This window comes from Natator depressus, chromosome 7 (genome assembly GCF_965152275.1).
Source record: "Natator depressus isolate rNatDep1 chromosome 7, rNatDep2.hap1, whole genome shotgun sequence".
Classification (NCBI taxonomy): domain Eukaryota; kingdom Metazoa; phylum Chordata; order Testudines; family Cheloniidae; genus Natator; species Natator depressus.
Genome location: NC_134240.1, coordinates 42,108,059 through 42,351,062, shown reverse-complemented (window position 1 = coordinate 42,351,062; position 243,004 = coordinate 42,108,059). Strand labels below are relative to the sequence as shown.

The 243,004-nt window shown below is 41.7% G+C and overlaps 1 protein-coding gene across 2 annotated transcripts; it reads right to left on the bottom strand.

Moving 5' to 3' along the window:
* Positions 1-2,324: 2,324 nt before the first annotated feature.
* SFMBT1 (Scm like with four mbt domains 1) lies at positions 2,325-147,157 on the bottom strand. Of its 2 annotated transcripts, XM_074958234.1 has the most exons (22): positions 147,080-147,157; positions 123,998-124,062; positions 66,558-66,714; positions 56,648-56,742; positions 39,771-40,011; positions 38,410-38,498; positions 36,998-37,244; positions 34,810-34,907; positions 33,348-33,449; positions 30,709-30,859; positions 28,296-28,378; positions 26,639-26,765; positions 24,670-24,783; positions 23,308-23,350; positions 21,912-21,976; positions 19,108-19,247; positions 15,531-15,640; positions 13,220-13,395; positions 12,287-12,465; positions 11,680-11,925; positions 10,201-10,329; positions 2,326-8,039 (listed from the first exon to the last, which is right to left on the bottom strand). In XM_074958234.1, exons 3-22 carry the CDS (start codon positions 66,583-66,585, stop codon positions 7,899-7,901), a joined length of 2,604 nt encoding a protein of 867 aa, XP_074814335.1. In that variant the 5' UTR covers positions 66,586-66,714; positions 123,998-124,062; positions 147,080-147,157; the 3' UTR covers positions 2,326-7,898. The 2 variants fall into 2 exon arrangements, with proteins under 2 accessions (XP_074814336.1, XP_074814335.1); XM_074958235.1 differs by lacking the exons at positions 123,998-124,062; positions 147,080-147,157 and having other exon boundaries at positions 2,325-8,039; positions 66,558-66,604.
* Positions 147,158-243,004: the final 95,847 nt, after the last annotated feature.

The window sequence follows — 243,004 nt, the reverse complement described above, 5'->3', positions numbered from 1 at the left end:
TTCCAGGGACCGATGTGAGGCTGACTGGCCTGTAGTACCCAGGATCCTCCTCCTTCCATTTTTTAAGGATGGGCACTACATTAGCCTTCTTCCAGTCATCCGAGACCTCCCCCGATCGCCATGAGTTTTCAAAGATAATGGCCAACGGCTCTGCAATCACATCCGCCAACTCCTTTAGCACTCTCGAATGCAGCGCATCCGGCCCCATGGACTTGTGCTCGTCCAGCTTTTCTAAATAGTCCTGAACCACTTCTTTCTCCACAGAGAGCTGGTCACCTCCTCCCCATGCTGTGCTGCCCAGTGCAGCAATCTGGGAGCCGACCTTGTTTGTGAAGACAGAGACAAAAAAAGAATTGAGTACATTAGCTTTTTCCACATCCTCTGTCACTAGGTTGCCTCCCTCATTCAGTAAGGGGCCCACACTTTCCTTGACTTTCTTCTTGTTGCTAACATAGCAGAATAGTTGTTGCAGAATAGCCTGGAGCCTAATGTCCCTTTCTCTCTTGCTCCGAGGCTTAAACGACTTGCAAATCTTGCTGCAATCGCTGAGATGGGTTTCCCCCAAACAGCATAAACAGTCCAGGTGTGGATTCCTCACTGGCATAAATTGCCTACAAGTGTCGCACGACATAAAACCCGGGGCATGGGGCATGCCCTGGCCCTGGAACTCTAGCTGAACTATAACTAACTACAGGTACCATACATGGAATGAACAAGCAGTTCTGGGGACGAGCTACAGAGAAGCTGGAGCAGAGCAGTTCTGAAGCATCTCCACTGGCGGCAAGAAGGACCTGAGGGTGGGGAGAATGCGCAGCACCCTTTATACCGCGCCATGGAGGTGCCACTCCAGGGGTCACTAGGGGAAAAACTTCCGGCACTGGTGCATGTGGCGAGCATGCACATTTATTGGGGAATACACATGAGCAATCGCTCAAAGAAGGATTCAAGTAGGGCACAGCTCACCAAACAACAGCTCACCCAGGAGGGGTAACAGTCACACGGACCACGGTATTGTCTAGCACTGCACCCCCTTAACACCACCACTCTACATGAGTAAGTTCACTCCCATATTTCATCAGTGGTGCACATGCGGGTTCCAAGCTCTGATGACTTGGCTGGTTATAAGGTTATAAACTCCATTAGGCCTTTGTACCTGTATTTTCCATGAATAGGACTCTCAGGCTGGTTAAACTTATAGTGCATCTGGCATGCACAGAACATTGGACACCTCATAGAAATAAGTTATAGCTTTGGGACCAAGTTTTTACTCACCAAGGAGCCCCACACTCCAGACTTCCAATTGAGCATCTCCCGTAACACCTCTCGTAGGGCTCACAGCAGTTACAAGCTGACATGGCTCTTGTGGGGCTCCCCTCTGACAAAGCTCAGGGTTTAAAAAGGGGCAAAAGACAGTCTTCACTGACTACACAATTTGCAAAATATTAGGCACCTCTGTGATGTAAGGCGCTATATAAGCAAATGTTGATGTAACTTAAAAATATCTTTTAATATACAGGATTTCAGTTCAATTTAGAAGAAGCAATTCTATCCCACTCCCACTGCTACATCTCACTTGTTTTAAGTGGGTGGTGTAAAATTTGTACAGAGCAATTAAGCTGTCCGCAGGGGAACAAACTGTAAGGCACTCACTCATTTATTGAAAACCAGAATAAAAACCTCATGAAAGGAATGCTATTTTTTTTAAATCAAAGTTGCCCTGTGAAACTCAGTGCCACAGAATATTGAGATAGAGCTTAGCCAGATTTTTTTATTTTATTTTATTTTTTAAAAAGTGCAGAGTTAAATGAATAAAAATAAATTCTGTTCTGATGGAGTGCCAGCAGCAGCATAATTAGGCTGCCACATGGTTTGGTTTTAATTGTACTTTAACAGCACTCTTGTGGTCAGTTAAGGAAAGTGATGAAGAATATGGATCAAAGGACTCCTAAGATTTTATTTTCATCTCCACCACTGACCTACTGCATGATCTGGGGAAACTACCATCCTTCTCTGCCTCAATTTTTCCAACTTACAGAACACCAAAACTGTCCTCCCTAAGGAAGAAAGCATAGGTAAAAAACAGGACTTAGCACATGATGGGGCTGCACAACCTCAGAAAACTATAACAGAAGAATTGTGTGGCTTAGTTAACTGATGTGGTAAAGTACTTTGCACTTAACTTTCATATGAAGTTCCCAAATTATCATATTGGAAAGGGAAAGCTGCATTTTTTGCCCCTGATTTCCATCTTGTGTACAAAACATTACCCCCAACTGTATTAAAAACAAAAACAACCCAGCAATAGCTGTTTTTTGTTTTGTTTTTTAATTTTCTTGCAACCACTTAAAACTGTCATAATATACCACAAACTTATATACACTCTTATTTACAGAGAAAGAAGCAAAATATTCATCCAAAATATTTTTAAAAACCTTTTGATTAAATTGCTATACCTATCAAAAATGATGGGACTTGATAGGCATAGTTTCTTGTGCATATTTCTTCTCCATTTCATATTTCACTCAATGCATATATTATATAAAAAACAAGAAAAAAAGCAAGCAGAAAGGACACAAACACAATATGCATTTAAATTGGGTTTTGTTGGTTGGTTGGTTTAAGAACAAGCAGCAAATTTAAAAAGGCAAAACACAGGAAAAGTGCATCAATTCCAATGATTTAGTATAAGAAAGAGGCCTATGCATGGTGACGATACTAGCCAGGATGGAACCTCCCAGCAGACCTCTGATTGTCTACAAAGGCTTTAACACAAGTAAAAAAACAAACAAACAAAAGAACAGGGAGGAGAAACATGAGACCTCAAGAGAAACACAGGAAGTATCTTCCCATGAGGCTTCTTGGAAACTGGAGCTAGATGACTTCTGGAAGAGGCAGGTATTCATTTTTGCCTTGACTTCACAAACTCAGCTATGCATTCACCCTGCTTGACCAAGAGCTTCAGCCTCACCACTAAAGCCAGATCTGATTCCTCATGCAATGCTGGAGACTTTCACAGGTACTCATGGGACAGCAGAGCCAATCACAGGTGTCAGCTTGATTGTGCTAAGTCACTTAGATCCTCTGCTTCTGAAGTTTGTCAGAGTGAGATCTGCTGACTTCCATGGCTTAGGGCTCAGCCTCTCACCACTGGTGTCAGACTAAACAGAGCACGTTTGTCTTCTGATCAAACAATTTCATCTGCCGTGTGTGATATGCTGCAGCACATTGACAGATCCAATTTATGGTGAGCTAGAATCCAGCATGGAGACACTGAAGTCCTACCAATCTTCTACTCCATTTTTGCTGGTCAGTTTTCAAATATGATATTAAAAAAAAGGCAAATTACAATAATGAAGCTTATACCATAATTAGTGTATCCAACCATGACCCACTCTAACCTTTCACCCATAAGGCTGCCTTCAAAAACAAGGCTATTTGTATGATTTGGGAAAAGTTAGGCAACACACTAAAATGTGGCTCAGAACATCATTAATTTGAAATAGTGTTCAACCAACATTTAAGAAGTCTTCAGACACACTCAGTTCAATTGGCCCAGATCCTCAAAGGTATTTAGCCTCCTAACTTCAACTCATTTCAATGGAAGTTAGGAGCCTAAATACCTGTGAGGACTGGGCCTTTGTGCTTAGTGAATGTATTCAAAACTCACAGTAGGCAGTAACCAGTCCTACAAAAGCTAGTTCGGAAGAAGCTATGTATGGTATCATATTTTTGGCTTATGATAAGGTTACCTAATCCAGTGATTTTTCTTGCCAACGTACTTGCCTTGCTCTTTTGTCCTGAACACAACAGTGGGATGGATTTGCAAAGGCATCCATTTCCTATCCAATCTTAAACTGCAGAATTTTGATGGGTTTGCAGAGCCTATTTGGCTGCCATCAAGATCTCATAAGTCAATCAAGCCTCGTGCTAGTTATGTATAAAATCTTTGTACATCATGTGGAAAAATGGAGTGCTAAGTCCTGCAAGTAATAAATATATTTATATTGCTTTGAACTTAGCAACTTAACAGTCCTCTCTTCTCATATATATCATTAGAATTGGGAATAAGAAATCTAGCACCAAAGTCTGTTACCACAACAGAGAACTCTTAGTGTTGTGATAGGCAGAATCTAAAAACTACACCTGAGTCCCACCAAACATGCTGTCTTTATCAAATCCATAAGGGTCTGGCAAGCTCTTTGGACTTCTGTACCATCCTCAAATGTGAATGGCTTTCTACTTGGTTCCTCAGACAGTGACTTGATTTTTTAAAAAATTCTAGAAAAAAATTGAAAGTAGCTTTAGATCAGTCTTGTACCTTTCCCTTTTTGGAAGGGTCTCTTTCCATTCATCTCTGCCGGTTTGGGAGAGTAGGCTAAAAGCTACTCTTGAACCTGACAGTAACTGGGTCATGTTAACTTGCCATCCAAGGGATGTTATATATGCACATTTTTAGAGACCAAGCGCCTCTCTGCTATGGGCTCATTTTCTACTAGTGCAGGGAGTTCAACACCCACTAATGAAATCTGCTTGCCCAACATGGCTAAATGTAGCCCTGTAAGTAAATGCTATGCGGGTAGCACCCGAAGTTTTCTAAAGCTATGATGTGCTAAACTCAGACTGTATAATGCAGCCACTCAAGTTTATAATATTAAAAGAAGTGAGGGAGGCAGGAAAAGTAAATCCTGTGCTCCTCCACTGGTCAGCCATGGAAGAGCCTCCTTTACCTCTGTATATACAATAAGTGGTACCTAATAAGGAGCTCATTTTCCTGTAGTGATATTTCCCTAGAGACTTGCAAAATGCCATTGCCCTTAATTCCCCCCACCTCCCATGCAACACTTATGGCAAGTGGATACAGTATAATCCCTGAACCCAGGTGAGGTCACAGCAATACCTGCTGATGAAGATATGATTAGCCTAATGCCAAGATTCACCCAACAAGCTATTCAAAGCTATCTAATTCTGCAGAAACAAAGGAACTATAGTAGCATGTGAGCCTATTTCAAGTCATGTCAGTGCAAGATCAACAGATACAAGCCAAAATACCTCTTTGTATTGTAGATGGAAAAGGATCTTTTAAAACAGTATCAAATAAAAAGACCATCCATAGGCAATCCCCAAATATCCCCTTTAAATCTAGCAATAAAGACAGAGTGCATTTTCCCCAGGAAGTGAAGTGTACAAGAACACGTGTGCAGCATAGAAACATTATACACAAACAACGGAAAACATCCCTTTTGAAAACTCAAATAAAAGTGGATCCCATTGGGACCAGACTGCCATTGCCTTCCAAAGTGAGGCAGAAAAATCAGCCTATAAAACATGCCCAAGGTGACCTGTAGCTACTTCACTGGCCTCTGAAGCAGCTCACAAATGGAGTATGAAATTTATACTTTAAAACAAAACCCTAGACTTTGTGATAAAAAGTTTGTTAAATATCTCTTTATGTTTAAGTTCTGTTATTTTCTGACATCTACCTAAACACACCCATTTTTATCAGGAGGGAAATGCAGCAGTCTTGGCTACAGAGCCATCAGAGCTTGGAGTCAGCTTTTCCTTCAATTAAATAGAGGGTCGTGGAAACCTTGTTCTGCATGATTGTCCAGCCCTGATGTTGCCTGTTGGTCAAGTCTGTCAAGGCAAAGTGCCAAAAGTCACTCCATTTCCCCAAGGGAAAAATCAAGGACCAAAATTTCCATTATTAGATGCATATTGGGAGGGGCTTGGAACAGGATTTCAATAAAAATTTGTTTTAAATCTCGCTAGCTATGGATTGAAAAACAAAAGAAAGGAGTGTGCATCTCACTCTCAACACCGCCCCCCCCAAGGGTACGAACGGGTAAATAGTTTATCTTACATTTAGATTTTCATTTTAGGGTGGAGGAGAAGGATTCTTTGGAATTTAGCACTTCCCTAAATATTTTTGCCTTGACTGAAGTATTCTAACAGACTTGCAGCAAAAGAAACACTCTGCTTATCCAGAGCTGCTCTCAGTGAAAGAGGCTTCACTGCATTCACTTCCCCTCAGTGTCTTGGATAGGCCAGGAATGGACACTAGGACAAGGTGAATCCTACAGTTTTCAGTTTACAAAGGATTCCCTAACTGAACCCTACAGTTTGGTTCCAACAACATCCTAGGAACTAAACCCAGTAGGCTTGCATGGAGCTCAGACTGCCTCTATGGCCAGTCTCTAGCTACCACACATCTTGGAAGCCACTAAACACATCTTTCCTGCATTGCCTCCTCAAACAAATTCCCTTAGCAAGCACCAGCATCCCCTACTTTCTTCAAGTATCCTAGTACCTGCATCAGGGCTTTCTGCAGGAGTGAGTTTGAGTGGAGGGAAAAGCAGGGGAGGCATGCTTTCCGATTTCCCACCTATATGTAAAATCTTAGCTCATGTTCCCCCAGACATTTACGAATACAGGCAGAGGTTGATGAATGGAATCTGGAACTCAGTGCTCATTTTCAAGTGGATCCGAGGTTTGATGCCATTTCACACAGCAGTATTAGACAGTAAGGTTGGCTCTGTTGCCCACTAAAAGCTTATGAAGAGAACAGCTGTGCAGAGCTCCTTATGATGGCTATCTGATTCCATTCAGGTCTGACATGCAGGTCACCACTAGTGCAGCTCCGTGGGAAGAAGTCAGTGTAGGCAGGGCTTAGTTTTCAATCACTTTTACCAAATGGCCTTCTCTGAGTAAAAAAAAACCTGAGTCATGTCCACACTGCAGCTCCCACACTTGCTTTCTCTGGTGGAGCTGAACTGATGGTGAATTTTCCTAGTTTACACATGGACCTGAGATTCATGTAGTGGGGGCAGGGAGAAGAGCAGCATTTAACATGCTCTGCTATGATCCCAGCTACTTTGTACATGTAGAAAAGGGACAAAGAGATTCAAGCCATGTTTTTAAAAGATAGGTCCAGTAATTCTACCTGACAGCCAGGATGCAGAAAAGGGAGCCCTTTCCCTTTCTCCCACCCCCAACACACACACACACACACACACACACAGAGTCTATTTTCCAAACTCCTCCTAAGGGAAAAAAGATGATGCTCCTGAAGTGCCAAACAAATGTATGCTGTTTTCAGTCACAGCTTTGGAAAAGAGCTTACCTGGAGACCAGAGCTCCAGGGTGGTAAGGTTTTGAGCTTTAGATCTCTCTAAGAAACAGCAGCTGCTGTACAGCTACCAATGAACTTCTCAAAAGAATTAACCCCCTCCCATCCTCAGTAACCACTTTTACTGTGCAGGCGGCAGAGGTAGTTTAAAAAAAAAAATCCCAAAACACGAATATAAAAGAAACAACACTCTTGCTATACTGTACATTCAGAACCCTGTGGCCACATCATTGTCCTGACAATGAGCTAATTTAAATTTAAAAAAAAAAAAGCGCTGATGTGTAAAGAGCACATCCCAAAGCTAGTGCTGTCTTAAAGCAAATGTTCTCTTTCGGAGAAAGGAAATGGAGTTCTTCTTGATTGGTTAGGAATAGGAAAAACATTTTCCAGTAGCTGCCTTCTCACTTACATGGCATCCATCTCTCCTTTATCTTTTTTAATTCTGCATCACCAGAACTCTTGAAATGTCTGTCTCCTTATAGGAAACGTTTCTGTAACCATTTTTTAAAAATTAAAAAAGGCATGATCAGAGTGAGAGACTCATGTTCCCAAGCTAGCAGCCAGCTGGTAGGGTAGCTGCTATGTTTGCATTGACATTTTGCTCCAGATGTTGTCTTCCTTCCCTCAAAGTGCAAAACTGTGGCTGAACAGATGTTTGTAGGTCACCAGAACTGGAGCCTCACTTTAACCCCGTTTGGCTTTCGCTGCCAGAAAGGGAGGAGCATGTTGCTGCAGTTGTGCTTCCAAAGGTCCACTTCCATTTGGCCACTCCTCAGTTAGCAAACTGCTGATAAAAAGCAAGTTTGACCCTTTCAATGTGGTGGCAAAGTTTAATGGCTGGCCCAAGTTTCAAGTCCATGCACTCCTGAACAGTGGGGAGGGTGAGCAGGAGAAGAGCCTGACCATCTATTTCCTGTCAGGAGACACACAAAACATTGGTAAGGTAGAATTAGTTGCTCATTTACTCCCATTCAAATTTTGGCTTCCTCGAGTTTCAGCTCATGACTCTCTACCTCTAGGAATCAGAGTAACAGCCGTGTTAGTCTGTATTCGCAAAAAGAAAAGGAGTACTTGTGGCACCTTAGAGACTAACCAATTTATTTGAGCATAAGCTTATGAAGTGAGCTGTAGCTCACGAAAGCTTATGCTCAAATAAATTGGTTAGCCTCTAAGGTGCCACAAGTACTGCTTTTCTTTTTACCTCTAGGAATTTGCTGTTTCACTTGTGCTGCTTCATTTAGCTAGAAATCTCCCTCTCATCACCTACTTGCTTCCTTCCTTCCTCATCTTGAAGTGCAGGTCCATTCTAAATTGTCTAAACAAGATATCATATGGTTTCATCCTTACTGTCTCAATGGTTCCAGAGAAAATGTATTCAGTTTACAAGTAATGTTTTTTTCCTAATTTCTAGCCCTGCAAACTAATCTGTGTTCAGAGAAGCAATCCCCACACTGTAATACAAGTTGTGCCAGCCAAATTACACCCTCAATAACACCTACAGCCTTCATATTACGCCCTTAGCAAAATTTGTGTTCACCACCCAGGAGGGGCCTGGCAATTTGTAGTACTGGGCACTTAATAGGCAAGACTAGCAAAATCCACCTTTGAAAAATAGATGTAATATGAAAAAATACATTAAAAAGGATTCTCACTCTTGTGCTGTATTTTTGATACCCTCTTAAATATGGATTAAAGTTTCTTTCCCTAATGACTCCCTGTGATAAACAAGGCTGAATCCCCACTCTGTCACTCCGAGTGCAGAAAGCGGGGGCCCGCAAGGATTCTAAAAGTTAATACTGGCCACTCCAGGCTTGTATTAAACTCCCAAGGATACAGCTTTTCTCTGACCTTTGGCTTGGTAAATGCTGCCAACACCCAAATGCAAAAAAACCCCTTTGAACCCAGGAAGGAGCACTTGGGAATTCCTCTCTGTGGAGTACCCTCAAGTCCTTTCACCCCGCTCCAGGGAAGAGCTGAGAAAGAAAACAAAGCTGTTTTCTTTGGCTATCAGCTAATCAAACAACATGCACAAACCTAACCCGTTAGCACACCAAAAATCCAATCCTGTTCTTAAAAAAAGTAAATTGTATTAAAACAAAAAGAAAGAATATACAGCTAAAACATAGGCATTTGCTAGATTTTAAAAGAGCAATTCCAAAAATTAAGCACCCAAACTAACTTCTTGGGGGTTTAGCTTAAAGGTTACAAGATAAGAAATAAACCAGATAGCATCTAACTAAACATTCCCTATCCAAATTATTTCTTCTAGGTATGGAAAATACTTGTTCATACCTGGTTCAAACCTTACACAGCATTTCTACTTATAGCATTGCCGCTCCTTGTTCCTGCAGCCCAGAAAACAACAGACAAAGGGAAAGTTTTTTTCCCCCATTTAAAAAAATCTAGCCTTCCCATTGGCTCTTTTGGTCAGGTGCCCACTTTTTTTTCCTTTAGCTGGGGGACTTTTTAACCCTTTACAGGTAAAGCAAGTAAAGAACAGCTACCAAGAGGTATTTTACAGCTAACTGGTTGTCTGGGTGTCCATCAAAGGGAGCTATCCCCCTGTTTATTTATCATACTCCCTCTTCATTAGTGCATCAGCAAAGCACTGTGTGATGCCTGGTAACAAATATTTAGCAGTCTCCAAACTTTAAGGTTTACAAAGCACTCTGTAAGTGTTATTTATAGTAAACGGTACAATATTTACCAATCATTTGACATTGGAAGTGCTACTTGGGTCAAGATAACAAGCTCTATATCCTCTTTCAAATAGGCCACTGAATTCATTGTGACCTGTTTTAGTTGCTGCGTAACAGTTTTCTCCCAAGTCAGTTTTGGAAATCAAATGCAGCACATAGCAAAACGTTCAGTAAGCAATGGAACATAATCGAATGCCTCTATGCTAGAACGAGCTGTAAGAAACAAAGTGTAAAGTTTTTTTGTCATATCAAAAACATAAAAACTGCAGCAACTATGTTTTACCCTTTAGTAATTAAAACTGGTTTCATGTGGTCAGTCAATCAGCAGATAATGCAGCAGCAGGTTCACATATTTTAAAAAGAAGCGTTGCATACCTGATCCAGGAAAATTCTGGCTAACGGGGCACAGTCTGTGGATTTGAGGAACCGCACGACATCAGCCACGCTCCATTCCAGAGGGTTACTGTCCAGCTGCAGCTTTTCGGCAACTTCATTCTTTATTTCCTAACCCACCCACCCCCCCCCAAACACCAAAACGTTATATTTGCCATGTCCAAAAATACTGCCATGTTCACATAGCATGTTTCTAAAATAACTCTGAACTTGAGAGGTAGCATAGTCTAGCAGAATGCTAAGAATCAGAAGTCAGGAAGTACTGAGTTCTAAAATCCCAGCTCTGCCAATGGCTTGCTGTGCAGCATTTGGAAAAATTCCCCAAACTCGTTATTGTAACATTTTTTAAATTGGGGTAGTATCCTCGCCTCCCTCCCAGACAAGTCGTGAAGATCAGTAATATTTGTATGCTGCTTTGAGCATGGGAAGGGCTAGTCCCCTCAAGTTCATGGCCCCTGCCTAACACCAGGTATGGTGGTGCACAATCTCAGGCTCTAATTGGATTTCTCTCTGCTCCTGGATTCCCAGGTAGCAGCAGGGCCTGAAAACACGTATTTTGAAAACAAGAGAATGCATCTTTCCCATTCAGGTGCAGAACTCTCCCTGATTATCACTGTATCACACTAGAAGTCTAGACTAGCATCACATACAGTACACAAGCAAAATCTTAGCTGTGACCTTGGCAATATTAGGGCAAAATAACTTTCCAAATGAATAGACCATTATGAGATGATCTGAGAATATGAAGTCACCATTAAGGTTGTGTGGAAGTGATAGTTGTGGTATGTATTGCTTTTCAGCCTGTATTGGAGATGGAAGTGAAAAATTTTATGGAGTGCTTCTGATGGCATTTTAAGCAATATGACAATGGCACATTGGACCTTCTTATTTTCATGCTTAAGAAGCTTCTTAAGCTTTGGGTGGGTCCTGATATAATCAAACTACATTTCATTACAGTTATGTTAATTTTAAGTTTTAATAATTACAGATTCAATGCATACTCTAGTTCTGAAGGAACAGTTTGGTATAGCAGCAGCTTGTCACTTCATCACAAATAGGGGGGTTTTATTTTTAAGAAATAGCAAAATTTGCTGATAATTTTGATAATAATTTTCAAAGATATGATCCTCTTACAAGAGAATTTTGGCCTTGGCTGAGTGAACAGATTAGATCATCACAGCTGCTATATTAAACCCCTTTAGAGTCAACATTTGCTCTGTCAACCCATCTCCTTGCAATTCAAGGAATGTCACTTTTGCATTTAGCACTGGGAAGACAGGACACAGAATGCTCCAGGTGTACATTGGAAATTAAAAGCAACTTTCAATCAGGATGATTAGTGAAATTCACAGCAAACTGCCAAATGGAGGAAAATTCTGAATTAATGATATCTCCCTCCCCACACCTGGGGAAGTGACCAAATCACTGAGGAAGTAAAAGATTTTGTGCTTTAAGAGGTACCTTTGGTGAAGGGGGTTTATTTTCATCATCAGAGAAGGAAAAGGTCCGGAGCTTCCTCTTCCGCTTGTCTTGATCCTGAGCCAGGCAGTGGGACAGTTCACTTTGTGTGGGAGAGGAGGACCGCGATTTCTTCTCCGACACTTCCGACTCTTCAAGCAGTTCATCTTGCTGCTCTGAGGTGCTGTCCTCACTCATTGATTCTTCATCTACGTCATCCTGGTCATCCTCTTCCTCTCCCCCACTGCCCTGAAGGAGAAGAGAAATAATAAATTTAGAATGGGAAATTCAGTACATAAAAGTCCTATGATGGTCTCTGATCTCTACACTCACAGTTGCATGCAGTGCTGCAGTAATGATGTTGGTCCCAGAATATTAAAAAGACAAGGTTGGTGAGGTAATATCTTTTATTGGACCAACTTCTGCCAGTGAGAGAGATAAGACTTTGAAAGATACTACCTCACCCACCTTGTCTCTCTGATCTACAGTAACTGTTTGGCTGCACAGAGTCTAAGGGAACTGGTAACTGGCTGTGCACAGAGTCCTGTTCCAACACTGAGGCAATCTATGAACATACACTGTACTGTGCAAGTTTTCTCTAGCTGCATACCTGGAGAGATCCAACTGGAGAGTTGTCCACTGAGGTGGACGAACGTTTTTTCTTATGGACAAAGAAGTGTTTTCGTCTCTTCCTCCTCTTGCTTGGTTTCTTCATGCCTGCTTCCAGATTACTGTGGCCACCTGGTGGTCGGCCAATCCTTTTGTTTTTCCTCTTCCCATAATAGTGTGCTACATGGACAAAAGTAAAGGGTGTGTGCTTCACATGCGTTGTGTTGCAATGGAACTTCAGCATCATTAGTTATCACTTATCAGCCCTCAGGAATGCAGAATCATTAACAGAAAGCTTTCCAACAGAAATCCCAACTGTGGAGAACATCAACATGAATGGGTCTATTCTTTCCTTCAATACAATACATTAAATATGTGTTTATTAATAAAGTTAATCACCCAACAAAAGGAGATTATATTTCTTTAGTTCTGAGAAAGGCCTCAAATGAACAGATTTTGGTGCAAATAATATCATCAGCTATAGAGTGGCAGATGGTGGTGGTGGGGTTCTGCAGGATTTGGCATGCCCTGTACAGATCTATTGAGATGATACATAATCTACTCTCACTGTGGCCAGGAGTTCAAATTAATAAAATACATTATGGAGGCAGCTTGTTCTAAAGCAGAGTGGCAGGAGTGACATAACTTTTAATGAAAGTATCCTGGAATCAGTTTTTGTCCTAGAAATCATCAGCAGGAATTAATACAACATTAGGCATAATAGTTGGTTTTATGATGTTGCAGTTCACTGTTAGATAATCATTGTTTTGATCCAAGATATGGGTATCTAGGTCTATATCATTAGCACTTGGGCTGCTCATCAGGGTGAATGAAGTGATATATAATTTGTAACACACTTTGAGATCCTTCTGGATCAAAGGCATTGTCTAAATGAAGATCATTACATTGGCAAAAAACCCTGGTATCTACTCACTGTATTTGGTCTTTGTCAGGACAGAGCAGTTCTCTGAACACTTATCTAGCACCATCTGTGGGCCAAAGAGATTTGGACAGCATTCCAATTTGATGCAGGTTGTTCTACAGAAATCTGCCACCCGATCTGCTGTTCTCACAACCTCCACAGTGGCACGGTAACTCTTCCCTTTGTACCTGCCATTGGAGAATATCATCATAATCTAGCGGGTCCTAATACTGTTATTCATTGTGATAAAGATGCTATATTACATTATCAACATCAGACATTACATATTCAAAATAAGTTTGAAGAGAGCTTGTGAAAGGCTTTGGATCAACCATCATAAAAACCAAGTCCTCCCTTCAGCAACATAAAATGACAGATGCACATGTGAATACATATTAACAAGCTAGTACAGCATGGGCAGTTGCTGTGCCAAGCTTTTGCACACTGCCCTGCTAGTATGTTTCCAATATAATTTGGAAGAAATATTCCCATACTTTATATGAGTATGGAGACTAAACCATCTAATCTAAGATGGTAATGCAAAAATTGCCAATTAATGTCCATTGGATGTAGACACCTGCTTACTAGGATCTGGATTCACTCCATCAACTCATTGCAGAGGCCACTGAACAACCATTAAATGGATAACTTACAGCCCCTAGTGAACTCAGGTTCATTTGGCAGGTTATCTGGACGTGGAAAGCTACATATCACATTACCAACCCCCTGTGCCACCAGCCACTCTTCCTCAACCTACTCAGCAACTTATCAAGGAATGGAAAGGCTACTAACACCATGGCTCTATGTGCCAGAATGACAGCTTCTCTTTTGACTACAGACAACAAACTAATGTTTTCCCTGGTGCCTGTGGAGGATGAAGGAATAAGAAAGGGCATTTTCTATTTGTCCACTAGCCTTATATGATGCAGACAGATTTTATGGAGGAACTACATGCTGTGGGGGTGTTGTGTATAGCTGAGTCAAGCATCATTCCCAAGCTTTGCTTTTTTAGTACATCCAGTGGTATGTGCTAGTGAGTCTATTGGGGATACCTCAGACCACAGTTCTTCTATTTAGAATTGCATAATGGCCCTAAAATCTGAAACATGGAGAAAAAACAGGCAGTGATTTTCATAGGTAGCCTGCCCACTCATCTCTGACCTCACTGTTAAATCAGATGAATATATTTAATAATTGCAATAAGCCACTCAAAACTGACCTTTCCTTTCTCACACTATTTTATTTACATAAGCTTTTCTATGGACTCTTCATCACTATATCTGAGTACACAGAACTCCGACAAGGTAGGTAAGTATGTCCATTTTACAGTTGGGGAACAGAGGCAATGAGAGAGCTAGTGACTTGCTTAAGGTCATGCACTAAGTCTGTGGCGGAGCTGGAAACAGAATCCTGATCTCCTGGTTGGGTAAAAGTCCAGTGCCTCAACTACAGGACCATCCTTCTTCTCTTTTGGGTAGTTAACCAAGTGGCTCAAAATTGCTGGGTTTAATAATTCTATTATGTTAACACGATCACAACGTTCTTTCGCTGTGGTTCCTCGCCACATATTGGTTTCTCAGTAACAGTGAAATCATAGACCAGTAAGGCCCAGCAGGAGCACTGGGCAGCATATTTGCATCAAAAATGTAAAAGGGATTCCCCAACCCAGCTCTTTCCAGTGCTGGACTCCAGCTCAGTAAATAGGCTAATATTTAAAGGGAAACCTTTTTCCACTATGGAATTTGGCTGAAGGTCCTGACAGCCTGAAAACCTTTCCTGACACTTTCAAAGCAGAAACACAAAACTATCTTCAATCAAATTACAAATCTTTTACCCTTTTGCTGCTGATCTGCTAGTGCATATGCTATGTTGTACTATTTACTCCAGTAATACTGCACTGAAATCAAAGTAGTATCAGAGCACACCTGATACAGTAAGCAACAGCACACCAGCTGCACTCTGCTGGATGTTCCTGAAACATTTTGCATAAGTTGGAGGGTTAAGTTTTGCAATGTCCTTATTTGTCTTAGAATCATAGAATATCAGGGTTGAAAGGGACCTCAGGAGATCATCCAGTCCAACCCCCTGCTCAAAGCAGGACCTATCCCCAATTTTTGCCTCAGATCCCTAAATGGCCCCCTCAAGGACTGAACTCACAACCCTGGGTTTAGCAGGCCAATGCTCAAACCACTGAGCTATCCCTCCCTCCCTTGAACAAACCTCATGTAATTTTCCTGAAAGGCAAATAGTTAAACAAAAATGTAGATTGTAGAAGATATTACTGCTGGGATCAGTTGGACTGGGATGTGGGGCAGGAATTTACTTTGCTTTCAGGGTCTCTCCATGCCCATGCCAGGCAGCATCCTCATCCAGCTGGAGTTCTCGAAGGACACGGCTAGGTTTGTAGGCTGCGTTGATTAATAAAGTGAGAACCTACAAATGGAAACGAAAGGAGGAGGAAAAACCCATTAGGTTATTCACACAGTAAATATGTTTTAACGGGCTAGGGTGGATTGGCAGATTAATTCCATTTATCTGAATTAACTAGCATCAAACCACTACTATCTGAGCATTAAAAAACTCATTCATAGTGGGATTTTGGAAAAAAAGCAACTGCTTACATGATAAATTATAACAGACAGTCTAAGTAGGGTCTTGCCAAGCCTTCAAAATTTGACTGCCAAAAGATTACTGATTTCAGCAGCTCCCAGAAATTTTTGGAGCTTCACTGTCCTTATCTCATATCACCCAACTTAATTCAAGGGTAGACATTATAAAGCTCAGGCAGTTGTGGGTAATGCCAGTGACATTTTGCTGCCTATGCATGCTACTTCATTCTTGAGCTTTTACTATTAATCATGTTTATTATGGTAGTTCCTAGAAGACAACCAAGAATGCCATTGTGCAGGGCAGTGTATGAAGAGTAGTAGATTGCCTGCCCCCAAAAAGCTTGTAATTTAAATAGATAAGACAGACTCTGGGTGGGAAAAAGGGTATAATTCTGGGTATCACCCAAAGGTATGGTCCTGTGTACTCAATGACTTCTTGGCTGTGGAATCAGCCATGTGCTACAGAACTGGGCACCAGAATCTAAGGCTTCATTTAAAAAAAAGTTTCTAGCCTTTGTCACAGTGATCATCTGCTCACATTTGCAATTTTATCAGTGCAGTGTTGCCTTCCTGATTCTGCAGACAACCTGAGTAAAGAGCTCTGAAAAGTACTAGCAACCTCATATGTCAGTGGGGTGTTAATCACTTTGACGTTCAACCCATCTTTAGGTTTCAGAGTTAACTATTTTAGCGCTATTCTTTTTAGCAGAAAGATCTAGATAAGATGTTTATCCCTACAGTCCCAAACCACCTCCAAACACATTCCCAGGTGTCAAAGGCCTCAATTTGCCAAACCTCCAGCTTTACCCCATCAGCTTCTTCAAGGTGATTATATGCATCAGCTCAAAACTCAGATACATCTAAAACCAAAAATGAGGGGCAGGATAAAATATATTGAGCACATCAATATAAACACAAGGGGTACTATATTGATTGTAGTAGTCATTTTCGTAATTCAACTCTTGGATGGATTTTCAAAGATGCTGAACACCTGTAGCTGCTACTGACTTTGGTAGGATTTGTGGATATTCTTCAGCACTTCTGAAAGTCAGGCCTTTTTTTAATTTAAACGAAGCTGCCACAGAATTTCCAGTCTGCCACACTGGGGGTACTGCAGAATCCAGAAGCCTTGTTGTATACCTAGGCTCAGCTTGCTGTGGAGTACCCCGAGCCTTGCTCAAAAGAGCTGTAGAAGTCCATAGTGAAGCAAATTAAACTATTCAATTCACCCTCTACGAAATGAAACATCTGTATCAACATAACAGAATCCAACGTGGGAAGAGCTAGCAACATTTGCAGTTTAACAAGTGAAGAGACAAACCAAGGATCATCACTCCTAGAAAGGGTGCAAAAGCACCTCCACAAAGGATCTTGTGCATTTGTACCATATTCTGTCCATGAGAGAACACCATTTCTCTACTCAATGAGCACAAAAGCTACTACTTAAAAAAAACAAAAACAAAAACACCCATTAATGACATTTAACATGCAACGAAGGTCCCTCCCAGAGGCAGCTTCTATAATCTGGTGCTTTCTCACAGGAATACAAATTTGTCATGACAGATCAAACCAGTGGTTCATCAAGGCCAGCATCCTGCCTTGGGCAGTTGCTGATGCCATATGCTTCAGAGGAAGGCGACTCCTGTGCCCCCATAAAGCTGCCTGGCCAACTGTACACCTTAAGTTACAATTAACTATTTCCCAAGCCTCATGGCAGTCACCTTACACCCAAAGCATACAATTTGATTATCTTTAACCTGCTTAGCTGCAAGTTTATTGAGGGTATTAGTTTATCTAACTCTGAAAACTCAGCTACAGTATTCAACTGTGGCTTACTCTTTTTTTTTTTAACCTCCAGTTCATGCAAAGTGTTTACACACACAGAGAAAGTTGATCTGCATCAGAAAAAAATGTACATTTCTGCAGTGGTGCACCTCTGCAAATGATAACAATGGTAGAAGCTGTAGATGGGGTTCAGGTCTTTTGACCACCATCTTGGCTGTCACCAAAGGACAGGAAAATGCTTACAGATTTTCCTAGTGTATGCAAGACTACCATGATTTTTATACATGGCATGGTTTGAATTTTCCATTAAAATCATAAACTTAGAAGTGGCTGTCACAAGAGGCTTGAGAAAGTCTTCCCTATGATCTTTGCTTCCTGATTTTTGTTTGATGCAATAAAGCAGAGGACTGGGAGTTAACTCCCACACTTAACCCACATTCTATTAATTTTGGGAGAGTTGTGCTGAAGTGGGAAAAATATTTTCGAGAAATTTCCCAAGAAAAAAAAACATTCACCATTTCATTTCAGGAGATATCGCACCCCAGACATATTGTTGCGGAAAATTGAGCAAAATGACTATTGTCAGAAGAGATATTTTCATGTGATTTGCTGTGTAATATTTTCTTGAAAAGAGGCAGTTTTCAATTGGAAAATGTATCCATTTTCACTCACAATGCTCCCTGTGAGTGAAAAAGTTATGAATCTGGCAGATTTGCACAGACATAGGCCCAATTAAGTATCTGCAACAAAATACAAAGAACTATTTAAAAAGACAGCTTTCCCATTCAGTTGGGAATATTTTGCACCGCTCTACTTTTTTTCATAGGATAGAAACCATATTTCACATATTCCAACACAACACAATAGACCACAGAAGCTTTTTGGGCTGCTTGAAATGCCTTTTTTTTTTTTTTTTTTTTTTTTTTGCACAAAGAAAAAAAAGTGCTAAAATACTATGAACTAATTGGATATTATAGGGATTTTAATAGGGCTGAACTATTCTCACATCAGCTGCTAGTTTTCAGTAATGTTAATTAGGGTTTACTTGACACAAAAATAAGAAATGCAATAATAATGAAATGTTACATCTCTGGTGGATCAGAGGTATTTTACCAAATCTCTAACCACTCAATACCTTATGCTTAATTTTAGACAAGAAATACAACACTCACCAACAATAATCATTCCCTTATATCAGTGGTTCTCAAACTTTTGTACTGGTGACTCCTTTCACATAGCAAGCCTCTGATTAAATTAACATTAAAAACACATTTTTGTATATTTAACAACATTATAAATGCTGGAGGCAAAGAGGGGTTTGGTGGAGGTTGACAGCTTGCAACCCCCCCATGTAATAACCTCGCAACCCCCTGAGGGGTCCCAACCCCCTATTTGAGAACCCTTGCCTTATACTGATTAGTCCATTACCTATCTCTAATTAGAGAGTCACTCTGGAGTTTAATATGCAGTACTATACACACAGCCACACACTCATAACCCTCTCACCTCTTTAAGGACAAGAACGCAGTTCCCAGGTCCCACGGACTGAGGCAGCTCTGCAATTCTCCCTTTGTTAAGGTAAGGCCCTGAGAAGCACCGGTGGTTGAAGTAGATTTTTGGACAGCAGTACTTTCCATTAATTACAACTGAGAAATGAAAATCAGCAGCAAAGATTTAGATCATGCAATGCAATCTCCCCAGCCAAGACTGGCTTCTCGAAAAACTTAATATTTTGTAAAATAGTTTAAGCCACATACATTTTGGGAGTTAAAGTGTCACATTTGCAGCTATAGCATTGCCCGTAATTGATGTTGCTGAGATGTACTTCTTATATTTTACACGCATACTCACACCCTGTTTATGTATTGGCAATATCCATATAACAAAGTGAGCCCAAAAATAAATCCAGTCACACAGCTCTGCAATTTATCATGAGCCTTTGACTGCCCACCTAATCTGTGCTCTGCCAGTGATCCATTCCCTGCAGCTACTTCTAACATTCTAAGCAGCAAAACACACTTGGGGGGGGGGGGAAATCAGCAAGAGAAAGTTTGCCTCCTTTTCCTACAAAGTGTCCATGTTCTGAAGCCCGTAACAGGGAATATTCATTCCCAGACTAGTTACAGCCTTAGGGTCACATGTCTTCTTATCCAGGCTAGAGATGGGAGTTTCAGGCCATTAAAAATAGCAGATTACCAACTTTCCACTGGAATACACAGCACTTTTTTGAGCCATAGCATTTTTATAGAAAGCAGACATAAGAATTTGCTATTTTAGGTCATTTTTAAAAGGTTCCAGAATGCATACCCTTTCAAAAGCCTTACACTAGATAGAGTAAACAAGGTACCTGACTTTAGACGCAGAAAGATATGCAAGTTACCACCAATTCAGTTTTAGAGGTTTCTTGAAAAGGGCTAGAATTATATGATACGACCACATTAAAAGCAGGCAGTTTCCCTTTCCAAAAGGTATAAAGCACACATTTCTAGTCCTGATGGAAAATACTGGAACTTACTGCTAGTCATTGGTCCTGATCACTTGGTGTCAGAGACCTATGGCCATTGTCATTTTGGGGAAATCTAATATTGTTCAAAGAGGGAGGAGTTGAAAGGGGATAAAGGAACAGTCTGGAAACATTTCTGTGGTAAATTTATTACAAAAACATAAATCAAAAGCTGGCTGTTTAAAGTTCTTCAGATGTTTGAAACTTTGGAAGTCCCAGTGGAGGTGGATTGGAGGGCATTATACAGGTGAAATGGGCACAGAAGTATGACAAACCTACACTAGTGTGTGGCTCTGCAACGTATGGTTTGAGATTATATATTACATCTCATGCAAGTCTATGACCTGCACCCATGCTATCTTCTTCTGGGAAGGTGTTAGAACAAGCAAGGCAGGGTCACACTGGGTCAGCACCTGGGGCAGTCCACAAAAACTCCAACGTAGTGAAGGAAATGGTGCTGGTGATTTAACGGGAGATTTTCTCTCTTCTAAGTAAGTCTGATTCTAAAGGGAAACTATGCAGTTGGAGGGGGGAAAAAAACCCAAAGGTCATAGCCACCTGATATAATTGGAGAAGATAAGTAAATCAAGCACCAGAGTTCTGGACAAATTTCAAGTGCAGTAATTACTGCTCCCTAAATTCCCCTTGCAGTTTCAAGCAGAAAAGCTATTTGCTACTTCCTATCCTAAACTGTTGTATAATATTGCTTTGCATTGTTAAACTGCTATTTTTTCCACCAGCAGTTGCTACACTTTAATGTTGCTGAAGTAATCCTTGTTTTTAGTTTGCATGTCAGTTGAAGTCTGTAAAACACCTTGGTATCCTTCAGAATTTAAGCTGCTATATATGGATGCAATATATTTATGGATGTATAAATATAAAAAAAATATAAATATAAAAGTAAAGTAATTTTACGCTTGTAGTCCTATAATTTTGATTGAAAAGCACTTTAATCTAAAAAGGCCATAATTCCAGTGGTTTATAAACTGATAAACAGATGAAATGACATTATATCTCCATTTTAAAACCAATTAATATGCAAAGTGGTACAGCCTTAGACATGCATTTTACTGTGTGGGAAACAGAGCAATTTAGGATTGGATGCTATACGGATAGAATTGTATAGCTGTTTCATCAGCAGATGTACTTATATACATTCTTTCAAAACTTTAGAAAATGAGCAGATTTTGCCATTTGGCACATGAGTTATTTTACACTTTGAACAGCCTTGCTTTAGACTGATGATCAAGTTATCACAAAGACAAACAAACCTGCACATCAGTATAGTATTCTAACAGTTCGGTGTGGAGTATGACGTGTTTGTTATAATAGCCCAACCCAAGTGCCACAGTTTTATGTATCTCTCAATATTATTTTAAAACATTTTTGTTGGGGGATGCTTAGACATGAATTAATTTCCTTCCCACTCACAGCATATGGGATTTACAGGTATGTATACCACTTATATAGCTTAGAGGAAAGTGTTTTGTAAACAACTGGGTTATTAAGACTAAATATTTTGGCTCCAGGTGCTCCCAGCACATCCATTGATGGGAGAAAAGATTAAGTGGTACAATAATCCAACTTCCAGCATCAAGACAACATGTTCTCATTGTACCATGTGCAGCAGCAATTGTATGCTGTTCTCAAGTTAAGTCTTCCTTGCCATTTGAAAGATTATCCTTCCGAAAAGTTTTTACTCTATTGTACTAATTCAGGACTGCTGAAGTTACTGAGCAGCTGGACAATTATGCCATAAAGATACAGAACTCTCACACCTTCTTAACCCAACAAACAAGACGCTTACCTGAGTCAGTGGAATTCAGTTCCTGGTTCTTCAGCCTCTCATGGACAGTCCTTGAAGACAAAATTCTGAAATGGGAGAGAGGAGGTTGGGAAAGAGACCAAGGTTGATATATCAACATCTTGATTGCGAAAAGGCTAGGTCCTTTCTCACTCCCAACTTAGTGTGTCAAGCCTATGGTTTCAATTATCTTTGTAATATTTAACAACTTTACTCAGGCTGTAGGAAGAGGCAATTGTGTTGATCTGGCTCAGCTCTATGCCAGTGGTGTTCTTCCCTTGTTTGAAAAAGCCAGGTGTGTCAAAGGTGCTTGGTAACACAGCCCACTCCATCATGGAGACACCATCACAGTTTTTACATTTCACGTTTGAAAAGATGCGGATTCAAACAAAAACTAAAAAACACTTCTAATGGCCCCATTTAAAAAACAGGTGGCTTGGCATGTTAGGAGAGTCTATTTTACTGAAAACAATGGATCAAGTATTGGGATGTCCAACCATGTAAAATCTGATACCTGCAATGATATCAAGATCAGCAAGACTAACTGTAGGGAGATCCATTGTACGTGTCACTTGAACAAGCTCATGCTACATAGTTTCACAAAACCTTTGAAGATGAGAACACAAGGATGGTCTCTATTTGAACTATTTTTTCCTCCCACTTTTCTCTCCTTTTTCAATCTGGTAAGCATCTCATGTAATACAACTCCAACTGTGGAGGAACACACTAGCTGCACACTATTTGAATGAGGGCTCTCACATAGAACAGCTAAACGTTCCTATCAAATAATGCGGAAATCTCAATTGCACAACAGAACACTAAGGAAGTCAGATTCTGTTCCTCAGAGCACATGTACACGGCACTCACATTAACACTAATGAAGGTGGCTGTGTGCTCTGAAGGGAGAATGAATCTGAAAATGAACTGAAAAGAGTTAAAGCAATCATCCCAACTTAGGATAACCACTACAGTAGTTTAAGGCTTCCGTCATGAAATCCACATGATGACAATATTGACAAATATTTTTAGACAGCAAAAAAACCCTAAGTGTCCTCCAATACTGGAAGATCGCTCAGCTCCTTAAAACAAGGGATGAAGCAACAATTAAAATCCCAGAGTGAGATGATCTATTAACCATCAGTGCAGTCTATATGCACTAAACTGTTAAAATCCCAGCTTCCCACTCATAAAGAGCGTCCTTGAACAGTGCTGTAGCTCTCATTTCAGAAGGGCAGAGATTGTTTTTCAAAATCAGTGGGAATTAAGTATAGGTATAAACTCAAGCCTGACAAACTTCACTGTCCCTTTTCTATGAAACCAAAGTTGCAAAGACAAATCACCATCCACAAGGATTATAATAATAATAAATAATAATAATAGTACAAAACTTGTTACTTACTGTTTCTCTGGTTGAACCACAGCAATTTTCCTCTGTTTGTTCACTGTAAATCCAGATTGGGGTGGGGATGGGGTGGGGGGGAGGAGAAGGGAAAGGATTGATTGATTGAATAAATAAAATAAATAAATAATAAAAAAAAAGCCAAGCAAGTTAAACTTCCATTACAAAATATTTTTTATGGCAGCACTTCCTCTAAGTTTTAAGCCAAAAGGTATCTACATGAAAAAATTGCTGCAATCATTTAACAGCTGACACGAAGTTTATACCAAAACAACGACAAGTCTGGTTGACTCTTCCTTGTTTTTGTGGATACAGACTAACACGGCTACCGTTCCGATACAAGGTTTATACCAGTCATCTGGGCTGAGATTATCCAAAAACGTTTAGGGGATTTGCATGCCATATTTTCACTGAAATTAACAAAAGTTGGGCATCAGATCCCCTAGCCAGCTGTGAAAATCTCAGCTTTTGTGCACAGAACCACCTTCTTCACAAACTTGTACTTTTCAGGCCAGTCATCAAAGTATGTATAACAGCCAAAAAGAAATAAATCTGCATGCCTGCCTTCTCTCTCACCCATCAATACTGTGGTATTTGAATATTTTACAGGTCTAACTGGGCAATCTAATGTCACCAAGAAGTTCTAGACAAGGTGATGTGACCAAGATAATGCTGTGAAGTTATATAAAAATAGCTACATGTTAAGTGCAGTGTTCAACTACCAATACAGGTTACAATCCAGGCATTTGCTATAGTGAAAACAATTCTGCTGTAACAGAAAGACAGACATGTGGATTTAGTGAAACATGGGCCTATGCTTGTGCTTGGAGAAACTAGACACCTCGAAGAATTGTTCAACAGAATGATGAATTTAAAGCTACATGAACTGCCTTTATGGACTGACTGACTGACCATGTTTGAGATGGCTATGTATTTTATACACAAACTGTGTTGCAATCAAGAGTAGTGTTGCTGGGGGTCACCCCTTTGATATGCCCCTTGCATTACTTTAAATCTCATTCTGAATGGACTATAAGGGTTGTATGCTGCCCGTACTACTGTATTCCTAGTCATTTTGCTCTGCATAATGACATATGAAGTATATGAATGTACAAGTTTGTACTGTGTCTCGCTTTTCACCCCACCCCTTGCAAGTGAAAGATTCCTAAAAATATTACGTGTTCATATTTTATGCAGACACTAGTAATTGCATACATTTTTAAAAATGAGATGACACTTTCATTTGTAGTTTCATCGTGTATGACGGGGATAATGCTGCAGTAGATGCACTTGTTAGAGCTTCAAAGACTTTCCATCCCCACCTTGACTGCTAGTAGTTTACAAAGAGAACAGAACTGGTACCTATTGCTCTGCGAGGAGGTCTGAGCTGGAATCCACTGGTCTCACACCAACCCACTGGAAATATATTCATCGATTCCACACTCGTTATGCATTCAGGAACTGGCTTTTTGGAGCCTGTTCAGTTAAAAGAAGCAAAATGTAACCGAAACAGCAGTTTTCAAAATTCTGTATTGGGACCTGCTATCTGTATGTCAACATGATTGCAAAATAGTGCCACTGGTTTAGTATTTTCCCCTTCCTTCATTTATCAGCAACTATTTCCTGATTTTATTTGTTCACTTCTAAAAGCTGGGAAAGGAGGAGTGTGTCATCTTTCATTCAGCAGAGTAGCACAATGCATAGTAAATGCACCTTGTTGTTCTTTAAATAAAATCAAGGGGGGCATGGATCGGTGTTCACGTCATGTTCCTCGTCAGTACCTGGCCCAGGGCAGGGAAGCTAATGATTCAACTAGCAGACCAAATTCAGTGATGAATCCTAGTCACGTGCCACTTGAAGCATGTTGTGCATACGCTAAGAAGAATATAGTAGAACGTCGATGTTATGGATACCATGGGAATGGAGGCTGCCCGTAACTCTGAAATGTTCCGTAACTCTGAAGAAGAGAAAAGGAGTACTTGTGGCACCTTAGAGACTAACCAATTTATCTGAGCATAAGCTTTCGTGAGCTACAGCTCACTTCATCGGATGCATACTGAAGAGAGCTGTAGCTCACGAAAGCTTATGCTCAAATAAATTGGTTAGTCTCTAAGGTGCCACAAGTACTCCTTTTCTTTTTGCGAATACAGACTAACACAGCTGTTTCTCTGAAATCTGAAGAAGAGGTTATGGATATCAGCCACCCGGGGGATTGGGACTGCAGCTGCAAAACGGAGTGGGGAGAGGGTTCAGGGCCCTGGGCGAGGATGGGAGTCAGGGCTTCGGACTCTTGGGGCGCCAGGGCTCGGGGCTTCTGCCCCACGGGAGCACTGGGGCTCAGTGCTTTAGACCTGGGGGGAGCGCTGGGGGGAGGGTAGGACCACACCAGGGCTAGGGGCTTTAGCTATGGGAGGAGTGCTGGGGCTGAAACTGGTGCTCCCCCCATAGCTAAAGCCCCAGCACCCCCCACAGGGCTGAAGCCAGGAACAGAGCCGCGGGGCTGAACCCCTGAGCCCCAGCACCCCACGAAACTGAAACCAGGAGCAGAGCTGCGGGGCCAGTGCTCCCCCTACCCCATCTAAAGCCCTGAATCCTGGTGCTGTGAGGGTCAGAAGCCCCGAGACTCCCCACCCAGCCCGGAGCCCTGACCTCTCCCCTGCCATGGCTGCAGCCCCTGCCCTCCTTGGCTAAAGCCCTGAGGCAGTACAGTATTTGCTTTTATTTTTTTTGGTCTGCACTGCTGCCTGATTGAGGACCTCCAGTTCCATAGGGTGTCTGGTTGTCCGGTAAGTCCGTAACTCTGGTGTTCATATCTCAAAGATAAATGAAAAATAAAAGGAAATATAAAGAAGCATGCAAAGGCCAGCTCTATCTTGTTAGATTTTCTGCTGCAAATTATTTCCTCCAGGTGTCATGCTGCTCAGTTTGGGTAAAACCTTCACTTAAGTGAAAGTCACCCCCTGTGCAGAGAGATACCACAAGGCCCATGCTCTACTTAAGTCCCAGAATTAATTTATTTTCTGAGAATAATGCTGAAAATAGATTTACACAGTGATTTGTGCCAACTCTCTGCATGGGGTGATTTTAACCCCAAGATAAGTGAACGTTGCCATTTTAAATCTTAAAAACTAGGAGAGGAGCAAGAGAAAGGGCTAACAATATCGTCCTTCAATTACAGGAGACAAGGATTTGCTGGCCATTTTTAGCAGAAAGTGTCTGTGGCTGATGATTTATGACCATCAATCAATCTCCAGGTGAGACTGGTGTACTAATATGATTTGTGGCAAGGTCAGAGCGGGACAAGCCTCCTGTTCTCTTAAGGGGCACTTACCCTCCAATTGAAGCCAGAGGTAGGACTCTTTCACCTTGGTGACTGTGGCAATGCAAATTTCCCCTGGATCAACAGGGTTCACAGCCTCAAGTTTCATGTTCTCTTTAAATCCATGGTTGGAAGTTAGCTAATAGAAAGATGACAGATCAAGGGATGTTTGGAGAAAATATGTGAATTTACCAGCCTATCAGATGTAAACAGCCACGTGGAGGACTAAAACATACAAACTTGATTACACGACCATGATGGGGGACTTCAAACTCATGTGGGTAATCAAGGATTCACAAAGAATTTTCAGTGTAATTAACACGTCTGAATATGTAACCGTATTTCAGGTTAAAGGGAATTTCAGAGAAGCAAGGCAGAATAGTATGTAATGACACACACACACAGGGTTGCATTTGCATTGGAGCATGAGAAAAATTCAGCTGAGAGACTCACTGACAGAGATTTAACCAAAACTAGAATCAAGAAACTCCTCCCAGTTATTTACCTGCAAGTGAAACTTCAGTAGCTAGCAAACTGAAATAATCAGACTGACAGGCAGAAGGCAACCTCAGTCTGCCTTTTTACATTATGATAATAGGAAAGCCCTTTAAAAAAAACAACAAAAAAAACAGCACCCGTGACAATCCCAGCTGCACTAAATCCCAATTAAATTTCCTTCCTCATCTAAATGGATACTAGGTACTGCAGACAGCAAGGCAGGCTTTTCTGGTGGGGAAAAGAAGTGGTTTTATGTTATTTCCCTCCCTACTTACAACACTTATCTGAATCATAGAATTGTAGGACGTAAGGGACCTCAAGAGGTCTTCTCGTCCAGACCCCTGCAAGGCAGGGCTAAGTATTATCAATTAGTAAAAGATGCCCTACAGTCATCCCCAGGACCTCCCAACCCACTTCTCTCAGAAAAGCCCAGAGTCTGTATTTTCAGACACTGAGGAGGGCAAGAGGAGGATAAGATGAAAAGAAAAGCTTTGCCAGCATCCCCCTTTTCTAAACCAGGAAGTTTGAGTGTTTCCCTGATGACTTCATCTGCCTCAATATTTTCCAGAGAGAGGGGTGGCAAGGGTTAAGAAAACAGCCCTCTGGTGCTGCTTTCACAAAGTGTTCAGCTAGTAATACCACCACTGTGCTACAGAATGACAAAACCCAAACTCAAGTCCTAGCAGTTTACTTTTAAAATTAGCTCATAATTTTTTCCCATTGGAACATTTTATTGAATTTTCAAGTCAAATCGTAATTACAGTTAAGGAAGAAGAGTGGGGAAAAAAACTCTAGATAGGTGGCAAGGGTTGAGCAGGGGAAGGGTACCATGTTAACATAGATGCACACATGAAAGACCAGTGCAGTGGCAGTGATTCCATGGACAGTTACATCTCATGTGAAATGGCCTTTTACGCTAGATTCACACTGCCACTGTAATCTGTTAATCTGGGAACTCTGACTTTTTTGCACAAACACTTCAGTTCACCTTTATTACATTCTCTAGACACTTCTGTTCCATGAACAACTATGAGCGCTGTTTAGGTCACAGGGTCAAAAGCATTGTGTGTCCCTGTAACAATCACAAGAAGCAAGGGTGTTGTTTATGTAAGTGGACATCATGAGGAGTAGCCACCAGTACAGGAAAAAGCATTATTCTAGAAAAGCTTACCAAAGGAAAGCAGCTCTGGGGAGCAGCCTCAGCACCGCACTGTTTGAGGTAGTCCGCCCAATCAAAGTCCTGCCCGGGATAACCTGAGCAAAGAGCAAGCAAAGTGGTTGCTTAAGTGTATTACACCAAACAGATGACTCCAGTCAACCAAATGCTTGCATTATCCAAGATATGGATGATTTAATTCCCAATTGGGGCCTGTGGGCTGCACAGTCCAATGAAAGGCCTAATCCAGCACCACTCTCACAGAATATAGGAGCTTTGCCAAGTAAGCAACTCAGGATCAGGCCCTGGGTGGTTTTGCATGTTTTAAGTTATGCCCTACTGCTTGAGAGTTTGTCTTCACTGCAGCGTTAGCTCAAGGTATAACTCAAGTGCTGCCCCTACCTGACTCCCGTTCACACACACAAGTCTCTAGCCAAGTTAAGTAGTGCTTTAAACTCAAACTAGCTGGCTTGTCAGGCGGTGTTTTTTGAAGTTTGAGTGCAGCTAACACCGGAGCTAGTAATGCAGTGAGAACTCAGTTACTCTATGCTGCTAATGGAAACACTCTATGCTGTTCAAGTGTTATTTGCCGCTAACTCCGTAGGAGATAACAACACTGCAGCGAAGACAAAGTTTACAATGTCCTGGCAGTAGCTTCTCTGTTATTACAATTGAAGCTGTACTGCGATATGTTCAACTGCATCTTAGACGCTTGCCTAGATCCCTTTTGAAAATGAGGTGTAGGCTCCTATCACAGTTTGGTGTTGCAACATTGAGTGCAGCAACACCTAAATACCTTTAAAAATCTGGGTCTTAGTTTCTCTTTAGAGACTGTCTGCTTGGAGATAGTTAGGACATGCTAGGTATGAGAGGGCATTAACATGTTGTTACTGCAGGTTGACCACATTCTGGAGAATGCATGAGGACTCCTTGAAAGGTGTCCCACAAGATTAGACTGCACAGCTGAAGAAAGTCTCACTTTTAAATGAAGGGTTGTAATCCAGAAAGTTTTAAGATTTAATAGAAGTTGTTATTATTTACATAGTGCCTTAAATTTGCTAGGCACTGATGTACTGTATATTAAATAAATGGCAATTAGTGTAGTGTGATGAGGATGAATCACTATGCAAATCCACTAAGTAGCCATTAAGCATCGTAGTTAATCTTTCATAAAAGTTTTGATAATTTATTTTGTTACTCCATAATTATTGTTATAATAAATCTATATTAATTTGGGTTATGGGAGCCTTAATGCAGAGCTGTAGGGAACTCTCAGTCCAAAATCTCCAGTACCCAGGCAAAAGAGTTTCTTCTTGGAGTAGATATTCCCTTGTCCTGTATTCTGTCTAAACAAGATGAACATAAAGGAAGGGAAGCAGGGACCAAGAAACTGCACTGTTATGCTATTCTGCCTGCATAGGATACTGCATGTGATTGCAAATAGCAGGGTTTTAGCAACAGAAGAACTATAGCACTGCTGTAATACTTCTTCAAAGTGGATAGCATGGTACAGAGTAGTACCATGACTGGGGTTTAGGAATTTATAGAAGATAAAAAGCTACACATGAAACAGCATCTATGATACTGTTTCATGTTAAATTGCAGTAATTCCATCTAACCTCTCCTGGGATTAACCAAGACAGGGGCTATTTATGTTTTTGTTATTGTGTCAGCCAAAGCTATGTCTAATAGGAATCTCGAAGGCACCACATTTCCTCTAGAGGAGACACCATTTCTGTGGGTGCTGCTTCGAAGAGAAGCCTGAAACCTTTTAATGGTCTCTGAACGCAGCCCTGGGGTGCTAGATGGCTGGAAGAGCAGTGCTGCTTTGGCCACAGTACCTTAGTACACCTAGTTTAAGGGAAGGGAAGAGGCACACCTCCTTTCACTTTCTGCTCCTATTAACCAGTGAAATGCTAAATGAAGCTCAGACACTATGGTGATGGGTGGCAATATAAAACCCTAAGATCTTTGCCCTCTTCCCTACACATTTCCATCATTGAACACTTGGGGAGTGAGAAAATAAAGCTGAACAGGCACGATGAAGAAGAAGAAAATTCAACAGCCACTGTCCTGGCTACAGCAATCTGATATCCCAGGAAGTGAGGCTATAGCTCACTAACTCCCTGCACCCTGGAATGCATGCTTCCTCCAAGACTAACCAGATGCTTTCATTCCAAGAAAAGCATGGGGTGCCTACAGCCCTCAAACCCAAGTACATCTCCATGAGAAGCCCAGACTCCACCAGCTTAGTGCTGCTGCTTCCTTGAATTTGGATCTTTCCCTTCCTCCTGCCGGGAGCACACATCTCTTCTGCAAAAATGCTGTCCCAGCTTGTAGATTTTTAACACAGTGCACTGAGGGATAATAATCTCTCACTTTCAAAGAGGCCTACTTCAGTGAGTGAGACAAAAATGCAGACATATACCTGGTGGAGGGCTGAGATGCAAACCATTTTTCAGACTCCACTGCACAGGAAAGATACCAGTACTGTTGACATGACAAACGTATGACCGGCTGGTTTTGCATTCTGGTCGCAAGTCATCAATTTCTACCAAGAAATATTTTTCATTGAACACCTGCAAAGTTATCCAAAAAGAGACAGACAGATGGCCTTAGGGTAGCAGATACAATATCTTAATTTTTGAAGGCTAATCTACTGTCAGGTATTTTCCAAATTCTGCATTTGCAAATATTAGAGGGATAAAAAAAAGAAAAAAGACAGGATGATTTACAGAATCACAGACCAGCAGACTGCACGATAATATCTGGAAATGTAACAGAACAATTAATAAAGCAGTCAATTTATAGGCACTTAAAGACAAATGAGGTGATAAATAGCTAGCAATAAGTAATTGCCGAGAGAGCTATATGACTCCAAGTAAATAAAAATGGGCTCATCAAAACAATCCATATCAAGGTAACTTAATTTGTTTCTTTTTGATGAGATAACAAGCTTAGTAGAAAAAAGGAAATAGAGTGGACATATTATATCCTGGCTTCATGTTCCTCACAGTACATACAAGATATATGGAATATTATTAAAACAAAACAAAACACATACACTTAGGTTGGTTGTTTTAAATCTCACAATAATGAACTATTTAATGTGTGACAATGTTGGGTGGGATCCTAGAGAGATTAGTTATTTCATAAGTTCACTATTTTCAACAGCGACTGACGATGAAAAAGCATGAGAGAAGATTAAATTTCATGTGTGATCCAAAGCTTGGAGAGATGTGTCCAATATGTTTTTGGAGGCCAGGATTATGAGAATACAATACAAATTTAAGAACTGAGAAGTCCAAGAAATATTTAAAAATCAGACACATAAAGGTATGACATCCTGTAAGGAGTAAGCAAAATACATAACTAAAGAATGAGGACTATGGTTAGGAACCTGAGCCACAGAAAATGATATAATGGATGCTAAACAGGATGGGTCAGCTATGCAGTGCTGCCACAAACACACACACAAATGCCATATTGGGTGTTTTCACTTAGAATGTCAGATCAAACAAACAAACAAACAAAAAAAAACCCAACAAGTGCCATAATGATTCTACTCCCTTCAGAACTGGCTGTACTTCAGAGTATTAAATTAGTATTGAATATTTAAAGAGACTGATAAGTTAGAGTTTACAGGAGAGAGAAATAAAATGTCTGAAATGTAAGACACGATGTAGGAGCAAAGATTCAAAGAACATTAATTCTATAGTAAAAAGCGAAAGGGAGCACAACATTTGTTTGAAAATACATAAAGGAAGACTAAATAAGTTGTATAATCTGAGGTGTACAATCTCTTTTGGAACCTGCATAGTGTGTGGGTGTACAGTCTCTTCTGGAACCTCTTAGGTGTTTACTAAAACAAAGATGTTGGTAAAAGCTGTCAAACACAGGAGTCTAAAGCTGGGCTCTTAAATCCATACAATTTTCAAAAGATGACAAGTAAGTATGAACAAATTCCACTGAAGTTAATGGCAGCTATAAGGATTCAGCATCATGTGAAAATCAGGCCATTCTAAGTTGCATGGATGTGATGAAGTGAGGAATTTTTGTATGAATGCTGTGTGCCTCAGTTTCCACCTATGTGCTGCATGTTTAACGAGGTGGTAGGAAAGGGTGTTTACTGTTGTAGAGAACCAAGTGTGACCCTGCCTAGCAGCTGGGACCCAGACAGCCTGGACACTTTGTTACTCAGCAACTGACGGCCTACCCCATCTTGGGAGCCAGACAGCTTTGACCAATGAGACAAGCAAGGGCTAGAGAGACATACCAGGTGATCTGTTTGCCAAGGAAAGGATGACAAAGGACAGAGAATGGGCTTTGGAGGAGATACAGCGTGGGCTGCTGGAAGGAGTGGTCACTTCTGGACCGCGAAGAGCAGCCTGAGCCCACCTGGATGCTGGACTTTGCTAAGATTTTCTATGCTTGAGGCCCCTGAGAACTTTCTGTGCTGTGTTCCAGTCATACAATAAACCTTTCTGTTTTATGCTGGCTGAGAGTCACTCCAGTCTAAAGACTGGGGTTGCATTACTCCCTCTGGGTGTGGAGGCCCCCCAGGGGGTCCATAGTTAGTGGACTCCCTGGGGAGAGGGTTTCTCATGGAGAGAGACAGGCAAGCTGAAGATGCAGAGGTGCAGTTCCAGGAGGCAGTGAAACCTAGGGCTTAAGCTCCAAGAGTGTGTGACTCCTGAGGAGGGCTGTTACACCTAAGGGGTTTCTTCCCAGAGACATTACGGAGCCAAGATAGCACTGACCCTGTGATTCTGTGACACATGACCAAGTATGGATTTAGGAGTCAAAGTTTAGGCACCCAGCACTGATCATTTTGGCTGTTTAGGCTATGATTCTCACTGCACCAATTTTTAACTAAAAAGTGTTCACCCCTGGGACAAAGTCACCTGGCAGGTACCTGACCCACATGTGATCTATGAAAAGTCTGCAGCTTAAACTCTAATGTAAAATTTTAGAAAGCATGCAGGGAATTCTCAATCAACAAGCACAGAACAAAAACAGCAACTGAGCTTCAGCCATAGCTGGAGAGTTCAGAACGAATCCTGGTACCTTAACAACTGTAGCAGGAGAGAGGACAAAAGGTGCTACTGGATCCACAGCCTCTAACTTCATGCTTGCAGTGAATGAATGCACTCCAATCACAGGCTTGTCCTGAAAACCACAAGATTAGAGCACAGATTAACCATGTTTTTTAATGGAAAACAACCGACAGTATTCACCTTTAAGCACCTAGAAGTTAACTAAGACTTTTTTAGCTCATCCTGCCTTGTTCTAGTAAATTGTAAGTTTGGCACAGGTGACTGAGTACCAGCAAGAATTGTATAATGAAAATAAGGGGCAACAGTCCTTCCACTGAAGCTGTGAGTTTTTCCCATATCATCAGGGGGTGGCCAGGCCCTGTAAATGAAGTAGGTCCAGCGCTCCTGTAGGTGAGAGCTGCCAGAGACCAGGAGACTGAGGAATGCCCTGGAAGGATGCTGTAGCTGGTTCCTGGGAGAAGGCTGTAGGCAGGAGCACAGCATGAGGGGTTTGCTGGCTGGTATCTCCAAGCCAGACTTCCGGGGAAAGGGGGGCTGGAGAGGGATGACTGTGAGAGAGCAGCAGAGGGAGCTGTGTGCTGACTCCTTAGCTGGACAGGAGAGCAGCAGAGGAACTTAACTTGCTGCTATCTCCAAGGCTAGAAAGCAGGAAGTAAGGGAAAGTGTGAGGACCGGGGGCAATGAGGGATGCTTCCCTGGTGAAGATGATCTCCCAGTATAGTGACTGTGGGGGAATTTCTGCTGGGAAGATCAGGGTTGCACTTTAGTTGGAAGGGCTGGCGTGGCTGTCTTGTCAGAGAGGCATAAGAGGACTGAGGAGGAGCCTTGGGGTGGTGGAAGATGCTGGCGTATGGTATGTGGTGTGTTGTCATGGGATTTTAAGGACTCTATAAACCAGGATGCTGAAGGGACTATGTAGGGACTTTTGTTATGGACTGATTTGCACTATAGTTTTGAAAATAAACTGGCTCCAAGGAAGGTTATTTTTGAAGCAAGAGAGACTGAAGTGGAATCCTTGGGTTGCCTGAGAGAGGAAACTGAGGCAGGCGCACTTGTGCCACAGCCTGCCACAGAAAGATGTTCCTTGTGGGACCACCCTATGACAGGCCCCAAGAGATTTCCCCCAGGAGCTTTGCAGACTTGCAGCAGAATGTGGCCAGAGGCCAAACAAGTCAGTTAAAATATTTTTCTAACCCTCAGCACTAAACAAAGCGAGACAAAGTAGTTGTTTCCTAAGTTTCAGCCACCTGAATGGGAAACATCAGAACCTGCATCAAATGGCAACACTGCTCAATAAACACTTGACCCTGACATAATACATCATTGTAGTCAGCAATAGCAAGCCCTCATTCAATTTGCTCCAATGGCTTGCTTTCCCACAATTAATTCTTACAGCTATGACAAAAGTCATCAGTTCTCACTACACTATCTGGAGCCTTGCTCGATCAAGTTCTATGCACTGGATATTTTACCTTAAAGAGATCAGTGGGTACTGAGGACCCTTCTTCTTCCTCTTTCACCTTTGTCAAAATGTCCTGCCATTCTGCCTCACTTTTCAGGCACCGGATAGCTTCAGCAAAAAAAAAAAAAAAAAAAAAAGGTAGCACAGTAAACGAGCAGAGTTCTTGTATCTCCCACAGAAAATGAAGAGGGTGAAGCTAAATTACTTTTATCTTTGACCCATTAAATGCTAAGCAGAGCATCCATTAAGAAACCATATTGCTTTACCTCAGAGCTCTGGCTAAGAACTCTCAGCTTTTCTAAAGCTTTAGGATACCTTGTGTATGAAGAGGGACTACATAAATCAAGTTCCACTGTGTGAACTATATGCTTCTACATCTTTAATTTGATGGCAAGCTTGGGGTCATACTGATCACAGCCACAGTGTAATAAAAGAATGTACAATGCTGAATTTACTAATGAAATGAGATTTACTGTTGGTCATTTCCTCTATTTTTATGGCTGCAGGTTAAACAGGCAGCAAGCAATGAAGTATCGCAGAGTACAGCACAGTCAGGTGGGGCTATTTCCTTTAGTATGCCCCATCACAGGTTGCTACCACCTCCAGTGGTGGGTTCCTGCTAAGATTTATTAAGGGATTCCTGGAACTGGATACCAAAAGGCTTTTCTCACAGAATATCAAGGAAGCAGCCCAAAACTGGATTAAGAAAATAGTCCATATGCCCAGTGTTTTAAAACTGCACTATTCAAATCCTTAAAGAGAGAGAGACTGATAGAATTTTGTTTATTTTCCATCAATATAGTGATGCAGGTGAAACAAGCAGAATATTAATTTTTCAGTGTGATTCCAAATCCTACTGGTTTGGGACTTGATACAATTACCAACAAGGGAAATACTCTCATTGACATCAGCAGGAAGATGGATTGGGCTTCTCCTCTAACCATTTAAAAAAAAAAAAAAAAAAAAAAAAGATTGTGACTTTTAAAAAACTAAATGCACATGCACTGCTTAAAAGTTAGAATTTAATGTAGACGCGCATCACTGAGACCATGGGCACCTTGTGTTTCTGAAGTAACTTGTCTTTTGCTTTTGCAGCTAAGGGTTTAGGAGAAAAGCCCAACACTTTTCAGTTTATATCAGAAGCGTCACTGCCTTTTGAGCTGGTGATCAAAACCAAGAATTACTGTGATTCAGGGGGTAATTTCCAAGGCAGAGGAAGGATATACTTTCAAAACAGCAGTGTGATTAGTCACTCCCAACAACTGTTAAGCCAGCTACAACACACAGCAAAATGTAATTAGCAGGAACGGTACCCCTTTGGGGGAGTTGCGGCCACATACCCAAAACCACCAGTGGAGTAAAGATACTTAGCAAAACAGCATCTTTGGAAGCTTGCTTCTGTTTAGCTAATTACTGCCGAAGGTGTGACACCCGATTATAGTGGATAATCAATTATCATAATAAGTTTAATTAGCTCCTCTTTTAAAATATGTATTATGACAAATTATCTTGTGTGGTTTTGTTAATGGAGGAGGTACTTATGCTGAAGTTGGAGTGGCACCATCTCCACTTCCCTGAACTTCAGAGAGAGCCATTTTACATTGACCGGCATTTGCACTACATGCATTGTTCACCCCCATATTCCTTAGGGTGTATTAACTTTCTAGGACAACCTACTATACACTGTTGTACTCCTACTTCAGATGGAAGTCTAGGCATCATAGTGGGCTGGGAAGTCTCTATTGGCCTGGGTCTAATAGAGGTGTGCTGTTAAGGAGCAAGAAATGGGGACCTTTGTGAAGAGCCCTGGGATGGAGCCTCCCAAGAGATGAAATATAGCATTACATTAGTTACACTTAATTACAATTATTATTTTCCTCATACCAGAACCCAAGGCCATTAAAATAAATGTCAAAAGACAATCCTTCCCCCATATTCAATGCCTACTACAAGCAGCTTAAAGATGGTGACAGGCAAAAACAGCTATGAACATTAGAACAAGCGGGTGTAATCTCTGTCATACTACTTAATGAAACACTCTTTCATTAAAAAGAGTGGGATGTTTGTTAGATCTGAGTCTTGTGGTGTGAACACACATGGATCTGGAATCCAGATTTAGAGCACAGAAGAGGGGACTCCAGTCTCAAGCTCATGATCACCAGCTCTATCGACAATAGATTTAAAATGTTACTTGGTACCTGCTGGAGGTTGGAGGTCATATCCCTGTTGAGTTGCCCAGCCCATTTGATGAAGAAATGGATCCAAGTAGAACATCCACTGATCAGACTGGTCAGAATCTACCAACCCTTCGTAGCGCAACTTGAGCCTCCCGCCAATGTTTTCCACCACCTTGACAATCCAGGCTTCCAAGGAATCTTGGGAGTTTTGACATTCCAGTCTGGAGCCTGGTGCAATGAGATCCAAGGGATTCTTCCCTCTGTGAAGCTGCAGGCCAAAATGGAGAGAACAAAAGAGGACCATAAGGTAAGTGACTCATAGAACTGGTTCAGAGTAGACTGAGTTACATAGATTCTGCACTGTCACTGATGCTGTGTCTTAGACACACCTTTGTGTTGTGGACCACTTGTCCAACTGAAACATGAATATAGGAGTCAAATAGCATAGCACCCTTAACCAAAGATTACAGAACTCACTAGCCATGGTTGCTTGCATCAGAGCTCCTGTGGTATCTGCAGTCATGGTCATAAAATTATGGGTTTTTTGCAATGGCATGGGATCAGTGTGCTGTTCATCTGTTGTTTCAGAGGCATTTGCCAGTTGTACATTCAGGGCTTGAAGTGGAGTAATACAGCCCACCCTTTAAAAATTCAGACATCTTTTTAATATGTAAGAGGACAGGATAGAAAAGAAGCAAAGATGCCCATGTTAAAAGGTGGAATATAAACAATGTTTAAATGGTAAGCATATCACTCATTTTCCGAAGTGCCATCACACTGCCCTGTATGGGGAACAGATTAAGATTAGAGATTGAATGAGGTGGCCAGGTTTTTGTTCTTGATTCTATTTTATTCATACCAAAGATCTAGCTACAGAGAAATGGGTGACAGTTAAAAAGGTTCTGAATTTGTCCCATTTAAAGCAGAGGTACATGAGTTAAGGAGGGAGACAAAAGGAATGAAAAAAATATCTGTTCAATAGTAAAGAGAAGATTAACAGGGGACATGACTAAGGAAGGAGGCATTTTGAAGATCAGACAAGGAAGATATTCCACAAAGCTATTTGGAAGGAGGAACAGGCTAAGAGAAAGGGCTGGGCACTCAGGGAATTTGCGAGGAGCTCCTTTACTCTGACAGGCGTTAATGGGTGGAAGAGATAATCTGAATCTGCAGTTACAAACACGTTCAGGAAAGCATTTGACAAAACACAAATGCTACACAGATACCAGAAGGTGGACCAAACATATTTTTCTGAATTTCAACAGCTTACAGCAATAGCATTTAAAATTAAGAAAGATGTAGAAATGATTCACTTACAAAGGGCTTTACTTTATATACTGTGGTTAAAGATGCTAAGAGTGTCGTAGCCCTAAAAAAGAAGCCTCACTGTTGTTTCAAGTGAGTTAATTCAGTCTATTTGAATAAACACTCACACCCTCTAGCAGGTTAGCAGGAGCACTGCATGCTCCTGTCAGTGTCTGTCGAAGGAATTCTTCCTGGTCAGATATCTTATCCTTGATACCTAAACAAAAAACAAGGGTGAGAGATTACTTCTGTGGCCAGCAAAACGCTACTTCAAGCAACAAGTCATTTGAGTGCCCTTGTGACATTTCATTCAGGAGGGTACATTTCTCATCCACACGTCAATAAGAAGGCCCATATGCTCCTACATCAGAGTGTGACTTTACCTTAGATTTACTTAAAGATAAGCAAGATTTCACATTAGTGTTATTTCAACAGATAGGGTCAACTCAGAACTTTCCTTCATTTCAATACAAGAGTACAATGTCTTCAGATAACAGACAAGAGTTGGAGAAAGTGGGTGCGTCTGAAGTTTTAAAGAAAATCGATCGTGCGAGCAAACTTTGTTAAATAACTGATCTCTGTTTCACCTGCCTTGAAGTGTGAGCTTCAACCACTTTGATAAACAGGTTTCACAGGGAACCAGTATGGGGGGCTGCTCTTGGGGCATCAGGTCTCAGCAGTTACCCAGAAATGATGCGAGGGAGCAAACACAAGCCCGTCTTGGGGATGGCCAATCAGACATTCCATTCCACAGGCAGCCACCAGGTGAAAACCAAGAGCACAACCCCAACAGCATCTTCATATCAAAGATCATTCTCAGGCTGCTTTCTTTCCAGACTCTGGAAATTGACATCAATGGGAGCACCATACAGAAATACCGCAATGAGGGGGAAAGAGTGTTAAGAAGGAGGATGACGTTCTATGTAGAGAAGACCTATATTGGAGTGGTCATACGGAGAGTCTGTTACAAGGAGGGACAGCAAAGTAGGTAAGTGTAAAACACCGATTGTGCAGCTCAAAATTAACCTGGTATTTGCTTTATTTTATTTTTTGTACATCACGGCCACTGATATAAACATAGCTTTGGGACTTAAACTCATTACAAGCACAAGGCACAGTCATTTACAGAGTAGGTTCTATGTAAAAACAGGTGGTTTTATGAAAAAAAAAAAAAAAGTGTCTCAATGGCAAATGCCTAAAAAATAGCAAAACCAACGAATTTGGGTGGCAATGGCTAGTGAGTACCAAAAATCTATGTTTTAAAGGCAAGTCTAATTTGGGTCCAAGCTACTGGTGCATCTCAGATAAAAGGATCCATTATAACTGCAAGTATATAGAAGTTTTTGAGATGAAGTGGGCAGTCAAATTAGCTTAACAGTTTGAGATGTTTTATAGCAAGTGCAAATTGCTTCTCCTAGCAGTTACAAAGGGCAAAACATACATCAAAAAATAAATTCCACACTCCCTCATTTCCATGGGGAGTTGTTACCTTCAGGCACTTTGAGAATCTTTTTGTTCTGTTCACACCAACCAACTGGGTGTAAGTCAGCTGTCAAGATGTCGCACCAAAAGTCTGCCTTGCGGTCTTCCCCATAGCCATCATAGCGTAAGAGGAGCAACTGCCCACAAGTAGTGATGATGGTGGCTACCCAGTAGGTGTTGTGGTCAGACTTGACAGCAACCTCTAGCTTCATACCAGGGGCAAAGCCATTCTGCAAACTAGTGTCCACCTGAAAAAAGTAAAAACAACCACAGCTCAGTGGCTTATACAAACTCTAAGGTAAGGGAGGTAAAGCACACCCTTTTATATTTGGCCAGCAGCAGTACCCTACCAGACAACTGTCACCTTCCAAAATGCCAGTCTGCCTCCTCAGGGACATATATGATCATCTAAATAATTAAATATGATCTCATTTTAAATGGTGTGAAGGGATCTTTTTATCATTAATTAAAATGAAACCTGCTCATTGCAGTACACCATCCTTTACCCAAAAGCTCAGTAAATCACAACTGGGCATTCAGGCCAGTTGACGCTAAAAGTAAAATCTTTCAACATACTTTGATCCCTGGTGTAAAAGAGTAACATTTTCATTATTCTGAGCTATCCCACTTGGCACCTATCCATCCTATTTTCTCTAACCTTGTTGGCTCAAGAACCCTCTTGTGGAAAGTGTAAATGAATGCTTCATACTGAAATACCACCACCTCCCCCTCCAGGGACTGATGCTTCTTTGTCTCACAAGATTGGACTCAGCTGCACAGCAAATTCCAGGCTTTAACGAATTTTCTGAGGCTGCTCCCTCTGAGTCCTGGTCAGCACACTGTCCTGTTCTTTCGCTAAACAGATGGCTTCTGCTCTGTCACATTTGTTCCAAATTTTACTCTTTTCATGTTTTGCTTGCCTTCAACTGCACTTGCTCTCTGTTTGTTTCTGTCCTTCACCCCAGTCACTGCACCCCATTATTACTTCTGATATCTTAGAGGTTTGGAATGGTTTTACCATTGCATTCCAGTAATGTCCACATAAAGCCTAAGACTGACATACGCAATCTGTAGAACATTAAGAGCACTGAGGAGCCTCATCTTATTCACCCCATTAGCACCATCATTAACTTCTTTCCGAGATAAAAAGAAGTCTGGCTGCACAGTCTTCCACACAGAAACTTCTATCCTTTTCTCAAAATGAGAATGCAGTACAGGATGCTTCCCTTCCAGTGGCTGAAGTAGTTCTGACAAGGTAGGAAGACCTTAACTACCTTACCACTACAGGATACATCTGAGCTACCTTTTATTCTACATCCCTGTTCCCAATTTTAATTCAAAAATCTAGCATTCATGCTCCTTTCCACAGCTGACTCTGAGTAACTGGTGCATATACATGGCTGGTCCAAAGGCCCATTTCTCTTGGATTAACTGCTAGAAATACTTTTCCACACGTCAGACACAAGTTATTGATTGATTGATTGGTGTGTGTTATTGACTACCAACCTTCTTGTTACTGGCTGGTCTGTAATTACTTGGATTATTAGATTTTTATCAATCATCCATTTAAGCACAAGTTTATTATACATAGAAGTGTCAGGAACACCAAAAGAAAACCAAGGCATAAGTTTATAGATGCCTATTAAGCGCTCAGCTTCTTAAGCTCTTGCTCTTCACCTTTGGATTCCTTGTCTATTTGCCATTCAGAACCCTTAAAAAAAAAAAAATCACCTAAAACCTAGGCTATTTAAAAATAAAGATTTAAAGAGGACAATATTTTACACTCTAAATCTAGAGAAGAAAGCCACAAGCTCCCTTCTCTACTGCAGCTGGCAACATCTGTACAAAACCTGAAGGAGGCAAAGCAACAAAGCAACTCTATTTCCATGACAGTAAGTGGGGGTCTCGTCTCACTGTGTTACAGAGATAATCACATGGAATTAGAAATGAATACCGACAGAAGTAGCCACCTATGAAAGTACTGTAGTGCCAAAGTCCCATATAACTGCAATAAAAGTTTGCCCATTCACCAGAGGATCCCTTGGAGAGAGAGAGAGGTGAGTGCCCTCTTCTGGTAAAGAAAAAAATCTGCAACAAAATTAAATTTTGTAGACAAAATGTATGGTTTGTTTGTACTTGGCCACTGACGAGATTCAAACGGATGAGACACCCTGGGTAACAACGCTGAAAATCTGTTAAACTTTCAAGCATTGAATTTAGAGAAGAGAATGTTATGTCCTGCAAGCATAAAACGGAGTTGCCTGACCAAGGATACATCTCATTATTGTTTGTATTGCAATAGCACATAGTGGCCCCAGTGGGACAGTGCCCCATTGTACCAGTTGCTTTACAAATACAGAAAGACTCTCTCTGTCCTAAGACGACAACACTGATTAACAACAAGATGCAATAAGTATAACAGGAGGAGGGAAGAGGGCTTGCACAGACAGAATAAGGGACCACGATCATGTGGGTACATAAAACAATTATGTGCTCAATTTCATGGCCATACACAAATTACACATGCAAAAAACATGGGAGCAATAGAGCTTCTCAAAGAAAAAGATGGCTAGAACTGGGGGGAGGGGTTAATTGGTGTTTCTTTTTTTACATGGGCAAAACCACAATTTTTCTCCAAATCTCATTCTTGGGAACTGATGAACTCTTAGCTTAAAAACTTTCCAACAAATTTCAGCCAGAAGCAGATACCTAGCAGGAAAAATTTCAGCCAGAACAGTTAAAGTTTAGCAAAGTTATAAGCACTGAAAACAGAGAGTGTCTTATAATAGGAAGTGTCCGACAATCTGAATTATAGGCAATGCTTCCAGGTCTTCCTATAAAAATCCAGCCATCTCCAATTGCCAATCAGCCTAGCATCACTAGCTGGCTATCATCCCAACTATAGGGGAATGAGAAAAAGTGGATGGGAATGCATAGGCAGAGAGATTAACAGATTTATTAGTCCAGGGAAAACAAGTATAAGAATGCACAAGGAAGCTAGACACCTGGTCGCTGAGAGCACATAAATTAAAATAACTTGATCACAGTCCTCACCCTCCCAGTCACCTGCTATTAACTGCATGTGAAGAGGAAACAAAATGCTTCCAGGTTCCTGAGTCAACTCAGGATATGGACTAGAACCCATGGGGCCCATGAACTTCTCTCAGGTGTCACAGACTACATCAAAGGTTCCCCATCTGTACATATGCTAGTGGTAATGGTATATCTGCATGAAGAGCTTAGTTACATAGTGCTGATTCCCTTGTTCCTAGCTGCAAAATCATTCATGGATTCATATATTAAGGCTAGAAGGGACCATTATGATCATCTAATTTTGACCTCCTGCATAATACTGGCCTTGGAATTTCATCAAGTGGTCTGATGGTTATTAGCCTCACTAAAGAAACCTCACCTTATTTCTAGGCTGAATCTGTCTAGCTTTATCTTCCAGCCATTACATCTTGTTATGCCTTTGTCTTGTAGACTAAAGAGCCATCTATGATTAGACATTACTGCCTATGTAAGTCTTATGAGCTGAGGAAGTCACCTCAGAACCTTCCTTGTTAGCTAAACAAATTTAACTTCTCAACCTCACAGTAAAACAGGTTTTCCAGACCTCAGATCATTCTCATAGCTCTCTTCTGAACTCTTTCTAAATTTGCCAACATCCTTTTTAAAGCGTTTACACTAGAACTGGACATAATATTCCAGGGATGTTCTCACTAATGCCATATACAGTGGAATACCACCTCTCCACTTCTTATTGATAGGCTCCCCCTTATACATCCAAGCATTTGCTATCTTGGTCCTTTGAGTCACTGCTTTCCAAAATACAGTCCCAGATCTAGTAAGGGTGACCTATATTTAGGGCCCTTCATTTTCATTTATTTCATTTTATTTTTCCCGACAATTTATCAGGGTTTATTACCACAACAACTAAAACAGGTGAAATTCAGTGTAAAAACCTATTAATTTTTCTGGGTAAATAACGGGTTGATTTTGGTGGACAGAAAAGGGGGGGGGGGAAGTATTCAGTAGATTAATGCTTTGAATTCCATTCATCAATGAGGAACTAAAACAGAACTCAAAACACAATGCCACCTCTGAGTTTAAGAAAACAATGTATCTCTATTCAAATAAAAAAATTTATTTGGGGATTAAACAGTTTACTGTTGTAGACTTAGAACTATTAGCCTATAAATATTTACATTTAACAATTGGGCCACACCATTTGCAGCGCACACACTCAACTTCACCTTCTCTCCTGGTTTGTTTTTTGTTTTTTTTTAAAAACCTTTTAATACTTTGTTGTGTTTCTTCCCATTTTAGTGTCAAATCTTTAAACAGTCATCTGCTAACATCTTGAAATGTGTATGTGGTGGGAGTGAGATTCATCAGTACATTCAGATGCGCGCACACTTCAGAACATGCGTGCCTATTTGTTTATTGTGTGTAGCTTCTAGACTAATACATAGCCTTACTTCAACAGGCAGCTTTGCATTTACACGCAGACTAATGTATTATCATAATGATACAAAAAGTAGGGTGAAAATCAGGAAAAAAAAACCACTTCTTGTAAAACCTGAGAATTTTTTGGTAAAAATTGGTTTAAACTGAAAATGAAGGTGCTTACATATACTCTTGGTTCTTAGATAGATGACCTTGCATTGAGCTATATTAAAACGCATGTTGGTTCAAGTAAGCCTAGCTTTTCACGTGATCCAGATCACTCAGAAGACCATTATTTTTTGTTAAGCATTATGTTTTCTTCCAATGATTGGTAAAAGTATTGAATAGCATTAGGCCAACATCCCTGTGGGACCCATTATAAATACCCCCACTGGATGATTCCCCATTCGCAATTGCTTTGAGATCCATCACTAAGCCAGTTTTTAATATGTTCTGCATTAATTTTGTATATAGTATATGTATATATTTATCATCAGATTATCATGCATATAAATCATACTAAAAAGCTAGAAAATATATTACTTTCAATTAAAGCAATTGCTGTTGTTACTAAGTGATATTATGAGATCAGAGGAGAGATGTCACATAAGACACCGAATTTGGGAGGGGAGAGGAAAGGGAGAGTATGCATGAAACTTTTTCCTATTAAACTTTTTCCTAGTGCGTAGCACATCTTAGAATCACTGGAGTAGATCACCAACTCATGCCATTCTAGCCATGGTGGTTTTGTAATGTGTGCCAAACAACTATATTCTCTTAAACTGAATAACATGAACACAGCTAAAATGCAGGGCAAAAAAAGACCATGGAAAGAATGCCATGCAGGAAGACAAATGGACTGAAGGAAACTTCAAAAAAGAAGCAATTGTTGATAATTAAAATGGCAAAGGAGACAAAAGATGGATTAACCAGGGCTGCCACAAAGTCCTGATAGCATGAGACAACAAAGGTGGGCCTCTGAGTTACCTTTTTTAAAAAAAACGTACTATAGAGTATTCATAATATTAACCACCAAACTTGAGTGGGGCTCCCACTGCAAGAGTAGGGGTGAAATGAACTCCTTTCCCACCCTAGAAAAATGTTTTATGGAACTGTACTTGAAATCTGTAGTTTACAAAATATTCTTTAAATATAGACCTGTTACATTATATAGGGACTTAGTTGTGTCTCATTCTTTTATTATTTAATTTTAGTAACTAAAATGTTTCCAAATAAATGTGCCACCAGAACAAATAGGGTCGAACATAGTCAAGTATGTTATTTCTAATATTGTACCGATGCGGGAGTATGACAGATGACACTGATCTGTTAAGACAGCTTTGAGACTTGTGAAGCACACAACTGCGGGGCCTTCCTGACCCGTAAAGTACTAGAAATGCAAAGAATCGCTATCTTCACTGGTGAAAAACCCTGAAAATGCAAACTGATGTAAACCAGTGCTTAAAAAGGACCAAAGAGTGTGGCTCCCATTTCCGCAGAGGGATGGCAGAAAGGAAACAAGAGAGCCCTCCGGACAGCATAGAAGTAGTTCAGTTCAGTCTGAGTACAGCACAATGAATCATTTTCTAACTTTCCCCCAAAATCCTTTGGCTAGGGTGATTGTGGACTGGAATCGGGTATGTGTGATGGAGGCAGAAGGTGGGTGAGAAGCAACTGTCAGGGAATATTTTACAGGCCCACCCAAATATGCCATTAAATGTATCTATTTACTGTCAGCTGTTTTGTCAGCAAAAAAATACACTTTTCCCTTAACTCAAGTTTCTGTGAAGAAGACATCAAGCATCTCACTTTCTGAACTTCATGCCCTATGGTAACACTGATTAGAGTCCAAGCTATATTCAGTGGGATGTAAAACTGGTTTATTAGGAAAGATGGGTGAGGAAGTTTTTTTTTTTTTTGGTTGTTTTTTTGTTGTTGTTTTTTTTACAAAAAATAGATATGAAGTATTTGCCTGACCAAGATAAAAGCCTTTTATTGGTTCCTTAATAAAATATTTATATATAAATCATTCATGTTGGTGAATTACGGCTCCCAGAAAGTGCTGAAAACGTGACTCACAATATTTCTAACACTGAGTGAAAAACTAGGTCTGAAGTCAGATATTTGATCCTTTACCACATTTTGAAGTTTAGAGGACCGTTTACACTAGAATCTCAGAGTTAGGAACACCAGAGTTAGGAACTGACTACTCAACTGGTCCATTTGGAACTGGAAGTACAGTAACCCCTCACTTAATGTCATCCCAGTTAAAGTTATTTCATTGTTACATCGCGGATCTATTAGAGAACATACTCATTTAAAGTTGTGCAATGTTTGCTTATAACGTTGTTTGGCCGTGGGGGCTTGGGAACCAGGGTGGGCCAGCAGCCCCCTGTCAGATCCCCCACAGTGCCTCCCACCCACCGGCAGCCCCATGGATCAACAACTTCCCCCTCCCTCCCTGTGCCTCCTGCCTGCAATCAGCTGTTTCCCCGAGTTCAGGAGGATCTGAGGGGGGGGAGGAGCAAGGATACAGCATGCCCGGTGGGAGGGGGTGGAGGAGAGACGTGGTGGGGGTGGGGCCTTGGGAGAAGGTGTGGAGTGGGGTCAGGCCTGGGTCAGAGTCTGGGGTAAAGCACACCTCCCCCCCGGCACTTTGGAAAGAACAGCAAGAGGAGCAGCCAGACAATCCACACTCTTTCACCCTCTGACTCCACCACCTCAACCAAGCTTCACAATCATCATTGCTGAATACAGTATTATATTGTTCGTTTAAAATTTTTTAAAAAACATATATTGTATATGTATATAATGTCTTTTGTCTGGTGAAAAAAATTCCCTGGAATCCAATCCCCCCCCCCATTTACAATAATTTTTATGGGGAAACTGGATTTGTTTAACATCATTTCGCTTAAAGTCGCATTTTTCAAGAACATAACTACAACATTAAGGGAGGAGTTACTGTATGCAAGCAGGCAGCAGCAGACACAAAAAAGCAAGCAACAAATACAGTACAGTACTGTGTTAAACATAAACTATTAAAAAATGAAGGGAAAGTTTAAAAATGATTCAACAGGATAAGAAAACTTTTTGTGCTTGATTCATTTAAATTAAGATGGTTACAAGCAGCATTTTTCTTCTGCATAGTAAAGTTTCAAAGCTGTACCAAGTCAATGTTCAGTTGTAAACTTTTCAAAGAACAACCATAATGTTCTGTTCAGAGTTATGAACAACCTTCATTCTCGAGGTGTTCGTAACTGAGGTGCTACTGTATATATCACTGTGCCGCCATCTGACTTGCTCTTCCACTTTATAGATTACTATTATTTAGACTGGGAAGGGAAGGCTCATGAGAGGTCACAGAAAATTCTTAATTTTTCTGGGGGAAGTCTACAGAGACTCATCTTTAAAAATCTATTTCAGCATGTAGGGAGGAAATGAGGTATTACCGACATCACTTCTTTATCCTGCTATATTTTAAGCAACGCCACCCTCCAAAACCTGATTTTGATGCTTTTCAGATCTTCAATTTGTGGCAAATTGCCAGCACAATTATGATGGGTCACGCGCTTCCTCTTCTTGGGGGGGGGGGGTGTTCAGGGCACACTTTTCTGCCCCTGAACTAGGGTATCTACTGTCCCACTAGTAACCCAGAGAAGGGTAGTGGAGAGGGAGGGCCCGGGCCCACCCTCTACTCCGGGTCCCAGCCCAAGGGCCCTAGGGATAGTGACAAACCACTTGAACTAGTGCTTCCTTCCCCTGGGCTACTTCCCTCTCCTGCTCTTCAGCTTGTGGGGCTTCCTGCCCTCTCTCTGCACAAGCCGGGTGTCTCTTAACTTAGGGTCTTGGTCTTCTAGCCAGCCACGGCACTTCTCCAAACTGCTCTCTGCTCCAACTCCTTCAAACTGCTCTCTGCTCCGACTCCAAACCACTCTACTCTGACTCCTTTCCCTGGCAGGGGGTTTTTATCAGGTGACTGGCTTCAGGTGCTCTAAGTGGCTTCAGGTGCTTTTAATTAATCTATAGCAACCTTTCTCCCCTCTACAGGGAATAAGGCTTCTCCCCATCCTGGGGCTTACATATCTCTCCTATATCACTCTCCTGCTGCCTTCTGGCCATGCTGTATCACATATCCTCCCCCCTGCTCAACACCAGGGGGTTGGGCTACTTGGGATGAGAGCCAATGCTTTAGTGACAAGCCATCTGTGTTGCTGTGTTGGCTTCCAGCCCCATGCTGCATTCGGAAATGAAAGGGTTGCAGAGATAGGAACCATCTAGTCACTCTTGCATTCTTCTCCTTGTTTCTGTGCATCCACTGGAGTGGGGCGTGGTCTGTCACCAGGGTAAATCACCACCCCAGTAGGTAGTAGCGGGGAGTTTCCATGGCCCATTTTATCCTCAGACATTCCTTTTCAACGACAGTGTACTTTTGTTCCCTGGGGAGGAGCTTCCGGCTGAGGTACAGGATCGGGTGTTCCTCCCCCCCCCCCCCCACCATCTGCGAAAGGACGGCTCCTGGCCCTACCTCCGAGACATCTGTTAGCAGGATGAATTTTTTCTTGAAGTCTGGGACTATGAGTACTGGATGGCAGCAAAGGGCTGTCCTTAAAACTGTGAATGCGCCTTCTGCTGCATCAGACCACTTTACTATCTCGGGGCCCCGAGCCTTTATCAGGTCCGTCAATGGCCCTGCTCTTGTGGCGAAATGAGGGATGAATCTCCGATAGAGCATTTCTTGGGTTAGCAGGGTACTAACCTGCTTTTTACGGACTGGCCGAGGCCAGTCTTGTATTGCATCCACTTTGTTCCACTGGGGTTTTACCAAGCCTCTCCCTACTACATACCCGAGGTATCTGGCCTCAGCTAGTCCTATCACGCACTTGAGAGGGTTGGCGTGAGGCCGGCCTTCCACAGGGCATCTAGTACCGCTTCTACTTTCCCTAGGTGGGTTTCCCAGTCAGGGCTATGGATGACTATATCATCTAAACAGGCAGCGGCATATGTGGCATGGGGTCGCAGCAATTTATCCATAAGTTGTTGGAATGTTGCAGGGGCCCCATGGAGTCCAAAAGGGAGGACAGTGTATTGGAACAGGCTATCAGGTGTAGAGAAAGTAGTCTTCTCCTTGCTGTTCTTGGCCAGGGGAATTTGCCAATATCCTTTGGTCAGGTCTAGAGAGGTTAGGTATTGGGCCTTGCCTAACTGATCAACTAATTTGTCGACACGTGGTATTGAATAAGCATCGAATTGGGATACTTCATTCAACTTCTGGAAGTTGTTGCAAAACCTCAGGGTGCCATCAGGCTTGGGGACTAGGACGATAGGGCTGGACCACTGGCTGCGGAACTCTTCAATAACCCCAAGTTCCAACATCATCTTCACTTTTGTCCTAATTTCCTCTCTTTTAACTTCCGGTACCCGGTACGGTCTTATTGTCACCCTTATTCCGGGCCTGATGACGATATGATGTTGGACCAATGTCATACGGCCCAGCTGCGTACAGAACACATCTTGGTTCTGTTGGATCATACCAATGATCTCTGTTTGTTGTTCTGGGGCTAACTCGGGGAATATCCTCACCTGCCCCTTTGGGTTGTCCATCTGAGATGGAGCTCTCCGAATGACCAGGCACATCTCTCGGTCACGCCAGGGCTTCAGTAAGTTTACGTGGTAGATCTGCTCTGGTCTTCGGCGGTCTGGTTGTCTGACCTTACAGTCCACTTCCCCAATGGCTTCCACTATCTCATATAGCCCATGCCCGCTGGCTAGGAGTTTGCTTTCTGCTGTCGGCACTAGCATCATCACCTGTTCTCCCGGCTGAAATTTCCGTACTTTTGCCTGGTGGTTGTAATATGTCCGCTGGGTCTTTTGTGCTTTTTCCAAATGTTCTCGTACTATAGGGGTTACTCAAGCTATTCCCTCTCTCATCTGTGTCACGTGCTCAATGACATTCTTTCCTGGGTTGGGTTGTTATTCCAGTCCTCCTTGGCGATATCTAATATTCCATGTGGGTGGCGTCCGTATAGTAGCTCAAAGGGAGAGAAACCAGTGGACGCCTGGGGGACTTCCAATATTGCAAACATTAGGTATGGTAGAAGGGTATCCCAGTCTTTTCCATCCTGTGCTACCACCTTCCGGATCTTTAAACTACTTGACCAGTTCATCTGTTTGTGGATGGTAGACTGAGGTCTGTATGGCATGGATGCGGAACAGGGTACATAAGTCCTTCATTAATTTTGACATGAAGGGGGTTCCTTGGTCAGTCAGGATCTCCTTAGGGATGCCCACTCTGGCAAAAACCTGGAGTAGTTCTTTTGCTATTGCCTTGGATGTGGGGTTTCTTAAAGGAATGGCTTCTGGATACTGTGTGGCGTAGTCAAGGATGACTAATACATTTTGGTGGCCCCGTGCTGATCTTTCCAGTGGGCCCACTAGGTCCATGGCTATCCTTTTGAAAGGGACTTCAATAATAGGCAAAGATACCAATGGGGCCTGCAAGTGAGGTGGGGGGATATGCAACTGGCATTCTGGGCAGGAGGTACAATATCGTTGGACCTCTGTGCGTATTCCTGGCCGGTAAAACCTTCTTAGGACTCTATCCAGTGTCTTGTCTACTCCTAGATGTTCCCCAAATAAATGACTGAGCTAACTCTAGCACTGCCCTTGTGTTTTTCTGTGGGACTAAAAGCTGCTCTACTTCTTCCCTTTGTATTTGCACTATTTGGTACAACAGATCACGTTTGATCACATAATACGGCCTTGGGCCTTTGGTCTTTCCTTCCACGGGTACACCATTTACTTCCACTACCTCCTCCCTCACATTCGCATATAGCGGGTCATTGGCTTGGTCCTGCCTGAAATTCTCACGTGCGGCACCGATCTGACCTAATTCCATGGGACCTATTTCTACTCCGCCCCTTGGGTTGTCCCTACTTGGGCTACGAACTGCCTCTGAGTCCTCACTGGCCTGAATTGTCTCCTGGCCTCCTCAACGGGTTCGCTTACCAACAAGGGAGACTTTCTGGTTCTCTGCTGGAATCCTGGTCCCTAGCCCTTTTATCTGCCCTCTTTTCCTGCCTAGACTTTCGGGGTTTCCCGGGGGATGAAAATAGCTCTGGGGCAAATTCAGCAAAAATTGGGGTGAGGCTATCTGTAGGTGCATCTGTCTCAGCCTGGGGGTTGCTACCCTCCCCGGCTCTTCTGGGGGAAGTAAGTTCTCAAACCTGGGGAAGTCCCTACCAATTAAGACCAGGCAGGGGAGCCTAGGGACCACCCCTGCAGTTATCCTGGTAGTGTTTCCCTGGATCTCAATCTGTACTGGGATTGTGGGGTAGAAATTTACGTTGCCATGAATGCACGTTACCCCTGTGGTTTTGGCCTGGGTTAGTTGGTCTTGCCCCACCAACTTTCCCGAGACCAGCGTGCCAGCACTCCCGGAATCTACTAATGCTATGGTTGCAATACCATTCATTTTTACTGACCTTGTATATCCATGTGAGGTCACTGCGACCCCTTCCAGGCCGATAGGCCACATTGTTCCCCAGGATCCCCCAGATTGCACTGCATAGGCTCTTCCCTGTTGGAGCACTGGGCTGCTATATTCCCCAATTCCCCACACTCGTAACACCGACCCCTTATCCCGGTTGTCGCCCTCTGCCTGGGGCTATTTGGTCGGCCCCCCCCAGCCCTCTCTTCCCAATCCCCCAGGTCCCTTCTTGGCCTCGGGCCATTCCTCAGTGTCTTTCCTCCCAGTTATGGTTCTTCTGTAGTTCTCGACAATCCGGGGCCTTGGGTTTGGGGCTGGCTTCCTGGTTTGCCGTGTCTCACCCCCTGGGGTCTGGAACAGTTCACGGGCTGCCAGCTGTCTTTCCACGAGGCAGACCAACTCCTCGTAGGTAGAGGGGTCATTCTGGCCAACCCAAGCCTGGAGGCAGCCCCCTCATATACCAGTCCAGTACCAGGAGCTCCATCATTTTCTCAGAGCTGAGGGCCTCAGGGCGCAGCCATTTCTGGGTCAGGTGGATCAGGTAAAACAATTGCGATCGGGGTGTCTTGTCCTCCGTATACTGCCATTCATGAAACCTTTGGGCTCGCAACGCCATAGTTACTCCGGATCTGGCCAAGATCTCTGCCTTCAGCTGGGGGTAATCTTCCGCAGTCTCTGCAGACATATTGTAGACAACCTTCTGGGCCTCTCTACACAGGAATGGGGCGAGGATACTAGACAACTGATCTTGGGTCCAGGCCTCCCGCAGGGCTGTTCTCTCAAATGCCAGGAGATATGCCTCCACATCATCCTCTTGTGTCATTTTCTGTAGGCAGTGGCTGGCCCGTATAGTCCGGGTCCCATTGCAATTGTGGTTCCGCTCCATAAGGGCCTTCATCTGGTTTGCCAGCTCCTATAGCAGAGCTCGGTCCTGGGCAGCCTGATTCATCAACAGCCGATTAGTCTCCTTCTTCACCTGAGTTGCCTCCTGTTGGGTGGTTGCTTGGATTCGGGTAGCCTCCAGCTGGGCCGCAGTGGCTTGTATTAAAGCCTTGACCACGTTGTCCATCTTGGGGACGGGATGGTTTTGGCTAACCCTGATTTAAGTCCCCAGCATGGAGATCCCACTCCTGACACCACGTGTGGCAAATTGCGAGCACAATTATGATGGGTCCCGCGCTTCCTCTTCTTGTGGCGGGGAGGGGGGAAGGTTCAGGGCACACTTTTCTGCCCCTGAACTAGGGTATCTACTGTCCCACTAGTAACCCAAAGAAGGGTAGTGGAGAGGGAGGGCCTGGGCCCACCCTCAACTCCGGGTCCCACCCAGGGGCCCTAGGGATAGTGACAAACTACTTGAACTAGTGCTTCCTTCCCCTGGGCTACTTCCCTCTCCTGATCTTAAGCTATGGGGCTTCCTGCCCTCTCTCTGCACAAGCCGCATGTCTCTTTACTTAGGGTCTTTGTCTTCTAGCCAGCCACGGCACTTCTCCAAACTCTCCTCTAAACTGCATTCTGCTCCGACTCCTTCAAACTGCTCTCTGCTCCGACTCCTTCCCCTGGCTGATTGAAGCAGGGGGTTTTTAAATCAGGTGACTGGCTTCAGGTGCTTTTAATTAATCTATAGTAACCTTTCTTCCCTCTACAAGGAATAAGGCTTCTCCTCATCCTGGGGCTTACATATCTCTCCTATATCACTCTCCTGCTGCCTTCTGGCCATGCTGTATCACAAACTACATACACAAAAATGAATTTCTACTAATAAAAATTAGAAATTACAAATGTTTTAAAAATTCACCTGCAAATTCCGTTCTACCTGAATATCACTCTGGGCAAAGTTTTCATGCTTCAGTTAGGCATTTATACAGGCAGCCTCATTCAGAAGGAGATAACTGCAGCTGCAACTGATGTCAATGGGAGATGTGAGTACTCAGCACTTCTGAAAAGCAGGCCACTTGGGTATTTAATTTTAAACCACCTATATCTGAAAATTTTTGGTGGATGGATACACATTTGAGTGCACCCAGGCACACATTTTGCTGCCTCTTGAGGTGATTTGTGAACTATTAATATTTTCAAAGTTCAACAAACTTTAATACAAAGGTGATAGAAGAGGAACTATTTACCAGCCACAGACTACCTACCCATATGTAAAACTGGTGAGAAAAATCTGACTCAAAACATTGGTTTGGGGGAAAAAAGGATTTTGAAAGTTCATCATTATGAAGATGTGACAGCTTTTAAGATATAGCCAGAGTGCTACAAGTTTAAATGGCCAATTTAGAAAAGATAATTACAGCAAATTTTATTCAACCTTTCCTAAGCTTCTTATACCTATACAATGGAGCTCTGAACAAGGTGTGTGTGTTGGGGGGGATTTAATCCTCTTGTTTCAATTATTTGAGTATCTAACACTTGTTAGTCTCGTTTGTGTTTTATAAATATCATTTTTGTGCGGCTGAACTGTTATCCTAAAAGATATTACCTTATTCATCTCGTCTCTCATCCTACCCGTGTTTTTTTTTTTCTAATGCACAATGTTTTATAAAGCAAAAGAAGTGTTCTAGAAGGCAGTGGTAAAAGTCTATCAACAAGTGTAAAAGAAAGTAAGTTCACAGAACTACTGTATTAACAAAATCTGAATTCAGTTGTAATACAAGTTGTTTAGTAGAGAGTCTGGTTAAGCTTGTCTTCGGTTAACTTACATGACAAGGTTACTTACTTGGGTCAAGACATTATCTTGGCCACAACAGGTCACCCACTGTTTACACTGATGAAGTGGGAAGTAGAATTAGAAGACACTTTAGACCATATCTAAACTAGGAGTGTTTTGCCAATAAATCAATACTATACCTGCAATGTGTTCATAGTGAGGACACAACTTAAACCAGCAAAACACTGCTTTTCCCACTATAGCTTATTCCAGAACCCAACCTCCCCCCCACAGCAAAATATGCTATACTAGAAAAGGGCAGTTTTGCTGGTATAACTGCAGTTCCATCAGGGGCTTTTGTCAGCACAGCTATGTTGGTCAGAGATCACACCTCTTCACACCCCTGACAAACACTGATATGCTGGCAGAAGTTTGAATCATAACCACGGCCTTAATAAAATGTTGCAAGCATGCTGATGAATGCTTGCATTAATGAACTCATTAATGAATACCAAGATGCACGTACGGTCAACATAACAAAGTTGCTACATTTACTGACTCAGCCCTACACTGACTCTTGATATCAAAGATCACCCAGTTAAAATACTGAATCCCATAACAAAGATCAAATAGATAGGATGTACCTCAGGAGCATTAAGGCAATCCACTTTCAGTAACTGTCAGAGTACCAAGGGCCTGATTCCTTATCAAGTTCAGTCCAATAGAAAGTGTGCTCTTCAAACTTGGATTGAATCAGTACTGTAACTCTCAATAAGCTCAGTTCATGCTATAACCCTAACATGCTAGAAATTAAAATTAATAGTTCACATTTTCGGAGGCTGGATACCTGAACTCTTACTCAGTGATCTGCTTGATAAGTATTATTTTCCAAAATGCACGGAATAGACTTTGCAAAGGCTAAAAAACTTTACTGTATATAAAAAGAAAAAAATTAAAAGAAAGCATGTTCTGAATTTTAAAGTTTTCTAGTGTTTCACACTTCTGCAGCAGTTATCTACCTATCTTGAGGTTTCAAAGGACTTTGTGAACATCCATGAATATAGCTGATCAAAAGTTGTCAAAATTCTGACAAAATTTTGAACAAACAGGAGTGGGTGGAATTCTGCAAACTTTTAATTAAAGTTTCCCTTGCTTTTTGACCAGCTTTATTCATGAATAGAGTCTCAACAATCTTAGTAAGCAGGTAAATATCCTTATTTTATAGGTGAGGAAACAGGAGTAGAGATTAAGGATCAGATAGATCCTTGGCCTCTGGCCACAAACCACACAGCACAAAGGAGGGAGAAGGGCATTAAGTGAAAAGGCCACGTAAAGCTCTCCATCTGCACTTCCCTAATTCCAGGCCAGCTGTGTGTAGGGCCAGTCCTGAGGAACAACCTAAGAACTGCTCTAAGTTATGGGAAATGCCTAAGGGCCCAAAATTGCAGCCAGATCATGGAATAGCATGGGGGGGGAAGGAGAGACTTTCTTCTAATTAAGTCTCCTGTGCTGGCAGCAGGGGGTGGCTGGCTAGCATAGGAATCTCTATACCTGCAATGATGCCCCACCCAGGGCCAGATACACAGGATCTACACCTCAGCAATTATCATCATACACCAGCAATGATGTGGCACAATGTAACCACATCTCATACTGGGGATCTGCTGTAAATGATTTACTCACCACCACCCAGGAAGTGAGGGGGGAACCCAGGCACCCCCTGCCACTCCACACTGCCCCAGAGCCCTATGCCCAAAGAGACTCTTTACTGTAATCGAGAGAGTGTTTGTAAAGCACAACATAATTCTAGTAATATTTTCTGCCAATTTCTTTGCAGTCCATCATGCAATTTTCCCCTTCAGAGCACACCTGGGTCAGTTTCAAATACTTTGCATGCCAAGAACTGCAGCTCCTACTTTCCAGAATACAGCTCTCTTAGAGCAAGTTCTCACAGCAAAGTTCACTGGCACACTGTGTAGGGAAATAAAGGGACTGGGCAGATCACACTATCACAGAAGGTGCTGAGATCCAGAGTTAATAGTGAAGTGCTCAAGAGACTCTAGATCATTCCGTTACTACCAACTGGAAATGAGGTCACCTCCTGATAACCAAGGAGATAGGAAAATCCAAAGACCAGCAAAAAAATGCATTCTCCACTGCTCTCAAATGTATGATCAACAAGTCTTCCATTGGCAAGACAGCTTTGCAGACGTGCTAACTCAAAGAAACCCTATACATTCAGGATACAGGAAAGAAAAAAGGCAAAGAAGGAGGGAGTTGAGAAACAAAGAACTCTTACATGTTTAAAAGATCCATGCGGGGCTGCAGTTGCTCCAGTGTCTTCTAGATACTCATCCCAGTTGAATTCTGCTTCTTCCAGACCAGACCCAGCATCTAGAATAGAACAAACAACCTCAGTCTACTATCTGACATGGATGTAGTACCTCTAAGAGAGTATGTTACTTGATTTACTGCTTTAACCACCAAACTCTAAATATATTTTTGGTTCCTCTTCAACCAATACCTTTTAACACAGTTTCTATTGTGAATGCATTAGTGGAAAGATCAAATGACAAGTCTGTGCACGTGAAAAGTTACCTATAAATTGCAAGGGAATCAGTAGCAGCAGGTGTGGATTTAGAGAGAAACTGGTAAAAGCTCTATTTAATTAACTAATAAACTTACTGATCTGCTAGCAATTTTCTAGGCAAGCTTACAAACAGAGGAGATACCAGGAGAAAATTAAAGGGATTCTAAAGAAGCTTGATTTTTGTATCACAAATACTAATAAGCAAAGGGACTGCAGTAGACACTCTGCAACTGGACTTTACAAAGCATCTGATGAGGTGCTGCAATGAAATCTAATTTGGCAGAGATTCAGTCATGGGCTTTCATATGAGCACTGTCAGATGGACTGAAAAGTAGCTGGAGAATGATACAGAAGCCAACAGGTAAAGCAAAGCGTGAAATGCTCCAGGGCTTGGTGTTACATCTTTATCAGTGAGCAACATCTTTATCAGTGACTGGGAATTTAGGCAAAAAGGCATCATTTATCAACACTAACAAGGACAACAGGTTTTCAAATGGATTGAAAAATTAAAATGGAGCTGGGCAAATAATAAAATGGTAATTACTCTTTTTCCTTCAATTAATGGGTATATTTAGGCCATCTCTAGATAAAAATACCGAGAACGTAAAAGGAGCCTCACTCCATAAAAAAGCCTGGAGAAGGAAATAACCCAAATCATTGATATTCATTCATTTATAGAGTTACATTTACATCTGGCACTATTGTGATTACTGCTTTCAAACTACTACACATTTCTAAAGCACCAACAACACTTTACAGACAGAAAAACCAGATGAGAGTTTGCAAAAAAAAGTGTGTACATGTAATTTGATTCTGGGCTGCGTGCACAAGCCCTCATGTGGCAAGGAGGCTACAGGCCCTTTCCATGGGACATTAGTGAAGCAGTATCGCAATACCTAACAGAATCCTGAAAGACTGTTGGGTGGTTGGACCTTTGATCCACATGAGTGACCCTAGTGCAGGGGTGGGCAAACTACGGCCAGCAGGATTGCCACCCCAGTGGTGCCACGGGCCCCGCCTCGCTCAGGGAAGTGGCCAGCACCACGTCTCTGCGGCCCCTGGGAGGGGTAGGGGCAGAGGGCTTCATGCGCTGCCCTTGTCTGTGGGTACCTCCCCCGAAGCTCCCAGGGGCCGCGGTTCCCCGTTCCCGGCCAATGGGACGTTCGGGGTTGGGGGAACCCACCGGCAAGGGCAGAGAGCTCCACATGAGGGCTTGTGCACGCAGCCCAGAATCAAATTACATGTACATACTTTTTTTGCAAACTCTCATTTGGTTTTTCTGTCTGTAAACTGTTGTTGGTGCTTTAGAAATATGTAGCAGTTTGAAAGTAGTAATCACAATAGTGCCAGATGTAAATGGGAACGGGGAACCGCAGCCAATGGGAGCTTCGGGGGAGGTACCCAGAGGCAAGAGCAGCGCACGAAGCCCTCTGCCCCACCCCGCCCCTCCTCCAGGGGCTGCGTGGTGCCAGCCACCTCCCTGAGCGGCACGGGTGCAGGAGGCAGCCTGCCCTGGCCCCAGAGCGGGCTGCTACCACCCCAGAGCCGCTCCAGGTAAGTGGTGCCAGGTCAGAGCCCAAACCCCTCCTGTACCCCGCCCCCCAACTCCCTGTCCTGAGCCCCCTCCTGCACCCCACACCCCTCCTGCACCCCAGTCACACCCTACACCCCAGCCCCCTGCCTTGAGCCCCCAGCCACACCCTGCACCCCAACCCTGTGCCCCCTGCCTGCACCCCAACCCCCTGCCGCACCCTGCACCATTTCCCTGAGCCCCCTCCTGCACTGTGCACCCCCTCCTGCACCCCAACCCCCTTCCCTGAGCACCCTCATACACCGCACACCCCTCCTCTACCCCAAACTCTTGCCCGGAGCCCCTTCTGCACATACTCTATCCCGCACCCCAACCTCCTGCCCCAGCCCTACAATCATGGGCCTGCAAGCAATTTCCCCACCTAGATGCAGCCCTCGGGCCCAAATGTTTGCCCACCCCTGTCGTAGTCCAACTGTCTAAATTTTTCTAGGATATAAGAGCAGCCGTGGAAGGGTTCAGTGTAGAGTACATGGAGCGGGCCGGCTCCAGCATAGCTGCAGCACTAAAACAGGAAACAACAAGCATTCTTTGCAAACTAAGGCCACTTTTTGTTCCGAATAAAAGAGACTTTAAATTCACAGCATTAGTAAATCTAGCTTAATTTTCCTGAGTGTAGACAAGCCCTCAACTAAAAGTGTCCTTCACTTTGGACTGTTTGGTATACCTCAGAGACACAAGGTGGGTGAGGTAATATCTTTTATCAGACCAACTTCTGAGACAAGCTTTCAAGCATACACAGAACTGACCTAAAGAGCTATATAAGCTCAAGAGTTTGCCTCTCTCATCAACAGAAGTTGACCCAATAAAAGATACTACCTCACCCACCTTGTCTCTCTAACATCCTCTCTAATGTCTAACAGTTGCAACACCGCAAACAACAACAGTGATCTGCCTCCTGCAAAGGAAGATCCGGAGTGTTTTGTTGGTATACAGGCTGTTCACATCTTTGGCAAAGGAGAGTTCATACTGCTGCAGGCACTTAGAACGAGATAGAATTCTAGATACTTCCAGCCTTAATGATGTCAAGTTAGGGAGTATTCAGAAGGTATCAAGACAAGAGATGAATGGTCTTGAAAGGAAAGATTAGAAGACTGAAATGAATTTGATTGAGTAAACAGTGGCTGAAGAGGGTAAGGGAAGGGAGAGGCACCAAGGAAACGTAAGTGTGTCAACACCAAGGAGAGAGAAGAAAGGAATTAGAGTGGTTTCAAGGGAGTACAGCTTGACACACCATTCAAGATGAGTCACAGGAAACACTGCCTAGTCATGAAGTCTGTTTGACAATGGAACAGCATCTTCAGAGAAGCAGGGAAGTCCCATTGCTGGAAGCATTTTAAAACTAGAATGGGCAAGAGACACTTGAGTACTTGTAACAAACACTGCACTGGTAAAGGAATGACAAGATGACTAATACAGTAAGTAGGACCTTCCCATCTCCAGTTTTATAGCTGATTATATAAACTGAATACCATGGTTGCATTTTATAAAGTAACTAAAAACATCAGGAAATTTTATATCTAGTTTGTAAACTAAATGCACAGGAAGAAATATCATTTAGTACTTAGTTGTTATAACAAATATTACTTGTTTGGTAAATTCTAGATGTGGCTCATTAAGGTTATTTAGAGGGTTGTATAGCATTAAGCATTTCCACACATTCAGCCCTTTTAAGACAGGTAATAAACACTCTTGCAGACAGAGTGGGTTGGGTGGAGAAAGCCACTTGTCCTACAAGTGATGAAATAGTAAGATTTTAAAACCATCTAATCCATTTACATCATCATCTTATCACACCTTTCTGCCCTGAAAGCCAAAACAGATTCACTTCTTAAGCAATTTTTGTTCATTCAAACATAAAAAGGCATTGGCTTGTCCAAAATGGAAAACTTGAAATTCTTTATGTAAAAAACACAAAGAATATAACAATAAAGTCTTCAGTCTAACTCAGAGGTTCCTTTTTTCTGAACAGAGTAATAGTGTTAAGGGAGATGTTGAAAAGGTGATCCTTTGTTTTAAAGCACTTTAGTGGTAGGTATTCTACAGTGCTAGAAAGTGGGATTTCCTTCAAGGTTTACAAAAGCACATCTCATTTGTTGATTGCACTTATTTGTTGCTGGCAATACCTGCTCCAAAGGAACGTACCCTCAATCTGATTTTGATAATGGAAATAATCATAAGCTGGTCATATTGGCCCTTGAGAAGTTTTAGAGTTCAAAATGTTCAGATACTGAATATGAACTCAGTGGGGAAATGGGGTCATGGTTACTGGATGAACTTTTAGGTGACAGGCCTGGCTTCCTACACCCCATTTTGGGTGGAACCAAGGGGCCCCAACTACTCAGACTGGATCTCTGGGCTACACCTGATTACCAACCGTATTATAACATAGGTCCAACTCAGTTTTGGTACCTGTATGAGTTTCCCTGAAGGAGGCTATGAGAGCATAAATTTGCAGTGATACAGAAACAATATCTACAAAACAAAGCATTATTTATTAATTCCTCAAAAAGTACAAAGCATGAATAGCTGGGGGAAGCAGACAGCATCTGCCCATAGCATCTAAGTCTGTCTCCCTGCGTGACTTTTTCTTTCTGTCAGCTCTTCATTGACACAGTGGCTAGCATCTCCGAGCTCACCCAAAATCCTTCCCTTTCCCAGGGTCTTTGAGAGTTTAGAATTCCCTTTGATCCCAGACAGCTTTGGGAAAGAGTAAAACTAGCCTGGATGGAGTCAGTTTCTTCCCCTTCAGTGGCCCAGCCACTGTTATCTGAATGGAAGATGTGTACTGGAGGTTGCCTGATGCTTGCCTACGAATTTCCCCATTTACAGCCTCCTTTGATTTCAATACATAGCCAAGTAACCCTTCATAACTAAACAGAGGTCTGCAAAATATTTATTAAAAAACAACCCAGGAATTTCCTGATTTGTCACAAATGGGTCCTTATTTTGAAGGCACTGGTTGAAACCTGTAGGTAATGGCTCCCATTTGAAGACAGCCCTAAAACAAACTGATTGAAAGTAAAGTGGTTAAACATAGGAATACTAGATGGATTTTGAGAATATGCAGCCACACTAAACTCACTGCTGAGCTGCTTACAGCACCAAGTCTTATGTAATGATGATCAGCAGATCACTGTCTAAGGGGCAGTTAAGCTCCTTAGAAGAGGCAGAGGTCACTTAACACACTGAAAGGGTCAATTAGTTTATGTTGCTACCTAATCACTACAAGGAACTCCAGGAAAGAAGCAGTGTTTGCCTGCTTTTCTAGGTATCATATACCCACTATTACAGTGCTGTCAGAAACAGTTCTGAATGAATTGGAACTGAGAGATATGTCTATTTTTACTTCGCTAATATACACTGTCTGCTCTAAGCTGCATATGAGCTATTCACTCATCACACACCTGTAGTAGAAAACCAGAAGCTATTATCTTCTACATTATATAAATCACTATTTTCAGCAAAGCATAACAAGCACAATAAATTACTGAAAGTGAACTTTGGAAAGAAATTACAAACTTTTACTCTCACTTTTGTGGAAGTGAGTTTAATACTTTCCCTCCAATTTTCATAACTAAACCCTCAGTGTTGTAATGCTTTAAACTCTAGTGCACCATGTGACAAATCTGTCTGCCTTGTACCCATGTCTTTCTACAGTGCTGAAGTTTCCAATTAATTTACTGCAGCTGTTACTGGGTGAATAAGAAACATGAAAAGCTTATTGAGTAATGTCCCCACACTAAAATGCCGCATTATGTTAAATGGGGAGAAAGGTAACAATTTCATTCTCCCCCACTGATAGATACATTATGCATGAATATATTCAGTGAACAAATGTCTTAATTTCTGCATTCAATTTCAGAGAATTCAGAAATACAGTAGCACCTCAGAGTTACGGACACCTCGGGAATAGAGGTTGTCTGTAACTATGAAATGTCTGTAACTCTGAACAAAGCACAGTTCAGGCTCCAGCTCCAGCAGCTGACACTCCAGGCCAGCAGCTCCCTCCTCAGCACTGGCAGCTCCCTTCCCGGAGGTCAGACCGAGTTTGCAAGCTTGTCTCCCTCCTAGCCAGGGGAGGGGATGAAAGCCGTGCAGACCCCAATGCTGCTCCTGCTCAGCTGGCTCCAGCTGCCATGGGCTGGCAGCATCAGTGTCTTCACCTCCTAGCTGTAAGTGGCTGTCCCATGCGTGGGAGTGGGGGGTGGTAAGGGTGGTAACAGGCAGCCCAGATGTGCCTATCTCTAAGATGCAATACACGTACAGTACAGTATTTGCTTTTTTTTGGTCTCTTCTGCTCCTTGATTGCTTATTAGTGTCCAGTTGACCGGTCAGTCTGTAACTCTGGTATACGTATCTTTGAGGTTCTACTGTATTTAGTATCCAATGAAGTGAGCTGTAGCTCACGAAAGCTTATGCTCAAATAAATTGGTTAGTCTCTAAGGTGCCACAAGTCCTCCTTTTCTTTTTGTATTTAGTAAGTTTGGCTGAAGTCTGTCCCACTATGAAGGCTTAAGATAACAGGAAATCGTCAAATGTCAGCATTCAGTTGCTGTTTTATTTTTTGGTAAGGTAGTTATGACTGAGTAGGGCCCCATTTAAATTATATATTTTGATCTAGTCAGTTGGTGCATATAGGACCAGTTTAAATAATAAACTCACAAGACACATCTGAAATGCAAATTGAGTTCATTATTTAATGTACTAATCAGTTTGAATTCAGACAATACAATAGAATCTTATTTATTTGTACTAATGGGTGATACCAACTGTGAAAAACTGATAAATCAGAAAGGCCCAGTTTTTTAGAAGTATTTAGGCATGGCTGTGCTCAGCATTGTAATGCCTAACTGGTTTTAGAGCCTAAATTTCAGGAATTAGAAAAAGAAGTGGGGAAAAGACAGCTTTTTTGTGGCCAAATTATGTGTGTGGATTAGTAGAGTCAAACCAGCACAGTACTACTGTATATCACTTACTACCCAGAACTATTTGCATTAGTGTTGTCTTCAGTATCAAATGTTTCCGCATTAATTCTGCCATCTGTTTGACTATCCATCCTGTGATACAACAGGAACACAGGGATATTGAATTCCACCACTTGACACTGTTAATATGTGAAGAAGGTGGTGAAATGACACACTAGAGTTTCATTCAGGTGTTACCAAGGAACAAGTTCAACTACAGGTGCTCTGCTTTAAATCTGGACCTTCGCCCCATGTTAATTCTCATGGCCAATAACTGTCATGCATAATTACTGTGGTTTAGTTAGAAGACTGTCAGACGGAGAGAGTTAAGTACATCATACTACAGTGTGCAAGACATGCAATTAAGGCTAACTTCAGACTCTCTCAGTCTGAAACCAAGTTCTAACAACAAGGTTTTTCAACCTGGTTGTAACTATGGTTAGTCTCCTTGATCAATATAATCAGTTAGGCCATAATTAAGTGAAGTCAGGTTGGGATTCTGGTAGCTGAAAGACTGAAAGTGACAAGAGTAGGCATTGTCTTTTCCTCCTGTGGCATGGGAGAGCATCCCATCTCTCTGATAACAGTCCACATTCTCACACTGGGAAAGAGTTGGCAGGAAAGAAAATAGGACAGGGGCTATTTTCAGTTACCTTCAAGGAGGAGAGGTAAAGGAGAAAGCAATTTAAAAAAGTCATACACAAGAAAAATTAAATCAGTCAAAGGAGAAGATGGGGGGGAAAGGGGGAAGTCTCAACAAAAATCTGTCAAAATGTATATTTATATTGTAGCAGCCTACAGTTTATAAACAAACTCAGTGTGCTATGAGTGCAGTAAGGGGACGAGGGTGTGACTAAAAGCAGTGTGACTGAACTGAGGTTCGCACATCTTGTTAATTATTTGTTTTTTTTGTGAGGGTGAAGATTTTCAATTAACTATTTTGTTAACACTTCTGAAGAGAGGACTAAGGTGGAAATGCCTTTTACAACAAGTGACTGAAGGAAGGACCTGACAGGTATTAATTCACTATATTCTGTCTATATTTTTCAAAAAAGGTAAATACAATTGTAATTCTCAAGTGAATAGAGGTGCATAAATAATGCAAAAATAAACCTCTCTTTAAATTTTAAATAAATTTACTTTGACTATGTGACCATGTTTGCATCTCGTGTATTTATTTTGTGAGCATTCCAATAATTGGTGTATTAGCAAAAGTGTTCATTTAAAGTGAATTTCAAAAGTTGCATATGACAGTATTCATGGAAACTCAATTTGAAATTCATGCCAGAAATTCTCACATGCTTACTGTATTCAAAACAATACTATGTGATTCAGACAAAAATCACAACTAAGTAACACCTTGAATTTAGAATATTTGCAATTGAGCCATGGTGAATGGAAAAACAGAAGATTCAAGAAACAATGAACTGTTTACAGACATTCCATAAGTAGCAGAGGCTAATGACACTTACTGGATTTTTATTTTGCCAAAAAAAGGTATGTGCCTTAATGCACAGACATGGGTTTTTAACCTCTGTACAGCCTTAACATTTGTTATGATCTTTTCAGGGTGAGATAACTATTTTTACCCTTTCTTTTTTGCACATGATAGCTGTTTATGCAAGTGCTTTAGAAATCTTTGGCTGCTATTGTAAAACTGGTTTGTATATGCCGGGTAACACTTACCCCACCTCTGTGTTGCTCTTTTTTGTTCATCTAAGTATACTTCAAAGGGAACAAGGTTAGCAGCAGGCTGTCTGTCTGTGATTATTTCTCAGAGATCATATTTCATGGTCAGGTAAAACATTTTTGCATGCATTGTATGTAGTCATTTTTTTGCATTGCTACAGTAGCAGTAACAGTAATTATACTTTCCTAAAGCAATGTAGGAAACTACAATAGCAATGGCAGAGGGGAAATATTTTCTTTGGTACTTTTCCTTGAGGCAAAGTGAAATTTGGAAGGTAACCTGGTCCAGTGGTTTGACTATGGGGCGAGAAATCAAAATTAAAGACTACCCAAAGCTCTTATTATTTTATTTGTATTAATATAGTTCCTAGAAGCCCTAGTCAAGGACCAGCCATTGGTGCCAGGTAATGTACAAAGACAGAGGAAAAGGATGGTCCTGGTCAAGGGTGCTGGAATGGGGGAGTTAAGGCTCCATCACTTTTAAAAGTGGGAGGGCTACGCATACACATACAAAGCAAGATAAAACTTAAAATATACTATCAATACAGGTGACTTTAAATCTTATTAAAATATGTAGAATCTGTTTGGCCCATACAAGGTTGTGCTTAGGTTTGTGTGGCCCTCCTGTGTAATAAGGCTGGGCACCACTGGTGTAGACACAGCCTCAGTACAAGACAAGAGACAACAGATGGGTATAGACAGATGGAGGAGTACAAGGAAACGAGACAATAATGGTCTGTGTGATAGACAATGATCTCAGCACACCAGTGGCCTAACTGTTGTCAAGTTTTTTTGTTTTTTTTTGGTAGGCATCATGACAGAGGACAGTTTTGAGGAGAAGTCTGAAGGAGAATCGTGAGTGACTGAAGCATACCACTCAACTTTTGTAGTTCAGCTTATATAAGGGTAAACATGAAATCATTTTGACTTACTTCACAAGGGTATCAGGAGACTTAGTTTATATTTGCAGCATGTTTTAAGTGTACAAAATATTTTTTATCATAATTGCTCTGCCCTTTTCACTCTCCCACCCCCAGACAAGACTTCTCTGTTCTAAATGGAAGCAACATGTGTGAATAGCCCATATTTACAATGCAAAGAAAAAGCTCACTTTTTAAAATATCATTTCTTAACATAGGGCCAGATCATTGTTTCCTTGATGCTATTTGGGGAGTAAGGCACTACTGAATATGTTCAAGGAAATTGGAATTTATCCCATAGTAATTGCAATGTGAAGCTACTCCCTTATACACAAAAATCAGTGTCATGCACTTTTACTGAAAACATTTGCACTCATTTGCTGATCCTATTCAGCTTGGCTGTAAAATGTCTGTGCAGAGAGAGCCTCTAGCCCTGGGCTCATCAGTGGTACTACCTGCATCATGCTGCTGTTCTCCATTCATTTCCACAGCAATCCAGCAGTAATGCGCAGTATCAGGAAGTCTTGGGAGCCAACCCTGTCACTGTTTGGTGCTCATGTGCCGTTTCCCACCTTTGCTTCTACAGACATCCAGGAAGTTCAAGCAAGAACACTAAAAAGACAAGCAAAAAACAACAACAAAAAAAACAAGAAAGAAAGGAAGCTCAAAAGCTTTAAAAAAAAATCACTTTTTTTTCCAGACGCAAGACAAGCGTTTGGCTTACTGCTGAGGAAAATGAAAGGGGAACTGTTCACTTTAATACATTTTTTCAGCTAGTGGCCCTCATTTTTCTCATTAGTAAGGCCAGTTTGACATCATGAATTTGTGTTGCAATAACACATACAAAAAAATCTGCTCTCCAACCCACCTTCAAATGGATTACAAGAGCATGATAGATCCCAGACAGTGGCATGTGGTATGGGACTCAGCAAGAGATATGAACTATCAGCACAGATTTTTTTTAAACTACTACTGTTTATCAAACTGTACATATCACACCTGTAATACAGCTCAACTCCTCCAATGGAAAGGCTGGACAGGGCCATATTCTGTCAGTTTCTTGGCTCTGATACCTAGATTGCTAGCCACCTCAAGCCAATGCCCATTTTACTGATGGGAAACTGAGCAGGGTGAGTGACTTGCCCAAGGTCACACAGGAAGTCTGCTGCAGATCAGGGACTTGAACCCAGGTCTCCCATGTCCCCGGTCAGTGCCCTAACAAAAGACCATCCTTCCTCCCTCTGATCACAACTATACATGTGAAATGGACAAGTAACACCACTTAAGTCAGTGTCACTGAGACCAGAATCTGGCCCACTATATGTCCATTTAGGGATATTTATTTTACACATTTTAGCAACACACCTTTCATAAGTCTTCAAGGGATTCAGCAATGTTATTAAACAAAAAAACTGCTTAAAGACCTTAGCCAATGAGCCATCACTCCCTCACTTTAACAGGATCAACAGAAATAAAACTAGCAAAGCCATTTTGCTGCAAATCATCTATTAGGTCTGTCTAGTACCTGAATACTATGCCTTTTTATACAAATTTAAAAAACTGTTACATTTCCATGCACCAGGATGGAGGACTTAATTGCCTTTTCATGTATATTCTTTTACCATATCATTTTAAATGATTTTATTATCTTCCTTTATATTTTATGATATTTCTTTAGCAATTCATTTAACTAATATATTTCACTTTGTGGTACACAAAAATGTTACTTTAAAGTATTAATTTGAGAGGCATCTGCTGTCCTGAAACAGATTTGCTCAGCTCTGTGCATGGAAAGTTAATATATTTTATTTTACTGCTAGGGTGCTTAAAGGAGTACTCATTTTCATAAAAAGCCTAGATTACCATTCTCAAAAGCTTAGAGTACTACTGTTATATTTATCAGTGACTGGAAGCCATCCAATAAAGTACTAATTTCTGAAGAGACAGGTGTCAAACTTCTCAAAACATGACAAACTTTCGTCATGCCTCACAAATGCACTCCATGTAAAAACCTGGTGGAAGATGGGTAATTATTGGCTAAGTTCTAATGTAGTAAGGATAATTATATTTTCCCCTGTAAACAGAGTGAAGTGTTTTCTTGCTAGGTAAACTGAAGTCCTCTATAATCACCAGTGAAGCGTGATCAGACTGTGCAAACTGCCACCCAACACATCGCTGTCTAGTTTAGTTATGTTAAAATTATAAGGGACAAGTTTCCCCACTGGCATAAGTGGGTGTAAATCCACTTAGTCAATTACTTGAAGTGACTTTTGCACATCAAATCACTGCCTTTGCTAATTGCACTCAAGAGCTGCTTATGGAGAAACTTTAAGGATAGCTACATTTAAATGTATTCTGTCATGCAGTAAGTTACTGCTTCAAACTACTGTATAATACACAAAATGTATCACATTTTGCTGCATATGAAAAACTCCCAAGGGAATATAGCTCCTAACTGGCTACAAACCTTGATCATTTTCTCACCAACCTTTGCAGTTTTCAGCAAAGCACTTTAGAATGAGCTTAAGACTCACACAAGTAGGATTTAAGCATGTAACTAACTATGAGTTGCTGCACTGGAGCCCAATTCATGAACAGGTTCTGAGAAAGGAATGACAACTACTTGCCTGCCTCGTAGCCAGAACAAATGAAACTACATTTATTTGAAGAATCAAGCTGTCATTTTTTCCCCGCTCGAAAAAGCAATTTCCAGCAGTACATCAAGTATTGTGAAAAAAACCCAAGCATCCAAAATGTATCAAAACCCGCAAAACACGATTGACTTCTAAATCAGAAAACATTTTAAAAATACATGAAGGGTACTTTTTATTTGCACTCTGGTTTGAGTTTTAGGGTGCCCCTGATTCTCCATAACCACGAATACTAGAAACTTGCTTTTAAAACGAAAGCTGAGAGTCCTTCCTAATGACATACCTCCAGAAGCTGGGGCTTTAAGGAAAAACACCAAAACTCACAACACTGTGAGCTGGCAACTGTATGTCTGCCCCAGAGACAGCCCTACCATTCTTACAATTAATTGTTTAAATGTGTCTTTTTTCCTACACTACTGGGTGAAAGACCCATGCAAACAAGTGAAACTGACTATCAAGAGGAAAACAGTAAAACTGACTTTAATCAAGATCATGAAAATCACAAATTAAGCCTTTTAAGGTGCTACCACTTAAGAAAACCCCAGAGTTAGTTAAAAAAAAAATTATAAGCGAGTCAGAGGAAGTTTGTACCCTGGACATCTATTAAAAAAAAAAAAAAGATTTTCCATGGGACTGTCATTTTCACATTAAGTCGGAATGGGACTGAATCTTTACATAGGCTATAGTTTTAGCGAGTTAATTGTCAACTAATCAAGTGAACATGATTGTGAATCAGAACTGGTTGGAAAATTCAGATCACATTTTTTCATCATAATTTGCCAATTTATCTAAATCAAAATATTTCACAGAGATGGTTCTGTTTTGTCTGGAGCTTGCCTGGTTTCCTTCCAGCTTACCTGCCTGTCTCCTTGACAGTCCAACAGAGAGCTCTCCCAGGGCCCAAGGCTCTGGGGCAGCCTGTTAGGCAGACTGCCTTGGAGTCACGGACCCCAGGGTTTCTGGGATGCCTGGCTCTGGGGTAATCCACCAAGTGGACTGATTCTGAATGAAGGCACCATTTCCTTTCATAGAGTATTTTGAAAATGTTGGTTTTCATTCTGAATTGCAACAAACCCAATATCTGCAGGTATCAAAATCCTCCATGAAAAATAATTGACTTTCTCTGCCCAGCTGTACTCTGAAGGTGAATCTAGACACTTCATAAGTTTGTGTGTCCTGAAACCACCATTTGTTGAGAGTTTAGATTTATCACTTGATGATATTGTACAATGCTCTCAATTAAACTTCAGTTACAACTCAACTAAAAACAATAGCCTAGACAAAACCATAGAGAGGGCTTGTCTACAGTGTTTGCAGCAGTTTTAGAAATAGTTAAATTGGTACAAATAGTTGTGTGCAGACAACTTTTCTGCATCAAATATCCATTCATGAACAGGTATGAATGAAATTGTTAACAGATAATAAAAAGAAACTAATACATCTAAGCTAAGAAATAAATAAAACAATTAAAACTGTTTGATGGTGTTCTACTAGTTCTGAGGTACAACCCAAAAAACAAACTAGTCCAATTTTTTTTATATTAGTTACCTTATGGAAAGAAATAGATGTGCCAAGATTTAAAAATCAAGTAATTCAGAAATAGCCCTCAGCAAATATCAGTTTACTCTCTACAGAAGTTTACAATTGTAGAAAGTTACAAAAGTAGATATAGTTACCAAAATTCAGCATACTAATGCATGTCATTTAAATGGCAAATTCCTGCTACAATGCTTCTACTTACGCCTGGTCTACACTAGGCAGGGAAGGAAATCAATCTAAGTTACGCAACTTCAGTTACGTGAATAACGTAGATGAAGTTGACGTAATCAGATCTACTTACCATGGTGTCTTCACTGTGGTAAGTCGATGGCTGATGCTCTCCCATCGACTCTGCCTGCGCCTCTCGCCCTGGTGGGAAAGCGCTCGGTGGTCTATCACGTCTAGACTAGACACGATAAATCGACCCCCGCTGGATTGATCACTGCCCGTTGATCCAGCGGGTCATGTAGACAAGCCCTTAGTCTAAACCATATCATTTATCTCCATAGGCCTGAAGTGGTGTGGGATGCCAGAAGATGAGGCTACCCCATGGAAAAACTATAAAATATTTTGACTCTACCATCGAGTGCCAAACAGAATACATTTATCATAGTTTCTTGTAAACCAATATATTTCTTGGGATTGGCAAAAGCTAGTAATACATTTTTGTGTTCAAACTGTCACAGTACAAAACCAAATAGGGGGACTTGGCGCAAAATGGAGTGCTGTTAATCATTACAGTCTCATATGCTTTGAAATGCAGCCCTACTACCTTAGGACCTGGTCCTGGAAGCTCTACTCCACATAGATAGTTGAATTTCATTAAACTTTCACAATTTATATTACCCAGCTCTCCAGAGTATCTTCCACAACTAAAACAGAGCAAAATACATACCTAAATGTGTATAAATTTAGGAACCTAGTAACATGTAAACACGTAAATCACGCTACTATTTTATTTAAGAGACGCTCAATACCCACAGCTCCTACTGAAGTTAATGTGAGTTTTGCCCTAGTGAAGTCTGAGTAAGGTCCTCTTTATTTAGCAAGAAGCACTGATTTTTTTTACACAGACAGAACTGGAAGTCAGCTGAATTACCAATAGGAATATGAAGTTCAAAACCCCCAAAATATCCCTTGGCTAAATCTAGCCTCGACATCCAAAAAAGAGATTACAAATGACAGAAAAGAACCCAGCCTCGGGAAGTAGACTGCAACATACAGCACTTATTTCAGCATTACAAACCTTCCTAGAACTCTTAACTGCATATTCTGTGACACATGATATGTTCAGTGAGATGGCAACAACTGGAAGCAACATTAAAACCAATTACAGTTCATTAAAGCCAGATGGCTCACTTGAATATGAAAAGAAATCCAAGTTGGATGCTGAATTAAAGTAAATTGGTTGGTGTTTGAGGTCTAATATTGTTTTTAAAATGAGGGGATAGGAGAACAATGAGGAAGCATGTCTGGCCAGTGATAGGTGTCTGAGGTGGATGCAGTTAGTACAGTGGGAAACGTACAGTCATGAAAGTAGTTGCACTGCGGAGAGGCAGAGATTCTTGGACATGGAAGTGTCATCATATGCAGAATCTATTTCTGCAAACCCAAGAAAAGAAATCAAGATACCAGACTTATCTTAGTTTCATTACTGCTTAATTCAGTGGTTCTCAAACTTATTTTTCACGAAAAGAAAAGGAGTACTTGTGGCACCTTAGAGACTAACCAATTTATTTGAGCATGAGCTTTTGTGAGCTACAGCTCACTTCATCGGATGCATACTGTGTTTCCACAGCATGCATCCGATGAAGTGAGCTGTAGCTCACAAAAGCTTATGCTCAAATAAATTGGTTAGTCTCTAAGGTGCCACAAGTACTCCTTTTCTTTTTGCGAATACAGACTAACACAGCTGTTACTCTGAAACCTGTCATTATTTTTCACGGACCACTTGAAAATTGCTGTGGGTCTCTGTGGACCATTTAATGATCTTTCCAAATGTCATTTGTACCGTTAGCTAACTACTGTAAAACACTTTGGATAAAAGCACTATATAAAAAAATCTTAATACATTAATGTTTTTTTGTTCTACAAATAAAAGCACACAACTCGTATTTTAATATCAGTAGTCTTACCTTTCCAATGCAATGGATGTGCCCTGTCTCCCCTGATGCTGCATCCCCCCAAGCTGGGAAGGGGGGGGGTCTCCCCTGCCGTGGCAGCCAGAGCTGAGGCTGGAAGGAGGGGTGTGTGTGTGTGTGTCTCTCTCCCCCCCCCCCCCCGGCAGCCGCAGCCCTGGAGCTGGGGAAAGTTGCCTCTTCGGCTGCCGCAACCCTGCACATCCCAAATTCTCCCCACCCTCTTTTCTCACCTCACTGCCCCCTCCCACATACCCCCATTCACCCCAAGGCCACCACCTCAGCTTACATGTACATCTTCTACAGGGGCCAGGCTCCTAATTAGTGGAACCACACCTGCGCAGCTCCACTAATTAGGTGGGTGGCCCTTCATTCTCTTGTGTGCGGCCACCCAGGCACGCACCTTAGAGGGAACTATCCACGGACCACCTGACTGGGGCTCACGGACCACAGTTTGAGAACCTCTGGCTTAATTTACTTGTAAGAGATTCTTCTGCTTATGGAAAAGATCCCCACCCTCCAAATAATGATGTGTCTGCAGTGCCTCAGAAATTCAGATTCAGATTGATCACCCGGATAGAGGCACTCATTAAAAGAGCAAATCAGAATCTGAACTGTCAAACTAGGATCTTGGCTACCCATCTGACAATGTCCACTTGGGGCTTAGAGGAAAAGACAAGCTGTTGGGTTCTTCAGAGCCTGGGTCTCTATTGCCTGCCAGCAAAGGACAGGATTGTTCTGCCACCACAGCAGAACAAAAGGCTAAAGATCCACCATAGAACCTGTGGACCCTGCCTTGCTGAAAAGTGGTCAAAGAGTGTCCATACAGAGCTAATGCCCTTACACGAAGAGCGTTTCCTCTGAATGAAAGGGCTCTGCTAACTAGCAAAAAAAAAAATTTTTTTTGGTGGCAAAAACACAAGCACTTAAGTCTAACAAAACTTATTTTGTTTATGAGTAGTTTTTGTAGCAGAGGTTGTTACTTTAAGGGCTTGTCTACACTGGCACTTTACAGTACTGCAACTTTGTCATTCAGGGATGTGAAAAAACACCCCCCCCGAGGGGAGCATGTTTCAGCACTGCAAAACGCCAGTGTAGACAGTGCACCAGCAGCCGCGCTCCCAGTGCTGGTAGCTACACCCCTCGTGTAGGTGGATTTTTTAGAGCATTGGGAGAGCTCTCTCCCAGTGCTCTGCCATGACTACACAAGCCACGTTAAAGCGCTGCCGTGGCAGCTCTTTAACACTGCCAGTGTAGACTAGCCCTAAGATTCCTGCTGATGCGTTGAGAACTGTGCTTTTTGTTCGCCTTCATGTTAGTTCCATCATTTTGCAGTGTGTATTAGGGCATATTTAGTAATATATAAAGTTTAGTCCTGTGCAACAGACTTTACTGGACTATTGTGCTTATCTACTGAAAATTCTTGTGTAGAGAAGAGGAATCAGGAAAGAGAATTTACAAAATTAGATATGAAGAAGAACAGACAACAGAAGCTGGAACTGTTTGCTTGGGGGTTTTTTTTGTTATAAACTGAGAACACTTACTAGTTGAAATGTTTATTCAAACATTTAAAATCTTTGTCCTTTGCACTGGTAACTGTAAGCCAAAAAAAGTGTACCAGACCTAGTTCTGCTTACAGCAGAAGTTTGCTCCTTAGTTCCTGTCAAGGTTCCTTCCCACTCTGAACTCTAGGGTACAGATGTGGGGACCTGCATGAAAGGCCTCCTAAGCTTATTCTTACCAGCTTAGGTTGAAACTTCCCCAAGATAAAAACTTTGCCTTGTCCTTGAACAGTATGCTGCCACTACCAAGCAATTTAAACAAAGAACAGGGAAAGAGACCACTTGGAGACGTCTTCCCCCAAAATATCCCCCCAAGCCCTTACACCCACTTTCCTGGGGAGGCTTGAGAATAAACAAGTTGAGTACAGACCAGCTTGGGTTTCTTAGGACCCTAAGAACCCAATCAGATTCTTAAAAAAACAGAACTTTATTAGAAGAACAAAACAAAGATAAAAGAAACACTCTGTAAGGTTAGAATGGAAGATAATCTCACAGGCAGGCAGATTCAAAACATAAGAGAATCCCTCTAGGCAAAGCCTTAAGTTACAAAAAGACACAAAAACAGGAATACACATTCCCTCCAGCACAGCGAATTTTACAAGCCAAAAAACAAAAGGAAATCTAACGCATTTTCTAGCTAGATTACTTACTAACTTTACAGGAGTTGGAAGGCTTGCATCCCTGATCTGTTCCCGGCAAAGGTATCACATAGACAGACAAAACTCTTTGTCCCCCCGCTCCAGATTTGAAAGAATCTTGTCCCCTCATTGGCCATTTTGGGTCAGGTGCCAGCGGGGTTACCTTAGCTTCTTAACCCTTTACAGGTGAATGGATTTTGCCTCTGGCCAGTAGGGATTTTATAGCACTGTATACAGAAAGGTGGTTACCCTTCCCTTTATATTTATGACATTTCTGTTCCGTATTCCCCCTCTATAGAGGGATGACCCTCTTCGCTCCCCAGAAATACCACAGCCTCATAAACTAGTCACTGGTGAAACCACACCTCAACCTTGTAGCTCAGAAATCTTGGAAGTCACCCATTAAAATAAAAGCTTGAGGACCAGAAATTAAAGAAATATGGTACTAGGAAAGCTGGACATTCACTCAGAGTCACACTAAGAAAAGGAGTACTTGTAGCACCTTAGAGACTAACCAATTTATTTGAGCATAAGCTTTCATGAGCTACAGCTCACTTCATCAGATGCATACTGTGGAAAATACAGAAGATGTTTTTATACACACAGACCATGAAAAAATGGGTGTTTATCACTACAAAGGTTCTCTCTCCCCCCACCCCACTCTCGTGCTGGTAATAGCTTATCTAAAGTGATCACTCTCCTTACAATATGTATGATAATCACACTGTTACTTATTTTCTGTTTGTTAAATCCATGCCTTTACATGAAGAAGAAGGGCAGACTGAAGAGATACAGGAATACACTTTATCATATTAAACAGAATTCCAGCCTCTGCAAAAAGTAGTAATCCTGAAATCCACAGAAACCAGGAGACAATATTTGAGATGCAGGCTAGTCATTCAAAAGTGTTTCTGAACCATCACATTTTTCTATGACCCACATCCTGAACTGCTTACTCCACAGATACGCTATGCAGATCTCCTTTGCCCCTCCCCCATTAAAATAAATCTTTATTGCAAACTCAAAGCAAACACCATTCAACAGTGAATGGAAGAAACATTAAGCTTGTTTGCATAGAGTATTTCAAGGTGATGAATCAGTTTGGGTCTATATTGGACTCTCACGATATGGAGTATTACACTGAGCTCATGCACTGCTATGAGAAATCAAACCTATAGGCACCAATGCAACAGAGCAAATAGAAAAGTTCACATAGAATTATTAGAGCATTTTTGCCATTGAAAAATAGGGAAGCAGGAATCTAGGTGGTCTCCCACAAAGTAGTATAGTGGGCATTATAATGAACTGTAAATGACCTCTTTTATTCAAGTTCATCCCCTTCTCTGAAAAGTCAGATATGGAAATAGTATCCCTATAGCCTCTCTCTCTCTCTGAAAACCCTTCATATAAGGTTAGATGTTTGAAGTGTCCTTAACCAGTGTTAAACTGGTAGTTCAAATATTCAGTTCCTCCTACAGTCTCAGAAGAGGTATACTATGTCCACCTCTGTACAGGGAACTAAATCCAGATCTGCTAGCATATCATCAAATATAAAGAAAAGGAGGACTTGTGGCACCTTAGAGATAAACAAATTTATTTGAGCATAAGCTTTCATGAGCTACAGCTCACTTCATTGGATGCATTCAGTGGAAAATACAGTGGGGAGATTTATATACATAGAAAACACGAAACAATGGGTCTTACCAGACACACTGTAACGAGAGTGATGACTTAAGGTGAGCTATTACCAGCAGGAGAGCGGGGGGGGGGGGGGGGAGGCGGAACCTTTTGTAGTGATAATCAAGGTGGGCCATTTCCAGCAGTTGACAAGAACATCTGAGGCACAGTGCGGCCGGGGGGGGGGGGGGGGGGAATAAACATGGGGAAATAGTTTTACTTTGTGTAATGACCCATCCACTCCCAGTCTTTATTCAAGCCTAAAATTAATTGTATCCAGTTTGCAAATTAATTCCAATTCAGCAGACTCTCGTTGGAGTCTGTTTTTGAAGTTTTTTTGTTGAAGAATTGCAACTTTTAGGTCTGTAATCGAGTGACCAAAACAGACTGAAGTGTTCTCCGCCTGGTTTTTGAATGTTACAATTCTTGATGTCTGATTTGTATCCATTTATTCTTTTATGTAGAGACTGTCCAGTTTGACCAATGTACATGGCAGAGGGACATTGCTGGCATTATGCAAGGCACTGAATTCAGCCATATGGAGTGGAAATCTATCTACTTCATGAACCAAGAATTATAATATTCAAAAACCAGTCGGAGAACACTTCAATCTCTTTGGTCACTCGATTACAGACCTAAAAGTTGCAATTCTTCAACAAAAAAAAAAAAAAATTCAAAAACAGACTCCAACGAGAGACTGCTGAATTGGAATTAATTTGCAAACTGGATACAATTAACTTAGGCTTGAATAAAGACTGGGAGTGGATGGGTCATTACACAAAGTAAAACGATTTCCCCATGTTTATTCCCCCCCCCCCCCCGCACTGTTCCTCAGATGTTCTTGTCAACTGCTGGAAATGGCCCACCTTGATTCTCACTACAAAAGGTTTTTCCCCCGCCCCCACTCTCCTGCTGGTAATAGCTCACCTTACTTGATCACTCTCTTTACAGTGTGGATGGTAACACCCACTGTTTCATGTTCTCTATGTTTATAAATCTCCCCACTGTATTTTCCACTGAATGCATCCGATGAAGTGAGCTGTAGCTCACGAAAGCTTATGCTCAAATAAATTGGTTAGTCTCTAAGGTGCCACAAGTACTCCTTTTCTTTTTGCGAATACAGACTAACACGGCTGCTACTCTGAAATCAGATATGAAGATGGCAAGAGCGTAGACCACAGAGTTCATATTCAGCATATATTGCCATGGGCCATGTCCATATCGCTAAAAAATACATCATGCAGAAAATACCCATCTCAGTACTTGCAGGTCCAACTCAATCCAAGTGACCCTGAAGCTTATGGCAAGTAACCAGCTCAACTTTTAAGTAATCTTTTGACAATCCTCCTGTACTAGCACCACTGCATTCTACCATGCACAACAGAGATGGCCTGTTTTATTATGAGAAGAGAAACACTCTGGGCCTTGGTGAGAAGGTTGGCACATAACATAAAAATGATTTGTATACAGCAAAGTACTGAGCACAACACATTTGTTATCAGTAAACAAACAGATCCAAGCTGGTTGCAAATGCAGCTGAATGGGGCCTTTAACCCAAGGGATCAATGGATACACAGGTATAAAACCGGCCTGGTCTACAGATGGAGGAATGGGTGAGACTGCCTAAAGAGAAAAGGCCTCCTCCCAGATTGATTGAGGGCCTCTGCTATCCCTGTCACTCCTGAGACGGGATCTAAAAAGGACCAGAGAATAGTGACTGACATGCAGTGATCCTCTCCACTCACCTGGGAAGACTCCTTTGTTTAAACATTTCCATTGTACAAGTGATTCCTCTGCCTCCTCCAAACTTCTTTAAATTTTGAGAAAATGGCTAAGGAGACATCAGAAAGGGTTAGCCTTGGAAATATATAAAGTAAGTAGTAATTCAAGAATTCCAACACCCTTATGAACTGACATTTGCTTTACAAGGAATTGGTCTGGTATTCTGGGACAGAAATTCCTGAAAGGAGGGATAATTGTATGAAAATGACAAGTCAGCACAGACAACCTAGGAAGGAGCACCTGCACACAAGAATGTTGTCTCTGATAAACACAAACCTTTCACCAATACACTTCTGGGGAAATTCACAGAAGCAGGGAAGAAAAAAAATCAGTGATCTTGTTTGATGAATAGGACTGGCCATAATAATTAGCAACAATTAAAGCCTACACAATAGAACACAATTCCTTTCATCCAGAAGGATTCCAGAGTCCTTCATAAACTATACTTGTAAAACCATCACTGAAATGCAGCCACTTCTGGTCCGAAGAATAGTCAGCCAGCACACAGCATGCTGCACAGCTACAGATCAGGCACTCATACTACGATATTGAGTATGCTATAAAAATGGAGGTTAAGACAAAAGATAAGATGGCACCATGCAAATACCCCTGTTTATGGCAAGTCATGTGGGATCACTAGTGAATACACTAACCCCGCCCCCCCCCAAACTATATGGAATTCAATATTTACCCATAGTTTAGTTAAATAATAAATTGAACCAGCTAACTATTTATATACACATTTCAATATTAAGTTCTTGGGGTAAGGAACTTGTCCTTATGCCAGGAGGAATATTGCACTCTGCTGATATTATACAAACAAAAAAAATCTCAAAAGGATAAAGTTCTCTGGCCACATATAATGTGTGTGTACTATAAGTGTTTCCAGTAAAAATGAAATTTTTAACAGGACAGTTGCCATGCATGAAAATACAAAGCCTTTTAGACATAAGGACAAAAACACGTCCATTTTATCTAAAACTAAGGTTTCCTGACCCCCAAAACAGGCCAGACCCACAGCATTCTAAAACTACAACTACACGGAAGCTAAAGAGGAGCAAGAGGCTCAGGCAGAGAGTTAAATTAATGATGGGGGAGCCAGGGGCCAATCCACTCCTGGCTCCCCATCTGGAGTTAGAGAAGAAACCCAGCCCTGCATTCCTAGGCATGCACTCCCTCATCTTACTGGGCTGCCCATCTCACTGCTGCTCGGAACAATCTTCCCACCCAGTGAGAGGGAGGGGAGAAGGATGGCAAGGGCAGTATTAAAGCCAGGATTAGAATAAAGGAGTTCCTTGCTCTCAGCCTTGTGCACACTAGACCATGCTTCCTCTTCTATTACTTCAGTTACTGACTGACTGAAATTTGAGAACCAATGAACAATACACATAAACAGGGTACCCAAAAAGCCTTCTCGTCTATTTCCTACTTGTTTCCCCAAGCAGAAATTATATTCTTCAGAAAAATACATCCAAGGGAAATGCATGCCAAATAACTGATGTTTAAAAAATGTTAAAATTTAAATAATAAAATTACTTGTGTCCTGCCATCTGGGAACAGCAATTCTCTAATCTTTTCTGTAGCTGAGCGACAAGTGATTGCCTGGTTGGTACAATAGCTAGCGTTAGAAGGTTTTTTAAAGCAATCTAACCCCTGCTCTCTCTAGCTAGCTACTACAGCAGAAAGGGCTACAAAGTGCACTTTTGTGGATTGTTTGGCAGACATACAGAAACCATAAAGAGCAGATTTAATCAGGTCTACATTCAATGAAGTCTTATTACCTACATTACAGCATGATTCCAAGCAACTGCCTAAAGGATAATACATTAATGCTTCTTTAAAAAAAAAAAAAAAGTAAGAGAATCTGCTTTTAGGTCAAAGTGCCAGTTTGATAGTCCTGAAAAATGATGTCTTCTACGTGAAGAAAAGAATAGGCAAGTTTCTTCACAGCACCACATCAATATGCATCAATGTGCATCATGTTGTGAAAAGGCCACCTGTAAGGGCAAAAAACTAACTAACCTTGATGTTTAATGAGATCCCCAAGTTAGTGTCAACTGTGGTATCTGTGATATGGACTACTATCCAATTTAAACTGGATTAAGATCACTATCATAAACCACTGAAATTAGCATCAGAGTTAAGAAACTTTGGTTGCTGTCAGCACAAACTAGAAATGAAAGGCTCCAATTACACTGACAGCCACTATTTCCCCATGTTTATTCTCCCCCCCCACCCGTTCCTCACACGTTCTTGTCACCTGCTGGAAATGGCCCACCTTGATTATCACTACAAAAGGTTTTCCTCTCCTGATGGTAATAGCTCACCTTACCTGATCATTCTTGTTACAGTGTGTATGGTAACACCCACTGTTTCATGTTCTCTGTGTATATAACATCTCCCCACTGTATTTTCCACTGCAGACATCCGATGAAGTGAGCTCATGAAAGCTTATGCTCAGATAAATTTGTTGGTCTCTAAGGTGCCACAAGTACTCCTTTTCTACTAACAGCAACTTGAACTATCCATGTCCTTCACTTCTACATATCAAGTGCATGCTTGGACTAAACCTAAAACTTGTTTAAATGGTAGCTGCAATCAATTTGGCTCTTTACACTGGAAGTGCAAAAGCAGAGAAGGTACAACTAAAAGGCAACTTGAGGCTAAGGTGTGACCCGAGTCATGTCATAGAGCTTACACCCACAGTTCATGGACGGGGCAAATGGATATAGCTTTAAGAGATTTAAAATGACAAAGACATGCCCATTTTACAACATGCAGAGAGAACACTTCCATTGTCAACAAACTGTTAAATACATTCCTCCAACTCAAGTGTTGATTTTCTCTAACTACAACATACTCAAGCTGACACCATTATGAAGGAAAATACTAACCAATTCGGTACTTTTAACAACAGAGGATAGGAAAAAAAATGGTTTTATTTTTAAAAATAAGATATACTGGTTACATGCCTTCCATGAAATGAAAGAAGAAAAGCTTCTGTATTTTCAAAGAAGTACAGCATTAAATAGGGATTCACAATAAGTGACACTTTCCCCAGTAACTGCTGCTATTGTTGCTAACAGCACCACAACATCCATTTATCCATAAATGCTCTGGAGCATAAAGATCATAGAAAGATTAACAGAAAATTCAGATGTTTTTCGAATGGTTATTGTGCTAGATTTGGAGACTAAATTCAGTGTGAATGATTTTAGTTCCGCTTTAAATGCAAAGACCAGTGAGGTCTTAACTATGGGGTTGTGCTATATGCCTCTATAATATTGCAATATGACTTGATTCATTCAAGTGTGTCCTCTTTGTCAATTCCCAGGTTCTAGCACAATATACAAAATACATTTAATAAAATATTGAAACAGGGCTTTTAAGTCATGTAAAGGAAACATGAATGTGCAATATTTACCTAATTCATCCCCTGAAATTAAATTACTCCGTCCAGAAAATCCTAGGCAAATTGTTGCTTCTCCTGAAGGTCACTAAATCCAAGCAGTGAACTATCAAGGAGGAAAAACTTTAACGTGTAAATACATACTCCTGCTTATTTCCTTCCTGCTCTGCACTAAATACTATTTCAATCAAAATGCTAAGGTAACACATTTCACCCACTTCTCAGAACAGCTTTTAAACCACAAACTATTTACCTAAACCAGGCAACTCCCCAAAACACTTTGCACCTAAGTTGCTTAAGTGGAGGAGCAACTAGCACGTAGCCATGTAGACCACAGGACACACTCGATGTGGTCAGTCACGGATATATTTGCAGTTATTGTACCAGGTCTGAGTTTAGTGTTTCATGTTTAAATGTGGCTACCTCTATAATGACAAACATTAAGGGTTCAGCCCAGGGATCTCAAACTCAAATCACCACAAGGGCCACAGGAGGACTAGTACATTGGCCCAGGGGCCACATCACTGACACCTTTTCATATAAAGATATAAAAGCCACCCTCTCTGCCCCGGGCCCCGCCCCCACACCATCCCTTCCATGAGGCCCCGCTTCTTCCCCGCCCCCATTCCAACCCGTCCCCACCCCAACTCTGCCCCCTCCCTGCCCCTATTCCGACCCCTTTCCCAAATCCCCACCCCTGCCCGCCTCTTCTCTGCCTCCTCCCCGGAGCCCGTGGCTCCCTGCTCCTCCCCCCTTCCTCCTGGAAAGCGCTAAGCGCCACCAAACAGCCTGGAGGTAGGCAGAGGAGCAGGGGGAAGAAGGGGGTGGCGGAAGGGGGGCAGCATGTGAGCATGCTGGGGGGGAGGGGAAAGGGGGGCGGCGGATGAGGGGAGCTTGGCGGCCGCAGCAAATAACTCTGCAGGCCTTGTGTTTGAGACCCCTGGTTCAGCCTAACCTTCAGTCATGATTTTCAAAAACAGGAACAAAGTTTGGCTCCTAAAGCCTAAAAAAGGTGGCCACATTTTCAAGTTCACATTTTCAAGCACTCAGCAGTTTCCACTGACTTCAATGCTCAATACTTACATGCTCAATACTTCTGAAGAACTGGATACTTTTCAGGTTTCTAATATGGATTCAATAGTGCAACTTTAGGTCCCTATATTTTGAAAATTTGGGCATCACTATTTGGGGGTGGGGTGGGGGGAAAAGCTGGCCAGATGCAAAGGCTGATTCATTTTTAACTCTCCCAATTGGGCCCCAATTGTGTCCTGCTGTTTATTCACACTAAAAAGTCACTCACTTATAGCCTGTTACTGTGCAATTGACTGTTGCTAACAGGGAATTAGGTACATAATTAGAAGGGAGAAGAGTTCCTCACTAGTAATTGGGATGTTTGTCTAATGAGTCAGAAGTGGTCTTAGAAGTTTATTTTCAACCTTCTCACAGTTCTATCCCCCATGTAATTAAGGCAGGAGACCCAGATTTAATAATTTTATTAAGATGATGTTGAAGTAAAAAGAAAACGGTACAGTGTTTAAGCATAGAAGTTTCTGGTTATCAGGGAATAAGGTACAGATTATCAAGGGGTGCAAAATTTGGTTTAGGAAAGGGTGGCATAAGGAATACTACACAGCAACAAAACAGCCCCTCAGCCTAAGCCCCGCCAGCCCAAGTCGGCCGGCATGGGTCAGCTGCGGGTGTCTAGTTGCTGCACAGACATACCCTAAGGGACCATTCAAGATGAAGTGGCTCATTAATACCCCTGTAGGGACAGGATAAGGGCAATTAGTGGGTTACAGATGGATTTATGGCTTATTAAAACAAAATGTCCTTATTAAGATAATTATTTTTAGTGTATAGCAAAGTTATGACTTTAAACTCCCAGGCTTGTCTTTTGAAGGTGTTGTGCAGGTTTCCTTTGAGGATGAAGGACAGAGAAGTCAGATATGGAGTCATCATTTTGTGAAAAGCGTTCGCTCACAGTCTGGGCATTACCCTGTTTCCTGGAGACACTGCAGTCTAAGGCCCTGTCTACACTGGCAAGTTTCTGCGCAGTAAAGCAGCTGTCGGCGCTGTAACTACCAAGGTGTACACACTGCCAAGCCACTTAGTGCGCAGAAACTGCACAGTTGCAGGGCTGTAAAAAACCCACCCCAAGAGGCGTACAGCTTTCTGCGCTGGGGCTACAGCACTGCAGTGCCAGTGTAGACACCCTGGTCAAGTACAGCACTGCTACTGGCCCCCGGGAGGTGTCCCACAAGGTCTCTTCTCGCCTGTCAGGTCATCAGTTTGAACTCTACTGCCCTGCCCTTGGGTAACCAACCATCAGCCTCACCCCTGTAAATTCCTTTGGGATTTTGAAAGTTCCCTTTCTGTTTGCTCAGTACTGTGTGCAGTGGTCTCAGAAAATCTTTCCAGGTGACTATGCCTGCCCCATGCACCAGGAGATCCCCCACTTAGAGCAATGCCGAGCTGCTGGACCTCATCAGCATTTGGGGAGAGGAGGCTGTCCAATCCCAGCTATGCACCAGCCATAGGAATTATGATACCTACGGACACATTTCACGATGCATGACAGAAAGGGACCATGACCGGGACACACTGCAGTGCAGGGTCAAAGTGAAGGAGCTACAGAACACCTACCAGAAGGCGCGGGAGGCAAACCACCACTTCAGTGCTGTGCCCATGAACTGCCGGTTTTACAAAGAGCTGGACGTGATACTTGGCGGCAACCCCACCTCCACTGTGAAGACCACTGTGGATACTTCGGTGGCTCGCGTGCAAGCTGAAAGTGGACCGAGCCAGGAGGAGAAAATCTTGGATGAGGAGGGGGAGGGGGACCCAGAGGCCGAGGATGACTCAGAGGCCAGAGATACATGCAGCCAGGAGCCCTTTTCTACCCCGGAGGAGACTAGCCAGTCACAGCTGTCAGATCTTGGCCAAGCGCAAACAGGAGAGGAGGCCCCTGGTAAGTAGATTTGATTTTGGGAATTGCTGAAGCGAGTTGTTGGGGACAGAAGGGTTGCAGAAAGCAGGCTTGTCTCCCACTGCATGCCTAGTCTGAGCAGTGGAATAGGCTGTTGACTGACTCCCTCACTTCACAGGAATCTCCCTCAGATCTCCAGGAAACTCTTGTGGAGATCCTGGGCAATCCGCTGCCACAGGTTGTTTGGCAGAGCTGCTGCACACAGGCGAGCCACACAGGGGCCGGGGCGGAAGCCGCAGTCTTGGAGAAGACCGTCCCTCAATTCCCTGCTCACCCTCAGCAGTGAGATATCTTCCATAATGATCACATCCTGTGGAAAGTGTGGGGACAGGAATGATTATCAGGCCCCCCCCTACAGTGCTGGCTCTCCCCAAGAGCCACGTGCCCAGTGTACAGCAGGATCTGGGAAGAGTGATTTACCCTGCCCCTACTCACCATTTTGGGTGTCTTGTGGCTCACGTGTGCTTGCCTGGGGTCAGCCAGTAGTGACAGGTGTGTGAGTACTGGCTGTTTTTTATAATCACTGAATCTGTGTTCTCTGTGTTGCAAACAATAGTGCTTTTGTAAAATTTTGTGTTTAAACTTCACAGAGATGACCTTGGGAGCCCAGCCTCCCTCTGTTACCGGTGGCTGAACGGCTGCGCAGAATTAGAAAGTGGCCAAGAAGAACTAAGGAGGACTTTCTGCATGATGTTATGATGCACTCCACTGTCAAGAAACAGGAATTGAAGGAGTGATGGGACTACGAGAAGAGGGACCGAAAGGAGAACGCGGCACGCCAGAATGACGCCACGGAGCGGCTCTTAAAGGTTATGGAATGCCAAGCAGACACGTTCCAGGAGATACTAGCTCTTCAAAATCGAGCAGCTCCGAGCCCGCCCCCCCCTGCAGCTGCTATCGCAAAATTCTTTTCCACACTCCACCCCCACCCACCTCCCCGCCAACATACTCTTATCAACCTCTTGGCTCCAGTCTGTACCTACGGCATTCCACTCCTCCCCCCTCACAGTCCAGCACTGTGGACTCCCACTACCCACTGCACTTAACACCCATCCCTCTGCAGTTTGGCCCTGCTAAAGCACAGTACCCACTGCACTGTACTCCAAAGGAGAAGGCTGGATACAATCTCTGGACATACACAAATCTTTAGCCATCCTTGGACCCCTCCTCCTCCCGGGACCTTCCCTTCCCTCATCCCCCTCACTGCTGATGGTTTGTTTTTTTTTGGTTTCACTGTCTCCTCCGGTTGCTGTTTTTTAATAAAGGAATTGTGTTGGTTTGAAAGCAATTTTTATTCCATTAATTGAAAGCAAAAAGAGCCCTGCAAAGCTACATACAATTATGTTAAACCACATATTGCATCGTCTGCACCAATCACCTCCTTGCATTAGGAGCACTGCACTCCCGAGCATAGCAACAAATATTAGTGGCTTTCAGCTTCAAATTGCTGCCTCAAGGCATCCCTGATCTTCATGGCCCCGTGCTGCGCCCCTTTAATAGCCCTGGTCTCCGGCTGTTCAAACTCAGCCTCCAGGCTCTGAGCCTCAGCGGTCCAGCCCTGAGTGAAGCTTTCCCCCTTCCCTTCACAAATATTACGGAGCAAAAAGCATGCGGCTAGAAGTATAGGAATATTGTCATCAGCCAGGTCCAACTTCCCATTAAGGCAGGGCCAGCGGGCTTTTAAAACGGCCAAAAGCACACTCAACAGTCATTCTGCACTTGCTCAGCCTGTTGTTGAATCGCTCCTTGCTGCTCTCAAGTTGTCCTGTGTATGGCCTCATAAGCCACACCATTAAGGGGTAGGCAGGGTCTCCCAGAAGCACGATGGGCTTTTGACTTCCCCTGCGGTGATCTTCTGGTCTGGGGAAAGAGTCCCTGCTTGCAGCTTCCTGAACAGGCCAGTGTTCCGAAAAATGTGTACGCCATGCACCTTTCAGGACCAGCCTACGTTAACGTCTGTGAAACGCTCACGGTGATCCACAAGAGCCTGGAGAATCATAGAGAAATACCCCTTGAGATGAATGTACTCACGGGCTAGGTAGTCTGGTGCCAGAATTGGAATATGCATACCATCTCTGTCGCCCCTGAGCAGTTAGGGAAGCCCATTTCATAGAATATCAGGGTTGGAAGGGACCTCAGAAGGTCATCTAGTCCAACCCCTGCTCAAAGTAGGACCAATCCCCAACTAAATCATCCCAGCCAGGGCTTCGTCAAGTCTGACCTTAAAAAACTCTAAGGAAGGAGATTCCACCACCTTCCTAGGTAACGCATTCCAGTGCTTCACCACCCTCCTAGTGAAAAAGTTTTTCCTAATATCCAATCTAGACCTCCCCCACTGCAACTTGAGACCATTACTCCTTGTTCTGTCATCTGCTACCACTGAGAACAGTCTAGATACATCCTCTTTGGAACCCCCTTTCAGGTAGTTGAAAGCAGCTATCAAATCCCCCCTCATTCTTCTCTTCCACAGACTAAACAATCCCAGTTCCCTCAGCCTCTCCTCATAAATCATGTGTTCCAGTCCCCTAATCATTTTTGTTGCCCTCCGCTGGATGTTTTCCAATTTTTCCACATCCTTCTTGTTGTGTGCGGCCCAAAACTGGGCACAGTACTCCAGATGAGGCCTCACCAATGCCGAATAGAGGAGAATGATCACATCCCTCGATCTCCTGGCAATGCCCCTATTATACAGCCCAAAATGCTGTTAGCCTTCTTGGCAACAAGGGCACACTATTGACTCATATCCAGTTTCTTGTCCCCTGTAACTCCTAGGTCCTTTTCTGCAGAACTGCTGCCTAGCCATTCGATCCCTAGTCTGTAGCGGTACATGGGATTTTTCCGTCCTGAGTGCAGGACTCTGCACTTGTCCTTGTCAAACCACAACAGATTTCTTTTGGCCCAGTCCTCTAATTTGTCTGGGGCCCTCTGTATCCTATCCCTACCCTCTAGCGTATCTACCTCTCCTCCCAGTTTAGTGTCATTTGCAAACTTGCTGAGGGTGCGATCCACACCATCCTCCAGATCATTAATGAAGATATTGAACAAAACCAGCCCCAAGACAGACCCTTGGGGCACTCCGCTTGATACCAGCTGCCAACTAGACATGGAGCCATTAAACACTACTCGTTGAGCCGGACAATCTAGCCAGCTTTCTCTCCACCTTATAGTCCATTCATCCAGCCCATACTTCTTTAACTTGCTGGCAAGAATACTGTGGGAGACCGTATCAAAAGCTTTGCTGAAGTCAGGGAACACCACGTCCACTGCTTTCCCCTCATCCACAGAGTCAGTTATCTCTTCATAGAAGCAGTGGACATGTTGTTCCCTGACTTCAGCAAAGCTTTTGATACGGTCTCCCACAGTATTCTTTAAGTATGCCTGACTAACTTTGCCCTTGATGAATCCATGCTGACTGTTCCTGATCACTTTCCTCTCCTCTAAGTGCTTCAGAATTTATTCCTTGAGGACCTGCTCCATGATTTTTCCAGGGAATGAGGTGAGGCTGATTGGCCTGTAGTTCTCCAGAACCTCCTTCTTCCCTTTTTTAAAGATGGGCACTACACTAGCCTTTTTCCAGTCATCCGGGACCTCCCCCAAACACCGTGAGTTTTCAAAGATAATGGCCAATGGCTTTGCAAGCACGCCAACTTTTGCCAACTCCTTTAGCATGCTCTTTGTGCAAAGCCATCCACAATGTCATGCACGTTGCCCAGAGTCACGGTCTTTCGGAGCAGGATGTGATTAGTGGCCCTACACACTTCCGTCAACACAAGTCCAACGGTCGACTTTTTCACTCTGACTGATTAGCGACCAATCAGTAGAGGTCTGGAGTAGCCAGTTTCCACAGTGCAATCACCACATGCTTCTCCAATGACAGGGCAGCTCTCATTCTCGTGTCCTTGTGCTGCAGGGCTGGGGCGAGCTCACCACCCAGTCCCATGAATGTGGCTTTCCTCATCCAAAAGTTCTGCAGCCACTGCTAGTCATCCCGGATGTGCATCACGATGTGATCCCACCACTCAGTGCTTGTTTCCAGATCCCAAAACCGGCATTCCACTGTGGTCAGCACCTCCATGAAAGCCACAAGTAATCTCATGTCGTAGCTACTATGCGTGGCGAGATCAATGTCGCACTCCTCTTGCCTTTGTAGTTTAAGGAATAACTCCACTGCCACCCATGATGTGTTGGCCAGAGAGACCAGCATACTGGTCAACCGTCTGGGATCTGTTCCTGCAGCCTGAAGAGGCAGGGTGAACAATACACAAACCATTGAAAGATGGCACCAAATGAGGACGGAAGCACAGGGATTGCTGGGATGTGAAGCAATGCATCATGGGGCATTGGGACAGGACCCAGGATGCCTTGCGACCCCCTCTGCCTTCCCACAACTCTTAGCAGCAGAAGAGAAAGAGGTGCTCTGTGGGATAGCTGCCCAGAGTGCACCGCTCCAAATACCTCTGCAAGTGCTGCAAGCGTGAACACGCTATTGCGCAGGCAGCTGACAGTGTGAACACACAACAGTCGTTTCCCTTCAGCGCTCTCTGAGTGGCGCTGTAACTCCTGGCGCTATAACTCTGCCAGTGTACACATGCCCTAAGGGCTTAGCTACCCTTGAAACACTACAGTGTTACACCTACAGCACAGCAGCTGCACTGCTTCAGTGTAAACTCTACCTACTCTGACCTACCTGTTAGTGTAGATAATCCACCTTTCTGGGAGGCAGAAGTTAGGTCGATGGAAGAATTCTTCTGTCAACCTAACACAGTCTCCACTGAGGGTTAGGTTGGCTTAACTGAGAGGTGTGGATTTTTCACATCCCCAGGTGACCTAGCTAGGTCCACCAACATTTTAGCATAGACCAAGCTTAAGCAAATACATTATGCCAAACTAAAAACAAAAACAAAACAAAAAACAAAAACCCCACATCCCCCCTGTACTTTCAGTTTCACAGTCAATACTTTAATGCCCTTATCTGCTGTACAGGCTTCCTGTCAAACAGCTGCAATTTTCCTTCCCCACAGCAACGTCCACCCTCAGGTACTCAAATCCCTCCCAACGATTGTAGTTAGTGTTATGATTAGATTGCACAGTGCTTGTAAAAATATAACTTTATAAATTGTCAGTATAAGCATCTCAAAGTAATCTAAGTTGTGAGCATCTCAAACTGCTTTGCAAATGATGCAGTAAGCCTCAACAATCCTCTGAGATATGTGATGTTTCACTCCATATTCTTTATGAAAATATGCTTATATGAATATGACATAACTGAGATGTACCTTATGCAGGAGGGCTATGTGAGATATCACTGGAAAGGTTATGACTTACTGAATGTGATTATCCAATTTGTATGCCTGTATCATTTCTGTATCTGAAATTAGGAATATTAACTATGTATGTGTATTTCAAATGTGTTGCTTTGGGTGTCACCCCCAACTACCCCTTCAGGTACAACAACGGAAAAGCCACACGGGGCTAATGGGCAATTAGCAGAGACAATGGACTGTGAAAGGACTTAGTCTTCCTATGGATGCTGAAGACTATCAGAAGCAATGGCTGCCACAGCCATGCAGAGACATGGGTCCCAGTCACCTGGTATTGGATACCCCTCTTCCCCTTTTGGAATGCCAGTGGTTTTCCACTAGAAGACAGAGGGTTCCCGCCTTATAAAAGAGCTATATAAGGCAGGGGAGTGACATCATCATGGTTCTCCTCTGCCTCCCCACCCAGACACTGAAAAAACACCTGGAAGCAAGAAATGAACTGTTGAGCCCAAGCTGGAAGGGTGTCCACCTTGTGAGTAATAATAACTGAGGTTTCAAGCTGGAGACCAGAGCATCTGCCTTTCAAGGTTTTCTGTAATCTGCCTGCAGCCATATCTAGGTGAGAAATTACTATTTGTAAGCAATTTCTTTAGTGAAACAAGTTTAGTTTGCATGTTTGGTTTTATTTTGCTTAGTAATCTGCTTTGTTCTGTTTGTTACCCCTTTTACCACTTAAAATCTGCCTTTTAAAGTTAATTAAATTTGTTTCATTTAGGATTAAACCCAGTTTCTGTAATTTCTAAGTATGGTGGGGGGAAGTTGTGCATACCTTCCTCCACATTCAGGGAGGAGGCAGATTTCATAATATATGTTTGGGTCTGAACTCCAAGGAAGGGGGGGGGGGGAAGGGTGCGTGCGCACACGCACTTAATAGCCTGACTCAGCAGACAGGTAAAAAGAGTGCCTAAACTGGCATAACAGTCAGGCTCAGTGGTATCTCAGCACATCAGGTGGCATCCTAAGCGGGGGAACCTGTCACAATATATATTAGCCCTACATCACAGATGAGGACACTGCAAAAGATCAGGGGGAAGGGTGCATGCAGGGAATCAGTGACTGAGATACTCAGATACTATGGTGATATGAACCATATAGTACCTAGCCAGGAGATGAGCTTTCTGCTACCAGTTCTGCGCTCTAGCCCCAAAAGCTATAAAGGTGAGAAAAGGCAGAATGAAACAACAAATTGGCTTTGGTACAAGGAGGAAGGGGAATTCTGAGATCCTGTGAGTACCAGACCCCTCTAAACTGGAGTATGCATCACAGAGAGCCACACAAAATGTAAGTAGCTCAAAATGTATCCCTGATCAGTTTGGTCCATGATTGAGGAACACTTTTTAATGTAAATGAAAGCGGTTATACAAAGACGATCATCACTGTCTGCCACTGTTAAAATCTTCACTCATCAGATCTTTACTCCCCCTACTTCAGTTCCTTTCAGACATTACAAAATAGATTCTTTTTTCAGACACCTCAAAGGGGAAAAAAAATGGTGCGAAAAAGTGGACTTTGTCCACCTCTTCAACAGCAGCACAGAGTTAGTTTGCGCACTGGGAGCGTTCTTTCAAAGGCAGAATTTCCACCTCATTTAATTTACAAAACTCTCTGTGCCTCCTGCAAATGACATTTTATTTATAGCAGTAGTATCTGCTGTATAATAACTGATTGGGGAAGGCTGTAAATGAGCATCACTACATATATATGGAAAACAATGATAAAGCAGTCATCAAAAAGCTACAGAAGATTTAAATAATATTCAAATAAGGCAATCTGCATAAATCCCCCCACCTGAATTTTAATTTTGAAATACTTATTGCATAGCTTTGTGCTAACATGAGGTAAGTCACTGTGGAACATCTCAGCAAGCTTGTTCCTTTTCCATCAGGGAAAAAACGGCATGTTCCCCTACAAGAGGGATGATCTTCTTAGCTGACTGTGTCTCTAACATGCAAGTTTTGGACTGAAATACAGTAATGGTGGAATAGGGCGGGGCACTGGTTCTTCATGACAGGGGACACAGATGAGGAGCTATCGCAAGCTTCTAGTTCATAAAATGAACAATGCTGCAGACCAAAAAGGCAAGTGTTATGATGGCTGATGATGACCCATGCCGGGAGCACATTGGCCCTGGACTGAAAGAGGGTTATTCACCTGCCAAGAGAAGCAACATGAAATTTTGCAGTCATCTAAAAAGCAAACACAATTTCAGTGGGAAAAAAATAAAATAAAAAAAAGTGCTCCTTGTGTAAGGTGTTAATAAACTCAAGCAAACCCATTTGAGCTGGCATCTGCGTGAGGGCAAGGCTTTCCAAGGGAGAATCTATAATTTGATATGGAGGAAGAGAAGAAGGGAGGTTGCACCAAACAAGCCACAAGATCTATTCACAAACTAAATGATTAATTTAACACACTGGTGTTATGAGATTCATATACAATCCGTGTGATAAGAAACCCAAAGCTATGGTTCAGGCAAAGACTCCAAAACAGTGCTTGTGAAGCCTCCTGGGGTGATGCATTGCCAAGGATAGGAATAAGGGAATGTAGTAGGTTGGACTCCTTTAGCTGTGAACATGTTGTGGTGAGGTTAGTAATATAAACAGGTTTTATTCTCCAAACTCTTTAGTTTAAAATTCTCTCTAGAGCAAGTTAGATTTTGAACAGTGTACTCCATGACACACTGAACATGGGTTTCAATGCACATTTTATGTAGACTGTGCTTGCTTGGAGATGTTAAGTAATTTTCCGTATGTTTAAATCTTAGAATTATTCTCATTTTAGGGGTTAAAGGCAGCCACTTCCCAAAGAATCTTCCTCATTGTTACTTGCAATGATCCTCAGCAAATAAAGGCAGTGTCCTTACTCAGTATTGATTCTGCCACTGTGTTTGTATTGTATTGTATGGTTGTGAGTACAGATTTAATAAAAGCAGTATGTTTAGGAATGTTTTCAAATAAACTGCAAGTTATAACAACCGTAACAAGGTAAGGCTGGTATTAGGCCTAGGCTTAAGACTTGTTTGTATTTAGCAGATACAGTTTAAAAGAGGTGCATACATTACAGAAAACAAGGCACTAAAAGCATCAGAACACACAATGCTCAGTCAAGCCAAAGATAGTGGGAAATGTTGGCTATCACTTGATAACTTGTTCCAGACTGCAAATTGCATATCGTCCCCTGAAGATGCACATTAAAAATGTGTGTTTTAATGGTAACGGATAGAACCCCAACTGCATTGGGAACCAAGTCAGAAGTTCACATATATATCACAGGTTATGGTAAACCGGAATTAGAATAATCAAGCTTCTTGGGACAGATTTCATTTTAGGGCTTGTCTATAGGGGGAATTATTGCAGAATAGCTACTCCTGATTAACTCCAGGTGTGAACACTTTTATTCCATTATAAGAATGCTTTACTCTGAAGCTTTTACTTCAGAAGAGTGCTTTATTCTGAATTAGAATAATCCACTTCACAAGTGGGTTAAAACTAGTTTAGAATAAGGCACTCTTATTCCAGAAGAAAATAAAGTGGGTGTTCCACTTTAGGTGTCGATGCGCCCCCGCTGGAGATTTATGGTAGCAGTGCCCGGTTCAGTTGCACATGCACAGTCCCCATCTCATGCCGCTTCAGGCGGTTAACTGGCACTGTGTGACCAACCCCACCCCCGCTTCCTGCTCTACTGCAGAGTCTGGTTGATAGAACTCCAAAACAGAGGGGAGGAGGGAGGGTAGTGGAGCATCCACAGGGACACACATCTCGAAGAACCTCCATTACTGCACAAGGTGAGTAACTCTCTCTTCTTCTAGTAGCGTCCCTGTGTGTGCTCTACTTTAGGTGACTTCAGAGCAGTGCCCTCGGGTGGAAGGAGGGGGCTTTGGAATTGAAGTCGTATCAGATGAAAGCACCATGTAACCAAATGGGGTATCGGAAGATGCGTGTTGTTGCAATATGTAGTGTTGTGTAAAAGTGTGTGGTGAGGTCCAGGTTGTGGTCTTACAGATTTCCATAATAGGGTGGTTGTTAAGAAATGCTATGGAGCTTGAAAGTCTCCTAGTAGAGTGTGTACAGATCCCCGAAGGGCAGTGGTTCCCAAACTTTTGGCACCACACCCCCTTTTTAATTTTTGAGAAACCCTGACGCCCCCCCACCTCTCCTTTACCATGATCCAACCCCCCTGTTCCTTGTCCCCTGACTGCCCCCTCCCGGGACCCCGTCCCCTATCCAACCCCCCCTGCTCCCTGTCTCCTGACCACCCCCCCCCAGAACCTCCGCCCCATCCAACTGACCCCCCCCCCAGGACCTCCTCCCCCTTATCCAATCCCTCCTCCCCCTGGTCCCTTACCAGGCCGCTAAGAGTGGCAGGACGGGTTTATTGGAAAGCCTGGGAGATGGGCGGGCACAAGCCATGCTACCCACGCAGCAGCATAGCTACGGGGGAGTGTGAACAGGAGGGGAGGGGCCAGGGGCTAGCCTCCCCAGCTGGGAGCTCAAGGGCCAGGCAGCCTCATGCCCCCCTTGGAATTTCTTCACGCCCCCCCACTTTGTAAACCAATGCAGTGGGGGTTGTCATTCATACTGGAGATAACAGAGTTTAATGCACTCTGATATCCATTTGGATAGGTGTTGTTTGGAAATGGAGTTGCCTTTGGATCATTTGGTGATGGAAAAGAACAGTTTTGGAGACTTGTGAAAAGATTTTGTTCTGTCAATATAAAAGGCGAGAGCCCTGTAGACATCCAAGGAGTGTAGTCTGGATTGTTGACTGTCTGTATGTGGTTAAAAAAAAAGTGTAGGTAGGTATATAGTTTGGTTAAGGTGAAAGGTAAAAACTTGGGGTGGGGCCCGAGAGATCCTTTATCTTTGAAAAAGATTGTATAGGGCGGGTTCATCATGAGAGCAGCTAGTTCTCCCATCCACCTGGCAGGTGTAATGGCCACTAGGAAGGCAAACTTCATAGAGAGGTGCAGTAACAAGCTTGTGGCTATGGGCTTGAAAGGGGGCCCAGTGAAGGTGTGGAGGACTAGGTTGAGGTCCCATGGCAGGGTAGGTTCTCTCACTTCTGCATAGGAGTTGGAGAGACTCTTTAGTAATCTGATGTGTGAAAACAGAGAATCAGTCAACTTTATGATGAAATATCGTGATGGCCGACAGGTATACATGGATGGAACTCATGGAGAGGCCTGTTTATCTCTTATCTTAGATTATCTACTAGAACTGAAACAAGGAGGCTGATGCAGGTGTAGTCTGTTTGCGCTGGCACCATGATTCAAACTGTTTCCACTTATGTCCATATATACATGGCGGGTAGTTGTCCTACGGCTATTTAATAATAGGTTCTGTACCTCTGAGGAACATGTCATTTCAGATCCCGAGAGTCATGTAATAACCAGGCTTTGAGATGAAGCTTTTGGGGATCTGGATGGATGATGCGACCTGCATCCTGCGATAGAAGCTGAGGCAGAAGAGTGAGTGTGCGTGGGGGACGGACTGACATGTGGAGGAGGTAAGCATACCACGTTTGTTGCAGCCATGTGGGAGCTATTAGGACCACTCTGGATCCACCTTGTTTTATCTTGTGGAGTACACGGGGGTGGGGGGGGAAAGAGAGGAGACTGCATACAGCAGGGGAGCGTTCCACTTGATGAGGAAGGCGTCGCCTGGAGAGTTGCAACCGAGTCCTGTTCTGGAGCAGAACTGGGAACACTTGGAGCTGTGTGTGTTTGCGAAGAGGTCTATTGCTGGGAACCACGACCTCCAAAAAATCTCTCAGATGACTTGTGTGTTCTGCTCCCATTCCTGCTCAGGGCGTCTTCTGTATTGTTCTGGCATCCAGGTAGGTATGATGCTATAATATGGACGTTGTGTTTGCCAAAGATGCATGGCTTCCACACATAGGGAGTGTGACCGCTCTCCCCCTTGCCTGTTTATGTAGAACATGCTGGCCCCACTGTCTCTGAGGCGCTGTACCATTTTGTTTTGGATTAATGGTAGGAAATGAGAACAGGCATTTAGAATCATTCGTAGTTCCAGCAAGTTGATATGAAGCTGGGACTCCACTGGAGAATAACTTGCCCAGCTCTGTCTCCACATTGCATTATGATGCAAAAGATCAAGTGCTGCTATCAAGACCCTTTCAACAACTTAAGCAAAAACTGGGTAAAATTAATATGGTTGTGAGTGAAGCTGTTAATTTAATGTATCTCAATTTTAAAGTCAGGTCAGCCTGTCAGTTACCATAATGAAGGTGGATGTATTTGTACCAGAGCTTAAGTATTCTTATTTTAAATGACATTTAATCCCATCAACCACTATGTATATGTTTCAGGTGGTTAACAAGTACTTCCAGCTTGGGATCAAGGTACAGACCCATATGAGTGAAACAGGATAAAGGAAATTTTTATTCCATAAATACAAATTTCCACAGCTGAAGTAAGTTAAGAGGAGCACTTGCACTGATTTAACTGTCAGCTTGGGGCGTTGTGGGAGGCAGCAATGCAGTAAAAGCAGATGTAAGCAACACCGTGTCTATGCAGAAACTGCATCGACCTAACTACGTCATCCTAAGCACTATGCCTCTCTCGGAGGTGGAGTTATTAAATTGGTGTAGTGGGCGAGTTACGTCGGTGGGAGCTACATTTTAGAGTAGATGGTTACAGAGTTAGATCAATGCTTCATGATCACTTTCATCAGATAAATAGATTTGTCCAAATGAACTGCTGCTTTATAGGGAAGAGTCCAGTTACTCAAAAGTTTGAAAGCTCTTCTGAAAATGGTTAAAGCTGACGTTCTGTACCTCATGGGAATACCCTGCACCCCCACGTTCATCCTTATAATATGATTGTGTGGTATCTAATGCAAAGTTTGTCATGTCAGGTGTCTTCGGAAGCCTCATGACACACTGAGAATTGTTGCTATAGTATGTTATACGTTGTAATTTCATGTACATAGTTATGAGACTGAGAATGAGTCCTCATGGCTTAAAGAAAGCCCACACAAACTCTCCAAGAGCAGAGGGGCAGTTCACACCTCATCAGGCCATGTATGGGACAAACCTAGCCCAGCCTTGCAGAACAAAGGACACTGGCCTAGGCAACAACAAAGGATCTGTTGGACTCTCAAGTGAGTCACCCCCCCTTCCTTTGGTCAGTTTGGGACTGCGATGAGCTAATGCTCACCTGACTCTGAAGGAGGGGGGCAAAGCCAAGAGGGAAGAAAGAACATGATAAAAGGGAGAGATGTTTGCCATGCTCTCTCTCTCTGCCACCTCCATCTACAGATACCACCACCAAGCAACTGAAGCGCTGATCAAAGGGGAGAACCTGGCTGAAGGGCAACCAGTAAGCCTGTAGTGAGAAGCATCTAAATTTGTAAGGGCATTGAAAGTGTTAAGATCAACTTAGAATGCATTTTGCTTTTATTTCATTTGACCAAATCAGACTTGTTATGCTTTGATTTATCTTTCATAGTTAATAAATTGTTTGTTTATTCTACCTGAAGCAGAGTGTTTGGTTTGAAGCATGTCAGAGACTCCCCTTGGGATAAGAAGCCTGGTACATATCACTTTCTTTGTTAAATTGACGAACTTGTATAAGCTTGCAACGTCCAGCAGGCATAACTGCATGATGAAGGTTTCTAGGGTTGTGTCTGGGACCGGAGATACTGGCCAGTGTCATTCGGTTGCAAGTAGCTGGGAGCAGCTTACATGCCAGAAGCTGTGTCTGAACAGCCCAGGAGTGGGGGGGTTCTCACAGCAGAGCAGGGTAAGGCTGGCTCCCAGAGTCAAGGATTGGAGGGACGTAGCAGATCACCGGTCCAGATAACACCAGGGGAATGTCACACAAACATCTCATTTTTGTTTTGTTTTCATTTTAACCTGGTTAAGCCTGTCTTTGTAGGAACACCAATTTATCTCTTTTCTTTAGAGAAGTCCCAGAGGAGTTGATGCTCTGTACAAACTGCAATCAGTCCTCCAACAGGTCTCGTGCAGAAACCACTCACACCATCATCATCCCGGAAAAAAGAGTCTAGAAAGCTTTGCCCCAAGTCCATGACTGCAGCTACTTTGCCTTGGCTTAAACCACAGAGACCATGGCTGCCAGTGACGACGCCTCCAAAATGAACAAAGGTCAGCTAACAGAAGGCCACAGGTGTCACCTGCCTAGATCTATCAGATCATATTGCAGAGTACTAATATGTAGGCTCTAACCTCAGAAAAGGCTGGGCAGTTTTTGTCCTTGTAGCTTCCATAGTCACCTGAATTTTATCTTAAGGGGATCTGTGTTAAAATAATCTTCCAAGGCACTCTGTATTCAGTGACTGGAGACCAGATAATTCCAGGGACTGACAACTGCAGACTAATAAAAATCAACAACTTCTAGCAGACAAAAATAAACCAAAGCTCAAGAGTTTTTTCACTTTCCCCAATACCCATTTATGCTGAAATATTTATTAATGTGATACACAGCACAAGAAACTGAATTGAAGAATGTTTGTATAAAGGCAATGGTTTACAGTCAGCTATTTGTATGGCGCAAGCATCAAGTTTGAAAACAATTGAAAGTGAACGATTGCCTAACTTTAACATCTCCTTAAAGATGTAACTAAAAATAAGCTTTTCTTTACATATCAAAAAGGCAGCTCTAAACTATAGTTATTGCTTTAAATCTTTAGTCATTTTGGTGTGTGGGAGCTGGAAAAGGAATGCTCTAAATAATAAAGATGACCAATGCTGGTTCTGCTCAGTTACATCCATATAGTCTAACTTCAATGGGGTAGCATAGATGTAACAAAGCAGAATTTGTTTTTTGTGATCTTAATCCCCTGTCCTACTGTGGATTTCAGCACCCGGCAGCTGTGAACATCTCCAGTTGTCCTGCAAATTTCACACAGCAGCTGCCTGGTGCCATGGACAGGTGGCTTTGTCTAATGTGGTTTAAGTTGGAAATAAGTATACTGTATGTCTGGTTTTAAACACATATCTGTAGGTAAAAATTATTTCACCAAGTATTTCCTAAGGCTCAAGATTAACTTTAATAACCAACACACTTCACTGAAAATCTGACAAAATGGATCTCATTCCCATGCACCATATGTAGGGCACTAATTTAAAATTAGTGCATTATCCCTCTATTCATCCTTGGTTCTCTTTGATGCCACCGGCTCCAAAAGAAGCTGTAAGCGTAAAGGACAGAATAGTTACATCTCACACATTCCAGCATGCTTCATAACAGAAACTAACCACTTTAAAAACATATTGTACCACAGAATAAAAATAGTAACAGCCATACAGAAATAATTTTATGACACACTAATCACATTTTCCATTACCTTCCTCTAGCCCCAAATGAATACTTTGTGAAGAAAATTTTTTAAAAACAATTGGTTCCAAAAAAAAAAAACAAACCACCAAACAAAAAAAAAAAAAAAAAAAAACTGGCTGCAATCAGACAGCACAACAGATTCAGAGGGAGAAAAAAAATAATCAGGATGGTTAGCTAACTAGAAACGTTAACGTTCATTACTCAGCTTGTTAAAGCTTACATTTATTAATTTTTAAATCAAAGTTAAAGATAGTTATTTTCCTCATTTCCTCAGTACATAACTCATCTCACAAGTTACTCTAATGGTTACCTCACAATTTGCATTATATTTTGGAAGTGAAATTTCAGCTCTTTTTGTTGTTAACTGCCTATGCAATATGGAACAAGAGAATAAGTCTGCCAATAATCTGACAGGTTGTAACTCAACCATTTACTACTTCTTTCGTATGGCTTGGGTAGATAGCAACAACTACAAATTTAGCAAGATGACAACCTTCACGTTTTGCTTCAGTTAAGTGCTAGTGGGTTTTTTTGTGCTCTGTGTTTTGTGCAAATCCACCAACATACCAATGTCATCAATTGGCCACTGGACATCGTTTTACCAACCTCCCAGTGAACATAGCGTAACCATTTACTAATTTAATATCAGTAGCCTCCAACTTCTTTCAGGATCGAAGCCCCATTGTGCTAGGTGTTGCACAAACAGAGAAATGCAGGTCCCACTCTGAATTATTCCTATTAAGGGGGCATTTTCTGAAGAGAGACTTTGAAATCTAACAAGTGTAGAATCAAATCCTGCAGGCTTCACTCAGGGAAACTCCCACAAGCATAAGAGTTTTGCCTGAGTGAAGGCTACATGATTTGGTTTGTACTATGTACAAACAGGCATTTTTTCCCCCCTCTTTATAGTATCTACAGTATCTATTTCTGCATTTCATCTTCATTTGATTTCTGAAATACTGAGCTTGCTATTAAATCCTGGACCTATGCCAAAATACCATTGCTGGCTGAAGGTCTAGTTACAGCTTTCATTGTTTAATTTCTCACGCACTTTCACAATGCTAGAAGGATCGATACAAATCGACGTAAGAGATCAGTTATTGAAGTAGAGATTAAATTTGAAATTAAGACAACCTAGGTTAAGGCCTAAAGTTACTATGATCTATTAAGATAATTAAATTAAATACTAAGTAGTACATGTTTGCGGCCAGAAAGTTTTAAAGAGAGTCAAACTGGTGGAAGTCACCAGCTAAGCACCCAGAATGCAAAGTTTGTTGAAGCACTAAATCAACTTTAGACATCAATAGCCTCTTCTGCAGGTACACAGAATATTTTCTTCATCCAGTTTATTCAGCTAGTTCAGTTCAAAATTTTTTTTAAAAAAATCCGAAGTTGAAAAAGTAGGAAAGCTTGTTTCCTCTTTCAATTTATGAATAAAAATTAGGTATGAGAAGAGAAGATCATTAATTCTAAAATCTTGAAGGGCATGTTAGTGAATTGGACTGATTCTGGTTAACTAAAAATACTTTTGTGTATTTTAATTGAACTCTAATTTCCATCCAAATACATCTTGACACAAATCAGAAGTAAAAAAATTAATCCTCTAATGGGAAATGTATATCCCATTCACTATAAAAAACTAAGAATCTGTATGTAAGTTAAGCTATACACTTGCTTATCGATATAGCGCATCCTCCTACTCAGCAGAAAGACACACTAAACTTACTGTAAAGGCTAAATTTAGTCACAAATCAACATCTTTTAATAATTACTAACCCACGAGAATCAATCTTTCTTTAAGAAGAGAACTAAAAAGCACCAACATAAAACCAGATTAAAATCCATGACTTAATCAAGGTTTCCTGCTTGCTCATTAAAATTGGAGATTTCAAAATCACTTTGATCTAAAATCAATCCATTATGAATGTTACTATACCCTACTGGAGATCCTATTTTTCTAGAGATGTCTAGCACTCATTTCTTGCATCAACCGTGAAAGAGATCTCATACATTCAGCGATTTCAGTCATTAATGTTACAGGTATTTAGACTGATGTAACAGGCACAGATAGGACAGGAACAGTCTTACTGTATGTGGTATAGCACTTAGTACAAGGGGGCCATAATCCCTGATCAGGGCTCGTAGCCATTATCATAATAGAATATAAACCACAACAACCTTTACCCCACCAGTCTTGTCCCTCCCCGCCTCACCTTACTCTCAAAAACAGTTCTGAGGTTACTTGTGGCTACCACCTTCATACCTGTTAGAGCTAGAACTAATGCTCAATATCTCAAAGCCTCAAACTCCAACTTTCAAATGTAATGAAATATTAATCCCTATATCCAGACTTCTATAATGTTGGAGTTCATGCTTAGGGGCAAGGGGGTGGAGGGGGGGGGAAGAAGAGGAGAGAAAGCAATAAATTAGAGTAACTTTACTTTAAGCACATGTGAAGCTCATTATCTCCCCCCCCCCAGCCCAAATCTATGTTGACAAGCTTTACTTTCACAAAAATTAAGAACATTAATACTCAAAATTTTGCTTCTGGTGAGTCCTATACTGATGCAGTCATAAGTAAGTAACTCTTTTACATTCACATGTGGTTGCACAACCTAATTAACCTAATTAAGCTCACTCGAAAATATTGGACTTGGAGTAAATAAATAAATGGCTGATATTTTCTTCAAGAAGAGTTTCAGTAGCTCACTCCAATGAAGAGCAAAAACTGGAACTACTTATGACAGTCACAGGAGCATCACAGGACCCCAGCCAGCCACTCAAGTTTTATTGAGAGGAACACACAAAGGTACAAATGTTAGCAGTTTCTTATTAGGGTTGTCAATCGCAGTTAACTCAAGCAATTACCTCAAAAAAATTAATCGTGATTAATTGCAGTTTTAATCACACTGTTAAACAATAGAATACCAATTGAAATTTATTTAATATTTTGGATGTTTTTCTACATTTTCATATATATTGTATTCTGTGTTGTAACTGAAATCAAAATGCGTACAAAAAAACAAAACAAAGTCCACTCAGTCCTGCTTCTTGTTCAGCCAATCGCTAAGACAAACAAGTTTGTTACATTTACAGGAGAGAATGCTGCCCGCTTCTTTGCCCTGGTCTACGCTAGGAGTTTAGGTCGAATTTGGCAGTGTTAGACTGATTTAACCCTGTACCCGTCCACATGACGAAGCCATTTTTGTTGATTTAAAGGGCTCTTAAAATCGATTTCTGTACTCCTCCCCAACGAGGGGATTAGCGCTGAAATCTACATTGTCGGGTCGAATCTGGGGTAGTGTGGACACAATTCGACAGTATTGGCCTCTGGGAGCTATCCCAGAGTGCTCCATTGTGACTGCTCTGGACAGCACTTTCAACTCAAATGCACTAGCCAGGTACACAGGAAAAGAACCAGGAACTTTTGAATTTCATTTCCTCTTTGGCCAGCATGGCGAGCGAGCTCATCAGCAGAGGTGACCATCCAGAGCTCATCAGCACAGATGACCAGGGAGTCCCAGAATCGCAAATGAGCTCCAGCATGGACCGAACAGGAGGTACTGGATCTGATCGCTGTATGGGGAGACGAATCCGTGCCATCAGAACTCCGTTCCAAAAGACAAAATGCCAAAATATTTGGGGGGGGAAAAAAAAAAAAAAATCTCCAAGGGCATGATGGACAGAGGCTATAACAGGGACCCGCAGTAGTGCCGTGTGAAAATTAAGGAGCTCAGGCAAGCCTACCAAAAAACCAAAGAGGCAAATGGCCACTCCGGGTCAGAGCCCCAGACATGCTGCTTCTATGATGAGCTATATACAATTCTAGGGGTGCCCCTACCACTACCCCACCCATCCGTGGACACCTGCAAGGGGGGAGTCTCATGCAACAAGGATGAGGATTTTGGGAATGAGGAAGATTGGGAGGAGGAGGAGAGCGCACACACAGGCAAGCAGAGAAACTGTTCTCCCCGACAGCCAGGAACCGTTTATCACCTGGAGCCAATACTCTCCCAAGGCAGGCTCCCAGACCATGAAGCCGGAGAAGGCATCTCTGGTGAGTGTACCTTTGAAAATATAATACACGGTTTAAAAGCAAGCGTGTTCAATGATTAAAATTTGCCCTGAAGACTTGGGATCCATTCGCGGCCACTACAGCTACTGGAAAAAGTCTGTTAACGCGTCTGGGGATGGAGCAGAAATCCTCCAGGGACATTATTAAGGGGACATTCAGAGGTGGCCATTCCTGCTGGGTTGTTTGCCTGTGGCTGAAAAGAAATCATCCCTACTTTTAGCCACACAGTGGGGAGGGGGTCTGTTCATGCTGAGCTGTTCACATTTGGCTGGCAGGGATCTTCCCCGATACTAGTCATGTGGTGGGAGGAGGGGTGAAGCGATCATCCCAGAGAATTGGCTGGGGTTTAGTTGGGTTTGTGCTGTACGTTAACCCGAAAACTGCAGCCCCTCTTTTTAAATGGCCAACCCAATGGGTGCTTGGTATGGGAAAGGAGGGCACTGCTGTTTGAAACCATTCCCACATGTTATGAAGGTTGAAGAAGCCAAAAGACTGTGGCTTACCATGGCTGCCTGCAAGCCAAATTCTGTTGCCTGGCCCCACATGTGTGATCTCTCACACCAAACTGGCAGGCCCCCAATATAAGAGGCAAAATGTGACCTGGTACCGAAAGCACATGTGCCATGTAATGTTAACAGCTTGGCTCACCATGAAAGAGTCTACCCATTGTTCTCTAAAATGTGTCTTTTTAAATACTACTCTCCCTCCCCCCCCCCCCCACAGCTGCAAATGTTTCAATGCTCCCATCATCTCCGTCCCAGAGGCTAGCACAGATAAGAAGGCAAAAAAAAAAAAAACAACAAAAAAAAAAAAAACAAACAAACCCCGCACTCACAATGAAATGTTGTCTGAGCTCATGCAGTCCTCCTGCACTGAAAGAGCTCAGCAGAATGCAGGGAGGCAAACAATGGCAGAGTCCAGGAAAGCAGAAAATGAACGTGAGGACAGGAGGGACGAGCAAGATGAGAGGTTGCGGGAGCAAGAGGAGAGGTGGCGGCAGGATGCAATGCTGAGGCTACTGGGGGATCAAACTGATATGCTCCAGTGTCTGGTGGAGCTGCAGGAAAGGCAACAGAAGCACAGACTGCCGCTGCAGCCCCTGTGTAACTGCCTGCCCTCCTCCCCAAGTTCCATAGCCTCCTCACCCAGATGCCCAAGAACATGGGGGGGGGGGCGGCGGCGGCTCCGGGGACCCAACCACTCCACCCCAGAGGGCTGCCCAAGCAACAGAAGGCTGGCATTCAATAACTTTTGAAGTGCAGTGTGGCCTTTTCCTTCTCTCCTCCACCACCCCTCCCAGGCTACCTTGACAGTTATCCCCCTATTTGTGTGATGAATTAATAAAGAATGCATGATTTTGAAACAAATAATGACTTTATTGCCTCTGCAAGCAGCGATCGAAGGGGGGAGGGCAGCTGGCTTACAGGGAAGTAGAGTGAACCAAGGGGGTGGGTTTTCATCAAGTAGAAACAAACAGAACTGTCACACAGTAGCCTGGCCAGTCATGAAACTGGCTTTCAAAGCTTCTCTGATGCGCACCGCGCCCTCCTGTCCTCTTCTAAACGCCGTGGTGTCTGGCTGCGTGTCATCAGCGGCCAGGTGATTTGCCTCAACTTCCCACCCTGCCATAAACGTCTCCCCTTTACTCACAGATATTGTGGAGCACACAGCAAGCAGCAGCAACAATGAGAATACATTGGTTTCGCTGAGGTCTGAGGCAGTAAACTGCGCCAGCGTGCTTTTAAACATCCAAATGAACATTCTACCACTATTATGCACTTGCTCAGCCTATAGTTGAACAGCTCCTGACTACTGTCCAGGGTGCCTGTGTATGGCTTCATGAGCCACGACATTACGGGGTAGGCTGGGTCCCCAAGGATAACTATAGGCATTTCAACATCTCCAACAGTTATTTTCTGGTCTGGGAAGTAAGTCCCTTCCTGCAGCTGTTCAAACAGACCAGAGTTCCTGAAGATGCGAGCATCATGTGCCTTTCCCGAACGTTCCACATTGATGTTGGTGAAACGTCCCTTGTGATGCAACACTATGCGGTCCCACCAGTCTGTGCTTGTTTCCCGGGCCCAGAATCCATGTTCCACAGCATAAGCCTGCCCCACTGCCACCAGGATGTCCAAACTGCTGGGGCCCGTACTTTGAGAGAAGTCTGTGTCCATGTCCTCACTCTCGTCACCGCGCTGCCATTGCCTCCTCGCCTGCTTTTGCAAGTTCCAATTCTGCACATACTGCGGGATAATGCACAAGGTGTTTACAATGCTCATAACTGCCACGGTGATCTGAGTGGGCTCCATGCTTGCCATGGTATTGTGTCTGCAGGAGCGCAGAGTTGCAGCGGAAGTGGTGGCTGAGACAGATGCCATGAGAATAGATATTTATAGAGAACGACAAGAGGACCTACGAGGTGGATTCATGAGAGCAGAGATGCAGCGGAACCGGTAGAGGATGACGGTTAGCACTGCACACATTACCCGAGGAAGAACACACGTACCCAGCAGCCCATGACAGACAACATGGAGAAATTCGTTATTGAGGCAACAGCAGCAGAGCAGAGTTGCAGCAGAAGCAGTGGATGACGACAGTTAGCAGTCCTACTGCACCATCTGCTGAAAGCAGTATGGCGTCCACATGGAAAAAAAAAAGGTGTAAAACGATTGTCTGCCATTGTTTTCACGGAGGAAGGGGCGACATGTCCCCAAAAACCACCTGCAACAATGTTTGTGCCCCATCAGGCACTGGGAGCTTAACCCAGAATTCCAATGGGCGGCAGAGACTGTGGGAATTGGGGGATAGCTACCCAGAGTGCACCGCTCCGTAAGTTGATGCTAGCCATGGTAGTGAGGATGCACTCCGCCAACTTAATGTGCTTAATGGACATATGCGATCGACTGTATAAAATCGATGTCTAAAAATTGACTTCTATAATATCAACCTAATTTTGTAGTGTAGACATACCCTTAGATTCACAGAAGATTAGGGTTGGAAGAGACCTCAAGAGATCATTTAGTACAACTCCCTGTTCAAAGCAGGGCCAACCCCAACTAAATCATCCCAGCCAGGGCTCTCTCAAGCCAGGCCTAAAAGACCTCTAAGGATGGAGGTTCCACCACCTCCCTAGGTAACCCATTCCAGTGCTTCACCACCCCCCAGTGAAATAGTTTTTTCCTAATATCCAACCTAGACCTCCCTCACTTCAAACTGAGACCATTTCTCCTTGTTCTGTCATCTGCCAGCATGGAGAAAACAGCCTAGCTCTATCCTCTTTGGCACCCCGCTTCAGGTGCTATCAAATCCCCCCTCACTCTTCTTGTCTGCAGACTAAATAAGCTCAGTTCCCTCAGCCACTCCTCATAAGTCATGTGCCCCTGCTCCCCAGTTATTTTTGTTGCCCTCCGCTCGACTCCCTCCAATTTGTCCACATCCTTTCTGTAGTGCGGGGGCCCAAAACTGGATGCAATACTCCAGCTGTGGCCTCACTAGTGCCAAATAGAGGGGAAAAAATCACTTCCCCCACTCTGCTGGCAACTCTCCTACTTTTGTAGCAGGCATTACAAGGTATTTACGTGTCAGATATGCTAAACATTCATTTGCCCTTTTGTGCTTTGGCCACCGTTCCAGAGGACATGCTTCCATGCTGATGACTCTCTTTTAAAAGATAACGAGTTAATTAAATTTGTGACTGAACTCCTTGGGGGAGAATTGTATGTCCCCGCTCTGTTTTACCCAGTCTGTCATATATTTCATGTTACAGCAGTCTCAGATGATGACCCAGCACACGTAGTTCATTTTATGAACACTTTCACTGTAGTTTTGACATAACGCAAAGAAGGTACCAATGTGAGATTTCTAAAGATAGTTACAGCACTCGACCCAAGATTTAAAAATCTCAAGTTCCTTCCAAAATCTGATTGGGAGAAGGTGTGGAGCATGCTTTCAGAAGTCTTAAAAGAGTAATATTCTGATGTAGAAACTACAGAACCCAAACCACCAAAAAAGAAAAATCAACCTTCTGCTGGTGGCATCTGACTCAGGTAATGAAAATGAACTTGCGTCAGTCAAGCGCTTCTTTGGATTGTTATAGAATATAAACCGTCATCAACATGGATGCATGAGATCTTGCAGCGGGGTGGCTACCCTGCTCCTAAAATAGAAGGGGTTAAAAGCACAGAGAGGGCTGTGGCTGGAGAGGGCTGATTGGGGAAGCAGCCGCAGCTGGGCCATGCCCCAATCAGGCCCCAGCTGGCCTGCATAAAAAGGCTGTGAGCCAGAGGCCTAAGGAGTGTCTCTCTCCAGACTGGGAGAGAGCAGGGCCTGGCTGCCTAACAGGGTACTGAGGGTGGTGCAGTGCTGGGGAAGGAGCAAGCTGAGCAAGGGTGCTCCAGGCTGGCAACTCCCCAGGCTGTAGGGCCTGGTCCAAGGCCCATAGAGGTACTGGGAGGCAGAGGAAGGCAACAAGTCCCAACCCCTTTGCCTATGATGAGTGGCCTTTATACTGCAGTCTGCCCCAGGGAGCGGGGCCTTGGTGATGACTGGCAGTAGCCCAGACCGAGGCAAGGTGGGGACAGTGGGTTGGGGGTTCCCCAGGAAGGGGAGACCCAGAGGTAGAGTGTGGGGGTGCTGCCAGGGGGCAGAACCCAGAGAAAGGGCCACCGGGGTCTGTGAGGGACACGGGGGCCAGAGCTGTGCGGATCACTGGCCTGCAGAGGGCACTCTGCGCTGGAAAGAGCTAATTCCCCAATGACCAGCAGGAAGTGCTGCAGGGGTGAGTCTGCTCCTTTACAGACCTGGAATGGTGGTTGAAGCATGAAGGGACATATGAATCTTTAGCACATCTGGCACGTTAATATCTTACAACACCGGCTATGACAGTGCCATGAGGATGCCTGTTCTTGGTGTCAGGTGATGTAAACAAGAAGCAGGCAGCATTATCTCCTGCAAATGTAAACAAACTTGTTTGTCTGAGCAAGTAGGACTGAGTGGATTTGCAGGGTCTAAAATTGTACATTGTTTTATTTTTGAATGCAGGTTTTTTTAGACATAATTCTACATTTGTAAGTTCAACTTTCATGATAAAGAGATTGCACTACAGTACTTTTATTGCAAAATATTTTTTATAGTGAAAATACTCGTAATCAAAAATTAGTTTGTATTCTGTGTTGTAAAGTGTACCTGAAATCAATATATTTGAAAATGTAGAAAACATCCAAATATTTAAATTGTATTCTATTATTGTTTAATTGCAGGATTAATCTTTTTTAGTCGCTTGACAGTCCTATTTCTTATACCTGCAGCTTCTAAAGTTTTATGTAGTTGACCTGGAACAGTACAGAAATTGAAAGCAGATATCAATACATTAAAAAAAAGTCTTATTTCACAGCATGCCAAGTTGAGAAAAGACTTTGCCGGACCAGGACAAATACTTTCAGAACAGTAAGCTTTTCTAAGCCCTAGTTCTGTACCAATAATCAAGAAGAAAAAACATGTCCATCTGTGGACCTCTGAATTTCTGTTTCAGATACATAAATTGCCAGACAAGGATAAGAAATAAAAATATTTATATAACTCTTGGGTTAAACACTGCTTTCTAGCAGTTTATTATAGTAGTTCCAAAAAGTTTACACAATGTTTTCCAGACATAAGACAATGACACTGCCCTTTTAAACCACAAAGTCCAGTCCTGCAACCACTTCCCAAAGAATATAGTATTTACAATCTTGATTTAGTCCCACTTCCATCAATGGCGTTATTCAGGATATTAAGTATTACACTTGGTACTAAGTGTAATGTTTATTCATGCAGATAGTGCAACTGAGGTCGGTCTGAGTCCACAGTGAAGTATGGACAGAAATTTCACACCATTGTTAACGCTAATGGCTTGTAAATACAGTTGCATTATTTTAGTTCAAGGTGTGATTTTAACTTGATTTGGCTATAATGGTGCAATATTGAATGCAAACAATGATTTAGTTAAACTAGTGAAAGCTCCTGTGTGGACACTTGTGTCAGTTTAGCTTGCATCTAAGTTACAGGTGCAAGGTAAACTCAGTGAGGCTTAAGCTGAAATAAACTTATTCACACCATAGTTTGCACCTGTTTAACTCAATCACAGTTTAATCCAATTTGATTTCTCTCTGAAATTGAGATTAGAAAAAGCTAAATCAAAAGTAAGGGCTTAAGTCAATTGGGAAAAGGTTTAAATGAAATCAATATAAAAGTGTTCACACAGAGATTTAACTAAACTGATGTAAATTTGTATGAAGACAAGGCCCAGGGCTGCTCAATTTAAACCATGTTCATTTGCACCTTATGTTGACACCGGTTACCACCAACGCGTAAGTTAACTAGTGTATGCAATTTGTTCTAGGTTAGATTATACCTGCTCATAGTACTACATTGTAAGCTCTTTGGGAAAGAGCCCCTGTATTTCTCTGGTATATGTAATGTTGCCTGAAGTATTATTACGAACCTAAGGACAGACTGTTAGGAAGCAGGGCATAAACCCCCAACATGGCTTGGTGAAATCTAACTACAGAACTCACAACCACAATCAAGCATGAACTCTTCAGATAGTATAAACAACCTAAACATGGAGTCACAGACTCCAATTTATCTTGCCACCCAGGTGAGTATACCTTTGTGACAGATGGTCTCTTTCACCAAGAATCACAGCAATATTCAGGTTACTTCCTGTCACAAAGGACCAGTCACTCATCCCAGGTCAGTTGCACCCTAGATCTCACACCAAAGACAATTCTTGTAATCAGTCCTATAACAAACTATATACAGATTTATTAAATAGAAAAACAAAATTGGAGCGTTGTTTACAAGGTTAAGGCAGGTAACAGATACACATACATACAAATGAGTTCAAATCTTAAGTTTCAAAAGATAAAAGAAGAGAAGCTTCTATATAACCAAACTCTATATATTCTCTAGATCTAATCCATGCTAAGCAGCTGGGGATCTCTTGCTTATGCCTAGGAAACCCTTGTCCCCACCCCACCCCCCCAGAGTCCAAGCAGCATAGAGATAAGTTCCTTCTTGTTGGGGGGTTTTAATCCCCCTCTGGCCATGTGATCTGAGCCGCAAACTCAGCTGATGGAAGGATGTTCATGATGGAATGTTCATGAGTGGGACATCAGAACAACAAAGACTTCTGTCCTCTAACATCCCACAATACTGTGTCTGGTGTTGATGGACCTTTTCCGTTGGGAAGGACATAACTTCTGTTGTACATCAACACTTGACACTAATGTCTCTCTCATCTGGTGATTTACATAGGGCTTATCTACACTTAAAATGCTACAGCAGCATGGGTTGTTCATTTACCTGAGAGGTGGTAGCTAGGAACAATTCTTCTGTCGACATAAGTCCCCTTGCAGGCCTAGGTCAGTTTAACTACATCGGGGTGTGGATTTTTCAAATTGAGGGCTGGTCTACACAAGGAACTTACAGTGGTATATAGCCACATCACCCAGGAGTCTGAAAAATCCACACTCCTGAGAGACATAGCTATGGCAACAGAACCCCAGCGCAGACAGTGCTAAGTCTACGTAATTCTTCCACTGACCTAGCTACTGCCTGTCAGGGAAATGAATTACCTATGCCAATGGGAGAACCCCTGCCATCAGTGTAAGCAGTGTCTACACTGAAGTGCTAGAGCAATGCAGCTGCAACGCTGTAACTATGCTGCTGTGGCAGTTAAAGTGTAGACATCCATAAATTTTAAAGGCAAGACTGAAGGCTATTCCACTCTACACTAGGGTAACTAGATGTCCCGATTTTATAGGGACATCTAGTCCTGATATTTGGGGCTTTTTCTTGTATTTGGGGCCTTATTACCCCCCACTCCCTTCACTGTCATCCCAATTTTTCACATTGCCTATCTGGTCACCCTATTCTACACCGGCTGTATTACACTATAGTGTAGTCTAGAACCTCTGAAATCTTAATGAGTAAACTTGGTCTCTACAATTCTTACGCTTGGTTCCAAGGAGAGGAATTCTTTAAAAAACACACACCTGAAACAAGCTTAATTACCATTTTTGTAGTGTTAACCAAAATTCTTCATTTCAATAACATTTAAAAATACCTCTGCCACTTCACTCAGGCCTTCTCTACACTACAAAAATAAGTCAACTTAAGTGAAATCTATGTACAGCCACTGAAGTAATTAAAGCGGTGAAAATGCTATGCTCCTTCTATCGGCAGTGAGTGTCCTCACCAGGAGCATTTCCACGAACTGAAGTGGTGTACTGACAGAGGCCCCTCTACCCGGGGCTGATAGCCTGAGCTGTGAGACTGGTGTGGGATTCACAGCTGGAGCCCTCCTACCCCCGGGGCTAATAGCCTGGACTGTGAGCCCTGTGGGCTTCAGCTGTGAGTCCTATGCCTGGCTGACAGCCAACAGACCAAGTAAGTAATGCAATGTCTACATGGACACTATTACCTTAACTACAGTGACCTAAACTGTATGCCTCTTGCAGAGGTGGAGTTAAGTTGATGTATTGGTGGGGGGACTTACATTGGCAGGAAACCCATTGTAGCACAGACACTTCCAGAGTTCGGTTGATGTAAACTGCCTTATGTCAACCTAACTCTGTAATGTAGACCAGGCCTCAGTAATGACTGAGATTAAAACAGAAAAATATATTCAGTGAAACTGACTGTTTTCTCTTGCTCATACGCTAGCACAGGGACGGCCAACCTGTGGCTCCGGAGCCGCATGCGGCTCTTCAGAAGTTAATATGCGGCTCTTTGCCTAGGTGCCGACTCCGGGGCTGGAGCTACAGGCACTAACTTTTCAATGTGCCAGGGGTGCTCACTGCTCAATCCCAGCTCTGCCCCAGGTCCTGACCCAACTCCACCCCTTCCCCCAAGGCTCCTGCTGCTTCCCACGAGCCTGCCATGCCCTCGCTCCTCCCTCTTCGCCCCCAGAGCCTCCGGCATGCTGTGAAACAGCTGACTATGGTGGGTGGGAGGCACTGATCAGTGGGGCTGCTGGCGAGCAGGAGGCACTGAGGGCAGGAGCTGATGGTGGGGCTGCTGACATATTACTGCGGCTCTTTGGCAATGTACATTGGTAAATTGTGGCTCCTTCTTAGGCTCAAGTTGCCAACCCCTACACTAGCATAACAGGAAAGTCAACCATATTGAGGTTGTAGGAACAAGCCATCCTGATGTGTAGAAAGAATAGTAAAATATGGCAGGTGACCAGCCTGGCTTGACAGTGAAATCCTTGTGCATCTTAAGCACAAAAAAGAAGCTTACAAGAAGTGGAAGATTGGACAAATGACCAAGGAGGAGTATAAAAATATTGCTCAGACATGCAGGAGTCAAATCAGGAAGGCCAAATCACACTTGGAGTTGCAGCTAGCAAGGAATGTTAAGAGTAACAAGAAAGGTTTCTACAGGTATGTTAGCAAAAAGGTGGTGGTCCAGGAAAGTGTGGGCCCCTTACTGAATGGGGGAGGCAACCGACTGACAGAGGATGTGGAAAAAGCTAACGTACTCAATGCTTTTTTTTGCTCATCCTCACAAACAAGGTCAGCTCCCAGACTACTGTAATGAGCAGCACAGTATGGGGAGGAAGTGACCAGCCTTCTGTGCAGAAAAGTTGTTTAGGCCTATTTAGAAAAGCTGGACGAGCACAAGTCCATGCACTGCATCCGAGGGTGCTAAAGGAGTTTGTGACTGCAGAGCCATTGGCTCTAGAAACATCATGGAGCAGGTCCTCAAGGAATCAATTTTGAAGCACTTGCAGGAGAGAAAAGTGATCAGGAACAGCCAGCATGGATTCACTAAGGGTAAGTCATGCCTGACTAACCTAATTGCCTTCTATGAAGAGATAACTGGCTCTGTGGATGAGGGGAAAGCAGTGGACATGTTATTCCTTGACTTTAACAAAACTTTTGATACGGTCTCCCACAGTATTCTTGCCAGCAAGTTAAAGAAGTATCGGCTGGATGAATGGATTATAAGGTGGATAGAAATCTAGCTAGATTGTTGGGCTCAATAGGTAGTGATCAATGGCTCCAGGTCTAGTTGGCAGCCAGTATCAAGTGGAGTGCCCCAAGGGTCGGTCCTGAAGCTGGTTTTGTTCAATATCTTCATTAATGATCTGGAGGATGGTGTGGATTGCACTCTCAGCAAGTTTGCAGACGACACTAAACTGGGAGGAGCAGTAGATATGCTGGAGGGTAGGGATAGGATACAGAGGGACCTAGACAAATTAGAGGATTGGGTCAAAAGAAATCAGATGAGGTTCAACAAGGACAAGTGCGGAGTCCTACACTTAGGACAGAAGAATCTCATGTACTGCTACAGACTAGGGACCGAGTGGCTAGGCAGCAGTTCTGAGGAAAAGGACCAAGGGGTTACAGTGGACAAGAAGCTGGATATGAGTCAGTGTGCCCTTGTTGCCAAGAAGGCTAATGGCATTTTGGGCTGTATAAGTAGGGGTATTGCCAGCAGACCGAGGGAAGTGATCATTCCCCTCTATTTGGTATTGGTGAGGACTACTGTGTCCAGTTTTGGGCCCCACACCACAAGAAGGATGGGGAAAAGTTGGAAAACGTCCAGCAGAGGGCAACAAAAATGATTAGGGGGGCTGGAGCACATGACTTACGAGGAGAGGCTGAGGGAACTGGGATTGTTTAGTCTGCAGAAGAGAAGAGTGATGGGGGATTTGATAACTGCTTTCAACTACCTGAAAGGGGGTTCCAGAGAGGATGGATCTAGACTGTTCTCAGTGGTAGCAGATGACAGAATGAGGAGTAATGGTCTCAAGTTGCAGTGGGGGAGGTTTAGCTTGGATATTAGGAAGAACTTTCACTAGGGGGGTGGTGAAGCACTGGAATGGGTTACCTAGGGAGGTGGTGGAATCTCCTTCCTTAGAATTTAAGGTCAGGCTTGACAAAGCCCTGGCTGGGATGATTTAATTGGGGATTGGTCCTGCTTTGAGCAGGCGGTTGGACTAGATGACCTCCTGAGGTTCCTTCCAACTCTGATATTCTATGATCTGTGCTTACCAGAAAGTTTCCTCTCATTGAATAAGGTCTGAAGTTCCATTACAATGGGTACTACAGCCTGCCAGAAGCTTGGGGGAAGAACCAGATCAGTCATTGACTGGCAACAGAGGATTGTCCAGCTCCCCACAAGTTTCCTCCAGTTGACACAGTTCCACAGACAGGATAATTCATTTTTACTTCCTAAGATTAGACTGTTGAATAGACTGAGGAAAGAGCCAGATTCCTCAAATTGCACAGCATAGGACATTCTTTTTACCAAAAACAACCCAAGTTCAGGAGGCTGGGCATTTTCCTGTTGCCTGTGACTGACAGGTCTGGTTCCGAACCCAAGCTGTAAGCAGACAAGTACTCATTCTAATGAAACTTAGAATAATTAAGAGTGCTGCTTTGTGGCTATTTCCAGCATTTCAGGAAAGTACTTAGTAAAAAACAAGCCTTTGCATTTAAAAAAAATAAAAATTATCTGGAAATATTTTGTTCAATTTAGTTTCGAACTGTCCCCCCACCTCCAACCCACCCGTAAGGAAAACTTCACTTTAGGTCTGAACACATGGAGTATCCTTAATGTGACTAAGACTTAGGGCCATAACTAATGTCTTGACTGCCCACCTCCACCCCCACAAAATTTCACAGTAATGCAATGCCTCATGATACTTTTGCTGCTAATGCATTTTTAGTGCAGTTAAGCACAGCCAGTTCTTGAAAGACAGCACAACGTTTAACCAAAATCATCTATTAATAAGTGTTTTCCCATAGTACTCACTGGAAAGGCCTAAATGAACTCCATTCCTAAATAAATGTAAGACCGTTTTGATTTCATAGGAAAGTCCTCCAGATTCTATATAGATTTTACAAAAAACTCAAAGACAATTTTGTTGCCTTCCAAAGTTTAAAAAAACAAATAAAAAAAACAGAAGTAGTCACCACCTGTAATATTTTGCTGTGCTGAAAAGGTAGCCAGCAGAGGGCACGCACAGATTATTTCTGCAACTGTGCTTGTGCATTGATGCTCAAGACGAGATATGCAGTATCACAACATTAAATATTGTAGGAGTAAAACTAAATGTCCTAAGGACTCGCCAACCTCTAAAACAGTTCAGAAATCTACTGACCTTCAGGGGACAATGCAAGGCACCTCTTATGAGGGCTGCTCAAGATGCAGATATTTCTGGGACGATATTAAGGAAAAGATAGTGAATATGGTTTATTTTTATGCTGCCTGTTTAGTATTTTAAAATTCTATTTATTGTATGTTTAAGTATTTTGTCAGATATCTAGAGCGTTCAGGGAGGCATTTTGTATTTTATAAAACTAAACATAGCTATTCTACTGCAAAGACACGTTTGTGTGTCACAAGAGACAGAAGGCAATATGGGAATGTTCTCTGCTAGACAGCAAGAAGAAACACTTGGCAGTTTTCAGTGGTTTCCATCTGAAGTGAGTATCCAAATAAAAGATGGGGAAAAGGAGAAAGATGTTAAGTAATTTGCCCAAGATCAGAGAGAAAAGTAATAATGGAATTTGCAAGACAAACCAAGAGTCCCAACACCTAATATCTGTTCAAACCGCTCTCCCTGGAAGTTCAGACATTTATTTTAGGGCTGTCAATTAATCAGTTAACTCACATGATTAACTCAAAAAAATTAATCAGTTTTAATTGTGCTGTTAAACAATAGAATACCAATTGAAATTTATTAAATATTTGTGGATGTTTTTCTACATTTTCAATTTCAATTTACAACAGAACACAAAGTGTATAGTGTTCACTTTATTTTTTATTACAAAAATTTGCAGTGTAAACATGACAAAAGAAATAGTATTTTTCAATTCACCTCATCTAAGTACAGTAGGGCACTCTCTATTGTGAAAATGCAACTTACAAACAGTAAAACTTTAGAGCCTACAAGTCCACTCAGTCCTACTTCTTGTTCAGTTAAGAGAAACAAGTTTGCCTATATTTACAGAAGATAACTCTGCCCCCTTCTTATTTACAATGTCACCTGAAAATGAGAACAGATGTTCACATGGCACTGTTGTAGCCAGCATTGCTACATATTTGTGTGTCAGGTATGCTAAACATTTGTATGCCCCTTCATGCTTTGGCCACCATTCCAGAAGACATGCTTCCATGCCGATGATGCTTGTTAAAAAAAATAATACATTCGATTAAATTTTTGACTGAACTCCTTGGGGGAGAGTTGTACGTTGCCTGCTCTGTTTTACCTGCATTCTGTCATACATTTTGTGTTATGGCAGTCTCGGATGATGACCCAGCACATACTGTTTGATTCAACACCACTTTCACTGCAGATCTGACAAAATGCAAAGAAGGTACCAATGTGAGGTTTCTAAAGATACCCACAGCACAGGTTTTACCCACAGGTTTAAGAATCTGAAGTGGCTTCCAAAATCTGAGTGGGACGAGATGTGGAGCATTTTTTCAGAAGTCTTAAAAGAGCAACAGTCTGATGCGGAAACTATAGAATCCAAACTCTCAAAAAAGAAAAATCAATCTTTTGTTGATCGCATCTGACTCAGATGATGAAAATGAACGTCTGCCAGTCTGCACTGCTTTGGATTGTTATCGAGCAGAACCCAATCATCAGCATGGAAGCATGTCCCCTGGAATGGTGAGCAAAGAAGGGACATGTGAATCTTTAGCGCATCTGGCACGTTAATATCCTGTGATGCCAGCTACAATAGTGCTATGCAAATACCTGTTCTCACTTTCAGGTGACATTGTAAACAAGAAGCGGGCAGCATTATCTCCTGCAATTGGCTGAACAAGAAGTAGGACTGAGTGGACTTGTAGGCTCTAAAGTTTTACACGGTTTTATTTTTGAGTGCAGTTATTTTTTTGTACATAATTCTACATTTGTAAGTTCAATTTTCATGATAAAGAGATTGCACTACAGTACTTGTATTAATAGTATTTTTCAAATAATCTTTTACAGTGCAAATATTTGTAATAAAAATATAAAGTGAGCACTGTACTTTTAATTCTGTTGTAATTGAAATATATTTGAAAATGTAGAAAACATCCAAAAATATTTAAATAAATGGTATTCTATTATTGTTTAACAGAGCGATAAATCATGCAATTAATTTTTTTAATCACTTGACAGCTCTAATTTATTTGCATTACAGTAGTGCCCCGAGCCTCAAGAGAAGTTGGGGCTCTACGGTGGGAGGCACTCTACATACAACAATAGTCCCAGCCCCAAAGAACTGACAATCTGGACAGACAAAACAAAGGGCAGTGAAAAGGGAGTGTTGTCTGTTTTACAGATAGGGAACAGAAGCAAATAAATGCCTTGTCCTACAGCATGGAGGAATTCTGTGTAAGAGCCAGAAATTGAACCAATGGTCTTCTGAGATCCAGTCCAGTGTTAACCACAAGATTACTTTTTATTAAAGGAAAATACTCTTTGACAGTGGGAATAATTAGAAGAATTTTTTTTTTTAAATGAAAAGCTAAATTAGAGGAGTTTGGTTTTTTTAAAATCAAACTGTGGTGCAGGATTTCATAAAAAACTTACCCCAAATGGGCCATTCCTGACACCCAAAAAATGCAGAATGAGGTCCTGCAAGAGATGCCTAATTGCAGGATGGCAGCATGTTGCACTGTCATGAAGGAAACCTCCATTTAAATTGGAATTTGGAGAAATCTCAGTTTTCATGCTGGGAGGATTCCACAAGTGACACGTCAGCACTTAAAAAGCCTACTGCAATAACTCACCCCATTTCCACTTTACTCAATCAATTTCTAGGTCAAGTTGTCTTCTGTAATCTCAAGTGGTTTCTCCAGTAATGAGTTTTTATTGTCCTCCCACTTATTAAAATGTGTGTGTTAACATCTTCACCTCAAGTACTATAATAAACAAGGAGAAAATGATCTAGATTTTCACCTGCTCCCTCAGTTGTCCACAGCTTCCTTTTGCATTTACATTTAACAAATTGGATAGAGAATTTTCAAATAGAGAAGGAGAAACAGGTAGAGTTGCAAAAACAGGAAGCCTACCAATTCTGAAAAAATGTTATGAAGGAGAGGAAAGCAGAGAAATATGTATGTGCTATATGAAGTTTTGGTAAGTGTAAGCATAACTAACTAGCTGAGCATGTCACTCAAAAAACATACGTATTGAAGGGACATGATGGCTCAAGGGATTAGAAAGGTGTTAGAGCACATCACCTCTAGGGGCTGGTCTACACAGTTTGAACGTTGATTCAGAAATGGATGTATTTAAATCAGTGCAAACCTCTTATATGAGCACATTTCAGATAAACTGTTTCCCCCTAACTTAAGCTAAACAGATACAGTGCACTCAAACTAAAGTAAGACTCTCCACATAAGGGGTCTGCACCAGATCAGCTTCTAAATCAATTTGTTAAATTACTGCAATTTGTGTGGTTAGACAAGCCCTAGGCTACAAGTGTGAGAACAGCTCAAATAGGCAGTGACCAAAAACCATCATCATCGATAGCTGTTAAGTGGTGCAAGCGACTTTACTTGCTGCCATAACACACCCTGGCATCAGAGTATCACATCACAGGGACTCTTCTGCTCAAGCACCCATCAGGTTCTGCCACGATCCTCTTCTGGCCGACTCAACCTTCTGGCCAGGTCTCATGCTTAAAGTTCAGTCCCATACTGGGGTAACAGAAGTCTAATTAAACCGCCAAACAAAACATACAAACCAAACCATGTCTTGGACTATACAGGTTTCCTACTGCTTCCCCTCCCTGGCGACTCCAGCAGTGTCTTCCAAGGGCTGCCCTATTTCTTCTAGATCCTATCTCAGGACTTCCCACAGGAGCCTGGGGTTTCTACCCCAGCTTCTTTCTGACAGTTCTCTTAAGTAATTTTTAGTATGGTGACCAGAAGCTGTATGGTAACTCCCTTAGTTCTGCCCTCTCATGCTGAAATGCAGTTAATTATGGCACAGATGGGGGTGATTGAACAGGCCTGGGTTTGCCCCAGGCCTCCCAGCCCTTAAAGGCCAGGCCACCCTGTTAAATGTGGCCTATGTGAAATAAGTTAGATGTATGTCCACTGATATCCTATGTCACAAAGCCATCTCAAGAACCACCATCACAGTGGCAGAGAAGCCATGAACAAAATAAGATTCATATTTAGCGATGACGATAACCAGCCTGGCGAAGTCTGTGCTACCCAGAGCGTGCTACACCATTTCAGTGGAGAGAGTTTCAGAAGTAAAACTACTTCTTGCGATTTGATCATTTTTCTCATGAAGATGATTAAGATCTTCAGTGATAAAGAGCTCACAGGCAGTCAGCACATAAAACAAGCTATCCTTGGTATAGCGTTCAGTTCCAATACATTACCAGTTGGATTAACCACCACCATCAGTATGGCTGCTCCCAGCAGGTCCCTACTCTTGTGGGCAAAATTAGGAGTCTGTGTCAAAAGCGAAACAGCAACCTTAACAAGATGGCCAATGGGATGTGAGAGGTCCTTTCTGTACATAAGCACCTTGTTCCCCCTCCTGGAGGACAAAGACCCAAAGAAGAATTTTCAAGCTCCAGCAGCACCTCTTTAAACAATTAGCCACAGAAAATGCATGGATCATTATGGACAATCCTGCAGGAACTCCCTGACCTCCCCACCTACTCTGTAATTTCTAAGGGGGCATAGGGTACGTATCTTCTACTCTACTTGGACCTACTCTGATTTCAATACCAGATACTATTCAAAAACAAGAGATCCATTAAAAATGTATTCAGTTAAAGTTGAAGCTGAAGGAGTGACAGAAAACCCACCAAATCCCAAAAGTTGCACCACAGAAATCCAACACTTCTTTGCTGCTGGAACTATGAACAGTATTTTTACTGTAAGGATGGTGTTATTTTTTAAAAAGGGGAAAATTGGGTTTGTTTGTTTTGACTTTATTACATGTAAAGGCCCAAGAGGTTATTTAAATTTTTTTTAAAAAGTGTAAGTGTGCCCACAGTTGCTGTTTTTTGGGGTCTTTTTTTAAATATTAAAAATTCTAATCTTCTTTACTCTCCAAGACAATGGTGATCAGAAAAGAAACTAAATTATGTTATCATAAGACTACGAATTTGTGGGCATGGGATGTTACTCGGACTCTTGTTAACTCATTTAATTTTAGTGCCCAATGAAAAATTAGGATAAAATGCTCGTTAATGTTTATCACCACCAAGAAGTGTGCCAACAAAAGCAAGGAAGACCAGGACTTGACATGCCTGACACATGGGGCAAAAACCAAGCTACCGGGGGGGGGGGGGGGGGAAGACACACAACAAAAAAAACCAAAAAAAACACACCCCCACAGCTTTTAGACTCACACAGCTAAAAATAACATGTCCAATTTTTAAGAGGCCTCAGAGGTCAAGGTCAATTAAAGGACAGAAAGAAGCTATTCATTTTCAAAATCAGTACTTTATTCCCTGGCATTATCCTCACTGAAAAGTCCTTTAAAGTAAAAAATGACTCTTGGTAAACTATTTTTTAAGTTTTTGTCGATAACAACCACCAAGTTAAATGATTATAGGCCAATCATGTTACAGCCTAGGTGACCCAGAAGTCTTCTACCATCCGGATAGGCATACAGTTCAGTTGGTTTAAAGACTTTGGTTCCGTCCATATGAGCTAGTTTAGCTCTAATTGAGGGCTTGTCTTCACTTAAAACGCTACAACAGCATAGCTGCACTGCTGTAGTGCTTCAATGTAGGCACTACCTACGCCTATGGGAGGGGTTCTCCCTTCGCCTTTGGTAATGCAGCCCTCCAAGAAGCGGTAGGCAGGTCGATGGAAGAATTCTTCTGTAGGCCTACTGTTGTCTACACAGGGAATTAAGGCAGCTTAACTACACAGCTCAGGCATGTGGATTCTTCCCACCCTTGACCAACACAGTTAAACTGACCTAATTTTCTAGTGCAGACCAGAACTCAGTTTATTGGAGGGCCAGGTAAGTATTTAGGCCTGCTCTATACTGGAAAGTTAGCTTGGCACAACTAAGTCACTCAGGGAAAAATCCACACCCTTGAGCGGCATAGTTAAGCCAACCTAAGTCCCCATGTAGACATCACTAAGTCAACAAAAGAATTATTTTGTTGACCTAGCTATCACCTCGCAAGGAGGTGGATGAGCTATGCCAACGGGAGAATCCCTCCCGTTGGCACAGGTAGTGTCTACGCTGAAGAGCTTCAGCGGCACAGTTGTGTCGCCGTCCACACTCAAAACAGTATAAACCCTTAGATCGTTTAAACACAGCTCAAGCACTGATCCTTGATTTGGTTGAAACCCAAAGTGGATTTGGCCCTAGATATACTAGATGAGAGTTTTGACTTTTTTTTTTTTGAACAGGTTAATAGCAGTGAAATGAGTCGTAAGTGTCCCATCTGCCGTAGATTTGCCATGGAGATAGGGGATCCAGTGTAACACTATTCTATTCAGGCTATGTGTACACTACAGAGCTGTCTCCGGTCAGCATAGAGCATCTTCACCAGATGTGCTGCAGCGGCACAGCTGAATTGGTACAGCTGCACTGCTGCAGTGTTGTATGTTTAGACATGGGATTTAAGGTCACTGGAACTGTGTTATCAGGTCACCTAGTAACTACTGTAAATGGTCCTAAACATAATATTAATCCTGCAAATACTTCAATACGTACATGTGTGCAGTCCTATTGATTTAAATGGAACTACTCATGTGAGTAAAACTGATCAAAGCCAGTGGTAATTGTAATTAGGCTTCAGGATTAACATCGCATTGAGAAAAATGGGGAAATTTATACTCTGCTAAGGTCTATGTAAATCTTTGGTGCCTTGTTTGCGTGGGTGCTCACAACAATGAAACTTTAGAGAAATAAGTCTAGAATACAAAAGGGCATTAGGACAAGGGTGAATCAGTTTACATTTGAAGGTTTTCACAACCAAAACAGCTTAAATGAAACTCTGCTAGAAAGACCCTAATCTTTGGAATTAGCAGGTCTTTTGCTACTGCTGATCACAAAAGACGGAAAAGTCTTATGTGATGGCAAGAACTACATCCTTAATTCAGTGCCATTAGAACCTTTTTATTTAAAACAAAAACAAACCACACAAAAAGAACCCCCCCCCCAACCTATTCATTAACCAAAACATCCATCTCATTTCTCTACTGCTTTTCTTCTTTGAAAGGGAATTTTGGGGCTTGCCTACACAGGAAAGTTATATCGTTGTTTGCTAAGGCATGATTTAATCTGCTGCAGTTATACCACTGTAACTCCTTGTGTGGACACTCTTTTTCCAGTATGAGAGCAGCTTTTTTCAGTTTAGCTTAAACTGCTTTGAAAGCAACAAACTAAACTGAAAAAAAGAGAGAAAAAGTCACTCCTACTGAAAAAAGGGTGCACATAGGGAGTTTTAATGATGTAACTATAACAGTATAACTGGTAAAACTTACCCGTGTAGGCACGTCCTTACCTAGGTCTTAAAATCCCCAGTTTCCAATTCTTAATAAACTGGAAACTTCACTTCTTGCAATTAAAATTTTATCTACACTATGCCAAATAAGCAACTTTCCTCTCTTTTTTTTTTTTAAAGCCATCTGTGGTCACAGATATAGCCATATGGTATTATGCTAATACTTTACACTTAGCAAGTTCAGTGCATTGTTGATGCTGGATGAGTCTTATTTAATATTAGGCACCCCGTTATATTTATATACCGTATTTGTGCAAAACAATACTCTAGTAATCATCCAGGGCAAGTAAAAATGTAATTTATCATCCTTCATAATGAAGACAGGCAAGCAGATTGTGTACCAAATCTGAAAATTTCCATGACTGATCAATGCTTTAGGATTCTGCCTTTGATTTTTAGAAGCTTAGACTTTTCCAATATAATGCCTTACTGCTATTCTCATTCCACTTTAGTTTAAATTTGTTGACCCCACAGTTATGAACATTCACCAAATTCTTAGAAGTCACAAAGCTGAAGTTTTAGGGGGATTTCTGAAAATATATTTTAAATGTTTACAACCCAAGAGATAATCACACTCCAGTACTAATTCCAGACTGAGAAATGCATAGACAGATCACTGTGCTCCAATTAAGTCAACAGGTGGTCTGCCCGCGTGGTTCTCAGGGCAGGATCAGGGCCTAATATTCCATATTCACTTAAGTATTCTATAGCGTTTCACACTGAACAAGGACACTATCTGAATTTTTAGACTGATCCACTGAAGTGTTGGTCCCTCATTTTCTGATTTTCACATTAAATAGGAATACTGCCTAAACAAAAATATTTTCATATCAATTTTAGCCAAGTTATACCTGACTCCCCATAGAGCTCAAACAGATTCTTAGTCTCTTAGAAATATGCAATGACAACACAACACAAGTTGCCTGATGGAGCTCAGTGATAAACAAATCTGCACCCCCTCTTCCAAAGGTAAAAATAAAACAATATACCAACTAAACAGAGGACTAAATATTATTAGCACCCAGGCATCCTCCTCCTCCAGGAAAAGCCTCCAACAACAACAATTTAGTTATATACTAATACAATTCTGTAGTGTAAGATGTCTCTAAACACCGCAAGGCAGTAACAGACCTCATCCATATTGGAATGTTCAAATAACCAAGCAAAATTTTACACATCTCGGGTTTTATAAAAAGAATAAAACACCACCGAATTTGGATTTAAGTTATTTGACAGCATCTCTTTTAGTGGCCTCTGCACTATTTGGTATAGGCTTAATTTTCCAGATAAGAAAAAACTTACCATATTCCACATATCAGGCTGTTGCTGAGTTTCAGGTGAATGCTCCCAGCCTGTATAGTTGTCCTCTACATATATTTTAAAATCCATCACCAGCGAAATGTCAATCCATGAGGAAAATGTAATGAAGGCATAAAAAAAAAAATACAAAAATGGTGACAACAGCTTTTGCTGCAACCCCACATAGTGAAGTGAAAAGTTTTTTTTAAAACTCACCATGTGCATCTCCCCCAGCAATTTTTAGTAATAACAAAAGCACCTAAAGCAGCACAGGAAAATGCTGCACTCTAGGGGTCAATGAAGTCAAAAGTACCTGCAGAAGAAAAACTCTTAATTCAGATCATGCCATGAATCTAAGGAGAAAGACAGATAACATCTTAATTCTACACAGGTATTTGTATTGGAATGACAGGACCAAATCCTACAAGGTGCTGATTAATCTTCAGCACTTTGCAGGATTTGTCCTCACTGACTAGTCTTTGAAATACAACTTTCAGTTAAAAGTCTTCCCAATTGCCTTCATGTTTGGATCGATCAACTTGCTGCTTCCAGTAACCTGACAGTCAGAACAAGTTATTCTTAAAAAGACAGAGATGGGCATCAAATATACAAATAAAGGGAAAGGAGTACTTGTGGCACCTTAGAGACTAACCAATTTATTTATCTGAGCATAAGCTTTCGTGAGCTACAGCTCACTTCGTCGGAAGCTTATGCTCAAATAAATTGGTTAGTCTCTAAGGTGCCACAAGTACTCCTTTTCTTTTTGTGAATACAAACTAACACGGCTGTTACTCTGAAATAAAGGGAGTAAAGCAGAGATTAGCAGGGATGTTAAGTATACACATTATACAACATGTTGCTGACTTGTTTTTAGACAGACAGTTCATCCAATATAGGAAGCAGTTCCATTTTTCTTTTTACTCTTATAATTTATATAGCAGATATTTGTTTTAGCAACCATAGTGATAAAAATCATGTATCAGCTGGTACTACAGGGAAACCAAACTATTCACTATCAGTAATTCAAAACGTTTCCCATAATCTTTATAAACAGAAGTCCCTGAAATATTTCCATCAATATTTTATCAAACCCCTCCCCCCCAAGTCTTGCAGTTTCAGATATTCCAAAGAAAAGAAACTGAACAGTAACTTCCTATTTCATAGTGAAGACACCAGATACTGGTTTCTGTACTGATTTTATGTTGTTAGCACTCCCTTCCTCCACAAAACAGTAAAGAAAGCATGATTGCCATCTGTAAAAATCAAATTTCAAGGTAACTTTTAAAGTGGTAAGAAAAATACATGGATGGTATTCATATAGCCATTTTATTTAGTTTGATACATTCATTTAAAATAAGATTCTGTATGGATATGTAACAGAGAGACTAGTGTCTATACATGCCACTGCCTTCTGCTGGTTGCAGTCAGAACTGATTTATCATAGGCACCACACTGCAAACAGAATATTCTTTAGCTCAAGTAGAAGGGTCCTTTGGTTTTGAAGAAGGAAAAAAAAAAAACCACAACCCAGGCAGAGATGCACTCTACCCCTGCTGCCATCATGACACTGAATGACTCTGATGTGCAGAGGCATGGAGACAAAATGGCTGTGAATTTGTTACAATAAGGTCGTTTTTATCACTTAAGCTGTAAAGAGAGCGTAACATTTAAAATTAGAGAATAAGAGCATGGAAGGGGTTAAACTACTAGACTGAGAAATAAGTGCAAGCATTGGGGATCAGTGTCTTATGAAGGAGCTGCCTCTGTTCTGGATTTAGTTTTATCTGCTGCCTTGCCAGCTGGAAGATGGGTCGTGCTGGCAACTGCTCCTCTCTCTGGTAGTTAAGGGAAAAAGCAGAAGCCACTCTTCAATTGGGGCTTTATTTATTTATTTTTTAAAAAGATTGAGACGCGAGCAATAAGTGAGATATACAGTGCACTTTATTGGCCTGTCCAAAAGTATAATTCTTTGGGCCAAATTATGCTACAAGGTGCACCCAAGAACAGAATATGGCCTTTTAATTATGTTTTTTAAATCTCTCTACAGCAAACAAACAAAAGCCACAACACCAAGAAAGACGACTCTTAAGTATAACATTAAGAAAGGCTGTTAATGTTGTTCTTCATTAATGATTTAACTACCCCTCCCTTTGTCCCTTCCTTGCTTCATAATTGCATTTTCTTTTATTTCCGAAAAGCTGGATTTATTCACAAGAGGCTCTGGAAGCCAGAGTTCTAGGATCTCCCAGAGCTTTCCAGGGATTCTTCCACATTTTGTTTTCAGGACTTCCAGTCCAGGCTGGTCGATAGTTTTTCATAGGAATTATGAATAATGGAAGATGATAAAGATAAGAAAATAAACAGCACCTCAAGGGACCCATAACAGTTCCAAACAAGGACCTCAATAATATAAAGGTTCATAACAACTTTACCATAGAGCTTAGACACAGATGAATAGAATTATTCCTATTAAATAGAAAGTTGCAAGATCTTGCACTTACCTGCAGTCCATGTTTTTGTTTGTTTTTTCTCCCCTATAGAGTTCACCATGTCTCAGAAAGACACACAAATGAACTTATCACCAATAAAAGCTACTGGCACCCAATTTAATACCACAACACTGAGTATTTTTGATATATATTAAAAAAAAAAAAAAAAAGGGAAAAATTTCTTCCTACTGCTCTTATTTACACCACAAAACTTATCCACCCTTTCAGTTCTCACGTCAGCAGCCTCCTCAAATCCCTTTCCAACCAGCTATCAGATTCAGATGATCATGTAGAAGTAATGCTGTTACTTCTCACCACACTGGCTGGATTACATAACACACATGTAGCATCCATATAGTTGCAGGGCTTGTGCTGTACTGAGCATAAGCAAAGTTCCACAAGAGTTTCAAAAAGTCCCCGCACTAACCACAATGTCTTGAGTACTGAATTTTTAATCAAGAGAGCTGAAAAAACCAACGTTTTAAGAACTGGCTATGAAGTCAGAACAAATCTAAGCTGATTTACCCTTCCTCACAAACTTTAAGTATTTAAAGTAATCCCATACAGTTCAACTCCCCCCACTCACCGTCTTTATCAGCTGCTCCATGTTAAGTGACAGGACAAGATCAGAAGTCATAGAATAATCAGAGTTGGAAGGGACCTCAGGAGGTCATCTAGTCCAACCGCCTGCTCAAAGCAGGACCAATCCCCAGCTAATTCATCCCAGCCAGGGCTTTGTCAAGCCTGACCTTAAAAAACTCGAAGGAAGGAGATTCCACCACCTCCCTAGGTAATGCATTCCAATGCTTCACCACCCTCCTAGTGAAAAAGTTTTTCCTAATATCCAAGCTAAACCTCCCCCACTGCAACTTGAGACCATTACTCCTTGTTCTGTCATCTGCTACCACTGAGAACAGTCTAGATCCATCCTCTTTGGAATCCCCTTTCAGGTAGTTGAAAGCAGCTATCAAATCCCCCCTCATTCTTCTCTTCTGCAGACTAAACACCAGTTCCCCCAGCCTCTCCTCATAAGTCATGTGTTCCAGTCCCCTAATCATTTTTGTTGCCCTCCACTGGACATTTTCCAATTTTTCCACATCCTTCTTGTAGTGTGGGGCCCAAATCTGGAGGCAGTACTCCAGGTGAGGTCTCACCAATGTCAAATAGAGGGGAATGATCACGTCCCTTGATCTGCTGGCAACACCCCTACTTATATAGTCCAAAATGTCATTAGCCTTCTTGGCAAGAAGGGTACACTGTTGACTCATATCCAGCTTCTCGTCCACTGTAACCCCTAGGTCCTTTTCTGCAGGGCTGCTGCCTAGCCATTCGGTCCCTAGTCTGTAGCGGTGCATGGGATTCTTCCGTCCCAAGTGCAGGACTCTGCACTTCAACCTCATCTGATTTCTTTTGGCCCAATCCTCTAATTTGTCGAGGTCCCTCTGTATCCTATCCCCACCCTCTAGCGTATCTACCACTCCTCCCAGTTTAGTGTCATCTGCAAACTTGCTGAGGGGGCAGTCCATGCCATCCTCCAGATGATTAATGAAGATATTGAACAAAACCGGCCCCAAGACAGAGCCTTGGGGCACTTCGTTTGATACCGTCTGCCAACTAGACATGGAGCCATTAATCACTACCCGTTGAGCCCGACGATCTAGCCAGCTTTCTATCCACCTTATAGTCCATTCATCCAGCCCATATTACTTGCTGGCAAGAATACTGTCGGAGACCATATCAAAAGCTCTGTTAAAGTCAAGAAATAACACATCCACTGCTTTCCCCTCATCCACAGAGCCAGTTCTCATCATAGAAGGCAATTAGGTTAGTCAGGCATGACTTGCCCTTGGTGAATCCATGCTGACTGTTCCTGATCACTTTCTTCTCCTCTAACTGCTTCAGAATTGATTCCTTGAGGACCTGCTCCATGATTTTTCCAGGGACCGATGTGAGGCTGACTGGCCTGTAGTTCCCAGGATCCTCCTTCTTCCCTCTTTTAAAGATGGGCACTACATTAGCCTTTTTCCAATCATCCGGGACTTCCCCTGATCACCATGAGTTTTCAAAGATAATGGCCAACGGCTCTGCAATCACATCCGCCAACCCCTTTAGCACTCTCGGATGCAGCGCATCTGGCCCCATGGACTTGTGCTCATCCAGCTTTTCTAAATAGTCCTGAACCACTTCTTTCTCCTCAGAGGGCTGGTCACCCCCTCCCCATGCTGTGCTGCCCAGTGCAGTAGTCTGGGAGCTGACCTTGTTTGTGAAGACAGAGGCAAAAAAAAAAAAAAAAAAAAAAAAAAAAAAAGCATTGAGTACATTAGTTTTTTCCACATCCCCTGTCACTAGGTTGCCTCCCCCATTCAGTAAGGGGCCCACACTCTCCTTGACTGTCTTCTTGTTGCCAACATAACTGTAGAAACCCTTCTTGTTACTCTTAACATCCCTTGCTAGCTGCAACTCCAAGTGTGATTTGGCCATCCCGATTTCACTCCTGCATGCGTGAACAATATTTTTAATACTCCTCCTTGGTCATTTGTCCAACCTTCCACTTCTTGTAAGCTTCTTTTTTGTGTTTAAGATCAGCAAGGATTTCACTGTTGATCCAAGCTGGTCGCCTGCCATATTTACTATTCTTTCTACACATTGGGATGGTTTGTTCCTACCACCTCAATAAGGATTCTTTAAAATACAGTCAGCTCTCCTGGACTCCTTTCCCCCTCGTGTTATTCTCCCAGGGGATCATGCCCATTAGTTCCCTGAAGGAGTCAAAGTCTGCTTTTCTGAAGACCAGGGTCCGTCTTCTGCTGCTCTCCTTTCTTCCTTGTGTCAGGATCCTGACCTCAACCATCTCATGGTCACTGCCTCCCAGGTTCCTATCCACTTTTGCTTCCCCTACAAATTCTTCCTGGTTAGTGAGCAGCAGGTCAAGAAGAGCTCTGTCCCTAGTTGGTTCCTCCAGCACTTGTCCCCTACACTTTCCAAAAACTTCTTGGATTGTCTGTGCACCACTGTCTTGCTCTCCCAGCAGATATCAGGGTGATTGAAGTCTCCCATGAGAACCAGGGCTTGTGATCTAGTAACTTCTGCTAGTTGCCAGAAGAAAGCCTCGTTCACCTCATCCCCCTGGTCTGGGGGTCTATAGCTGACTCCCATGACGACATCACCGTTGTTGCTCACACTTCTAAACTTAATCCAGAGACTCTCAGGTTTTTCTGCAGTTTCATATCGGAGCTCTGAGTAGTCATACTGTTCTCTTACATACAGTGCAACTCCCCCACCTTTTCTGCCCTGCCTGTCCTTCCTGACTAGTTTATATCCATCTATGACAGTACTCCAGTCATGTGAGTTATCCCACCAAGTCTCTGTTATTCCAATCACATCATAATTCCTTGCCTGTGCCAGGACTTCTAGTTCTCCCTGCTTGTTTCCCAGGCTTCTTGCATTCGTGTATAGGCACTTAAGGTAACTTGCTGATCGTCCCACTTTCTCTGTATGAGGCAGGTGCCCTCCCCTCTTGTGCTCTCCTGCTCGTGCTTCCTCCTGGTATCCTACTTCCCCAGTTACCTCAGGGCTTTGGTCTCCTTCCCCCCGGTGAACCTAGTTTAAAGCCCTCCTCACTAGGTTAGCCAGCCTGCTTGCGAAGATGCTCTTCCCTCTCTTCGCAAGCAGCAAATCCAAACCCAGCAACTGCCTCGGTTTTGACGACTTCCTTGGTCTGGCCATATTATTAACAGAAGACCAATGAACTCTGAAGTGTTTTTACCAAGGAATGCTGCTACATGGCCAGAGAGCACATGGGTGCCAAAAGCTTCAAAGGCACAATAAGACTGCCAGTGATGGACATAAACTAACATCCAACCAGGCCACCTCAAGAACCCAGCCAAAGATCAACCAGGGGGTGCTTGATCTGCAAGGAGACCGTGTCCCTTTAGAATCTGCCATGACTATGACAACAACCACATTCAGTATTCTTCTTTCACCTAGCATGACTTTCAAGCCCCTTGACAAGTGGATCAAAGGGCTACCTAGTTTCACGATAGCTTATGAAATGTTTTTACATCAACCACTGAAATCTTACTTTTAATTTCTTGGTAAAAGAGAGCTCCACTGTGAATCACAACCAATAACCTTCCAAAGCTACCATACAATATGGGGATCAGTTCTTCCTTCAACCTCTTTTTGTTATAGTAGTGGAATCAAAATAGTATCAGTATGCTGTACTGCCTCAAGGAGCTGTCTTTCTCCACACAATGATCCTAAACATCTAAAAATGTAGCGCTGTGTCCTGTTATTTCCCATTATTAGATTTAAGACACAGAAGACTGAAAATTGACAAGTTACAACACACTTTTTAAACATCACAGGCACACTGCCAGGTAGTCTACAGGCCAACAGTATTGGCAGCTCATGATTTTACTCAAAGTCTCACAATATTTGATTGCATTGTCAAAGCCTCAGGTCCTAGAGTGATGCAATTACACAAGGATCTGCTCTCATTTTAATAAATTTCTAGCCCTCAGTGACAGAGATGTTTTTACAGCACCTAGCACAACTGGGACCTGGTCCATGACTAGGGTTCCTAAGTGCTATGGTAATTCAAATACTAAAAATGAAAACACAAACCCTAACGCTTGGGGTTGACAATATTGTCTTTTTTCTTTAAACAAAAATGTAAAAAAAAAAGTGTTCTAAAAAAATCTAGAAAGCTAAAATTTGTAGAATAAAATGAATATACAACTCCACGCAATACAACTCCATTTTAAGTCACAGTGCAGCACTATGTTGGTGCAAGAGAACTTGGAAGCGAGACTGACCAAAAAGTTAAATCCATTGTTATATTGCTACTTTCTAAATATATAATACAGGACTTTAATTTTTTACTAAAAGAAAAGGAGTACTTGTGGCACCTCAGAGACTAACAAATTTATTTCAGCATAAGCTTTTGTGAGCTACAGCTCACTTCATCGGATGCATGCAGTGGAATATACAGAGAGAACATGAAACAATAGCTGTTACCATACACACTGTAAGGAGAGTGATCAGGTAAGGTGAGCTATTCCAGCAGGAGAGAAAAAAACCTTTTGTAGTGATAATCAAGGTGGGCCATTTCCAGCAGTTGACGTGTGAGGAACAGTGTGGGGTTGGCGGTGGAATAAATATGGGGAAATAGTTTTACTTTGTGTAATCACACATCCACTCCCAGTCTGCCTAATTTAATGGTGTCCAGTTTGCAAATTAATGCCAATTCAGCAGTCTCGGAGTCTGTTTTTGAAGTTTTTTTTGTTGTAATATTGCCACTTTTAGGTCTGTAAATCAAGTGACCAGAGAGATTGAAGTGTTCTCCAACTGGTTTTTGAATGTTATAATTCTTGACATCTGATTTGTGTCCATTTATTTTTACGTAGAGACTGTCCGGTTTGGCCAATGCACATGGAAGAGGGACATTGCTGGCACATGATTGCATATATCACATTAGTAGATGTATAGGTGAATGAGCCTAGTGTGGCTGACTTGATTAGGCCCTATGATGGTGTCCCCCTGAATAGATGTGGGCACAGTTGACAACGGGCTTTGTTCCAAGGATAGGTTCCTGAGTTAGTGTTTTTGTTGTGTGGCTGCTGGTGAGTATTTGCTTCAGGTTGGGGAGCTGTCTGTAAGCAAGGACTGGCCTGTCTCCCAAGATCTGCGAGAGTGATGGGTCCTCCTTCAGTATAGGTTGTAGATCCTTGATGATGCGTTGGAGAGGTTTTAGTTGGGGGCTGAAGGTGATGGTTAGTGGCGTTCTGTTATTTTCTTTGTTGGGGCTGTCCTGTAATGGGTGACTTCTGGGTACTCTTCTGCTGTATCTGAACATGTCTCACGTATACTAGCAAGCTCTTTAAAGTAGGGACCATGCTTTTTAAATGCTCTCTAGAGTGCCATTATACAGAATGCTGTACAAATCCATCAGCAAAGATAGATTCTAATAAAATGAGAAACGTTTAATTTTGAAAAAATCTCTATTGTACAGGGTTTTTCAAAAACACCCCTCTGGTGCTAAGAAAGCATAAATCCCCATCTAACTGCTAACAGAACACTAGTGGAAAGCGTGGTCTTGTGTGCAACTTTAAAAAGAGAGAGATGGTTTAAGCACTGCCCTCAACTCCAAAGGAAAAATGCACAGCTGAGCAATGCTGTGAACATTTACTTCTAGGAGTAGCAAGAGGTTTTTTTGTTTGTTTTTTTAAATAATTACTTCAGGCCTTATCATACCTACACACAAAGTGTACATTCAAAATGAGTAAAGAACACGGCTACAAAAATACCCAGGAACTTTTCCCCATGGAGAGCCTCAAATTCCCCAGAATCTAAGCTTTCATTTAAAAAAAAAAAAAAAAAAAAAGTTTCTAGCCCTTATGGTTGGGGAGATAACCCTTGAAACACAAACCAAGATTAAATCCATGCAGTGCTCTCTATCTAAATTAGACAAATGTAAACTCAGAAGGATCTGAGCAAACTATCACAAACTGAAAAGGAAACCTTACAGAGAGGTAAGAAGTGAATTTTACTGAGACTGAATAGATACACTCATTAACAGCAAGGAAACTCATTTCACTGGATTCAGTCAGGCTAGTACGTTTTTAGAAGTTTGGCTAACTCAACTTCTCTGTTTACTTTTACCAAGGGTAACATTTTACTCTTGGTTTGCTCAGGTGTAACTGACTGCAAGGCATGAAGTAGCAGCACATTAGGCCCTCTAAATTACTCCATGTCTTTTGCAAGAGTGGTTCATGTAGGAGATATGGCCCTTAGATTTTAAAAATATAAACATATTGCTATGATTAACCTTACTGAACAAGCAAGACCCATATCCTCGTGCTTACATGAGAGAGGTGTTGGGGATGTGGGACTAACAGGAATCGTGCAGAGAGAAGTTAGTGACAACATAAAGATAACAAATCTATTTATTTGATCAGGGTAACTGTTTTACGTGTTTAGTGTACATTGAAATGGTTGGCAAGTATTGCTTAGGTGATTTTATTGTGGTTTAGTAAAAATGTAAATAAGTGAACCTGGGCTCTAGAGTGCAACAGGCTCTTCTAGCAGCCAATAATCAGTGTTTAGTTAAAATATTCTGTGCTGCACAGCAGAACTAAAGGATGCTTTATTTCATGGTTGCAGAGACAGAGGTCATTTTATAATGAAAACAAAATACAGGCACCAAAGTTAAGTGAATAGAGTAGATCAAATCAAGTCTGAGGACAAATCAAAGTATTTACAGTGACAGAAAAGGGGTGTTCTCAGGATGTCTGTCATACACCCCAACCTTCCACCATCAAAATAGAATGCCTTTACTAATTAAACACAAACAGAAAACTCATTTTATATAACAGTTGCCAGTATTAGAATCCTCTGCATATAGGAGCATATGGGAACAATTTTCCAGTATTAAAATAATTCCATTTAGGCTACATCGGCTAAATTTCTTGTTTCAGAATACATGTGTTCATAAACATTAAGAGACTGACAGCAATAGAAACTGAAGTTCCCTCTGAATAAGCCCAAAGGCCAATACCCATTGTACAGCTGCTCTCTTGGCTCCCCCATATTGTTCCTCACACTCTATTAATAAACTCTGATATAAAACTTAGAGACCACCTACTCTAGGAAGTGTCAGTACAATCAGAGAGAGCACAGTCTATCACCTGAGTGCCAGCTTCTCCAGTGCATGTACCATCAATTGTGCTCAGTTATGGATCTGATCCTGCTCAGTACCCCAAATTCCCATTCAGCATCTACAATACAAAGAAGCTAAGCAGCTTGCAGAATTGAGGCCCATATATAGCATTGTTCTTCCACTGTAGACGGAGCTTAGACCACAAACATTTCATTTATTAATGAACGTCTACACTAGAGACCTTACGGCAGTACAGCTGTACTGATGCAGCTGTGCCTCTGTAAGATCTCTCAGTTAGCCACTCTACGCCAATGGGAGAGAGGTCTCCCGTTGACATAAATTAAACTACCCCCAACAAGCGGCAGCAGCGATATTGGTGGGAGAAGCTCTCCTGCTGACATAGCGCTGTGCACACTACCACTTATGCCTGCAAAACATGTAGCTCAGAGATGTGATTTTTTTCACACCCCTGAGCAATGTAAGTTTTACTGACTTAAGTGGAAGTGTAGACATGGTCTAAAGCTAGACATGAAACCTGATCCCAGAGAAGACAAAAAATGCTTTATTCATCTCCCTGCAGTTCTTCTTCAACGACAGCTGTCAGACTCTCCCTAGTATTTTTCAGTCTATGCAGCCGCCGGGGGTTTTTGTGCAGCCTCTGGGGGGGGGGGGGGCAGGAGGAGGGGAGGCAGGCAAAGCATCTGCCCATCCCCCTCCCCCTTGTTGCTCCTGGATTCACCACCCTGCACCACCTCTGGAGAGGGGAGGTGGGGCACAACGCTGCAGTAGCAAGGTGAGTTCTTGACCTACCTTCGGGGGGGAGGGAATTCTGGCACCAGGCTCCAGAGGTGGGATTTCAGGAGCCTGGCCATGCAACCCCAGGTTCCAACCATGGGGCAGTGGGTACTGACACCCCCTTGCTCCGGCTGCAGGGCATCAGCCTCTGGGCCCTGGTTCCAGCTTTGTGGCAGCAGGCACTGCCCCCCAGCTCCAGGCCCAAGCTCTGGCTGCACAGTGGTGGGCGCTGGCCGTGCAGCTGTGGGTAATCTGCATCTGGGGCAGCAGGCTTTGGGTGCCAACCCTCGGCTCCATCCACAGAGCTGCAGTTGGCCTCTGGCCATGCAGCCCCGGCCATGCAGCCCCAGCCCCTGCCCCTGATCCCCTGCCCCAGCTGTAGGCGTCAATCTACAGCTCTGTTCCCAGGCTCTGGCCACGCATGCCAACCCCAGCCCTGGCCCGCAGCAGTGAGCATAGGCTCCAGTCACGAAGCAGCAGGCACCGACTCCTGGATCTAGCCATGCAGCCCTGGTTTCTGGCCATGTGGCTGCAGGGACTGGCCCAGGGCGCTGACCCCACCTCCAGCTGCACAGGCTCTGATCCCTGGCTACAGCCATGCAGTTCCAGTCCCCAGCTGCGCATCTGGCATGCAAATATCTTGTGATGCTGGCTACAACAGTGCCATGCAAACACCTGTTCTCACTTTCAGGTGACTCTGTAAACAAGAAGTAGGCAGCATTATCTTCTGCAAATGTAAACAAACTTGTTTGTCTTAGCGACTTGCTGAACAAGAAGTAGGGCTGAGTGGACTTGTAGGCTCTAAAGTTTTACATTGTTTTGTTTTTGAATGAAGTTATTTTTGTACATGATTCTACATTTGTAGGGTCAACTTCCAGGATAAAGAGATTGCACTACGTGAATTGAAAAATATTATTTCTTTTGTTTTTACAGTGCAAATATTTGTAATAAATAAATATAAAGTGAGCACTGTACACTTTGTATTCTGTGTTGTAATGGAAATCAATATATTTGAAAAAGTAGAAAACATCCAAAAATATTTAAATAAATGGTATTCTGTTATTAACACCGCAATTATTTTTTTAATCACTTGACAGCCCTAATACAAATATCACTCCCGAAGGGGGAGGCAGCATTATTTTTATTATTGAGTCTGCCAAAGCAACCTACAAATAGAAATTACTATTATTTGGATGTGTATCTGTGCATACTTAATTGTTTTTCCCTAAAGTTAATTAAGTATTTTCAGAAAAAGTGTCAGTGCAGCCACCAGTGAGAGTTGGTGGTCGCACTTTGAGGCCACCAAAAAATTTATTGTGAGAACCCCTAGGCCCACTATAAAGGTAAAAGTTTGCAAAGGGGTTAAGTAAAGAGCGGAAGATATTCCACAGTACACCAAAATCCAATTTCTCAGAAATAAGGTGTTTTTCTTCATGACTGGATGTACTTATCCCACAACTGATGAAGTGAGCTGTAGCTCACGAAAGCTTATGCTCAAATAAATTGGTTAGTCTCTAAGGTGCCACTAGTACTCCTTTTCTTTTTGCGATGACAGACTAACATGGCTGCTACTCTGAAACTTATCCCTCTACAGCAGTTGATTCTGAATTCCTAGACTAGAAGTCTATGGGCTCTGAAATACATTTGAAAAATTCCCTGAATCAGTCCAACTTATTATAGTTTGACTTTCTGAAAAGATGACTGTTTCGAAACATCCCATGCTGATATTTTTGCCATAGATACAGTATATAGTTTGTATACAATTGTTATAAGCCATTGTTACCAGGTAAATTAAAAATGTTTTTACATTTGCCAAGCATTAATGATAATTAAGTGAAACTGACTTTTAATATCTACATTCTACAGTACTAATACCATAGAAGCAGCACCCTGCTCCAAGGTCTCAAGGCAATCTGACGGGATGCTGGATCATAGCACCTCACCAATAACTTCGTTGCATCCAGATTTGAAAGAGAGCAGGGAGGAAAGAAAAATATCTATCACTGTGACATTCTATACCTTGGGGGAGCATCCTGTAACGCTCATATTCCTCATTTTTATATAATTGTGATCCTACATATAAAGCATGCCTTGTAAGGTATCAGCGGAAAGGTTATGATCTGCTGAAAGACATTTTGCTATCCATATATGTATATCATTAATGCATATGAAGTTATGAGAACTGTGTTGTATGGTTGTCACTAAAACATGCTGTAAATCAGGGAATCAGCCAAATATCAGCTCCCCAGAGGCAACATCAAGGAAACTAACCAACACCTGGGCGGGGTATCAAACAACACATCAACCACCATTGTCCAGCAATCAAGCTACAATTCAGTGACGCACCTGCAGGAGGCCACACCAGGGGAAAGCTTGCCTAGAGAATCAGTAATGCCCACCAGACATGCCTGGACTTGTGTGTTCCCCAAGCACATGGGACTGAGGGTATAAAACGAAACACAGCAGGCCCATGCTTTGCTTTTCTCCTGCCCCCACTATGCTGAAACCAGCAAGGACACTGAAGACTTGAGACTCCAACAGAGGAGAAAGAAAAGAAAAGGAGGACATGCATCCAATGAAGTGAGCTGTAGCGCACAAAAGCTTATGCTCAAAATAAATTGGTTAGTCTCTATCGTGCCACAAGTCCTCCTTTTCTTTTTGCGGATACAGACTAAAACGGCTGCTACTCTGAAACCTGTCAATAACAGAGGAGACTGACCCAGATTTAAGGGGCGAATCTGTATATTAAGGACTGCAATAGCCAGTGCGGTGAGAAAAACTGCTTAATCTAGATTTTGCCTAGTCTAATAGGGTTGAGAGTTTAGACTGCATGCTTATATATTTTATTTTATTTTGGTAACGAACTCTGACTTTTTGCCTATCACTTATAGTCATTTAAAAAAAAAAAATCTTTAGTAATCAAACTTCTTTAACTGTTTATCTTTACCAGTGAGTTTGTATGAAGTATGTGACAAAACTGCTCAGGTTTACAAAGGCAGGTATATACCCACTTTCCATAGATGAAGTGGCAAACCAATTAATAAATTTGCACTACCCATCTGGAGCAATGCAAGAAGGTATATTCCAGAGGTACAGTGCTGCGAGCTGGGGTGGGGATTTGGCTGGTGCCTTTCCCTGCATGATTCAGGAGTGGCTCTGGGAGCATTCATACAATCTAGCTGGGTGTGGGGCACCACATGCTGTTGCGCTGAGTGATAACAGCTCCTGGAGGGTTTGCTGCTCCTCACTAGCAAGGCATTGTGAGAGACAGCCCAGGCTGGAGAGTTTAAGGGACACAGCAGTCCCAGGCTGCACCCAGGGGATCCTGTCACAATCATTTTAAAGGATGGAAGAGATATTTGGGGCCTGGATTTCCAAGTCTTAATGAGTTAAAAGAGTTCACGTCTTATCCAACTGGCCAATTAGTGTTGTATGATTAACTGTTCCTACTTTGGTTCTGAGTTTTAGTCATTAGGCAATTTTAACCCTCATGGTATTACTTTGAGTCACACTGAACTGAGTTAATCATAAAAGGAACACTTGCTTTCTTCAATTATTTCGCTACTGAAGTTTGTGTAACATTGTCACATCTTGTACTGAGGAGGTGGGTGGGCCAAACTGCAACACATGTTATCCGATAGTGTTTGGTGAGAAGTTGTGCACCTATTTTTATATGCTCAAGTTCTTAGTATTTGGTTAGTTCTTTATATGATACCGTGCAAATATGTAGTATATTGACAGGTTTCAGAGTAGCGGCCGTGTTAGTCTGTATCCGCAAAAAGAAAAGGAGTACTTGTGGCACCTTAGAGACTAACAACTTTATTTGAGCATAAGCTTTCATCTGATGAAGCGTATGCTCAAATAAATTTGTTCGTCTCTAAGGTGCCACAAGTACTCCTTTTCTTTATGTAGTATACCTTATTGCAGTAAGTCTTTGCATCCATTAGATATTCTGCCACACAGAGTTAGATATTAGAAAAAGTGAAAGCGTATATGCATATTTGTCAGGCTTGCAATACAGAAGAGGTTATTTTAAGAGAGTTTTAAAATTTAGAAAGACAGCTGTTTTTTATGCACTGTTTCATCTAACCTTTTTCAGAGCAAATCTGGTCATGAAAGCCAGTGGCAGCCTCCCTGCAAGAGAGACAGTGGTGGCAAGATTGGGAAACTTTTGTCAAATGTCCCTAGTTTAAACTAGTCTTTACAGAATAAAGAAGTTTGCTAGCAGAAATTCTGAAATAAGCCATCATTAAACTTTATACAAAATGCTTCCAAAATGTAATGGCCCTTAAATGCATCTCAGAAGACAAATAATTCATGTTTAGAAATAAGGTTGTCATTGCCCAGGTACCTAGATAATCCTTTATATATCTATCTATCTTAGTAGGACACTTTATCGCTATGCATTCAGGCTCTTTTTAGAGAAGAAAAATCTTACCTTTATTTGACACCTCAAATCCCAAAGGACACTAAGAAATTGACATGACACACACTGACAAACTACTTAACCCAAAGCTGAGAAACAGCCACCTCTGAAGTGAAACATGACATCAGTTATGATTGTGCATGACAACATTATGGGGAAGGGTCTTCACTTTCCAACTCAATCACATTCTTTTGGGGAAAAAAAAACCGAAGATCCTGAACATGCTGTTTACAGAATTCACCTCTGTTCCCAAAAGAAGGGAAGTCTTGAGATTACATTAATTCAACACTTTTCCCCAAAAATTATCTACTGCAGCGTTCCTGCTTCACCCACCTGCACTCCTGGAAAATATTAGCAATGACACAAACATCAAGAGCCTGCAGGATTTCTTACTACCAAATTCCACAATTTCTACTCTTATTTTCAAACCAAAGACCCAATCTTCCAAGATAGGAATTGAGGCCTCTCAGTGTGCCTCGAGCACCTATCAACTAAAATGGGAGATGAGAGTACTCAGCACTGCATAGGATTTAGTTCTAAAAGCCAAGATCTGCACACACACAGAATATCAAAGTTGGTTTGATAGCCCCATCATTTCCAGATAACATCAGATTCATCTCTTTCTTATAAAGGAAAATCCCTTCTAACTGATGTCTCTGAAGAAAGGAGGTCATTTTTGTAATGAAGAAGAATATCCTAAAATGTAATGGCAAATAAACCAAACCACTATAAATTAAGTGGCTCAGTAGTACAAACAGTGACCTTGAATACCAGCAAGTTCTTGCCAAGGGTGACCCAAAAAGAGAGCAAAGGACTGCTTATGGTCCATTTAACCCCCACAAATTGTTAAGATTTATGATACTGGTCAGTTGCTAGTTATAGTGTTCATAAATAATTAGCTGCAACCAGGTTAATTTACCAGGGTTATTTGTGCTGAAAGTTGTCAGTTACAATAAAAAGAAAAGAAAAAAGAAAAGGAGTACTTGTGGCACCTTAGAGACTAACCAGTTTATTTGAGCATGAGCTTTCGTGAGCTACAGCTCACTTCATCAGATGCATAGCATATTGTGGAAACTGCAGAAGACATTATATACACACAGAGACCATGAAACAAGACTTCCTCCCACCCCACTGTCCTGCTCCTAACAGCTTATCTAAATTGATCATCAAGGAGGGCCATTTCCAGCACAAATCCAGGTTCTCTCACCCTCCCCCCCCCCCCCCCCACAGACACACATACAAACTCACTCTCCTGCTGGTAATAGCCCATCCCTCTTTGAAACCTCTCTTTATAATGCGCATGATAATCAAGGTGGGTCATTTCCAGCACTAATCCAGGTTTTCTCACCACCACCCCCCCCCACACACACACACCCCCCTCCAAAAACCCCACACACAAACTCACTCTCCTGCTGGCAATAGCTCATCTTACAATGTGCACAGCAATAATCCAAGTTTAACCAGAACGTCTTGGGGGGGGGGGGGGGTTTGTAGGAAAAAAACAAGGGGAGATAGGCTACCTTGCATAATGACTTAGCCACTCCCAGTCTCTATTCAAGCCCAAATTAATAGTATCCAATTTGCAAATGAATTCCAATTCAGCAGTTTCTCGCTGGAGTCTGGATTTGAAGTTTTTTTGCTTTAAGATAGCGACCCTCATGTCTGTGATTGCGTGACCAGAGAGATTGAAGTGTTCTCCGACTGGTTTATGAATGTTATAATTCTTAACATCTGATTTGTGTCCATTTATTCTTTTACGTAGAGACTGTCCAGTTTGACCAATGTACATGGCAGAGGGGCATTGCTGGCACATGATGGCATATATCACATTGGTGGATGTGCAGGTGAACGAGCCTCTGATAGTGTGGCTGATGTTGTTAGGCCCTGTGATGGTGTCCCCTGAATAGATATGTGGGCACAGCTGGCAACGGGCTTTGTTGCAAGGATAGGTTCCTGGGTTAGTGGTTCTGTTGTGTGGTATGTGGTTGTTGGTGAGTATTCGCTTCAGGTTGGGGGGCTGTCTGTACTTGGAGCACCTTAGAGACTGAAAGCTTATGCTCAAATAAATTGGTTAGTCTCTAAAGTACTCCTTTTCTTTTTGCAGATACAGACTAACAAGGCTACTACTCTGAAACCAGTTACAATAAGAAATTTTTGTTAAATACTGAAAATTTAGTGACCTCCTTTTCAGCCTAAGAGGAAGGTATCCCTCAAAAGCTGGTTTGCAGTCCTTGCACTACATGCTAACAGTACTCACTGCAGCAGAAAGTTAGCAGCCATACACACAGCTATGTTTATTACCAATAAATACATAAGGCTTCAGAAAGCTGAAATCATAGTGTTTTTCAAAAGACACTTTAGAAAGATTCAGTTCTTGCAAGTCTTGATCATGCTCTCTTGTTGCTGTATACTACCCAACAGTCACATGTCCCTGCAAAAAGTGGCCAACATATATTTTAAGTTTTGTCTGTACTGTGCCTGGCACAGTGCCCTGCAATCCTGATTGGTGACTCTAGGTGTTACTTCAGTAGTGGGAAAAAAACAACAAAAAAACCAACATTGAAGTATAAAGCTACCACTGCTTAGCACTTATACTGTACTTTACATCTTCAAAGTGTTTTACAAACACTAATCCACACATTAACCATATGAGCATAGCCCTATTACTACATATGTTGAAACAGACAGGAAATACGAAGCTTCACAGTGCCACATAGAGAGTCATTGCTAGAGGTGAAATTAAAATTCAGGAGAGTCTGGTTCTGACCTATACTCAGATCACACTTTGTCTAAAAAAAAGTCACTTCTTAAATTTTTAAATAGTGGGTTCCCATAAACTATTAAGAATGCACTGTAACATTCCTACAGCAGTACTCAATGTCATGTACTTCAGGAGGGATATTTCTTTGTGAGTTTCAGAGTAAGTTTTAGAACTATGACCTCACTTATCACAAGTTAAGCTTGTTTTTAAAAAAAGCGCCCCGAGAACATTGATTTTTCTTTTGCTCTGCAAGTGCGCTGATTTTCCCTCCCTTTTGTTAGATTTGGCTGACAGTTTTATGGATCAACATGCATCTTACATGCTGTTTTAATGCGATGTGAACAGTAGACTTTATATATTTTGTGCTGTTGGAACCCGCATTGCTCACTTAGCAGTAAAGCATGGAAGTTGCACTTTGATACCTCTTTTGTACATTTTTACAATATTTGTCTCATATTAGCGAGAATAGAGTATTTTATGGATTGTTAGGAAGTCAGTCATATGAAACTCAGTTTAAAAAGCAAATCTTTGCTTGTTACTAAAATGAGATTTAAAATTAACATTTTTTAAATTTAATTTCCTTTTCACCTTTACTCAGTTTGGAAAAAGTGGACTAATGAGTTTCACTTTCAGGATCCTACCTATTAAAATGATGTTTGTCTTCAGAAAGTCAGGAAAATGTTTGTTTTTACTTAAAGCTTGTTTAGATTAAGAGCTATCGTATTTTGTAAAAGCCCCTGAAAACAAACAAAAGTCTGTCTCACCTAAATTGGGGGCCTAAAACTAGTTGAGTCCCTCTCTAACTTTAGAGCCATATTCCAGCAGCACTGGGGGGAAAACAAAACAAACAGAAGAAACTGACATCCGCCACCAGTCTAGCACAGAAACATGCTACTGCTCCAAACCACAAACAGGCAAATATTTAAAATCCATTAGACATCAAGTAGTATCCCTGTTTGCTATTCTACATAGCTATATTAGATGTACACTGGCTAAACAGGTTTCATAGTAGTAGTACTAAACACTTCACTTCCTCAGAACCCATAAATCTTCTGTTACAAGCATGCATTTAATAAGAGAAGTTAAAATTACAGAAGACATGACAGGTAAGATCCTCTGTATCCTACATAATTAACTTATGTTATAGTACTATGAAAATATGCACCTGAAAAGGAAACTACCTTGAAGGATAACAAGACAATCTGCCTGTTCTTCTGTAGTGTTAAAATTATTGTTAGCACTGCTAACTGATACAGGAAGATCACATATGACAAGAATTTCAGTTATGTAGTAAGACTGATGTTTAGATGTGTAAGAAGGAACTTCTAATATGACCTCCTCACATAATACTTTCCCCATGTTCGATTTTCCCTGCATTTACAGCACATTTTAGTAAGTTTGCAAAAAGAAAAAGGAGTACTTGTGCCACCTTAGAGACTAACCAATTTATTTGAGCATAAGCTTTCGTGAGCTACAGCTCACAACTGTAGCTCACGAAAGCTTATGCTCAAATAAATTGGTTAGTCTCTAAGGTGGCACAAGTACTCCTTTTTCTTTTTGCGAATACAGACTAACATGGCTGTTACTCTGAAACCTTTAGTAAGTTTAATTTACTCCCTTCTGTAAATAACATACTCATGTAAATAAGCTCCCAACTCTTTGGACTGCATTACTTTAAATCTGGTTACTTATGTCTGGCTACCAGAAGGTGACAGTATCAATGTCCGCATCATAGCGGCATGTTACTATGGCAGGACTTTGTAAACAGAAGCAGTGCTGTGAAGTTACAAGTGTCCTGCAGAGTGGACCAGTATGGATTTGGAAAAGGTGTGCGTGGAAGGGCACAGGGACTGAAAATCAAAAGGACAGGATGCTATTCTTAGACCTGCCTCTGGTTTGCTGAGGAACACACACCACCACCAAAAACTATCCATAAAATATTAACAAAATCCTTGACTGGCAACAGTTGTGAGGATCAATTCTCTGTAAAGCCCTTTGAAAACCTCAAATGCAAGGCACTGAAAGGGTGCAGAGAATATAAAAATCCAAGCATCCAACCAGGAATACTGTCAGGTGCTAGCTTGTTTCCTTACACTCTATTTTCCCCATGCTGTAAAACCAGCAGTCTACTAAACAATTGTTCAGTTAAAGAATCAGATAAGGTAATTCAACAGTAGGAAGTCAATGAAGAAGAATAAAAGAAAAAATGTGATGGATCAATAATTACTAAGTCAGTCGCTCTAGCTCTGATATTTATTCTGTGCAGCATTTTTCCTGTGGTGAAATCTGTGCACCAGCTTTAGGGCCATGGAACACTTCACTGTTCTACCAAGTGAAATTAAGTCACCCAGCAAAAAGTAAACTAAAAATTAGTAGACTGCATTCTCCCCACCCTTTCATTTTAAAGCAACACAAACCATAAAAGTGTGTTTGAAGTGAGCTCTTTCAGTTTTACAGCCACTGAAGCCTAAGTTGTTCCATAACTCATTCAAGTATCTCTTCCTATTACTCCACTAATAATGGTGCTGGAAGAGACAGATCACATTCTCATCCTCCAACCAGAGTGGCAAGAAACAAATCAAAGTAAAATGCAATTATTTTGCAAAACCTAAGAAAACTGAAATTAAGGAAGGAGGCAAACAGATGTGTTTCCGTAGCAGATCATTTTATAATGCATACTTAACATTTTAAATTGTAAAGTTTATAGCTAGAACACCAACTGTAAGTGAGTCCCTCAAAATGTTCACAATTTACTAGCTTACTGCCATCTTACATTGATTTACTTTACTTCAAAAGAATGATTATATTGCAGTAACACTACAGGCCTTAACTAAGTCAGAGCTCCATTGTACTAGGTGCTATACAAGCAATAAGCGATATTCCCTGCTATGAAGAGTTTACAAACTTTTATTCTTTGTCATTAGAAGCCAACTGCTAAGTAACTAATCCACATTCACCATAAATCTACTGTATGTTGCAACACAAAGCTATCTTTATAACTTGCAAGATAGATCTTAGTTTTTCCAGGGGTTTCAGAATCATGCACCTTACATTCTGGATTACTAAAATGTTCGCTATGGTAACCTCCCAGGCTACTGTCAGCAACAAGCTCCCTGGAGGGAGCTGACAGAAGAGAAGCAGCAATGTAGGCCTTTTTTCTTCGCTACAAAAACATCTTACAGTAGAATTCTACTGTCAAAGTGGGTAAAACTATGACATGAATGTTACTGTTTTTAATCACTTTTTATGATGGCAACAAGTTTCTCCAAAGTACATGTAATCATTCCAGTAGAGCCCACCTGGGACCATTAAACAGCCATCACCCTGGCCTATTATGTAGTCTAAAGGAAGGCCTTGTGGGATATTAATAGCCCACCTTGTTAGAAACTCACAGTAACTGCCGGGCTTGTTTTTCTTTTCCCTGCCCTATTTCTACCCTAGACTCATTCCCGTAGCCCAGCCAAGACTTTTTTTTTTGGCGGGGAGGGGGAAAGGAGAGAAGAGAGAGAATAATAAGAGCTGCTGATGCCCATGGAAAGCTTTCAGGATCTTTCCCATTTAGGAACAATTGTGCTTGTGTCACATTTTCTCCTCTCCTCTGCAGTTTACTTTTGTTTCCCCTCTATCTTATTCCCCTAAAGTGAAGTTCGAGTCCTATGGCATCATCATAATCTCCACAGCAACCAACTACTAGTGTCACAAATGGAGGATTTACCACTTCAGGGGCAGAAAAAGCTATCAAGGCAGATGAACTCCTAAAGAAACAAAGATCTTGTTTTCTTGAGCACATCCCGTTAGTGAAAGAAAACGGGGCTAGGGAGAAGCAGCAAAATATAAAATGGGAAGGCAGTACGAGCAGTATTGTTTTTAAACACAGTGCAAAGTCCTGAGGGAGCTGCCAGCAGTTCCTACATTCTGGGGGGGTGGGGAGGCCTCATACAACTCTGCAATTGAAACGTTTACTAAAACAACTGGAATCTGCATTTGTGGCTTCTGCCGCTCTCTCCACAGAATGAAAGCAATGATCTCCGTGTCAGTGATTTAAAGGCCAGTTCACGGAATGGGGCAGTGCCCACGGATCCCCGTGGAAGTCGTCTCCGCCCGGGAGGGATGCACTGGCCGACTGGAAAACACATGAACAGCGCGGCCCCACGGCATATTGCACTGCTGTTCTTCGGGGGAGGGAGATCCAAAAGATCCCTGCGTTTAAAGATCCCCGTCCACACGCCATTTTGTCGGGGGAGGGGGGAGGCGTGGGACAAGTAGGACAGCTCACATTTGTAATTGCCTAACTTAATTATTTGGAACGAGCAGGAGGGGAACAAACTACCTGACTTCAGGCTGAACTAAAAAACACACACCGCCGCACAGTTAGTGAGGGAGGGGGACGTTACATCCAGCGGGATTGACCCCCTCCCCGTCGGGCCCCCCAGGCTGCTGAGCAGAAATGGGGCCAGAGCTTTAAGGAAGGTGGCCGGGCAGCAGCGGGGAGACCCAGAGCCCGCGTGGAAGGCTCCCCGCGCGAGGCCGGGGCGGAGAACAAGAACAGCCCCTGCCCCCAGGGGGAACTTTGGCAAGCGGCAGCCGCGCGGGCTCCCTTCGCCAAGGGGCGCGCAGCCGGACGCCTCCTCTGGGGTGGCCGCCGGGGCTCCCCTGCGGCCGGCGCTCCCGAGCGCGCGGCGACTTTTGCGGGGAGTTGCGGGGCCGCCCGCTGCGCGCGGGGCTGGCGCATCCGCAGCGGCCCCTCTCCAGCCCGCGCATCTCTCCGGGAGCCGCGCTCGCCGCTCCCTCCTCCCTGCGCTGCGCCTGCCGCCCTGCCTGGCCGCCTCCCGCAGCAAAACTTCGGGAGGCGAGAAAAAGCCGGCGGGGCCCGCAAGCGGCCGGCAAAACGCGCCCAGCAGCTGCGGCCGGCCCCGCTCCGCCCGCGGGGGGGCTCGGCCGGCGCCCGCCTTACCTGCGGCGAGTTTTTCCAGCCCTGCGCCGCTGGCTGCCGGGGCTCGGGCTCTCCGGCGCTCCGCTCGCCGCCTCATTCCAATATGGCACGGCCAGGCGGAGCGCATGCGCCCGCCGCCTCCCCGCTTCTGCCCTCCCCTCCCTCCCGGCTTTTTGGGCGCTCAGACGCCCCCGCGCAGCGACTTGCTGAGTTTTGCGCGGGGTGGGGACGGGCATCCACCTGCGCCGGCACCGGGCCAGGCAGCCCCCACTCCTCGTCCCGATCCCCGGCGCTCAGTCCCGTCCGGCACGGCAGGACTTTCTGCAGCTGCTGGCTGCTGGGCACCCCCCGCCCTAGCACCCGTTCGCTGCGGCTTGAGCCCCGGCTCTGCCCCGACACCTGCCTCCTGGGGAGCAAGGCGCCGTGGGACGCGAGGGTAAAAGCAGAAAAAGGCGAGGGGCTGCCCCGTTTTAACCCACTAAGATCCAGCGCTCAGTCACGCGCTGGGGGATAAATTAAGAGAGAGGGGCGGATGTGTATGACACATGCCCCCCGGAGCCTTTCACCCGGCCTCTTCTTTTCATCGCAGGACTTTGTCCACAGCAAGGAAACACGGTCTATTCCATTCGAAACCAGGATACACACAGATCTTCCCCCCACACTCTTCCCTTTGATGTTTTATTGCCGGGGTTTGCTCCCTGACGCTTGATTTCACTGAAATAAGTCCGACTTATTTTTTTTTTTAATTAGAAAAGAGAATGCAGAATTGTTCATAGTGGTGGCACTCAGAGCTGGCTCCAACATACACAAAATACACCCCACGGATTTATTTCCCGACATGATTTCACTGGAACTAGGTGCCGCTGCACCAGCAATTGCTTCCGCGAATAAAGGTTGCAGGGAGCGGGCCCTAAATCGATCTACTCTTGAAAAGGGTAGGCAGAAATACAGCGTACGCTATTTTTAAACCCCTATCAAAACACCGAAGCACAGCATAAAACAGGAAGAAAAGGGAAGCGGATTGTGTAAGACCAAGCTCCTCATGGCCAGATGCCTGTACAATGAGGGAAGGGTGGGAAAGCAATCGACTTCCACAGCGCACAAGCCACTTAGGCAGGGAGACTAATGCAGGCAAGAAGTATTTGAACCCCTAATGGAAAATAAGCTTTAGAATTCTATTAGAAAAAAAGTTGACGCTAAATCCCAGATCCAGTTTTACTTTGGATTTCACCACGTTACCCAAGAAAGAAGACATTGTCCACCTAAATCCCTACTTCACCGATTTAACTGCATGCTCTTTAATAATTGGTTTTAAATACTTTACACATCCATATTACTGAAAACACACCGCTTTTATTCTATTATCTACCCCCTTCGTTAGCACATTCCATTGAATGAATCGCACTAGTGCTGTGTTTGGAAATATCAAACCGCCTTAAATGATCTGCAGAATGGAAGCTACCAGTGTTAGTGTTTAGGCAACATTTTAACATTTACTAGGGAGACTGTGCATTTTATATATATTCATCCCATTGTGGCTGACGCCCAGTTGATAGCATATAAAAATAAGTGTTCAGAGGTGAAAGACACACGGTACAGAATAAGCTATCATCATCTGTTCCTGAAGCAGAGATGTGCCAAGAAATAAATAGACCAAACAGTGCTGGAACTCCAGACAGGAAGAACAAATGTAAGCACGAACAGGATAATTAGGTATCCAAGAGGCAAAATGTATGTTGTTCTTTATTCTCTCAAAGGAGAGGTATCTGAGAGATACAGTGAAATCAAATTATTCCAGATATGTATTTTTATATTAAATGGATTTTTTTTCAAGGGGAATTTTGATAACCAACTAACAAAGGCAATATCCTTTGGTTAAAATAAAATTCCATAGACATCTTGACTAACTCATGAAAATGCTTAAAGAATCTGTTGGATAGAGTTGGAACATTATTTAACAAAATGCTTTTTTTCGGATATGTAAAGGTTATTGGACATAAAAAAAAATGAAGCACCAAGATTGCACAGGGGGACCTGGTGTCTCACTGCCTCTGCCTCATCTGGGAAAAACTCTCATTAAGCATAAGCAAAGCTAAGTGAAAGTTATCCTCAGGGGTGGCGAAGGTGTTAAGTGAGAAAAGGCCTACGTTATCTCTCTTCAATTCAATTTCATGCTTATTACAAACACTTCCAGATATTGGGTTGCAGTATGCATAATTTTTCTTCCTGTAAAGCACAGAAATAAATGACTGGAGAGTGAAATACTCTGTCTGCCCACTAGAGGGTGGTCTCTCCATGTCAATTTAGGACCTGTGAGCAAAACTTGAAGAGCCTGCAGTATAAAATCTTCATGAGCTGTCTTTGACCTGCGGGCAATTAGGACTTCATTATTTGGTACTTTCAGTCTCGTACTGTTCTGGCTTAATTCTAAGATCAGATAGCATGGACCTAAATATTAAATATCACATTTAAGCTGTTTCTCCACAACTCCTCAATAGAAAAAGTATCAGTAGCTCATTATGCTGGCTTTAACAACTGTTAAAAACAAGTGGCAATTCATAGAAGCTCTGCTTGATGTAAGGTATTTTTGTTCATGTTCCTCTTCTCTTTGGTTGGCAAGCGGATGATACAACCTAACTGGCTTGAAGCCAGTTTAAAAGCATGCAGAAATTTAAAATGAAATAAGCATGCAATAAAATATTGATCATTCAAGTTTCCAAAGTATGTTTAATCTTTTAAAAAATGAACCATTGAACCTATATAGACAGTCCCCCTATTTTACTAATGCAAGTGCTACCTTTGCTTCAATGACAATACTAAGTAGTAATCCTTTCTATGAAGTTAAACAATAAAGACATCTTCCAAAATAAAACACAATATTTTTAAGACTATGAACAACATATTTAGGAGAAACACATGTTCAACTAATTACTTTAAGTGACTAGAAAGTGCTCCTGATTTTGCCCTAACTCTGTATTTATATTGGCAGGCCACATGAACATTAGATAACTAATAAGACACCCGGCATATCCTTTTGTCCTTTCATCATAATAAATGAAGCACTTTCTTGGAGTTAAGTTTGTCAATATGTGGTTCAGGCCGTGGAGTAACCTAAAGTCATTCAAAGTCTCCAAACACAAATGCCAGCACCAGTAGGCTATGCTTAGGCAAAACTTCCATTATAACCATTGGAAACTAATGGAAAAAATCTTTGAGCACTGACTTCACTTTTGTTAATATTCCTAAACATCAATGCATCTTACATTTGTTTATGTTACATATTATGGCACAAGTTTGCAGTCTGTAAGCACCCAGATGCCCCGCTAACTTCAATGGAAGTTTTGGAAGCAGAAATAGTAAGCTCAAGCCCTTTATCAGACGATGCAGCATGTTGAACATGGTAGTAAGATTTAGGTTTCAATCCTGCATGTAACTGTGTGCATGAGTGTAACTTCATGCAGTTGAGTACTCCTACTCAGTTCAGTGGGAGTATTCAACTGCACTAAGAGTTTAAGTGTCTGCAGGATCAGAAACATTGCCAGTGAAACCCTGGGTCAATTAATTACTTTTAGTTATGTATATCCAATTTAATATTAATTAAAGTCATTAGTTTACAAGTTTAGTTACCTGCTTCAAATGGGTAGAAGACTCATTTAATTAAGGACTGCAAGATTGGGCCCACTAAAAGCAATTTAGTGCTATATCCTGCTCTTATTGGAGTCAGTGAGTTTAACCCTTCACTGACATGGGAACAAAACAGGTCCCAGAGTCTGCTTCCAACCCCTGTGTAGTTATCCACAAAAACAGCTACAACACATATAAATGTGCAGCACATTCTGCAGTAGTATAAATTTCTCCCACAATGTGCCTTCAACATACTTCAACACTGACAAAGACCACATTTAGAGGCAAGTGCAATTCATATTGTTTTCATCATTGGCCTGGTCAGTGACACTGCCAGCAAAGATCCCAATAGGTGCCAGATGTGATAGTTACTTTTGCAATGTTGACATTAGGGGCCAAGCCTTACTGAAACATGTCTCTCATTTGCATCAACAACTCAGTTAATTCTTCACACATAAATCAATCTGAGTAGGAGTGCATTCATGCTGAAACAGGTACAGCTATACCAATGGAGCAGGGGGAAGCCAAGACCCAGTTCTGTTTACCCTTCCACAGTATCCCCAGAACCAGAATTGGATAGTGGAGGGCCTCAAGACTCATGTGGCCCCACCCCTCTCTCCATTCCAGCCACATTAGGTCACTGACAAAAACAGCTAGAAAGAACCAGCCAGAACAATAAAGGAAATCACCTGCAGACTCTGAAATAGATGCTGGAACTAGGGGTGCTCCTGCACTCCCTGGGTTGAAGTCGTTTCCATTACATACAGGGTTTACAGTTTGGTTCAGTGGATCTCAGCACCCCTGAACTCTGATGACGTCAGCAGCATTCAAATAGTTTTTTTATGTATTAACAGTTCTTAAGACATTCTCTCCCCTCTGACTAGCTGCTTGCTCCCACACTCTGACAGTCAGAAAATCATAGAAATGTAGGACTGGAAAGGACCTCAAGAGGTCATCTAGCCTGGCCCCCTGCATTCAGGCAGGACCAAGTATAGACCATCTGTAGTGGGGCAACTGCCCCACTCCTGGAGAGCAGGGATTAAAAGCAACCCTTGGGGAGGGCTGTGGTTGGGACCCAATTAGAAAAGGGATTAAGAGCAGTTGAGGGAAGGAGGCTGGCTGGCTGGCCCAGGAGTGGCGAGCTCAGTCAGGGCACAGCTGGCCCTGGTAAAAGGGCAGTGAGCCAGGAGACAGGGAGTCTCACTCCAGCTTTGGAGTGGAAAGGCCCTAGCTGACTGGGTGTACGGAGTACCTGAAGTAGAGCAGGGCTAGGGAGCTCTGGCCTGGCGAGTCCCTAGGCTGAGGCCTTGCTGAAGGCCAGAGGAAGTATTGGGGCTGCAGGGAGACAGCTGGGCCAAGAAAGGCAGCAGGTCCAACCCCCTTGCTAGTGATGAGTGGCTATCAGACTGCAGTTTGCCCCAGGGAAAGGGGGTTTGATGATGACTGGCGGTATTCACTGAGGCAAGGTGGATTTAGAGGGTTGGGGATTCTCCTGAGAGGGGAGACCCAGAGAATGGAGGTACTGCTGTGGGCAGAACCTCAAGGTAAAGAGCACCAGGGTCCAGAAGGGACACCCGCTAGCGGAGGTGCTCCAAGTGCTGGAATTGAGCTAATTCCCAGACTGATGAGCAGGAGGTGCTGGGGTGGTGAGTCTGCAATCTGCTACACCATCCTTGACAGGCGTTTCTCCAACCTGTTCTTAAAAATCTCCAATGATAGAGATTCCCCAACCTCCCTTGGAAGCCTCTGCTAGTACTTAACTATTCCTGTAGCTAGAAAGGTTTTTTTCCTAATATCTAACTTAAATATCCCTTGCTGTGGATTATGCTGATTACTTCTAGTCATACTTAAGTGGATGTATAGAACCATTGATCACTGTCCTCTTTATAACAGCCCTTAACATATTTGAAGACTATTATCATGTCCCCTCCTCAATCTTCTTTTCAAGTCAGGTTTTCTAATCCTTTATCACTTTTGTGGGTCTCCTCTGGACTCTCTCCAGTTTGTCCACATCTTTCTTAGAAGTGTGACATCTAAAACCTGTTTCATTACTCCAGCTGAGGCCTCACCAGTGCTGAATAGAGCAGGATATCAGCCTGTTTTGCAACTGTATCACATTGTTGACTCATTCAGTTTGTGGTCCACTGTAACCCCCGGATCATTTTCAGAAGCCCTTCTGCCTATCCTCCTTCGCTTCATGCTCACCCCACCTTCCCTCTGTGTTCCCCTTCTTCTTTACCCTTTCATTTTAATATCTGCTGTACCTTACATTTCTCTCTTTACCTAATCCTCTCCCAACAAAGCTCCATTCAAAATAATTTTGTTTTTTAAATGGAACTATCATGACATTTGCTAACCATAGCATTTTTCACTCTACTTATATGATATACCCTTCCCCTACTCCAAATCCTTTGTTTAGTCTATTTAGACTAAGCTGCTCTGAGCAATGTCTATCTTATTCTGCTTGTACAGTGCCTAACATAATGGGTCCCAGGCTTGGTTGGGGTCCTTAGTACTTTAATGATAAAGATATTGCAGTACAGTACTTGTATGAGGTGAATTACAAAATACTTTTTTTTTTACAGTGCAAATATTTGTAATAAAAATATAAAGTGAGCACTGTACGCTTCGTATTCTGTGTTGTAATTGAAATCAACATATTTGAAAATACAAATAATACATGTATGTAAATGAGAACAGACTTCCTTATAGGAATTTTTCCTGAGCAAAGACAACAAAATTAGGTCCCTACATATGAAGGGAATAAAGGGACTGATACAATGTTTTGTAATAAAATTAGCACTAATGTCAAAACACGTGCATAAGTGTGTGCAAGATTAGGGCCTAAATGAGTCCTTCACTGTCTGAAGCCTAGTATCCTTTTCAGAGTTATACAGCAGTTATGGGGGGCTGAGTGTCTATAATCTCTCTGTCTCTCTCTCTCTCACACACACAGAGTCAAATTATTAAAAAAAATGAATTGCAATTAATTGCAAGATTTAAAAAAAATTTCAGTTTTAATTGCACTGTTAAACAATAATAAATATCAATTTAAATTTATTATAAATATGTTTGCATGTTTTTCTACATTTTCAAATATATTGATTTCAATTACAACACAGAATACAAACTGTACAGTGCTCACTTTATATTATTATTTTTGATTACAAGTATTTGCACTGTAAAAAAGATAAACAAAAGGTAGTACAATCTACAAATTAAAGCATGAAGGGGGATACAAATGTTTAGCTTATCTGGCATGTAAATACCTTGCAACCTGGCTACAACTGTGCTATGTGAGTGCCTGTTCTGACTTTCAGGTGACATTGTAAATGAGAAGCGGGCAGCATTATCTCCCATAAATGTAAACAAACTTGTTTGTCTTAGCAATTAGCTGAACAAGAAGTAGGACTGAGTGGACTTGTAGGCTCAAGTTTTGTTTCTGAGTGCAGTTATGTAAAAAAATATAATTCTACATTTGTAAGTTGCACTTTAATGATAAAGATATTGCAGTACAGTACTTGTATTAGGTGAATTGCAAAATACTATTTTTTCTTTTTTACAGTGCAAATATTTATAATAAAAATAATATAAAGTGAGCACTGTATACTTTGTATTCTGTGTTGTAATTGAAATCAATATATTTGAAAATATAGAAAAACATGCAAAATATTTGTAATAAATTTAACTTGGCATTCTATTATTAACAGTGTGATTAAAACTGCGATTAATTTTTTTATCTAGTTAACTTGTTTTGAGTAAATCACTTGAGTTAACTGTGATTGACAGCCTATATATATATATATATACATATATACACACACACACTCCTTAGAGGGGGGAATTAAGAAATAAAAAAATATTTTCTGCATCAAACATATAATTTACCAGCAAAACAAGGGCTCTCCTTTTAATGTTACCTTTCTGAAATTTTACATTGCTTTAATTTTTTAATGTGTTTAGTTTTGGAGTTGTTGTCCTTGAAACTGAAGTCCTCTACTTATCTATTGAGGACGGAATGTGCAAGCAGAAACTGCTTACATGTTAGCCCCACTGTGAGTGCAATAACCTTTCAGCAGAAATCTGCATCTCAGTGTGGATAAACAGAAGTGTTGCTACATATGCCTAAATATATAACCAAAAATGGTGGGGAGATGGTGAGAGTTTAATCTCAAAATACAAGCAGGTTCAAAAAACCTGGTTGTACACTTGCACACACAATGCCCCCTTATTACAGATTCTGCTGAATGAGAAGTAGAGCAAGTGCAGCAATCTGCATCTTCCCCAACACAGCAGCCTCAGCTTTGATGTCTTCAGAGGGTGTTTTTATTCATGCCCACTGCTGGTTACTTCAAGCATTTTTCTCATGGCCGGATATTTGTATATGAACTGATTTATGCAGCTCCTTTTTGTAGTTAAATATTTGAGGATTGTAGTATACACATGGCATTGCTAAAAGTTCACAGGAGGGGTGGAAATTGCCCCTTCTGCTGGGGGGAGGGGAAGGAAATCCATGGGGTACAGTTTGGGAGGGGTAGGGGAGGAAAACTGAGACTCTCCTTGCAGTTTCCCCAAGTCTTTTAATGAAAGGGATGGTTGGCTCCCGCAGTGCCATTGTATACACAAGTGTCTGCTGCCAGACTCTGCAGATCTGGTTTACTGGCAAATGGTCATCCAGAGATGCCCTGTTCCTTGGTACTAGATCTGCCCCCTTTTTACTGCTCCCTGACAGCACATGTCCAATAGAGCCATGCTACCCAGCCTTTTCCCATCTGCTGCTTCTCCCAGGAAACTGCCTTAAAAGATTGCTCCTTAGCCTGGAAGGGGACTCCACGTTTCTACCCCACCTTGCTCTTGCTCTACATTGCTGTAGAGACAGGTTTAGGAGTAGCAGCCATGTTAGTCTGTATCCGCAAAAAGAAAAGGAGTACTTGTGGCACCTTAGAGACTAACAACTTTATTTGAGCATAAGCTTTCATGAGCTACAGCTCACTTCATCACTTCACTAATAAATTTGTTAGTCTCTAAGGTGCCACAAGTACTCCTTTTCTTATTGCTGTAGAGGTGGTTGATCTTCAACTCCCCATCTGTGAGGCAAGGAGAAAATATCCACTTGTGCAGTCAGAGAGGGGACAATCTCTTAATAATGACCTAATGAAATTGCCAGCTAGGGCACAATTATGAAGGTGATGTTTGATGTGAAAACCTGTCCTCTAGTATTTGTTTAAATACTCTTTGCTTTTGTTGGTTGTTCTGAACAACATTAAAATGTATTTAGTGATGTTTACATCACTGTGATGTATAGCTGCTGCACAGCTCCTAGAAACATTCTTTAATAGTTTATTTAATTTCATGCCTGCATGTTGAGATGCAACAGGAGGTTTGGTTCTAGTTAGATGGGCAAGACATTTTTCTGGAATTTGGACTTCTACATTTAAAAAAATGCAAGGAAGAAGGAAGATTACATCTCTCAAGTACTGCAGCAGTCGGTCATCATGTGTTCAGCAGCTATGGCTTGCTGCTAGTTATCTAACGAGCATGTGGCCTGGCACAAAATGGTTACTGCCTACACTAGAGATGTAAGAACGCTGTTAGTCATTACAGCACGTACTGAGTGTGAGCAGCAGAGTACAGTCAGTGCTTATGCTGCAGAATAAGCTGTTCTGAAGCATGAGCAACTGGCACAGCATAGTCATTGTCTTCACTGGAGCTATTATTTAACCCTTTTACAGCCACCCAAGCATACTAGCTGATTCTCTGGTGCTTTTAAAAGTAGAAGAAATTGACATATAGGAATGAGTATACCTGTAACCTCACTTATTTAATACTTTAATTTGCTATTTGTTTATATATTCAGATACTTTGATTTCTGGAGTAGATTTGTTCCATATTTATCAGAAGATTTGGCCTTTTAGGTGGCTGGGCAGATTTGTTTTTTACTATTTTGTCAAGTCATATTTCTCATTGTTTCATCAATTTTTGCCGACTTGCTTTATTTTGAAACATAAATAGATAAAACTGGGTAGAATTTTCCTGTATAGTGATGTTAAAAACAATGTAAAGAGACCCCAGTGTTAACTCCTTCAGTTTCTCATGAGCTGTTCAATCAATAGATAATAAATGACAGAACAGAAAATATAGGGAAAAGGAACACATTTCAGTACATACATCAGTCTAAATAGGTTGTCAGGGCTTCAGCTGAACCAGACCACTTCCAGGCACAAAAGGTGAAGTTCTCAACCATCACAAAGACCTAGTAAATGGTCTTTGTACAGGGTAACTACATGAGAATAGAAGAGAAATGAAGTGTTACCATCCAGTGTCTGGATACAGAGCAGGTAAACATCCAGATTCTGGCTGCTGCTTCAGCACCCTCATGGCTCATATGCTCCTGCATAGAGAGCCACTTCATTACATAAGCCACCATAGTGAAACTTACCTCAACTTCAATGGAAATAGGATTGGGCCCAATAAGCACAGAATAAAAAATTGCATACAAGGCCTACAATTAGTCTCAGTACAGTGAGTAGTTAAAATATATAATATATGCTCTGGACAAGCCCCTTTTAAAACTAGAATATTGCAGTCCTGTAAAGAAGCAGAGTAATTTCTATTTTTACTATAATAGTACTCATTTGCATATGTATAATGCCCTTCTGAAAATTTATAAGCACTCTGCAAATATCAGTAGGTTAAGATCCCTGTAGGGTAGTTGTTGTTGTTAACCCCCCCCAAAACTAATACACCTTATATTTAGGTAAGGTCACCACATTCTTATTATGATTAAACACAAGAGGACATTGAAGATCCCATATTCTACTATAGTTCTGCCAACAGCTTTTACTGTATGTTAAAGAGACATCAAGGGATCAGCATTTTCTAGTGTGAAACACTCTGATATATAATAAGGGCGGGGCGGCATGCAATATCTAGACAGAATTAAGACCCGAAATAATGTTGTGCAAAACACTTAACATATTATGAAATCTAGTAATAGATGTTTGCATTAATTTTTAGAAGTTTTAATTTAATTTAAATACAAAGAGGTATTTTTAAATTTAAATTTTCCTTTGTAATTCTGGAAACCAAGAATGGCATTGTGCTAGTGCTCAAGAAAAGAATAGGTGTGCAGATTATAAACAGAGTTAAATTGACCTGTCTAGTTTCATTACCAAGCTGAATGAAATGCACAAAGTAAACCATGACCATGAGAAGTTAATAAGACATGCTCCAAAATTTCATTAACAACAGATGAGGAAGTATGATTATCTTATTTAGGATAAGAACAACCATACAGAAGCTCTGAGCATGATAACAATAATTAAACCTCCACTAATGACAACTACTCAGCAGCATTAAATACAAATATACCAATAAATTAACTGCCAGTCAGAAACATCAAATAATCAAATGGAAATTTAACTCTACCAGCTAATAAGTCAACATATTCAGAAAGCCTCCTACTTTATCCAGGAACATACTCTCATCCTTCTTCCCAAAATAACCTATCAAATAAGTTATCTTGGCTGCATCTTTTCGTTTCCCTATTTGCACCACCCTGGATAAACCGTGTGACCCTAAATAACAACCTGTCCTTCTTCCACTGGTGAAAACTGATTCTTTTCCAAACAATACATGCAGCCATGCAGAAATATTTCTTTCTGAGCTAAAGTAATGGACATTCAAGTACAACCTTTGATATGCAGAATCTTGGAAACAAATCAAGATTAACTTTAAATAACCAATTTACACCATTAACTTTTAATACCTATAAATCTTGTTACAAACCCATAACATACCATCATGGAGCAGCCAGGCCTGTTTAATTTCTCTTTTTGGCTTGTGGATTTATAAATTTTCAGGTGTCAGGAATCCTGTTATTAGTGGGTTTTATTTTTTTAATTCAGGTGGGGGACAGACCCAAGCATCGTTGAAGTAGAATCTCCTGAATTTTTGCAATCTTCACTTAAATTAAGTTATTTTGTGTGTCTTGTGAGAAGACTGCAGGTCTTTCAGTACTGGCATATGTACCCCATATACTGTATTGCCCTCAGTTTGTGCATGCAACCAGCACCAACATTAATGAGTTTTGCAGGAGTGAAGTTTAAATGGCAGATATGGCCCTATATTTTACGTGCATGAAAAAAATGATCTTATCTTTTAAAAGTACTATCAGGACCAAAATTACTAAGCAAAGATAGCAAATAATTTACCAGGTCATAGTGGTGCTCCTGCTTTACACAAAGGGCAGTGCTCCCTTATGTCTCCTCTTGCATTCATATTGGTTAGCTCCCATATATATATATAAGACACCTATATGCATTAAAGACAGAATCAAACCCTTTGGGGACACAGAACCAAGACGAGAAACAAAAGCCAAGAACTGAAAGGTGCACAGAGAATGAACTGACCTCTTACTTTTACACATGTTCCCTCTGTGGGAAAAGGTTGAGGCATGTTGTTAAGTTGATTTTCATTGGAAGCTTCACTATTATAGCTCCTGCTGTACCTATTCTGGGAGTAAACAGAGGTGTTCAGTCTCTAGGGCTGCTAATCTGGCAGCTTTCTCTACTACTGAAGTCACTTAAAAAGTCACTGTAAAAATATTACTGGTTTGCAATGGAACGATTTCCATTAGTTCAGGGGAATCACTTGCATGTTCTAGGAGGGTCTCTCAGAAGCCAAATTTTGTTCTGGAAACATGTCTGGCTTGTTTGCTAATGGTGTGCATGGAGGAGAAGACAAAAGTAAGACAGCTGGAGGAATTCTAGGTAAAAGGATCCTTGGATTCTTATCAGTCATACTCGGCAAGTACTACCACTATCTGTTGGTTCAGCACAGGTTTGTGACTATATTAAGGGGACAATCCAAATTAATGGCAGTTTTAAATATTCATTGATTTCTCCTCTTATTTAAGGGAAAGTTACATGACATGAAGAAGGAAATTTAGAACATAAAAGATGCTTCAGATTACAGCCAGCACCGCCACAGAATGTTATATTATACTTTATATTATGGCTGTTTTATTTAAAAAAAAGCTAGATAAGTTTAAGAACAAATCATAGCATGCTTAGGATAGAAACAGTCAGTTCTAATGCTTCAGTGTGTAAAGTGATGAGCACTACATGGTCAGAAAGCAATCTCTTCCCTCCCAATCTAAGTCATTGTACAATTGGGTAGGCACATTTTTGCTTGTTTTGTTCTTTCTTCTTTTAAGTCCTTTGTTAGTGACCACAACTGGAGGTAGCATACTGTATCAAATGGACCAATAGTCTGCTCCATTATGACAAAGCCAATATTCCTCAATTAAGCTTTTAGTCTTCAAAATTAACGTGCCTTATAGTTTCTTTTTCCTTGTGACTGGTAAGATTTATTATCGTTTATACTCCATCTGAAAGTGGGTTGCCATTAGATATATTAGGATACCCACAAGGTGGTTTCTTGTCACCCTATCACTGCAGGAGGAAGATAGCAAAATAAATCAACACACACAATGTGTTGGATGATACTTGTGGAAACCAATCTGTGTTTGAATGCACAGCTCAGCTACAGATTGCCCTGTATGCAGGCAGGCTGCATTAGGTACCATGGCAATTTTTTGTGTTTAATATGGAGTGTTCACAGATCTCCAGAAAGGCTCCTATTTCTTGAAATCCTCATTGCCTTTCATTCAGCTTTTCCCCCATTACTCAAGTTTGTATATAATCCTGTGTCTTTTTTAAATAAGAACTCCTACCCTCTCTTTTTGGGAACACACTGAGGTCATATGGTCATTTTTTGCTGTACTTCATTTTGTTTTAAATGCTACCTTTGATGCTATAGCCCAATATAAGGCTGTTCTTTGGGTGCCGCTATGCTATGTGTGATGTGTTTGCTTTCAAGGATTACATGAAAATAACAGCCAATGTCATTCTCTACTTGAGCTCACAGTTTTATTTTCTGTTAAGAATAATCTTGAAGAGGTGAAGTCCATTTAGATGGCCAAGGCAATAGTGGACAAAAAACATTTTCAAAATACAAACCTATTAGAATTAGCAGATTTTCCTCTGGTTATAAACAGGAAAACTTTTGTGAGAAAGGTAAGTGTTGTAAACAACACTCATGTTCTGAAGGGATGGGAAAATACAAAGGAGGAGGAGAGAAGGACCCTGATCAGCAGCACATGATTAAGTCCTTCCCTGTCCAGTAACGCATGTATGCATGTGCTTAACTGGCACCATGTTGCGGGTGAGAGCTGGGAATGGGACCTTTTGAACAGTAAAATGATGGAGACAAACAAATGGTTCTTTATCTTACAGTAATTGGGGTTCTTTAGAGATGTTGTCCACATATATATGTTCTAGACTTGGGTGCAGATGCACCCCATGCACTCGAATCAGAATCTTTTGTTCAGCATGGTCTGTTGGGCTATGCCTGCACCCTGGGTACCTCAAGCTCCCCACCTAAGGGCACACAGGGCAGAGCAGGGCCAACTGACCCTCAGAATCCAGGTGTCATCAGACTCCATAGTAGCAGAGAAGATGGGGCAGGTCACAGAATATACATGGACAACATTTTGAACCACAGTTACTGTAAAGTAAGTAACCATTTCAAATGCTTGTCCATATCTATTCCACTCTTGGTGACTCACAAGCAGTACCCTGACATGATGGAGGCAGTTGCTCAGAGCCTACCTGAATAAAGACTGTATGATAGCTCTTCCAAAACAGGCATCTGACTTAGATGCCTGTAAAAGGGAATATTTTTTGGTAAATGTATTAACTGATCCCCCCAGATGGGAACACCCCTAAAAGAAACTGATCATGGAATGAGCCTTGATCTGACCAGGAGGTTCTAAATTAGATAGTCGATAACATAGCTTAACACAGTCAGGATCCGTTTTGATAACCTTTGGGAGGATATGGCTTTTTCTTTTCTTTCTCTCTGCAAAGGCAATGAACAGCCTCACCAAGACCTGAATGATTTATTTCTATCCAGGTAGAATGAGAGGGCCCTGAGAACATTCAAAGTTTGAAGTCTTGCTTCCCCTTAGCTGGAGTGGGGTTTAAGAAAGAACAGAAGTGAATGTAAGTTGGAAATCACCTTTGGAAAAATTTTTCCAGGAGGCCTGAGCATAACCTTGTCTTTGTGGAAAGCAGAGTGGTGACCTGCCATACATGCTTCTAATTCCCTCACCCTGCAGGCTGAGATGACTATCAATAAGATATCAGAGGGGTAGTCGTGTTAGTCTGTAGCCACAAAAACAATGAGGAGTCCAGTGACACCTTAAAGGCTAACAGATTTATTTGGGCATAAGCTTTTGTGGGTAAAAAACCCACTTCTTCAGATGCATGGAGGGAAAATTACAGATACAGGCATAAATACATGAAGAGAAGGGAGTTACCTTACAAGTGGAGAACCAGTGTTGACAAGGCCAATTCAGTCAGGGTGGATGTGGTCCACTCCCAATAATTGATGAGGAAGTGTCAATACAAAGAGAGGGAAAATTGTTTTTGTAGTGAGCCAGACACTCCCAGTCCCTATTCAAGCCCAAATTATTAGTGTTAAGTTTGCAAATGAATTGTAGCTCTGCAATTTCTCTTTGAAATCGGTTTTTGAAGTTTTTTTTGTTGAAGGATGGCTACTTTTAAATCTGTTATTGAATGTCCAAGGAGATTGAAGTGTTCTCCTACTGGCTTTTGTATGTTACTATTTCTTGTCTCCAATTTGTGTGCATTTATTCTTTTACGTAGGGACTGTTTGGTTTGGCCAGTGTACATGGCAGAAGGGCATTGCTGGCACATGATGGCATATATAACATTAGTCGACGTGTAGATGAATGAGCCTCTGATGATGTGGCTGATGTGGTTGGGTCCTCTGAGGGTGTCACTAGAGTAGATATGGGGACAGAGTGGGCAACGGGGTTTGTTACTGGGATTGGTTCCTGAGTTAGTGTTTCTGTGGTGTGCTGTGTAGTTGCTGATGAGTATATGCTTTAGGTTGGGGGGCTGTCTGTAAGCGAGGATTGGCCTGCCTCCCACGGTCTGTGAGAGTGAGGGATCGTTTTCCAGGATAGGTTATAGATCGTTGATGAAGTGCTGGATAGGTTTTAGCTGGGGGCTCTATGTGATGGCTAGTGGTGTTCTGTTATATTCCTTGTTGGGCCTGTCTTGTAGTAGGTGACTTCTGGGCACCCGTATCGCTCTGTCAATCTGTTTCCTCACTTCCCCAGGTGGGTATTGTAGTTTAAGAATGCTTGATAAAGATCTTGTAGGTGTTTGTCTCTATCTGAGGGACTGGAGCAAATGCGGTTGTATCGTAGAGTTTGGCTGTAGACAATGGATCGTGTGATGTGTCCTGGATGGAAACTGGAGGCATGTAGGTAAGTATAGAGGTCAGTAGGTTTCTGGTATAAGGTGGTGCTTATATGACCATCACTTATTTGCACTGTAGTTCCAGGAAGTGGATCTCTTGTGTGGACTGGTCCAGGCTGAGGTTGATGGTGGGGTGGATATTGTTGAAATCCAGGGGGAATTTCCTGGGCCTCCTTCCCGTGGGTCCATATGATGAAGATGTCATCAATGTATCGCAAGTAGAGGAGGGGCACTAGGGGACGAGAGCTGAGGAAGCATTGTTCTAAGTCAGTCATAAAAATGTATGATGGTCACATAAACACCACCCTATATCGGAAACCAACTGCCCGATATAGTTTTCTACTACCTTCTTTTAAGGTACATTTACTAAATACTATGAAAGACAACATTTCACATTGTGTCCATGAAATCCTCCTGTGAGTTCTAAGTGCTCAGCACTTCCAGCATCAGAACTCAAGACATCCAAAAACCACCAGCAAGCTTTATACTTTTCTAATGTTCAAGAGTAAAGCTTTTCAAAACCAAGCAAAATCTCATTTTCCCTGACTGCAAAATGAATATGCTTCTAAAGACTAAAACAGATGACAAGCTAAGACAGATTCTCAGGACTTATTAGAAGTGGGTGAATTCAATGGAAAATCTATTAAATCCATCCCTATTTCTGTTCAACTACTTGTGCCAGGCAAGAAAGAAATTGAGAGAACTTGTGATTCCAGACATATTTGCAGTATTTTGAGGAACATCCCCATTTTCGGGCACTCATTTAGACACAATCTACATACAGAACCTTTTGAGGACCAGTCGGTGCTGAAATACTTACTGTAACCAAAAATTAAAGCACCACGACTTTTCTCCCCAATATGAGGTATCCTGGAAAACAGCCATGAACTAGGATCTAAAACATGACTGAATCCCACTTTGATCAATTATTTCTATATTGTACTCTTTTTCCATTATTTCTTTCTGAATGTCTGCCTTTAGACTGTGAACTCTTTGAGACAGTGTCTATACTTTGTTTGGAGCGTTATGAGAGCAACCATAAGCAATTAATACTGTAGAATGCTCATCTCAGACTTTGTAACAGATGCTTATATCCAAGACCAATAAGACTGGGCAGAGGGAATGGGAATTTACAAGTGAAAAAGAAAAATCAGAAGAAATAGTAAAACAAGACAAAGCAAATTACTTTGCTAACTAAGAGGAATTGATTTTCAAATATTTTAAATGCCCACATGCTCCCATACTGATTTGAACCTAGACATTTCAGAATGTTATTCATTTAACAACTCTTTTCAGCTCACCTTTCAATATGCTGTTTCTTGATAAGGAATGCTTCTGGGAGAAGCATAATAGGTTTAATACAGAGTTTTTGAATGACTCCAGTCAATGCAAACAGTGGGAATTAGCGGGAACACTTATTGGACATCTACTTTTGTTTTCTCAATTAAATTTGTCCCTTCCTCATTGCCCCCACTTAATGGAAAATAAAATAAAGAATCATGGCATAATATTTAAAAGAAACCTACTATTTGATCAGGATTACTAGGTACTATTTCCAGCTCTATTACTGACTGCAAAACCTTGGAAATATTTAGTTTTTCTGTGCTTTAATATATCCACCTGTAAAGAGAATATAACAGTAATAGGTCAGCTTGTTATAAAGTTATAATTAATGTTACTTAAGACTTTTGAGAACATTGCACTAAGTATTACTGTGGTGGAGGTAGCTGTATAACACAAAAGGTTGTTCTTTTTTCCACACTCTGCACATTTAAGGGCCACTCAGTCCACCTTCCCTGCAGCAGAGGCAGCTGCCATTTTTGTTCCTGTTCAGATGTAGATGTTACAGAAGTCTGTCAGTTTCTTGACTCTCAAAGAGAAAGTATTTGTTGTTTGTCTTAATCTAAAACAAAAGTGAGCTAAAATGAATATATATTACCTGCTATTTCTTCATGGAGAAAACATACATAAGGTGCCCTAGAGAATTTTCAGCATCACTTTTAGAGAGAGATGCTCATGGAGCAAGATATTTGTGGCAGATGTTGGACACAAGCCCACTCATTCTAAAATATTCTTTTCTAGTTTGGTGATGGGTCAACAAGTCAAACTACAACCCCACCAGAACCACGTCAGGCATGGATAGCACAGGCAGTACAGAGGCTGCCTCCCCATCCTCCCCGCCCCTTTTTTGGGGTGCAAACAGCAAATTTGTGTGTACCCAGTATTTAAAGAATTACAGAGCTCCCTGAAAATGATGAAGTAAAGGTTTGGCAATATTACTAAAACACTAAGTCATAATTTGGATCCAGCCCTGACAAAATTTAATCTAGGAAAACTTGAGAAATCTTAATTCTCTCAAAGAGTCTCTTTCCAGAGGTGATAAAATTGACACTGAGGCCCTTCCCTGTATGGTGCTGAGCATCCACTGGAAAGTTCTGAGTACTTTCAACTTCTGTTGACTTCCAGGAGAGCTAAGAACATTAAGAGCTTGTCCACACAGTGGGGTAATGCACTCTGCGTGGGGGTGATTTCTAAAACACAGTGCACTAACGTGGTGCCCAGAATTGGTCTGCATAGATCCTCCTGGTGTGCTTTAATTTAGTGCTGTTTGAAACAGTACTGTGTTGATGTGCACAAGGGAACCTATACTGTGCACCAATCGAGTCTACACCAACCGTTTGCAAACTTTTTGAGTTGAACTATATAAAAACGAGATAAGTTCATGGAGGATAGGTCCATCAATGGCTATTAGTCAGGATGGACAGGGATGGTGTCCCTAGCCTCTGTTTGCCAGAAGCAGGGAATGGGCAACAGGGGATGGATCACTTGATGATTACCTGTTCTGTTCATTCCCTCTGGGGCATCTGGCATCAGCCACTGTCGAAAGACAGGACAGTGGACTAGATGGACCTTTGGTCTGACCGAGTATGGCCATTCTTATGTTATGAGCCCCACATTTGAATTACAACTTTTCTGCCCCTCCCCAACCCAGAACTCTCCTACCTCAGGTTTTTTGGGGGGGCAGAGGAAGGCATGTGCGACAGTCTCTAGGGGTGGAGCCAGTACTGGGTGCAGAGGATGCCGGGCGTGGAAATCAGTGCAGTCATGACCCACAGGCTGGGTGCCTTGTTGAGGTGAGTCAGGGGGTGGAGGTGGCGCTCCCTCCACACCCCCATAGGGCTGGTATGAGTAGCCTGGCATCACCACTTGCCCCCCTGCCCCAACATTCTTCCACACCCACCCAGAGGGTCATGCCCCACAGTTTGAAAACCTGTGGTCTACACAAACTAATTAAAACACAACACATTTGTGCGCTTTAGAAATCACACCCTGTCATAAATATAAAGGGAAGGGTAAACCCCTTTAAAATCCCTCCTGGCCAGAGGAAATCTCCTCTCACCTGTAAAGGGTTAAGAAGCTAAAGGTAACCTCACTGGCACCTGACCAAAATGACCAATGAGGAGACAAGATACTTTCAAAAGCTGGGAGGAGGGAGAGAAACAAAGGGTCTCTGTGTCTGTCTATATTCTGTCTTTGCTGGGGACAGACCAGGAATGGGGTCTTAGAACTTTTAGTAAGTAATCTAGCTAGGTACGTGTTAGATTATGATTTCTTTAAATGGCTGAGAAAAGAATTGTGCTGAATAGAATAACTATTTCTGTCTGTGTATCTTTTTTGTAACTTAAGGTTTTTGCCTAGAGGGGTTCTCTATGTTTTGAATCTAATTAGCCTGTAAGGTATCTACCATCCTGATTTTACAGGGGGGATTTCTTATTTCTAATTACTTCTATTTTTATTAAAAGTCTTCTTGTAAGAAAACTGAATGCTTTTTCATTGTTCTCAGATCCAAGGGTTTGGGTCTGTGGTCACCTATGCAAATTGGTGAGGCTTTTTATCCAACATTTCCCAGGAAAGGGGGGGTGCAAGTATTGGGAGCATTGTTCATTGTTCTTAGGATCCAAGGGTCTGGGTCTGTAGTCACCTAGGCAAATTGGTGAGGCTTTTTACCAAACCTTGTCCAGAAAGTGGGGTGCAAGGTTTTGGGAAGTATTTTGGGGGGGAAAGACGTGTCCAAACAGCTCTTCCCCAGTAACCAGTATTTGTTTGGTGGTGGTAGCGGCCAATCCAAGGACAAAGGGTGGAATATTTTGTACCTTGGGGAAGTTTTGACCTAAGCTGGTAAAGATAAGCTTAGGAGGTTTTTCATGCAGGTCCCCACATCTGTACCCTAGAGTTCAGAGTGGGGGAGGAACCTTGACACACCCCCATAAAGTGCATTGCCCTACCATGTAGACTAGCCCTCAGAATCTTTGACCCCAGCCTTCTATGAGTTCAGGGGACAGACAACTGTGCCTACAAGAAAATCCGTTATCTTCAGTGGAGCTTGGCACAGAAATTCCATTCACATTCAAGGTCTCTGACTATGAATTACAAAAGTGCAGGCACCAAGTATTTTCTATGACCTTTAAGTTTAAAAAAAAAAAATCTCAGTTTCATTTGGTGGCTCAAATTATGAAAAGTGAAGTTGCAATATTTCATGTTTGGTGCACAAATATTAGTTGAATTATATTTTGCATTTTGTTCTTAAACAGGACAATTTTTAAATTAGAGGGCCCATTTCATTAAAAATGGTTCTGTTTTCAAACAAGACATTTTGTAGATTTGTGTGTGACAACCTATTTCACAAAACTGAGATGAAAAGGAAAGCTCAACATTTTATTTTTTTCTGCAAAATTTTCAGTTAGCCCGATAAAAAACAGTGTAACTGAATTCTACCTGAAAGCAAAGGCCTTCTGTTTGCCCTCTTCCAAATTCCCAGGTTGCTGTAGTTACATTTCTAAAATGTATTGTACTAATCATTTTCAAAATTAAAATGTCCATCTCTTTGCTCAAACACAGATTGTTGTAGTTTGCTTTGAACTTGTACCATGGATGGGCAACCCTCTTTAAGGGTCTGACTCCGATAGAGGTCAGTGGAAGTCTTTTCACTGAGTACTCGATCAGGCTTCCAATTCAGAGTTTGTGGTTGTATCTAGATAAGCACTTAAATGTTCTGATGTTCACTTAAACCTAATTCAAAGTATAAGGATCTCTTGCATGTAAACTTTGAAATAGAAACCTTGTTTAAAAAAAAAAAAAAAGGCTCTCGAGCTTTCCACTAACTCCTGCTTTCCATCAGGCGGCAATAGTGCTAAGACAGCCTTTCTTGTAGTATTGTGCAAATTTTGCTCCTAGAAGCAAGCAACACAAAATATACAAAATCAAAAAATTGGGGGAAATTAATGGAGTTTTTGAACCTCCAAAACTTTTTGGAGTGAGTATAGGGCAATAGGTGTCAGCAGAATGTTACCCTGTTATGTTATGAATCATAGCAAAAATCAAATCCTGATCTCAAGGCTAGTTAAAACACCCCTTTGCTACACTGGGAGGATTTGGAAGAAACTCTGTAAGAGGAATTTCAGCACTCTCTCCTTCCCACAATGTTTGCTTCTGGAGGACAGAATTTAAGCCTCTTGTTCATATGAACAATGCTTGCTTGCATAAGGATTGCAGGGTTATCTTTGTATAATATGACTAACAGCTAAACCCTGGTTGCCTTATTTATGAGATGGCAACAGTCAATGGGACTGCTTTTATAAGTGAGGCAAGCAAGGTCTAGATATCATATTACATTTGTAGTTTGCTGTTACAGAGATAAGGGTTGCTTACTAGTAACTGCTATTTTGAGAGTTGCCTCTGCAATCCCATTTGTGGGTTTTGTGTCCCCGCTACATTCTTATTTTTGGGTTTGGCTCCATGAGCTTGATACTGGGAGTGACAAGCTCAAAAGGGGGAAATGAACAGAGGCCCCTGAAGAACCCACAATACACCTTAATTCCACAATGTTGATACTTCCCTTTAGTATCAGAGCAGATCTGAGATGATCTCAGATGCTCCTATTTATACTGATAGCTGTACTGGATAGTATTATCTTATTTAGTTGTGTCAACACCTCTGCTACAATTTATAACCTCTTATTTTGTGGATCAATCTAGCCAACTGTAAACCAGGTTATTTTCTTTCTGATGTGCACTTGGCACTCCAAGTTATCACAGGAATCTGAAGCCATGTTTGGTTATCAGGATGTTGCAGAGGAGATTCACAAAATTAGAAGCAATCACTTGATCTTACAGAGCTGAGAATAAACCTTGTTTTCAATAATAAGTGGTACAAATAGAATGGGAAAAGCCATTGAGGGGCTAACTGTTCAACAGCATAAATATAATTTGTACACAATGGTTCATTTTCACCAAAGAAGCACTAGACTAAACCTCAGCAATTCTTAAATCCCATTCTCATTCTATAATGAATTACAAAATAAAATAATAAAGGCTTATTATAAAAGCAGGTATTATCGTAGCTCTAATAAAAGAGAGCCAACTCCTCTCATCAAAATCACATGAAACTGTCCTAAAGACTGGTAAAGTAACTACAGTGGCATTACTTTAAAAAAAATCCTAAAAATGGAGCCAAATCCCAAAGTCTTTACTCAGTATATACTTCCACTTGAGACAGAACCTCAATACTTTGTTCAAAAGTGCCTTAGTTTGTTATTTCTTGTTAATCCTGCCAACCTGGTACTGAAGGTGAGTGTTGCCAGCGTGGCCTGTTTCACTGTGTAGTTCACATGCATGACACAAGTAATCGGTATCCAGTTATTTCTCAATGAGAAATGAATTCGTCATTCCTAAATGTTAATTTTACAGACGACAATCAATAATTTGCAAACAGTTATTCACTTTAGATGAGTTATGTGAACTCTGTTTGCTTAATCCAGCTGTTTGTTAGTTTTATTGCTTACTTACAAACAGCAGCAGGAAGTAGACAATGCATTAGCTATTCATCATCCATCTCAGTCTCTGGAACATGCTGATTATAAATACTGTACGTCTTTGTGCTTGAAAAGTATTACTTAATGTAGCACTGGCACCATAGTTAGACATGAGAGTTATTTTTGGCAGTGCCCAGAAGCATGTGAGGCACCTCAAACTACCAGTATGTGTTCACAAATAAAGGGCCAGATGCAGCAGGATTTGGATCCAATTTCAAATGTAATATACCCAATGGGAAACAAGACAGTAGATATCTTGACAGGAGTGGGTCTTAAGGAGGGATTTGAAAAAAGAGGGGTTAGCGGCCTTGTGCACTAGTTCAGGAAGGGTGTTGTAAACACAGACACAGAAGAAAGGCTCAGGGGACTATCATGGGAGATGTATGCAGTGTAGTTGTAGCTTTGTCGGTCCTAGGATATTAGAGAGACAAGGTGGGTGAGGTAATATCTTCTATTGAGCCAACTTCTGTTGGTGAGAGAGACAAGCTTTTGAGCCACACAGAGCTCTTCTTTCCCAGACCTGAAGAAGAGCAGACAAACTGAATATCAAGGCTATCATCATTGGCTGGGAAGGAACACAATTAGGTAGGTGTCTTTTGATACCGAAGATACTGTTGCCTCAAGAAAAATGTAAAGAGCAAGCATGTTTGACAGGGGAAGGAAAGAAGCTATTAGCCAGGATGGGCAGGGAAGCAACACCATGTCCCTAGCTTCTGTTATCCACTCCCAGCTTTTGACAAACAGGGGATGGATCACTCAATGATTGCCTGTTCTGTTCATTCTCTCTGAAGCATCTGGCATTGGCCACTGCTGGAAGACAGGATACTGGGCTAGATTGATGACCATTGGTCTGACTCAGTATGGCCGTTCTTATGTTCTCTGCAGCATTCTCCACCCTCTGGATTAGAAGAAAGCCAAGAAGCTATGTTGTAGGAAAGGTGCTTCATTTGTGCTTGCCAGAGCTCTGATTGTTGAATATGAAATAGGAATAATTTGTAATCACTGTGGTGTGACATTGCTGCAATTATGCCTGAGGAGGGCAGCATAAGAGTGAGTAAATTTACTGTCCTCACTCCAATTAATAAAAAACTGGTTATATTCAGTCCACAGGTCCTGGTGATAGAAAGTCCATACCCGAAGAGAGGTATAAAGATGATGGTACAAACTCACCATAACCTCACTTCTGCCAGGCAGGCCATAAAGCCCAAGAAGTAGGGAGAAAAGACAAAAAGAAAAGGAGTACTTGTGGCACGTTATTGTTTAGTCTCTAAGGTGCCACAAGTACTCCTTTTCTTTTTGAGAATACAGACTAACACGGCTGCTACTCTGAAACCGGAGAAAAGACAGTGAAGCTGTGACCTTCAGACCAATGCAAACTTTGGTTAGACACTGCTGGCCAGGCCTTATTTGCCTACACCTTTGCTGCACTTTCTCAAGTGTTCTGCTGGGGAATGGGGCAACTTTAGTTTCTGCCACTCCTGGAGAGCCCTGGAGATCCAATGCAGAAATTAAAGCTGTCCTCCTGCAGCAGAACGCTTGAGAAAGGACAGCAAATGAGACACAGTTTTCTCCTTCCCCAGGATGATGGGGGAGGGATACCTCAGTGGTTTGAGTATTAGCGTGCTAAACCCAGGGTTGTGAGTTCAATCCCTGAGGGGGCCATGTTAGGGATCGGGGCAAAAATTGAGGATTGGTCCTGCTTTGAGCAGGGGGTTGGACTAGATGACCTCCTGAGGTCCCTTCCAACCCTGATATTCTATGATTTCCTGAGATGCAGCAGGTCTTGCTAGTGCAAGAAGGTACAATTTACATGTTCTTGTGCCAGTGGGCATGATTTTATCCCCATGTATGTTTTGAATCTGGTTTGTAAGGAAACTGATAGCTCATTAGATGTAAATATGATCTGTAATATTGTTTACCACATAATTAGTAAACTATCCCATGCCTACAGTACATGGAGTTTACCACCAATACATTTTACTCCTAACCTATCATCAAGAGGAAATGAGCTATTCTTGATGTCACTTGCCAGTAGTCACTTCAAAGGAAGTACCATAATAAATGTTCAGCATGGCCCCCACCTCCCTCTTGCTGTGTCAGCTTTGTCCCAGCATCCTTCAGCTGACCCTACAAACCATAAGCCTGATGAAAAGGTTTGACTGGAACACGGGATCCATGCAAAATGATGATGGGTTCAATTACTAATGCCTCCTTTAAAAAAAAAAAATCTATCCAGGTGGTTTATTATTCATTTGCAAATTGGGATGATGCCATTTACACTGTCACAGAATGTAACCCTCCCCCTACAACACTGAGCCAGCCCTCCTAAGACCATTTCCTTGGATCACCCCACCCTTCAAGCCTTGGGGCCTTACTTTCAACCTCATCTTTTTTCCTTCTTGGGAAGGGGTTGCCTTGATTCCCTCTTCATCTGCTCCCTGTTGGAGCTAGTTGCCTGTTACTCACCAATTGTTTATATCACCACACAGGTTATACCCTGATTATAGGCAGTCTCTCTACCTGTGATGTGGAATGAGGCATCTTTTGGAATTAGACTGATAGCCAAGATACTTAGCAGGGAACTGCAAGTAAAACAGTATGTGCGGAGTTGCAGTTTGACGTTAATAAGGGAGCTACCATGAAAGCACATGGAGTGCTAGCCAGCTCCAATTAGAAGCCTGGCAAATCAGAGGAGCTCCCAAGGGCAGCTGCAGAGGAAGGTTCCAGAAGTTTCCATGGTAGCAGAGGTAAAAGGCAGTGATTGTAAGAAACTGTCAGTTCATGGGGATCCCAGAGGGCAGATAAGATGTTAAATGTTGGGAAACTGGAATAATTTTAGAGAAGATTTTTCTGGCCTTAGCCTGAATGTGCAGAGGCCTAGGGGAGGCTTCTCCCACACTCCCCCTTTTCCTAAATCACTCCAAATATTACCTTCCCTTCTGCTTTTCCCTTGATTTTTCAGTTTTCTTTGTGACTGTTTTCTTCCTGATTTTTCCCTGCTCTCCTTCTCTTTCCTCCTGTAGTATCTCTATTTTCCTGTTCCCTCCTATCCTTACACATTCTCCCTTTTACCTCTCAAATTTATCCCTTAACTTCCCCTCCCATGGAGCACTGGAAAGGGAAGAGGAGCTGGCAGGACCAGTTTGTTGCCCCAGCACTATTTATCCCCTGGGAGGAAGGGGAGCAAAGTTGTTTCCTCTCCTCTTCTTCTCTTGAGATGACAGTGAGAGGGTCTCCTTCATTCCCTCTCCCCTAGAGGAAAAAGGAAATGATGAAGGAATAGATATAAGTGTAGAAGAGACTATAGTGATGGAATTTTTTTGGAAAACAAAGGAGGAATTCATTCTCAGTTTTAATGGGCTACTAGGTGCTTTAACTGTTACTATGTTTAGAGTTTAGAAGGTTAAAAGCTACAGATGACTAACCTGTTTTCCAGACTCGCACAGAAGGATTTTCCATAATGTAATGAGTCACTTATAATTCAAACTGAAGAAAAAAATGCTGGATGCTGAAAGATTGTCATTTTAATAATACGAAGTTTCACCAGAAGAAGCTCTTGCAGTCAATGCAGTTTCCACTGGTAAAACTCGCTTCAGCAGAGTCCCAAGACTCCACTATAGTCCCATTCGTATCATGGTGGCACCATAACCCTCCCCAAGCATATTCCTCTAAAGGAACAGCAGACATCTTCCCTACAACTAGGAAACCAGGCCCAGGAATGCAAAATAGAAACTCTCCATGACAGAACAAGCCATTACTAGGATTCAGAAAAGAATCTCCAAAGAAAACTATACCTTTTAATAAGCTGGAATTACTCCTTCTGGTTTGCTTGTTTAAAACAAACCTGAGATTAGAATAGTGGGGAGGAGGGGGGAGACCATTTTGTAACTCAAAATTACTGAATAAATACTTTAGCTCGAAGAAGGATGAAAAGGAAAAAACAAACAAACTAAAAACCAGCCATAAAAATTTGTCCTTAACTGGATGGAGAACAATTTCAAGAAATAATACACAAAACGTTCACTTGTATGAAAAAGTTTGAAAAGAAAGTAAACTATGAATCTCCTTTTAAACAAAGCATGCTGGGAAAGGGAGGTGTCTAAAGGCTTTTAAAATGCAGGCTCTTCTATCTCTTGTTTAGTATGGGAGTGGAGAGGTATGTTCCATGTCTGTTCTTAAACTACCTTTTACCTTCCTTTACAGTGAACTTCTTAAAAATCCGACTTCTAGATCACCACAGCAATGTCTTTACTCTCACATAAGATTTGTGTGGTCACGGGGAAGGAGGAAGAGAGGTAAAAAAGGTCCCCAGCCATCATGTGGATGCTCCTGCCCTTTTAGGGTGTCCCAAGATACATCCAAATATGGGGCCTGCTGCAGGTTTAGGAGGCCAGATCTCCCAGACTTTGGTGGTGGGGGAGGAGGAACCAACTCCTCTTTGTAGACACTCAGTTTCTAATCCCTATCTGGAAAAACCCATGTAGGACAGAATGTGGTCCTAGCATTCCAGCAGATTAACCCTGGAATGACCTATGTTAAAGGACTGCCTGGAATGACCTGTGTTAAAAGACTGAGGTGTTTTAAAGTGATACTTACTATGCTGCGGGAGCTTGTGCGCTGAAGAAAATTATGAAATTACACTGTGCTGTATTTTGGTACTTAACTGACTGCTTCATTTATGGAGATGGGTTTTTTAGCTGACATTTTAATCCTTGGTAATACTAGTGTGCAGGGAAGTTTTAATTAAAAGGGAAAATGAAGCCCTTCTTCATGCCATTTAAAATGGATTTTTAAAAAAACCTGACTGTACAAAGTAAAAAGCAGGGGAGAATAAGACCCTTAGTATTTAAAACAAGCTTCATCTATACTGTATATAAAGAAATTTGTGCTTAGCCTTTCATTTCTGATATGATGTGTTCCAGATAGCACCCCAAACCCTTCCATATTTCAAAACCCTACCCCCTCAAGTACACAAAGACCTTGTCTTCTAGCCACGTTACTTTGGGATGAGTGAATGGACAATTTTTGTTGGAGCCCACCTCTCAATGTTGCTCAAAAAAGACCTGAACCCACTTTCAATAAAATTCAGGGAAGTTTTTTGCCATGCTCCAATGAGAGCAGTATTTTGCTCAGACTGGTACAAATGTCATGAGGCAGTTGAGTCATATGGTCTTGTGTACACTAAAGAATTCTACAAAAAATATTCCCAGTGGTTCTACCCTGGGCTCAGCTGCATCATTGCTAGCATCCATGAGAACTCTGGCTCTGCTGACTTCTACTATTTTCCCTGTATGATGGGGCGTCTGCCCCACACTGGCAGAAAAGAGGTTAAACGCAGCCCTAGGAAAGCTGCCAATCACAGAAGGGCTTATAGGAGCAGCCAATCAGGGCCAGGATGTCCCATATAAGAAGGGCTGCAGACGAGAGCATGGTCAGTCACTCCCTGGAGCTTGAGAAGGGAGAAGGACTGGCTACCTTATAGCAGCCAGGCACAAACAAACAAACAAACAAACAAACAAACAAACAAACAAACAAACAAACAAACAAACAAACAAACAAACAAACAAACAAACAAACAAACAAACAAACAAACAAACAAACAAACAAACAAACAAACCAACCTAAAGGCAGCTCCTGAAGCCACTGAAGGAAGTGGCTGGACAGTAGACTGCAGGTCCTAGAGGTGACAGTGGGTGAGCGACCACCAGAAGAGAGTGCAGCACCAATTTCCCAGACAGCCAGCAGGAGGTGCTATAGTGGTGAGTGCATCCCATCATACCCTGCATCAACTAATCCTATTAAGCATATTGCTAAGGAGTTTTTGTGAAGGGCCCTTTACACTGGAACTCAGTTCCCTTCCTATCTTGTCCTAACATCTTTAGTCTGACTTGAGGCTAAAGCTATTTCTTACCCCCGAGGCTTTGAGATGGGTGCTGGATTTGGCTATGTATATGGTTGAAGGGGACAGTATTTCATTTAAACTGGGTCCACATTAGAGAGCTTACAGGCCTTTGAATGCCTGTAGAACATTTTTCATCCATACAAACCGGTCACAAAGTTTACAAATAATATAACTGTTTCAAAGTTAACTGGTTCAGTCTGAACTAATTAGTGCCACTGCAGTTGAGCTGGGAATTGTAGCATCATTCTCTAGAGGCCATTGCCCGTAAGCCGTGTAGCACATTGCTAGTAAGAATGTGGAGCAAAGTTTAAAGTAATCCAGAATGTTTTTTGTGGGCATTAAAATCATTGGTACTTAAATCAGTTCATTTGCTGGTTCAATTCTCTAGTCCAGGCAAGGCCACTACTGGGTTGATAGGTGAAGAGAATCCATAATATTTTACATGGGCTGATAAAAAGAACAGAAGTACTTGTGGCACCTTAGAGACTAACAAATTTATTTGAGCATAAACTTTCGTGGGCTACAGGCTGCATAGAATGGAACATATAGTAAGTAGATTATATATATATATATAAAATAGAGAGAGACAGAAGCCATACCAACTGTAAGAGGCTAATTAATTAAGATGAGCTATTATCAGCAGGAGGAAAAAAAACTTTTGTAGTGATAATCAAGATGGCCCATTTAAACAGTTGACAAGAAGGTGTGAGGATACTTAATATGAGGAAATAGATTCAATTTGGGTAATGACCCAGCCACTCCCAGTCTCTATTCAAACCCAAGTTAATGGTATCTAGTTTGTATATTAATTCAAGCTCAGCAGTTTCTCATTGGAATCTGTTTTTGAAGCTTTTCTGTTGCAAAATTGCCACCCTTAAATCTTTTACTGAGTGGCCAGAGAGGTTGAAGTGTTCTCCTACCGGTTTTTGAATGTTATGATTCCTGATGTCAGATTTGTGTCCATTTTATTCTTTTGCATAGAGACTGTCTGGTTTGGCCAATGTACATGGCAGAGGGGCATTGCTGGCACATGATGGCATATATCACATTGGTAGGTGTGCAGGTGAACGAGCCCCTGATGGCATGGCTAATGTGATTAGGTCCTATGATGGTGTCACTAGAATAAATATGTGGACAGAGTTGGCATCAGACTTTGTTGCAAGGATAGGTTCCTGGGTTAGTGTTTTTGTTGTGTGGTTGCTGGGGAGTATTTACTTCAGGTTGGGGAGCTGGCTGTAAGTGAGGACTAGTCTGTCTCCCAAGATCTGTGAGAGTGAGGGATCATTTTTCAGGATAGGTTGTAGATCTCTGATGTGCTGGAGAGGTTTCAGTTGGGGGCTGAAGGTGACGGCTAGTGGCGTTCTATTATTTTCTTTGTTGGGCCTGTCCTGTGGTAGGTGACTTCTGGGTACTCTTCTGGCTCTGTCAATCTCTTTTTTCACTTCAGCAGGTGGGTTTTGTAGTTTTAAGAATGCTTGATAGAGATCTTGTAGGTGTTTGTCTCTGTCTGAGGGATTGGAGCAAATGTGGTTATATCTTAGAGCTTGGCTGTAGACAATGGATCGTGTGGTGTGGTCTGGATGGAAGCTGAAGGCATGTAGGTAAGTATAGCGGTCAGTAGGTTTCCGGTAAAGGGTGGCGTTTATGTGACCATCGCTTATTAGCACAGTAGTGTCCAGGAAATGGACCGCTTTTGTGGATTCCTCTAGGCTGAGGTTGATGGTGGGATGGAAATTGTTGAAATCATGGTGGAATTCCTCAAGGGCTTCTTTTCCATGGGTCCAGATGATGATGTCATCAATGTAGCGCAAGTAGAGGAGGAGTTTTAGGGGACGAGAGCTAAGGAAGAGTTGTTCTAACGCCCCCAGAATTTACATGACTTCCCAAAGCTCACACCTGAGGTATTTAGGTATTAAGAATGAGCTCCTCTTCCAGGGTGATTATTGAATACATAGTCATTGGACCTGTCAGTTAACAACTGAGCAAAGATGACAAAGTGTAATCAAAATAAGCAGAAAAATATCTTCTTGATCTGATCCTTAATAGTAGTATGTGGTTGTCTCAGTTGAATATTTTTCAAGTGGTGCACTGAATTTCAGGTACAAATACCTTTTAACTTAATAACTTTTAATCCTTGTCTTTCTGAATCCAGGGCAATTATTCCATTATCATATAGCTATACACCTGCATACTGTCTTGAAAACATATCTCCCACACAATTAATAGTTGTAGCCTTATACTAAAAATGAATATAATTTTTTATTTTCACAAGAGCTACCATCACGCAAGAGTGTGCCAAATTGGTGGTTTTGCTTCCCAGGGAATTCTGCATACTTACTTTGGTTCCAACTTTCCTCTAACAGCACTAATCACTCAAAACAGTTTCTGGATTTAACCTTGAAATCATGTGAAGTTTCTATCTTAGCTTGGTTTTGATGTGAAACCATAAATTAGCCCATATTTGCACACTTTTTCACAAACTGGGCTGAGTTCGCAGTTTCAAGTTGCATAATAAACATTTCACTGAGATGGTATTTTTAAAATAATCAATTGGACGACTTAAACCCCCAGCATTTTTATTCATCTATGGATTATGGTGAAATCATTTAGAAATGCAGGCATTCAAGTATGGATACATTAAAAAACCCAACTGAAAATAGTACATTGGGGATTCCATGTTGATTGTCTTCATGGGTTTTTACAAGTGTAACAGGCTGGAATATAGCCAACAATTCTGTTTGATTGCAAAACATCAGAATTCAGCTTGCTCATTTAGCTATGTTTGCTCTTCAGTAGTAAAAAGCAACAACAAATCCTTCTCAGAAAGAGAAACTCTGAACACACAGAAGGAGAGATTTATTGAGTAAAAAGGGACACTTTTTTTTTTACCTAATCACTTCAGAGTGCTCTTTAATGCTTATGACCATATTAGAAGGCAGTAGTTTCAGGTTTTATAGCATTCACCAACCAATGCTTCCACTTCGCTTTGCCACACTAACAAGTATCCCTTTATGGGACAATACAATTGATTAAGCTGCCCCATATGAACCTGGTTCATAGGTTATGAAGCCAGAAATGACCACTCTAGCCATCTAGAACGACGACCTCTATAATACAGGCCATAGGACTTCCCTGAACTAATTCCTGTTTGAACTACAGCATATATTTAGGGGAAAAAATCTTAATTTTAAAATTTCTACAGATTGAGCATTTTTGGTTCCAATGGTTATTACTCTCCCTGTTAATCTGGAATTTATTTATTTGCACCTGAATTTGTCTAGTTTCAGCCTCGAGCCACTGGATCTTGTTATACGTTTGTCGGCTAGATTTGAGTCTTATTTTTTTTGTTTTGTTCCCCATATCAGTATTTATAGACTGTGATCAAGTCAACCCCTTAACCTTCTCTTTGTAAAGCTAAACAGATAGAGCTCCTTAAGGCTTTCAGTATAAGTAAGGCTCTGTGTTTGTCACAGAGGTCACAGATTCTGTGACTTCAGCAGCGGCTGGTGTGCCTGGTGCAGGGGCTGCGTGAGCAGCTCGGGCAGCCCCTGGGCGAGTTGCACCTGTCGCTGCTGGGGCACTCTTGCCCCCCAGCAGCAGGTGTTTGTGTGGGGATGGGGTGGTGCTTACCTGGGGGGAGGGACTCCCCTTCCTCCACTCCTAGCTCCACATGCTGCCTCTGCCTGCAGGCACTGCCCCTGCAGCTCCCATTGGCTGCAGTTCCCAGCCAGGTGGAGCTCAGGAGCTGGGTAGGGAGCCCCTCCCAGCACCCGCAGTGCCCCCCTTGGGCTGCATGCATACACCACGGGAGGGGGGGGCAGTTTTAGTCAGGAGTATATAGTAAAAGTCATGGACAGGTCATAGGCTGTGAATTTTTGTTTACTGCCCATAACCTGTCTGTGACTTTTACTAAAAATACCTGTGACTAAAATGTAGCCTTAACTATAAGGCATGTTTTCCCAGTTTTAAATAATTCCTGTGGCTCCTCTCTGAACCCTCCCAATTTATCAATAGCCTTCTTGGATTGTAGGCATCAGCATTGGCACAACATTCCCCCCAGGAGGGGGGAGGGATAGCTCAGTGGTTTGAGCATTGGCCTGCTAAACCCAGGGTTGTGAGCTCAATCCTTGAGGGGGCCATTTGGGATCTGGGGCAAAAATTGGGGATTGGTCCTGCTTTGAGCAGGGGGTTGAACTAGATGACCTCCTGAGGTCCCTTCCAACCCTGATATTCTATGATTCTATGATTCCAGCAGCAGTTGCACCAGTCCTAAATACAGAGGTAATATAACTGCCTTACTCCTTCTCAAGATTTCCCTGTATATATGTCCAAGAATCACATTAACACTTTAGGCCACAGCATCACACAGGGACCTCATGTTCAGCTGATTATCAGATATGACCCCAGGATCTTTTCAGAGACACTGCGTCCCAAGATAGTCCCCCATCCTGTAAGGAAGGCCTATATTCTTTGTTCATAGGTGTATGACTTTACATTTGACATTGTTTGCTTGTGCTCAGCTTACCAAGCAATCCACATCACTCTGTATCAGTGACATAGCCTCTGTTATTTACCACTCCCGCAATGTTCAGTAATTGGTTTGTTTTCTTCCAGATCATTGATAAAGTATTAATAGCATAGAGCCAAGAACGATCCCTAGAGGGCCCCCACTAGAAACACACCTGCTTGGTGATTTGCCTGTTTACAATTACATTTGAGACCTATCTAGTAGCCAGGTTTTAATCCATTTAATGTGATGCAAAATTAATGTGGCACAATCTAATTTCTTAATCAAAATATCATGTAGCACCAAGTCCATGCCTTACAAAAGTCTACTACATCAACACTATTACCTTTATAAAGCAAATGTGTAATTTCATACAAAAAATCAAGTTAGTTTGACAGGGTCTATTTTCCATAAACCCATGTTAGCAAGCATTTTAATTATATTACCCTCCTTTAATTCTTCATAATTGAGTCCCATATCAGCCATTCCCTTATTTTGCCTGGGATCCATGTTGGGCTGACATAATTACCTGGGTTGTCCTATTTACCCTTTTAAAATATTGTCACAAAATTAGCTTTCTTCCAGTCTTCTGGAACTTCTTCAGTTTTCCAAAACTTACTGGAAAATAATCATTAATACTACAGAGAGCTCCCTGGCCAGCTCTTTTGAACCTCTTGGGTGCAAGTTACCCGGACCTGATTTACATCATGGGTTTCTGTTCAAATGGGAAGTGTTTCAGCAGCTTCATAATGACTTCATCTGGCTTATCCCCCAATCACAGAACAGAAATATTTATTGAACGCTTCCTAATTTTCTGAATTATTGACAATTCTACCATTTAAATCTAGTAACAGATTGATACCATTGTTTGTATTCTTTTTGTTCCCAATAAACTATATAATTATTGTCCTTAACTCTGCTGGACATAGATTTCTCCTTGTGTCCTTTTGCTTCTCTCATCAATCTTCTACAGTTCCTAACTTCTGATTTATATTAATTATCAACTTCCCTTTTCTTTCATGTGTTAATTTTTGTACTTTTTAATAGCTGTTTTGTGTCCCTTCTAAGCCAGGTTGGTTTTTAACCAGCAGGGCTGCCTTTTTGATTGTGGTTTGTGGCTGTTTGGACATCTTATAAAATGTTCTTAAAACAGCTCACTTATCATTCACATTATTCTGTTCGAATTCTTTCTACCAACTGATCTGTCTCCTAATGGGAAGTTTTGTGAAACTGGCTATACTAAAGCATCGTGTGTGTGTGTATATATATTCAAATTTTGTTCTCTTCTCACATAACAAATGTGATCAAGTCATGATCACTTGTACCTTAGCTACCACTAATTTTTTTTTTAAATTATTTTGTGTGTGTTAGTTCTGTGACCAATTCCTCTGGATCTCTCAAGAGGAGATCCAATATAGAATTCCCCTGTGTTGGATATAACATTTCTTAAGATAGAAAATTGTCATCTATAATTTAGAAATTACAAGGATGTTTTAGTACTGGCAGCATGAGACCTCCAGCACTCAGACTGTGGTCTCCATGATTACACAGCACTTTTTCCTACATGTTATAGATCAGTGCTTGTGGAGGTGGTCATCCTGTACTCTAGTGTGATTTGCTGGTCTGTAGCAGATATCAGTGAGAACCCCCATTTTGTGCTTTATCGGTGAGGACATTGATCCATAAGCACTCAAGATCACTTTCTTCCAAGTTGTCAGTGACTCAAATGGAAAATACCATTTTTGACAGAGTGCCACTCCCTCTCCTCTTTTTGCCCATTTGATCCTTCCTTAATAGATTATAATAATTTATTTTAACATACCAAAAATGTGACTCCTCCCAACAGATTTTAATTACACCAGTCAAATTTATGCTTATAAATAAGCAATTCCAATTCTGCTTATTTATTACCCTGGCAGTGACCAGGACGTGAATGCATTACCCCAGGGTATAGACAAACCCAAAGTCCATGTGGATATGATTCACTGATATAGTAAAAAGAATATGAACTTATTCTGCCTTGTCACCTTTTCATCAAAGATCTAGCAAGAACAGATCTATTAATGTAATATAGGACCTATTTTAGGGAGATTTTACAAGTAACAGAAGTGATAGGATGAATAGCCAAAAGAAGGTATAGAACAGTGGTGGGCAGCCCATCAGGGAATCTGATTGCAGGCTGCAAGCCATTTTGCTGACATTGACTGTCTGCAGGCATAGCCCCTCACACCTCCCAGTGGCCATGGTTCCCGCAGCTCCCTGTCAAGGTTCCTCCCCCACTCTGAACTCTAGGGTACAGATGTGGGGACCTGCATGAAAAACCTCCTAAGCTTATCTTTACCAGCTTAGGTCAAAACTTCCCCAAGGTACAAAATATTCCACTCTTTTGTCCTTGGATTGGCCGCTACCACCACCAAACAAATACTGGTTACTGGGGAAGAGCTGTTTGGACATGTCTTTCCCCCCAAAATACTTCCCAAAACCTTGCACCCCACTTCCTGGACAAGGTTTGGTAAAAAGCCTCACCAATTTGCCTAGGTGACTACAGACCCAGACCCTTGGATCTTAAGAACGATGAACAATCCTCCCAACACTTGCACCCCCCCTTTCCTGGGAAATGTTGGATAAAAAGCCTCACCAATTTGCATAGGTGACCACAGACCCAAACCCTTGGATCTGAGAACAATGAAAAAGCATTCAGTTTTCTTACAAAAAGACTTTTAATAGAAATAGAAGTAAATAGAAATAAAAAAAAATCCCCCCTGTAAAATCAGGATGGTAAATACCTTACAGGGTAATTAGATTCAAAACATAGAGAACCCCTCTAGGCAAAAACCTTAAGTTACAAAAAAGATACACAGACAGAAATAGCCGTGTTAGTCTATGCATCCGATGAAGTGAGCTGTAGCTCACGAAAGCTCATGCTCAAATAAACTGGTTAGTCTCTAAGGTGCCACAAGTACTCCTTTTCTTTTTTCTTTAGACAGAAATAGTTATTCTATTCAGCACAATTCTTTTCTCAGCCATTTAAAGAAATCATAATCTAACACGTACCTAGCTAGATTACTTACTAAAAGTTCTAAGGCTTCATTCCTGGTCTATCCCCGGCAAAGACAGAATATAGACAGACACACATACCCTTTGTTTCTCTCTCTCCTCCCAGCTTTTGAAAGTATCTTGTCTCCTCATTGGTCATTTTGGTCAGGTGCCAGCGAGGTTACCTTTAGCTTCTTAACCCTTTACAGGTGAGAGGAGATTTCCTCTGGCCAGGAGGGATTTTAAAGGGGTTTACCCTTCCCTTTATATTTATGACAGTCCCATTGGCCAGGAATAGCAAACTGTGGCTACTGGGAGCTGTGGGGGGCCAGCAAAATGTCTCGCGGCCTGCAATCAGATTACCCTGATGGACCACAGGTTGCCCACCACTGATATAGAAGGAAGACCACATCAGAAAGTGGTGCACATAATTGTTTATACTACAGTAGCATCAAGACCACAACTGAGATTAGTACCCTAATGTATGTACATGTCCTGCCCCAAAGAGCTTGGTCTAAATAGGCAATATAAAGAGATTATCATCCCCCTCTAAGGTATGAAGAATTGAGGCATAGGTAGAATGACTTGCCCAAGGCCACACAAGAAATCTGTGGGAGAGTTAGGAACTAAACCTGGGTGACTCCCAGTGCCTTAGCACAATACCATCCCCACTCTCTCTCTACCATATTTTTTTTTTGGTAACTTTTGATAACATGGCAAAGTCAGCAGAACTGGGCAGAGGAGGGATCAGTTGATTGTGCCTCCTGCTTTTGGTCCCAATCTTACTGCACTGAAGTAAAGTTCAAGAGACTCATAGGTTTCATTTATCCCAGACATTGCTCTGGAGGAAACATCCACAATGTTGAGAACTGACTTCAGCAAGGTCTTCACCACAAGCTGGTCCTAAGTCAAGAAAGCTTTGAACTCCTCACTGGAGTCATCTGGTAATTTGTCCATGAATTTCAACATCTCCTGGTTGAGAATCATATCTCGCTAAAAGAGCTCGCTTGTTCGCAATCATCATCTGGAATGAAGCAGTATAATAAGTCTTTCTTCCCAAGGAGTCCAGTCTTTTAGGTTTTTTTCCTTCGGGGGTAGGCTTAAATCTTCCTTGTTGTGACCTCTCATTAGTCACCATGATAACTAAGGAGTTTCATGCCAGGTGTGAGTAGAAACACAAATGTCTAGGAAGAGATGTGGTATCAATTTTCTGTTCACTTGGCTGTTGAGGCTAGTGATGCTGGTGTGCACCACAAAGATTCACTTGCTGTAAGAGAGCATCATTAATACGGAGGTCAATGCTCCCTGGGGCTGAAGCCTGGAGGGCTGAAACCTATTTTGTGGGTATTCTCCCATACCAGCTTAGCTTGAATACCCAGAGATGCAGTCATTCTCCTGAACAATTCCTAGTAGGAATTGAAGTCCTCTGGAACTGGAGCAGCCAAAGTCATGGGCACTGAACTGTCCAGGAAGGGTGATGACAGGGTTGTTGGAGCCAAAGGTACAAGCTGGTTCTCAGGCAAAGGGTTAACCAGAAAGAATAGCCCAGGAGGAGGAATGTCATGCTGAGCTTCCACAACAGGCTGGTCTGTGGCTTGGGCCATTTCCAGTTAATGGGAACTTAGATCCAGATTGCTGCATAAGTTGGATGTGTGGAAGAGAGAACCACCCCAGAGGTGTGTGTGTGGGGGCGGGAGAAGACAGCACTGTGACATAGGGTATGGAAGAAGAATCCAGTACATCATGGGCCAGGCAGGCCTGTTCCTACTATGTGAATTCTTATTATTCTCTCAAACTAGTTTTTTGGAAAATTGACTTCTGATAATGTAAGTATCAAGATATATTGACCAAAGGTAAATAGAACAAGTAAAAAAGTGAGTATCTGAAACAAATCTTTACTTTCATCAAAAATAAAATATAGTTAACTTCAGAAGTAGTGAGTAGCAGCTTTTTGAAGACCTCAAGTGTGCTTCTCTTTCAGAAAGCTAACTTTTAAAAGAGAAATTTACATTTGACATAGATCATCTGGGAGAGAGGTATTCGGAGAGTATGTAATGATACAAAATACAAAGTGAATAAAAGTTTCCTGCTTACAAGTCCCAAGCTCTAACCAAGAGATGAAACTGCCTCAAATTTGGTTTACCTGTTCTGCAACTCCACTCAGCGTAGACATACACATGCTGTACTCATTTCCACATGTACTGGATGACACTGCTCCTGACCTCTTATTTGACCCCTGGGGGGGGGGGAACTTAAGCTCATCACTTAACTGTTTGCAGCTGATCACTGGTTAGGATTTTTCTACACACAATACCTCACTCATAGGAGGCTTGAGCAATGCAGTGTAGTCTAGGCTTGAAGGAAAGTCCTTATACAGGTACAAAAGCGTCTGATATGTGAGGGAGTCTGGCAGTGCCCTGCACCTAAACACTTTTTTAAGAACAAACTTCGAGTAAAAACAAATGCAGATGAAAGTTCTTGTCAGTCTTCCAGGGCCTGTTCATTTACCATTGTCTTCAATGATGTAATACTTATTAAAGATACACATTAATTAGGACATACATTTCTGAGTGCCCTACCTATGCAAAGAGTGCAAGTGCACCATCTGGGGCAGTTCAGCTTAAGATATCCATAAGTACTTTTATAGGGAAAGATCACAGCAGCCCCTAGCGGACTGCTGTAAGAATATGAGGAGGGTAATGTAAGGAACCTGAAGGAAGCAAATAGCTTTTTTTGTTTGCTTGTTTCTTTTAAAGCCATTTAGGAAGAAATGAGTGAACTGATTGACTACTGGAGGTTGTAACTCATGATTAATTTTAGCACATCCATATGGACTGGGTCCTGTTAACATCAGTGCTCGAATATCTACATCATAATTTCAGTTAATTAGTATTCAAGAGGACGCTTGGATGATTTTGTTAGCTGTGTATAAAAAGCCTCATCAACCTTCTTTTGTGGTTAGGTGGTCTGTAGTAGACCCCTACCATGACATCATCTTTGTTTTTTACCCCCCCCTTTTTTTTTCTTACCCAGAGACTCTTAACAAGTCTGTCCCCTATGTCCATCTCAACCTCAGGCCAAGTGTATACTTTTTTAAATATATAAGGCAACCTGTTCCCTTTTTCCCCTGCCTGTCCTTCCTGAGCAAGCTGTACCCTTCTATACCGATATTCCAGTCATGTGTATTATCCCACCAAGTCTCTGTGGGAGAAGCAGCAAAGTGACAGTTTTTTGTACACAGAATTTACTGTAGTGGCAGACCTGGATTTCTGAGCCTGTTTCTACTATGTTCAGGAAACGGGACTTGATATACTTTTGTTTATTTACAACCCAGCCCCCACAACAAAATATGCCTGACCCTAGCACAGATTTCTTATCCTAATGGAAACAATCCTGCAAAGATCCAACTAAAGGCTAACCACTCAGGCCAAAGATGCAAAAGATGTAATTCCACTGGACTTGGTTGCGCTATAGAGATGAACTTGGCCCAAGAATATGAATAACTTTTCAAAATGTTGGCTACACTGAGCTCCAATTTATTGAGCTGTGGATCAATGTAGCAGCTGCTACTCCCCTTCCCCCTCTGCCCAGGGGTGAAAGTAACTTAAAGGACTTACCAGTACGCCAGAGTCCTGAGCAGGGGGCAGGGCCTCAACCAGAAGGGGGCAGGGCCTTTAAATCTCCGGGCTCTTTAAATTGAGATTTAAAGGGCCCTGGGCTCCGGCAGCAGTGGCTGGGAGCCCCAGGCCCTTTAAATCACTGCTGGAGCCCCATGGTAGCAGTAGCTGCAGTGGCAGCTGGGGGGGTCTGGTGGCGATTTAAAGTGCCCAGGGCTCCAGCCACTGCCAGGAGCTCCGGGCCCTTTAAATCACCGGCCTGGGGAAGCTGCCCTCTGCAAGTACAGTCAGCTGTATCGAGTCTTGCCTGTATGCCATACTGGCTTACTTTCACCTCTGCCTAAGTATAAATCGTTAATCTGAAGTGATGCTATATGAAGAAAGTTCTTCAATTAAAATATAATTTGGGGATAAAGGTCCCCATCTATTAAGCTATGGATGTTGTAACATCATCCTCTGCTCTCCTTTTTTCCCCCCAAAAAGGACTTATTATTTAAAAGTAGAGTAGTGCCTTGTGATGGTAAAGAAAGTGTATGGGAAATATCTATCACACCAAACAGACATTTTAAAACTAGATCATTTTTCCAAAGGACACCACCAATGTAGCTGGGTGATGGACAACTTGAAACCTTTCAGTATTTTGTGTAATTTCTTCCTTCAATTTTCAGTGTGCTAGATTTATGTTTTAGTGCATTAGACATTAATCATAAATATCCTTCTGTTCCTTGCTGCTCTACAGATAAAATCAACAGATCTCATGCTCAGTATTACGTGAGAAAAATTCAAATTACAATGAAAACAAAAGGTCCTGTCTCATTAGATGTGATGCAACTAGTAAGACATTAGAATTGGAGAACTAACTAATATAAGAGATGCAAAAACTGGGGTGGGGAGCTTATGGACTCCTCCTTCTCTTCTGGCCCCCTGGACAGCTAATAAATAAATAAATAAACTAAAATGTGATCAAGTACCACTGCCAGTCAATTATGACCAGTTTAAATCTGTCATTTCACTGTGGATTAAGTTCATGTGTTTGCAGTTCTTAATGGAGTGCAGAAGCAAACTGCAGAATCAGGTGAAAAATGCAAGGTAAGACCTACATTATTTGTCCTTGTGCATAATGCACTGAAATTATAAGGCTGGGTGTCTAAAAATTAATTTGCCCCCCTTGGCGGCAGTGAGCAGGTGGGGGGCTGGAGAAAATATGTGGTCTTTCAAAATCCACTCTGTTTTGGAGGAAGATACTTACTGTAACTTCATTCCCCATATTTTTGCTTCCACAAAAATTTCATGTATTTTTATATATTCATGTTGAAGCCAGGAATGGGCAGAGAGGGGAAGGATGGAACACTGTGATTACTGTAAGTTTTTTAGTGGCCTATCCCTGGCCCCATGTATAATCTCTTAACCCTATTAAGACACCAGTCTTTACCACTGCTCAGCCAATGATGCCACCCTTCATCTCCCATTTAACTTTTAAAACAAGCATCTTTAGTCTCCTTCCATGCTGCCCCCATGTGTGGAAAGAGCCCTCCACAAGGGCACCTCATTGTCTTCCTTTAAATCTTCCTTAAAACTCTCCTCTGCCATGATGCCTACAAAAAGCTTGATAATGGGTAGGCAGCTGATGTGCTATGACCTCTACTTTTCATGTTTGTCCTGTATTATCGCTGTACATTCCCAACTTAGCTGTATCCTCTTGTCTTGCATTTGAATTGTAATTTCTTTGGGGCATGGGCCATTTTTTGTTGTTCTGTTTGCACAGTATCTAGCCCAAAGGCATCCTGAATCATGACTCTGGCCCCTAAGCACTACAGCAATACAAATTGTTATGGGTGGACTAATTGCAACTCCAGAGATTTGTTTGCACTTAAAGCAGCGTTTCAGCTTCCTTGTTTTGTATGAAAAATACAACATCCTCCCACAACTTACAGCATTTACTCTGAGTATAGAAAGAATTTCAATAATTTACAAATTTATGGTTTAGCTTGAGTTAAAATTAAATTGGGTCCTTGAAGACACTTATCTGTCAGTCTATAAAATCGGGACATTTGATCACCCTAGATACAGAGTGATCCATCAGTCCTCATCCTAAAATGAAACCTGCACACATTCAAAAGATGAGCCTGGGAGTTTAAATTCATTATTTTGCTAGATGCTAAAAATCATGGCCTGAATAGAGAGCCTGGGTTTATGGCTTATTACAAACACCCTCCTGCCCCAAGAACTCAGGGTCACCAAATGAAATTAATAGGCAGCAGATTTAAAACAAACAAAAGGAAGTATATTTTCACACAATGTACAGTCAATCTGTGGAACTTCTTGCCAGAGGATGTTGTGACGGCCAAGACTATAACAGGGTTAAAAAAGAACGAGATAAGTTCATGGAGGATAGGTCCATCAATGGCTATTAGTCAGGATGGACAGGGATGGTGTCCCTAGCCTCTGTTTGCCAGAAGCTGGGAATGGGCAACAGGGGATGGATCATTCGGTGATTACCTGTTCTGTTCGCTCCCTCTGGGGCACCTGGCATTGGCCACGGTCAGAAGACAGGATACTGGGCTAGGTGGACCTTTGTTCTGACGCAGTATGGCCGTTCTTATGTTTTTAATCATAATTGTATTGCTATTGCAAGACACCATTACAGGACAGGGTAAAGGCAGTTTGACTGCCTAACTGTGCCTCTTAGATTAACCCTAATTGCTCGCTAATCTGCAATATGGGCTCCAGGCCAAAGTTATAAATGGAAAATTCAGAAGAAAACAGCTGTGTTGGTATTTAAATAGCCAACAGTTTCAGTTAGTACTGTATGCAGAAGGCATTTCAAGAGAATTAATACTCTGTGCATTAGCCAAAAGAGATTTTGTATCTTCTCTTAACATTCCATTCATTTTGTTAAATCTATTTCATGTTTTATTCATGATTTTGAGTTCATTTACAAAATTACAATGCTTAACTAAATTGGTACAGTACCAACACACCTTTTAAAAACCCTCAAACTTTTTTTCATGATGGGATAATACAAAATGATATTGAAAAATAGCTTTTTTATAAACTTGGGAAAAGCTATTTAATAACTGCAATAACACACTGAACTGTAATAACACACTCCAGTGACTTGATTATCACTAGATAAACACACTTCTTGGTTAGCTAAGTGCCTCAACGTAATGCACACATTGCAAGGAACATGTTGAATTCAGGGGCACACAGTATTTGCATGCTTTGTGACAGCATTACTTCAATACTGTAACAGAACAAGCCTAGGTGTTTTACAATTACCAGCTTCTGTACTTTTTTTTTCCTATGACCAGCTACAATGAGAATTTAAAAACCCACTTGACTTGCCTACTACAGTAAATCGTTGTCTTGGAAAAAAAAATCTGCTTAACAAATTGTCTAAAATTCAAGCTGAGTTAAATAACAAATGCAAAGCAAAGGCAACCTTTGTTCCCGTTCACTTTCAAACAGATGCAAATGATACATTAAAAACACATACAGGTGACTAATATCATGGTGTGCCTGCTAAACACTATTATTATTATATTTTTTTAAAATAGTGGCCAAGAACAGAACCCCCTTATGTAAGTACTGTGAGAAACCGAATAGGAGACAGGCCCTGCTCCAAAGAGCTTCTAGTCTAAATAGACAAGTCAGACCCAGGATAGGGGAAAGGCAGGTCGAGCATATAAGCAGCAAACATCATGTTAGTTCTGTGATTTGTTTTTTATTTTGGGTTTTGTTGCATGCCTTTCAGTGGGATGATAAGAGAGGATTAACTAGATGACAAGACGAAGGAAGTGGGAGAACACGAGAGGGTGCAGAAAGAGTTGAAGCAAATGGCCCATCAGCACAAGGGAGAGAATGTTCAGAGTAAAACTTGCAGAAAGCAATATGACATCAGTGCCCCGTACCTAGTTTAACAGCTTTCTATAGCTGCTGTGCTGCCTTCAGCCTCTGGCTGGCTCCTCCCTGTAGTTTTCTTTCCCAAAGCCAAGTGGCTAGAGGTGAGGAGGGATGCCAGATGGTTCCTAGTGCCTCAAGGATCTCCCTGCACAGTTTTGGTCTGGGGGTGATTATTAATTAACACTTGTAGCAATCAGTGGTCTTTCCCTAACCCTTTCTATCTCTATTTGAACCTGGACAACAACTTACTGTGAGACCACAGGTAGAATTATTACACTCCCAGACCAGGGACAGTTTAAAACAGGACTATTTTATTAAAGTTAAAATCCCAGAACCCAAATACAGTCATAGTGTGTACAAGGTCTTCTGCTGCTGAGTCTCTCGAGCACACCACTCTCTACAGTGACCATACCCTAAATATTCCTGTTTTAAACTGTCTCTGGGTTGGGAGTGTAACAATCAGCGAATACTATTAAGAAATGTATGACTGCTTGGAAGTGATATCCACCCAGCAGCTGTGCCAGCAGATGTCACTTGGAAATTCTAATCTGGGACTGAAATCAAGGGCAAAATTTTCAAGGAGATCAGAATTTGGCCCTTGATTGCTGCTTCTGCGGGGGTGTAGGAGGAATTCATGCTGAGCAATAAACCTTAAACCTAAATCCTGTGTAAGGGCAAACTGTGCCCTCAGATATATGCACACAGCTCCAATTGCACCAAATTCTGCCATGAGTTACATTCCTGCAAACCCCGTTGACTTTAGACAAAATGTGGCCTATTGACTTTGACAGGAAGGGAGTTTAAGTGATTGCACTGTACATTATTAATCTGAGTAAGAATCTTCCAAAATTTTAAAGGAAAAAATGGCTCCTGATACAAACCTGATTCTTTCAGTGGGGGATTGCGGACCTATGCTTAATCTCGATGGCAGGATTGCTTTTGAAATGTTATGCTGTTCTTAGTCTAACTGAAGAACATTCACTCTAGACTGAGTGTATGCTGGCAGGTCTGATGGGTGGGTGTGGGGGGAGGGAGAGGGAAGTGTGCTGGTGTAGGAAAGTTGCAGGCTGTCCTCTGTAGAGGGAGGTCTTCATGCACACAGCCCAGCCCTTGAATTGGGCAGCAGTGGTAGGAATATGGTATGGTGCCATTTCAGCAGACTGCTGCTGTAGCTTGTCTGTGCAGGGATCCTATGGAGCCCATGTTGGAACTTGAATCAACTGCCACACAATGGAGCCCTGGAGGGATGGTAGCAGTAGAAGCGTAACTTGTGAAAACTGGAGGCACAGCAGCCCTTCACGGTACAGGGAGCTGCACTCTTCTCTGTGCCAACAGAGGTGACACACTCATTGAATCAAACAGAGTAACACTAGTGATGAATTTGGACCCACTGAGTTTCCTTAAAACCACTTGAGTGCAGTGTAGCAATTAGGAAAAGTTGTGTTACACAGACTGCTACTGGAACTCCCTGACCCTGAAAAGCATGGCTAAACTCTTGATGTAGAAAAGTGGTTTTACAGTGATGCAGTCACACATGAGCCTGAGTTCTGAGCTGGCTAACAGATTTATCTAACAAACCTGTGATCTCTGTGGTAGCCATGGAAACTAAGGTACTGTGGCACAATGAAATCCATTTGTGATCACCATCACCACTGTTGTGTGTACATCACTCAGCATTTCTTGCTAACAGCTTGAACAAAGGGAGGTATACCTGCACATCATAGTTCACTTCTGTCCATTGGGGTCTAGACAACGCTTAGTAGATATTGCTCCTCAGCAACTGTTCTACTCCTAATGGAGTTAGGCTGCATCCCAGTGAATACTCCTATGTCTCAATAAACACAACCTTGTCCCCTTCAGAATGAAAACAATCATCAGCTTGGAAAAACATTTGAAAGGATTGTACCAAAAATAGATAGAACTCTAACCTACTTCGTTTGCCTTAACATTACTAATTCTATTGATACCAATAATGGTTTTCATTGTAATGATTTTCTGCTAGTAATCAGTAGAAATCAAGCAAAGGCATCTCAGCATGACAGACAATGAATACACTCCCAGTAGTCTGTTTAGTGTGCATTTGATATTTGGAGACTTGAGGAGAATGACTTTATTCACTATCCAGCACAAAACACACTGCAAAACCACAAATTGGAGGGCGTATTTTTAAATATTCAGGAAGAATGGGTGTTTTCCTTCAGATTGTATTTTCTCTGGATTACTGGCTTTCATTTAACCTTTCTTTGTTCAAGTAAAGTATTAATACCACTGCCTAAAACCCCAGTTGTGTTGGTTTTAGAGATCTGCATTGAAGGAGAAATTTACACTAGTGTAAATGAGATCGGAATCTGGTCTAGTGTTTCTCCATTAGGGCTCAATATAGACATCAAAACTGAATTAAGATGTCACCTTTTCAGAAGAATGGTTTAAACTCCAAGGAGCCTGAGCTTCAAAATTTGGATGTGTTTGAACTTCAGACCTCAAAGCATGTGTTCATGAAGAAACAGAATACTGATTTGGACTGTACAGCTGGGGGCCAGACACTCATAGTAATCCTTTATGCTGATTAGACTCATTAAAACTATTCTGAAGGGGGGAAAAAAAGAAACCCTACCCTGAATTGATATATTTAGGGAGTTTGTGCATGGTATGGAGAGGAGTTGAAGTATGGCTATGAACAAAGACTATCTCTAATTTGCAACATGCATTTGGCTTGGACTTGCAGGAATGGCATTAGCAACTACTTCACAAAGAAGCTGCATGTAATAGAAAGACCTAGAGCAGAGTGTTTAAAAAGGAGGTGAGTAGGTACCTATGGTGAGCCAGTTGCATGTCGGACTAGCTGAGGAACAGGCAGCTGTGCCAGGCACCTGTGACCCTACGGTCCTCTACTTCACAGCATGTACACTGAAGTTGATCAATAAAGATTTCTAATGTTAAGAGGTTCTTAACATTTATCAAAGTGAAATGAGGGCTGGAAAGTAAGGAATAGATGCCAGACTCTTGGCAGGAGAACTGATGCCTCATACCTGTGTCTCCTAATTAGGGACTCTTTGAGTTCACATTTTTTTAATGGGCATGAACATTGTTACAGACATTGTAAAGCACAGAAATCAGCCAAAATCAAAAAACAACAACACAAACAAGCCACTGGAAACAAACTAATATTTTGCTCAGCCTTTTAAAGAGTCCTGGTGCCCCTTATATCACTGAAGCCTGGTCAAAATGGATGATAAACATTACTCTATTCATTAACACTTCTTTTCTCTCCTCCACAACACACTAATCCTGTTACCCATGAATCCTCTTCTGTCTAAATGGCAGCCTGTAGCTGTAACACTTCACTCCTGTGATCTCCTCTTACAGATGGGTACAGTTACGTGGGTATGGGTGAGAAAGTCAAGGGTATGCTGCTGAAACCGGCTATTCAGCTCATCTTGTTCTCTTGCTAGTTGATCACACTCGCTGTTCTCTACCTCCTTCTCGTGCACAGTATAAATTAACAACTGACTTGGGTGATCCCTGAGGCTTTGGAATAATGGTGGTGAGCAATGGGGGAGTACTGGTTTTGTAGACTTCAGAGCACACAGAGCCATCACCCCATTCACAGACTGCTGAGTCAGCTGGATTGGAGAGACCAGTTAGATATACCCTGATATATCCTGCTGAGTTGGCCAGGCTTGGGGAAACTGGCTGGCAATCTGAATATCTGGTTTAAGGGGTTTGGAAAAGAGGTTCAATCTGTTTGGGATAACAATTATTTTACAGGGAAGGTGGTGCAGTTTACATGAACTCTTTGGCTTGAATACTAGAATATGCAATATTAGTATCAGTCACAGTATTTCACCTGCAACCTCTGCTTGTTACAACAGAGCACTTTTTGTGATCATTCAAATTATTTTTCTTCCTATGTTCTGAGTTAAATCGTTGCATTGTGATAAAGTACATAAATGGGGCTGACTTACATTTTTCTGCTAAACTCTACTCATTTTACTCCTCCTTTCCCCTTGATATTTGTTGGTTAGTTCTGTTACATCCGGTGATGCCTGGACCGTAAGCTTTTTGAGGCAAGGATTGTCTTATTTGTCCGTACTCCACCCTGGAGCCCTAATCCATGACTGGAGTTTCTAGTTGCTACCATAACAAAACACAACAAGCGCAAAAGGAATTGGGCTCTGGAATTAGAAAATTCAAAGAGGGAAAGGCCCTGAACACTATCAGAGAAAGGAACATGTCTCCAAAGGGGGCTGTGGGAGCGGGGGACCAAACCAGATGCAGAGAGAGATGAGTATATCCTGCTTAGACCAGTAGGCAAGTGAGAGTCAGGAATCATATTCTAATTCTGACTCTGAATTTGGAGAGTCAAAGAAACAAAAGGGGAACATGGGTCCTTAGTTAATTTTCACCTCTGTATGCCAAAATATTAACTTTACATATTGCTAGTTTCATAGTTTTGATAGTTGCAGCTCCTATGTTAAGTGCATATCAAGAGCACAAAGTAAAAACAAAATTTACTTTCCCCTAATCTCTGGGCCAGTCTTGGGAATTAATTGTAAGATTAACAGGGGAAAACATTCATCTGAAAATAACTCTGAAATTTGTGTCCCTTTTTAAGAATGGGATTTTAAGGATTAGTAAGGCTAAGATTTTGTCACGGATATTTTTAGTAAAAGCCACTGACAGGTCACGGGCAATTTAAAAAAAAAATTCATGGAAGCCTGTGACTTGTCCCTGACTTTTATTAAAAATATCCATGATAAAATGGGAAGGGACTGGGCAGCTGCAGGGGGGCTGGGAGCTCTGGGGCTCCTACCACCTGTGAGGGCTCAGAGCTCCAGGGCACCCTTGCCACCAGAGGCAGAGGGGAGCTGCAGGGACCCCCTAACCCCTCCCCAGCAGCGGGGAGCACTGTGGGAATCCCCCTGCCACCACCGCAGTGGTGAGCTGCAGAGATCCCCCTGTAGCCTCATGGCAGCAGGGGTCCCCCTGCCCCGCAGTGGCAGCAGGGGAGCTGCCAGGGTGCTCCCACATGCCTGCAGCAGCTGGGAACTGTGGGGTACCTCTGCTGCCTATGGCAGCTGAGAGTTTGGGGGCCTGCTGCTTCACACGGTGGGGATACCTTACAGCTCCCTGCTGCTGCTGGAGGCGGTGGGACCCTGCAGCTCCCAGCTGCCAGGGCTGAAGTCACAGAGGTCTTTGGAAGTCATGGATTCTGTGACTTCTGCGACCTCTATGACAAAACCATAGTCTTAATCGTTAGTCAGATAACTTTAGTTAGGATTTAAGCAAATTTAAATGTCATTTGGGGTCGGGAAGAAATTTTCCTCCAGGGCAGACTGGAAGAGGCCCTGGGAGTTTTTCGCCTTCCTCTGTAGCATGGGGCACGGGTCACTTGCAGGAGGATTCTCTGCACCTTGAAGTCTTTAAACCATGATTTGAGGACTTCAATAGTTCAGACATAGGTGAGAGGTTTATTGCAGGAGTGGGTGGGTGAGATTCGGTGGCCTGCATTGTGCAGGAGGTCAGACTAGATGATCATAATGGTCCCTTCTGACCTTAATATCTATGAATTCTAAACTGAGGTGAATAATTTGCAGTGAGTAACTTAATTTGGCTGCATTCTGCTCATGAAATACACACAAGCTGATCACTATTTCCTCATATTATTCACTAGTTGATTAAACTTCACAAGGTTTACCCTACACTCTATGAATATTGGAAAGGCAGGCTGTTGCTCAGGAATAATATTTGTTTTGTTCCCTGACTGGATGAGTGCACAAGCATGTCTGATGTGAATATTTGCTTGTAAAAACTGAAAATTCATTTTCCACAAATACTTAGGAATAAGTGAAACTAGTTTCCTACATGCACTTTGGCCAGTAAAATTCAACTACACAAATGTTTGTGACACACACATGGTCAAAGTGTGAACTTCAATCTGATTTACTTATTTAAATATTGCAGTCTATTGCCTAGAGGCCCTGACCAATGTCATGGCCCCAGAGGTACTGTACAAATGCACATCAGTACCTGGAAGATTTTTTAAGATCTAAATAGACAAGACAAAGGCTGGCAGAAAGTAATTATTATCCCCAATTTTACACATCAGGAACGGAGGCAAAAATATTAAGTGACTTGTCTGGGGTCTGTCTGTGGTAGAACCACAGTTTACTTGAGTCTCAGCCCAGTCCCTTAAGTACAAGATCATCCTTTCTCAACTATACATCTTTCACAGACTCCAAGGCAGAAGGGACTGTTGTGATCATCTAGTCTGAATGGATCTATTTGAGGAATCTTGTTTGAATTCTTCTCCAGCTCTACTTTCTTATAATTCTGTTTTTCTTTAAATGTGTACTACAACTAGGCAAATATTACAGAAAGGGATTCATGAATGTGTTTGTGAATAAAAACAAGTTTGGTTTGGTTAGCTTTGCTGGTATCGGTCAGCATCAAATCACTTTTCTGAATTTATCTCTGTGGCCACTGAGTATCAATGAAAATGTTTGTAAACCTCAAAAGGCTAATACATTTTAATAAATGATTGTTCATCCAAAAATCTTTTAACAAAAGCTTGTTACGCATTCACTTAACTACTTATTCCAAAAAGTTTAGGCCTTCCAAACACACATCACAAACAGCAAATACTACAATGAAAGAACAGTGGTGAACAAATTGAAATGTTTGTAATATTCAGTGAATACTTATAAGTTGTAAGAGCAAAAACCAGGCTTAATGAATAAAAAACTGCAAAATCATAGAACCCTTTTAACCCAAGATGCAGGATTTGTTGTGCCTAAACCATAGAAGACAGATGGCTATCCAACCTCCTTTTAAAGAACACCTCCAGTGAAGAAGATTCCAAGACCTTACTAGGCAGCCTGTAAGAACAGGAAGACAATGAAACAGTTACAAAGTTTTCCTGAGATTTAATTAAATCTGCTATGCTACAGTTGGAACCAACGGCCTCTTGTCCTCCCCTCTGTGGCAAGACAGAACAACTTTTCTCCATTTTTTTTTTTTTAATGGCAGCCTTCCAAGTATTTGAAGACCATCATCACACTTCCCCCCCCACCCACTTATCTCCTCTTTTCCAAACTAAACATACCCAGTTCCTTCAGCCTTTTGCTCATATGGCTTGTTCCATCCCTTTGATCATCTTTGTCACTTGCCTCTGGATTCTTTCCTGTTTTTCTACATCCTTTCTATACATTGGTGACTAAAATTGGACACAGTACTCCAGCTGAGGCCTAACCACTGCCAAATAGAGCAGTACTATCACCTCCCATGACTTGCATGCTATGCCTCTGTTAACGCAACCTAAAATCGCATTTGTGTGGGGATTGTTTTTTTGCACAACAGTATCGCACTGTTGACTCACGTTGAGGTTGTGATCCACCACAGCTCCCAGATCCTTCTCAGCAGTGCTGTTGCCAAGCCAGTTAGCCCCTATTCTGTATCTGTGCATTTGGGTTTTTTGCTTCCCTAAGTGTAGCACCTGGCATTTGTCTTTGTTGAATTTCATTTTGTTGTCAATAGCCCAGGTCTCCAATTTATCTTCAGTAAGCAGTTCATCCAGTTGTTTCAGTTTTTAAAACTACACTGTTACATGCCCTTGAAGTCTTTGTACTAGTGGGGTAGCACAGAGATGCAAAGTTCCCAGAAGAGTGACACTTTCAGAAGCTCAGTTTAACAGAACATCTATTTATTACTGGCAAAGGGGATAAAAGTAATTCCCCTCCCCCCATTCTCCTCCCCATGCTACTCCTACAATCAGTCTCCTACTACCCAAGGCGGGGGAAAAAAATACTTCAACTTCCTCTCACTTACTCCCTGAGACAGAGGCTCTTCCCATCTGGGATAAGCCACCCCTGTTAAGGAGGCTGTGGATGGATGTGCCACACAGACCCAGCCAGCACAATAATTGTTACAATAGCAGAAAATATTGCCAAGGTAAGCATCACCGTCACTCAAATTCCCTGACATTTGAGGTAGATTTCTCAGACTTAAATGCTGACATTTCTACCAGTGGCATTACACAGGTTTGAGTGCAGAACTTTAGCACTTAATAGGCCTTACTTAATGTATCCTGTGCCGAAATAGCCCAGATACAAATGATTTTTAGTGCATTCTTCAATATGATTATACTCTGTAAGCTCTAACACCATTTTAGTAAACTGTTGCATCAGCAGTAACTTTAGCCTGTGCTGCCATAGCTTTTGGTCAACTTTTTCTCCAATTCCAGCTTCTAGTCCTTGCCTTTTAATTTTTTTAAAAAAATTTCTAAACAGAATAGTTGATAAGCCTCAAGGAAACCCTGTTAATCCTGAATCAATGAAGTGAGATTCAGAACTTTCATGCACTGCTATTTGTCATACACAGAGATTGACCAAACTAAAATTCCATCTGATTCAACCTGCTTTAAGCATCAGAAATGGACCCTTAAAAATGGCTATAGTTAGATATTTACACACACAAATGGTACGTCCAGTATATGCATTTTTTTTAAGTTAACTGTATTTATTTCAGGTTGGTTCATTATACAAGTGGAAAATGCTAATACTCCTGGGTACACAGATTAAAAACTTCTGAAGCCAACAGGCTAGCCAATAAAGAATGATCATGTACCTAGTCTTGCATGAGTGCTTTCATCAAAGTCAGTGGGACTCCTCATGTGTAAGATACTCTTGTCAGGAAGGGTTTACAGGATTAAATTTAAGAGTGGGGCGACAAAGGCATCTCCTTTGCTGCATCAGCAACAAATGGCTCCTCCTCTCACTCTACTTTGTGCTGGTTCTATTAATATGACCTCTGAAACTCTGTGGGAACACAGCACACACTCAAGGGGCAGTCATGAGGAGGTATGTGACTAAACTAGATTTTGGCACAAGGAAGGCCAAAGGAAACAAGACTCTGAGTTGAAGGAATGATGGTTACGGCTGTAAGAGTGTGGCAGGAAATAAACCAGCATGGTTTCCACTAAGATCTAACTGTGTGCCCAAAACCATATGGATACTTCTCATTTGAACAAACAATGATCACAAAAGGAAGAAAAACACATGAACCCTAAGATTAGTCTAGCTAAACTACATGTAAAAGCATGTTGCAAGCCAGCCTGAATGGGTCCTTCCCACACAGTTAGGAAAGTTTATTACAGAATCATCTTTGAGCCCTGCTAGAGGGGTAGTCTATAGCAAAGCACTAACTTGCAGTAGATTTTCTACCTGTCCATGAGGTAGATTGGATGTGTGATATTGTGCTAGAGAGGGAATATGGATGTATTAACTCAGCGCTGAAGTTGGCTTATCTTCCCATTATTGTAAAAAGAGCAACTAAATTGGTAAATCTCCTCTATCCCACAATTTAGAACAGAGACAGCAGTCTGTAAAACTCCGGTCAACATTTCACTGCAAAACTTAAAACAAACAAACTACTAACACCATTTATTCAATAACCTGTATTTTTCACTACTGGTATCTCACTCTTCTTTGCACCCTAGAAAACCCAGGACTAAATTTCTAACACAACTTGATGCCTGTCATTCATTTAATCCACAGCACTCCAGGAATCTGGCTGATCATTTAGGTGTGTGCTCCTCCCATTATTCATGGAAACCTAATGTGATGGCCTGGCTAAACCTCACCTGCTCAACCATAGCTTTCTAATTTTTCCTTCAGTTTTAGGAAGGTGACAGATTTGGGAAATACTTTACAATTAAAAGATCAGAAAACTTGAGTATGCAACACCCAGTCTTGCTATAGCATAACCTGATAGGTGATTTTCTACAGCTTCCTGTTTTAAAGATTCCATTGATACATTATCACTAAAACATTTGAAACCATCTTTGTTGCATGTAGTATTAGTCATCTCCTTGCATGATCTCTTTAAAGTTTTCAACAAGCAGAGCTATTTGGATTTCCTTAGTACTTTTTGTGCCATAAATGGGGTGGTCAGGCCCTTCCAAAGTAGCCAACTCCTACTGATAAATAGCTCTGCTAAAAACTCCAACAAAGCTGTGAGAGAGAGCTGCCCAGGTACACAAATATAGCAGTGTGGCATCACTCTGGACTGGCCCTGGTTACTTTTTGTTAAACTCTTGAGAGTTTTGACCTCCCTTTGACATCCAGCATCACCTTTAAAACACTTTTAAAAGTCATTCAATATTACTGTTTTGTAAAGTAATTCCTATGTAGGCTTGAGAGGGAAACACTCTATATAAAAATGGCACAGCCACTGTGATCTACTTGAAGTCTTCTTTAATATATTTTCACAGTTTCTCCTTATGATCGCCACATTCTTTAGCCCATCAAAACCTTTAGCACCAAACACCCTTCAGTCAGCTACATACAGCAGTGTCCTGACTGTTCCCTTCTGCAATCTCTTCAGTCATATCTTAATAACATACATGTAGCGAGGCTGATATTTTCCCTGCATAAGAGAGCCTGACTCTGGTATGAAGTTCCATTTTGCTTGCTTCTTGCCAGCTTCTTTAGCTTTCTGCGAGCAGACTGTGCTACTGTGAATCTCCCAGTTCTACTTTGGCATCTGTTTTGATTGAACTCGCCAGATAACAGAGCCCCTCTGCCCTTTGAAAGTTATTGCCTTCCAATAACGTATTAAAAGATACATCTGGAAACCTTTAGAGATTTAGATAGGCTCTGTTAGATTTACAGTGCAGAGGAAGATTGAAACAGTAAGGAAGATTGAAAACAAATGTACTATTCTAAAACCTGAGAACTTCAACCCCTCTCTTCAACCAAACTCTATTAGCACACCACACAATATTAAGGGAAAGTGACATACAGGGGCTCAGTAAATGGTAAGGATATTAATAAATACTTAGCATTTCACTAGAACCTTTTGATCTGAGGCTCTCAAAGCTATGTACAAATATTAAGTCTCACCACACCATTGACTAGTAGGTAAATACCACTCTCCAGAACAGTCTACTACAACCCTATACAATGGTTAATTTAATAGTTTGCCACAACTCTAATCTTGACTGTTCCTGTTGCTTGCATTTACAGCTTGGGTGCTGGGGACTCCTTAACCATACTGTTTGATCTTCCCACTCTCTTCCAGACTCCTCCTCCTCTCTTGTTTCTCAGATTCACTGTGACTTTCAGTCATTGACTATTCTCTTTTGGCCTCCATAAAATCCTGCATGAGAATCAACTCATGCTTTCACGCACACACAAACTCTCTTGTTCTATGTCCTTAATTAGCTTAGTGGGCTGAAGGTTTAGATTTAATTCCTCTCTGTTGGGCTTTGGAATGGCAAGGCCTCCACATCCTAAGGAAGTTAACTTGATTGTTGCTAGCCCCATTTAGCTTTCCATTTGAATTAGAAAGATTTTTTTTTAAAAAACATTTATATATTCAGGAAGATGGTAAAACATTTCTACAAATCAATACAAAGCAGAAAAATACCTTAAGCTGAATTATAAGAATGCTAATAACAAACACTTGTCCACAATTGTAGCTTTAGTGTTCAAACAGGATGAAACTTGTAATGTTGCCTGGCACGAAACCAGAGGTGTGATGCAGACTGCGGTACAGGTGAGCAGAGAAATTCAATCCTCCAACTTATTTCTAGATAATTTAGCAGATTGACAGAACCCTCTCCCCAAGTGGCAGGACTGCAGCTGTACAGCCTTTTCATCTTCCACTGTGACAGGCTGCAGGGTTTGTGCCCATCTGGAAAATGTTCCAGCAACAGACAAGCCAAGTAAGATCAAGTGTTTCTTCTTCTATGGTGCAGTGTATAAGAAAGCTGATGAAGTGTACTCTGTGTATGTCAACAATAAAAATATCTGCTGCAGAAATGTGAGGGACAAGAATAAATTAAGAGAAATAGAACAAGCTCTTGCCTGTATTGTATTAGCTGATGAACCATTTTGAATCCAGATAAAGATTTGGTTTAAAATAGTCGGAGATGGGATGAATTGGATACAAGTAATTTTAACTTTTTTTAAATTTGTATTGCGGTCTACATTTTTAAAAGTGATTGATTTTTGGTGCCTTGATTTTTGAATGTTGAACTGGAGATGCAAAAGGGCATAATTTTCAAAAAGTGCTGAGTACCTTCTCACAGAAAAGTCCCTTTAGGTGTCAAGTTGGGAAACCAGAATCAATAGGCACGATGGAAAATTTAGGCCTGTATGTCTGACACTTGTCAGCTGTTACATCAAGTAGAACTTACTCTAGTTTCATTGATTTGAAATTATCCTTACCAGAAACAGATGAGAGAATGTCAGTCAAAGTAACTAGAATCAATACAGGGTGGATCTCAAATTGCATGCAAGATAGAATTAAGAAAAGGGGCCAGATTCTGCTGGTACACAAATAAGACTGAGAGGAACTACTGAAATCCACTGAACAGAATTCTGCCCACAGGTTTCTTAGTACTGAAAGGAGAGAAAATATGGTAGAAGAATATGGACTAATGGTATAAATAAATATGGTAGAAGAATACGGACTAATGGTATAAATTAACCCTATTTAACTGTTCTATCAGAAGGGAGCACTCAACACTTTAAAAAAAAAAAGCAGCTCCGAAAATAAATTAAAAAACCAACTTGTAATCTAACCTGTGAAAAACACACAGGATTCAGAGATATTAGTGTTTCAGAATAGGATTAGACATTTACACAAACAAAAATAACATCTAGCAGGGATGAAGACATAAGAGCTCTCAGTGCTCTTGCTTCAGGGCATATGCTTATCCCTAGCTGGGGTAAGGAAGAAATTTTCTTCCATGGCACCCAATGAATTACATGGGGGTAAGGAGGGAAGAGGTATTATGCCTTATTCTGAATCCATCCACCACTGGCTACAGTTAGCGACAGTACACCAAACTAGATAGACTAGTGGTCTGTTCAAATGTGCCAATTTGTGTATTTCCAGCTTAAACTGGAGCAGAATCAATGAAAGTTTTAGAAGTTAAATGCAAAGCTTGGAACTCCTTTTTTACCTGTAGCCTGACAGAGTAGTAAAGCTTGGAGTTACATCAGTCACTCCTGTAACATCTCTGTCTACTGTCATGATGGTAAAACGTTCTATTGTCACAGGCACCAGAGAGAAGCTCTGATTCATTAGTGCTAATTGCAAGTTTCCAAATAACTAAGCAATTACTACAGTGGTAAACCTCTAGTATTTTGCTTTCAGTGTTGGTTTATTTGATACAATTTATCCACTTAATTCCTTTTGTTTGACACCCTTTTAGTTTGGCAAGTAGAACAGAAGAATAATTGAATTTTAGTATCTTTTGAGTTTGACCTGTCAGATGAAAAACTGCTTTCAAATCAGGAATTAAGATATGGGGAATAACCTGAAGTTCTGGCTCATTTCTAGAAGCCATACCTAGCCAAAGGCCTTGTTTTGGTTTGGATAAATCAGAACCATATTCAGTACATCAAGAAAGGCTAGAAAATGAGGTCACAGTAAGTCTTCCTATTAATCCACAGTGAAGTAAGTTAACAATATCCAACCTTTGCTACATTCCTGACACATCTCTGTGGCCTCTTCTGCCTCTCCCACCCCTTCCTCTGTGACTGCCTTCTATCTGTCTTTAACTGGTTCTCTCTTCTAATTCCCTTCTCTTCTGTAGATGTTTCTTTTGACACTTTGTTCATTGCCATTAAGTAGTGTTTAAAATTTACTGTATATAAAGATAAAAAACTAGTTAATTCTTAGCAATAGCTTGTATGTAAAGAAGTGGATGGTTGATTGTGGAAGTAAAGCGGTGATTCATGACAGACATTTTGAGGCAACATAGAATCAAACAAAATCACATAAGTCTCTCTGAGATTTGAAAAGCAGCATTTTAGAAGCCATTCTACTGCATAGGCCCTTTCTCTTTGATTGCTTATTATTGGGACAATTTGCAGAATCATGCTTGATGTTATCCAACATGGTCTTAGCTAGCACTGTTTCCTGAACACAGCAAACAAGCCTTTTTAAAGGACATTGCCAGCTGAAAATATTTCTCACGCATACACACAACCCCATCCTAAGGGACCAACAAAAACTGTTGCTGAGATGTTCTTCTAGTTGTAGAATTGTTCTTACTTGATTTGGAGATAGCTGCCTCCACTATCAGGGTGGGAGGTTGCCTCATAAGGATGGTCTGTTCTATAGGATACACAACACACATTTAGTTTTAACTTGATAATGGTGTGTGGGCAGCCCTGACATAATCAGGCAAAGGATCAAGTTGACTAGAAAAGAGAGCATCTCATCAAACACAAACAAATCAGTAACCAGCAACTCTTAGGAAATAATGAAAGAAACGTGACAGCTTGACAAGGTTATGGCAAATACTTATGGCAGTCTTTTTTTAGATGTACTAAAAAGGAAGCTACCACCTACAGAGTCTAGTATATCATTTAAGTAGTATAAAATCAAATTTTCATGTAAAATATACTGTACCGTGCAGCAGCTAAATGCATATACATACATTTTAACCAGGACGAAGTGAAGCAACTAACAGTTTATACCTCTCCTGCATATTTTATGGTTTGTAAAACTGGCAACACTGATGTGACAGGGTTAATGAGTTCTGACTCATGCTTTTATACTCTGAGTGCTCCTGTTTGGCTACAGGCCATGATGTTCTGAAAGCATATCAGATCTCTTAACTTGGTTACCACATTTTATAAACATTGAACAAAATTCAGGAAATGCATCTACTATTTAGGAAGGCATCACCTGATGCCACACCAGCTGAACAAGATACTTCATGCAATAATAAATCAAACATTCCTACCATGAGATGTGTGTATAACCCAAGTTCAAAAACTGATATAAAATCAAATGCATTCATTTCAAAAATATTAATGTACCACCTGATAAACCTAATGTACGATATTATGAAACTGACAGAACATATCAAACTCTGCAAGTTAAAAGATGAGCTCATCTAATATACCAGCCACTAAATCTGATGTTAAATACTGAAAGAGAGCAACTTTTTAGGGCCCAGGTATTAGACCCAATCCTGAAAAGTCTTCCTCGCAGCAATCATCCCATTGACTTGAATGAAACCAAAGGCATGAATAAGAAAGAGCTGCTTACATGAGTAAGCATTTGGGAGGTCGGGTTCCATTTCTATGACTATAGGCAAAGCACATGTCTAAATAGTTCAGAATGGCGTCTCTGTAAGCACTTATATATAATTTAGTGCTATTTAATAGGGGTAAGCTTTCCTGACTGATAGTACAGTGTTAAAATGCAAAGATTTGAAAACTAGAAAACAGGAAAACCAATGAGAACACAATGTGGGCTTACTCTCCTGCAATAAACAATACCATACAGCTGCCATACAAACAATAGTTCTCTAACTTCATTGCATGTGGTCCAGCCCACAAGCACTATGCCCCATGAATAAGGATGAAGGGCAAAAGCACATTCTGTTTCAGTTGAAAGCAGACTATTCTTGGATACTTCACATAAATGAAATGAAAAATATAGTCTATGGTCTATATAGACTGTATATAGAATATTTGTTGTAATTAACCTTATTGAAGCAAATATACACACCCAGTGTATTAGACTAATATTACTAGATAATGTTACAGTGCAACTGGTAGTAAAATCCACTGGGTGGGGTGCTGGACTAGGACTCAGGAGACTTGGTTCTATTCCTGCCTCTGCCACTGACCTGTCATATGGCCTTTGGTAAATCACTTCATCCCAATGATTACCTCCTTTTTTGGCCTGCAGCACAAGCTCCTGGGCACACTTGCACAAGCTCTTGCTCGATGCAAGAAGATCATTCCAGTTGCTGAGCGTAGCTCATTCCCACCTTCCAGTGCAGGCAGGCCCTAGATAAGCTGACCTGAATACTACTTTTATTCTTTTTTCAGACCTGGAGAAAACAGTTTCAAAGCTATCATGTTCTTGCAGTGCTGCCAGCAGTAAGGCACAAAAATACATGCACTGGAGGAAACATATGTGAGAGTAAACCACACAGAATCCCCATCACATCACGGCCTTAGAGCTGTGGTAGAGCTCAGGATATGGTTCTTACCATCACACCAAGGATATGGGGGGTTTAACTAGGAGTAATGAGGAAAAATTAATATAGCAAAAATTTGGACTGGACTGTCAAGGGAAAAGTTCCTGACCATGTAATGGATTAGGTTGTGAAAGTCTCCCAAAGGAAGTGTTGGTCACTCCTCACTTGACACTTTTTAAAGCTAGATTGGGCAATGTGTTAGAAAATGTAATGAAGGGAGCAGTGCTGTATTGGCCTCGAGATTGACTGGATGATCTAACAGCTCTTCTTCACCTCTGGCTGCCATGATAATACAAACCCTCACCAATATAATATGAAGGGTTTGGCTTAGACTGACAAGAGCCTGGAATATCAGAATTAAGGCTTCCATACTAGCTTTACACGCTCCTCCCTACAGTTTTAGGGCCTGACCCCCACAAACACTTGAAGATGTGAATTGGGACTTAAGGGTACACAATCATACCTTGATGTATTTTACATACAATGTGGGTTGCAACATAGTCACATTTCACAACAGGACAGGTTACAAACAATCTCTGTTTAGCACTAGAGCTCCTAATTTTAGAGGGCATAAATCAGAATGATTTTGTTTTTAGCATAGATTTGTTTTTTGTTTGCTGGCCTTTGATTTTTTAGGTAATCTTAAAGAATATACAAATTGCCCATTTTAGCACTCAATCCCTGCCTGCCTGAACCTCCCTGAGCGCAAAAACGCAAGATCCAAATGATTCCAGAAGAGTTATACACTAGATACTGGCTGAGTATTGGAGTAACCAGATGAAATTCTTCAACCTGTGTTCTTGTACAAATGTACTATAATATGGTCTGAGCTGAGTAGTTTGAGGAAATGGTCAGAGTGACCTTTATATACATTTATATTTTCCATAAAGGAAGTCTGCGTCTGACCTTCTCTTCAACACATTTCCTTTTTGTTACAACGGCAAATTGGATATTTCTAGGATGCCAGCAAAATATCTGCAGAGCCACATTCGAGTAAGATATTATTTTCTGTCAAGTTTTACTTGCTGCTTGAATCTCTCAGATAAAAGGGAACCTGGTGGCAACTAGCCTACAGTTCTGAACATTCTACTGTTTGTATAAGTCTTTGGCGTTGCATAGGAGATCTGTAATTTTTCACTGGCCAGCTTTTGTCAATCCTGCTTGACTGTAACTTTGAAAGTTTATGCACTAGTGAGATTTCTCACTACTTCTGCACTACTTTCTTGCACTGGACTCAGCCTGTCAGTGGAATACAAGACTTAGCTGTAAGAAGCAGCTGTGACTAAAGCAGAGCTACAGGTACAAATTAAAAGGAGCTGCCAATGTACTGAAAGCCTTTGGTAACATTGCATTTTTTTTTTTTAGAGGGATCAGTGTCCTGTTTCCTGATACATTTATTATTCCATACATCGCTTCAATGGTTTGTAATCATATAGGTGTCAGGGACACCTCTGGGGATACAGCACAGGACTTCATTGAACATCCCTATTGTATAGAAACTAGGGCTGTCAAGAGATTAAACAAATTAATCGCACGATCAAACAATAATAGAATACCATTTATATAAATACTTTTGGATGTTTTCCACATTTTCAAATATTGATTTCAATTACAACACAATACAAAGTGTACAAAGCTCACTTTATATTTCTTCTTATAAATATTTGCACTGTAAAAATAAAATACTAATTTTTCAATTCACCTAATAGAAGTACTGTAGTGCAATCTCTATCATGAAAGTTGAACTTATTTTTTGTACATAACTATACATTTATAACTGCACTCAAAAACAAAATATAAAACTTTAGAACCTATAAGTCCACTCACTCCTACTTCATGTTCAGCCAATCGCTCAAATATTACTTGTTTACATTTGCAGGAGATAATGCTGTCTGCTTCTTTACAATCCCATCTGAAAGTGAGAACAGGCGTTTGCATGGGCACTGTTTTAGCTGGCGTTGTGAGATATTTATGTGTCAGATGCGCTAAAGAGTCATATGTCCCTTCATGCTTCAACCACCATTCCAGAGGACATATGTCCATGCTGATGACGGGTTCTGCTTGATAATGATCCAAAGCAGTGCAGACAAACGCATGTTCATTTTCATCATCTGAGTCAGATGTCACCAGCAGGAGGCTGATTTTCTTTTTTGGTGGTTTGGGTTCTGTAGTTTCTGCATCGGAGTGTTGCTCTTTTAAGACTTCTGAAAGCATGCTCCACACCTTGTCCCCCTCAGATTTTGCAAGGCACTTCAGATTCTTAAATCATGGGTCGAGTGCTGTAGCTATCTTTAGAAATCTCACATTGGTACCTTCTTTGTGTTTTTGTCAGATATGCAGTGAAAGTGTTCTTAAAACAAACAACATGTGCTGGGTCATCATCCAAGACTGCTGTAACATGAAATATATGGCAGAATGTGGATAAAACACAAAGCAGGAGACATACAATTCTCCCCCCAGGAGTTCAGTCACAAATGTAATTACCGCTCCTTTTTTTTTTTTTTTAAACAGGTGTAATCAGCATGGAAGCATGTCCTCTGGAATGGTGGCCAAAGCATGAAGGGGCATACAAATGTTTAGCATATCTGGCACGAACATACTTTGAAATCCTGGGTACAAAAGTGCCATGTGAACATCTGCTCTCTCTTACAGGTGACATTGTAAATAAGAAGCGGGCAGCATTATCTCCCGTAAATATAAACAAACTTGTTTGTCTTAGCGATTGGCTGCACAAGAAGTAGGACTGAGTGGACTTGTGGGCTCTAAAGTTTTACATTGTTTTGTTTTTTGAGTGCAGTTATGTAACAAAAAATCTACATTTGTAAGTTGCACTTTCACAATAGAGATTGCACTACCGTATTTGTATGAGGAGAATTGAAAAATACTATTTTTACAGTGCATATTTATAATAAAAATAGTATAAAGTGAGCACTCTACACTTTATATTCTATGGTGTAATTTAAATCAATATATTCGAAAATGTAGGAAAAAAATCCAAAATATTTAATACATTTCAATTGGTATTCTATTGTTTAACAGTGCAATTAATCATGATTAATTTTTGAGTTAATTGCATGAGTTAACTGCAATTAATCGACAGCTCTAATGGAAACAAACTTTAGATTTCAAAAAGCTCTAGGAATTAGATCAGCCTACCCTGAAAACTGGGGGAGGGTTTGGAATCCAGGGCTGCACCTTTTTTCATGGGCACTCCATCTCTTTCTAATGAACAAAAAACTCCCCAAACCCTGAGAGCCTAATATTTCTGAATTTGAAGAGAAACTTTGCTGGTTGGGACATCTCCAGTCTGCTTTGTTGATCTATTTGGAGACAATTGAGGTTCTCAGCATATAGGCTTCTGTCATTTCCTGCATCGAACAGTACGAGTTTGCTGGAGCTAGTGCCACAGACTAGGGCTATTTTGTACTAAAACAATACTACTACTATGTCACATTAGTGTGAAAAACCTAGGCCTTGTTCCTGCACCACTGAAATCAGTGGAAGCTTTGCATTGACATGAATGGGCACAGGATCAGGCCCCTACTTCAGATCCAAGAGAGCGGCTTTTGCCTGCCCATATCAGTGGGTTAAACAATCCCTCTGAAAGGACAGTAGCTTTCCAGACAGTCCAGAATTGTGCAAACAATGTCTTGATTGAGGTACCTCTTGAACAGTCATTCACCCTCTTTGCATGGGTGAGGTAAACAGACAAGTACCTGACTCTGATATTAGTTTCTCAGTGAAAAAAGAAAAACAAAACAACCAACATGTTGTAAAGAAATTACCTTCACTGAAGGGTCAAAGGCCAGTTTTGTTTTATTCAGCTGCCACAGGCTGATTTTTTCCTTTTATTCATGCTATGCCAAGAGATGGACAGCTTAAGCAAGACCTCAGAATATTTCCCAGAGGAGCTGTGCCCTCAGATCCTAACGAATATTGCCACTGAGAACAAATGAAATATACACTTCTACACTCCTTTCCACCCAGCCCCCACAACTACCCACACTGATAGGAAGAAGAAGGGAGGGAGAAACTCTCCTTCATTCTCACCTTCCCCTACAGTCACTCTTTGCTTTTCTGCTGATGTAGGACATGAGCCTGCAAAGTGCTGAACACTATGGCCCTGATCCAGCAAAACACTCTGCACTTACTTAATTGTAAGTACCTGAGTAGTTCCACTGAAATCACTGCAGTCCCATCTTGTTTCCGTAGAAACACATGACAAATCTGTTCCCTACCTCTTAAGAGAATCCACAATTTCCATGCAAGTGGGTTGCGCTGGAGTTGGTATTTTTAATCATGCTGTACATTTTTTCCTTCTTTTGTTCTTGTTCTTTAAGTTCTCATTGTATGAGAAGCCAGGCATTGTCAAAGCAGAATTTGAATGAGGATAGGGTTGCTTCTGCACTCTCCCATTCCTATGTGCTTTTTTTTTTTTTTTTTTGGGGGGGGGGGTCATACCTTCATTGTAGCAATGCCTGTGCTCTATTAATGTTAGCAATTGTGGCTCTAGCCTTCTGCCTCTAACATTAGTATGGAATAATCATCAATGCAAGATTCTGAATTTGCACTTAATCAGACATTACAGTGAGGTTTCCTACATAATTAACCTTTCAGGTAAGATCTTACTTGGTGTAAATTAGCATAGCTTCACTGATTTCCATTCAATGGAGCTATGATTGCTTACACTGGCTGAGAATCTGGCCCTTTTTTTCATTTGAGTTCAACTTAAATAAGGCCCTGTAAACTGTGGCAAGCAGGACCTAAATCCTGCAGTAAGAACCACTGCTTTCTGCTGTAACCTGATGCTGAATTCTGTAATTAACAGCATTTTAGAGTAAACTCAGACATTGCTGTTGAAATAAAAATGAAAATAAATATAGTCAGTGCAGTAATCCTCAGTGAAAGGTGAGGTTTGCCAATTTTTTGACCCTTGGATTCTGAGGTGGATCTGCACTAGTCCAGATACTTGCCATGGGTCCAAGTGGCTTGAGGGCAACTGTATTTTCTCTCCTAAGGAGATGTTTTGGCAGGTCTCACTGTCCTACCACATTGCTTTCTAATGGAAGATGATAGAAAAAGGAACCTGGATTAGTAACCTAAATCCAGACCTCTCTGAACTAAATCTGGCCACAAACATGGATCTGAGTATAAATTAAGATTTGCTTCTACCATGGGCCAGACTGGAAGCTTGAATTCAGACTCTCCTCAGACTGGAAAGAGTCTGAACCCAGATTGAGAAGGGTCATAAGAACAGCCATACTGGATCAGACCAATAGTCCACCTAGCCCAGGATCCTGTCTTCCAACAATGGCCAATGCCAGGTGCCCCAGAGGGAATGAACAGAACAGGTAATCACCAAGTGATCCATCCCCTGTTGCCCATTCCCAGCTTCTGGCAAAGAGAGGCTAGGGACACTATCCCTGCCCATCCTGGCTAATAGGTCCATCAATGGCTATCTTCCATGAATTAATCTAATGTTTTTTATTTTTTTTTTTGAACCCTGCTATAGTCTTGGCCTTCAGAACATTCTCTGGCAAGGAGTTCCACAGGTTGACTGTGCATTGTGTGGGGAAAAAATACTTATTTTTGATTGTTTTTTTAAAACCTGCTGCCTATTAATTTCATTTGGTGGCCCCTAGTTCTTGTGTTATGAGAAGGAGTATAAAACACTTATTTACTTTCTCCACACCAGTCATGATTTTATAGACCTCTATCATATCCCCCCATAGCCCCGTCCCTTTTCCAAGCTGAAAAGTCCCAGTCTTATTAATCTCTCCTCATACAGCAGCCATTCCATATCCTTCATCATTTTGTTGCCCTTTTTGAAACTTTTCCAATTCCACTATATCTCTTTTTTTGAGATGGGGCAACCACATCTGCATGCAGGGGTGTCAAGTTGTATGGGCCCCTGGTGCCCATGCTCCAGGAATATTCAGAGCATGGGGGGCCCAGATCCACCAATGTTTGGGGCAGAGTCTCCCCCGGCCCTGCCTGCTACCCCCCACGCCCCCCCCAAAGTGTGTTCCGGCCCTGCCTTCTGCCTCTGGGTGATTAAAAAGGACCTGGGGGCCCCCGCAGCCACCACCGGCAGCACAACGGGGCTAAAGCGGCTTCTTGCCTGCCTTGCTCTGGGTGGCGCGCCACTCCCGGAAGCGGCCAGCACGTCCCTGCGGCCCCTGTGGGGTGGTTGTGCGTGCGTGCGCGCGCACTCCCGCCCAGAGCACCGACTCTGGCATTGGAACTGTGGCCAATGGGAGATGCAGGGGCAGTTCCTGTGGGAAGTGGTGCATGGAGACCCCCGGCTCCCCCATCTGTTAGCTGCTGCCAGAGGGGTGTGTGGGCCACTTTCAGGAGCTGCCAGAGGTAAGCGCTGAACCCCTCCTGCACCCCAACCCCCTGCCACAGCCCAGAGCTGGCAACCCGTACCCAAATTCCCTCCTAGAACCTTAGGTTGCAGGGGTTGGGGGAGGGGAAAGGAGGGGCAGGACTTGGACCTGTTCTGGGCACCACCAAAAATTATACAAACCTGCTGCCCCTATCTGCATGCAGTATTCAAGATGTGGGCATACCATGGACTTATATGGGGTTAGACTCCTGAACACCGCGACACCTGGGAGTGAGGGGGTTTGAAATGCAGGCCCAAATTATGAGCAGAGCCATTCTTTAGTAAAAGCTGAAGAACAGCTTTGTATTGAACACTCAGACTTTAAGGCATGTTCGAAACAGGACCTGAGTTTTACATCTCTGGCTCATCTCTACTGTGGTTGTTGATTCTGTTAGTGGTTAAACAAGCCTACTCGTGAAGCAAACACTGGCAGTTTTGCACATGGCTTTGTCAGTCACACAACCACTCACCCACACAGCTCAACATTAAGCTGTAAAAGACAAGAGATGCAATCAGCACAAAAAATGTTCATCGTATCCCTCCATAATGAATTTCACCTGCTCGTGCCTGTGGCTTGTTGTGCTGTATGCATATTTGCAGTGTGAGAGAGTCCTAAGATCAGCAACACTTTACAGCTCTGCAAAACAGTTGCAATAACCCCTGCAGTGCACATGAATGTCCCCAGATTTCAGGAGACTCAAACCAAAAAAAGATTAAAACCTTTGGGTAAAGCTGGAGCCAGAGTTCACTAGTCAAGGTTTCATTTTGACACCATAAGAAATCCATTGTTTTGCATGGTGTTGTGGTATTAAACTCACCTAGGAGAGCAGAGTTTCATTTAACTTTGACAGGTTTCAGAGTAGCAGCCATCTTAGTCTGTATTCGCAAAAAGATTCGGAAAAAAAAGGGTATTCTATCTGCTACCCAAGATCCATAAACCTGGAAATCCTGGACGCCCCATCATCTCAGGCATTGGCACCCTGACAGCAGGATTGTCTGGCTATGTAGACTCCCTCCTCAGGCCCTACATTACCAGCACTCCCAGTTATCTTCGAGACACCACTGACTTCCTGAGGAAACTACAGTCCATCGGTGATCTTCCTGATAACACCATCCTGGCCACTATGGATGTAGAAGCCCTCTACACCAACATTCCACACAAAGATGGACTACAAGCCGTCAGGAACAGTATCCCCGATAATATCACAGCAAACCTGGTGGCTGAACTTTCTGACTTTGTCCTTACCCATAACTATTTCACATTTGGGGACAATGTATACCTTCAAATCAGCAGCACTGCTATGGGTACCCGCATGGCCCCACAGTATGCCAACGTTTTTATGGCTGACTTAGAACAAAGCTTCCTCAGCTCTCATCCCCTAATGCCCCTACTCTACTTGTGCTACATTGATGACATCTTCATCATCTGGACCCATGGAAAAGAAGCCTTGAGGAATTCCACCATGATTTCAACAATTTCCATCCCACCATCAACCTCAGCCTGCACCGGTCCACACAAGAGATCCACTTCCTGGACACTACGGTGCTAATAAGCGATGGTCACATAAACACCACCCTATACCGGAAACCTACTGACCACTATTCCTACCTACATGCCTCCAGCTTTCATCCAGACCACACCACACAATCCATTGTCTACAGCCAAGCTCTATGATACAACCGCATTTGCTCCAACCCCTCAGACAGAGACAAACACCTACAAGATCTCTTTCAAGCATTCTCACAACTACAATACCCACCTGCTGAAGTGAAGAAACAGATTGACAGAGCCAGAAGAGTACCCAGAAGTCACCTACTACAGGACAGCCCCAACAAAGAAAATAACAGAACGCCACTAGCCATCACCTTCAGCCCCCAGCTAAAACCTCTCCAACGCATCATCAAGGATCTACAACCTATACTGAAGGACAACCCATCACTCTCACAGATCTTGGGAGACAGGCCAGTCCTTGCTTACAGACAGCCCCCCAACCTGAAGCAAATACTCACCAGCAACCACACACCACACAACAGAACCGCTAACCCAGGAACCTATCCTTGCAACAAAGCCCGTTGCCAACTGTGTCCACATATCTATTCAGGGGACACCATCATAGGGCCTAATCACATCAGCCACACTATCAGAGGCTCGTTCACCTGCACATCTACCAATGTGATATATGCCATCATGTGCCAGCAATGCCCCTCTGCCATGTACACTGGTCTAACTGGACAGTCTCTACGTAAAAGAATAAATGGACACAAATCAGACGTCAAGAATTATAACATTCAAAAACCAGTCGGAGAACACTTCAATCTCTCTGGTCACTTGATTACAGACCTAAAAGTGGCAATTCTTCAACAAAAAGACTTCAAAAACAGACTCCAATGAGAGACTGCTGAATTGGAATTAATTTGCAAACTGGATACAATTAACTTAGGCTTGAATAGAGACTGGGAGTTGATGGGTCATTACACAAAGTAAAACTATTTCCCCATGTTTATTTCCCCACCCCCACTGTACCTCAGACGTTCTTGACAACTGCTGGAAATGGCCCACCTTGATTATCACTAAAAAAGGTTTTCTTCCCCCCACCCCACCCCTGCTCTCCTGCTGGTAATAGCTCATCTTAACTGATCACTCTCCTTACAGTGTGTAAGGTAACACCCATTGTTTCATGTTCTCTGTGTATATAAATCTCCCCACTGTATTTTCCACTGAATGCATCCGATGAAGTGAGCAGTTGCTCACGAAAGCTTATGCTCAGATAAATTTGTTAGTACTTGTGGCACCTTAGACTCCTTTTCTTTTTATTTAACTTTGAGTTTTTGCATCCAAATCTCAATGTGAAACTTAAGAGCTGGGGAAGCCAGGCAGACAGAGACCAAAATATATGTTCACACAAGTGAAAACTGAAGTAAGAGGTTCATTAATGAACCTGATTTTCACATAGCTCCAATATCCTTGGGTCTTTGCTCCTCTCATGGCAGTTCTTCTTATTTATATATTGTAGGGGCAGATTCTGATTACACAAGTACAGATGCAGAGGACAAATGGAGCCCACTGCTCCTTCGCCCTCCTATGCAAAAAGCCACCAGACTCCAGCAGGTTTGATCATATTGGCAGTAAGATGTAAGTGTTATACTGCAACTAACAGTATTAGAGACAAGAACTGGTCAGAATGTCCTTTATCCTTTCTGGATAAAGGAAAAAAAAGCCCTTTTAAACTTTGATTTAAAAAAAAAAAATCAAGGAAATCCAAATGACAGCTCCCCAGCTGCCTGCAAAGCTATTGTAAATTTTACTTTCTGCCTGCTTCCAGGAATGCTGCCAAGGCTGAGCACCCTAGCTCTCTGCCGCCTCAGAAGGCTGCCAGGAAGCCAAAAGATTCCACTACTGCTCTCCTGAAATAGAATTTTTCTTTAAATCCCTTCCCACAATTTTTTTTTTGATATTTTATCTGAGTTCCAGATGCTTTTTTTTCAAAAATGTGATTTCCCCCCCCCCCCCCCACAGAAAACTTTCCTTTTTCTGATCAACTCAATTAGATACTCCAAAGGGTTAAACAAACTACACATGGCCAACTACATGTCTATCTTCTAGACCAGTTAGTCTGAGGCTGGTGCTGCAGGGAGTCCATGTTGCATCTTTATAAATGGTGCAGTAGTTTCCTTCCTATGAGAACCCTTATATTTGTATTCTGGTTGCGGGGAGGACAGAATCACAGAATACCTCCAACAGCTGCTGCAGTGTCCCTCAACACTACGCTAACAGTTACTTGACTAGGAGGGCTACAATATAAACCTTTACTGTGGTTATGTACATTATAATTTCAATAACTTGAATAAAAAAATTGATCATGTTTATCTTTCAAAGGCAAGGAACACAGGAGCAGTTAGCTAAATAAAGGTATCTGTGCTCAATATACTGTGAGAGAATTTGTACAATATCACCAGCCATGACAGATGGGGAGAGAAAGCATTTCTTTTTCAAAATACCACAGCTCTTCTCTTCAGGGCTGGCAACTGCCACAACAGTATGAGGAAAAGTAAAATTAAAAACAGATCCTAACTTGAGAGAAAACAAGTATCAATACAGCTACGTTGCTGGGAGCATATTGCTAGGAAATCACACACATTCACACACACAGCACTGTCTATATTCTCTCACCATGTAGGGGAAGGGTTTCTGGTTTTGTCCATCAAGATGCATAACTTGTTGAGCACCTAACTCCAAGGAACAGTAAATACAATAGCATTGTAGTTAAAGAAAAACAGGCACGAGCTGAATGTGCTGAAAAAATTGAAAAGTTAATCAGAATGAATATGACCCTGTAATTCTTCAAAAGGACTGCCACCCTTTTTCTATTCATATGAGCAGCTATTTTAAAAAACTCCTGTTTTCCAGAGTAAGTGGAATTGGCTCACTTGGGGGCTACCCTTTTCCCAATTTCTCCTCCCCTTTTAGAATATACACCTCCTTCACATATATGCAAAGGAGTATGGACAGTATAAAATAGAACAGCCTTTCAGATGAATGTACAGTATTTGGCCAGTCAAATTTCAGTATTCAAACTGAGCAAAATGTAAATTCTATCTATAAATTCTTACTAAAGTATATTAGTAAAAGGTAACAAAAAGACGCTTTAAACTTTGTAAAAATGAGTTTGTGCAAAAATTGTGCATCTTGGTAAAATTCTTTTTCATTCATAGTGTTTAAGCATGGCCTATGACAGGTTCTTCCCCTAACACGCTGGGAGGCAGCGTCTCTGTACCTGGCCTGCACAGACTATATGCCTCCCAGACACCAGTAACAGCAAGTACATCTCCTCTTTCTTGTTTTAAGGTCAATGCTACACCAGACTCCATTAATTCTCTTAGTTCCAGACTGACAGCAGGGGAAAGAAGAGGTGATGTACTTGCTGTTACTGGTGTCTGGGAGGCATATAGCCTGTGTAGGCCCGCTACAGACACACTACTCCCAGCGTGCTAGGGGAAGAACCTGCGCTGGTGACCCCTTGTCATGCATTAAAAAAAGACGTTGCTTGTGCCATCTCCACCACTGGCCTTCTAACACTTCCTCGCTGTTGGGTGGGTGGAAAAACACTAGGCCGCAACCCACTCCCCAGTGAATCGAGGCACATGCTTCTGGGTCTCTGAGCCCTGTTGGCTGAATTAACGGCCATCCTCATACCTGTATTCAGGGAACACAGAAGGCATGTTATTTCTGCCTGGAGCACTATACATGAGTGAAGGGCTTCCTGCTGGCTGAAAAAGTTAACTTATTCTTCAAATTTCAAAATTACAAAGCTGTGTTCATTTTGAAGTGTTCAAAACAGGCTCAGATTCGTTTTCAAACTTTTACACAAACTGTTTATATTTTATTTAACAACTTGGTGTTTATTAAATGAACCATTTTGATTATATATTTTAAAATTCAAACAATGGCTTTTTTTTTGTGTGGAAAAACAAATACTTTGACAACATTGACCATTTTTTCACAAAAAAGTTGTTTTAGGCCCCACTTCAGAAATTTTTCATTGAAAATTTTTGACCAACTGTAGTGCTGATGCCCTAATGTTGGGGTACCCTAATCATTTTATGTGCAAAAACTGAGACACCTTAAAAAGGTCCTGATTTTCAGAAAGTGCTGAGTGACCATCTCTGAAAATCAGTCCCCTTCAAGGTGGTTGAATGTTCAAAATCACAAATCACTCTAAAAAAATCTTGACACCTTCCCCCAAGTTTCCAGTACTGCCTATCACATCTAGTACATTCTTAAGATATTTACTTGAAAGCTTAACTTTCTATAAATCCATAGAATCCCTAATATGGGTCTACTCCCCTCAGCAACCCTGGCTACAATGTGAAATTGCTGTATAAATAACACTGCACAAGCTTTTTCCTCAATCCTTTATATATATATATATAAAAAGGTTAAATAAACTGGATTGTGTGGGACTCGTGCACAATCAATAGGAAAACAGCAAAAAGGTAGTTAATAGCCAGCAAGCTTCAAGCAGTGTGAAGATTTCTCCATTTGAACATGCTCCCCCACAGGGTGAAAAGAAGGAATGGTTCTCCATTTGAGTCTTCCTTTTATTGTAAATCTGTACTTGTCTAATTCTCACCCACAGACTGCTGTTTGCATCTGTTATAGAAGCCAATTTGAGTCTTTTAAGAGGTGCTAAAATGGAGGGAAGGATCCTTAACTCTGAAGCTTTACATATATATTTAAATAAAGAAACGGGGGTCTTATGCAATCAACGGAGGACTTCTAGCTCTCGATCAATCTACAGTCATTACTGTGCAGCAAAGATTAATGTGTTTATATAGGAGTAAGGGTAGGCATCTGGAGGCAGAGCTGCTGTGATTCTATTATCCTCTCAGTGCTCAAAAATCTTTTAGAAACTGTTACAATACCAACATCCGAATTAGCTTGTGCTTTGTAGCCAGAGTTTAGAAAATGAGTTTAGCTGCACTTGTTCTGAGTGGCATAATCCTGGAGGACTCTGTGTAAGGACGCTTGATAAGTTTGGTGAGGAAAGAGGGAACTTTAAGGGGCTTCACTCACTTCACTTCACTCATTTAAATTTTCTTAGCTGATTTTTTTTTTTAAAGAAACAAATATAAATCTGACTTGCTGGTTTTTTTTCCTTAAAAAACTAGACATGAGCTCAGAATAAAACTCCAGATCCAAACTATCCTTGACATGCACCTGGTGATAGAATCAGGACATCTGGTTACCACTCTATCTGGAAATGCCACGAGAGCAGCCTGTATCAAAGTACTTCAGCATTTCTGCTTTCAGTGCTGGACAGAATGAGAAAATGCAGAGGTTGCTGTGGAAATGAAGAGCAGAGTTAAAAACGTTTCTGAACTTGAAGAAAGATGGATTTGATACATGTTTTAGGTGAAAGTTGGGGATGGTTCTTACATTTAGTAATGTTGGAGTGAAGTTCACCCATCCTGCACAAAAGCAATCTGCCAGTGTGTAGTGAAGTAAGTAATAGTGAAGGATCCATGCCCAACCTGCAATTGCAGAGCTGCAATTCAGTCCATTTGCTGAGCTGCTGGCCTTCTACATGCCATATAGAATGAATCTAGGCCACTGGTTCCACAGAAGTACAGAAGCCATAGCTTGTTGCTTCAAGCCCTCCTTTATTCATTAGTATAGCTCCACTCTCCATGTAATGGGTCAAACCTATATCAAGTGGAATTTTGGCAACTATTTAGTTCTAGCGGCTATTCAAGAGAGGGAGGCTGTGGTACAGTAAAGATGTGTGCCAGAAAAGCTCTCTTTACTCATACAACAGCTAACTAAATTATAATCCACAAAACTCATTAAATCAGTAACTGTTACCCACAAACAAGTCAACTTCATAATGGCCCCAATCCAACAACTCTTATTCAGGCAAATTTCCCATTGATTTCAATGAACCTGACTACAGATTGCAGCAGTATTGCTCAACCCAAGCGTTCACAAATCATCAGACCCCAAAATAATGTAGAGTTCTTTTTATTTGCTTTTGAATGTTTACTGTTCACATTTTCAGTCTTTCCTCTGCAACCACAGGGGCTCAAAACTTAGTTTTCTTTTAGATGAAAACTGAGCTTATCATGAAAGAACATAATTACAGAAGCTGGGGCTCTTACAACAAACACCAAATATGAGAGTCATGATAAAATCATGAGCTGGCAACACTGTCTTGGATTGGGCTTCATTTGATTAATACTAGCCAGCTAAACTTTAGAATTTGATTTCAATTAATTTGCCTTTCAATGAGAGATTAAACAATGTCTCTCTTACCATTTGTTACTGAGGTTTCTGTGCAATTCAAACAGATTTTTCTGCAGTCTAGGAGCTTGAGCAGTTTAACAAATACCACACTACCCTGAACAATTCAACCTGACTCCTGAAGTTGGGAATTGCTTGAATGAGAATATAATATCAGTTCATGTCTCACTGAGATATTTTCACCTGTGGGAGTCAGGTACCCAAATGCCACTGATATTCAGTAGGACTCGGGTGGCTAATTCCATAGACATCTTGGAAAACCCCAGCCCTGGCCAAAGCTGAAAACCAAAGGAAAAAGAGCAAGTGGGAAGTAAAACAGTTTCCCAAACTTAAAGAGCCTCCCCTAGGGAGGATTCTCATGCATTCAGTGTTAGGGCTTGAGTCTTCAAATGCTTAAGCATGTGCTTAACTTGACTTGCATGACTCAGTGGGAGTAGCCATGTGTGTAAAGTTAAGTATGTGCATAAGCACTGGAAGAATCAAGACCTTTGGTTACCATATAAGTGAGTTTAGATGAGGGTGTCTGTTTTGGTTGAAATTAATAAATTTCCACTGAAGCCAAAATCTGAGTATCACTATTTCTAAAATGAAACCTGAAGCCCCAGCATTCAAAGTCTTTCACTATTCACCACATGGTCATCTGCCCTCATGTCACATGTTGTGGATAAGTTTACCGGGTGAGGGGTTTACAGTAGATGTCACATGGCAAGCTTTATGGTCCACAGAGAAAGTGACAAATAATCTTGTCTTAGACCCCACTCAACGTCAACCCAGGTTTGATTTACCGTGAAGGCAATGGAGCCTACTGAACTGGTTTTGTACCAGACATGGAATTTGTGCTGCCGCAGAATTTCGGTGGCATTTTAGAGAAAGTCCACTATGTCAATGTGGGCAGCTACAAACCATGACACATACTGTTGAAGACTGCAAAATGACTCAACTTCCTGGAGGTTTTCATATCTTGAACATCATTGATAAGAATGCTGTGGCTTGCATACACCAAAAATAAATAAATATTCACTTTTTTTTTTTTGTTAAAGCCCTTTTGTCAATTAAAAACTGAATGGTACAAAAATTAGAAAAATATCTGAGGCTGCTTCTTAAGCCTCAGAGCAAGTCACCTGCAGATGGTAATTTACAAGTTTTGAGATGAAAATTATAATCATATTTTTAGTAATCTGCATATTTAAATACTTGTACTTAGAAGTACTGACTTGGAATTTCCATAAAAGCCCCCAAAGTAAACACTGTGAGACCACATTGAGCAATGTTATTATATCAATCACCTTCATGCTGTGCTCAGAATACTAAAATAGGGACAACTTAACCTGAGAAAAATGAAGGAAAAGCAAGTGTTAGTAAAATACAAATTGAGGGAAATGGTTTACATTATGACTAAAAATACCCCAGGAGAGAGATGGGCAAATGTTTTGTTATGAAAACTGAAACCAAAGTGAACTTGTTTGGTTTCAGGTTTTGTTATAAATTCAAACCTCAGCTTAGGCTGCTCGAAAGGTTTGCTGAGGTTTAACCCTTACAAAGCAAACGTGGGTTAAATGATGGTTTCATGTAGTACACACATTTTTTTAAAATACTACAGCCAAGAATCTAGGTGAAGTTAATCTGTGTTGACTGAGTTTCAGGTTTCTGGAAGTGGTTTGAATTTGCCCTCCCTGAGTTTTGTTTTGATATTCGGAATGCGGACACGTATTTTGCAATAAAAGTGTCCTATTTCCATTGTGCTTGAGACAGCAAACAGCAACCTAATAGCACCACGGGAGGTGGTGGTGGGGAAAACTAATACGAAATGAGTAACCACACAAACTTGCACCAAAATAATTTAAAACAACTTAGTTATTTTGGTGCAAGTTTGTGTCTAGATGAACCCCTACACTAAAAGGAATTAGTGTAACCAGCTGTCCTCCGATTAAACTTGTACTGTTTGGGAAGGAACCAGTTTATCTAGGCTAAGCAAATAAAAACTAAAGCAACCAGTTATTTCCAGCTTATAGTGTAAGGAGTACTTAGCCTACTCGGGTACAGTACATGCTAGAGGAAAATAATGAGGTGGTGTTCTGGTGGCTGTTAAACTGGAATAGTAATTATATTGTTCCCTGCAGATTGAAGGATGACCAGATTGTCCAGGGAGAACAGTGCAACATACAGCCAGCCAACAACTGGGAGTCTCCTCTACAGATCTAAGAGAAGGATTATTTTGTTCCTTGTATGGAGAATTAAATAAGCTTTTTTCTTTTTATTGCTTTTCCCAGAGAAGGATAGTTATTTCTGTGTGCCTTACTGTTTTCTTATGACTTATGGCTTAATTGGAAATTAGTTTTTCAAAAGATGATGCTTTGAACTGAATAAGCTGTGCAGGCTGGTAAGCTAAAAATAGAGCCTAGGTGCAAGTCACCCTGAGTTAAACCCTTGTAACAGAGCATAATTTGGCAGAGTTACATTGGATACATTCTTCTCCTTCACTGGTGACCATGTTTGTGGATTTTTTAATACTTGAGCTCCATCTTGTTTTGGAAGTAGTGAAGCATATCATTTAAAATAGCCAGTCAGGTTGGTTACCAAGATATAATATAGATGTCATTCTAGTTGGATTACTGTGACACACCTTTCTGATTGGTGAATCTTAAAATAAGCAGATGTTTGATTTAGTTCTGTGAAAGAGGGATAATATTTTTTAAAAAACAGGTTTCCTTCCTTGCATTAACACCTGAGCTGATTCAAATGGAGCATTGAACCTAACTGTGTCCCATTAATGCAGATGGTTTACTTTTTTACATTTTTCAGCTTGGACAACAAAAAGTTTTACTTTTGTTTTTAGCTGATTTTACTTCCTGTTTCTCATGAACTACCATAATGTCTCTAAAACACAGCAGGGGCATATTCAATTCCGATAAGAGGTTTTTGTTTTGATTAAGATTGAGGAAATAGTATTGTTAATTTAAGACTTTACAAAACCTAAATTTGAGTGCAGCCATACATTTGAGTGCTTCTCTGAAGCTGCTGAACCTCCTGAGCCTGCAAAAATTAAGCTCAAAATTTGTCAATATGTTCTCAATATGCAGCTACTGTGACTTCTGCTTCCAGCAGGAACCTGGAAGGGCCAAAGTGAGAACTCAGAAATAATGGTCAAGTGGAGAAATTAGCAAACCTTTTTCAAACCTCAAAAAATGTTCAGTTGATGTGTAGCATGAATTTTGGGCAAAGGTCTGCAGAGAAAGGTGGGTACAGGTTGTTTTATTTGAATGAATTTGCTTATTCCTAATCTTTATTCCCATGACATCACTCAAGGATTTCAGACACAAAAAAATAAGGGAAAGATTGGTGAATAACAGCTGATATCATTCCCTTGCTTACTAAATGTAAGGAGTGACAGCATGCCTACAAGGCCACAATTTTCCTTGGATTTTATTTCTCTACTTAAAATTGTGCACGCTTATAAACAGCCAGCTTGGAACTCATTACAATTCTTATAAATATTTCAGAAATTTAAAGGCTTTGTATAATGTTGCCATAAAATTAGTGATTCTAAAATGTTATCTACATACTTCATTTTCTTCATGGAAACACTATCCACTGCGTATCAATGTGGATTGCTGGAGATGAAACTGTGGAAGTTGTTCACACAGCTGTGGACTTGTTTCCTCAAGGGCTGTCTCCTAATCTCAAGTTCCTTCAATTGCCATGGGGCTGCCTAGACTGTCTGTCCCTTCTTATGCCTGGTGGATGACATTTCCCTTTGTTTACTTTCAAAGCTAAGAAATTCATGTAATATCATATGTTTGGGAATAGGGCCCTTAGCAAATTATTCATGAGATCTGAATTATGCATAAGGTTTTTGTTATGATAAAAAATAGTAGCTTGTACTGTCATATTTGCCTTCTGCGGACATTTAAATATACACAGCCCATGCTTTCCTAATCCATGGCCCATTTAGAGTCTAGTTTTGAGTATGAATAAACTACATGCTTTCCACAGTCTGCAGCATCAAAACTAAATGCAACGTTCACTTCCTTGGTATACACGGAATATTTTTAAGGATTCATAGGACCTGATCCTGGCAGGTGCTGAGCAACCTCAGCTCCCAGTGCCATTACCTCACAGGATAAAGTCTTAATGCTCAGATGTCTAGGACAAATGCTGAATCATTTTGTAGTTCAGTGGCAATCCCAGACAATGAACAGCTTCCCAGCATTTTGCATTAATTATAGTAAAGCAATACAGCTGCCAGCAGGTAATTCTGAGTAATTCCTGGCCTTTTCAGCCTTGTCTTTAAGCTAGGCACAGACTGTAGGATTCAGAGAGCATTTCACAGCCCTGCATGCAGATGTAGAAATGAGACATCCATGGTCTTAGCATCAAGTACAGGAAACCATATGGCTCAGGAAGGTTGTAACATGAATGTCTCTCTCATCCATATGTTATGCTGGGCTTTGTTTCAGTGAGGAACTTGAGCAGCTCTTTTTAAAAAATGGACAGTGTAAAAACAGCTTTTCCTTTGTCATTCTGCCCCTTCCCCCCACAGAGATTCATATGTTCTCAGTATTAGTTGCAGTTAAGCACCACTAGTGTTTTCAGCCCTGTACAAACCTGAAATACACAGACCTCCTGTCCCAAGGATCTTGCAATTTATGGTAAACAATAACTTTCCCTCTGCCCCTACAGAAGGCTTTTGGTGCAGTTGGGATTTTTTGTTTAAACCTTGAAAGCTAAGTAAATGGCTTAGTGACTGCACTGGAAGAAGTGTAATTTAGAGAGAAACCTTGTAGAAGGTTCTGAAAAATTAAACTTCTCTCTGCCTGCTTCTGCATTTATTCCTTGTGCATCTGCACTTCCACATAGAGCTGGCCAGAAAACATTTCTTCTTCCTGCAGAAAATCTGGACTTTTTGTCAAAATTGAAAATCTCCAACATTGAAACGTTTTTGGCCTAAAACCAAAAAGTTCTTGGTTTTTCGGTAGAATATCAGTTTTCCAGGGACAGATGACACTTATTACAATTTTTTTTGTTGTAAACCAAGTTTTCCATCAGAAAAACAGTTTTGACAGAATTTGTGACTAGCCCTACTCCCAAGCTCCAACTGGGACCAGAGCTGCTGACATACCATAAAGCAAGTTTATCCAGGTCATTTTTCTAGGTTAGATAGAAACAGATGAAAACTTTTTCTTGGGAGACATAGCGTAGTTTTGCAGGCTAAAGCGGTTGAGGTAATTCAAAGCACTTTTGCGGGGAGCTTATCTGTACTCAGGACATTGAGGCATACCGGAGTGCAGTCTGTTCTTTAGAAGTATAATTATCCTTTGGTCCAATATCTCAAGAACTGAGAGTAAGTATTACACATTGTAAAGATTAAAATATGCTCTGAAAAGTGACTCTAATAATTGGATTGTGACTTTCCATGTTTATTTATGCCTCTATCACGGGGTCCACTCACTGCAAGTAGTGCCTCCTGTTGGCTGTCCTGGGGATTAGCTCTGCCAGCTTGTGGTCTCCCTCTGGTGTTGTCTTCTCTCATCTTGTCTCACTCTGCTGCCTCACTCGCTCCCAGGTCTGCAGCTTCATCTCTATGGCTTGGCCCTCCGGCCAGGTCACTAAAGTCCTCACCTTCCAGAAAATTTGCAGTCTTTCCAAACCTGCTGTCTGTCTGGCACCTCCAACACCCTTGCCAGTCCCCAGTGGCTGGTAGGGGAACCCAGGCCCACCCTCTACATTGGGTTCCAGCCCAGAGACCCAATAACAAGCAGTCACAGTTCCTGTACAGTCCTACCTCTTGCTGCTGTTTCCATGGGCTTCTTCCTACATTCTGGACATTCTGGCTTCCCCTCTCCCTGGGTTTGCCAGCCTCCAATTCTCTCTGCTCAAGGAGTGACTCTAGCCTACTTCCTTGCAGCCTTTCCCAGACCTTGCAACAGTCAGCTACCTGGCTAAATGCTGGTCCCACCTATTCCTACACAGCTGAGCCTACTCCTAATTAGTGGCCTGCTCCCTGGGTTCATTATCTCTTTTCCTATCTTATACAGTTTCTCCACAGTCTCTGTACCTCCCCTTCTATCAGGGCAATCGTGTGCCCACATTCTCCACCACATGTGACAGGTTCCCTCACTGCTTGTGGTGCATCCTCTTGGCTGTTCAGGGGATCAGCTCTGACAGGTGCTTCGCCTTCCTCAGCAGTCCCTCTACTCATCTTCTTCTCTGTCTGTAGCCTCTCTCTCCCTCTCAGAGCGGCAGCTTCTGATTTGTGGTTTGGCCCTCCCTCCAGGTCACCAAGTTCCTCCCCTTCTGGGGAAATTGCAGTCTTTCTGGACCAGCTGTCCAGCTGACGTCTCCAACGTCCTGTGCCACTACCTAGTGGCTGGTAGGGGAACCTAGTCCTGCCCTCTACCCTATAAAATGCAGCCAAGGTCTGTACCGTCTTAGTCCTTGCTGCTGTTTCCCTGGGCTTCTTTCTACCTACCTGGCTCCCCCGTCTTTGGGTTTGCTGGTTTGGCCCCACTTCCTTCCTCTCAGGGAGTAACTGTAGCCTGCCTTTCCTGCAGCCCTTCTCCAGGTGCACCCAGAAGAGTTTAGGGGGCCTGTCTGGCCATTTTAACCCCTTCTAACACAGCATGGGGCAGATGCCCCATCACAACCTCAGTTACTTCCAGAGCAAAAAGTTTTTTCTCCCCAATTGTCAACCCTGCAAAACTGACATGATAATTGCAAGTCAAGTGGTGGTATTCTTACATGTCACTTTAAGAACTGAAGAATATGCTGAATTTTGCCCTCAACTACATCTGTGTTAACCCTATTGTCTTCAATGGGATTGCACAAGTGCATCCAAGAGGAGAAATTAGTTTGGAACTAGATTATGCATAAATCAGAATGGAATCCAGCTGTATTCCCCACAGCTTCATGGGCTCTACAGTGCTAAAAGGAGCAACAATAGAAAATGTGTATGCTGAGTTAGTGACAAATGACTAGCAGCCAATTTCTAAAAGTTTTAATTCTTTAAAAGCAAATACACAGATAGAAGACGGAGAGCTATTGCTTCATACTTGGATCAATCCAAGTAAAAGGGGAATTTAATAATGCTTTAAGTACTCTCAGACACTGATCGCTACCTCCATCAATTTAAATGTTACAACCATACAAAGTTTTGTAGTCATTTAAAAGAAAAGGAAAAGTCTTTCTTTCGATGTTCAGTGTCCATAGCCAGCAATGTTCACTAAAACAAAAATTGAAGTGAGTGATTTGAAGTACAGGGCTTATATGGTCCTACTAAAGTCCTGTACAAGGAATCCTGTGTAGGAAAAAAATAGTAATGTACTAAATTGAACTCTCCCTTTTTAAAGTAACTCTGGGGTTGTGAAGTTTTGATTTGAGGAAAGTTAAGAAATGCAAACTTAAGGCTTCATCTTCAACTTAAGCTCTTCATCATCTGGACCCATGGAAAAGAAGCCCTTGAGGAATTCCACCATGATTTCAACAATTTCCATCCCACCATCAACCTCAGCCTGGTCCAGTCCACACAAGAGATCCACTTCCTGGACACTACAGTGCTAATAAACGATGGTCACATCAACACCACCCTATACCGGAAACCTACTGACCGCTATTCCTACCTACATGCCTCCAGCTTTCACCCTGACCACACCACACGATCCATCGTCTACAGCCAAGCTCTGCGATACAACCGCATTTGCTCCAACCCCTCAGACAGAGACAAACACCTACAAGATCTCTATCAAGCATTCTTACAACTACAATACCCACCTGCGGAAGTGAAGAAACAGATTGATAGAGCCAGAAGAGTTCCCAGAAGTCACCTACTACAGGACAGGACTAACAAAGAAAATAACAGAACGCCACTAGCCGTCACCTTCAGCCCCCAACTAAAACCCCTCCAACGCATTATTAAGGATCTACAACCTATCCTGAAGGATGACCCAACACTCTCACAAATCTTGGGAGAAAGGCCAGTCCTTGCCTACAGACAGCCCCCCAACCTGAAGCGAATACTCACCAACAACCACATACCACACAACAGAACCACTAACCCAGGAACCTATCCTTGCAACAAAGCCCGTTGCCAACTGTGCCCACATATCTATTCAGGGGACACCATCACAGGGCCTAACAACATCAGCCACACTATCAGAGGCTCGTTCACCTGCACATCCACCAATGTGATATATGCCATCATGTGCCAGCAATGCCCCTCTGCCATGTACATTGGTCAAACTGGACAGTCTCTACGTAAAAGAATAAATGGACACAAATCAGATGTTAAGAATTATAACATTCATAAACCAGTCGGAGAACACTTCAATCTCTCTGGTCACGCAATCACAGACATGAGGGTCGCTATCTTAAAGCAAAAAAACTTCAAATCCAGACTCCAGCGAGAAACTGCTGAATTGGAATTCATTTGCAAATTGGATACTATTAATTTGGGCTTGAATAGAGACTGGGAGTGGCTAAGTCATTATGCAAGGTAGCCTATCTCCCCTTGTTTTTTTCCTACAAACCCCCCCCCAAGACGTTCTGGTTAAACTTGGATTATTGCTGTGCACATTGTAAGATGAGCTATTGCCAGCAGGAGAGTGAGTTTATGTGTGTGGTTTTTAGAGGGGGGTGTGTGGGGGGGGGTGAGAAAACCTGGATTAGTGCTGGAAATGACCCACCTTGATTATCATGCACATTATAAAGAGAGGTTTCAAAGAGGGATGGGCTATTACCAGCAGGAGAGTGAGTTTGTGTGTGTGGGGGGGGGGGGGAGAAGGGTGAGAAAACCTGGATTTGTGCTGGAAATGGTCCTACTTGATGATCACTTTAGATAAGCTGTTACCAGCAGGAGAGCGGGGTGGGAAGAAGTTTTGTTTCATGGTCTCTGTGTGTATATAATGTCTTCTGCAGTTTCCACGATATGCTATGCATCCGATGAAGTGAGCTGTAGCTCACGAAAGCTCATGCTCAAATAAACCGGTTAGTCTCTAAGGTGCCACAAGTACTCCTTTTCTTTTTTCTTTTTACGAATACAGACTAACACGGCTGTTACTCTGAAACTTAAGGCTGAAGCGTCAGTGGTGAGTCACCGTGTATGCACACTAAACTACACAGACATGTAAATCCACCCATGTCAGACACCTGTGTTCAGGGTCGGCTCCAGGCACCAGCTTTCCAAGCACTGAGAATGGGGCGGCAGTCCGTGTCCCATGGCGGCAATTCGGCGGCAGCTCTGCCGCTCTTCTGCCCCGGCACAGCAGCAATTCGGCGGTAACTGCCTGGGGCGGCAAAATTGGTACAGCCGCCCCTGCTTGTGTTACAAGTCACAGTAGGGCAGTGGAGAGATGGATGTTTACATTGAAACTTCCACTTCCTGGTTCATCACTTTGTAGCTTACTTTTTAAATAGTGAATTTCCAACCACAAAATACAGCTATTCCAGTAACATATCTACCTTTTGTGGAATCTGCTGTAGTCTCTCATAAGGGTCCTGACTTTCAGAGGCACTGGGCATCTAGCAGCTTCCATTAACTTCAGTTCAAATTGTGGGTGCTCAGCATCTCTGGAACCACAAATGAATGATTATATAGATGGGAACATCCTACATATAAAGAGTAATCCATTTATCAGTTTATGACTGCAAAGGGGAAGGCCTGGAGTCCATATACAGATCCAGAGTACTAGCTGTGTCTCTCGGAGTTAAATGGAAGGTGGCCTGTAGCCACGTTAATATTTTCATTTGGATCCAAAGTTCGCTCCCAGACTCCAAAAATGAATTAAGTCTCATGCGCTGACTTGTGTTTTTTAAAAAAAATTAAAAATAAAATTTCCCATCGATCTCTCCTGTTGAGATTAGAGCTAGGTGAAACTTTTTGGATTAATAGTTTATTTGCTGAAAAATGCAGTTCTGGGTTGACCAAAACTATTCACAAATGTGTGGAGAGCTCACCAAAAGCTTAGACTGAACTGAAAAAGTTGAAATGTTTTGGTACTGTTGAAACAAATTTGTTTCATATCAACCCCAATATTTTCATTGAGACTTTCAAGATTTTGACAGACGCAAAGGAAAGAAGGTTTAGACTGGGGTGTGCAAGACCAAGTTCAAGTCCCTGCTCCAACAGCTCTTTAATTATTTATTAAAAATGGAACAGCTTTAAGAGGAAAGATTGAGAAAGGCGCACACTGGAATAACCCATAGCTCAGTGGCTAGGGCCAGGAAGCGTGCCCAAAAGGTCAGAGGCAAAAACCGTGGCTGGAGCCTGCCCACACCCAGGGAAGCTTGCAACAGCTTTAACATGGATCCAGTATGTGGGTCCAAACACAGTGAGTGTCCAAGAGGGGAAGCTCAGCCAGGACCATGACACAAAGTCATTTTCCAGTGCTTTTGTTATGTGCTTGGGGTGGAACTCTCCATACTTGTTTTGGGAATCACACACACTTCCTTTGTGATATATTTAATTAGTGTGTTCTGTGTTCTTTGCGGTTACTGGATTTTCAGCTACGAACTCCCTTTGAGACATACTTTCCCCAACTTCTGTCTTTCTTGATTTTGTTTCTTCTTGAAGAGATTTGTCCCTTCTGCTGCTCTGCTCTGTCTGTTCCCCCAACTCCAATGCCTTACAATAGTCTTTATATTACTGCATTGCAGAACATTTCTCTCTTTTAATGCAGTCGTCAGACAATATACCCTCTACTACAGTTATTCAGTTTAGCTGATGACATCTAGACAGCGGTGATGGAACAATTTTTATAGTTGGGGTGCTGAGAGCCAAACTGTAAACCCTGTATATAATGGAAACCTCTTCAAGCCAGGGAGTGCGGCAGCATCCCCAGCACCCTTAATTCTAGCACCTATGCATCTAGATGCACAGGATGGTAGTATTAGCCAGAAACAGTCTCATCAGGTGGTGGAGACTGGGAACAAAATAACTTTTTAAGGAGTGTCAGAGAAAGGAAAGGTTTCAGAGTAGCAGCCGTGTTAGTCTGTATTCGCAAAAAGAAAAGGAGTACTTGTGGCACCTTAGAGACTCACAAATTTATTTGAGCATAAGCTTTCGTGAGCTACAGCTCACTTCATCAGATGCATTCAGTGGAAAATACAGTGGGGAGATTTATATACATAGGGAACATAAAACAATGGGTGTTAACATACACACTGTAACGAGAGTGATCACTTAAGGTGACAGGTTTCAGAGTAGCAGCCGTGTTAGTCTGTATTTGCAAAAATATGCATCCAATGAAGTGAGCTGTAGCTCACGAAAGCTTATGCTCAGATACATTTGTTAGTCTCTAAGGTGCCATAAGTACTCCTTTTCTTTTCACCTAAGGTGAGCTGTTACCAGCAGGAGAGCGGGGGTGGCGGGGGGGAACCTTTTGTAGTGATAATCAAGGTGGGCCATTTCCAGCAGTTGACAAGAACGTCTGAGGAACAGAGGGGGGTGGGGGGAAGGAATAAACATGGGAAATAGTTTTACTTTGTGTAATGACCCATCCACTCCCAGTCTTTATTCAAACCTAAGTTAATTGTTTCCAGTTTGCAAATTAATTGCTGGTAATAGGTCACCTTAAGTGATCACTCTCCTTATAGTGTGTATGGTAACACCCATTGTTTCATGTTCTCTATGTATATAAATCTCCCCACTGTATTTTCCACTGAATGCATCCAATGAAGTGAGCTGTAGCTCATGAAAGCTTATGCTCAAATAAATTTGTTAGTCTCTAAGCTGCCACAAGTCCTCCTTTTCTTTTTGCGAATACAGACTAACATGGCTGCTACTCTGAAACCTGTCACTCTGATAAAGTGAGTCTGTTGATCTGGGCTGAGAGGCTAACTTCTTCAGGCTATGTAGGCGGATCCATGGCAGCCTAGGTAGAGCTAGCTCCTTCAGCCTCCCCTTAGCCTCCTTCCATGAACAAGTCCCCAACAAACTGCCTTCCCTCTGTAGAGAGTACTTTTAACCAGTGTTTTCCCCAGGAATTGAAATTAGGTGGGGGCGTGTTCGAATTTACATTCATTCATTTGTCGTATGATATTCCACTCTGTGTTCAAATTCTCTATTCTGTCCTGAGCACATGGCAGCCCCATTGCTGGTAATGCCTTACTCCACTCAACTGTCAGTGTTTTATAGGACAGGCATCTGTAAAAGCTACGTAGAGGTTGAGTAGAATCTAGAAGTTGCTGTTGTAGATTTGGAAGAATCAAGTCTGTGTACTTTTTCAGTTGTCTTAAACACTTTTTGTCCTCTTCACTTAAGGGTTCAATATAAATGCCTTCATTAGTCAACTTCTGGACTGAAGTCTTTGCTTCTTCCAGTACTTTTTCAATGGATAACTCTCTGATCCAAATGTAGCTTCTATTGCTGGACAAAGATCTACTACTGTCATAGCAGATGCCTGGATGGCATTGTTTAATGATCCAAGTGGTTTCAACAGTAGACTTACAAGAGAGAGAATGGCAATAGTCTTCTCTGAACATGGTAGCAAAAGTAATCCACCAGCCTCACTACTTAGATCCATCCCATCTTGGTAGATACTTTCCAAAGCCAGTAATAACAGCTGGAGTGATTTTAAGACAACAGCCAAGGATCGCTCATGAGAAAGCCAGGGGGTTTTCCCAGGTTGGACTAATTTGAACTTCAGTCCCAGTGTATCGTCTATATTTTCCAAGATATTCAGTCTTTTTGGACTCTTGCTAAAAAAAAAAGAATATAAATGAAAATGTTAAATGTATCATTTTTAAAATGTCTTTTGAAGAGTCTGCAGCTCGTACTAGCGCTAGTTGGAGTAGATGGCCTCTGCACTGCGTATAGGAGAGATTAGGGTTATGCTTTTCTCTGAGCAAAGCTTGTACTCCACCATGTCTTCCAGAGAAGTTTGCAGCTCCATCAAATGCACAAGCAGCCATCTGATTGGAGTCCAATTGACAAGCTCTTAATTCTTCTAAGATATGGGTTGTCACAGATGCAGCTAATGTGTCTTCTATAACTTTAACATTTAGAAATGCATCTACTGGCCTACTACTGACATCAAGATAACATACACAATGACTTAATACTTGATGCCCATTTGCACCGGTGCATTCATCAGCCATGTCTGCAGATTTTTTTGAAGTGGTGAGAGAGTTCTTCACTTTTTCAACTGTTGAGTCTTTCACTGATGCACTGTATGCTTCTAGCCAGTCAGTTATGTTTCTTGCAGAAAAAGCATTTGCTGGTCTTGTTTGGAACCAGTGTTCAACTTCAGGATGAACAAGTGACAATGCACTTAACATTGGCCTCCAGTTTGTAGTGTGTGGTATCTCTTGCTTAAATAGAAAGTATGATGCCATAGTCATGTTTGTTTGCATGAACTGTGTTGCATCTCTAGCATTCTTAACAGCCTCATTAAGTAAACTCTAAACTCATTAACAGGGGATGGATCACTTGATGATTACCTGTTCTATTCATTCCTTCTGAAGCACCTGGCCTTGACCACTGTCAGAAGACAGGATACTGGGCTATATGGACCATTGGTCTGACCCAGTATGGCAATTCTTATGTAAAAATTAATTATAATAAAAAAATGTTTAGTACAGAAACTCCCCAAGATAATGACCTCTCAAGATAGCAACGATGTGAAATAACAACTTTGGCAAATAATGCATTTTAAAAATCTTGGCCTACTAGGAAACATTTACATAAGTTTCCATTCCCAGTCACAAATCTAGCATTCTGGAGCAAAGTCACTAAAATATAGTCCAACAAATAAATGTTTATTTAACGTGCCCCTCACTTTTCCCTCCATCGCACCCCACTCACCGGTGTTGTCCTTGGTCCGTGGAGACTCAGAGTTCTGAGGTTGCTTTCACGTGAATTCACCTCCCAGGTGAGGGCCAAGAAGGCACCTTGCTCATTCCTCCAGCTGCTCACTGTTCGCTCTGATCACTGTTGTTCGCTGTGCCACTGTTCACTCCATCGCTCTGTTGCCAATGGCCCTGCGCCATCACCTTCTGCTGCCACCTGCCACTGTGACCTCTGAGTTGGTCTCTTGAGATTCCACCCAGCTCTCAGTGATTTCAGCTGAGCTCTCAGTGGGGGGAACCTTGTTGCTAGTGCAGGTTGGGCCGTCTCTTCCACAGAAACACTGTCCCAGAGTGGGTCTAAGCACTCAGACCTGATTATCAGTGATTTCAGCTGTAGTGGTCACTTAACAAAACAAGACTATCTATGACAGGTTTCAGAGTAGCAGCCGTGTTAGTCTGTATTCGCAAAAAGAAAAGGAGTACTTGTGGCACCTTAGAGACTAACAAATTTATCTGAGCATAAGCTACAGCTCACTGCATCGGGGGGGGGGGGGTCTAGGGAAATCCCTGCTTTTAACTCCGCCCTGGTTCCTTTGTTCTTGTTGGTTTCTGGGCTTTTTCCCTGCTTGTCCAAACCAGTTCTGCAAGAGGACCGGAGCCAGAAGATTGGATATTCACAGATAATGTTTCAGGAGTTGTGCCTTAACTCTTAAGTGTTCATCAAGGAGTGCTTTATTTTAAGCCATTCCTTCCTCCCTGATTTTCCCTACAGCCTGTTATTAAACTAAACCGATATACTCATATAGCAGACATCCCAAAACCAGGTCATCATATGGTATGCATAAACTAAAGAGAAGCCTACGTTCCATCACATTAACAGGCAGAATCCTCACATAGCTTCCAAAATAACATTAAATTTGTCTATACAGTCTGAGAGCCATGCCATGTTTATCACCTCATTCCTGTGGACAGTCTAACTGGATTGGGTCAAATAATATTTGCTCACCCTACCCCTAATCTAAGGCCATTTCAAAACAAATAAGTGGCTTGATTTACAAAAGAGTTGAACACCCAACAGCTCCCATGAACTTCAACAGCTTCTGCTGAATTTCAGGACTTTTTTGAAATCAGGCCATTTCTTTAGGTGTCAACATTGTTTGGGTGCCTTATCTGTGCATTTCCGTAACTTAACATGTTTGGATTTCTTTTATGTGTAACTTTAACTCTGAATGTTCTGGGTTAACAATACTTAGTTTTCTGTTAATTAAAACATCCCCATAATGTCTTTTCCCTTAAGTTATTGGTACCTATTCTAAACTTTAACTCCATCTTAACAGGTTGTTTTTGTTGTTGTTGTTTTGTTTTGCTAAGGTATTGCTTTATGTTTTAAAATGTCATACATGAGCATAAAACAAGAAATCAGAACAGAATGCTACCATGGGATATTTCTTATGATTTGAAGCTATGTAGTGTCAACCTTGTACAAATCAAAAATTAACTTTTAAGAGCAGATTCACCAGTATACCAAAACAACTGGAGCACACCAGCCAGTTAAGGTGGGTTAATGGCTGTTTTGCACGCCCTTAATTAGCACTGGCTTTACTGATTTAGTTACTGTTAGGGAGACCAGTGCTCTGTGTGCCTTCAGGGTGCCTTTCAAGCACCAGTGCCCAAGCTAACATGCAGCCATGTCTTTGAAGACCCATGACATCTGGGCTAACTAATCTATCAAGGAGAGCTTTTTGATATCGGCATCCCATCTTCCTTATACCACTGAGTCATTACAGTCAATGGAATTGTTGCCTTCAAATTAGCTATAGAGGAAAGGTGGCAATCTATTGAGTTCCCTTTATCATAAAGTCCCTGCTTAAGCTACCTGAGCTTCTCTGTAGCCTGTGCAATCATAGGAATTAGATTAAACTATTAATAACTTAGCTTAATTACAACCTAATTTCTTCAAATATAACTTATACACAAGGTGTCAATTAATTTTAACTATGTGAAAAGTTGAAAGTGTCACATATCTTAAAATAATTTGGAACAATTAAACAGATCCTAGAGCAGGAACAGTAACCATAGTAAGTGAATCATGTCACTCAGATACACAGAAACGCAATTATGCGAAGACTAATCAAACTTTACCAAATCACTTGTTCATAATACAATAAGAAAAACTACGAGACAAGAGATGTCCAAAATCTGTACTAGTTGAACAGTACAAGCTGAACAGTAGCAGCAGGCATAACCCAAAATTCTGGTTCTGAAAGCCTTCAATATTTGGAAAGGTTTAGGTTCAGACCTGCATTTAGTAGCTCAGATCCATCCATGCTTTGAAGTATGAGTTCAGGGTAATGTAAAAATCCATATATAATTCACCTTTCTGTATAATGTACTTGATGCCTACAGAGTGCTTTTGTTCCAAGAAGCTCAAACCACTTTTAGAAACATTAAGATCAACAATTAATTTATAGCATTATCCCATTTTTATTAATTTATTCAAGCAACCTTCACGAGAAAGTCAGTTGCTAATCCTCTACTCTAACAACTCGACTTCTAGACCCAGTGAAGTCTGTCTTCGCAGCAGCCTCTCTTCCCTCAACTCATAAAACTATTGTAGGAAAAATGTTGAATGTTTTTCTTAGTATTGAGGTTATGGTAAATATATAGTAAATATGCAAATTTGAGTATAACAATTGTATATAAATAAATTCCTGGCATTCATTGCTGTTTTGATGTCATTTCCTCCAATTTAACGTAAGTAACACTGTGTTTTATTTCTTATAACCCATTTTATTTTACATCTTCCCGCAACAGTGAAAATTGTTCACAAATAATAATGCATTTCCCCATTATAAGGAGAAGATTTTGATTCTTTTTCTTTCTACCTTTTCAAATACTTTTGTGTTGCTTGACAATTACCCATTCAACTGGGTTCTAAGCTATAACTGTTGTGTTTTTGTATTCCATGCACATTTGAGTGCCAAATGGAATAAACCTGATGCAATACGTTGCACACTGATGAGCTCTATTGTGCTAGTCATCAGAAAGGACAAAAGAAATATATTTATGGAAATCACACATATGCAGGCTCCTTTCCAGGCCATGCTGCATTCTGTGGAGCAGCAAAGCTTCTTGCTTTAGAAAATGAAAGTTTCTGGCACTTCCAATTGCAAAGATACTCTCCTCTAATTGGACTACTACAGTGATGGTTACAACGTAACAGGCTATCTACAATAAGCCAGGAATGGATGAATTCTCCAAACTTCACGTCTCATAGAAGGTTGCAAGTACCATTTATTAAAAAAAATTGCTAAAACTGCTCCCAGAACAGGCCATCAAAGTGCCCAGAAATGCTGAACAGTTTATTGGCTCCTTACCAGTCTCTCCTTTCACAGAGCTGTATGCTGGTTCCAGTGTAGACTGAGTGTATTGCCATTTATGTATCATGAGATATCATGCTTTATGGCCACCATATCTAGGGATGAGCAAACTGGTTTGATAAAGCTGTATCCAACTGGGCCTAGAAGGAAGCAGAAAGAAGACAGCACAATAGTTCAACCCTCTCTCCCAAAGGGTCTTAAAATCTGATTTGGTGAGGCCACCTGAGTTTAATTCACTCTCCACAACTGTTCACTCCCCCTTGGCTGTCTGCTGCAGTGAACACATAAGGAATTCAAGCATGACTGAAGCCAATTCCTTTTTAAAAAATAATAATAAAAAAATCTGTGAAACACTTTGAAAATATTTGCCCAGGTCTCATTATTACCAGCCTGGATCACATTGAAACTAATGACTTGAAGTGAAAATGCCCATACATATTCAAAAGAGTCAATGGCTACAATTATAAATGGTCTGAGGATAAAGCTACAAAATGTGTCACAACAGAGAGTCAAATATGTAACAGGCAGGCCAAGAGATACTGAAGGGTTAAGCACAGTGATAGGAGCAGAGTGAATCTTGGGATTTGCAATCCAAAATAAAGGCACAGTGAGTTTTTTACTACTGCACTGCAGTTTTAGTTCCAAATCCCATTATCAGTTTCCTCTCTGGAAACAGTTCCGCTTTCCCCATCATCAACATATTGCTACATTTGATCTGTTGCTGTTCATTCGCAGACCATGATTGTTGCTGATCTGGCTACAGATCCCAATACCAAGGAAGGATTCTCCTAATGAAACTTTTCCAACAGCGCTGGTTTCATGTTACACTGGAGTTATCTTGGTTCTTTCTTGAAGCTGGTTATGAGAAGCATGGCACTATCTTCTGTTTCTGTCCTACTGAAGAGAGAAATCTGAATGGTGCTCATATTAGCTGAGTTATTTCTAACAGAAACTGGCATTAAATGATATTACCAAACTGACTATTTACAAATGGTGGTCAGGCCATTGACTTCACTGTAGTCAATAAAACAAAGATGGTTTGCTTAAACCAGCAAGAGGATGCTAAATAATGACTACCACAATGTCACTGTGTGCTTCAACTATACTCAGAAGCATTTATAGTCACATCTACTCTTGCTGACACTGTTTTCCACAATGAGTCCATTTGGTTGTCAGGTAAGTCTCATATCTTCTTAAAGGAAATTACCATTGGTAAGTGTCAAGTGTGGAGATGACACTGAAAAAGTGAGGGGGTGTCTATAGCCCCTATTCAGCCCTGATTTGTGCCTGGCCTACCTCTAATTTTAACACTCTTGAAAGAGGAATACAACTCTTCCAGCTAACTTTGACAAAACTCTCTTTTGCCAGCTAAATTGTTCATCACACTGCAGTACAAAAGGGCGGTGGGGAGCCAGAAAAGGTCCAGATGCTGCCCAGAATGAGCAAGATATACCAACTTACCAAGGTCAAAGCCTGAAGTGACCATTCTGTGAAAAGCTTGCTGCCTAAGAACTACTCAAACTGACCTATCTTATGTGACCAGCAATTGTGGAGCCAGTAACCACTACATCTCCTTGATCTTGGGCAGCATTGTCATGGGTGGAATTCTTACACAGGAAGGTACTCTTTTTGAAAACTCTGGCCACAAATAGGCCATGCCTCCATATTGGGGGGCAAATGTTTCTTTTGAACAACAGTAATGAATGTAGCTACACCAGGAAAAATCACCCCCAAAATATTCATTTATACCTGTTAGACTTCTCCATTAATATAGGATAAGGCAGCTGGGAGAGAAGAAAATAAAGCAAGCAGCAGCCCTTTATAAAATGGCCACTTTGGAGCTGTAGCTGCTTGTCTCAAACAAATTTAAAGGGCTAGCTGCAGAGAGGTATCCTGCAAAAAAGTTTCTATACATGGGCAAGTTTACACTAGGGAAGCTAGTAGGGGCCAGGCAGTTGTGAAGGAAAATGATGTTTTTTCTTACCACCACTATATACGTGGCCTGATTTTCTAAGGAGCACCCAAAGGGTGTACTTAATCTTTGTACCCTCAGAAATCCGATCAGTCACCTTCCCCATCACTACCCTGTCTTACATTGCCTGCTTCCACTTACACCTGATACAACTGTAAATATTAAAAAGACAAGCAAATAAAACACTCTTAACAGCACATGAATAAGATAAAAGAGGGACCATATTATGATCTCATTTAAACCAATGTAAATTCAGAATACCTAGAATAGAGTACAGTACATCTTATGTAAATTAGATGAGAATCAGGCTTACAATAATTAATGCTCTCCCATAAGCAGTTTTTTAATTTGCCTTGTTTTTGTTTCCCCTCCACCTTCTCAGTTAAAACTCTAGTCACTTCCCAGTGTTACCCTTTTTTATACACACACACACACACTCTTGCAAATGCTACTCCTGGGGGAATTCTGTGCCAAAAAATTGAAAATTCTGCACACACTATTTTAAAATGCTGCAAAATTCTGCATGTCAATGGGAGCCCCAGCCGCCCATGCCAGTCACAGGCGGGAGTGCTAGGGGGAAATCACAAATTCTGCAGGAAAACATAAAATTCTGCAGGGAACATTAATTCTGCAGAAATTCTGCATTGCACAGTGGCACAGAATTCCAGCAGGAGTAAAATGCTCTGTATACAGAGCTTCCCTTGAAATCTGCAAGTTCCATACATAGCACCTTTGCACGATCAAGCCTTTAGGTTTTAAGCTCCTCGGGGCAGGGACAATGTCTAATTAGTTTGAAGTGTCATATATTCTGATAGTGCTATAAAAACATGGCAATAAATACTGTAGAAATTTGCTAATTCACACTTCACTTAAGAGCAGAATTTTATAATCTGCACCTTTCTGCAAACACTTAACAGCAAATATTGCAGCGAAGACTTGCTAATTTCATTAGTTTTACAAATAACTGAGTATTTTTGCTAATGTGTTACAAAGTATAAAACTCAGCAACGGCAATGTACATTTGCTTTTTCCACTGTGCTTGTTCACTAAATTTGTAAACTTTGGTAATTTACAATGCATTTATCAGTTGTGTGAATTAGTAAGATTCTACATTAACAGTGAACTAGAATAATTAATGTCAGTGCTCCATAAATGTTAATCAATTGGATGTAGAGTTTTCAGCAAGTATTTATCCATAGTTTTCAATTTAAATTCCTATTTCATAAAAAAACTGACACTTTAAAAACTGGGCATCTTCTATATTACCATGACCAGACATGGGAATGTGTGTGAGCAATGAAGTGTGGATACTGAAATACCTTCATTATATGGATGCCATGCCTCAAGAAGGCTTTGCAACTCTGGAAACAGGTAATAGCGAATATGTCATAGGATTCAGAGTAACAGCCGTGTTAGTCTGTATTCGCAAAAAGAAAAGGAGTACTTGTGGCACCTTAGATACTAACCAATTTATTTGAGCATAAGCTTTCGTGAGCTACAGCTCACTTCATCGGAGCTGTAGCTCACGAAAGCTTATGCTCAAATAAATTGGTTAGTCTCTAAGGTGCCACAAGTACTCCTTTTCTTATTTCATAGGAAGCTTTCTTAATCCCCCCATTTCTTCACCTAAAGAAAGTTAGCCAGTGACTGCATTATTCAGCTATATGCCTGCCTCACAGCTGGAAGATCTTTGAACAGCATCTAATGTTACTGAGGTGCTGGACCTTTTTGCTCCCATAGTTCATCCTCCCAATTTTAAATGTTAGTACTTTAATGTCACAGTCTATCATGAGCCAAGAGTTCAAAGAGGAAAAGCAAATTACCACTTTACAAACACAATGAAAATCATACAGCATTTCAGTAGGCTCAAAATGACTCATTTCCCATGGGGAAATTACTGGTGTCCTCTCTTGAGCAACTCAGTTGTCAGTATGAAGCAGGGGTGGGTGAATAAACAAAAAAGTCTTAAAAAGCAAGTACATTCTCACAAGTGGTTATACCTGCACTTAATAATTAGGGTATTAATTAAAAGGGTAAGCAGCACACCAGTTATTAGCTGCTGGCAATTAGTGTTTTTTCTAGGATAACAACAAGCTGAAAGGTGAATACAAAGACCTAAATTCCATTAGCTCATACATTCTGGCCACATCGGGAGCGATCTGTTGATAGTACTATTTATCATTATTAATGCTAAACAATACTTCCAACTTTTGTAGCGCCTTCCAGCTGAGTATCTCAAAGAGGTTTACAAACCTTAGGCCTGGGCTCAATCTTGCTAACATTTACACAACTGAGTAATGTTGCGCTTGTGAAAGCATTTGTGGACATGGCCCCTTAAGCTATGTAAAGCTTACACTGCTCTTAGGAAGTAGAACAGATGCACATGAATGTGCGCAGACAGATAATACAGATATAGAAAGGGATACTGAAATAAAACCAGTTCTAGGGAAAAGCATGAAACCTGTTTAATGGCACACAACCAGTACTTAATAATTTAGGACTACTACTTTCATTTCCCCTTGTGAAGCAGCAGTTTCAGAGGACCATTTGATGTTTCTCGGTGACTGGCTGAGTCTTACAATATAGCTGCAGTACTGAAGTTGCTTAAACTACCAGTTTTTGCATCACACTAAAACACAATATCATGAAACTTCACTATTTTTTACTATGACCATCAATTCCCATTATTATTGTGAAATATGCATTTAATTTTACAAATGTTTACTGGATAGCTATTTCAAATTTGCCTAAACCATTCTTGGTGTTAAAAGTATGACGTGTGAGGTGAATGTTGCATT

Coding starts and splice junctions, on each gene's coding strand:
- SFMBT1 (XM_074958234.1), bottom strand. CDS start 66,585: ATGAATGGAGAACAGCAGCATGATGCAG. Junction 37,245..38,409: donor CTGCTAACCTGCTAGAGGGT/GTGAGTGTTTAT, acceptor TTTGGCCTGCAG/CTTCACAGAGGGAAGAATCC. Junction 34,908..36,997: donor TGACCTCCAACCTCCAGCAG/GTACCAAGTAAC, acceptor TTTTTGCTGAAG/CTATCCGGTGCCTGAAAAGT.